The sequence below is a fragment of the Acinonyx jubatus genome, chromosome D1 (genome assembly GCF_027475565.1).
Source record: "Acinonyx jubatus isolate Ajub_Pintada_27869175 chromosome D1, VMU_Ajub_asm_v1.0, whole genome shotgun sequence".
Classification (NCBI taxonomy): Eukaryota; Metazoa; Chordata; class Mammalia; order Carnivora; family Felidae; genus Acinonyx; species Acinonyx jubatus.
In genome coordinates, this window is record NC_069390.1 from 70,819,033 (window position 1) to 71,104,194 (window position 285,162).

The 285,162-nt window shown below is 35.6% G+C and overlaps 1 protein-coding gene and 2 long non-coding RNA genes across 4 annotated transcripts; 1 reads left to right on the plus strand and 2 right to left on the minus strand.

The window, feature by feature from the left end:
• Positions 1-8,123: 8,123 nt before the first annotated feature.
• Positions 8,124-29,964, minus strand: CHORDC1 (cysteine and histidine rich domain containing 1). Its single transcript, XM_027040009.2, has 11 exons — positions 29,479-29,964; positions 25,825-25,874; positions 22,715-22,771; positions 20,915-21,072; positions 18,760-18,863; positions 18,047-18,105; positions 13,981-14,051; positions 12,923-13,028; positions 10,941-11,060; positions 10,209-10,271; positions 8,124-9,521 (listed from the first exon to the last, which is right to left on the minus strand). The coding sequence occupies exons 1-11, from the start codon at positions 29,540-29,542 to the stop codon at positions 9,375-9,377; spliced, it is 999 nt and encodes a 332-aa protein (XP_026895810.1). The 5' UTR covers positions 29,543-29,964; the 3' UTR covers positions 8,124-9,374.
• Positions 29,965-46,378: 16,414 nt separating this feature from the next.
• LOC106983100 (uncharacterized) lies at positions 46,379-152,538 on the plus strand. Of its 2 annotated transcripts, none has more exons than XR_001431470.3 (6): positions 46,379-47,066; positions 82,212-82,285; positions 123,984-124,001; positions 124,796-124,847; positions 145,017-145,131; positions 152,184-152,538. It is a non-coding gene; the product is annotated as an uncharacterized LOC106983100 (long non-coding RNA). The 2 variants fall into 2 exon arrangements; XR_003414139.2 differs by having other exon boundaries at positions 152,309-152,538.
• On the minus strand, positions 54,783-60,915 carry LOC113593798 (uncharacterized). Its single transcript, XR_008290540.1, has 3 exons — positions 60,702-60,915; positions 57,699-57,794; positions 54,783-56,700 (listed from the first exon to the last, which is right to left on the minus strand). It is a non-coding gene; the product is annotated as an uncharacterized LOC113593798 (long non-coding RNA).
• Positions 152,539-285,162: the final 132,624 nt, after the last annotated feature.

Consider the following 285,162-nt stretch of genomic DNA (forward strand, 5'->3'; position numbering starts at 1 on the left):
ACAATAAATTGTATTATAACCAAACTTAATAAGAGACTAGACCTTAATTATTTCAACTACCGAAATAATTATAATTATGTAATATGCAATGTGATAGAGGTGCTAATTATTGCTACAGGGGCAAATCATATTACAACATATACATTGTATACCTTAAATTTACACATTATATGTTAAATATATTTTTTTAAAAAGTCATCCTAGCAGAGGGATGGTGTTAAGAGTCCTTAGTACCTAGCATGGCACCTCCTTAAGCACTTAAGAGTTTCAAATATACTGGTGCCTGGGTGGCTCAGTTGGATAAGCATCCAACACTTGATTTTGGCTCAGGTCATGACCTCATGGTTCAAGAGTTCCAGCCCTGTGTTGGGCTCTGCGCTGACAGTGTAGAGCCTGCTTGGGATTCTGTCTCTTGCCTTCTTTCTGCCCCTTCCCTGCTTATGCACACATATGCGTGCACACTCTCTCTCTCAAAATGTTTTAAAAAAATATGGTATTCCATATAATGGAATATTAGTCTTGAAGGAAATCCTGACATTTGCAACCACATGAATGAACCAGATACTCTGATAGTCTAATATTCTGAACCTGATGTTAGGATATTATGCTAAATGAAATAAGGTGGTCACATAAACACAAATATTGTATCACTTGCATGAGGAATCTAAAGTAGTCACACTCAGGGTAGCTCAGTTGGTTAAGCATGTGACTCTTCTTGATTTCAGCTCAGATCATGATCTCACGGTTAATGAAATCAAGCCCCAAGTTGGGCTCTGCTCTGACAGTGCAGAGCCTGCTTGGGATTTTCTCTCTCTCTCTCTCTGTCCCTACCTCACTTGTGCACTCTCTCTCAAAATAAATAAACCTTTATTTTTTTTTTTAAGTATTTTTTTATTTATTTTAAAATAAATGTCCTCTTGTAATTTGATGGGACATCTTCCCTGACTTTTCACAAATGAGAACCTATCCAGTTTCACATAACTGAAAGAATGAATTCATTTGCCTAACACACTAATAATCTTAATGCATTGCTTCTTTCACTCCATTACAATGATGTGTTTTGCCTAAGTATATGGCCTTTAAATCATACCTACATCTAAGTATACAGAGATGCAGAAAATTGTCCCAAAGTCCAGATGATAATAAGGCCAAGTTTACTTACGTGCACAAGCCTTTACAAGACAAATTCATTGCCATGAGCCTATTACTTTCATTCAGTCCTGCAGACTCCATCCCTAATTCTTGTCAATTACCCATTGGCCCTTTAGAGGTCCTTCTCAGATAAGTCAATGGCTCCACCGATTACTGTGAAAAGTGAAAGCTCATTATCTTTTTATGATACTTTGGTTGTTTGATATTAAACAAGAAAAGACTAATAAACGGTGTTCTAAATTTAGGTTTTGCACAGTGACTTAGAGTTTAAGGACTTAGGAGTCAAAGTCCCTGATTTTAAAATCTAATTTCACCATTTGCTACTTATGTGACCTGAGGCAAAGTACGCAGTTTTCCTTTGCCTCCGTTTCTCCATTAGTAAAATAGGGATAATAGTATATATATTCATATGAAGGTGTTCTAACTTTAAGTGAAAAGCCACTAAAAACACTTAGCAAAGTGCTTGGCACACTAGCTGCCAAGCTATTGAACAAAAACTCAGCTATTGTTAGGTCTACAGGCTAAATTCCTAAGCTTCAATCACAAAATGTGTGGTCTTCTAACCTAACCAATTGAATGATAAAGTCCTGTTATTAGACACTTACTTTTCCTGATGGTTTCAAATTACCTGCCTGAGAAACTGATCTACAATTCCACCTGAATACATTCCAATTCTAATTTTCATTATCCTGTTAGTAGCTTTCTGCTCCCTTAAATTTTTTCTCCCCTCTGTGTCCAATCCAGTCTTCTCCTGCAGATATTATGTTTTGTAGGGGAGCGTGTGTATGTGTACTGGAAGGAATCCCTAAGACATCAAAACCAGTCCATGTTGGCCTCTAAATATGAAATCTGCAGTCTGGGATCAGTCTGTTACTAGAATCCAGCTTCCATTAATAATTGTAAGAAACCCATTAATTCTAATAAGCCCAATGTGTCAAACATTTAAAACTTGTGGATTTTATTTATTGACACACACAATCTTCACATTTTCTTCCACTTTAAGAATATATCATGCCTGATTAAGTTGTTTAAAGAAAGAGTCTGTAGTTAACTTACGTGGTTTCTGTCAACCCAGCCTTCCTTCCCTGTTCTTCTGGCAAAACACTTTTTCATACACAAGACGCATCACAAGTGACTTAGGTGGCATACACTGCATACTCAGGGTGTAAGAGTGAATGATTCTTTACCGGACTTCATTATCTCAGTACCTGTATACTCCTACTTCATCATACTCACGGGCACGGTCTGCCACTGCTTTTTGAATGAAAAGTAAGGTACCCTAACAAAAGTTCAAAATGCTATCCATTTTGCATCCTCAAAGTTAGCCAAATGGAATATTCACATTACTATTTACTTATGACTTTTAAATCCTAAGAGGCAGACAAGACCTCACCAACCTTAAGCTTCAGAACTTACCAACAGCCTGGACTATTTTACCGGGATGTCATCAACATTCCTTGGACTCAGCAGTCTTCTGTGAAAATCACAACCTTTTTCTATATTCCCTGTCCTGTTCACAGTTAGGAATTATGCAGAAGTTTCACTCTCTAGTCCCTAATAAATTTCAGTTCAAGATCCTAAGTCCCTTAACTTACCCCTCCTTCCCTGCTGCTTTTATTCCATATTTCATGCCTTTATTCTTTCTGGTCTTTCCCTTCAACCATTTCCAATTACACCTTCTTACCAAACTGATATTTCTAAGTAAAATCCAAGCCTTATTACTAAATACATGGAACAACCTAAGTGAAGGCAAAAGGCGATCAACTAATTCTGAGTCTGTACAAGAAGACTAAAGGAAAAACAAAACCAAACAAACATAAGCACCATGCTCTAGTTGATGACTTTGTTCTCCATGTGAAACTAGGTTAATAATTCTGAAACTGCTATACATGCGTACCTGAATTGAACAATTAGAGTAAATGGATAGCAGATGGTTGAAGTTGTCAGAGCAAGTTACAAATAAGCAAGAGGAGGAAGCTAAAATAATGATATGGTAATGGATTAGTGCTAGAGATAGGAGTATGAACTCACGTTTAGGTTAATATAGATACAAATGGTTACTTGTAGAAATATTTATAGATATGTGTATAGACACAGGTTGGCATACACACCTACGTTTCCTTGCTATCAGCTGAGTGTGCCTAGAAGCAAAGACAGCTTAGTAGCAATGAGTGGACACCTAATACCATTCTTCAATAAACCAGGGATCCTTGGAGAAATGGCTGACTGGAGCATTCTGAAGTGCCTGAAGGTAAGAAAGTGCAAAACAAAACAAAACAACAGAAAACCCCACAATGGAAGGACAGTATTAGGATAAAAAACAACAACAACAAAAAACCCCAAAAACCCACAGGAGCCAAGTAAAAGGTCATGATAAGCAAAACTGGAACAATCTGAGAAACAAAACAATGTGATACTAGACTATAACTTAAAATATGAAACAGAGTCCATAATCCAATAAATAGAAGATGAAATAAATTAGAAAGAGACAAATTTCCTATGCACAAAAATTCTAAATAATTTATATAGACACTCCACCCTCAAAAGGTGGAATATAACCCCCCACTCTTCTTTAAGTGTGGACTGGATGTAGTAACATCCTTCTGAAGGACAGAAAGGAATTAATAGTAATTTTACAGTTAAAAAACCACAAAACCTTAGCCAGATAAACAAAATGTTAAGACATGTTGACAGTATGTACCCTTGATATCACCAATGAGAATGACACTTTACGTCTGTGGTTTTCCTTCTCAGTACACATTCAGTTCCCTAAGAAAATCACCAGACAGATCCCAAGTGAGGGCTATTCTACAAAATACATGACACTAGGTTCTCCTCAAAACTGTCAGAGTTTTGAAGGAAGACTGAGAAACTGTCAAAACCAAGAGAAGCCCAAGAAGACATGACAACTAAATGTAATGTGGTATCCTAGATGGGATCCTGGAACAGAGAAAGACATTAGGTAAAAATTAAGGAAATCTGAATAAAGTATGGACTTTAGTTAATAAGAACATATCAATATGGGTTAATTCTAGCCAATATTATCATACTAATGTAAGATGTTAATTATAGGGAAAACTGGGTGTGGAATACATAGGAACTCTCTGTACTAGCTTCACAATTTTTCTCTAAATCCAAAACTATTCTAAAACAAAAAATAATTTAAAAAAATTAAAAGTTGGTAAGAGGGAAAAAAGGCAAGCCTGATCACATTTCCACGCTACTAGTACAAACTTTATGGTTTGTACTAGTTTCTGGAACTAGTTTCGCATTTAGTAGGTTTCTGATTTTGTAGGTCTGAGGGTGAGGACCAAGAATTTGCATTTCTAACAGATTCCGAGATACAGTGATCCTCTGGGTCTAGAAATGATACTTTGATAGCCACTGGCCTAGCCTAGAAGATGAAAGTCAAAATTTCAAATGATCCCTTGCTATCTGTCCTATCTTTACAATCTTATCTGTCTGTCCTATACAGGTATCTTATGTCACAGACACTTTAAATTATAGAATTGCTTTAAAGCAAGTCTCATACTAATGGGGAAACAAAAGACAAATTTGATGCTGTTTCATTACACATTTTATCTAACACGCAGATATGCATTCCTATCTATAAGCTCCATACAAGATACATATCATTTTCAAAATAACAATGGAAACTTGTTTTGAAACAGGATTATGAAAATTCTTTGGAGGCTGCTGAGAGAAACTAGAGACCTAACAGTTGTCAAATCACAAATGAGAAGTTTTTAATCCAGCTATTATTAAAACTAAAACCACTCAGACATAAGGACTACATGTTTTATTTCATAAACTTATCTTCTAACACAACATACGTAACTAAACATCTGTTTCTGGTGACCAAACACAGTGTTACCAATTTTCCATGCTATGTGCCAGTTTCATGGAAACTATTAATACAACTGACACACATAAGCCCCACAGAATAGTTAAAAGACAAACACAGAACACAAAGCCAGGCTGCTTGAGCTTGAAATCTCTACTCTCCCTAACTCACTAGTTTTGACTTAAGGCAAGTTATTTCACCTCTGCAATAAATCACTTTCCTCCTCTACAATATAATAACAGAACCTACCTCACAGAGTTATCATTAGGATTAAGTGACTGGCCCATAACAAGTGCTGCATTGCTTCTTGATACTTACAAAAGCCAATCAATATGCCAAGCACTGTACTGGAAAATGGAATGGAGACATAATGGTTGGTCAAAACATACTCAAGGTTATATTCAGTCTATAAGAGGATACAGATATTAACAAATTAATCACACAAAGTATGAATAAATATGGACTGCAAACTGATGGAAAGGATCAGTGTTTTAAAAACATTACTACTACTACATTCATCTAGTCTCATTTTTGGGGGATGACAGGAAAGTACTACAGGTTCAGGGATGTTCCCGTCTTCCAGGCTTCATAGTCCTCTTACTTTAATTAAGAAAGTCTTAAAGATAATTTAACAATTCAATCATTTGGACAGTATACCTGCTTTGTCAAGAAGAAATGGAAATCAAATTATTTTGACACAATTTCTAATTAACAAACACATTTAAGGGTGGAAGTTTTATTTCACTTTAATGGACATTAAAAGTGATCTACTAAATTGAAAAACTAAGAAAAGTCATTAATTAGCATTTAAGTAAAATATGCTCTTTAGAGAAACTGTTCTTGAAAGAATTCTTCACAACTGAGAACTACATAAAAACTTAAAAACCAAAAAAAACAAGGCAACTGGGTGGCTCAGTCGGTTAAGCGTCTGACTTTGGCTCAGGACATGATCTCAGGGTTCCTGAGTTGGAGCCCCTCGTCGGGCTCTGTGCTGACAACTCGGAGCCTGGAGCCTGCTTCAGATTCTGTGTCTCCCTCTCTCTACCCCTCCCCCACTCGTACTCTGTATCTCTTTCAAAAATAAACATTAAAAAAAATTAAAGAAAAATAACTATGCAGAAGAAAAACACAGCAAGCTCAGTACTTTAGAGATAATACCACCTATATAGAGCCCCAGGCATCTACACCTACATTAAAAAAGGCAAATCATGCAACAACTCCATAAGTTGTAAAATACTTAAGCAGTAAGGAAACAGGTTAAAAAAAAAAAAATTCAACTTCCTATCTACCCAACAATGAAAATAAATGAAGAGAAACCCTATTAACAAAACCTAGAAACAGACTAAGCTTGCATTTCAGAACTGATGCCATAGAACTATGATAAAGGCAAAGAATAAAAATACCAAATATAAATGCCAGATCAAAATAACTTGCTATGAAATGAACCAAACTCTGTTTATGTTGACAACTTAAAAATACATGGCTGTTAAAAAGAAAGAGTACATACCCAAATGCCCTAAACGGATACCAGCACTCCTTAATGAGCTTTTAAAAATTTACTGTGGGTGTATGCATGTATGCCTTTTTGGGTTGTGGAATGGCTGACTTCTTTTTTAAAAAGCAATGGGTGAGAGCAATAACCCAAAGTCATCTTAAAATATTTGCAAGAACTCTTTAAGATTCTCTTCACCCTTAGATGGTTAAAGAATTGTCTAAAAAACCAAGTTATAAGAATTAAAATCTCCAGGAAAAAAAAAAAAAAAACTCTAGGATAAAATTATAATAAAACTGATCATTAATCTTTGCCAGTATATGGGTACAACAAGAAATTACATAGCTGACCTATATAAACATTTCTCTATGGTAAGAGGATTTCAACTTATATTTACAATGGTTTATAAATTACTGGCTAAAATGATCACAAAACAAACTAGGATAGGTTTTAAGAACTACCCTTTCAAGTGTTCCACTAAATAAAAGACGGTCAAAATCAATGTTCTACTTTAAGTAATAGCATTGTACCAAGACTAATTCTTAGTTTTGTACAAGTTCTATGGTCACGTAAGATTTTAATATAAGGGGAAGCTTAATACAGGGTATAAAGACTTATATAAATACTTTTTTTTGCAATTCTTCTATAAATCTAAAATTATTTTCAAGAAGTTAAAAAAAATAAAAGCTCAACTCTTAGTAACTTACTATCTCTATACTAGCAAATATGCTAAGTAAGAAAAATAGTACTATCTCCCATGTTGAGTTTAACTGTTAGTTACCAAGTGCATAATAAAGTTAGTTTTGACTGCTTTGCTACAGTAATTTTTTGAATGCTGAGAAAGATAAAGTATATTTCCGGAGAAACAAATAAACTCAATAAAATTTTTTGACAGATAAAGTAAAACATATTCTACTTAATTATAACTGTGTCCCTTTATGTATGAGTCTAAGATAAAAATATCATTTAGATTTTTATTTGGGTAACAAATCAGATGTTCATACGAATAAGAAAGGAAACAGAATGGTCACTAATGTAACCAGACTATATAAGCTACCTCTCTCTCTCTCTCTCTCTCTCTCTCACACATGCACACACACAGTGTCAGTACTCTGTAACTAACTCTTGGGTGACTAATCCACTTGCTTTGAATAATAGCTCAATTGCATGTAACATATTAAGATATCGTTTAGGGGAAAATAGCCTCAAGAAGAAAACATTAACAAAGGTATATTAATCATTATCTCAAGTCAAATCAAGTATCAACCTTTCCCTTTAATAAATAAGATTTCATGTCTTCAAATAAACCCAAGTTCCTAAATTATGAAAGATAATTTTAAAAAATTTAAATACAACCCCAAGTTGTATATGCTCTATTTTTGTCCCAACTGTACTGCCAAAAATTTCTGGCCATGGTATTTCATTAATACCATGTGTCATGAAAGCCTGGTTGCCAGATTTTTCGTCTTTATTTGTAACGGTGCTAAATCATTCAGTAATTACATAACCACCTTCAGTAGTTATTTGCTAAGGGTAGTGGAGTAAGATATCCTAACCCTCTATTAACCTATACTTCAAAAACGGTACTTTTGTAAATTTTTCTTTGTAAGAACAAAAGAAAAACACTCAAGGGGATTGGGAAATAATCATTTTAATCTACATAAGCATAATTCACACCCAAAATGCTTAAACTGTGCCAAAGTTCTGGCCTTCATAACATTTCTTAATTTTAGTTTTCTTGGTGAACTCTGCACTGCCTCAAAAAGTAAATTATCCTTTAATGGGTTCAATTGGCATAAACAATCTAAGTCTGTGATACCTGTATCTAATGAAGTATAATATATAATCAACATCGTATCACCTAGAATTGTCAAGCTGTTTATGAAAGCCTAAAAAAACTCCAAAAGAATTAAGCTACTTTAGTTAACATGTAATAGGTATTTCTCATAAAGCAAAGCTTAAATATTTAGTTTTTTGATACTCTAATGTATTTCCATAAGCCTTTAAGTCTACAGTTTTATAGATACAGTTTTCCATCAGAGGTGGAAAATTATAGATAGATTTCTCTTTACATGTAACTAATTAAAGATTTTAAGAGGGTGTAGGCTACAAATCAAGTACAATTTAGTCATAACACCATACAAAGACCTTATAAAAAAATCAGAAAAGAGATGGTTAATATTATTGCTTGGTCTTAACAGCAAATTTTAACCAAATTGATACCTCTCTACTCTTATTTATAATGTTTCTGATACATTTATATCATAGCGCTTGGCAAGTAATAAAGGTACTGATATGTTGTTTTAATTACTTGCAAACAAATTCCAATTTGTTAATCAATGTATATATGTCCTCTTTAACTAGTAAAACTACACTACCTCAGAATTAATCCTTCTAAAGCAAGTAACCTTCCCGAGAAGGCAATGCAGAGCTTCATGTCTTCCTTAAAGATTTTCAAGTATTATAGGAACACAAACTCATGGAAAAAACTAATTAAAAATCGGATATTCCATCTTGGCTTTACTAATTATGGGATAATAGGAACAGATGTGAACCAAACAAATGTTCCTTTACACTTGTCTGCTAAACATAATATCATACCAAGAAATACTGAAACTGCTGTTTTCTAGCTTTTCAAGTACAGGACACAACTACAGTTCTATCAAGTGAGGAGAAACGAATAATCAACCTTAGGTAACTCAAAAAGATGGGAGGCACAAAATGATAACCTGACTTTGGCTTTTAAGAACCTACCGTTGACCCTGAAATGCCAGACTCAACAACAATGACGACAACGACAGCAACAACAAAGATTACAGCAGCAAGCCAACATTTTACCACATACTAAGAATTCTGAAATAGGCAATCATTTTTTCCCCCGTCAACTCATTCTGTTGAATCTTCTTTTTGTTCTTCCTGCTTTTTGGTTGCAGGCAGTTCAAGGCTTGCCCACTGCATAGGCTCAGCTTTTCTCATGGTGATCTCAATCTTTGTTGCAGTCATAGTTACATAACTTCGTGTTACATCAATCACCTGCGACAGAGCAGAGACAGCTATGGTAAGCCTGGATGTTTTGTTTTGTTTTTTTTTAATTTATTTTTTTAAATTTACATCCAAGTTAGTTAGCATATAGTGCAACAATGATTTCAGGAGTAGATTCCTTAGTGCCCCTTACCCATTTAGCCCATCCTCCCCTCCCCTGCAACCCCTCCAGTAACTGTTTGTTCTCCTGTATTTAAGACTCTCTTATGTTTTGTCCCCTTCCTTGCTTTTATATTATTTTTGCTTCCCTTCCCTTATGTTCATCTGTTTTGTATCTTAAAGTCCTCATATGAGTGAAGTCATATGATGTTTGTCTTTCTCTAATTTCGCTTAGCATAATACCTTTTAGTTCCATACATGTAGCTGCAAATGGCAAGATTTCATTCCTTTTGATTGCCCAGTAATACTCCATTGTATATATATGTATATATACCATATCTTCTTTACCGGATGTGTTCTTTTTAAGTCTTAGAGGAAAGCAGTGTTCCTGTCTATGTTAACAATCAAAACTCCAAGCTTCTAAGGGCATTTATATACTTAGATTTAAACTTTTTAGTAAGAATGAATGGTAAGTTATACACCTACTTTACACCAACGATTTCCAAAGTACTGCCTTTTTACTGCACCAATGGGTATTTTAAAGTATTAAAAAAAAAATCTGGATTCATTAATACTTACACCCCATAATTTCACATTTTGATGAAATTCTTTCTCTCCTTCAAATACAATATGCACATTTAACTGAAAAATAATAAAGTTAAATAACTGATCAAATCCAAGTTGAAGGAATAGGATTTAAAGCAATGATTATAAAAGTAACATACTGATATAAATCACTTAAAAAAAATTTTTTTAATGTTTATTTATTATTGAAGATAGAGACAGAGCATGAACATGGAAGGGGCAGAGAGAGGGGGGAGACACAGAATCTGAAGCAGGCTCCAGGCTCTGAGCTGTTAGCATGGAGCCTGACATGGGCATCAAACTCACAAACCGCAAGATCATGACCTGAGCCGAAGTCGGATGCTTAACCGACTGAGCCACCCAGGTGCCCCTTGATATAAATCAGTTAAGGTATTTAAGAAACTGCCAATATTGTTATTTTTTTCTTTAATTTGAGGAAACCATTCACAGAAAAGAAAAATTAACTTAAAGTTTCATATTAAAAACTAGGTACTATATTATTTGATAAATCTTGAAGTACTACAGTACTTTCAGAATGTTTCAGAACTAATTACGCAGAAATTTTCATTTAAAATAGTTTCTGACGGTAATTTCAAACTATTTCTTCAAATGGAAAAGATTTAAAAAGTTTTAAAATCAACAATATATGTAACGGATTTGATAATACATGAAAATAAAGAATAATATATGAGACAATTTTTACTCAAAATTATTTCGTATACTTACCAATGTACTATTTGCTACTACTTGGCTAAGTTCTGGGAGTGAATTTTTAGCATATACTGAAATGGTGACTTCACCTCCAGTCTGATGCCAGTCATGTCTACATGGAACGACTTTTTTCCCCTGTAATATTAGAAAAACCTTATGAATTTATTATGTGCCATATGACCTCTAAAAATGAGTAATCTGACCAAACAACTGAGAAAAAATAACTATGTGCAACTGAGCCCTTAGTGTTTTTAAGGGCAAGCAACTTCTAAAGTTCTCACCCAAAAGCTTAAACAATAAAATCTATCACAATACAAAGAATCTTTATAGTTTTACGGCTGGAGAACATGCTTATTCTTCCCCCTTTTTTTTTTCTTTTGGAACCATAGCATTAACATACATTGCAAAAGACAACTTAAGAATTCCTACTAAACTTTATCCAAGTTTAACATTTCTGAAATCCACTAAGCAGTCATAAAAACGTTCTCCAAAGACTAAAATAAACCATTTGCTTAATGAAATAATCCAGACATCTTAACCTCATGCATAAAAGCCTTCCATTTATTTTCTATAAATTGGAATCTGACTACAAATTGAAATTTCCAATTTCTACAAGTGGAACTAACTGACTACTTACAACTATCTGCTACTTGTTTCAAATAATTATTTTCCTCCCATAATAACATGCAGAAAAAAGTGGGGATTTGTGAAAGTAATGTTTTGGTTATTATTATGGAAGTAACTATTACCTACCAGTAGAACACTGTGCTTTATCAATGACTATTTTAAAAAGAGACAAATTGTAATTTGTTTTATAAATGAGAGCAGCACAGCCACATAATGCAGGAAACCGTGAGACACTACTGTTGAAAAAGTAGTATTTACGTTTTGGTACAATTATGCTAACTGAATTTAAAGTACTTATAGCACTTACATTTTGTGCCCTAAGCTACAGCTTATACCAACTTAATACTTGATAACTGTGTGCATGAAAAAATAACAAAAACATTATTTCATCAAGGGTTATATTATGAAAACTTCTACGTGTAACAGAAAACATTCTATGTTTTCAAACTAAAACTTTTAAAATTTAGGTCCTTGGGGAAGTACAGAGAGACTTTACTTAAGTCTTTCTGCTAATAAAATATCCCTGGAAGTTTTGTGGCAGACGAATCATTATAACCTGAAGGATATATTTACACTTCCAAAGCATATGTTATTAATCAGAAACTACAAAAAAAAAAAAAAAATCAGAAACTACAGAATATTCAAATGGAGAATGAATAAATCCCTAAAACATTCTGAAAATTTACAATTTTTTTAAGTGCCAATACAACATATAAAACTAATTTAATACATTATAAAATACATTACAGCAGCCAACACATACTTACTGAGCAATAAATTGTTTGCTTGCTTATAATTTAATGGGATTTAGACACTTAATTTGCACAACCTAAATCTTTTAATAAAGTTACCTAGGGAAGTAGGAACTAATGCTTTTTTTGTTCTCGTGATAAATTACCTTGTAGCAAGCAGAGGCATTCAAGACAATTCCAACAAGTTTGCCATCCTCCTCTTTGGCCACTAGATGGAGTGTTTTTGCATTGTAAATAGCTGAATGAAGTTTAAAGTGGCCAAAAGGGAATCAGAAGTCTAAGTGATCAGTAACTCAAATGAACTCAAAAGTGATTTTTGAAAAGCAAAAAGTGGGAGCAGGCTATGGAATTACAGAAACACATTCTTCAATTTTGGCAGGCTTTAAAAATTTCACAAAAACTGGCACGCTTGTGTCATTGTACATAATGGCTACTTTGATCAAAGGGCGGTGCTCTGGGCGCTTGACTCAGATTAACTTTAATTTTCAGGAATATGAAATCTTTACTGTATGAGACAGAAAAACTTTCTTTTACATCTGAAGACAGAATAATTTTTAACCTTTTTAAAATGACTCAGATAAATACACCCCAACGTGTTATTTTGAAAAGGCTACTTACAGCATCCTTCTTAGTCCACACGTGTTTCCCTGTTGTACAGCCCTCCTGGGCTAAGAATGTATTGAAATCTGAAGTTTTTCTTCTACAACAGCTCCAGTATTTCATCCTTTAAATTACCATAGAAAAACTTCAGAAATAAAATCTTACAGCTACTTAAGTCTAGAAGTAGTACAGTGACTGTGTGAATTTAAAAGATAAGTAAATGTGCAAGTTTAGTATTCTAACAAAGTGTTTAAGGTACTAAACAGTTAAAACTATCAGAAGACTAATCATTTTAAAACCAGAATGCCATTTATTGTAGCAATTTTGGAGCTCCTGACTAAAGATGCTTAAAACCACCAGAAAATTCCAAACCTGCTTTTCACTAATTGTTCACATTCCAGTTTCCTCATGGAACTACCAAAAAGTGGTATAACCAAAGATTTTAAATCCCATTTTAATAAACCAGGAAAGTGAAAATATGCAAACAAACTAAAAACTAACATTTAGATAACCTGTGATGGTCAGTCCTAAAGTAGGTGATACCCACTATTATTTACTTGAGACTAGAAAGATAAAAATTACAGTAAAGCTTTGGGTTTGAGTCTTGCAGAATATGGAAAAAGAGTGGAAGACTTTAACACAGTACTGCATGTCTATAAACTTCAGCATAATACAGAAGGGGAACTAGATCTCAATTGAGGGCTATGGAAAGTGTGAGGTTTCTTGGATGCCACAATGCCGGTGTCTTTGTGGCACAGAGCCAAAATTCTCAGAGTCCTGTAGTGCACAGAACAGTTCTTCAAACTAAACACTATTCAGCCCAAATAGAGTATCCCACTGAAAAGTAAGGAAATAAGGAATAACATGATGTTTGGATCACAATGGCCACTTACTGTAATATTGTTTCAGTTTTCTTATGTGTAAAAAGACAAAATCCACATTCTAGGTGACTCTAAAGATGTTGACAATGTAAATAAAAAACCTGATAATGCTGCACGGCAAATAATGCTTACAGGCATATTAACTTTTCTAACCTCTACCATAAAGTTTTAATTAGTCATGTATTATTAAGTTACCCTTCATGAAAAATAGGTACTCCAGAATGATATACACAGACTTCATCTAGACTCTGCAGACCTTGATATGTCTAAAAGAGAAAAAAGAAGAAGAAATTAGCTTCGTATCTCAACGTTATGTTTCATCAACATTTGTAGTACTGGTGACCTCTAAGAACTATGAAAATGCTCAAGAAATAACAATTACCTAGAACATTCATAAATTCACCCCAGGCCATTCCAATAAGGAATGGAAAATAATTCCTTTTTGGCTATAGTTAAGTTTTAGTTCCCTGTGAAAAAGGCAAATAAAAAGTAGGCAATGGGATACATTAAGATGCTCTCAGACTTTCAGGTATGAGGTCACATTCAAGCATATTCAGGTATTTAAGTTTATAGAACAATACTGAAACCAAGGAATTAGTATTCCCAACAGAAATATAGTTAAGGCATGATTTAGGTGTATAGGAAACTCTGTGTGGATATTACAACTTAATAAGCAATTCTGGAAGGTCTAGGAGTTTTGCTGATTTCTTATCCCTAGGAAGGGTAAAATGAGCTGCAGACCTATAAATATATCCAGGGTTTGTCTGGAAGATCCGGGCCCCACTGCTGCTGTAGGTGAAGGCCCTACAGATGAATTCACAAAAAGTTATGTTAATAAAACACAGATGCAGCCAGTAGTATATTTTCTACGTTGGTATTTATAGCAACTACCTACAAGTACAGAAAATAAAATTCTGTATATTTACTTTTTGTAAATCCAAAGTACTGGGTTGACAAAATGCACATCTCCTAAAGATATTCCATAAGCACATAAAACAGTATGTTAGATTCTGAACTTAACCACTATTGCCCCCTTCATTTCCTTCCCGCTACTCCCAACTCCTACTCTTCTTCCCACCTTATTTCATGGCACCATATCCATTCAGTCTCCCAAAGCAGCAAAAAAAAAAAAAAAAACAAAAAACCTCTCCTTCCATCCATGTTTTCTATCACAAAATCCTATCAATTTAGCGTGAAAATACCTATCAGTTTAATTTGCTAACCTTCCTCATGATCACTACCAGATCTTAGACAATGAGACTACACTAACAGGTTCTAATTCATTTACTATCTAATTAAACACGAATCACTCTCTTATCTGCAGTCATCTACCTCATACCTTGCACAGTTATCAGTTCCAGGTGGTTTGTACATTTAAATGCGCCTCTACATATGAGGAAATATTCACGGCTTTAAAGTAAGTAGATTTCTTAAACAACGCAAAAAGTGCTAGTCAAAAATAATGGACAAATTGCATTTCATTAAAATTAAAAAGGGGCGCCTGGGTGGCGCAGTCGGTTAAGTGTCCGACTTCAGCCAGGTCACGATCTCGCGGTACGTGAGTTCGAGCCCCGTGTCAGGCTCTGAGCTGATGGCCCAGAGCCTGGAGCCTGCTTCCGATTCTGTGTCTCCCTCTCTCTCTGCCCCTCCCCCGTTCATGCTCTGTCTCTCTCTGTCCCAAAAATAAGTAAACGTTGAAAAAAAAATTAAAAAAAAAAAATTAAAAAGATTTTTTATCAAAAGCCATTATTAAGATCATGAAAATGTATAGTGTCCCTCTCCAACAAAGTACTTCTGAATGAAAAATAAAAAAGAATTCCTAACATCAGTAAGACGAAGCCAACTAACAGAAAGAAAAATAGGTATAAGATTTCAGACATTTCACAAAACAGGATATCCAAGTGACCAATTAACAAACAAAAAGGAACTCAACGTCATTATCGGGAAAGTGCAAATTAAAATCACAATGGGAACACTACACACTAACCAGAATGGCTAAAATACAAGACTGATATTACAAAGCGTTCCTAAGATGTAGAACAAATGCAATCAGCTTCATATACTGCGGCAGGTGTGGAAATACAACTATCCTGGAAAACTATGAGGAATATCTGTCAAAACTGAACATATACATACCCTATGATCAGGGAATTCCTTTTCTAGTCATATACCTAATAGAAATGTACACACGTGTTCCAAAGTCAGGCACAAAAATGTTCATAGTAGTATTAGTCAAAAAATGTAAAGGACAAAAGAAAGGGTAAGGGTAAGCTAAATGGCACATTCACACGACAGCGTATTTTAAAACGATGAAAATGAACAAACCACAGCTATATGCCAACAAAGAGAAGTCTAACATACATTTCATGAAGCAAAGGAAGACAGGCACAAGAGCACCTCGTCTGTAATTCTATTCACATTAGGCTCAAAAATAGGCAAAACTATACTGATAGAAAAATGTGGTTACTTTTGGGAGAAAATAATAGCTGGGAAAAGATATACTAAGGGGCTCGGTTTGTGAAAATCCCTCAAGCTATGAACTTACTTTTTAATGTTATTTTTTCAGTGAAAAAGATCGAAAGTTTCTTTAATGGCCTCTGTAACCTACAGTAAGATCTCACTTGTGGGCATGGTAAAACTGTAAATGCCCTTAAAGTTCTGGCCTCTCTGTCTCTCTTTTAACCTCAACACACCAACAAATTTTGTACCATGATTATTAACTGTTTATTGTTTCCTGAAACTGCTATCACCTCTGCTTGAGACACACTTTCCCTTTTGTCCATTTACAGGACTGGCACTCATTCTTCAAAATTCAACTGAGATGTTTTCTCTCTCATCTTACTGCAGTTATCTACCACTTCCACTGTCTCTCCCCCACCCCAGTACTCACTCTTTTATCTACTACTTCTACCCTACATGTATGTCAACACATTTCCATTTCTATCCCTAAATAAGCAAGGTGATCTCCAACTTAACATGAGGGAAAATTACAAACCTGCTCCCCTAATCATGTTTTCTCCTTCTTGGTTAATGGTGTCACCAGTCACCTAGCTGCTGGAGCTCAGGGTCCCCCTCACTTAAAGTTCATTAGCAATTCCTGCTAATACTTTGAAATAGTATTCATTCTGCGTGATTTGTCATGAGCCAGGCAGGCACTGTTCTAAGCATTCAAGAGACAGCAAAGAACAACAACAAAATTCTTTTCTCATAAACCTTACATGAGAGGAGAAGGGAAGGGAAAGTCAGCTGGGATAGATCAGAAGTAAAATACATATGCAAAAAAAGTAGCATGTTATAAGGTCATTAGTGCCCTGGAGACAAAAGGGCAGTGAGAGTGGAGATGCTGGAGGGCACATAATTTTACATAGAGGGGTGGGGAAAATTCTCACTGGGATGTTTGAGTACATTCCACATTTAACTACTTCTAAAAAATACTCTCCACTCCCACTGCCTGGTCTTCTATAAATGCATCCTGGCTGGTTTTCCTTCTGCCAATTCCCCTATTACGCCAATATATTTGCCACGTATCAGCCAAAGAGATCTTTTTAAAATTCCTCCTTAAAATAGACAATGGCTTCCCAGTATGCTTAAAAAGAAAAGAAGAAGAAAAAAGCCCAAACCCATCATTATGCCCTAAAAAAACTGCCATAATCTTGCCTACCTCGCTTACTCCTACCTTTCACACCACTGACCAAGTCCCACTGACCTTTTTCATAATTCCTTGAATAGCCAAGCTTTAAAAGCTCTACATATACTGCTCCCATATCAATTTCAAGGTTTATATAACTCACCTGCTACATTATTTAGATTTCTGATTTAGTGTCACTTCCAAAAGGATTTTCCTAATAGCCTTATTTAATACCTTTACTTGCCTTGTCCACTGTATTTTCTTCATGTCTATCTAAATTCGTATTTAATTACCTACATGTTACCCTTCTCCCTAAGTTACAGTATAACCTCCACAACAGGAGAAATTTTTGCTTCACTTAATACTGTATTTCTAGCCCCTAAAACAATGTCTGGCACACATTGATGTGCTCAGTAAATGCTGACTGCATCAGAATGACTTATTCCCATGAGTCTATCAGATATGGTGTTTGTCAGAGACAGAGTCTCTTATCCATGTTCACAGCCCTAGCCCAAGCACACTGACCAACACATAACAGGCACCCAAAAGTTTGTTCAATCAGTAAACTGCACTCTCTTCTTTGAAAATTAAAATTTTTCTTTCATGACCCAACACAAATTTTACAATATATACCTTTGAACACCCTCCATTTTTACATGAGGTCCCAATCTTAATTTCATCACTGTCCTCTTCTAAAACAAAGAAAATAAAATCAAATTAGAAACATTAAGATAGATACTTTGGCGTTATTCTTAAGTAACCTCTTTCATAAAATAAGTATTTGAAAAAATAATCTAAATTTAAAAAACACTTATTTTAAGACAATTTTAAGTTATTTTCTAGGTGACCTTTCAGGTAATTATATTTAAAAAACTAAGAAGAAATCAACTATTGTGATTACGTTTTGCCTATGTCCCCAAATAATACATGACATGCTTCTATCCTATACCACAATACAACATCCAACATCTTGACCTTGTGAAAGGGAAATCATGAAAAAGGTACTACTTTCCCCCATGGTATGGAGTGTAGGTCAGAAAAAATTGAATATATTTTATATAATGCCCAATGAAACATGTACAATTATAAAATAAATTTAACTGTTAAAAAAGTGATTAATCATGGAAGAAACAAATTTTTAATTAAATTTTTCATTTTAATACAGACATTATGGAATAAACCAATTCATCCTGATGTATTACTGGTATTTAGAAAGCAAAATAAATTCTTTACTACAATATGTTACCTTTTCTTTCATATTTATATTCAGTGAACTACACTGTCTCTTTTATCTTCTAGATAACTGGTTAATTGTACAGAAAAAAAATTATAAAATAAAATCTTACCTTTTTTATTTTCTTCATTCCCTGATGACAGTTTAAGTTTACCAAGTGCTTGTTTTAGGGAGGCAGATATTTTTAATTCCAAGTTTGTCATTGGTTCATCTGGGCTGGAGAATTTTTAAACTTTATTACCATTAGTGATGTACCAAAACATTATTTTTTTGTTTTGTTTTGTTTTGTTTTTACTAAAAATAAATACACTAAGAGCCTATTTATAAAAAGAAGCCAAATGCCTCATGAATCAGGGTTTTCACATTAAATACTATTTTACAAATAACTGCCATAGTGTACCTACACTTCTAAATTTTAAAAGGAAAGTTGATATTAAAATATTAAGTCTCAAATAATCATGCTATTGCCAACACAGTAAATTATTAATCAGTATCCATAATGGGAAGGAAATAAAGACTAGGATTCCAAGTTTGCCAAGAAGGGATCATGAAGTACTTTTACATGCCACACCTAAGCAAAATGTTGGGCATAAGCCTAACAGCCAATAAATATGTATTAAGTGAATCCATATTCCTACCAGTGGAGATAATTCACTTAGTGTGGACACTGGTATATACATCTATATGTTCATATACAATTCTATCACAAGACAATTCTAGTAGGATTAAAAATCAATACAGTGCCCCTTCATAACGATTAAGTGTTGTATGTACAATTTAAGGCCATTCAATAAGTATTAAGAATATTTACAAAAACAACAAAAATAGAAATGCTAGGTTATGCATTCCACATCCTTATTGAAAACAACTATTATAAGTAAGATGTAGAAGTATTACCAAAGTATGTAAAATCCTGTATTCTCATAATTTCTACAATATCACCAAATGAATTTAGGACAAAATACTTAATTTCTCTTAAGTAAATTAGTAGTCCATTATTTAAAGAAAATATTAACTCATACTGTCAATTACAGCAGACACTACTGTGATACTTAAGAATGAGTCATGCCAAAATTGTCTTTTTCTCATAATTTTTTTAACTAGCAAATCAGTCAGCCAGGCATTTGATAAACTCTCTCATGATTATGAATAAGGTGAAGATGGAATAATAATAATTCTAAGTAGTTTGGTTAAATGAATAATTGTCACAAAGTCTCTCAGTCTTCTTATCTTGGTCCAGTATTATTCAATATGCTATAAATTTCTAAATAAATTTACCTAAATTAAATGTAAGATCAGGAAAAAAAAATTATGAAAAACATTAAATCCATGGTGTGAATAAAAATATCAACTGGAGCCATATTTGAGGCCACAGAATCATCTGTTTTTTGAGTCTTATATTTTGGTTCTAAAACAACACTCAAGTGCAACATTAAGAAGGCCTGCTGTAACAGCGTTAGCCAACACACGTGTATGGGCGTGTACAACAGAGTTTAGCTGATGAGGTGACTACGAAGGACTTGTGTAATCTACTGCAAAATGAGCAAGAGGTATTTTAAAAGTAGTTTAACAGATCTGCATCTAAATCAAATAAATAAAAAGTTTGTAAGTAATAACATTATCAGTTTTCAGGCATCTGAAAATAGGAGTGACTAGGCTTGCTCTAAGCGACAAAGCATGGACAAATTAAAGAGACAGGATTTGGCTCAATATTAAGAAAGAATACACACTTAGTAACAAAATGGAATGCTTTACAATAATAAAAGTAAATTCCTCTTCACTAGAATTATTTGAAAGGAAGCTAAATATCCTTCTGTGAAGAATGTCCTAGATGCTCTTCAAGAAAACAGCACAAGAATGGATAGGAAGACCTCTAGGTTCTTTTTCAACCCAAACCGATTCCCAGACAACAATTTCTTTATACTACAATTTGTTCTTTATACTTTTATGTATCTTTTATACTACAAATTGTTCTTTATACAACAATTTCTCCATACTACAGTGAAAAAGCCATGTTAAGTCACAAGAAAGATGTGTGGCTCTTCTGCTCTGGACAAAATTATGACGACACAGTGAACACATATGTGATGGAAATTTACTGTGTACATGTCCTCAAGGTAAAGGGGAAAAAAAATGAAAAGTATACTTAAGGGAACATCAAAGTGATCTACACAAGAGCTATAAATGATATTATATAAAATCATAAAATACCAGGATCAAATGCTATTATTTAATTGTGACAAAAATTACAACTGTATAAAGTTTACCTTGGCCTTTTTATTGCTTCTACTGGTTTAGGGGCTTGAATGATGTGCTCCTGAAACTTAGGCTTCAATTCAGAAAGTTCTTTCTTCTCAGTAGTCTTGACTTCAGGTTTGACTGGCTCAGGTGGTTTCTCACTATTATGCCTACCTTTTGTACAGCCCTGTTAGTGACAGATGAGAGTTAGCTTATCATGGGTTTCAGATGCCCTGACAAATTAGTTTTCAATTCTTTATTAATAAAATCTCTTGTATGCTTTCTCCACTTTCATTACACACTTATTTTAAGAAACTAAAACTAGAACTCCAAATTTGCAATTATTACATTTGAATGCATTTTTTATTAACTTGTTTTATTTTTTTATTTTATTTTTTAATTGTTTTATTTTTTATTATTTTTTTTAATTTACATCCAAGTAAGTTAGCATAAAGTGCAACAATGATTTCAGGAGTAGATTCCTTAGTGCCCCTTATCCATTTAGCCCATCCCCCCCTCTCACTACCCCTCCCGTAACCCTCAGTTTGTTCTCCATATTTAGGACTCTCTTCTCTTTTGTTCCCCTCCCTGTTTTTATATTATTTTTGTTTCCCTTCCCGTATATTCATCTGTTTCATCTCTTAAAGTCCTCATATGAGTGAAGTCATATGATTTTTGTCTTTCTCTAATTTCACTTAGCATAATACCCTCCAGTTCCATCCATGTAGTTGCAAATGGCAAGATTTCATTCTCTTTGATTGCTGAGTAATACTCCATTGTATGTATATACCACATCATCTTTATCCATTCATCTGTCGATGGACATTTGGGCTCTTTCCATACTTTGGCCATTGATGATAGTGCTGCTATAAACATGGGGGTGCATATGTCCCTTTGAAACAGCACACCTGTATCCCTTGGATAAATGCCTAGTAGTGCAATTGCTGGGTCGTAGGGTAGTTCTATTTTTAATTTTTTGAGGAACCTCCATACTGTTTTCCAGAGTGGCTGCACCAGCTTGCATTCCCACCAACAATGCGAAAGCAATCCTCTTTCTCCACATCCTCACCAACATCTATTGTTGCCTGAGTTATTAATGTACATCTGAATGCATTTTAAAAGAAGCCTTTGAATTATACTTCATGATTATCTATTTATAGTATATCCATAACATAAACTTGTTTTTCTACTTACTACCCATGCGACCTTGAGCAAGTTAATCTTTTTAAACCTCAGTTTCCTCACTAGTAAAATGGAGATCATGGCACTTAAGATATTTTTTGAGAGGATTAAGTAAAACAATAGAGTATTTGTCAAATCTGGCATGTGGCAAATTGTCAACAAATGCTAGTGACCTTTTTCACATTCCATGGAGTCATACATGCATTGTAACATCCTTAAAAATCATACAGAACTTCAATGGCATGTCATTTCATTAACAGCTTTTGTTTCTTTCTTAAGGGCATACAAAATAAATGGCACATCTTGGTGCATGTTAGATTTGATAATAATATATTGTTCCTCACTAAAAATGCCTTAAATTGTTACCTACCACTTCTTTATTAACGTACTTTAAAGACCACTAACACCAAGGACAAACCTAAATTGACATGTGGGTAATTAGTATCTTGAAACTTTTATTTCTGAAACAGACGAATTCCTTATTTTAAAGGCTATCAAGGGAGGTGAGTTCCACTTTAAAAGAAAGATTCTATCTGCAAGTTAACAGACTACTTAATAGGTGTCCAAAAATCAGACTCCTGAAATGTGGAGCTTCACATTGTATGTACGTTCTCAGGAGATAATCTAGGAAAAAAGTGAATACTTACTGCAATGCTTAAAAAATCAGAAAAATCAGTTGTTCTTCTCTTACAGCAAGACCAACCCTATGAAACATGAGAAAAAAACTTAAAATTGAATTTGCACAGAACCACAACCCACTAAAAGGGTCTACTTGCACTTATCTCCTTGAATCTCACAGTGACTGGCACATAGATAGATTTCACAGTTATAAAGTGTTATAAATGATTTATCTAATCAAGTGAAATGATTTTTAGTCTTTGATTTAAAAAAAAACCCTAATTAACCAATGTTAGAGGTGATTTGTGTTTTAAATGATCACAAAAGGAAACACCTTAAAATAGGGAAACAAAAACTGCTTCTGGTTTCAAGACTAGTAACTGAATTTTAGAACAGAAACACTTTATAATTTCTAAAAACATCATATATTTTAAAGGATCTGGAGAGTAAGTGAGGTGCTTTACTTTAAAAATCCGGTAAGTTAGATAGAGATGATTATCACAATTCAGCTTCTAAAGAACTCACTAGCTGTTTCCCAACAATAATCAGTCTATTTTCAGAACACCATAGATTGATTAGCATAGCAGCCTAAGAATTGTTAGGTCTTTGAAGGTTAAATGATCTTTTCAGTGACAAGCATAAATACACAGAAATTCTAATGCCGTGTGCGATTTCTAAACAAAATACTAAGTGGCTTACCAAAAAATGGCTTTAAGCTGTCATCCGTAATTCCAAAGTAGTACAGAGAATAAGAAAATAAAAATGCAGCAGTTTCAAAACGTGGGATGTTTCAAATTATACTAAGGGGTAGGATTTGCACATACCCATTTGGGCCTCACTGCTTTTCTCAAGATAATGTATGAAGAATTTGGTAGTGATTTTTTCCACACTATGCACTTACAAGATTTTTTTTTTTTTTAAGTTTATTTATTTGAGAGAAAGAGAGTGAGCACACATGTGCGACCAGAGGAGGGGCAGAGGAGGAGACAGACAGACACAGAATATCCCAAGTAGCTTCTGTGCTGCAGGCTCTGAACGCATGGGCCTCGATCCCACAAACAGATCTTGACCAGAGCCAAAATCAAGGGATGGATGCTTAACTGACTGAGCCACCCAGGCACCCCCAAAATTATTTTAAAGAAAATGTTAAATATGCTATAATTCAAATCTTCCTTTATTTTGAAATTATCTTTTACTCTGAATTGAAATATAGATGAAAACCTACTATAATGCTGAAATACAGAATTTAATTACTATTGATAATACAGTCTTCAGAAAAGTCATTCTACACGAGAAAAAGCTTTATTGTCTTGCACAAAGACTTACAGCAGATATTCTGGGGAGACCAGGATACATACATGAAATAGACAAGCTGTTCCCAAATATCAATCTTGGATCTATCACAGTCCCCAGTAAAAAAAAAATGAAGGATAAATTTAAGTATGTAAGTATAAGGTTGTTTCTTAAGAGAAATTGTCTCTTTTCTTTGTCTATGCCACTTCTAATTTGAATATTAAAATGTTCTTTCTAACTTCTTATTTGCCAATAAACCGGCAATGGTAGACATTATACTGGTTTATGTATTTGTGCTGTGAAATCCAATAGTCTTTGGATTTCAGGTCTTCAAGAAATGTTTATAGAGCTCTTATGAACAGTAGGATTGAGAAGGAGAGAAACAAAATTACTTCAAAGTGAGATCATTAAGATTAATTCAACAGGGAGATTAACAGCTGGGTAGTAAAAAAAAAAAAGAACAGCAAAGTTGAGAGGCTATTTCTGGAATAAGAGTTCACTTTAAAAACTGGTTTGCAGGAGCAAATAACACACATAAATGGAAATATTTTGTAGAAGCCATTGGCACAAAGATGACACTTAAGGACACAAACGAATGAACTAAATGAGAGAAAACAGGAAGCCCAAAACAGAAGTGAAGTAGGTCTATGGTTAGGAGATAGAAAAATATAGCAGAAGAAAGAGAAAAACATACACTAACAGAATAAACGGCAGTCCAGTAAACATAAAATACCCCCACTCCTCTGCAAAAGTATTTCCACAGAAGCACAGTTTCCATCCCCAAAGAGTTTTCAAAGAGGCCAAAAAGACGTAAGAAGGAAGACTCAGGTCTCAACTTGCCCTATTCTGTTTTCCTCTCTTAGAACTAACCAGAGTGACATAAACTTGCTACATGTTTATTTACACTCGGCTATCTAACAGTTAAATACCAAAAGTGTGGACCTACTCCCTGGAAGGTATAATTAGAAATTCAGGCGCGTGGGTGGCTCAGTCAGTCAAGCGTGGGAGTCTTGACTTAGGCTCAGGTCATGATCTCACGGTTCCTGGGCTGGAGCCACGTCCGGCTCTGCACTGGGCGTGCGGAGCCTGCTTGGGATGCTCTGCCTGCCCCTCCCCCACTTGTGTTCTCACTCTGCTCGCTCTCTCTACCCTCAAAATAAATAAGCTTCAAAAAATTCAAAAGGCATCAACAGTATTTAAACACGTAAGACTGTTTATGTTCCTAAAAACAAAAGTACACCAACACCTAAAACCACGACAGCCACACTGCAACATTTTCTTTTGAGATACACGTTATCTATGGAGATAAATGTACCACGTTAACATAAATTTTAAAAAATCAATAAACCCACCAAGAAAAACCTGATCAAACAACATTCTATTATCTAATTCTCCAGAATTAGAATTGTACATCAATTGTACATCAAGAAAGTACAGGTGGAAAACAGTTGATATCTGTCTGTCCTGCAACTGGCACCCTTTACTGCTAAGAATCTTCCCTCAAATTCAGAGCTGCTCTTTATTAGACAGCAGCTGCCCAACAGACTGAGAAACTAAGATTCAGTACAACTGCTTTCACTTCCCCTCAAAATTGAAAAGTGAAGAAATGAAGGGTATAGAAAATGAGAGCTGGGATGAAAAGAACCTAATTTTATACTTGGGAAAGACTTTAAGACCACCACCTACTGTCTCTGCCTTTAGACTTGCTTAAAGCACCCCAAAATGGTCATTAAGAAAGCAAAAAGTCACAAGCTGAGCTGAGGAAAAAAGATGAGAAAATAGTTAGTATTACACCTCTAAATTTAATATACAAATATGAAGACACTGAAATATACCAAGTTCTTACCTTTAAGGCATCATGGAAGACTGGAACACCTGGGTGGTATGTGCAAGCATCTGGTCAAAAACAAAGAAAGAAAGGAAAAAAAAATAACTTTATAATGAAGAAAAATCATTATTTTCTTCAGGTGTTAACATTTTAATCATTTTTCCAAATGCAGGTAATACTTTGCTTTTCCTTAAAAATTCACAAAATGCTCAAGTTAGATGCATGGCACACAGTGCTTACTATAATATTGTATTAAAACAGTAACAGTTCAGGGCGCCTGGGTGGCTCAGTCGGTTAAGCATCAAACTTCAGCTCAGGTCACACACACAGTTCCCGGGTTTGAGATCCACCAGGCTCTGTGCTGACAGGCGGGAGCCAGGAGCCTGGTTCAGACTCTGTGTGTGTGTGTCTCTCTTTCTGTCCCTCTCTGGCTCATGCTCTGTCTCCCTCAGTTTCTCAAAAATAAATAAACGTTAAAAAATTTTTTTTAAACAGTAATAGTTAAAATTCTAATTCAAGAGTATGATAGTTACAGATAAAAATACAGACTAGTGCAACTATAACAAACTGTATTCTATTCCTTTAATCTTTGTAGTTAAATTTGTTTAATACCAAAACTTCAAGCTCCAAGATTTTGACGGTCCTCTTCCAATTCTATTTACAAAAACGCTATCAAACTTAAGTGTACTTATGTGCACTGATCCATAAAGACTGCTGAAGAGATTCTCTAAAAAGATATTTTGGAAGGACAAGTTCAAAATTTTAAAAACTGAAGCAATATCTGATTGCTAATTTAACTTTCCTAGACAGGTGTCAATATCTAGATACAAACTTCATTTAAAAAAGTTTTAAGTTCTACAGTCTATTTTCAGGGTTGTCACCGATTGTTATTCTGTATTTCCCTCCCCTCCCCATTACACCATCAATTTCTACTAACTCTTTCATGAAAATGGGCTTACTATAGATGGCAATATACTGTATTACATTAAAAAGTCAGATGATAATAATAATAAACAATTATTTCCTGACTAGACACAACCATGAGCTTAGGAAAAAACAGGTCAGCTCCACACCTGTGCAATTTTCTTATAAGGCTACTTTGCCCCACCTTTCCTTGTCTGCTTAGCTTTCAATTGCCCACAGCCTCTGATTCCTGGTGTTGCCTTAAAGTGATTAATTCCTGGTACTTACAGAAATCCTCCTACCCTTACAGTAATAGCCAATATAGTTTATTAATTAAGGGTAGTAGTGGAATTAAGGGCTGAAAAAGGAGATTCAAAGTAGAAATGAATAAGCAGAGGGATATGAAGTTAAGAACAGAAGCAAAGAGAGAACAGAGTATTTTCAAATACCAAACATATAGATGGAGGCATAAAATGCATACCGTATAACACATTAAGAGGCATTAATCACAATAATGGTCAGTTTGGGCAGAATGGTAGCAGGTGTGAGTCAGGTCTTAACCATACACCTACTGGGAACACAATTTGAAAATCACTGCTTTCAAATGTAAACAACAAGCAGATGGTCATTGGCCTCTCTAGCCTTTACCAGGTTTACCAGTTTTGCTCAAAGTTAAATTTCATGGGTAAAAAACAACATAGTAGCAGTTCAGAGTTAAGGAAATGAAAGTATTGGGTCTTGGGTCTGACCTATGCTCAAATTTTGGTTCTGCCCTTTAGCAGCCAGTTCAGTTTACATACATGGCTTAAGTAAAAAAACTGTGAAGTGGTGCTTTGTACAGAATAAGTGTTTAATATGTGAAAGACACTGTGTCTCCTTTAAACATTAAGTTAGCTTGTGTTTCAAACTAAAGCCTTGTACCAGCTTAGGCGGCTTTTTATTTTTGTCAATACAAAGGTCAAACCTCTCCCATTCTATAAAACTTTCTCCTAATCAACTCCACAGTTTACTATTAGCTCTTATCTTCTACTTCCTATCTCCATTTTCTTAACTTTCCACTTAAATCAAGCAACTTACTTGGTCTCTAAGCCCCATTTTGCTAAAGCAGCTAAATTTTCAGCCCTTATTGGCGCTCCCTGATGAATTTAGTACTGGTGACCACACAATGCTTGAGTGTCTACTCTGATTTTCCCACTCCCCTCCACTCCCATCTCCTTTTTAGGCATTATACCATTACACACACACACACACACACACACAAACACACACACTGCTGACTTCCAAAAAATGGCTTTATCTCCCCCTTAATTTCAGGCTCGTATATAACATTCCGTAAATATATTTACTTATTTGGGAACATTATAGTCGCACTCAACAAAGTATCAGTCTTTCCTCTTCATTTAATATTAAAGTAGAATATGTGTAGCTACTAATTTACTTTTTATGCATGCTGCCAACAGCAACTGATTTTAAAACCTCTTTTTCCTCGATTTTGTCATCCACTGAAATCTCACAATTTTCTCTTTGAGTAACGTATTAATATCATAAAAACGCTGGGGCTCCTGGGTGGCTCAGTCGGTTGAGCATCCAACTTAGGTTCAAGTCATGATCGTTCATTCGTGGCTTCGAGCCCCGCATAGAGCTCTATGCTGACAGCTCAGAGCCTGGAGCCTGCTTTGGATTCTTGTTTGAGTATCTGTCTGCCCCTTGTCCGCTCACATGCTCTCAAAAAATAAAATGTTACACATTTAAAAAAAAAAAAAATCATGAAATTGTCATGACAGTAACATGAGTATTACACCAAGACTGAAAGACTAGATTCTACTTTATCCATAGAATCCTGCCAAGAGTCTTATTTTAAAGTATGTCACCAATTCACGTGTGCACCAAGTAAGTGTTCCAGACATCTCAGAGGTGGAAAAGAGTGTCAAAGGCCTCGATTTTAATTCCCTTCATAATGCAGGAACCATGCTGCTACCATGTTGAACCCGGCTTCTCTATTAAATAGGTCTAATAATACATACTTCACAGGGGTGTCCTGAAGATTAAATGAGATGATGATATAAATGACAGACCAACATCTGGGGTATAGAAAACATGCAATTACCGCTAGTTCAATTTGACAAAGTGGTGTCACTTCCCACGATAGTCAAGAAACCAACTCACTTTATCCCAATCGCCACTCAAAATTCAAATTCATGGGCTGTTCACCTAGTCCAGCCACTAACTTTCACTTTACATCCTTAACTGTACACCTAGGAACAATCACTTTATGCCAACACTTGGCATAAATAAACTCCGGAAAAAATAGACTAATACGGCGAGCTGAACTAAATAAAATAACTCGCCCACAACCCAACCCTCCCACCCATCTCTGGCACGCACACACACACACCAACCGCTAAGCGAGCTCTGTAGCACCGGGTTAACTTTGGCTTCCCCAAAGACACGGGTGGGGGCGGGGGGATAAAGATGTTCTAAATTGCACGCGAATCCGCGAGCGAGCGGACCACCGGGAGACACGTGGGGGCCGGGAACGTGGGTCCGTGGGTCCGCGTGGCTGCAGGGAGAGGGTCGGATGCCGTTGCCGAGCGGCTCCGCGCACGGGCAGTAGGGCTAAGAGGGCGGCCCGAGGGGACCCGGATGGGACCCGGACGGGGGCAGCGCGGCAACGGCTCGCGGGCGGACCCCGGGGTCGCCCTTGGGCCAAGGGCGTCCCCCCGGGTGAGGTGGACCCGGGAGGGAAGGCCGGCGGCGCGTTCCTCTTACCGTCGGAGTTGGTCTCGGGGTCGAAGCGCTGACCGCAGCCCCGGTTGTAGCACAGCAGGGCCATTTTCTTTCCCCACCGTTACGGGTCGGATTCAAACACAGGGACGAGCAAGAGGATGCGCTTACAACCCCACTGGCGCAACGACCGGTCTGACGGCTGGGGCGGCTGCCGGCTTCCGGAAACGGCCGGTTCCGCTTCAGGAACCTTCGCGAATTTTCCGGTCGCGCAGGCGCGCAGAGAAGATGGAGGCGGAGGGAGCGGGGAGGCCGGGCAACAGCCCGGACGCCGTGGGTCGGACTCCGCAGGGTGGCGGCGGGGCGGGGAGCTGGCGTCCGGATATTTGAGGAGGAGAGACCCTAAAGGCAGAAAGCGATGCCATCCGAGGGGCTGACGTGCTCGCTCCAGATTTCGTCTCTGGCTGCGGCTCCGTCGTGCAGCCAAGCGGCCACCCAGCGGGTTTGCCCCAGCACCGCAGGCTCCTTGCTTTTGGGATTAGTACAATCACGGCATTGTTACGTTCGCCCCCTAGCTGCTGCAGAGTAGGGGCAGAACCCTGCAGTATTTCCGAGTCCTCTGCCTAGAACGTGGAAGCTTGGCAAACGACGAGAGGACTGGTGGACCATTCTCCCTGGGTGATTGTGTGTCCGTTGTCCCGGTCTCTGGAGCACTGGAGAAGCGCAGGCATCGGGAGCAATTGTGGTAACTGAGGTCAAATCACTTTGAAAATACAAAGCGTCTAAAATCAGAATACCGAAAGTACTGATCCGATACAGTGCTAGAAGTGGTCACTATTGCTCTAAGACCCAGGGGATAAAATCGTTGCTGTTTCATGTGAGCCTCCATTTGATCAGTGTGCCCGTACTTAATTCTTCTATCCCGAAGCTGATTTCATCGAGTGCATTATAAAAAAAAAAAAAAAAAAGTGACACTAACAGGCACAAGCTAAAGATACTAGTTCCAACTTGTATATTTCCCAAACTTGGGGTATTAGAAATAAAAGCAAACACTTGATAGCAGATATACTGACAGTCTTAGAATAGTAATATCAGTGTTAAGTAGAAGTAAAAAGCTATGCAATGTTTCTAGTGATCCCAAAACTTTGGGCTCGAAATTTTCTCACCCTCGTAAAAAAAAAAAAAAAAAAAAAGGTTTGTTACCTTCGCATGATCCCTTCCTGTTTTTATATCTAGAAGTGTTAAATTTTTGCAGTAATCTCAACATAGAGATATACAATGTATTATTCTTCGTTTAACCTAACCTGAGTATTTTTCTGTTTCATAATCATAAATGGAGTTGAATAAATCGGCACTATGACTAGATTTCCCTCCAGGATGAGTTTTGGGACGTGGCAGTACTGGGGTAAAGGGCGTAAGTCTTAAAATAAACTTAAGATTTTAAAGATAAGTATAGCCAATTGTTTCCAGTAGGTGGCACCAACTTTCAATTTCACCAGCCGTGGATTGGAGGAACAGACCATAGGAATTAATCTTACACAATTAGAGAGAGGGAGACGTTTACAAAGTTTTAGTTGTGGTTAAATTGGTGGTCTGAGTGTCCTACTACCAGTGCAACATTATCAGGATTATTATTAAGTTCTTTCAAATACTTTTAATGTTTACTCTCACTTTTTTCAGCTACAACATTTTATAAACAGAAAATAATAAATACAGTAGGTAATTCAAAAATGCAGAAATCTATCAGGAACAAAACCAATAATTCCATCACTCAGCAATAAGTACTGTATCACTAAAATAACTCACTGATAAATTTATTTCCAGTCCCTTCCCTGCCAGGCATCATACCAATAAATTATTGGTACGAATGTTAAACAAATTAAAAAGACAGCAACAAAAAAACCCCCAAAGAATTGAAGTCATAATATACATGAAAGTTTATGTTCCTCTTTTGGCTACAAAATTAAATCATTCTTATTAAGAGAACAGAGACAGGACATTCCACTCCATTCCCACACTCCAGTGCTGACTACCACAAATTGTTGGAGAAACTTTGTGGTGGTAACACTGCATAATTTATATAGCTTTAAATCCAGGTCCCATTTCCTCCCCCAACAGAAACATACTGTTGCACAGAATCTTGCGATTTTTCCTGTGTTATGAAAGCAATGCTATATATAGGATTGTTAAGAGTAGACTTTTGGGTCGCCTGGGTAGCACAGTTCGTTGAGCATCTGACTCTTGATTTCAGCTCAGGTCATGTGGTGTCTCTCTCTCTCTCTCTCTCTCTCTCTCTTTCAAATAAACAAAATAAAAAATCTTCTTAAAAAAAAAAGAAAGCTTTGGATTCAGACAAGCATTCAGATCCTAGCTCCACAATGTACTAGCCAGTAATCTTTTCAGGAAATCTCTTTGGGCTTCCATTGTAGACTTGACCCAGCTATCTATCTACAGCAGGAAGTCCAGTCTCAGGGCTTGAAAAGTGATTTTGAACTTATTTTGATTAGTCATGTAATACGGAACATGTATATTTATCTCCATTTTCTCCTCAGATCCCACTAAAACTGTGGTAAAGGAATAAATAATAAATGAAAGTAAGAATTAAAAAATATATAAACCCACAAGAACAAGTTTGAATAGGGTATTGCAACAAATGATATCAACAAATTTTTGTTTAATTTTGTCTTTACTTTGGCATTTAGGAACATTTGTGTATTTCTTCAAATTGTTCCCTGTATACTAGTACTTAATTATCTCTTACTTTTTTCTTAGGCATTTCTGCTCACTTTGCCAGATTGGACTGATTTTGACTTTTAGTTGCTTCCTATAGGACAGTCAGTGAGATTACTACTCTTCTTTCTTCCTTCCTTCTCCTCCCATTTTAGTTGTTAGTTTTTTCTACTTTGTTGGAAAATGCAGCGTTTGCATATGAGGCTTCCATCCAGATACCTAGCTTTATGATTTATTATTTAAATATATTTATTATTAATATATTTGTGTGAATATATAAATATATTTATCAAATCTATGTAAATGTATTTATTTATAACAAATATATTAAAAATATTTTCACTGGTCACTAGTAGTCTCTCAGCTGAGGTTTCCTGGCATTCTTGTCAGATGAAGCTTATTTTCTAGTAGAGCTGGGCAGGAATCATTTCGATCTCTTACATGTTTCAAATAGCTTTTTCTATAGACTTGAAACTTGAAGGAGTGCTTGACTGGAAATAAAATCCTTAGTTCATACTAAGAGTTCAGAATTACTTAGTTCATACTAAGTTCAGAATTTACCCAGAAATACTGAACTAAATTTGTGTGTGTGTGTGTGTGTGTGTGTGTGTGTGTGTGTGAGAGAGAGAGAGAGAGAGAGACGAAGCCTATGTGGAATCAAATGTAAAACAAAATGAAAGAGAAAAACCTCACTGTGGCAGTACATGTTTTTCTTTTTCCTTCTCTGCATCAATCAAACTTTTAGAAATGTCCTGAACTTATTTCACTGCCCCGTAAATCAATATAAATGTCCTACAACAGTATTGCACATTTTGTGAATGATTCTTCCAAAGTTTGGTTACTTTTTTTTCAAAATAAATGGAATATCTTTATCTGAATAGTTAATAAAATTTGGGTTGCCAAAAACCCTTCACCTTTTGAAGTCCTTAGACAATTGCAATTAAAAAAAAACAAAGATTACAAGTAAGAATTACATTGAAGTTTATCCCTACAAAGCAAGGGAGGAAATATAAATAAATAATAAGAGAGACTAGAGATGATTATCTTGTCTATTAAAAATCATACATGGGGCACCTGGGTGACTGGTGCACCTGGGTGACCTGAGGGTCCAACTCTTGATTTCAACTCAGGTCATGATCCCAGGGTCATGGGATACACACCCCTGCATCGGGATCTGCGCTGAGTGTGGAGCTTACTTAATTAAGATTCCCTCTCCCTCTGCTCCACTCCCCCGCCTAGAGCTCCTGCTCTCTCTCTCTCTCTCTAAAAATAAAAACAAGCAAACAAACATACAGCGATGTTTATACTCTAGAGTGCATGCACACAGTTATTTGAAGAATACAACTTTTCTAATGTTACCCCATATTTGAATTTCACTATAGGCAGCAATCCCAACAGAAGTAATTGTGAAGTATATTTTCTTATAAGTTCTCATTTACTTACATTTTGCTTTTTAATTTACATCTAAGATCATGTCCTTATTAGTTTTAATAACCTAACAAAACGGGAGGTGAGATTCATACATATTTTGCGCTCCACCTCACATTCTTGTGGCCCACCAGTTTCCTCCAGTCATCGTGATGTAACCTGACATCTCATTCATCTGTATCACATACCTTTCTTTGTCTGGTCCCGTGCTTCTCTGGAGCCAATATTTGAGATGCCTGTTAGCCATTCTGATGCATACCAGACTTGGAAGTGGGAGGAATGAACATGCAGTGGTGCAGTCCTTGACCAGTTCTTAGATGGGGACTAGTGGATAAATGTTCCTGATTCTGTGTCTCAGGTAGACAGTTCTGAAGTGTATTCTATAAGGCTTCTTAGAGGAATTGACCCCCAGCTACTCACTGCAGTAATAAAACTCCTCAATAATTTACCTTAGGTATTAAATTTATTCTTTCCCTTGTTTTCCCAGTTTCCCACTCCTCTTCTTTGGAATAATTTCTTAAAATAAACTGTTTACAAGCTTTTGTCTCCAGCTCTGTTTGTGGAAAGGACCTAGGCTGAAAGAAATGAAAAGATGTGCATTTTTACTGAATATATTTTTAAAAATTAAATCCTCAAAAAAATGAAATTTATCATATCTCAGAAATGTATAGAGTGACTGCTTTCTATTACTAGGGAAAGAAGAGACAACTTTATAGATTGAAAGTTTGAAGCTATTGTCGATTAAGAATTGATTTCCTTGTACAATAATTGCTGGCATTTCCATAAGGTTACATTTCCTACATTTCCATTACATTTCTATAATGCTGGCTTTTCCCAAACAATTTCAATTTTCATTAAACTTTGGCTCTTTAGATGGTGCCTATGAGTGCTAAATAACTTGTTCAGATTTGAATAACTAAAATATAAAAAATTTGTTGCTGACTCATTTATTTGTTGCTCACTTTTCTATAATCTTATAAGTACAGAAATAATTACTAAGACTTCCAGTTCTACAAAATTTTATATGCATGGTTCTGATTTTGGAGTATTATACATTTTTTTTCTAAAGAGCCTATTTTTGTGACAAAATCTTGTATGTCTTCTTTCCTTCCAAACTATGAGCTTATGCAGTTTATCAAAGTGGATAACAAAGATTGTTTTTAAAGAACATTAAGACCTATAAATTCACTTTATTTTTTTTTAATTTTTTTTAACATTTATTTATTTTTGAAACAGAGAGAGAGCATGAACAGGAGAGGGTCAGAGAGAGAGGGAGACACAGAATCTGAAACAGGCTCAGGCTCTGAGCTGTCAGTTCAGAGCCCGACGCGGGGCTCGAACCTACGGACCGTGAGATAATGACCTGAGCCAAAGTCAGATGCTCAACTGACTGAGCCACCCAGGCGCCCCTATAAATTCACTTTAGATTCCAACTAAAATGTAAGATCCTTAAAAGCAGGGATTTTTGTGTCTTTATGCATTCTTATATCCTGAACGCTTAGAAAATGACTGACATAAGATAGACATTTAATAAATATTTGTTGAATAAATTGAATAAATGAATTTATATGTGCTCAATAGGAAAAAAACCTAAAAGACAATAAATTCAAATTTAAAATATGGTCAATTACAACTTAATTTTTTCTTTAGCCTGTAGAATTTGGAGCAAAATTGAACAAAAATTTAAACACAGAAATTCATTGAAAGAGATTTATATTACAATTAACAAAGCAATATTAGACTCCAAAAAGATACAAAGTCCATGTAGATTGAAAAGTAAGTTTGCATGAAAGCAGCAGAAGGAATACTTTTAGGGTGATATCTCTTTCTAAAAAACAACTATGGATAATTCTGGACTCACTAAGTCTTGCAAAACTTAAGCATTGTTATAAATATTTTTCCACAAGATGGCAGCAAAGATTTATTTTAGAATCACTGGACACAGTAGTCATCCCAAATGATGTATGTCTTTAAAAGCTACAATGTGTAAGGGAAGTGGGGGATTCTTTTTCCTTATTCCTTGGAGGTACCACTGCATTAGAAAGGTTTTATCATTGGTACCTAGAGTTTCTGTGACTCTTTACACATGCCCCTCTCTGTCATACTCTCCACTGCCATTTTTTTACATCCAGATTAATTTTAAATTACAAATCTGAACATGTCATTTCTTAACTAAAAAAAAAAAAAAAAGACCAATAATTTCCTAAGCCATATGAAATAAAGAATAGTATTTTCTAGTTAATTCACTCAACCTATTCAGTAACTGTATTCTATGTGCAAGTTGCTATGATAGGTACTAGGAATAGAAACATGAATAATGCTTGGGGCTTTTCATTTTGTGAATTACAAACATGTAAAGATAGAGCTGCAACAAAGCACTTACCTGGAGAAAACTTTGATTTGGGGACTGGTGAGGCTCAAAAAAGAGATGAAGGTGAGAGATGTGTTTGTCCATGGGGCATCGAGGACTGGAACTCAGGGAAAAAATCTGGGCTTAAGAGAGCAGTTTGAGAATCAACATGCAAGTATAATTCAAGGGCATATAAATATAACTGGTGAATTTTTTATTGACTCCCCAGTTTAAAAATTCATTCATGATAATTGCAAAACAAACATATTTAAAAACTATAGAAATGATTAATGTTAAATTCACTGGAATATATATATATATATATTTATTTATATAATTTATATATATACAAATTATTTATATTATATATGTGTGCGTGTATATATATATATTCAGATTTACATATAAACACAACTTAAGGGGTGCCTGGGTGAATTAGTCAGTTAAGCTTCCGACTCTTGATTTTGGCTCAGGTCATGGTCTCATCGTTTCATGAGTTCAAGCCTCACGTCAGGCTCTTTGCTGACAGTGTGGAGCCTGCTTAGGATTCTCTCTCTTTCCCTCTCTCTCTGCCCCTTCCCTGCTTGTGCACTCTGTCTCTCTCAAAAATAATTTAAAAAACTTAAAAAAATGTAAACACAACTTACATGCACCTACCCTGAATATTTGTCTATGTATATGTAACAGATCACAATAAGGCCATCATACACAACCTGTTCTTGTAACTGCAATTCACTGAATAAACTGAGTTGGGGAAGCTGGAGGATGGGCAGATGAGACTGAAAAAGACTGGCTGTATGAAAGGAAAGGAAGCTGTCTAAGAACCCAGAGAATAGGGCCATGTATGACAAGGACTGAACGACTTCTAGGAATGGAATAATTTAGTGTCAAGTTCTACAGAAATGATTAACTGAGAAGAGAACTAAGAACAATCGATTGGATTTGGCAATTAGTATCCTGGATCTGACCTCTGCCAGAACAGCTTTTGCTTGACTGCTATGTGACAATGAGGGATGAGAAGCAAGGCAGGGGTGGCAGTTGTGAACTTTTCCTGTGAGAAGATTCACTTGAAATGCAAGAGAGTAAAGCATGAATATAATTTGTGAAGAAATAACCTGGTGGACAAAGAGAGGTCTAAAATACAAGAAAAATAGGGAATAACCCATAAAACAAGATTCTGGAAGTGGTCAGATGTAATAATAATAAATTTGAAAAAAGCCTAGGTGAAGTATTTGTTTATACACAAAAAGAATTTTGTTTTGCTTGTTTTTCCCTTTTGAGTATAGTTAAGTTTTTAGGTGTAGGAGTGAGAGTTCAATTCAAGGATCTTAACACTATGGTCTCAATCCTTTACTGAGACCACACTTCATGTGGCTTATACATGAACCAAACTGAATTTTATTTCCTCTTGCCCTGGTGTATCTATCCAACAATTTACTTATTGCTTTGTTTACTTCATTCTCTCTTCTCCAACCTCTTCTTGTTGAAAGTTTCCACATTCTTTTTTTTTTTTTTTTTTTCTAAGGTCCATAGCAAATTACACTTCCTACTGGAGCTATCCTCACCACATGATCTAATTCAAGTGTGACTTTTCACTATCTGAAACTTACAAGTTAGTCAATGTTATCTCCAAAAACACCACCAGTATAGACAGAATACTGGAGGAAAGCAAGGCAAATATAATTGGGGGTGGTAGTTCAAGAAGAACCTTTTGGGTACATAATCTTTCCCAGCCTGACAACATAAGAGAATCTTACAGGTAGTGAAAGGGGTTCTTTGCTTTTTTTTTTTTTAATTTTTTTTTTTAACATTTATTTGTTTTTGAGAGACAGAGAGAGCACAAGTGGGGAAGGGGCAGAAAGAGAGGGAGACAAAGAATCTGAAGTGGGCTCCAGGCTCTGAGCTGTCAGCACAGAGCCCGACACGGGGCTTGAACCCACAAACTACGAGATCATGACCTGAGCCGAGGCCAGACACCCAACTGACCAAACCACCCAGGTGCCCCAAGGGGTTCTTTGCTTTTTAATCTGGTTCAGTAGTTTCAGAAATTATATACAGTTCTCTTAAAGTTTAATTCAATCCACTGCTTTTTAAAGCACAAACTTCACTTCTATTATTAAACATAAAATGTAAATTAAATTTGTCAATAAGAAAATGTTTATTTAATTTTTGCTTTGTTTCTGATTAAGTTTCCAAAAGGTGGTTTGAAAATTTTATTAAACTGTTTTCATGTGAGTTTTTATCAATATATAAGAATAAAATTAAGTATAATAAAAAGCACTATTAATATAATAGTCAAAGACAAATAATGAGAAGAGCCAGGATTTGGAGTAAGAAGGCCTGGCAGTGCAAATGTATAGTGTTGTGTATGTCACCTCTCAGGTCCACATGCTTCCTAACCTAAAAATAGGGTATTAAAAAGTATCAGTTGAAAATACTTTTGTAAAAATGTGTTGTGAACCACAAAGTCTTATGAAACTATTAGCAAACTTTTTTAGAAGCATTCACATAAAAGGATATTGTTTTTAAGAAGATTTATTGTAATTACAGTAGACAATTATCTGTAAGTTTCACAAACTTTGATGTCCACATTGACACCTTTGCTTAACACTAAGCACAAGTTGACAAATGTTCCTCAGCAAATGCCTTTGTTAAGTGAAGTAATAGTGAATAATTGGCTCTATCTTGAGACCAATTAAAATAATTTCATTTTTGGGACGCCTGGGTGGCTCAGTCGGTGAAGCATTTGACTTCAGCTCAGGTCATGATCTCACAGTCCGTGAGTTGGAGCCCCACATGGGCTGTGTGCTGACAGCTCAGAGCCTGGAGCTGGCTTTGGATTCTGTGTGTCCCTCTCTCTCTCTGCCCACCCCCACCCCCTCACTCACGTTCTGTCCCTCTCTGTTTCTCAAAAACGAATAAATGTTAAAAAAAAATTAAAAATAAAATAATTTCATTTTAGTCTTAAAAATCAGAAAGACTTAATTACATGTCTTAAATATAGATATAAAATATTTTGATCTGTTTTTAGCTAATGAGTATTTAACTTTAGATTTTGATCCTAAAATCATTTTTCCTTTTGTTCATGTGTATAAAATATTTTAATCAGAATTATTACACAATTGATTATTTTTCTGTGTGAAAATATTTGGGAGAAAACAAAAATGTATTTGGGGACTAGATGCCATTATGTCAATTTAATCTGTTAATTTTTTCTCCACAGAAAACTGTTCACAATTTTGCCATTTTCATTTTAAATTTACTGACATTATTTTTGCTAATTTTTTTTTCTTATTATGTTCTTAACATTTGATCCATTGATTGTTTTTTGCCTATATAAAATATTATCATTTGTAATGTATCCTACTAGAATTTTCTTTGGTGGCCATTATTTCTACCAAATCCAATGTATTTGCATCAAATTGAATATATCCCAATGTTACACCTAGGGTTTTATCTATTTAAAAATGTATTTGTCTTGCTTATTTGTACCAGTCATATTCATCAAAATCTTAAATACTGAAAGTTTATGTTCGTTTGTTGGCTAATCTTAGGGAAAAAATATATGGCTTTCAGATAGTTTAAGATTGAGCTAATGTCGAAGGCTGATTTGTTGTATGGATAAGCCAATTCTTTCTTATTTTTGAAATCATTTTGTGTCTTATCAATGTTTCTATTTGATTTTGAAACTATATAGTGTGCTTTTTCTTTTCTTAGAGTCTGCAAAATAAGTTAGCTTAAGAGGTATCATTTAAGTTGATACTTCGAAGTCATATATTTGGTCAATTATCTGTGGTCCTGAATAATATATTCTAAGGCTTTTTCCATTTCCTAGAATAACTAAGGCAATACAAATTATTTTGTGCGAAATATTAGTGATAAAATACTCATGAGTTGGTCGTGAGATATTTCAATGAGGAATTCATAAAAATCAAAGCAGAATGTGTTTGAGAACTGAAGAGAAAAATATTGTAATACAAGAACAGAAATTTTAAATAAATATAGTTTCAGGAAAAATGTTCTAATACTAAAATCATGCTATGAAATATCCTCCCATGGGAAGTGTGAACACTTCAGTTATTCAAAACCAGCCTGGAAACAGCATTAAAAAATGTACCCTTGGGAGTAATTTTATACAGTGGTTGAGTTGACTCGGATCCTAATAGGCCTTTACCATATCTGCTTGGTATGACTTAAATAAAACAGCAACTTTTACAGTATTTGCCATTGGAAAGTAGAAATTTAAAAATAATGTGACCAGTGCAGGTAACATGATTCTTTTAATAAAATGCAGTCACATTTTACTAACCCATCAAATATTAGGAATAATGATGATTTTCAAAGAATTTTGGAAATAAAAAATGTTATGAAGTGTTGTCAGGCTCTATTACACATTTTTATTCGTACATATTACTTCTCTGGAAAAATAATTCTATAAGCTGAAAAGTGGAAAAGCAAGGGGGATAATATAAGAAGAAGAAAAAGTAAATAACAGGAAAAGCAGAAAACATCTGCTAAGAACTCTGAAGGACATCAGACTTTAATGGGACCAGTTCCAGCATATGTAAGAATGTGTTTTTATTCATTGGTAGCATGCCTTTTTTAAGGTCTAATATAAAGAATACTTCATTGGTTAAACTTTTGAGTATATGATCCATAATATTTCAGTTCATTTTTGTCTTTGGAAATATGTAAATATGTCTGAAAATAACTATGTAAACTACAAGTCCAGAAGTTAAGAGTAGTTCGATCAACATATATTTCCATAGTAGAGTATTCCCTATTTATTAAAAACTGTCAGTCTGATGCTCTTTAAAAATAGCAAAAGTCAACAAAATAATGTCTAAATATATGCATGTTTAAACTTAAGTTGAGCTATCTAAATATTATATCATAATTTTTAAGAAGAGCTGCAACACAGGATCATTCTGTTCTTTTATAGTCATTACTAAATATGACAAGAACACTTCAGGGCTTATCCTGGTTCAGGCTCATTCCATTAAATAATCCCCACAAAAACTGAGATGGGTATTTTATTATTACAAGTTTTCAGATTATGCAAATGAGGCATAAAGGAGTTAATTAACGCACCTAAGTTATCACAGCTGGCAGGTTGCAAAGATTTAATTCAAACCCAATCATTCTAAATCCAGAGCTCATGTTCTGGGGCTTTGTACAAAGCATTTAAAATAAGTTTACTTAATAGTATTTGGGCATTACAGAATTAACAGAGTACTGATATATTTTGTAGTAGTTGTGTAATTAATTGCTATTTCTTCTTAGTAAGTGTTCTTTTGTAGCTGTAGTTAAGTCTTACTTTCACTCCTAGGTTCCTAATACAATGTCATTACATAATTCTGTGGATACCTGATGCATATTTGTTGAATAAATTATGTCTTACAATTTCACAGAGGAAGTTGCTCAGACAAAAGGAGAGAGAGCAATATTTGAAAGCTACTTTTATTTTATGGAGTAAGTTTTTTTAAATTTTTAATTAAGTTCTGGGGCACCTCGGTGCCTCAGTCAGTTAAGCATCCGACTCTTGATTTTGGCTCAGGTCATGATTTCTTGATTCCTGGGTTCAAGCCCTGCATCGGGTTCTGTGCTGACAGCACAGAGCCTGTTTGGAATTCTCTCTCTCTCTCTTTCTCTCTGCATGCCACCTGCTCCCACCGCTCAAGTTCTGTCTCTTAATGTCTCTCAAAAATAAACATTAAAAAAAATAATTTCTAATTTTGTGATGATTGAAGATTCACTGCAGCCTTAAAAAAATAATATGGAGGGTTCCCATGTACCCTTTACCTGGTTTATGTTCACATGACAATATTTTGTAAAACTATATAATATAGATATGATGCTGAGGAAATTGAGAAACAACCAACTCATCTTCTTCAATTTCCCCAGGTTTATATGTATTCATTGCATGTGTGCATATTGTGCATATGTGTTTGTGTGTGTGTGTGTGTGTGTGTGTGTGTGTGTGTTTAGTAGTATGCAATTTTGTCACATGTATCAGTATCAGTTCAGGTAACTATCATCCCAATCAAGATACAAAACAGTTACATCACTACCAGAGTACCTGTTATAACTTTTTAAATGCTCTCCAGCTCCTCTGCCTTCCCTAATCCTTAACAACCACTAATTTGGTCTCTATCTTTATACTTTTGCCATTTGTAGAATGTTATGCGTGGAATTTTAAAGTATGAAATCTTTTAGGATTGTTTTTTTTTTCCCACTCAGCATAATTTCCTGGAGACTTATCCAAGTTGTTGTATGTATCAATACTCATTGCTTTTTATTGCTCAGTAGTATTCCATGGTATGTATGTGCCACAATTTGTTTAATCTTTCATCCGTGGAAGTACATCTGAGTTGTTTTCAGTGTTTAGTTATTACAGGTAAAGCTTCTATGAACATCTGTCTATAGGTTTTTGCATGAACATAAGTGCTCATTTCTCTGGGATAAATGTCCATGAGTGCAACTGCTGGGTCATATAGTAGGTGTGTGTTTACCTTTATAAGAAAACTGCCAAATGTTTCCAGGGGCTGTGCTATTTCACTTTGTCACTGGCGATGTATGAGTGATCCAGTGTCTCTGTATGCTTGCCAGCATTTGCTATTGTCACTATTTTTAATTTTAGCCATCTGATAGGTATGTAATAAGATCTCATTGTACTTTTAATTTTCATTATCCTGATGGCAAATCATGTTGAACATTTTTTTACATGCCATCAGTTTGTCCTCTTTGGTTGTATATAGATGGCCAATTTTATTTTATCCTTTGGTGACATGTCCATTAGTAGTTGTCTATTTTCTCATTGGATATTCTTTACAGTTGAGTTTTGCGAGTCCTTTAATAATCCAGATACTTATGCTTTGTCATTTTTATATTCTAGATACTAGTCCTATGTGTAGTTTGCAAATATTTTCTCCCAGACTGTAGTTCATCTTAAAAATCTCTTAATGGAGTCTTCTGTAGAACAAAAGTTTTTAATTTTGATGAGGTCCAATTTATCCATTTTTATTTTATGGATTGTCTTTTGTTTCCATTTACGTTTGTGAGTTTTTATCAATATAAAAGAAGAATAAAATGAAGAAGTATAATAAAAAGCAGTTGAACATTAATAGTCATATATAAACTGGGTATTGAATTTATAAAGCAGTTATTAGGTTTAAGATGGTCTTCAAATGATCTAGAATATACTTTATTAAATATCTTAACATACAAATTAGATCATAATGTTAAAAAAGTCTTATAGACAATAACCCGATAAATATGTGCACAAAACATTCATTTAGGAAACGCTGATCTTAGATGTTTCTATTTAAAAGCTGGCAGCATAGTCTTTTGAAAATAACAACTGCCTAAACATATCTGTAGACTTTTGAAAAAATGGGTGTATATAATTTATCTACAGTATTGCTTTAGTATAATTATTTTATTTTGAATGATTCACATAGAATCCTTGTGATCTAGAATCTGAATTCTCATTAGTACTATAATGTCCTTCTAAGATACAATGCACTTTCTATTATTTTTTCAACAGGTATTCACTGAATACCTACTGCATGCTAATATTGGAAATGAAAATAAAATCAATGGTTGGTCCTTGCCCTAGAGCAATTTATTAACCAACTTAGAAAACAAACATTCACATTAAATTTATAATATCAGTAGCTAGCATTTACCAAAAGCTTACTATTTTCCAGTTCTATTCCAGGTTCTTTACTTGTATTCCATCATTTGCTCATACAAATAACCTTATAAGGTAGGTACTATTATTTTCCCTCTTTTACAGAAGTAACTAAAGGACAGTTTGAATAACCTGCCCAAGATCCCACAGCTAATAAAGGCAAAGTTACCATTGAAGCTAGGCAATCTGACTCACAGTCTGTGCCTTTATCTTTCCTCAATATTGTTTCCTAAGAAGGGAAATAATATCGTGAGGCTGACTGACCAGGGCCAACCTTTGTGTCAACTGATTCTGCAGTTTACATTTTACCATCTATACCCCTTTGCCAAACCAATCAGTATATTGCCACAACCATTTTTGGAAATTATATATTTGGGGAAATTATTTGGTCACTATAATGGCCACGTTTGATTACATATTTGGGAAAACTCCTACTACGGAAACATCTTCAACTTTATTTTGGGAGTCTCTTTCAGAACCATTGTCCCTTCTTTTGAACTGCTGTTGGTTGGACTGGTAAAAGCGTTGCATTTAATGTGGAGGTTTTATTTCCTGACTGGCCATGTTGACACATACAAGGAATCAGGACAACAATGTAGTAGGTGATCAAATAAGCCTACTAGAGTTGAAAGTTATTTGGTTTATACTAATATATTTTAAAGGGTACTTCTGTACTCAAGTCAAATTTTGATTGTCGACACTTTTTTATTTAAAAAATTTTTAAAGGTTTATTCATTTCTCAGAGACAGAGCGTGAGCAGGGGAGGGGCAGAGAGAGAGAGGGAGACACAGAATCTGAAACAGGCTCCAGGCTCTGAGCTGTCAGCACACAGCCCGATGTGGGGCTTGAACTCATGGACCGTGAGATCATGACCTGAGCCAAAGTCAGATGCTTAACCGACTGAGCCACCCAGGCACCCTGATTGTTGATATTTTTAACATTCATAAATTTAGGAGTAAAAGTAGTTTTTTGTTAGTAACTTCAGCAAATTGTTAACAGGACTTGATGAATTATTTTTCAATAGGTGTACTTTTACTATTGAGTAAAACATTCCAAATATGAAATTCAGTCAACCCTTTTCCAGAGATGACTCAGTAATTTGGGCTTTTTCTTCCTGTAAGTCACTTAATTTACAGCATATCACTATAAATTTATAATTGCCTGTCCCCATAACAACTAAACCACGAAAACCAAAGTGCATACTAATTCTTTGCTATTTCATTAATTAATCTAATCAGAAAATTTTAGTGAAGGCTGTTTTTATTTTATTCAGGGATGCATTCTCTCCACATCTTAACATTTTGAAATTGAGGTACATTGTATAATCCATGTTGAAAAAATTTTAAGGTAACATCACTTATTATTGGTTTGTGATGTTGCCATTTTCATGACACTATTGGGTTTTTTTGTTTGTTTGTTTTTTAGTGTAATTGATGTACAATTTACATTAGTCCAGGTGCACAACTTAGTGATTTGACAAGTTTATATATTATGCTATGATCACTACAAGTACTGCTACCATCTGTCCCATTACATCGCTATTACAATATCATTGACTGTCCTCTGTATCCTCTACTGTTTATTCCCATGATGTACTCTTTCCATAACTGGAGGCCTCTCCCCTTCACCCATTTTGCCCAACCCCCACTCCTCTCAACCATCAGTTTTTCTCTGTATTTATCGTTCTGATTCTGCTTTTTGTTTATTATTTTTTTAAGATTCCATTTATGGCCAGAATCATGTGGTATTTGTCTTTCTTAGTCTGACTTATTATACCTAGTATAATACCCTCTAGTTCCATCCATGCTGTCTCAAATGGTACGATCTTATCCTTTTTTATAGTGGGGTAATATTCCATTATGTATATATATCACATTTCTTTATCTATTCATCTTTTGATGCACACTTAGGTTGCTTCCATGTCTTGGCTACTGCAAATAATGCTGCAATAAATATAGTGGTGCATATATCTTCTCAAGTTAGTGTTTTTTTTTTTTTTAATTTTCTCTGGCTAAATACCCATTAGTGAAATTATTGGATCCTATGGTATTTCTTTAAAAAATAAAATAGAACTTGTGGAACTCCCATACTGTTTTCCACAGTGTCTGTACCAATTTACATTCCCACCAACAGTGCACAAGGGTTTCTTTTTCTCCACATCCTTGCCAATGCTTGTTTCTTGTCTTTTGATTTTAGCCATGATAACAGGTGTGAGGTGGTATCTCCTGGTTTTGGTTTGCATTTCCATGATGGCAAGTGATGTTGAGCATCTTTCATGGGTCTCTTGGCCATCTGTATGTCTTCTTTGGAAAGATGTCTACTTGGGTCCTCTGCCCAGTTTTTCATCATAATCCATATTGAATCCCAAAACATTGGTAAAGCAGTAATTTGCCACATGGTCCTCCCTGCCTGTGAACTTAACTATGTGTAGGTGAATGTTTATCTAATTATCGATTCAGCTAGGTTACTTGCAAATTGATAACCAAACAGAAGATTGAATTTTAATTTAATTTGGAACCATAATTTCAGCCCAAAATTCAGAAAAAATTATTACATTGGGATGCAACACTGAAGTGAAAAGCATTAGGTTCAGAAGAGCATAACATAGATCTGCAAGATGAGAAATTATAAACTGAGCAAATATTTGTTGCTGGAGCATTATCTTCATATTTTTAAAGCATCAACCAAGTGACTTATAGTACCTAATTAGAGAAAAATACACACGGATATAAAGATGAGTTTCATTTTCTCATTGAGACATCTGAAAAAGGATTGCTGGTCATACTCCAGACAATGCAATTAAGGATGGGAGAAATTGCCAAATCACTTGGAACAGAACGCACAATTTTCAAAGCTAGGAAAGTTTGCTGTGATGATTCATACATCATGAATATCTATGTCTCAGATACTGAGCATGTAACTTTCAAAGGCTTCCAGCTGACTTCCAAGAGAAGCTGTTAACTTCCAGAGATACATAAGTCTTTTAGGGAGAAAAGGAAACCTTCAATTTAACTAAATAGGAAATGTAGATGAAACCTTGATATTCTTTGATACGCCAAAAATTATAAAGTCAATCCTAAATGTGCTAAAGCAGTCAGGATCATGAGCATAGAATATAAAAAGCAGTATTTTTCTGTTATGTAACTGCATATGCCTGGAAGCGATTCAGGAGAAGATTTGGATCCTGAATTATTAAGAACATTTGTATATTCTCCAGGGGCAGGAAGTCTTATTACATAGCTGATGTCCAGAGGCCTCTAGCCTATAAATAGGATGTCTCACTTGTCTCCTAAATTCTAACAATGAGCTAAAGGAGGAGAGCAAGAGCTAAAGGAGGAGTAAGAAGGAGATGCTAAGAGGAGAGAAATGCATAAATGGCCTCTAATATTTGAGAGTCTGCCAGAAGAGACAGCAAAAAGACATTGAAATAAGGTAAGCAGAGAGAAGGGGATGGGGGAGCCAGTGGAATGTGCTATCAAGGAGGCCAGGAAAATTTATGTTTCTAGAAGGAGGGAGTGACCAACCATTAAATGCTGCTGAGATATCGAATAGGGTGAAAGCTGAACCATGTCCACTGAATTTAGTTACAGGCAGCTAATGCAGACTGAAGGAAAGTGGTTCTCATGGAATAGTGGAACAGAATACAGGTTAGATTGGTCTGAGAAGTTAATGGACAAATAGTGGAGACTAAAATTAAATAACTCTTCGTGTAAGTCTAAGTGTGTAGAAGACATGAGCTGAAGGAGCCCTTAGGGTGAAACCTTTTTAAAAATTTTTAGATGGAAGAATTTAAATGTAAAGTTATCAGGAACAGAATAATTCACTGTGGTTCAAACTGCAAGTTATGACTCTAGTGTGTTGTGACAGTAACTTAGTGAGTGGGGACCAGCATTAAAGAAAAAAAAAAAGAAAGGAAAAGAAGACAGAATATCAGCATATCATGCATGATAAAATAATCCTATCTTAAGAAATTTTGTTTAGGGGGTGCCTGGGTCGCTCAGTCGGTTAAGCATCTGACTTCGGCTCAGGTCACAATCTCACAGCTTGTGGGTTCCAGTGGTCAGCTCAGAGCCTGGAGCCTGCTTCGGATTTTGTGTCTCCCTCACTCTGCCTCTCCCCCACTCATGCTCTGTCTCTGTCTCTCTCTCAAAAATAAACATTTAAAGAAAAAAAGAAATTTATTTGTATAAATTGTCTACTGCAATCCACAGTAAGAAATATTTTGTATATTTATACATGATACATCTTATATATATTGTAAATGTATATATTATATATGACACTTATAGTATACATGTATAATATGTATATATTGGGCTGCAATGTAATATATATTTCTTATTGTGGGCCACAACAAAACTTGTTGTGGGTTGCAGACACTCTGAAAGCTAAAGTATTAAATGTTGGCGCACATTCTGGAGAATGTGAGAGGGAGGGGACACAGATTACATGTAGAGGATCTGGCCTTCAAGAAGAGGAGAAACGTACTTTTTTTTGTATTAGGAAAGCAGGAGGAGATGATTGGTATAAATGCAGGTTAGTGATATACTTGGCAGCAGAATGCTGGAAGGAAATACTTTTTGATGCCTCCGATCATTGTAGTTTAATACAGTGGAATCATCTGCTGAGAGTAACGAGTAGAGAAAAAGTATCATGGTTTGTAAATAATGGATTAAATATGAAATATTTGTTATAGAAAGTAGATTAAGATGATTAGAGAATGATACTAAGATTGTGTATTTGGGGGGTTGGAGGGAGGGGAGGGTGGATGATGGGTATTGAGGAGGGCACCTGTTGGGATGAGCACTGAGTGTTGTATGGAAACCAATTTGACAATAAATTTCATATTAAAAAAAATAAGATTGTGCATTTTTTGAATTCGTAGGAGTGTCAATCCATTTAGGAGTGTTCAGGTATCTGAATGTAGATACAGACACAGGGAATAAAGATTGTTGGGTTCAGGGTTGGGGTTTTTCCCATCGGGGGCTTTGAGAGAATGAATGGACAAGGGAGGTTAGTGTATGGGTACCAAAATAACAGAAATTAAAGATTGTAGATCAATCAAAAATATAAGGAGTTTGATAGTTTGGAATAAAAGTAAAGAGGTCAGTGGAGCTGGAGGCTCAAAGACACTGAAGAATAGCGAGAGTTGAGGCTCCTGAGCAGGCATGTGGAATTTTCACCAGAGAGTGAAATGTTTGTGATTTTGGAAGTGGAAATTATTTCAGTGATAATTTGTCAGTGGAGACAGTATGAAATGTACGATTAATGATAAGGAAGTCATGGAACCTTTAAAATAAGATGTTGGGTAGATTGTCCACATGGACATTGAATTTTCTGAGATGATGGCAGAAATCAAGGAGAAAAGGGATACTCTGAGCTAGGTACCAAAATCTTGAGTGAATGAGATGAATTGGCCAAGAGGTTGGTAGATGAAAACAATGAGGAACAGGAGTTTTTAAAAGTGTATGGAAGAGCTTTTGTGGAGTAAGGCAACAATGAGAACTCAAGCTCCACATGTAACCCATGAACTATCAAAGAAGATAGTATTGCCCAAGAGAATCAGCTCTGGATTCAGACTGCATGGACTCCCTTGATGGTTTCGTCTCTCTATATAGTTCTGTGACATTGAGAAAGTTGTTTAATCTCTCTCTCTGCCTCAGTATCATACCTCTAAAACATTAATAAAATTACCTACCTTGTAGGACTGCTGTAATAATTAAGTGAAATACATTTATGAAATTTATATATGAAATAAATTCATGTATAGTATAGGTTAGTGCTTGTACACAGGAAATACACAATAAATACACCAACAAATACACTTTACTGTCATTATTGGCTATTATTTTCTAGAATGTTTGAACAACCTCTGTTTGGGAGAGCTATAAAAGGTTTCTCAATAGTCACCTAATTTTTAAAAAAAATTTCAATGTTTATTTTTTTGAGAGATAGAGAGAACACAAGCCAGGGAAGGGCAGAGAGAGAGGGAGACACAGAATCCGAAGCAGGCTCCAGGCTCTAAGCTGTCAGCACAGAGCCCGACGCGGGGCTCGAACCAACGAACCGTGAGATCATGACCTGAGCCAAAGTCAGACACCCAACTGAGTGAGCCACCCAGGCCCCCTCACCTAATTTTTTAGTTAAAGTAATGTTTGAGGAAGCTGGTAGTGTTGTAAGGATTTACTGGTTTTATAGAAAGAGTTCCAGAAAGCCTAGTGAAATTATTTTGGAGGCAAAGAAAGTATGAGTGGATGCTAGATGAGGGGACAGACATACTAAGAATCATAGACATGAGAATAGAGCTAGGGACAGCTTAGAGAACTTGTGTTCACAGCGACACTGCCACAATGACATACAGTTCACACTGAATTCTCACAGAGGCTGGGATAGAAGGCATGGATATGAGGCAAAAATGCATTTAGTACCGAGAGATTTTGGATAAAAGAAGGATATTTTGGCCTTACAGATTTCATACATATGTGATCTGGAAGAAAGATCTTATAGGTGTGGAAAAGGTGCAATATTTCCTTTCCTTCTAGTGCCATCAGCTACAATAAGAGCAACTGTTACTAGCAACAATGGGTAAATGAGCACAAGCCACATGGTCTCTCATGGAAGTAATAGAAGATGCACATTAGCCATAATTCCCAAACTTATCCAACTGGTATAATTCCCCCTCACCCCAATCACTGTTGTTTCTCTATTTTCACAAAAGTCATTATCATAATCTTAAACTAGTACATTCTTCTGTACTTATTTGTTTTGTTTACTTGAATTTGAAGACCATGAGAGCAGTGATTCTATCTCTCTTATTTAGTATGGCATCTACAATGCCCAGATAGTCACCATGTTGTCAAATGGAGGCTACGCCTTCTTTCAGTTCAGGAGACTTATATACACTAATACATGGAGTTACTTTGCCTTATAAAAGTATCATATTGCTGTGCAGTGCCTACTGCTTGATGTAATTTGCCATTTGGAATTTCTCTTTCTTATGATCCAAAAAAATGGAATCATGATGAGTCACTAAGCACCAACTAATGGTTTTGTTGTATAATAGTGTAAATAATTGTATTCTGTCTAAATTTAGAATTATTTCTGTGAAACTTCACACATTTTTTCTTTCCCTTAAGTCCTCAGCAAGATAGAACATTTGGTTCATCCAAAGTGCTGTGCTTGAAAAGATGCAGAGGAAGTTTGACAACTTACCAATGCATTCCTCACTACACTGGCCTCTGCACCCCTCTTTGACTTTCTTTCACAGCCCTCAAGATGAAGTGAAATTTATTGCAAGTTTATAAAGATCCAGTAGCTTCACGAAGAATTCAGAATCTTTGGCATTTATTTTTTGCTGGGAACAAATGGTCAATTGGAAAACTATCCTCAGCAGAAATGAATAGACATTACGGAAAGCACAATTTTCTAAATAGCAATAAAGTGGTAACTTCATATAGACGTTTGCTTTAATAGTCCTAAGGGATGGCAGGTGTTTTTTGACAGCAAAGGCCAGATTCAACATTTTTTAAATTAAGCATCTACTAAGATTCTTCATCATGATTCATAGTTTGTAAAAGGATTATAATAAATGTTGACATTTCTATCTTTTGTTTTATTCTCTGCTCCTTTTCAGCTTACTTTGTTGAAATTTCTTAAGGCTTAACCTGGGCTCTGCTAAATTATCTTTATGCACTCTTTACCTGTTCCAATTTCAACCTGTATATACAGTTCATATACTCTCCTAAGATCCAGATTCATATATCCAATTGTCTTCCTGACATATCCACTCAAAAGGGCTGACATTCTCTCAAATTAAACAAGTGCAAGAAGAGATTTATTGTTCCTCATTCACCAAACCGAGTTTCTTTGTCTTTTCCTCACTCTGTTTGGCCCCACCAAACAGAGTCTCATAAAGCAAAAATGTTACTATTTTTCTTCATTATTTCTATTTCATTAGGAAGGCCAGTCAAATCTACTTCAAAGGTATGTTTGCCATGTGTCCACTCCTTCCACCCATCTACATCAAGTCACCCATTAACCCTTTCTGTATTACTTCAAGTGTCTCCTGACTGTATTGACTTCAGTTTCAGAAAAGCTTTCCTTCCCAGAGAAAGATCACGCCTCTTTTCCAATTTTTTGCTCTCATAGAGTGTAAGGTAGGGCTCTCATGAGCCTGGCCTGGGTCCTACGGGCATCCCAGAACCAGGTACTAGACCAGGTGGAAAAACACTGCTCTAATTCGTCAAGAGCAGCTATGTGGAATTCTGGTTCAAGTGGGGTCAGCCCTACTCAATCCACAGGGACAGAGAGATGGGAAAGATAATTCCCTAAAGGAACATCAAGGCACTATTTCCAACAGAAGAGGAAATAGATGTTGGGAAGGCAAAAACAATGTAGGTGTACCACTTTCACTGTCGCCTTCCTGCAACACGTTCTCCGTGTATCAGATCAAACGCTTATTTTTAAAACTCAGGTTTTATCATTTCACTACCTTTCAAAACTCTGTTCATGGTTATTCTTGCATTTAAAACACATTTCTTACCCCTTGTAATGGCTGCCAAGTCCAGGCAGTATCTGGAACCAGCCCACTGTTCAGTCTTATCTCATGCTACTTTCTCCTTCACCCACCACACTCTTCCATGAAAGTTATTTTTATAGCAAAATTATTTTCCCACATCAGGGCATTTGCACTTGCTGTACCTCTACTTGAAAGTATCTTTCGCCCATTCTTGCTATCCTGCTCTTCTTATCCTTCATGTCTCCGCTCAAATGTCACTTACCCAGAGAGGCTTTCTCTGCCTACACACCCCTAAACCCTTAGTTTTCTACTGTGGAGGCTATCTCTTTCTTGCATATGCTTCTCACAAGCTCTAAACATTAGTGGCTTTTGTCTATCTTCCCAAATGGCATAAAAGCTCCAGAGGAGAAGAGCTATGTTACCTTTTTTCATCACAAACTCAAAACTTCCCACAATCTCTCTGGGTCAATATAGTCTGAATCACTGAATCCTTAGGGCTATTTCTGCCATTGTTCATTTTGTATATTTACTTACACATCCCTGGATACCTGCAGTGCTGCATCAGCTGCTATAATATCTAATTGTTTTTGCCACTAATCCTCTGTAATGCTTATTCTATAGCAGCATTAACAAAGTTCTTTAGTCAATTACTTAAATATTTTCCTATCTTTAAAAAATACCTTTATTTTGGGGCGCCTGGGTGGCGCAGTCGGTTAAGCGTCCGACTTCAGCCAGGTCACGATCTCGGGGTCCGTGAGTTCGAGCCCCGCGTCGGGCTCTGGGCTGATGGCTCAGAGCCTGGAGCCTGTTTCCGATTCTGTGTCTCCCTCTCTCTCTCTGCCCCTCCCCCGTTCATGCTCTGTCTCTCTCTGTCCCAAAAATAAATAAACGTTGAAAAAAAAATTAAAAATAAAATAAAATAAAATAAAAATACCTTTATTTATAAATATATATTAGTCTTATCTGTCTTCCTGTGACATTACATTACATTCCTTCCCCGCAAGGGAACAGATCTAATTTTACCCATTTTTAAATCAATATATCCTCCAGTTACTGTGTCACGTAAGCTTTATTTTTCTGGTTTCTTTATATTTTCAATACCTAGTAAGGTCTGAATAGGCTATATTTACAGTCTAGACCATAGCTCATGAAAATGTAAGATAAAGTGATAGCATAGGTTTTAAAATACCAAATGTAGAAGGAACAGAATACAAATGTTTCCGTTTATACCTTGGAATAAAGTAAACTAAGAAGCACATCAACTAGCAGTATTCAATGTATGGACAATATTTATCTACAAATATGTCAGGAAGAAGAGGCTAGTGATATTTTTTACTGGACTAAACAGTATAATTACAAGATTATAATCATATAAGGCTGTGCCCATTCCCTTTTTTCAGGCATAAGACTTTATCACATACTTTTGGCATATAGAGTGTATAATTTTTATTATGTGGTGAAACAATTATAGTAAAGATTGACTAATCAAATGTTTTTAAATGAGGATTAAATAAATTGCCTGACATTAAAAATGTTTAATGATAAATCAGAGTATAAATTACTTTTTAGAAGTGGATTATGGATTAATTTATAGTTTTTTTGACTTAAAATTTAATGTAAAAGCTATTACTATAGTGTAAAATTTAACATTATCATTAACATTTGTATGATGTACATTCTTCAGGTAGAAATCAAATTGTTGTCAGGGGCTTGGCAACAGACATGTTGAATCAAGTCCAGCGTGCCATGGTTCTGTGGAAGGATCAATAACGAGCATTCTCAACAATGTACCAAGAATTGTTACAGGCATGGAGTTAGGTACAGAAATCAAGGGGACAGACAGGTATTACAGAGAAAAAAAAAGGTGTTCAGCTTCACTGATATTGAAAATATTTTTTTATATGGTAGATTTTGCCAGGCATTTTGTGTTTTAAGCACCTTTCCACTCCTTTCAAAAATAGTCATAAAATTATTAGGAGGCAAATCACCTGTTTGCAGTCATTACACCTAAATTCTTACATGGATCCTTACTTCCTTTCATACAATTGTGCCTAGGATTTTTCAGATCTTGTCAATGACAGTACTACAGGGCTATCAATTGGTGTTTTTAAGAGATCTTCAAGAGAAAATAAAAAAAATTAAACAGACTAATTTTTAGAGCAGTTTTAGGACTACAGGAAAACTGAGCGGTACGTTTAGAGACCTCTTATAGATCTCCTCTCCCCTGCAGAACTTCTATTATTTTTCATTATTTTTAATGTTTCTTCAATTGTTATACTAGAGAACTAGCAGCATTCAAATATGGCCTCCATAAATAAAATTTACTCTAAGCATCTCTAGAGCTACAAACTTTACAGTCATGATTAAAAGTATGGTCTTCAGTATCAAATAGTGGCATTTGTGGTCAAATCCTGTTTCTGTTGATAGTTAGCTATGGAAACTTGAGCAAGTTTGTTAACTCTTTTGAGCCTTAATTCTATTGTCTGTAATGTAGGAATAATAATAACCACCTCATGAGGTTGATGTGGGGATTAAATTAGATTATGCAAATATAGCATTGATACAATATCTATCATAGTAAAGAGTGGGTGCTATTATTTTTATTACAAATGATCAAATGTCATTTTTTTTATAGCAATGTTATGGAATTTGAGAAATATTTAAGGAAAAGTTTAAGGATACTTAATTTATGGCGGAAAAGTAAAGTAAAAGGTAAAGGAGAACCCTGGGCTTTGGAGTGAAATTGTTCAAATCTCAGTATCACTACTGAAAACTGGGTGACTCTGAACAAGTAGTTCAAATTACCTGATCCTTTATTTCTTAAACTTGAAAATGGAGATATTGTTACTTATATTTAGTCTTGAGAATTAAATGAGGTAATATATCTCCCAAAGTGTGTTTAACATCATTGGCCAAAGCATCTGATTATACTTCCATAAGAAACATGCGTATACATAGTAACCTTTTCTGATTGTGTGTGGTGATAAAATAGAACTATGAAAAGTGTGAGCTATTTGATATAATTCATTTGGGTGCTCAACAAAGCTTTTTATTTATTTATTTTATTTTTTTAATTTAATTTTTTAATTTTTTTAAAATTTACATTCAAATTAGTTAGCATTTAGTGCAACAATGATTTCAGGAGTAGATCCCTTAGTGCCCTTTACCCATTTAGCCCATCCCCCTTCCCACAACCCCTCCAGTAACCCTCAGTTTGTTCTCCATATTTATGAGTCTCTTCTGTGTTGTCCTCCTCCCTGTTTTCATATTATTTTTGTTTCCCTTATGTTTATCTGTTTTGTCTCTTAAAGTCCTCATATGAGTGAAGTCATATGATTTTTGTCTTTCTCTGACTAATTTCACTTAGCATAATACCCTCCAGTTCCATCCACGTCGTTGCAAATGGCAAGATTTCATTCTTTTTCATTGCTGAGTAATACTCCACTGTGTGTGTGTGTGTGTGTGTGTGTGTGTGTGTGTATACACACACATACCATATCTTCTTTATCCATTCATCCATCAATGGACATTTGGGCTCTTTCCATACTTTGGCTACTGTTGATAGTGCTGCTATAAACATGGGGGTGCATGTGTCCCTTCGAAACAGCACACCTGTATCCCATGGATAAGTGCCTAGTAGTGCAATTGCTGGGTCATAGGGTAGTTCTATTTTTAACTTTTTGAGGAACCTCCATACTGTTTCCCAGAGTGGCTGCACCAGCTTGCATTCCCACCAACAATGCAAAAGAGATCCTCTTTCTCCACATCCTCGCCAACATCTGTTGTTGCCTGAGTTGTTAATGTGAGCCATTCTGACAGGTGTAAGGTGGTATCTCATTGTGGTTTTGATTTGTATTTCCCTGATGATGAGTGATGTTGAGCATTTTTTCATGTGTCAGTTGCCACCTGGATGTCTTCTTTGGAGAAGTGTCTATTCATGTCTTTTGCCCATTTCTTCACTAGGTTATTTGTGTTTTGGGTGTTGAGTTTGATAAGTTCTTTATAGATTTTGGATACTAACCCTTTATCTGATATGTCATGTACAAATATCTTCTCCCATTGTGTTGGTTGTCTTTTAGTTTTGCTGATTGTTTCCTTCACCATGCAGAAGCTTTTTATTTTGATGAGGTCCTAGTAGTTCATTTTTGCTTTTGTATCCCTTGCCTCCGGAGACATGTTGAGTAAGAAGTTGCTGTGGCCAAGATGAAAGAGGTTTTGCCTGCTTTCTCCTTGAGGATTTTGATGGCTTCCTCTATTTTGAGTTTATTTTTGTGTGTGGTATAAGAAAGTGGTCCAAGTTCATTTTCCTGCATGTCGCTGTCCAGTTTTCCCAGCACCATTTGCTGAAGAGACTGTCTTTATTCCATTGGATATTCTTTCCTGCTTTGTCAAAGATTAGCTGGCCATACGTTTGTGGGTCCATTTCTGGGTTCTCTATTCTGTTCCATTGATCTGAGTGTCTGTTCTTGTGCCAGTACCATACTGTCTGGATGGTTACAGCTTTGTAGTATCGCTTGAAGTCTGGGATTGTGATGCCTGTCAAGACAGCTTTTGACAAATTTCTATACCAAAATTTACCTACATATAAAATTCCTAACAGATTTCTAACTGTGATTTTATCATAATTGACTTTACTAAGGTATTGTAGGTAAACAGAAATAGCCACATCTCTGTACAGACAGTCGTCGTGCCATACACCCTCACACTTTCCCTCTATCTTTATTTAAAGCGCTCCATAGTTCTCAGCTGTACGATCTTGGGTTAGTTACCTATCTTTGTATGTTTTCACAATTCAGCTATAAAATATTTATTATGGCAGCACACTTAATAATGCAATTACATATAAAAGATGTGTGTGTGTGTGTGTGTGTACATACACACAAAGCTCTTGCATGGCCCCTGAAGGTGAACAAGTTAACAACCAAAGTATAGAATTTAGTAGGGAGTCAAGAGAGAAGGGTTCTCTTCTCCCTGAGAGTGGAAGGTTTTTTTTCTAGCTTTTGTGCTGGAGTGTTAAAGACAAGTGCGTGCTCTGCTTGGGAAGCTCTCTGTTTAGAAAGGTCAAACAGATCTATGGCAGGGCCAAGAGTAAAGCAGATATGGAATAAATTTGTAGAGTTGATCCTGTCTAGGATTTAAGAATGAGAGTTGAAAAGTTTATTGCTTTGCAGAAGAGAGTAAACAGAGCTTGTAGAAAGCTTAGCTAAGAATTAAGAATGTGCATACAGGTGGCATCTTTGACATCATATTTCTTGTCTTGAGAGAATAGGAGAAATATTCGAGGGAGTCAAATTTCTGGCTAATGATTACCAAAGCGGTTGTAGGTTTTGTCCCCCACGGGATCCAAACTAATTTAACACTTTTAATGACAATATTTGATAACATACGTTGGTTTTTGCTCTGTTTGCTTTGTTTTGTTTTACAAACAGCACTAAGTTATGAAGCAGTGTAAAATCAAAGTTCCGAGAGACTTAGAGGCAGATGAAGAGACTGACTTTTAGGTAGGTTAGCATCATTTTAGGCAGAATAGCATCCCCAATTCTTACCACGCCTCGTGACAGAGCTTGGGTGAGTCCACGGTTTTCCCTGCCAACTGGTCTTCTCAGTACACCATGATGAAAAGCAGTAGATGGAGTTTTATGCTGTGAAGTGCAGAAATACATCCAAATAATAGTTACATAACAGTAAACAGTAAGATTTAAGTAAGCATTACATTTTCAAAAAATGTTTTACAAGTGCTGGTGACATTTGAAGAGTGGCCAGCCACAGGTGCTTTCTGATGGATCTTTTTTTGTAGGATGTGGAAGCAGGTGATGGGGAGACTTCTACAGGAATGGGGTTCGTGAGAAGACTAGGTCCTCTCCCTGTCTTTTGAGCATGCTAAAAGTTTCTATCCTTTTCTGTCTGGAAGCTATACATTAAAAGATATAGTTCTGAGTCATTCTAATAAGATAATCTTTGTATTTTCCAATCAGTTCAACTGTTTGATAGTATTGTAAAAATACACCTATTTAGTGAGCCATGCAGTTTCTTCAATGCTGAACATTTTTGGTACTATCTGACAAAAATATTAAATGAAAGGCATTTATATATTTAAAATATATCTAACATGTATTTACAAAAATCTAATACTTGTTTAGATATGCAGAAATAAATACATGAGGAAAGGAAGTGAACCATAAACTCATTGACAAATCATGAAAAATGACTGCTTCACATCAGTGCATATTGCCCAGAATATGATTTTTTTATTTCTTAAAGCACAGTGATACATAAATATAAAGAGGAACAGTAAAAGAAAAAGCAAAGTATTGAATGCTCTGTAACTGCAAGTTTCATAATCTACAATGACAAATACTAGAATAGTTGCTGAGGGTAGATCATTGGCATTTCTTTAAGTGCCTAAAGAGCATCTTTTACTGGGAAGTAAGTGCTTCCAGTATGTCATTGGATTTATGATTATACTGGCTTATTTCCACCTAGTATGTTTACATGGCGCTTGAATTTCAGTTTACATTCAGTAATGTGTTTAAAACATTTTCATTTATTATCAATCTGATTTTTCTGGGCCTAGCATTTGTTGATAAATGCAGGGGAAATTGCATATCAACAACCTGCAACTTTGTCAGGGTCAGACAAAATCAGTCCTCAAATGTTCCTGCTCACGCTGAACAAAGCTGCATTTTTGGTGATGCGGGTGATTGATGTCTCTAGTCACCTGACAGCATATTTTATTTAGAAAAGATTATGTCCTCCCTCCCCAGTCTTGACCACATGGTCATTTTTTAACTAGGCTCTTTTGAGAATCCTTAATTTCCTGATTTTTTTTCTTCACATCTTATCTAATCTTCCAATGTCCAACCTAAGGTAGATCATAAAAGTGTATATTTTTAATTTCTATTCCCAATCTTACAAGCATTTACAGACATGGCCATTAAATTGGCCTGATTAACACTGGGTCCAGTTTTATCTCCCTTGCTAAGAATGGTCAGTTCTAAAGAAATCAAAAGGAAACTAAAATGTATTGACTGGCATTGATATTTAATATATCTTTTTAACCAATTCTACCTGCATGATACCTATGAAATTCACCTCCTTCTATTTTTTCCACTGCTTTTACTCAAATTGAATATTCCAAGTATTTTTGGAGGACTGGCTTACTGGAAAAAAAAAAAAACCTTAACAGATTGTCTTATGTCCAGTGTAGGTACATGAATTCATTTTAGATGTTGCTCTCATATGGATATTTCTAAGATATAGTTCTTATCATATTATGCTTTTGTTCAAAAATTTGGAGTGGCTTGTCATTGTCCCATGGTAGATTGCAAAGAGGAGTGAGCATATTTAAACGAAAACACAAGATGATGCATTATGATATGGGAGGAACAATATTAAAACTTTACTTGTATTATTATAGTAATAAAGAATATATACTTTATAAATGAGTAAATACATTTAAAAGTGTGGAGTGAGATACTTTCTAATAAAAGTACATTGTTATTAATATTGGAAATGATATCCAGGTTACTTAGCAGGCATTCATTTTCTCTAGAACCTTTACCTTAAATATCTCTTTGCACTGTATTATCATTCAGTCTTTATGATAGTAAAACTGAGACGATTTTACCGCAGAAAATCCCTACTTTCCTTCTGCCTAGAATGTGTCCTTCTATCTGTAGGCTCTAATCTTAACCATTTTTCAAATTCCAGCTCAGAGGCTAATTCCTTTGTAAATATTTTAGTAGTTAGAACAGCTTGATTATAAATAACAGAGAACCACTCAAATTGGTATGATTAATAAAGGAAATAAAGGCTGGTGCCACTGAAAAATTAAGATAAAGGGAAGGCTTCAAGTGCATTCATCAGGCCCCAAAGTCATTTATCCGTGATGCCCTTGACTCTCCATTCACGTGATTGTTGTCCTCAGGATGGTTTCCTTAATGGTTACACAATGTTGCAAGGATTCTAAACCTTACATTTGCATTCCACATCATGTAGAGCAAGAAAGAGAGAACTGCCCCCCCCCCCCCATTTCAATAAAAGTCCTTGGCTTTACACTGAATTAACTTAGGTCATCTGCTCACTCATGTGGCCAGAGAAATGATGATTAGTTTGGGTCAGCCAGGGCCTACTTTTAAGTTAAGCTAGTCAAGGTCTACCCCTGGAATTGGCAGGTCATTAATTTCATGGTTGCTTCATAATGGAGATAAAAACAATATATTCTGAGTAGGTAGACAACAGTGTCCACCATAAGCCTTAAGTCATTTACCAGCTAAAAGTAGACTCTTCATCTCCTGAATTACGATGACACTTTGTTTATGTACTGTCTTTTACTCTTATTTTTCCCTTGTGTTATTGCAACTTTCTTTCATAGTTACCAGGCTTTAAGCTGCTTAAGGGGCAAGTGCCTATATCTGATTCATCTTTTTATCCAACTTCCTCCTGTCTAGCATCTGGCATAGTGCTTTGTTAACTTATTATTATCTACAACAAATGAATACATAAATGAAAAATAAGCACATGATTGAATGATTGTGTAAAATAGTTACCTTGAAATATAGGTTTCCTTTCATTAGAAGATTTCCAAGCAGGTGTGCCTGGGTGGCTCAGTCACTTAAGTGTCTGACTTCAGCTCAGGTCATGATCTCATGGTTTGTGGGTTCGAGCCCCATGTCAGGCTCTGTGCTGACAGTTTGGAGCTTGGAACATGGAGCTTGCATCAGATTCCTGCTCTCTCTGCCCATCCTCCACTCGTGCTCTGTCTCTCCTCTGTTCCTCAAAAATGAATAAATGTTAAAAAACTTTTAGAAGGTTTCCAAGCAAAGTGTGGTTCAACATATTCAGATATGGAAAGGAAATATTCATTAGGGAAAAGCTGGATATAATTATCACTAAGAAAACTTCCATTTCAACAGCTTATATATTTAAGATTTGATCTTCTGAGAGAAGGAGTATCTTTTAAATGTCTTCTTCTCAACTACATATGTTTTGTAACCCACAGATAGTCCATGAAAAAAATGCTACTTGTGCAGAATAAAACAAAGGAAAGTACAAAGTGATTGGGAAGGATGGCATGTTAGCCTGCCAAATATTATGCTTCTCTGAACAGGAAGAAACTTGAACTTGGACATTTCTTGCTTGCATTTAAATGAATAATAATCACTTAACACTATTACTAGACAAATTAGTTGGCCTTCTTTTGAAAAGATAATTTCTTCTCATCAGAATTTTAATGAAATGAATAAAGTGTTTTTAAGGTTTTTAGTTTTTGAGCTTCCAGATTCATGTTGGATGAAGATTTTGTTTCATTTAATATAGAAGCTATAGTTAATGAAAATTATTTTTATATGACTTTACTTACCAGAAAACTCCCCCATCCCAATGCTTCATTCAAACACTGAATATTAAATCCAAATTGATCTCAAGACCCACAGACACCATGGCCTACCTGAATGAGTACTCCATGTTGGTGGCTTACCATCAAAAACTGAACCCATGATCTGCCCCCATCAAAACAGCTTCTCTTCTGTTAGGTGTCTTGGTAAGTGACTTTTTCATCCACAGAGTTGTTCTTTTCAGAAACCAGGGAGTCTTCTTAGACACTCCCTCTACCTCATTCACTCATATCCAATTCATTATCAAATCTTGTCAATCCTGGGGCAGCTGGGTGGTTCAGTAGGTTAAGTGTCCAGCTCTTGATTTTGGCTCAGGTCATGATCTCACAGTTCATGAGATTTAGCCCTGCATCGTTGGGCCCTGTGTCACTGCTGGAGCCGGGCCAGCTTGGAATTCTCTCTCTCCCTCTCTCTTTTCCTGTTTCTAATCTTGTCATTCTTCATTCTAGTACCCATACATTCACCAGAGTGTTAAAAAAAAAAAACCCACTAAAAGCAATTAATAGCTTTCCATTGCTCTATAGATAAACATAAATTCTGTAAAATTTAGGCAATATAGCTGTTGATCAATCCTTATCTTTGACTAATCCCTCTCTCTTCGTTACTTCGCTCCATCCACACTGACTACTTGGTTCTTGAAATACACAAAATTCTTTTGACTCCATGGCCATTGTACATCCTGTTTCCTATATGTGAGACATTCCCTTTCCTCCCCCATCTCCCCCCCTCTCTCCTTCCCTCTTTCCCTCTCTCTCTGTCTCTGTCTCTCACACACACATGCACACACACACACACACACACACAATTTCTTCCTAGCCTAGCTAACTCCTACTCATCTTTCAAGTCTCAGATTAAATGGTATTTTTTATTTGTTACAGAATCTTTCTCAGAACCTTTTATCAGATTAGGCTAACTCCTCCTGCTATAAACTCTAATAGCTTTCTGTACTTTTATGTAATCGCATGTATAACAATCACATTAAATAATTTTTGCAATTATTTGTTAAATATATGTTTTCTCCTTTATATTATAACTACTATGATGGCAGGCACTGTGTCTTTTCTGTTCATCATTGTATCCCTACTACCTAATATAGTCCCTAACCTTTAGTATGAATTCAATAAATATATATTTAATGAATGCATAATAAAAGAATGCATAACAGAAGAAAAAGATTTGTTGAATGATTCTATTTGTCAAAGCATAGCTCAAAACAAAGAAAGATAAGATGTGGCCACCGAGGAAGGGAAAATGTGAGGCAATAAGTCACAGTAAAAGTGTTGTCCACTTGAGTTTTTAAAAATGAGGTCTATAACATTGTGATTTTTCTCTGCCTTTTACCTTCCAGGCACTGATCTTAACTTTGCTTTGTTTGTTCATAAACCAGCATTTTTTTCTAGCCTTATCCTCTCTCCAAATTAATCTCTATGTCACTCACAAATTTCTATTGATTTTTTCTTTGTAATATCACTACACTTGAAAAAATCCCATTGGCACTACCATATTGCAGAGCACAATTATCTTATCCTTCGTCCTCTACAAAAATCTCCTAAAATATCTTCCTACCCTCAATCCACATAGCACTGTGATGCCAGATTAATCTTTGCAAAACAATTCTCTGTTCATGTTACCCACAGGTCAGAAGTCTCTATTTGCTCTGTCATTCTATAAAATAAATAGCGGCACTACTTTGGCATTCTTCACCTTAATCCCAAATTTTCTGTCTCTTAATATGAACACTCCATATATTCTACATATAGTCTCGCCTCCACAATTTTGTTCATTCCTTTCTTTCCTACTTTACTTGCTTTTTACTCCAAAATATTTCCTGACTACTCCTGTTGACAACAATCTCTCCTTTCCCTGAAGTTTGTTCTCATCTACATTCTGGGATAATCACGTAATACCGTATCATAGTTTATATCAATTATTTTTATTTTAACATAACCTCAACTAAACTGTTAATCATTGAGAACTTTATTATAGCCCCATCATCCTGGATAGTACCTGGTAATGTAATTGCAGTCTCTTGTAACTCACTGTAGTGCTAACATTTAGAACAGAATTTAGTACATAATACAGCTTAATGAATATTTATTGCTGCTGATGCATATTACTTAAAGAAGGAGAGGTGGGCAGGATGAACAGAATGTCTTGTGAAATGCCAAACATGCAGAGTATTGCTAGTAGAGAAGCTAATTGAATTCACCAGCCTTGAGATTCCTAACAGTTTGTTGGTATCAGCATTAGTTGAATCGCTCCCTGATGCAAGAGAGTCTGAGGCAAGAGCATTTCAGTAAAAAGAATGGCATGACCAAAGGTTCCAGGGAGGGGGAGGGGTGGAAATATGTATGAAAGACGGACTCATTCGATAAGAAGAAGAGATTGCTCACTCCGTGGAGACCATTATCTTGTAGGGAAAAAAATGAAGCTGTGTTTATGTGACAAAAATATCTTGAAAATCTGAATAAAAAGAGTTTTTCTTCTTATACCAAACTGTCTTTTTAAATTTTTTAAATATTTATTTATTTACTTTAGAGAGAGAGACAGAGACATAGAGAGAGAGAGAGAGAGAGAAGGAGAACAAGTGGGGGAGGAGCAAAGAGAGAAATGGAGACCGAACCTGGAGCTGGCTCCAATCTTTTTGAGAAACCGAGAAAATTTTGGTCAAGAGAATAATAGAATTGGAGTATTTGTAGATATTTAGCAAACTAGGTGAGAAAAACTATACAAACTGAAAACCTGAGCCCAATCTCCTATTTTTCCATCCATATGTCAAATAGTGGGGTCATTTGCTGACAGATAAGTGAACTAATTTTTGATATTGCTGTACTATAAATACTGTTGTTTTATAAATCCAAGCTGTTGGTTGTATAATTTGGGTATTTTTTTTTTCTTTTTAGGTGAGATGGTGGTATTGATCAATAATAAACTAGAAAGGAGTAAAAAAGTTAAAATCCATGGTATTCAATACTTACTATAAAATATCTTTTATATTCTTAACTATGGGGATGAAAGGAGTGTCTATAAATACAATAATTATGAAAGACTATTTTCTGGTTAATCGATGTTTAGCACATCTAACTAATATAAATTGGCTTCTTAATGATAAGCCAATATCTTGTTCTGGTATTCAGAGGAACATTTGAAAATTTGATATACTCTGTTCCCTCGTCCTTAATATAATTTTATTTACATATTTACGTACTTTTTAGATGTTACCAGGTTAATCTGAGTTAATCTTGAATATTAAACTTTGCACTCTGTAAATAACGTGGTTATGTTTTAAGATTGTTTTGATTCCTTTTGGTTTTTATTGGTCCTAGGCCTTTGCTGCAGGATGTACTAAGTAATGAAAAAGCCGGTTATGGAAAGTATGTAAACAGGTTGTTTTCATTTTGTTTTGGTTTTGCTTAAAGTGTGAGCTTGGGGTCTTCCAAGGCATTCAAGTTACCATGCTGGTTCCTTTTCCATAGATGTAAAGTTTCTAAGATAGTTACCCACAGAAGTGTTCACATCATCTTAATATATCCCCATCTTCCCCTGTAGTGACCAATGTTACCTGTGATGACAAACTTATATTTGGTACCCATAGCTTAATTATTCATGCACTCGTCATATTCAAGAATATAACCAAGTAGGGCAAAGCAAGGGAGTAAGGTATATGGGTCCATAATAGTCCCTTCCCCAAATTCAGCATTTTTCTTTGTGATCTGGTGACCTCTTAATCACTTTTCTTATTTTCTTTTTATCTATCTATCGATTGAGAGAAAGAAAGCATGCACAGGTGAGGGAGGGAGGGAGGGACGGAGGGAGGGAGGGGGGGGAGAGAGAGAGAGAGAGAGAGAGAGAGAGAGAGAGAGAGAGAATACCAAGCAGCCTCCACATTGTGGAGCCCGGTGTGGTGCTCAAATTTATGAGCCCTAAGATCATGACCTGAGTCAAAATCAAGAGTCAGACACTTAACTGATTGAGCCACCCAGGTGCCTTCACTTTTCATTTTGGATCAGGAAATGGTGACATTATAACATCATTTGTGTTTAGGTGGTAATAACTATGTATCTGAACTGTGGTCATATGAAGTTGACAAGTCCCCTCCTAAAAGATGGGATGGTGACAAAGCGAAGCAACCTTGGGAAAATCAGAGACTTCCCTGGCAGACGAATGAAGTCTTCCATGGCCTCCTGCTTCCAAGTATAAGAGTAGCGGAAGGTAGAAAAAGTGTATGATTTCACTTTTTGTCACAAACACTCATTGCTACTTGAGTAAAATCATTTATTTATTTATTTATTTAATTTGGATTGATTTTAACAACTTGGGAAAGCACTGGAAATATACATTGCATTTCTAGTGGTCTAGCTGGTATTGCTCTAGTCTGGAAGGTTGAATGCATCGAATGCTCATTTAAAAGGACCTAATGGTCCTAGAAAGATGGATCACTGTTTCTGGTTGAAATTACATTTTAATAGAATTCTGAAAAAACAATATGCATTTTAATAAGTTTTGTGAAATGGCAACATTGTCAACATACAAAATAAATAGCAAGAGTGATAGTAGTTTTTGAATCAGCAAATGTAACTGGAAAGTTCTGGAATATTGTGAGGAGCTATAGAATGTATAAGTCAGGTCCTGGCTTTATGTTAACAGTAGTAAAGGAGGTTTTGAGATTTATAGTCAAGATCTCAGAAGCATGAGATACATGCTATTAAAAATAGTTATCTGAACTGTGGGGTTAGGTTATATAGGGAAGAATGCAGTGAACAGACCACAAAGTGGGAGATGAATTGCATGTAGATTATCATGACACACAGAGTTGTGGTCTGAGAGTAATGCTTTAGATTTTCTACTTTTCCTGCTGTATCTCCAATATTTCTACATATGTCTAGATCAGGAGTTGGCAAACATTTTCTATAAAGGGACAGATGGTAAATATTCTAGGCTTCCTAGTGTATATGGTCTCTGTTGCAAATACTGCCACTATGGCCACAGACTATGCATGATAAAATGGGAGTGGTTGTGTTTCCACATGACTTTATTTACAAAAATAGGAGACAAGCACACTAACTATTGTTTGCTGACACTTTGTCTAGATTCTTACTTACCAAGTCAGATCTTGCCTGGATCATCATATTAGCCTCCTTCTTATCTCTGAAAAAAGTATTTATATCTTTATTCATTTGTTCAAGAAATTCTTCAGAACAGGTAATACATATGAGACACTGTATCATACAACACAGATACAGTTGTGAAAAAGATAGATGACTTTCTTTTTTCTAGGAATCTAAGAAACATTGATAAATAAACAAAGAATCAAGTAAAAAAGCTAATGAAAACTTATTTTAAGAATAATAAAGGAACTAAATACCATGATATGAAAGAAATTAATTGGAGGTAGGAGATCAACTTTAAATAGTGGCCAAGGAACGCTTTCTGAAGAAGGTGACATTAAAGCTGAAACCTGAATGACAGGGAGAAACAAAACAAAACAAAATAAAACAACAAAAACCCCAGCCATATCACAAGGGTGGGGAAAGAGCATTCCAGGAAAGAGAAATAAAAAGTATAAGAGCTCTGAGGTGGGAAGATGCTTGATATGTTCTGAGAATAGAAAGGAAGTCTATGTGCCTAGAATGGAGGAAAATAGAGGTATAAAATGAGGTTGGAGATGGAGACAGTATCCAGAACAAGAAGGTCCTTGAAGGTCATGGTCATGTGTGTGGAATGTTTTCTAACTGCAATGGGAAACTGCTGAAAATTCATTACCAGTGAGGTAACATGATCTTATGTATGTTTTACAAGAATATTCTGGCTGCTGGATAATCAATGAAAGGGGAAGTATCAGCAATGGCTCAGATGAGTGATTCTGAGAGTGGTTGTAGTGTAGAGAGTGACAAGAGGCTGGATTGGATACGCATTTAAAATAGAAAAATAGGGATTGCTAATATATTGGATATGGAAGTTAGGGGAAGAGAGGAGTCAAGGATAACTCCTGATTTTTGAATTGAACATCTAGGGGGCTGGTGGTGATATGTACTGAGATTGGGAAGAGGGGAGAGAAATGGATGGGAGGGCAGTGAATCACGAGTTCTGCCTTGGCTAAGTTGGGTTTGGAATGTCAATGAGCATTTAAGGAAAAATATAAAATAGGATATAGGATATGTTTGTACTTCAAGGGAGAGTTCTGGACTAAAATTTTAATTTTGGTGGCAGTAGCACATAGATGGTATTTAAAACTTTGGACCAGGCATCTGCTTCTGGCCACATGGAATAAAGACCTGGATATACCTGTACACCTTAAACAAACAAACAAACAAAAAGAAAAAAATGTTCAAAAAAGTAGTTTTCAGACATTGAACAACCAGCATCTGAGAGAAGGAAAAAAGATGAGTCAATCCTAACTTATTGCCTTAAGAGAATTGATCTAACTTATTGCCTTAAGAGAATTTCTAGGACTCAGTACAAGGAGAGGGAACCCAAACAGAGCCTCACAGTTTTCCTGAGTTGAGAAAACAGAGTTGAGAATGCAGAAAGAAATTTATAGTGCAACACGCTGGGCAAGAGAGCAGTGGATAGTAGGACAAAGCTCTAGAAACTTAAAAGGATTCCCCTCATTTTCAGCTGATTACTGAGTTCTGATCAGCACTTGAATTGAGCAAACGCCCCAAGCCTGGAGAAAGAGTAATGTCTTTGATACTTCCTCCTCCTTCCAGCAGGTAGAACTTACAGGGGAGAAACTGGCAGATACTTCATCACGTGATTAAAGTCGACATTGTCATAATAAGACACAATGATATCATGGATCCATTGATCTAATGTGATGAAAATCACACCTTTCCTTTGTGGTATTACTTCCAAAAGTCTATAATGCCAGTGTAATTATGAGAAAACATCAGACAAACACAAAGTGAGGGGCATTCAACAAAGCTTATGACCAGTGTTCTTCCCAAGTGTCAAGGTCATGAAAAATAAGGAAAAACAAGGAACTGTCATGGACTGGAGGGGTCTAGAGATATAACAACTAAGTCCATTTTGGTACCTTGGAACAACGAAAAAAGTGGACAATCATGGAAAAGCTGGGGAAACCCAAAGTACATTTGCAGCTAATAGTACTGTAGTGATGTTAAATTCTCACTTTTAATAATTATACCTTGGTTCTATGCGATAGTAACATTAAGGAGAAGCTGAATGAAGGGTATGAGAGAACCCACTCTACCATCTTTGCAACTCTTCTGTAAGTCAAGAATTATTTCACTGTAATTTTTATAAAGGAGCAAAATTAAGTAAGACTCTGGAAACAACAGAGCAGAGCACTGACACATCACTGGTTGCAGCCTCTCTGATTATCCACACACAAGAAAACCTCAATGATATTCATTCAGTCCTTTGATATAAGTGTACCGGGGTAATACAACAGGCCAAGCACTATGCTATGATTGGTTTATAGAAGCAAATGAAAGATATGTGTTATTTTAGTTGCCAAAGAGAATTATGAGTGTTATAATTATGGGTATTGTGGGTACAGGGATATTGAAAAAGTTTGAATTTGCAATGATGATGAAACTGAGTTGGGCTCATCCATAAGTGTCATTGAATCATCTTCAAAATCTGATTGTCTTCAAAGTTGATGTGTCATGGGAAAACCAAGGTTTAATAGAAAAATAGCAAAATTACAACTGAATAGTTATAATCTTGTATACAACTAAAATCTTCTTATTTCTAATGTTTGTTCAATAATCTTTTTTTTCCTACTGGTGTTTTATGATCATATGCATTGTAGGCTTTTTCATTGCCTGAGTGAGTTTTGGCTTGATCGGAGTCAGGAGCATAGAGAAAGCTTGCCAAAGCTTCCTAGGTATAGGCTGAATGTTCTTGATGTATTGATCAGTATTCATGTTGTGAAATCAATATCTGTGTTTTTTTTTTTCTGTAACACTTCCAATATTCCTATTCTGTGCCTCCTATTAAGGAATATATGCAACAGAACTACGTTTCTACCTTTTCTTCATTCCTTTGTGAAAGGTAATATTTAAAGAGATTATTAAATATATTAAAATAAGTACCCTGAATTTTGAAAGAGTGAAGAAAAGGTATTTATAAGATTTGTATGCCTCTGGAGTCCTCCTGGGATTTTTTGCTGGCAGCATAGCCTGTAAATATTTAATATTTTCCAGAAATTATCCTCAGAGGCTCAATCCATTAACTCAAGTGTATGCTACAAAAACAGATTTGTATATTATCGACAGCACATGAACAGAGGAGGGAAAGAAAATGAAATGGTTTTTCTATCAAGTACCATGATTTAGAAATCTCTGTGTTCTATGGATTCAGCTCAGTGCTTAGCAATACTGCAAGTTCTAAATTTAATTTGTTGAAATTAGTGAGTGAATGAATAAATGAATATATCAACCAGGGTTTCATTTAAAGAGCTTAAAGCATCACAACCTTTTCTTTGTCTCTGGCAATATCCTTGGTAAAACTATTACAATACCTGGTGCTGTTCAACTATTTCAGAAATGTTTCCTATATACCAGTAGATGGCAGTCCCTCTTTACTTCTCGTTTCTTTATTGAGGGAAAAAAAAAAGGAAGCAAGGGACTGCAAAAGAAAGGGATGGAAATAGAAGCAGATAAAGATAGATATTTAAATGCAGCACATTGTGTTTAATTTTTATGAATGGATTTTTAAAAGTGAATTGTTAGGAAGTAGGGAAAATTAAAAAAATGTTTTAAGTTAATTGGAAACAAGACATCAAACACAGTTGACTTTGTGCTAGCTCATCAAATTTCATACCAATGTGTTACATTTTGATTAAATGACAACTGTATTTCTTTCTGAAAATAAGCTCATCAATAGCCATGTGGAATATGTGGTTTTCCATGTAAATGTCAGCCAGTTTCTTGTCATGCTGAGTACTCAGGTGAGGCAGGCTTCAATTATTAAGGTTTTTGGGCTGCACTTTTGCTATCAGCTTGCTGCTTTGGGGAGTGCTTAGGGAAAGCCCCAAACTATTTTTATCTCCAAAATGTTTAAAATTTGTTGAGCAGCTCAGGATGCTACAGACATCCGGACAAATGCATGCCCTAGCACTGAAACATAATATGGAAAACTGCCCCAACAGGAGCTCATTAGACATTTCCACAGAGATTACCAATATGTGAAACACATTGATGCATTCAAATTGCATTTCTGCTACAGTAGTTGCCAGGGAGCAAACCGAGATCACCAATTTCATTTCCTTTAGAAAGTATCTTTATTTGAAACCTAAATCATGGGTTCTAGAATAATTTCCTCAACCTCTTCCCCTCATTACATTCATCATTTCTCCATCTACTCCAGACCTCTCACCCTGACCTTCTTCCAATGGGAAAAAAATGACCAACTCCTGGAGAACAATTCAGAATTTCAACTACTGGGTCCAGTTTCTATTTTTTTGTATCCTCCTATTTTGTCCATTCTACAATTTGTCAACAGGTAAAACCACCACAACCTTAAATGAGTTCTAATTCATATAACCTTTGTTAACCAGAGAATACAAGTCTTGGTAAAAATGCATTTGTCTTGAAAAGGTGTATCGTCTCATATATTTCTCATAAAATTCATTCTTCTCAAAATGTAAACTGCTATGTGGATAGTTTGACAAATTTTATATCGCAAAATTGTGCTCAGATCTATGTCTGTATTTAGCTGCTATATTTAGGAGATATATAAAACCAACTACATAGCTATAGTAGAACTAGGAAATGACAGGAATGATATAAACAAATTGCAAAAGACACAGAAAAACGCTTCCTGTTCACAATGAATGTATGTGTTTTCCCTTGACCTGTCTGGAGATAATAGTCAGAAGGCAAACAAGTCAACCACTACAGATGCAACTCTTACAGTTTTTGATGTTTGAGTATGTTTCCCCATTAGACTTTGAAATGGTTGAGGGCAAGAAACATTTGCATTAATTTATTCATGTAATCATGCTTTTGTCAATCACTTATTGCATACTTAATATGTGACAGGTTGGGGATAAAAATGACAAAAATGCTGCAAGTGCTGCCTTTAAGAAGCTTACAGTAAAAAAAAAAAGCTTACAATATGTAAAGGTAAAAGAAACACATAAAAAATAGGGTTAATAGTCATAGGTTCCATGATAAGAGCATGTATTGACTACAGTGGAATCACAAAAGATAGTGCTTTTCTGTTTGCTTGGATGTAACGTAGAGTGATGGAAAATTCCATTTGAGAGGAACCCCTGAGCTATTTGGAAAAATGTATAGTTCATCAGATTGACAGACTGCTATGTAAAATATTCTATACAGTTGGAACAGTGTGGAAACGGGTATAGGGTTGTTGATTTGCAAATTGAAAATTTGTGCGGGGCAGTACAAAAGATAAAGCTGTAATTATAGGTAAGGATATGGTCAGGAAAGCTTTTAATGTCATGTGATGGAATTTGGACTTTATAATGTGGGTAAATGGAGTCAGGAATGAATTTTATACATGGAAGTGACAAAACCTATATATATGTGTGTGTGTGTGTATATATATATATATATATATATATATATATATATATATATATATATAATTTGGTGGTGAAGCAAGAAAGGAATTCATTTCAGGGAGCCTAACACCAAGAAAATAGCAGGCTAGTGCCTCAAGACTGTTTCCCAAATGGCAAAACTACTTCTAGGTTTGTATAAGGAAAACGTGAGACAAAGGTCAGTGGGTATGTTCAAGTAGGCAAGCTTAGTGGACAGACTCAGGGATGGGAATTTGGCAACAGGGAGATCAATTGGAAGACTTTGCAATAGTTTAGGCAAGAAGTGGAGGATGAAATAACCCCAGGAAGATAGGTAACAAGGTCAGTTTTAGATACATTTAGATTGGGGTGCATGTTGGGTTTCCAAGGAGAGACAAATGGCCGCACATGGAATCGAGGGAAATCTAATCTGTAGATTAGAACTGTGGATTTGGGATCTACCCATGGGTCTATCCATGTAACTGATAGCCATGTATATGGAGTTACTGAAGCTATATATATGGATGAATCATCTAGAGAGAGAAAAGAAGGGAAGAAAGGATACAACATTGGGAAATGTAACATTTGAAGTGTAAATAGACAAAAAGGAACTCTGAGATGAAAAATATAAAAAGTCAGGAACGGCAGATAGAATGGATTTAAGAAAGTGAAGGTAGAAACAAGCAGGCAACATGACAAATGCATCAGAGGTAAAATAGGGTAAAAATTGACAGAAGTCTATTGAATTTGGCAATTAGAAAGTAATGAGAGTCTTTTACATGGTGGTTTATATGGAGTAGCAGAGTATAAGCCTGATGGTTGAAGGCTGAAGAAGGAATGGAAGGTAAGGAGAAGGAGATAAATATGTAGCTTTTCCTTTTAAAGAACTTCTCTATAAAGAGAAGAAAGAGATACACCCAGAATCTTTCATAGGACCTGGTAGTGAGAGGGTGTTAATGTGTGTCTTTGGAAATGAAATTACCAAGTATACTTTGTCAACACTACAATCTTATTTGCAGACATAGTGAGCCATGTGATATCCATAAACATTCATGTTCAATAATTGGAGGTCATTCTTTTAAGACACAGGTGGAACAGCCTGTGTGTAGTTTGGTCAAAGATTAAAGCTCATGTCCTTTATGGGGATACAGAGTGGAATTTATAATTCTACCTTGAAGAATGCTCTGATTTCACCACAAGGATGGGGTTTTTCCTTGCCTAGTATAGTTTGGTGCTGCAGCTTGGGAACAGGTTTCCATGGACTATCTAAATAAAACATGAATAAGAGTGTAAAGACTGGATGGAAGTGAGGAGGGCTATTAACTCATAAACTGTGAGAGCTGGAAGAATCCTCAGAGATCATCCGATCACAAGTTTTTCAAAACTTTTTGTTTTATTAACAGAATCTCATTTGACCAAATAAGTTCACATGTGTAATTCTAATGTACAACACTAATAAAATTGGAACTTAATTAGTATAAATTTATCTTATAAATTTAGATTTAAAATAGTCTGTTTTGATGAACACAAATGTCTAAAAATCTGAACATGGAAGTTGTAATTATATTAGTTACAATATCCAATTTTATTTCTATATTTTGCTTTGATTGTACTGTTCAGAGAAAATCCTAGATCACACAGTAAGTTGTTATGAATGGTAACTATTTTTTAAAACAGATCATTTGGAACCTTAGGACACTCATCAAATAGTCTATCTAGAAGGGCAGGGAACCTTAACATTTGTCTATTCATGCATGGATTGTAATTAAGACTATTATGAAGCACCTTCTCAGTGTATTACAATGTATGAAGTCCTTTGAGGCTTAAATTTAACTTCATAAAGGCTGACTCTCTCATAAATCTTTTACTGAATGATTATTCTACAATGAGCTACAGACATGGAGATGAATAAAGACACAGCCTTTGCCCTTAAGAAATTTACAGTGAAGAGGGAAAATTAGATTCATTAAAATAAAAGCATCAAAACATCAAAGGTGGACTAAAAGAAGCATGCAGCAATGTATAGACTACAGTGGAGAAACAAAAGAATGACAGAGTAGCTCTGTGAGGTTATGAAAATGAGTTCTATGAAGCTTCCTGGAAGAGGTGACACTTTTACTGTTGTGATGGATGGGTAGGATTTCACCAGGTTGGCAAAGGTAGGGAGAAAACTAGTAGCTGATAAAGGATATTTTGCCTACATGATTGAAAAGATCTCCCACCATTTTGTAACAATTGCTGGGAGAGTAAAACCTTGGTTTGTGAGCATAATTCATTCCAGAAACATCCTTGTAATCCAAAGTACTGAATATCAAAAGGAATTTCCCCATATGAAATAACAGAAACTCAGATGATTCATTCCACAACCCAAAAATGTTCATATAAAAATTATTACAATACTGTAATATAATACAAATAAAGAAAATATAAAATATAAAGAAAAATAAATTAATCTGCACTTACCTTTGAAAACCTTCATGACTGGTATGAGGGAGACAAGAGAGAGGAGGGTTATTGTGTAGGACAACTTTCACTATCACTAATGGAATCACTGCAATCTATTGGCTCAATGGAATCTATTTCTGCATGGGGGCCATTGTACATGCTCACATGGTCACATGGATGTTGCCTACAGCACAGTATTAATAAACTCTTGTCATATACTGTATTTAATGAAATTGGCAATAAGGCAGCAGAGGAGAGGGTATATATCTGCAGGCAGCCTGACTTTGAATAAAGCAAAGCATTCCTAAGCTTACTCTTGTACAAAAAAGCAAAGGACTGTCCATAGGTGCTTTGAAGTGACCAAAAATACACTAGTTCCAGTTGTGGGCACCTTCCAACGTTCTGAAAAATCACTGATTTCTGCCAAACACTGTAGCCTGGGACCAAGCATTCAAGCATGGGATGATCATCCACAATCCCACAGCGAGTGAGCGAGAGAGAGAGACAGAACCGTGGGCTCAGTTGTGATCATTTGACATTGGCCTCACATACTACTTGTATTGCAAGACACCACTTGTTTATCAGGTTAAAATTTATTAAAAATGTTTGCTCGTCTTGAGGAACACTCACAGAACAAGCTACTCGCAACCCAAGGTTTTACTGTATTTTGTCAGAGATACAAAAGTGAGTTAACAAATAATTCTTTTACACTAACAATAAAGTCAGAGCCTGATATTATTATGAAATGATATATAGTGTGCATTTACTGTACATGTTACTCTACCGTGAAGAAAATATGGACCAAAGAGAAATGCCCAAGCATTGAGTGATGTTTAATTGTGTATGTTGTCTGAGTGCTTTAGCATGGACTCTGTATGTAAGCAGACATGTACAGGCTGGGATTGAAATAAAAGGTCAATATTACAGCCTAAGCTTTATAGCTAATGACCTACATATAAAAATTCGTATGTAAGTAAACAGAGAAGCAAACTAAACATCATTTTCCAAGTTTATACAAAGATACATTAATATACCGGAGATCAGAAATAGGTAAAACTTTGGCTTATAGTTCATTTTAATGTTCACTTACTCATTTCTAGTTTAAGTATTTAAAAAATGGAAATATTTGAATATTTAAATATTTAAAGAGATATTTGTACACTCATGTCTATAACAGTGTTGTTATTCATGATAGTCAAAAGGTGGAATCAACCCAAATGTCCATCAACAGATGAGTGGATAAATAAAATGTAGTATATACATACAATGGAATGTTATTCACCCTGAAAAGGAAGGAAATTCTGACACATGCCACAACATGGTTTATGAGCCTTGAGGTCATTATTCTAAGTGGAAAAAGCCAGTCACAAAGGACAAATACTATATAGTTCCATTTATCTGAGGTAGCTAGAGTAGAGATACTCATAGAAACAGAAAGCAGATTGGTGGTTACCAGGGACTGGGGGAGGGGGAAAATGGGGAGTTAGTTTAATGGATATAGAATTTGGACACTGCAAGATGAAATGTTCTGGAGATTGATTACACAACAACGTGCATGTACTCAATACTACTGCACCGTGCACTTAAAATAGCTAAGATGGTAAACTTTTTAAAAATGTTTATTTATTTTTGAGACAGAAAGAGAGAGAGAGAGGGAGAGAGAGAGAGAGAGAGAGAGAGAATCAGAGCATGAGTGGGGGAAGGACAGAAAGAGAGAGAGGGAGATGCAGAATCCCCAGCAGGCTCCAGGCTCTGAGCTGTCAACACAGAGCCTGATGTGGGGCTTGAACACATGAATCATGAGATCATGACCTGAGTTGAAGTAGATGCTTAACCGACTGAGCCACCCAGGTGCCCCAAAGATGGTAAATTTTATGTTATGTGTATTTTACCACAATTATATACACACATAACTAGAATAAAATACTTATGGAATCCCTGCAGCCGCTCTGGAACACAATGTAAAAGTCATGGATTTATTGGCTTTGAGGTGGAACCTTAATTCAGAGCACCTGACCACTTTGCCCACGTGTGCCTAGTGTTGGGGGTGGAGCAGGTCTAGGGCTTTTTCCACCTGACTCTAAGTTCAGAGTTCTTTCCACAATAAAATACTTTGTTTTTATCCTATTTCTATAGGATGAAATAGAAAGCCTATTTCTATTAGTGGCACGCATACAAATAAAGGAGATTAGTACCTATTACGTCTGTGTTGATCTTTGCTTTGTTCTAGCAGATAGAAAAAATACCATGTTTGAGTATGCATTTTGAAAAGAAAGCTAGAAAGATACAGATCTAAAAGAGATATTTACATTTAAAAGGTGCATTAATTTATTCCCATACAAATAATTTAAACAAATAGGAGTTTATTTTAAACTTGGATGTCTTAAATACCATATGATTTCACTCATATGTGAAATTTAAGAAACAAAACAGAAGAACATAGGGGAAGGACAAGGAAAATAAGATAAAAACAGACAGGGAGACAAATCATAGGAGACTCTTAAATACAGAGAACAAACTGAGGGTTGCTGGAGGGGTGTTGGGTGGGGGGGATGGGCTAGATGGGTGATGGGCATTAAGGAGGGCACTTGTTGGGATGAACACTAGGTGTTATATGTAAGGGATGAATCACTAACTTCTACTCCTGAAACCATTACTACACTGTGTGTTAACTGACTTGGATTTAAATTAACAAAAAAACCACTTCGATGCCTTGATTTTTTTGTCTTATTATGGGTAGGGCACAAATATATTTGTTTGGTTTATCTTAGGTTAAACTGTGGACATAAACTTCTATTACAAAAGGAACGAACAAAAAAATGAATTTTATATGAGGCCTGACTTAATTATTGTACAAGAGGTTTTATGGCATTTTAGAAATGAGTGGCACCACTTTCTACAACACTGCATCTTGTAAAACTAAATGGCAGAAAATTAAAAACAGATTGAGAACATGTTTAAACTTAAAAAAAAAAAAACTCTTATACTCCAACACATTTAACCAAATATAGATTAACTCTGGGAAAACCTATAACCACTGCAATTTGCTTAAGTTGTGTTCACATGCCATCACATAACCAGAACAAAGCCTGCGATTATGCAAGTAGTAAATGTAACAGCATTCCTTAAAGATCAATTGTACATGTCACGGTATAATAGTATGTACTTAATTCGTTTCATAGTTATATCCACAGTCACATTTGGATTTGGAAAGAAATGCAAGGTTTTTTTTTTTTTATAGTAATTAAGTACCTGTTAAACGTATTAGGATGCATGAAGTGCTTTGAGGCTTAAAGCTAACCTAATAAAGGCTCCTCCTCAAATGGTTAATGGAAAGACTAGATATCATTAGCATATGTTCTGTGGTAGCTTGGTGAACAACTCTCCCAGTGCCTCTCCCTCCCTCATTTTATCTCTGCATTTTTTTGTTTGTTTTTTCTTCTCCTATCCTCCTGCTTACTATGTTTTACCCACCTATCCTTTCATTTGTGACTCATGTACTAACTGTACAGTTGGTTTACAAATGTTCTCTTTGTTCTCAGTGAATGAGTGTGTGAGACAATGAAGTGTGTGGAGAAGCTAAGGGCAGGAAGAGTGACAAATGGTAGATGAATTCTGCAACATGGCTGAGAAGACTGAGGCTTTTGATTTCAGCTGTGGTTTAAATATTGGGAATTGAACAGAACACTGGGAATAGATGTTCACAAAATGAATTTGAAAAGAGGCATGAAAAAAACAGATATTTATTTTAGCCTGGAAAATGTAATGAAGAAATAAGAAAGCAATACTTTACCAAATGTAAAGAGAAAGACTCAATCCCTGGTTTTTCTAGAAAAATTAATCTCAACAAGGAACAGATTTGGGAAATATATGTATTAATACATCTGATTCTAAGATTATTCTATATAGCCCATGCTTCCTCAAAATCAAACATCTATTTTTAGAATGTAAGTTTCCTGACAGTATGATAAATCTCCAGTTCCCCTGGGGTGGTTTAGGCTAAGGTATTTTGGTTAATGGAAAGTTTGTGTTGACTGAGGCTTGCCAAATAGCTCATATTTTTCACTGGATCCTAATGTTTTGACACTCATAACAAATAATTAACATTTATTAAGTGCCTCCAATAATTACTGATCCCTTAGCAGGCCTTCAAAATTGAAAATACAGGATCAGGATTCTTCAGGCCTCTGTTTGGTATTCCATCATTTTTTAAAAGCATCCCAAATTTAATTAAAGAATCATTAATATATTTTTAAAGAGGCCTGCTTCACTGGTACTTGCACAGTGGCTTTGTAACACACTCCTTATTTTAATGATGCAGTACATTTGTAAAACACCTTGTACATGCAGCTCTGAACATCTTGAATGCAGGCTCTTAGCCTGTTCCTTTTTGAATCCTCAGAATGCTTCTCTGCGTATAGTAAACTATTTTCAAAAACACTGATTTTGTGACTTTAGGCTTTTCTTTGCAACAGAGGAAAGAGTCTACATTCCTAAAAGGCTACTTGCTAATGATATTTTCTCAATATGATCTGTGTCCAAACAGGATCAAGAAATATTTGGTCTCGGGTCTTTGGTCTTGGTGGCTCCCAAGTTAAGCATCCCACCCTTTGATTTTGGCTTAGGTCATGATGTTGCAATGTTGAAATGGAGTCCTTCATAGGCTCCATGTGTGGAGCCTGCTTAAGATGATCTCTCTTTCTCTCTTTCCCCATCTGCCCCTTTCCCTGACTCGCTCTCTATTTATCTCAAAAAAAGAAAAGGAAGGAAGGAAGAAAGAAAGAAAGGAAGAAAAAAGGAAAGAAAGAAAGAAATATTTGCTCTCACTAAGAAAGATACTGAAAACGAAACAAAAAAACCCTTATCCTACATTGCTCTAAGCTGCTGAAATCGCTACATTTGAAGTTTCTGGTTCTCAGCCTCAGAAATACTATAACATGGCTGAGGACAATTTAGATAAAGCACAGGCAACTTTTATTAGTAGAGATCAGAAATTATAAGCTTTAATTTGATGGACCTTAGTTATAAAAGAAATCTTATATTTGAATTGGATAGCAGACCTAGTGAAGAAAATAATTTTGACTTATTTTCTTCTCATAGGTACTTAAGTGACATGTGAAACTGCCCTTCTAAGCAACATAAAGACAGCAAGAAAATATTTACTTTCCTTGATTATATTAGTTCTACAATTAGGAGTTGTGTTGGAATATAGCCAAGTAGGAATCAGTTACTTAAGTAAAAATCTATACATACTCCATTTCTTATCATGATTACATGAGCTTCTCTCTTTTGTTTTTTGAGGAGAGAACAGCCCAAGATATTCAACTATTTATGAACTTTTTGGTCAATCACCCAGAAACATAATATTTATATATGAAGTTTGTGATAATCAGTAACCTCATAAAATATGTTTGGTATATGTTATTGTATTTGCTTACTTAGTCAATATTTCTTTTTATAGAAAATTGAATTTAGTTACTTATGCAGTAAATGAATTTATTAGCCTTAGGAAAATTAACTTACCGCTCTATAAATGAACTCCACCATCCTGTAATCAATTCAACACGATGTGTGGGTTCTCTGGTTTAAAAGAACATTTTGAATAGCTCTCCTCTGTAGCTGCCAAAAATTAGTGTTGGCTTTGACAGATGTAATTCAAATACAATCGTAAAGCCTGGAGCCTTGTGTGACAATAGCTTAAAATATAAGACTTTGAGTTAGAGAAGATAAAATCTTGGAGTAGTAATCACCTAAGAGTAAAAACAAACAAAAAAAACATGAAGACAATGGATGATGTTAAAATTGACTTATTTACTTGAATAACTCAAACTTGAAAGAATAAACTCAAGACAAATGAGAGTACATAACTAAATTCTAAGAGATGTTAAAGGCTTAACCACGAATTAGGTTGAAAAGATTTTAGTTAAATCAATGAAGGATGAAGTCAAGATCAAGGTAGGGAAATAACACTAAACTTCTGAGTTTGCATTAAGGGAAATTAATCTGCTTCTTGACCAAAACATCTTTAGATGCTACCATCAGAGAAGCATTATTGGACTAGATAAAATGAGTTATTCTGGCTAGTATAAGAAATCTGCACATGTAAGTAATTTGCTAAATATTTGCAATTAGATGATGACATTTACAACATTTAAAAAAAATTCTAACTTTTACCATCAAACATGCCATTACAGAATTTCCCTTTCTTGTTTTGGGCAATCCCATAAATTTCTGGTCACTTTTGGGTAAAAAAAAAAAAAAAAAAAAGAAAATCCAGTCCAGTCCAGTCCAGCACAGTTTAAATCATGTGAACATTTTAAGCACCTATTCTTCCCTTTGCATAATAATGGCTAACCCTCAGTCTGAGGGTCTCCATGTGAAGAAGGACATAATCAACTTTTTCATTTCTCTCTTGCCTTTTTCTAGGATCAGGGGTGGGGAAATGGGCAGAAGTCATTTTACTTAATTAGTGGTCTTGTAATCCTCTTGGCTTTCAACGAGATGGGTAATGGCCGGCATCTAAATGGTGACTTCTTCATGTAGAACATGTATAAGATCACTGGGGATTTTGGAGAAGGTTTTCCTGCTGAAGAGTTTCATAATGAGGAACCTGATCTTTTCAGATCTTCCTCAGAGACTTATGATTATACTATGATAAAAAAAAAAAAGAATACATCCTGTTTGTGTGAATATCATTATAAGTAGTATTTATTTAATGGTTGACAGAATTACAGTTCCTCTCTTTTTCTCATAGATATATAAGGGCCAATAGAGTGTATGGACATATGCGGCAAAAAGAAATGAAATTCATACATAGTTCACACCTAAGACAATTTTTGTTACTATGTATTTTGAAGTGCTCAGCACGAAAATAACTTTCCCCTCCCCTCAAAAAGAGCCTACTTCTCAGGAGACTGAGAACACTTCTTCCATTTAAAGACAAATCCTTTACTTTGAAAAATAAAATAGGATAGCTTATTAAAAATTCAGTTTGCTACATCTGATTGAAGATTCAGTCCAAAGCCAGTTTGAAAGACTCGCATTTTAATTTTCATGTCGTAGTTTTTAATTATGTATTTATTTTATGCAGCTTTTAGTGTTCTGACATAGTTAAGCAATTGTTGATAGGTGTGTTGAATTTACTAAGACTTCCTTCCTTACTGAAATGATCTATTTCTGTTGAGCTGCCAGTTAAAGATGATCTCACACTTGCTGACACATTATTAGTGAAGGGTTGTTAAAGGAATGTTGATATTTCTTTATACTGTTTATTTTGCTTCTTCATATATCATCCTGACCTTATTTACTTTGCCCTTTGCACACCTTTTGTTTTCTTTGAGACGGACATAGAATAAGTGTTCATAAAATCAGTTATGAATTATGGGGGAAAATCCAAATACGAGTTAGCTGTTTTACAACTAACAGACCTTCTCTTCTAAAAATATAAAAATTAAAATTAGAAAGCCCCCTTTTTAGGTCAAAATTTTCTCTTATTCATGGCGACTATTTTGTGTTTGAGCTACTATATACTTACAAAATGCTCTGTTAAAATTTTTCTAATACTTTATTGTTATAACAATGATTACAATATATCATCTAACTGAAATTATTTTTCAAGTTTTTAATCTACTTAGTGACATCTTGAAATCATTTCATTCATTTATTCATCCTTCTACTTTTTTCCCTAAACACCTGTCATATGCAAGCATTGAGCTAGATCCCGGAAGATGTGCTGGCAGCTACGAGTCTGAGTGTGGAGATAGAAAAGGGAAAAAAAAATGTAAATATAAACCAGAAAATTAGACATTGTGATGAGTGTCTGAAGAAAATAAGCACAAGGCTCTTAACAGCACTTAGTACATTGTAAGTTTGTATGGCAAACTCACCAATCATTTGATGTCAAGTATATGATACACACATACATTCTCACCCTCTTAATAAATCACTATAGTTTACTTAAACTTTTAAAAACTGGGGCGCCTGAGTGGCTCAGTTGGTTAAGCGTCCGACTTCGGCTCAGGTCATGATCTCACGGTTTGTGAGTTCGAGCCCCATGTTGGGCTCCGTGTTCATAGCTCAGAGCCTGAGCCTGTTTCAGATTCTGTGTCTCCCTCTCTCTGACCCTCCCCCATTCATGCTCTCTCTCTGTCTCAAAAATAATTAAACGTTAAAAAAAATTAAAAAAAACTTTTAAAAACATTCAGTCAAATATAGCCTTTCAATTTTGACATCTGTATTATTTAAAAATTATCCCAGAAGCATCAGTATCACCTGGGTCTTATTAGAAATACACATTTTCAGGTCCCACCCCAAACCTATGGACTCAGACACTCTGGGGTGCTACTCAGAAGTATTTTAACAAGTCCTCCAGCTGACTCTGACGAGCATGCTCATGCTAACATTTTGAGAACTACTGATTTAAACTTTTTCTGGAAAGCCTCCCTAAACCCTCCACAGTTGAGTCTAAGTATATAGGCTTCCCATGTGTATTTCCAACACACGGTCAGCAAGCTACAGCCCTCGGACCAAAACCAGCCTCCAGTTTGTTTTCTCTAATAAAAGTTATTGGAGGGGTGCCTGGGTGGCTTTGTCAGTTCAGCATCCGATTTTGGCCTAGATCATGACCTTGTGGTTTGCGGGTTCGAGCCCCGCATAGGGCTCTGCACTGATGGCCTGAGCTTGCTTTGGATTCTCTGTGCCCACCCCCTCTCTCTTCTCCTCCCCCTACTTGTTCTGTCTCTACCTCTCTCTCTCTCTCTCAGAAATAAACTAACACAAAATTATTGAGAGGGGCACTTGTTGGGATGAGCACTGGCTGTTGTATGTAAGCGATGAATCACAGGAATCTACCCCCAAAAGCAAGAGTGCACTGTATACACTGTATGTTAGCCAACTTGACAATAAATTATATTAAAGAAAGTTATTGGAATACAATCACATCCATTTGTTTATATACTGTCTATGGTTCTTTTAAGCTGCTGGGTGAATGCTGATGAGCCTATTTCCTATCTGCTTCTTTTCAGGAAAGAAAAGAAAAAAAAAGTTGCTTCCTGCTCCAGTACTATAGCATAACACTTGTCACACTAAATGACCATTAGCTGTTTACTTACTATTTTTTTTATTGCCAGCACTTTTCTGAATTCTAGGCTGCTTTCACAATAAAACAAAGTTTCTGTCCTCACAGAGTTTACATTCTGGGGTGGATGGGATAGACTGAACAAATAAATGTAATTTCCTTTAATCAACAACAGGCTTGGAATTGTGGATTGCTCACTATGGTGCCTACACCAGTGTCCGGTCCACACTGGACATTCAATAACTGTGAAATAAATGAATTACCAATGAATAAGTGAATGTATGCCACAAAGTGACAGGAAAGGCAGTTCTGCTTGTACATGACAGTCAAGAATGTAGCTGAGCTGTCTTGGAATTATTTCACTCTTCCTTACTCATAACTGATATCCTGAGATTCTGCATTTAGTGAGCCTCAAACCTCATTTGGTGTTTCAGATTGCACAAAGATTGTTACAGAATTTAGAAAATATTTTTAAAAAGTAACAACTCTAAAATTTAAAGGAATACATCCTTTTAGGAAAGCAAGCAGGGGTTCACAAATGTGACAAGTACAATGAGTCATGACCATTTCTGCAACTCCAAGAGTTGGGAATCATCACATTCTACCTTGCAATGGTTTTGTAAGATATAAGTTATAGATATGATATGAAAGGATACTCTGGGTCTCGGTTGAGTAGTTCATTATACAAAGCACCATGGTAGCATATGTGAAAAATGTTTATCTGTACTGGGTGTGTAGCGATTTTACTTTATGTTGTTTATATCAAGAAGAAATTAGTCTCACATCACTACCAATTATATATCAATCATCCTGATGGTAAAATTCTGATCTAATGTATTACTTTGTTCATAGGCAAATTCCATCTGATATGGTCAAATAAGGAATTGTATTTTACTTCATCTGTATAAGGGACAATGAAAACTGCTACAATAGTAAATCAAGGGCTTGAAGTGGTTAGTGACTTTCAGATGGAAATAAGAAAATTACAGCCAGCTGAAGCTTTCTTTGCATTTGGAACCAAATATTAAGTCTACCTATGATAATGATATCTAGCCAGTGAAGGGGCCAGATTATTCATGCCTACTTTGATTTGGTTTACTGTTAAGTAAAATTGAGATGTTCAATGTGTTTTCTAAGTGACCATTTCTAATTATGTGACTAGATAATCAGCCTATTCACAAAAAAGCTCCAGCAGCAACAAACAGACTCTGGTGTGAGGGGGCTAGAGAGATTGTGTGACTCAGTCCCTAATCAAGCACATGGGTATTCAGCACAAAGCTGAATATATAAAGTACATATGAAGTGCTTAGCACAGTGCTCGGCATACAGTAAACACTAAATAAATGACTCCCATTATTATTACCCACAATCTGAAGAGTGAACATTAGAGAGGGGCATGTCCTCTGATTCACAGGTAAGAGATGTCACATCTAGAAGGTCGTGTCTTCCTCCAGCAAGAAAAGACATATGGAAGTGATATCATTTGAGGTAAGTCATAAATAATAGTTAATATCTGAGAGGTAGAAACAGGAGCAAGGTCAGAGACAGAGGCAAGCTAAGTGCATGCTTTTGCTGCCCTCTGCCTTCTCTTACAATTACTCATCCTGAGTAGAGCACCTTCCAAAGACAACTGAGCCTGGGAGAGGAAAACCAGGTTTTCACTTTGCTGAGGTCTTGGCAGAAGGCACATCTGCAGGACATGACTCTTATCTGGGCCTGCCTACAACTTGCATCCTAGAGAGAAAATATCGTAAACAAATTAGAGCTCTGTGCTTCCTGAAAAGGGGTTGTTCCACTGAGATCTGTGGAGCACTGAGAAGAAAGCTAGCATCTTTCCATCCACATTTGTGGTCTTATAACAACCTACTGGTCTCTCAGGTCCCCATGTTGCTCCCCAGAAGCCAAGGAGTTTGGGAGGGTTCTCATTATCTCTTCAACTAGAAAGATATTAACCTTTATAATTGACGAGAGTAGAGGGGTTTTCTATTGAGGACTGAATAGGTGACCAAAAATCTGAAGCTGGTACATGTCCTGCTCAGAGGGCCAGAGACTGCAGGTTTCCCACCAATTGTGGCATTGGCATCACCTGAGCTGAAAGCAAAGGGAAAGGAATGCATTGGAGAAACAGAGTGCCCCTGGAAAGTCATGGGTAACCATTACTAGAACATAAAACTTCAAAACTTCTAAACTGACAAGGGAAAATGATAACAGTAATTGGATCAAATAAGTAAAGTTTGAAAAACATAAAATGAAAAATATAAAAAATATAAAAGAAAAATATAAAAAAGAAAACAACAATGCATAATGAATAGAGGCATTATTGAATGAATTGTGCTGTATCTGTGCTTCGGAAGTTTATGCAAAATTGGAGAAAATTAATACAAGTTATATAAGTTGACCTGGAGATATTTCTATGAGGTATTAATGAGTAAAAGAAGCAAAATGTAGAGAATTATATATAATTTGATCACACTTTTATAAAACTAGCAATGGAAAATCTAGATAATTATAAGTTGGTATGCATGAATATATTTGATTGGTTTATGTATAATTATATGAGCATGAAGAAAAATGTATAGTAATAAATACTAGATTTCTAACGTGAATTACAGGGTAGGAGGTAGGGAGGGCTTATATTGACAAGAGATAATGTAGATAAGAGGGGGGATGAGGGAGTCAAGTAACATAGGAAAAGAATAATCAACAGTAATTTGATCAAATAAGTAAATAAAACAAACTATAGTAAAAATTGCATACAAGAATGGGAAACATGTTTATGCAATTAAAATCATTAGGACAAGTCAGTTAAACAAAAAGAAGTTAGGATAAGAAGAAATTTAATAATCACACTTGAGTGTGCGTGTGTGTGTGTGTGTGTGTGTGTAGGCACAGGAAAAAACATGGAGAGATAGAGAATATAGAGAACTCTGCACAGAGACAGCAATTTATTTTTTTATGTCCATGGAATATTTTTAAAATCAGTCTTCTGCTTGCTGACAAAGAATAAATGCAAACATTTTATTTACTTAAAAAATTATTTTTTAATTAATTAACTAATTAATTAATTTATTTATCTATCTAACATTCAAGTTACATAGCATATAGTGCAATAATGATTACAGGAGTAGATTCCAGTGATTCATCCCCTACATATAACACTCAGTGCTCATCCAAATGAGTGTCTTCCTTAATGACCCTTGCCCTTTTAGCCCATCCCCCTACTGACAGCCCCTCCAGCAACCCTTAGTTGGTTCTCTGTATTTAAGAGTCTCTTATGGTTTGTCCCTCTCCTTGTTTTTGTACTCTTTTTGCCTCCCTTCCCTTATATTCATCTGTTTTGTATCTTAAATTCTTCATATGAGTGAAGTCATATGATATTTGTCTTTCTCTGACTAATTTCGCTCAGTATAATACCCTCTAGTTCCATCCAGGTAGTTGCAAATAGCAAGATTTCACTCTTTTTGATTGCTGAGTAATACTCCTTTGTAGATATATACCACATCTTCTTTATCCATTCATCTTTCAGTGGACATTTGGGCTCTTTCCATACTTTGGCTATTGTTGATAGCACTGCTATAAACATTGGGGTGCATGTGCCCCTTCAAGACAGCACACCTGTATCCCATGGATATATACCTAGCAGTGCAATTGCTGGATTGTAGGGTAGTTCTATTTTTAACTTTTTGAGGAACTTCCATACTGTTTTCCAGAGTGGCTGTACAAGTTTGCATTCCCACCAGCAGTGCAAAAGAAATTCTCTTTCTCCACATCCTCACCAACAGCTATTGTTGCCTGAGTTGTTAATTTTAGCCATTCTGTCTGGTATAAGGTAATACCCCATTGTGGTTTTGATTTATATTTCCGTGGTGATGAGTGATATTGAGCATTTTTTCATGTGTCTGTTAGCCATCTTTTGTCTTCTTTGGAAAAGGGTCTATTCACGTCTTTTATCCATTTCTTCTCTGGATTATTTGTCTTTTGGGTGTTGAGTTCGATAAGTTCTTTACAGATTTTGGATACTACCCCTTTATCCGATATGCCATTTGAAAATATCTTTTCCCGTTCTGTTGGTTGCCTTTTTACTTTTGCTGATATTTCCTTAGCTGTGCAGAAGTTTTTATGTTGATGAGGTCCCAATAGTTCATTTTTCCTTTTGTTTCCCTTGCCTCCAGAGACATGTTGAATAAGAAGTTGCTGCGGCCAAGGTCAAAGAGGTTTTTGCCTGCTTTCTCCTTGAGGATTTTGCTGGCTTCCTGTCTTACATTTAGGTCTTTCATTCATTTTGAGTTTATTTTTGTGTATGGTGTAAGAAAGTGGTCCAGGTTCATTTTTCTGCATGTCGCTGTCCAGTTTCCCCAACACCATTTGCTGAAGGGACTGTCTTTATTCCATTGGATATCCTTTCTTGCTTGTCAAAGATTAGTTGGCCATATGTTTGTGGGTCCATTTCTGGGTTCTCTATTCTGTTTCAGTGATCTGTGTGTCTGGTTTTGCACCAGTGCCATACTTTCTTGATGATTACAGCTTTGTAATATATCTTGAAGTCAGGAATTATGATGCCTCCAGCTTTGGTTTTCTTTTTCAGGATTGTTTTGGCTATTCATGGCCTTTTTAGGATTATTTGTTCTAGCTCTGTGAAGAATGCTGGTGTTATTTTGATGGGGATTGCAATGAATATGTAGATTGCTTTGGGTAGTATTGACATTTTAACAACATTGTTCTTCTAATCCAGGAGCATGGACTATTTTTTCCAATTTTTTGTATCTTCTTCAATTTCTTTCATAAGATTTCTATAGTTTTCAGTGTATTGATTTTTCACCTCTTTGGTTAGGTTTATTCCTAGGTACTTTATGGTTTTTGGTGCAATTATAAATGGATTGATTTCTTGATTTCTCTTTCTGTTGCTTCATTTTTGGTACATAGAAATGTAACCAATTTCTGTGTATTGATTTTATATCCTGTGACTTTGCTGAATTCATGGAACAGTTCTTGCAGTTTTTTTGGAATCTTTTGGGTTTTCCACATAGAGTATCATGTCGTCTGTGAAGAGTGAAAATTTGACTTCTTCCTTGCCTATTTGGATGTCTTTATTTCTTTGTGTTGGCTGATTGCTGAGGCTAAGACTTCCAATACTGTGTTGAATAACAGTGGAAGAGTGTACTAACGGCAACAAAGACACCACCAGAAACTACGGTACACCACCAGAAACTCCAAGTCTACCAGCTACACAATGGCAATAAATTCATATCTTTCAGTACTCACTCTAAATATCAATGGACTAAATGCTCCAATATAAAGACATAGGGTAACACAATGGATAAGAAAACCAGACCCATCTATTTGCTGTTTACAAGAGACCCATTTTAGACCTAACGACACTTTCAGATTGAAAGTAAGGGGATGGAGAACCATCTATCTTGCTAATGGTCACCAAAAGAAAGGCAGAATAGCCATACTTATATCAGACAATCTAGATGTTAAAATAAAGTCTGTAACAAGAGATGAAGAAAGGCATTATTACCATAATTATGGGGTCTCTCCACCAAGAAGTTCTAACAATTGTAAACATTTATGCCCCAAGTGTGAACACCCAAATACATAAATCAATTAATCATAAACATACAGAAACTCACTGCTAATAATACCATAATAGTATGAGTCTTCAACACCCCAACATCCCACTTACAGAAATGGACAGATCATCTGAACAGAAAATCAACAAGGAAACAATGGCTTTGAATGACACACTAGACCAGATGGACATAGCAGATAGATATATTCAGAACATTTCATCCTAAAGCAGCAGAATACACATTTTTCTCTAGTGCATATCTGGAGATGTTCTCTAGTGGAACATCTCCAGAATAGATCACATACTAGGACACAAATCAGCACTCAATAAGTACAAAAAAGATTGCAATCATATCGTGCATATTTTCAGATCAAAATGCTATGAAACTCAAAATCAACAAGAAAATATTTGGAAGATAAGAAATACTTGGCGACTAAAGAACATTCTACTAAAGAATGAATGGGCTATCTAAGAAGTTAAGGAGGAAATTAAAAAGTACGTGGAATCCAATGGAAATGATAATACCACAGCCCCAAACCTCTGGGATGCAGCAAAGGGAGTCCTAAGAGGGAAGTATATAGCAATCCAGGCCTTCCTAAAGAAGGAAGAAAGGTCTCAGATACACAACCTAACCTTACACTTTAAAGAGCTGGAGAAAGAACACAATATAAAACCCCAAACCAGCAGAATATGAGAAATACTAAAGATTAGAGCAGAAATCAATGCTATCAAAAAACAAACAAACAAACAAACAAACAAACAAACCAGTAGAACAGATCAATGAAACCAGAAGCTAGTTCTTTGAAAGAATTAACAAATTTCATAAATCCCTAGCCAGTCTGATCAAAAAAGGACAGGACTCAAATAAAATCAAGAATAAAAGAGGCAGTATCACAACCAACACTGAAGAAATGTAAACAATAATAAGAGACTATCATGAGCCAATAAATTATGTGCCAATAAATAGGGGAATCTGGAAGAAATGGACAAATGCCTAGAAACATAAACTACCAAAACTGAAACAAGAAGAAATAGAAAATTTGAACAGACCCGTAACAAGTATTAAAGAAACTGAATTACTAATCAAAAATCTCCCAAAAAACAAGAGTCTGGGGCCAGATGCCTTTCCATGGGAATTCTACCAAACATGTAAAGGAGAGTTGACACCTATTCTTTTGAAGTTGTTCAAATGAAAGGAAATGGAAGGAAAACTTCCGAACTCATTCTATGAAGCCAGCATTACATTGATTCCAAACCCAGATAAAGACCCCACTAAAAAAGGAGAACTATAGACCAATTTCCCTGATGAACATGGATGCAAAAATCCTCAACCAGATACTAGCCAACCAATTCAACAATACATTAAAAAGTTATTCACCACAACCTAGTGGGATTTACACCTGGGATACAGGTCTGGTTTGATATCCATGAAACAATCAATGTGATACATCACATCAATAAAAGAAAGGACATGAACCACATTATCCTCTTAATAGATGCAGAGAAAGCATTATACAAAGTACAGCACCCTTTGTTGATAAGAATCCTCAAGAAAGTAGGGATAGAAGGATCAAGATCATAAAAGCCATATATGAAAGACCCACCGCTAATATCATCCTCAATGGGGAAATCTGAGAGCTTTCCCCCTAAGGTCAGGACATGTAAACACTTTAAAGTAGAGATTTTACAGATCATGCTCTCAGATAGTTAATCTAACAATCTAGAAGTTCTTAAAAATTAGCTACTTGGAATTTAAGAAACAGTCTCTGCAACATGAATTCAAAAGTGAAATGACAAACTAGAAAGTTATCAAAGGAAAATTCTTTACACTAAAAACCATGGGACACAGTTAAATCCATTCTCACAGAAAATTGTACATTTTTAAATGGCTTTGTTATTAAAGAAGAAAGACAAAAAATACAATAACTTAGTATTTATCTTGATAAATCAGGCAGAACAAACAAAATATGCTAAAACAAAGTAGTGGAGACAATACATAAAACTACTATTTGAGAAAATAAAATTAAAAAAGCTGTAAATAAATCTGAAAACAGATTCTTTAAAAGATTAATAATATAAATTGTAAGCTCAGTAAAGGTAAAAGTAAAAAATATACATTAGGATGAAAATGGAGATATAATGCATATACAAGTGAGATTTAAAGAATTATAAGAATACTCTAATTTGAAAACCTAGATTATGTAGATGTTTTCTTAGCAAAAAGATGAATTACCAACACTGACTCATGAGTAAACAGAAACTTGAGAAATCAGTTATTGTAAAATAGATTAGAAAGGAAATTTTAAAATGTGCCTCTAAATAAGGAACCATAAACAGAGTTTCAAAGATGAGTTTTCTCTAAATTTTAGAGGATAGTTTTAATTTATTTAAATTACGTTAAGAAAATGAGAGAGCTGTTAAATCTGTTGTATAAAAATAACATTAATATCAAAACATTAATACACAAAGAAAGAAAATATAGTTTAATGGTACTTTAAATCATAGATGAAAATAAAATTATCAATTGGAATTTAGAAGTGAGACATTCATAGACAGGATTGCAGCAATATGAGGGTGAGTACAAAATCAAGAAAAACACAATTCATGATGCCAAGATAATAGTGGAGAAAACCAAATTCATATCACCCTAGATCCTGAAAGTTCTTTGATGAAATTTAGCAGATATTCTTAATGCTGACTAAAATAAGAAATCACTTCAGTAGGATAGTGTTTACTTGTAAACAATGAGAAGCCCATTTTCTTATTATTCAAATTAAAAAATACATTTTAGCAAATGTAATAAGAAAAGAACATTAATTAGTATTAATATTGGAAGAAAATTATCCAAATTTGTGCTAAAAATTGAAATCTAAGAAATCTAAAATTTTCTAGTCACTTTAAGGAGAATTTTCAAAGTGGTTATGTACCTTAAAAGTGTACATTCACCAATACCTATTCTTTATATGTGATGCAACTAGCTATAAATGGAAATGGAATTATCCTATTCAAAACAACAACAAACACTATAAAATAATTAGGAACAATCTTAAAAAGACCAGTTTGAGACCTATATGAAGACATCCATAAAATATTTCTGAAGGGAACTAATCAAAACGTAGACTAAAGGAAAGATGTACCATGTTCTTAATGGGAACACTTAATATCATGAAAGTGAAAATTCTTCTTAAATTAATATATGAATTACAAGAAATTTTACTTAGAGGTTCTAAAATATTTTCTTTGGAATTAGACTGAAGTAATCTATACTTTTCCTAAAAGAAAAATATTCAAGAACAAAATATTGGCTTAGGGATGTGTGAAGAAATTAGTAAAACAGAAAAGAAGTTTTAGTTATAGGCTACAGCATGTGTATGTGAACGTATGCAAGGTAAAGTAACTATTTCTGTTCACTGCAAAATGATGATTTATTTTTACCAGTAGTAGTATTAAAAATGTCTCTCCTTCTGGAAGACAAGAGAGTTTGATCTCCTCCATATTCTTTTCCTTTCTTTTCTTTTCTCTTTTTTTTCTTGAGAGAGAGAGAGCATGTAACTGGGGGGAGAGGGGAGAGGGAGAGAGAGGGAGAGAGAGGGAAGGAGAGAGAGAATCTTAAGCAGGCTCCATAGTTAGCACAGAGCCCGCCATGACCTGAGCTGAAACCAAGAGTCAGTAGCTCAACTGACTGAGCCACCCAGGCGCTCCGTTCCTCATACTGTTATGCATAAATACACAAACACACAGAGACAAATAAATAAATAATCAGTAAGTAAAACAAAAGAAAACAAAACTCTTAGGAAAAATGTTTGTAGAATATTTGTATAATCTATAAGTTTGAAGTCTCTTAAAATAAGATGGTATATTCAGAACCCAAGGAGCAGAAGTACACATTTAAATTTGATAGAGAAAAATTGGAATTTCAATAAACATACCATGAGTGAAGTCACATATGTGATTGATTAGAAGAAAACTTCAGTGTACATAAAACATAAAGCCTTAAAATTCACAGCATATAACCAACTCTTAGATTTGATAGCATAAAGACAAACAACAATAAAAATAGGTAAGGGATTGGTTAAATACACAAGCCACAGAAGAACAAATTCAAATGGCCAATAACCATAGGAAAACATTTTCAGACACACTAACAGAAAAATGCAAATGAAAATGATACTGAACTATCTCTTTTCACAAGTCATATTGGCAAACAAATCACCTACAGACTGGACCGCAGCTGAGTCCTTCTTCAGATGAGGCCCCAGAATTTTCTCTATCCACCAACCAGGCCAGAGGAACCATTTTGCTGTCATAGGTGCAGAGATCACACTTGGAAAATAGTATTTCCTGGAAATTCCTAGCAACTTGCTGCACAAAACTGAGTACCTAAGAATAATTAGTAGCTGATTTCAAGTGTCTTTATTGTTCATTATCTATATACAGCCTTCACAGTTCTTATAAGAGTGAATACATTAATCTGCAGACATAAATAATCTTGTCAGTTAACTCAGTATTACATCAACAAATGATCACTTGGAATTTTTTTTTAACAGAAGTTTCTTTGGGTTGAATTAGTGTAGATCTATCTACTGAAGCCCAATCTTTAGAATATAACTTTTAAAACCCTACACGATCTGCACCCCTGCCAACCCATCTCCGTTTCCTCCCTGACTTCATTCACTGTCACTTCGCCCTTCCTCCACTTTGCACCATCTACAGTGTCGTCTTCGTTTACTTAAAAAGCATGAAACTTGCCCTCACTCCAGACATTTGCACTATCAAAAGGTTCTTCTGGAAATGATCACCTGGTAGCTCCAAATTTATACTTCTATGACATGTCCATAGCAGTTTAAACAACTTGTTGTTTGGAGAAATATGAAATGATGTTAGACTAAGTATGTTCACTTATTCATTTAGTTTTCAATCATTGAATATACATTTATTGGGTTTCTATTTTGTGCAACAGAGGCATGAAGTGTCAAAAGCTCGAGGAGAATATAGGATGATCTTATTGACCTCAACTTACAAAAATACTGAAACTCTAGGCCCAGAGAAGTCGAGTTGCTTGTCTAGTACAAAACTTCCCAAATGACAAAGCAAGGGCAAGTTCTCCTTGTTCCCATTCTCCCTGCTACACTTGTACTAATGCTATATTCTTAAGAGTTTACCAGAAATTTAACAAATTAACAGATCAAAAAATCACTATTGGTGTCATTTTAGGACTAATTAATATGTTTGCATAGTCAACATTTGTGTCACTCAAGACTCACTAGCTTTGAGGAGGTAAGGGGCTATATGGAATTCACTGACAATATCTTTCCATAATCAAAAAGAAAAGCATTCAAACCTTATCACATGCTCCTCCAAATTTGCTTACAATGTAATTTCATCCTTGTTAGCTCTAAGTATTATTGAAGGGAATTGAAACTGACAAGCCTTCTTGGTAATAGTTTATGAAATTAGATTAAACATTTATTGATTAGCAAACCAAACTTTATCCCGCATTTCAAAGTAAATCATTCAAAAGTCTTATAACTAACAAATGTAGCACAGAATGTAAATCTTCCAATTCATACATTCTAAGCTTTAACATGTGAGGAGATAAGTCTGGTGTACTCCACAAATGACAAAACCTGTTACAGATCAGGTTCTTGCCAATTTCCATACATTTCCATTGAGCTGCGGGGAGAGGGAGGGAGGGGGACTATGCAACATAAATCAGGCATTTGTGCAGCAACTGTAAGATAGGAGTACACATATATATCTTTAAAAATGTTTACTTATTTTTGAGAGGGGGGAGGGGCAGAGAGAGAGGAAGGAAGACAGAGGATCTGAAGTGGGTTCTGCACTGACAGCAGAGAGCCCCATGAGAGGCTTCAACTCACTAACCCAAAGATCATGACCTAAGCTGAAGTGGAATGCTTAACTGACTGAGACACCCAGGAGCCTGACATAGTACACATATTAATAGATTGAGATGTTTTGTTTTCCATCTTAAGTATATTTAAAGTAAGTTATAAATAACATGTACTTAAATATTGTATTTGCAGTAACTGAATTAACTCCAAGATATATTTCAGACATGGAAGAAGGTGGGTAAATTTTTTAAGAGAGCAAGTCAAAGGTTTTATAACCTATCTTATTTTTTAAAACCTGTTCTGATTTCAGTTGGCCAATCCCTTTTACTAAAGAATAAGGAAAATACTGATAAATACAAATAAAACAATATTTTCTATTGACAACACCCCCTCTCTCATTTTGGCAAGACTATAATTCTTTAAAACTCTTAATTATCATCATTCATGAGTGAATCACCTCTAGAAATTACATAGTTATGAAAATTGGTGTCAGGCTTCTAACATATATTCAATGTGAAAAGACCTTACTATGGAAGTCAGTTATTTAGGAGGTAGTGGTTCAAAATATTAAGTTTATATATACTTGTGCATTCATTTATTTAGTAAATATCAATTAAATATCCATAAAAATGCCAGGATCCCACCAGGTGTTGGAGATACAAGGATTAAACAAAAGACTCATCTCCTGTTCTAATGAAGCTTAAAATACCAAATTGGTAAATTGGCAAATGTAATATAGTAAGATAATTGGTAAGTCCTCAGCTAACCAAACAAGATGAATTTTGTGGTCTTTACTGTTGAGTCCATTAAAAAAATGTTATACACCTATTTTGTAGCTGTCATTTTTTTCATTTATTATATGAAAGGGGAAAAGCTATTTGTGGTAGATTTTATTGTCCAAAAATGTTCAAAGAAGTATTTCTAGTCTTCCATACTCTTCCAATGCTTGCCATATCACCATCAAGACTAGGGATCTATTTTCTTTCTCTTTCAACTTGGAAGGGATGATATCTGTTTTGACCATAAAAGTATGGTAGATATGATACCATGCAACTTCGAAGACTAGATGTAAAAATTATATCGTTTCTGCCTGCATCTCTCTTAGGACCAACATCCATGTTTTGAGAAGCTCTGGTTAAGCAGAGGGTCATGTGTTCAGTTTTTGATTGACAGCCCCACTGAGGGTCTCTGCAGGTAGCCAGTATCAACTAGGAGATGTGTGAGCAAGCAAGTTTTCAGATGCATATAGACACTGAAGATGCTGAATGGAGCAGACAGTAGCTTTCTCTTTCCAAGCTCTACCCCAAATCGCACATTTTGAGTAAAATTCTTTTGGTATTTTAAGCCATTAAGTTTGAAAATTTTCAAAGCAGAAATAGATAGCTGGCTCAAAGTTTCTCCATATCTAAACTTTGATTCATTTCAGTAAAATAATTCTGAGAGTACTATATAGTGCAAGAACGATGCTCCTTGGAAATTGACATCTACTACTTCCCTACATTTATCTATTTCTCCAAAATTGCCTCCTGTTATTCATATATACTGTTTGTATTCTAGTGAAATATAATCTCTTACTTTTACCCTTTACTAACTCATTGCAGATATATATATATATATATATATATATATATATATATATATATATTTTAATATTTATTTTTGGAGGAGAGAGAGAGAGAGAGATCGTGAGCAGGGGAGGGACAGAGAGAGAGAGGGAGAGAGGGAGAGAGAGAATTCCAAAGAGGCTCCACACCATCAGAGCAGAGCCGGTCACAGGGCTTATTCTCACCAACCGCATGCTCAACCAACTAAGCCACCCACGCACCCCTCATTCCAGAGATATTTAGTGAACACCAACTATGTGTGCAGCGTTTTGCTAGATACTCATTTCCCCTGAACACACTATGCCCCCTCATAATTTCACCTCTTTGTACATACTATTCTATCAGAATAACTTTCTGTACCTCTCGGACATCCTTCAACCTACTTCTATAACCATCTCAGATGTCACCTCTATGGTGAAGACTTTCCTTACTCCACTGGTAGTAACTCTATTTTTCTTGTATTCAGAGCACTATGCATATGTCTGTCATTGCTCTTACACACAATTATGATTCTCAAGTTTAGTCTAATTTCTTTATTAGAGTTTGAGCCTCTGGAGGTCAAGAACAAATATCTTTAGGAATCTTCTGCTCTCTGAACTTTAGTGTCAGGGACATATTAGTTTCATAATACACAATGGTTGAATATTTTTTTTTTTAATTTATTTTTGAGAGAGAAGAGAGTGTGTGTGTGCGTGTGTGTGTGCGTGCATGTGTGTGCACTAGCAGGAAAGGGGCAGAGAGAGAGGGAGAGAGAATCCCAAGCAGCCTCCACACTGTTAGCCCAGAGCTCAATGCATGGGGCTTGACCCCATGAATCATTAGATCATGACATGAGCCGAAATCAAGAGTAGGACACTTAACCCATTGAGCCACCCAGGCACGCCTGAATATTGTTAAATAATATTTAAATATTAAGTGCTGGAATTTTTGGTGCTTTTATCTTAAGAGTATTTTTAGTATTTTATGAAAGTACTGTTGTACACATGATAATACCAATTATGTCATTAGTTATTGGAGGTACTGAGCTAATTAACAAATTTCATATATGTCACCATGAATCTAGCAAATAGTAATAGTTTTTGTCCACAACTAGCCTCAGCTGATTTTAACAACTTGACAGAGATTAAAGATTTTGTTGCTTATTTCTAAACTCCAAATATTTTTTTAGCTTTTTGATCACTCTAACATGATTCCATAAAAAAATTTTCTTTAACTTATGAACTGCAACAATGAAAATAAAAGTCTCCTTAATGTTCAACTAACACACATTTTTCAAGAAGCATTCAGAACATTTTCTGCTTAATAGGATGTTTCATCCAAGTAAATTGGTATGATTGTTAATGGTACTTTTCTTTTTAATCTTAAGAGTTTTCTGTACTAGGAACTGAACTGTTACCATTTACTGAGCTACAGTTCACTGGAAACAAGAAGGAGATGGAAGGCCTTTTCTTTGATCTTCCTATTTCAAAGCTCAAATGGGGGAAACTTATATACTTTTTAGTTACTTTCTAAAAGGGTTCATTAAGAAATAATGTCATAAAATCAATGACGTTAGTTTCAGCGTTGTGAACACGACCATTACCAGATACAAAGGGAACCTAAGGGCTCTTTAGGAAAAGTTTCCTAAAATGTGAGTACTACTTGGATGGGAGCCTCTGGGGATGAGAAGGAAAAAGTACATAAAATAACTAATTAGGACTATGCAAAATAGCCTAATTATGTGGACTGAATCAATCAAATGGTGCCCTTAACACTCTGAAAAAAATCTGTTTCTCAATGTTCAATCATTGAAGCTGTATTATTTGCACAGAACAATAAGTGGTTCACTGGGAAAAATATTTCAATGGCTTTTCCATATTGTTGTTTGGTTTCATGTGTCTTAATTTCTATCCCAGAGACACTTTGGGAATATATTATAAATAAACACAGAGATATCTCACTGAGAAGATAGCTCTAAAAAATGAGGCATTTTTCATAAGTAAAATTTTTATGCAGACTTAATTTGTTCCCAAGTAGAATAGATGACTATGTATTGTGATTTTAGGGAACTCTGATAATGACTCTTACTTTTTCCCATGTTTGCATACCCAAATTTAATATTCTCTGGTGGCTGTATTTGTTTTCTTTTTTTTTTTATGAGAAATATATATATATATATATATATATATATATATATATATATATATATATTTGACATCTAGATTGAGAATGTGAGAGGCACCTAGGTGGCTCAGTTGGTTATTGGTTAAACATCTGACTCTTGATCTCAGCTCAGGTCTTGATCTCAGGGTCATGAGTTCAAGCCACCCCCCCAACCCCCACCCCTAACAAACACAAAAGATTAAGAATGTGACTATTCCAAGGAAAAGAAATTGATAGTGACTGTGGGTCTTATTAAGTTTTGAGTGGCTAATAATACCTTTTTTTCTAGAAACAGATTGTAGCAGAGTGGACTGTGGACCATGGAGAAGAAAAAGGGCCACTTATAGACAAGTTTGCCCATTTTATCATTTTGCTTGGGACCAGCCCCATTCCCAAATAAGTAAAACATCCATTTAAACAGTGAGCTATATTTTGTTTCTCATAGAAATACATATAAAATATATTATGAATCCTCTTGATCTATTACAGAGAGTATACTGCATAAAACATAAACTTTCTTCATGATCTAGAGTCATTATTTTGTTTTTCTCTAAATTATCTTAGATTGTGAGATTTTGTGATAATTCTGTTGTCCCACTTCTTAATGGCAGCTGTCCCAGCTCTGTCTATCCCTCACTATCTCTACTCAGTATCTCTATCTATCCCTCACTATCTCTACTCAGAGCTACTCAGTAGCTCTATATGTTCAGAGTCACAACATCCTATGCCTCAGTCCTGAGTGTAGTATGTGGTCGCTGTTACTTGACCTCTTTAAGTCTTGTTTAGGTGGCTAATGGCAGTACTTCCTAAAGGGACGGTGCTGAGAACAATTGAAACTGCACATGAAACATAGAGCTTTTAAGCTGCAACTCATTCAAGTGTCTGTGCTAGATTAGAAAGATTAACAGATGCCAAATGAAACAAATTTTCCAGGACATTAAGCCAGTAGCTTGAATTTTGAGGTTATAAAAATCTTTCCAGAGGGTACATTGATAACTTTTCTATCATAGGATGTTCCTAGGAGGTTGGAGGTACTTTTCACTAATATTTAAGTGTAAATGCTGTTTAGGAGAGAGAGAATTAGGATGCTTGCCAGAAGAGTGGGTAGAATCGTAGTTTTCCATACTAAAATCAAAGAATAAAGTATAAGATCAATCAATGTATAATTATCTCATGAGGTGCATTTTTCTTTTGTCTACCTACCCAGTAGCCCTTTGGCGTTAAAGCCTGTGTTTGGTTATTACACTGGTATCATGGACTACGCTTTCTACCATGACAGGTGCACAGATAGCACAAAATCGAGGGGAACAAAAGTGTGAAAGGGAAATTCTCTTGCCTTAGATACTGTGGGGCTGCCCCTCCACTGGAGTCTTGGGAAATGTCCATGGGATTTGCATTCCAGAGCATCATTTCCTAGTTGAAGGACTTTGGGAACCTAAAGGGAATTTTTAAAAGGTCAGTTTTTAGTTGCTTACGGCCTACCTCTCCTTCCTCAGACAGTTATTGCTGACACTCAGCACAGTCATGGAGAATATACAATTAAGAATCCTGCTCGGCAAGTCACCTTTAAATTCCTATATTTTATTTGTCCCCTAGCATCTATTTGGAGTGCTACCATATTGGAACCTTGAAGGCATATGATCTTTATTATAATGGCCACTCTCCAAGGAAATATATGCTCTAAAATAAAAGGCAGGCCACTGTGACAAAAAGTATCAGGACTTCCACTCTCCCATTAGATCACTATACATAATCTTCAAGGCTCATCTTTTCCTGGCCTTTATCTTCTGACTAAAAACCATTAGTGGAGAACAATAGCACATTTATAACCCAATTACTTGGGGTTGTTTCATCCTGAACAAATAATTCGGGGGACTTATAAATAGTCAATTAGACTTGGAGGGGAGGAGTTGATAGTGAGTGAATCAGAGTTTATTAATATTCCTTAGGAGCAAACTAGAGGGTGAGCCTGACACCCACCTAAGGACAATTTTGTTCTAGGATCACATCTTCTTATCTGAAAAGTTCTCAGGTGGTTTGGAGGGGAGTATTGTCACAGTGCAACTGGCTTTTGAGAGTTACATTTGACAAAACTGAAGTAATTAAGGATCACTGGCATTTTGTTAAGCTATTCAAGGGAACTAAAGAACCACGCTGATGAGAAAACAATGCTTGCTTGTTTTGAATCCCAATAAGACTGCCTCTTTGTTGTAATGCTTTCCACAGAAACCTCTTGGAAAAGTATATGATTCCATTCCTGACACTGCCATTCTTCAGAAGAGATCAGAAAATTTAAGCTATGGTCTTCTTTAAAAAATAAACATTAGATTTTGCTTTTAAGAGAAAATAAAATAGTGGGCGTATAAATATTGATAGCTTCTGGGCATATTCAGATGTAATTTTTAAAGACATTTGGTTTAGACACTCTAACCTTAAGTCTGATGGTATTTGATTTGACAAGATATTGACCAAAACGATCCCTGATTCATCATCGTTGACGAGGAGTAGCCCAATGAAATAGGCTAAGCTCATTTTCTCTGAAGTCAATCTTTGTCCCCTCCCTTCTTTTTCGGAGCTGATAATTATCAAGAGTCCAAACCTTAAAACTCCTCAACAAGTAGGATGGTCTTGACACAAATACTGCCAAGCAGTTTAGGGTCTATTTTAAACCTTCAGACACATAGTGCCACTTAGATTGATATTTTAATACCAAACATCATTACAGAGAAGACTCACAAAATAGCGAGAATTATTATGGATTGAGTTCACTGAAGGAATTGGAAGTCAGGTCAATGAAGAAACACAAGACGTGGCCAGGGAATGTCTATTTCACATTGGCAATTTGTTCTAACAATTCGGCCTTAGATATAATGTTCAGCGATTTCATGCACACCCACATAGTAATGCTAGTAATTTGTCATTGTATCAGGAAAGCAGCCCAAGTATGCTTGCTCTTACGATATTACTTTTGTGGTGTCACCATGACACATTCTTATGATCAGTAGTTTTCTTAAATTTCATTTGGATTAAACTGACATTGCTATACATATCTTAGGGGAAAAAAAAGTCTTCTGGCCAACTTTTTTAGAGGTTGAGAAAAATCGACAGATTATGTGCAAAGACTAGCGACAGTGGAGATATCAAAGAAATAGTGTTTGAAAAAAAGATTTGAAAGACAAGACACATAATCGTGCAAAGAGGTCTAGTAATAAGTAATTGTACAAAAAGAATGATATAACTCATGTTATAGTTTTTGTGGAGTTAGCAAAATGAATGAACACCATGAGCAAGGCTGGTCAAGAATGGCATTAAAGAAGTGGGTCTTCACTGTGTAGGGTTAGTGAACAAGGGAAGAAATAAATGACATTCTAGACAGTGAAATAACTCTGTGGGGAAGGACGGAGGGAGGGATGTTCAAGGACTGCACTGTAGATGAAAGGTTCATTTTATGCTGGGAGTGAAGTGGGAAATAGGTTTGAGAAAATAAGAGGATCAGATAGTGAAAGGCCTGTATTCGTTTGTGAGGGCTACAGTAACAAAGTTCCACAGACGGGGTGACTTACACAACAGAAATTGATTCTCTCACATAGAAGCCCAAGAACAAGGTGTTAACAGACCTGGTTTCTTTGGAAGCCCTTTTCCTTGATTTGCAGATGATCACGTCTTCACATGATCCTTCCTCTTTGTGCATCCTTCCCTGGTTCCTCTTCTTGTTTGTTCAAGGTTCCTCTCCTTATGAGGACACGCATCAGGTTGCACTAGTGCTCACTCTAACAGCCTTGTTTTAACTGAATCACCTCTTTAAAGGCCCTGTCTCCAAATAGACTCCCATTCCGAGCTATGAGGGGCTAGGGATTCAACATATGCATTTTGGAGGGCCACAAGTCAGTCCATAGGAGATTTGCATGCCAAGTTGAGGGGAAGGTTCCATAGAGACAGCTTTAGTGACCTGGGATCTAGTTCTGACTGAGTCAGTCCCTTTCTGTGTGGCCTTGTGTGCACTGTGACACCCATTCCAGTCCTACACATATATGGAGTTGAACTAGAAAATCTCCAAGGTTTATCTAACTAAAATTCTATATTTGGGGGAAATTCCTAAAAATATGAAAATAGATCATCTAGCCATAAGTCAATTGACATCATGAGTCAGTTATTTATAGTCAATTATTTATAGTCAATTAGACCAAGCATAGCTTCTACAAAGCTCTTCCCAAACTCTTTTTAGGACCAGTGGTGTCTGATAAGATACTAACGGATATTTCTCAAAAAGTATTAAGGTCATAAAAATTCAGAAAGTTTACAGAATTAGTTTGATGGGAGGACTTTGTTAAAGTTTTAGATAAGCCAAGGCATTTTGTGGAAGCTACAAAACCCCGGTACAGGTGCATTATCCTTTTTTCCTAATGGAACATTAATATTTTCCAATTTGTATAACATTTATAAAGAATAAAATCAAAGTTGTTTTATTGGACTAGTTAAGCTTATTATCTGCAGCCTTGTTTTTACTCTTTTATAAAAGAGTCCTTTTCTGAGAACATGTGAAACAATTTGGGAAGTAGTCATTATAAGTGCACTTAAAAAATATTTCAGATGAAAGTTCAAGCAAGTGAACAAGAGACAAGAAAAGAGGAGAGAATAAAATACTCTAGCTCCCTTCTCTTGATTTTATAAACAGTATAAGACTTCTCTTTATGTCATAGGACAGCCTGGAAGAATATAGAGAAGGCTCATGGGGCTGCAAGGGTTCCCACTTAACTCTTCTGGTCACTTGCTCACTCACAGGATTTGAAAGCAGTGTGTGTGTGTGTGTGTGTGTGTGTTCTGGACTCAGGCAAACCAGTTCTGAAACAATTCAAGCCTGAGAACGTTAATCATGCTTGTTCCTACCACATTCTGCCCCTAGGTCATTTGAAATTTGGAAAACATAGTGTTTAAGAATTAACTCATTTACTCACAGTTGGTTCTGGGGCTAGTCAATGAGAACTAGGCTTAAAAAAGGAAGGCCCAACTCCTTCTCAGTGAGTTCATGGAGAGCCATACTCAAACATCTTTTTTTTAAAATGATAATAATTTCAGGAATAGAGAATTTAGTGATTCATCACTTACATATAATACCCAGTGCTCATCCCAACAAGTGTCCTCCTTAATGCCCATTACTCCTTTAGCCCATCTCCCCACCCAACACCCCACCAGCAACCCTCTGTTTGTTCTCTATATTTGAGTCTCTTATGGTTTGTCTCCCTCTCTGTTTTTATCTTATTTTTGCTTCCCTTCCCTTATGCTCATCTGTTTTGTATATTAAATTCCATATATGAGTGAAGTCATATGATATTTGTCTTTCTCTGACTGCCTAATTTAGCTTAGCATAATACCCTCTAGATTCATCCACGTAGTTGCAAATGGCAAGATTTCACTCTTTTTGATTGCTGAGAAAACTCCATTGTATATATATACACCGCAGCTTCTTTATCCATTCATCTATCATTGGATATTTGGGCTCCTTCCATACTTTGGCTATTGTTGATAGCACTGCTATAAACATTGGGGTTCATGTGTCCTTTTGAAACAGCACCTGTGTCCCTTGGATATATACCTAGTAGGGCAATTGCTGGGTTGTAGGGTAGTTCTATTTTTAACTTTTTGAGGAACCTCTACACTGTTTTCCAGAGTGGCTGCACCAGTCTGCATTCCCACCAGCCATGGAAAAGAGATACTCTTTCTTCGCATCCCTGCCAACATCTCTTATGGCCTGAGTTGTTAATTTTAGTCAGTCTGACTGGTGTGAGGTGGTATTTTTACTGTGGTTTTTAATCTGTATTTCCCTGATGATGAGTGATGTTAGGCATTTTTTCATGTGTCTGTTAGCCATCTGGATATCATCTATGGAAAAGTGTCTATCATGTATTTTGTCCATTTCTTGCCTAGATTACTTGTTTTTGGGGTGTTGAGTTTGATAAGTTCTTTACAGATTTTGGATAGTACCCCTTTACCTGATATGTCATTTGCAAATATCTTCTCCTATTCCATCAGTTGCCTTTTATTTTTATTGATTGTTTTCTTAGCGTGCATAAGCTTTTTATGTTGATGAGGTCCCAATAGTTCATTTTTGATTTTGTTTCCTTTGCTTCCAGAAATGTGTTGAGTAAGAAGTTGCTGCAGCTGATGGGTGCCTGGATGGCTCAGTCAGTTGAGTGACCCATTTTGGCTCAGGTCATGATCTTGTGGTTCGTGGGCTCTAGCCCCACGTTGGGCTTTGTGCTGACAGCTCAGATCCTGGAGCATGCTTCAGGTTCCATGTCTACCTCTCTCTCTGCCCCTCCCCTGCTCACACTGTCTTTCTCTCTCTCAAAAATAAATAAATATAAAAAAAAAAAAACCAAGAAGTTGCCGTGGCCAGGTCAAAGAGGTTTTTGCCTGCTTTCTCCTCAAGGATTTTGATGGCTTCCTGTCTTACATTTAGGTCTTCCATCCATTTTGAGTTTATTTTTGTGTACGGTGTAAGAAAGTGGTCCATGTTCATTTATCTGCATGCCACTGTCCAGTTTTTCCAACACCATTTGCTGAAGAGACTGTCTTTATTCCATTGGATATGCTTTCCTGCTTGTAAAAGATAAGTTGGTCATACATTTGTGGGTCCATTTCTGGGTTCTCTATTCTGTTCCATTGATCTGAGTGTCTGTTTTTGTGCCAGTACCATACTGTCTTGATGATTACAGCTTTGTAATACAGCTTGAAGTACGGGATTCTGATGCCTCTGGCTTTGGTTTTCTTTTTCAGGATTGCTTTGGCTATTTGGGGTCTTTTCTGGTTCCACACAAATTTCAGGATTGTTTTTTCTAGTTCTGTGAAGAATGCTGGTGTTATTTTGATAGGGATTGCATTGAATATGTAGATTGCTTTAGGTAGTATCAACATTTTAACAATATTTGTTCTTCCAATCCGGGAGCATGGAATATTTTTCCATTTTTTTGTGTGTGTCTTCTTCAATTTCTTCCATAAGTTTTCTATAGTTTTCAGTGTGTAGATTTTTCACCTCTTTGGTTAGGTTTAGTTCTAGGTATTTTATGGTTTTTGTTGTAATTATAAATAGGATCGATTCCGTGATCTCTCTTTTTCTGTGCATTGATTTTATTATATCCTGTGACTTTGCTGAATTCATGGATCGGTTCTAACAGTTTTTTGGTGGACTCTTTTGGGTTTTCCACACAGAGTATCATGTCATCTGAAAACAGTGAAAGTTTGCCTCCTTCCCAATTTGGATGCCTTTTCTTTTTTTGTGTTGTCTGACTGCTGACGCTAGGACTTCCAATACTATGTTGAATAACAGTAGTGAGAGTGGACATCCCTGTCATGTTCCTGACCTTATGGATAAAGTTCTCAGTTTTTCCCCATTGAGGATGTTATTAGAGGTAGGTCTTTCATATATAGCTTTTATGATCTTGAGGTATGGTCCTTCTATCCCTACTCTTTGACAGTTTTTAAGAAGAAAAGATGCTGTATTTTGTCAAATGCTTTTTCAGCATCTATTGAGAGGATCATGTGGTTGTTATCGTTTCTTTTATTGATGTGATATACCACACTGATTGTTTTGCAGATATTAAACTATCCCTGCATGCCAGGTATAAATCCCACTTGATCATGGTGAATAATTCTTTTAATGTATTGTTGGATCCAGTTTGCTAGTATCTTGTTGAGAATTTTTGCATCCATGTTCATCAGGGAAATTGGTTTGTAGTTCTCCTTTTTAGTGGGGTCTTTGTCTGGTTTTGGAATCAATGTAATGCTGGCCTCGTGGAATGAGTTTGTAAGTTTTCCTTCCATTTCTATTTTTTGGAACACCTTCAAAAGAATAGGTGTTAATTCTTCTTTAAATGCTTGCTAGAATTCCCTTGGAAAACCTTCTGGCCCTGGACTCTTTCTTGTTAGGAGGATTCTGATTACTGATTCAATTTCTTTAATACTGGTTATGGGTCTGTTCAAATTTTCTATTTCTTATTGTTTCAATTTCCATAGTCCATATGTTTCTAGGAATTTGTCCATTTCTTCCAGACTGCCCAGTTTGTTGGCATGTAATTGCTCATAATAGTCTTTTATTATTGTTTGTATTTCTGCAGTGTCGGTTGTGATCTCGCCTCTTTCATTCATGATTTTATTTATTTAGGTCCTTTGCTTTTTCTTTTAGGTCAGTCTGGCTAGGGGGTTATCAATTTTGTTAGTTCTTTCAAAAAACCAGCTCCTAGTTTCATTGAACTTTGTACTGTTTTGTTTTTTTTTTTCCCGATATCATTGATTTCTGCTCTAACCTTTATTATTTCCCTTCTCATGCTGGGTTTGGGCTTTATTTACTATTATTTTTCCAGTTGTTTTAGGTCTAAGGTTAGGTTGTGTATTTGAGACTTTTCTTCATTTTTTATGAAGGCCTGGATTGCTATATACTTCCCTCTTATGACAGCCTTTGCTAAATCCCAGAGGTTTTGGACTGTTGTGTTTGTATTTTCATTGGCTCCCATATGCTTTTAAAATTCCTCTTTAATTTCTTGGTTAACTCATTCTTTACTAGGATGTTCTTTAAAATCCAAGTATTCATGGTCTTTCCAAATTTTCCTGTGGTTGATTCTAGTTTCATAGTGTTGTGTTCTGAAAATATGCAAGGTGTGAACTTGATCTTTCTGTATTTGTTGAGGGCTGCTTTGTGACCCAGTTTGCGGTCATTTCTGGAAAATGTTCCATGTGCACTCGAGAAAAGTGTGTATTGTGCTGTTTTAGGATGAAATGTTCTGAAAATATCTATCTGTTAAGTCCATCTGGTCATTCAAAGCCATTGTTTCCTTGTTGATTTTCTGTTTAGACGATCTGCCCATTGCTGTAAGTGGGGTGTTGGGGTGTTGAAGCCTCCTACTATTATGGTATTATTAGCAGTGAGCTTCTGTATGTTTGTGAATTAATTGATTATATATTTGGGTGCTTCACACTTGGGGCATAAATGTTTACAATTGTTAGAACTTCTTGGTGGATAGGCCCCATAATTATGATAATAATGCCTTTCTTCATCTCTTGTTACAGACTTTATTTTAAAATCTAGATTGTCTGATATAAGTATGGCTACTCCAGCTTTCTTTTGATGACCATTAGCATGGTTTTCCTTCCCCTTACTTTCAACATGAAGGTGTCTTTAGGTCTAAAATGAGTCTTTTGTAAGCAGCATATATATGGGTCTTGTTTTCTTATCCATTCTGATGCCCCATGTTCTTTTTATTGGAGCATTTAGTCCACTGACATTTAGAGTGAGTACTGAAAGATATGAAGTTAGTGACATTGTGTTGCCTGTAGAGTCAGTGTTTCTGGTGATGTTCTCTGGACCTTTCTACTCTTTTATGCTTTTTGTCTTTTTTGTTTTGTTTTGTCTTTTCTCCATTCAACAGTCCCCCTTAAAATTTCCTGTAGGGCTGTTTTAGTGGTTGCAAACTCCTTTAGTTTTTGTCTAGGAAACTCTTTATCTCTCTTGTATTGTGAATGACAGCCTTGCTAGATAAAGAATTCTTGGCTGCATATTTTTCTGATTCAGCACATTGAATATATCCTGCCACTCCTTTCTGGTTTGCTGAGTTTCTGTGGATAGGTATGCTGACGACCTGATCGTCTTCCCTCATAGTTTAAGGACTTTTTTTCCCTTTGCTGCTTTCATCATTATTTCTTTGTCTTTGTATCTTGTGAATTTGACTATGATATGCTTTGGTGATTTGTTCACATAAACTTTCTGCCACTTTTTCTCTCTCTTCATCTTTGGGGACTCCTATGATTTAGATGTTATTCCTTTTTAATAAGTCACTGAGTTCTCTGAGTCTTTTATCATGCTCTTTTGCCTTTGTTTCCCTCTTTTTCTCTGCTTCCCTATTCCCCATAATTTTATCTTCTATATTGCTGATTCACATATTTCATTCATCCATCCTTGCCATCCTGGCAGCTATTCGAGACTGCATCTTAGTTATAGCATTTTTAATTTCATCCTGACTAGATTTTACTTCTATCTCTGCAGGAAGGGATCTATGCATTTTTCAACCCCAGCCAGTATTATTATTGTGTTTCTAAATTCTGGTTCAGACATCTTACTTATATATGTGTTGATTAGGCCCCTGGCTGTCATTTCTTCCTGTTCTTTCTTTGGGGGTGAATTCTTTCATTTTGTCACTTTGGAGATAAAATAAAAAATAAAAATTCAAAAATGGAAACCAAAACATAAAATCCAATAAAGCAAGCTATGTTCTAGGTGTATTTTGGTCTGCTTGTTGAAAGGAGTTTGATAGAATAGAGAAAAAAGGAAAAAAAAAACAAATAAAGTGTGAAAAAAATTAAAAACTAAAAAAAATACAATAAAATCATATAAAATGAAATTGAATAAGAAATTAAAATAAAAATAACATAAAAAAGAGAAGAAAAAAAACTTTCTCTCTCTGTATCTGAGAATCAGGAAGAAAGGAAAGAAAGAAAAAATAATAATTTAAGTAAAAAACAGAAGCAAAGAAAATGAAACCTGAATGAAGTTACATCCAGTTTCCCCTAGAACTGATACTATGAGGCCCTCTATAGTCAGTACACAGGTTGAGTGACTTGTTCTGGTCTTCTAAGGGATGTACTTGGAGGGCACAGTTGGGCGTGCTTGGTGTAACAGCTCCATTCTCCACTAGGTGGCACTGCTTTGCTTACTGGGGTGGATCAGCGTAGCGCACACGCATATCTACACATGCCTGTGTGCAGGAGAGGTGAAAATGGCTTCATCCAGCTTCCTAGTCTCTGACACAGGAACTTTGTGCTGTCACTGACCCACGATCAAGTACCCCTCCTTTGTCTCTGGCCTCTGTCCACTCTCCGCCTCTACCCTGTCCATGTCTAAGCTGTCTGCCTGCCAGGCCTCACCTCCCCCTATAGTTTTATTTCAGATGTGGTTGTGTTTCAAAACCCCATACTTCAGAGACCCTGCAGCTTGGACCTGTGCCAACTCTCTAGGGGGAGGGTCTCATTGAGCAATGGCCAGGTGCCGGCTTGCCTCAGAAAATGTTTGATCACACAATGGCAAAGGTTCAGAGATTATGGCAAACCACAGCACACAACCTGCAGAAGGTTTTGCCACACTCTGGTGTCTTTGTCCCAATATCAGCAAATGTAGCTGCTCTCTGTGGTCTGCTGGGACCTTTGTCTGCCGGAAGGCCATATGGCCTCTACCAAATGCACTCCAAGCAGGGGAACCACTTCTCTCCATGCGGCTTTTGGACTCCTCAGACCCTGCTGCCTGCTCCTTGGGATTCCCCCTACTTCCTCACCAGAGAACTGCCAGGCACTGATCTCTGAAACTTTAGACTTTGTGCTCCCCTGTTTATAGAATCCTGGTGGTATTGAAACCCTCTCCTTTCTTCCCATCAATGGTTTTGGAGAACAGATTTCTTGTTCAGTCCCCTGAGAGTGTTTTCACTCTTTCTCTCTATTTCTCTCCAGCTACTTCTGGGGGAGTGTTTTTCTTGCACCATCCTGGGGCACCACACTCTGCCCCTTTCCCTTTTCCTGCCCTCTCTTTGCAAAAACAGCTCCCTATCCTCTGTGGGTTTTCTCTCCCAGTTCACTTCTCCACACTGTGTTCCTCCTAAGTTCTGTGGTTCAGGTTATGCAGATTGTTGTGCTAATCCTCAAATCAATTTCCTACATATTCAAAACAGTTAGGACTGATCTGGCTGCATCTCAGGGATGAAACAAGCTCAGGGTCTCCATGCTGCTCTGTCATCTTAACACCTCCTCCTATACTCAACCATCGTTAAGAGACAGACGCAACATACAGCAATTTCCAAGTTTCTTGAACCATGTCCTTCTCTGCATGTGTATGGTTTGCACATGAGACAGAGTCAAAGAGACACGAGACAAGAGAGTATTCTCTCTTCTTTTCAATAGACTGTTTTTCAAAGTAGTTTTAGGTTTATAGCACAGTTGAGCAGAAAAGTATAGAGAGCCCTCACAGACTGCCTGTCCCCATATGCATATAGCTTCTCCACTATCAACATCCCCACCAGGGTGGTACATTTGTTACAATCAGGAATCTATATTGACACATCATCATCACCCATAGTCCATAGTTTACATTGGTGTTCACAGATGGTATTGTACATGGATTTTAGCAAATGTATAACAACATGTATTCACCATTATAGCATCATATAGAATGGTTTCGCTGCCCTAATAATCCTCTGTGCTCTGAGCATTCTTTTTTTACTAGTGTTTGCTGGTATGGCAGTGGACACATTCTGAGAAATGTTGTTGTAAAACAACTGTGGCTTGTATGATTGAATAGCTAAAAAGCCTTGTTTCTGCTTTATTGAAACCAGCAAGAGGAACTGATTCAAATCATATGCTACTTTACTGTCTACTACAACTCCCTGACAGTGGACCATGTGTCTCACTTTATACTTTGCTAGTACAAATAAACTATTTAGGTGGGTTGGGAGCTTAAGAACCTAATTTATTGCTCACTTATATTCAGTAAGTATTTAAAGGAAGGTTTACTTACCTTCTCTCCCAGGAATGTGGGAGTGTGCAGCATGGAGCCACGTAAGAGTTTGTATGTTCTCTTTTTAATTGAATATCATGAGAACTTCAGTTTCAAGAACACAGGTGTTTCACCTGAGGCTAGGTAGTTTGTGAGGTATGAGCACTATTTCTGGAGTGTGAGGCATGTGTTGTGATCATGGAACATGCTGAAATAAAATAAAGGCATGAATTTTCACCTTCAAACCTGAATTCATAGAATTTCAGAGTCTAATTCTGACAAATATATTAACACGTATATGGGCATTTTTGTTTTATATGAATATCAAACAGCACCACAGAAAGATAATAGCCTTCCTGTAATATACTGAAGGTCTTTGCAGTAGCTATGGAATATCTTAAATAAATTTCAATTCCAAAGAACGGTAATGGGGAATATTTTGTCAGTATGGTTCAATCTTAGTTTTCAGAAGGTTCAGAGAAGTAGAAAGATAAGAGCACTAAACGTGGACATGGGCATGTGAATACTTTCCCTAGCTACCTGATGCTGAGCAGATACTAACTCCTTTTCAGTTCTCTGTCTTTATAGAAGGAGGAGGTTGGATCAAATGATCTTTATGTCTTTCTATTCTTTTTTTTAATGTTTATTTATTTTTGAGAGAGACAGAGAGACAGAGAGAAAGAGAGAGAAAGACAGACAGAAGGAGCCAGGGAGGGGCAGAGAGAGAGGGAGGGAGAGAGAGAGAGAGAGAGAGAGAGAGAGAGAGAGAGAGAGAATCCAAAGCAGACTCCAGGATCCAAGCTGTCAGCCCAGAACCCAACATGGGGCTCGAACTCATGGACTGTGAGATCATGACCTGAGCTGAAGTCAAATGCTTAACACTTGTTTGTAATTCTATACATTAGACAATAATAATAGGACTTGTGTATCTGATCTACTAAAAATCTTCTGTCTTCCTTCCTTCTATCTTCCTTTTATTCTCCCTTCCCTTTCACAAATATTTATGACACTTGTCTGCCATGTTTTGGTCCCTATGTTGGGTGATGATGGCACCATGATAAACAAGACAAGGTCCTTGACTGTAAAGGGCTTTTAATTTAGTGACAGAGGCAGACAAGTGGATTGGAAATTATAATACGGTGTGACAAGAGGTGTGAGGTGATAAACACCATGGGAGAACATAAGGGATACCTAACCTCATGGAATTATAAAAGGCAGATGTTAAGCTAGTTTACAACAGAAGGGCCCGACCACTTAATAAAAGAGTGAAATAACTTCTGAACAGTTTGGTAAATAGCCTCTCCCTGTGCTCCCAATTGTTTTTCCTGACACTGTGGCCATTCAGGCTTCTCTCTAAAAGATCTCCCTTCTACACTTTTTCATGAACCTGTCAGTAAGGGTTAATCTCTGAACACTGTCAGCCTTCCATGATTCTTTTCCAGCATTACAGCCTATGTCCATTCTGAATGCTCACCAGTGCCCAAGCCACACTTGTTAAATGTTTTGAATATCACCCTTGGTTCATTCACTGCCTCTTGAAGAACTGAAACATGAAATATACAAAAAGGGTGAGTGTGGGTGAAAAAGTGTTCCAGAGGGACATCAATGTGTAGACAGGTCCACTGGTGAAAGAGAGAGGCTGGGAAGTTTAATAAATGGAAAGTAGTTTAGTAGATCACTAGTGGCGAGTACTAAGAGAGAAGTAGTGGGAGAAAACTCTAGAGATATGGGCAAGATCCAGGTTATAAAGTGCTTTACAAGTCAGGCTACATAGTTTATGCTGAATATAGAAGGATGTTATTTATATATTTCTGAAGATGGCACTACTGTGTTTGGTGGAGTTAGGAATGCCAGGGCAAATACTACAGAAAAGTCTAGATATCAGTATTGTATAGGTATCTTCTACCTGTGATATCTGTGCCAAAACTGATGTTATAAGTAAGGCCCATTTGCTATCCCCATACTCACAGAACTCTTTCCAGGGCATGCTAGAAACATCAATGTTTACGTCAATACCAGAGAAATAGCTATATGCAACACAGGCCTTTTCTTCCCATTCTATTAATCATTCTAGGGAGAAAGGGAGCTGGCATCTAGGAAGCACAACAAATTATCTTCAGATTTTAGTCATTTTGAAAATTGTATTTAATAGTGTTTTGGGGAGTGACCTACAAAGGCTTTTAAAAGTTTTTTTTTAATGTTTATTTTATTTTTGAGAGAGAGAGAGAGAGAGAGAAACAGAGAGACAGCCCGAGTGGGGGAGGGGCAGAGAGAGAGGGAGACACAGGATCCAAAGCAGGCTCTAGGCTCTGAACTGTCATCATAGAGCCCGACGCGGGGCTCGAACTCATGGACTGTGAGATCATGAGTCAGTGCTCAACCGAATGAGCCACTCAGGCACCCCTACAGGGGCTTTTTAGACTGATATTTTTAACAACCTAGATATTAGTAGAGTGTAATAAATGTTTAATGGTTGCATGAGTGGATCAATAAATGAATGAGAGGTGGTAATTCTAAGGTATAAGGTGGAAATATCTCTTCCCTTTTCTAAATGTTTCTCTACCCTTGGAGGAAATGCCATGGGCCTGATCCTCCTAGCTTCTTTTTTCAACTTTTCCACTCTTTGTGAAGAGGAGTGACTTAGCATTACTGGTGAGTTTTGGAGAAGTAACTAGGTATGTATTGCTCAACCAGTCTTTGCTATAGCTCCTGGATTCAGTTAGCACTAGAAAGCACTAGAAAGTATGTTTTCTGTCCTATTTCTTGGGCAGGCTCTTTGCTCTAGGGAGAAGGGGTGGTGGGAGTGACTTTCCTTGTTCCAACACTTCCATGTCTTAGTAGCAAAGTTTGTCTACCTTTGGGATTTGTTATTAGAAAGCCTGCTTGCCAGCATATATTAGTCAGACTTTCCAGTCTCAGTCATAAAAGTGGTAATTTGAACTCCATTTTCTGGCTCTTTTGTCTTATATTTGTATTGGTTCAGAGATCGGGTAGAAGATAAGAGGGCTATTTATTAGGCTTTTTTTCCAATGCAATGATGAGTTCTTCTCACTCAAGCCATAGGAAAACATTTTCCTGCTAAATTTAGAAAGAAAATTTGCTCACATCTTAATATGAAACATATTTACTTTTCATTTCATGCAGTTGTGTATCTTTTTTATAAATGCTTAAGATTCCTTAGGTTATGTTTTTGTTTATTCTGGTCTCTATTTCTGATTTTTTCTTTATTATTTCCTTTATCTACTAAATTTCAGTGAAGTTTATTTTTCTAGTTCCTTGTGCTGTAATGTTAAGTCATTTATTTGAAGTTTTTTTCTTAATACAAAGCATCATGGCAGAAATTTCACTCTAACATCTGCTTTTGCTGCATCCCAGAGGTTTCTGGATGTTGTGTTTCCTTTTTCATTTTGAGACATATTTTGATTTGCCTTTTGACTTCTTTTTTTAAAAGTTTTTATTGATTTGAGAGAGAGAGAAAGAGAGAACAGAGGATGGGCAGAGAGAGAGAGGGGGACAGAGGATCTGAAGTGGACTCTGTGATGAAAGCAGAGAGCCTGATGGGGGACTCAAACCCACAAATTGTGAGATCATGACCTAAGCTGAAGTCAGACACTTAACCCACTGAGCCACCCAGGCAGCCGCCAGTTGATTTCTTATTTGGCCCATTGTTGGTGCAGTAGTGTATTGTTTAATATTTGCATATTAAATATTTAATATTTACATTGTAGAGTTTCCAGCTTTATTGTTGATATTTAGTTTTTTACCATTGTGGTTGGAAAATGTACCTGGTGTGATTTCAGTCTTCGTAAATTTGTAATATTTGCTATGTCTCTTTGTATGTGATTTAATCAGGGGTTCTTCTGTGTGTGTTTGAAGAAAATGTGTATTCTATTTTTCTTGGATGGTATGTTTCATACATATATCTTTTGGAACCATGTATTCTGAAGTATACTCCAGGTAAAAAATGTTCTTGTTGGGAAAAAATAATTTTAGTTGAGGGGACTCATTTAAAATAAAGAGAGCATATCAGAGGTGGGTGGGGGATGGGTGCAATCGATGATAGAGATTAAGAGTACACTTATGATGAGCACTGACTAATGGTATATAGAGTTATTGAATCCCTATATTGTACACCTGAAAGTAATATAACACTGTCTGTTAACTATACTGAAATTAAAATGAAAATCTTAAAAAAAAAATAAAGAAAGGTAGTTTTGAACATTGAATCTGGAAAGAGCCATGTGTTCAAACCTATGCTCTACTGCTTATAAGCCATGTGACCTTAGAAATAATTGTTTTCTGTGCATTTCAACTTCCTTAAGTATAAAACAGCATGATCTTAGAGCCTCTCTCATTAGATTGGTCTAACATTATATATGTAAATCACATATAGTAGAATATGGTACATAGTATGTACTACATGTGTTTGTTGTTGTTATTGATCCAGAAAATGAACCTGAATTTGGAAAGACAGTCTAACTCTCCCTGTCTAAGCACTTTCCAGTTTTTTTAATGACCCATTAGTTACATTCAACCATGGTAGTAATTAATAATCTAAAACAAATTCAGTTTTCATGACTTGGTCAGGATGGTCATTTGGAATTTGACTTTATTAATCTTATCAAGATAAATATAAATATTGATGTTATATGAGTGGGCCGGGTCTTATAAAATAACATAAGGTATTTTTGCTTTTCTTAGTAATAAACTTAGTTAAGAAATAAAATGAGAAAGTGACTCAGTTATCTGTCAAAAAATCATACTGTAACTATATGACCAGTCAAATTTTAGAGTTTAATTGTTTCATTAGCACACTATTATTAATTTTTCAGTGTGTCTTTCTGTCCTTTGTCATAATGATGTTGCTAGCGATGCTTCTTATGTTACTGAAACATGAAAAAAGCTTTTTGCAATATCTTGTATTTTCTATGTATTTTATGACCTTGATCTTTGGCATCTGCTCTTTTCCTGGCAATGTTTCTCCATTTCTCTGATAAGGATATTGTTGCCCTGCCAGTGTGATTATTAAATAAAAGCAAAATCACACCCAAAAAATTCCTGTTAAATCACTAATGGCTTAATGGCTTTCTGTGGTTGTGTATTTTCTAATTCAAGGATTCCAAATATATTTTTCCACCCAAAATTAGCAACCAAGGCCAAATATTACTTTCCCTAAAAATTCTGAAATAGTAACACTTGAACAAATTTGTGCTTTCCAGTCTGCAAGCAGTTCAGAGAGGCTTATACTGATATTTATTAATTATACTGTTTCAATATATTCTCAGAATATAAATATCAATAAATACAGAGGTAATGAAAAGAGTCATTAGAGAATATTATATGAAACTATGGATAAATTTGAAAACCCAGAGGAAATGGGTTGTGTTCTAGCAAAATATAAATGAATAAAATCAATTCAAGAGAAGAAAATTTAATAGGCCAACTGTCAAAAAAGGAAAATAAAAAGAAAAGCATTGAAACGGTGATTAAGGAAATATCATTAAAAATGGAAGCTATGTAACTAATAAATAAATGACGAGTTCTAGGTTACTGAAGTTCAGAGGGAATGTACAACTTCCCAATTTTATGAAGCCATCATAACTTTAATATTAAAACCTATAAAGAGGGTAAAATCTCATTTATTGCTACAAAACAAATTTTCTAAAAAAGAATACTCAAACACATTGCCAAATAAAGCTATCATTGTTCCCAAGGATTATACTAGCATAACTCATTTCCTCAAAAAACTAGAGAAAAATGTATACATTTATATCATTAAAATACTGAAAATATACTTTAAAAAGAAATTCAGAAGACTTGCCTAATTAGAACCCCAATAAACAGGAATATAAGGAAATTATATAAATATGATAAATATTATCATAATCTAAAGCAAATATAAATATAAATATAATTTGTGAAATGTTAATAAATACTTTAATTACAATTAGAATTGTAATTAGAAAGGGATACCTGCTAGCACTGTGATTACTCACTATTATACTGAAGGATGTAAAATATATACTGAGAGAAAAAATCAAATAATATTTATAAATTTTGGAGGAACAAAAATTATTTGGTTTTTGTTGGTGAGTTGATTACATAGCTGGCAAACCTAAAATATTCTAGAAAAAATATTCAACAGAAAAAGAAAATTGGGAAAGTTATTGTATAACAAAGTAAACAGGCAAATAGTAACCATTCTTGCTATAAATAACCTGAGGAGTTAGGAAAAATCCCATTCATAATCTAAACAGAAATCTATAAAGTATTTAATAAAGAATATGGGGAAGGAAATGAAGAAAATTACAAAAACAATAGCAAACAAATTATGTGAAAAATAGGATATTCTTGAATGAAAAAGTTAACATCACAAAAAAATGACAATTCTCCAAGTTACTAGAAATTTAATACAACAACAATTTGAATCCTGATGTGAGTTTTGAAAAAAAAACTGGTAACTTGAAGTTTATATGTAATACCAAATATCAGAGAATTTAAGGAAAGTATGAAAATAAAAAAGAATGGTCAGAATTAGTTATAAAGCTATAGTAATAAGTGCATATGATATTGCCATGGAAAGAGAAAATAGATCAGACAAAAGGAGAATAATCCAGAGAATCCTGAAATAAATTCTATTATAAAGAAACAATTTTTTAATAGAAAAATATGGGCAAACAATGAAATGGCCAGCTAACAAATGAGTACTTTTATTTGGCTAGCAAGAACTGGAAAAGATTCTCAAGTTCAATATCAGAGAAATAAATGTCAGGTCAAAAATGAAATAGTACTTTATTCTACCAAGCTGCCAGAATTAAAATGTACTCTAAAACCAATGGCTAGCAAAAACATGTGGAGCAATTTTATCATTTATCACTGGTGAAAGACTTTTCTCATTTTATTGCTTTACTGAGAAACAATCTGGTACCATATATATGTTTTTTTAAATTACATTTTTCTACAAAGCAACCCCCTTCCTAGGAATCTATCTACTAAAAATAACATAACGTATAAGAGTGTTTTTGTGGATTTTCTAGAATCATTGCTCTTGGGGACAAAACACTGGAAACAAAATTAATCAACATCAATAAAGGAATGGTTGAATAAATTACACAGACAGAATTTCCCTATATTTATTTGGTGGAATTTTCTCAAAATCTATGGAGAGAGATATGAAAAATCCTGAGAAGACTGTAACATGATGAATTTTTTTACGAAGAAAACAATGACATCAGGAGGATGGTGGCCGTGAAAGCCAGAATCCACCGAGGAGTGTTTAACGACTCATCTGCCAAATCAGCTAGCCCTGAATATAGATGGCATTGCAGCATTTGGCCTTTGCTGGTGGTTGATGACAAGCAGGAGGGATGGGTGTGGGAAGAGTCTTTCCTAAATCTCAAGCCCTGAACACTATACCCCACAAGCAAGAATGCTTCTAGGATGAACCTTGAAGCCTATGGCATGGACCTGGGTTGAGCCCCACACTTGCAGATCTAAGTGCTAGTGGCAAATATTCAAACTAGCACTCTGAGGGCTAACGTGAAGAAGGTTCCCTCTGAACAGCAGTTGAACGTGGGTCCACTGGTCCTGAAAGATGGGAAAACGTCATTCTAGAGGAAGGGTGATGGCCTCTGTTGCCCTCAGCTGACAGAAAGTATTCAGATTTATATCCCCATATCTAGAGTTGGGGAGATGAGTGCTGCCAGGCCAACTTGAGGCCATTTGATTATTTAGAAGATTCCTGTTTAATTTTCAAATATTTCGGGGTTATTCAGCTACTATTACTGATTTCTAGTTTAATTCCATTGTGGCCTAAGAACATAATTTATACAATTTCAATTTTAAAAATTTGTTAAGGTGTGGGGCACCTGGATGGCTCAGTCAGTTAAACGTCTGTTTTCAGCTCAGGTCATGATCTCACGGTTTTGTGAGTTTAAGGCCCACTTCAGGCTCTTTGCTGACAGCTCAGAGCCTGAAGCCTTCTTCAGATTCTGTGTCTCCCTCTCTCTGCTCCTCCCCTGCTCATTTTCTGTCTCTGTCTGTCAAAAATAAATAAACACCAAAAAAATATATTTTTTAGTTTGTTAAAGGTGTATTAAAGTATGGCCAAGAATGTGACCTATGTTGGTTGAATGTTCCATGAAAGTTTGAAACAAATTTATGTTCTGCTGTTGTTGAATGGAGTATTTTATAAATGTCAATTAAATCAAGTTGATAATGGTAGTTCTGTTCATGTCATTTACATCTTTATTGATTTTCTGCCTGCTTAATTCATCAGTTACTGAAAGAGGGATGTGTATTAAAGTCTCCAACTCTAATACTAGATTTCTCTGTTTCTCATTTTAGTTCAATCTGTTTTTGCCTCATATATTTTTATGCTCTGCTGTCAGTGGATGCATGTTTGAGATTATATCTTCTTAGAGAATGAGCTCTTTATCTGTGAGAGTGGTCCTTGTTCTGAATTCTTTTTTAACTGAAATTAATATAGCTACTCTAGCTTTGTTTTGGTTAGTGTTAGCATGGTATATCTTTTTCCATCTTTTTACTTTTAACTTGAGTCTTTACATTTAAAATGGGTTTCTTGTAGATAAAATTCAGTGAGTCTTATTTTTTCCATTCTAATAGTCTTTGCCTTGTAATTAATTTATTTCAGCCATTAACATATGAAGTGATTATTTATGTAATAATCCTCCCCTTTTCCTATTTTTTTTTGGTGTTTTTATTTCTTTCAAGTTTTTATTTAAATACCAGTAAGTGAACATACAATGTAATATGAGATTCAGACATAGGATTTAGTGAGTCTTCACTTACATACAACACCCAATGCTCATCACAAGTATCCTCCTTAATATCCAACACCTATTTAGCTCATCCCCACCCACATCCCTCCATCAATTCTCAGTTTGTTTCTTTAGTGAAGAATCTGTTTGATGGTTTGCCTCTCTCTTTCCCCCCCTATGTTTATCCATTTTGTTTCATAAATTCCACATATGAGTGAAATCATATGATATTTGTCTTTCTCTGACTGACTTGTTTTGCCTTGGATAATATGCTCTAGTTCCATCCACATCATTGCAAATGGCAAGAGTTCATTCTTTTTATGGCTGAGTAATATTCCTGTGTGTGTGTATGTATATGTATATATGTATATGTATGTGTGTATATACATGTATGTATGTATATGTATGTGTATATATGTATATATACACATATACATATGTATGTGTATATATACGTATATATACACACACATATACATATGTATGTGTATATATACGTATATATACACACACATATACATATGTATGTGTATATATACGTATATATACACACACATATACATATGTATGTGTATATATACGTATATATACACACACATATACATATGTATGTGTATATATACGTATATATACACACACATATACATATGTATGTGTATATATACGTATATATACACACACATATACATATGTATGTGTATATATACGTATATATACACACACATATACATATGTGTGTATATATATATATGTATATATACACATACATATACATACATTTTTTTTATCCATTAATCAGTCAATGGACATTTGGGCTCTTTCCATAATTTGTCTATTGTTGATAATGCTGCTATAAACATTGGGATGCATGTGTCCCTTTGAATCAGTATTTTTGTATCCTTAGGCAAATACCTAGTAGTACAATTGCTGGGTCATAGGAGAGTTCTATGTTTAACTTTTTGAGGATGTTCCACACTGTTTTCCAGAGTGGTTGCACCAGTTTGCATTCTCACCAACAGTGTAAGAGGGTTCCTCTTTTTCCACATCCTTGCTGCCATCTGTTGTTTCCTGAGTTGTTAATTTTAGCCATTCTGACAGGTGTGAGGTAATATCTCCTCATAGTTTTGATTTGTTGTATTTGATAGTTGTATTTCCCTGATGATGAGTCATGTTGAACATCTTGTCATGTGTCTGTTAGCCAGCTGTATGTCTGTTCATATCTTCTGTCCATTTCTTCACAGGATTGTTTTTTGGGTGTTGAGTTTGATAAGTTCTTTGTAGATTTTGGATACTAACTGTTTATTAGATATCATTTGCAAATATCTTCTCTTATTCCATTGGTTGTCTTTTAGTTTTATTGATTATTTCCTTTGCTGTGCAGAAGCTTGTTATTTTGATGAGGTCCCAATAGTTCATTTTTGCTTTTCTTTCTCTTGCCTCAAGAGACGTATCTAGTAAGAAGTTGCTGCAGCTGATGTGAAAGAGATTACTGCCTGTGTTCTCCTCTAGATTTTAATGGTTTCCTGTTTCACATTTAGGCTTCCATCCATTTTGAATTTATTTTTGTGTATGGTGTTAAGAAAGTGATTCAGTTTCATTCTTTTGCACGTTGCTGTCCAGCTTTTCCAACACCACTGTTAAAGAGACTGTCTTGTTTCCAGTGGATATTCCCTCCTGTTTCATCAAATATCAGTTGACCATATAGTTGTGGGTCTATTTTTGGGTTTTCTACTCTGCTCCACTGATCTATGTGTTTTTGTGCCAGTACCATACCGTATTGATCTCTACAGCTTTTTAATAACTTGAAGTCCAGAATTGTGATGCCTCCAGCCCTGCTTTTCTTTTTCAAGATTGCTTTGGGTTTTTGGGGGGTATTATGTGGTTCCATGCAAATTTTAGGATTGTTTGTTCTAGCTCTGTGAAAAATGCTGGTAGTATTTTCACAGAGATTGCATTGAATGTGTAGATTGCTTTAGGTAGTATAAACGTTTTAATAATGTGTTCTTCCAATCCATGAGCATGGAATATTTTTCCATTTCTTTGTGTCCTCTTCAATTTCTTTCATAAGTGTTCTACATTTTTCAGAGTATAGATCTTTGCCTCTTTGGTTAGGTTTATTCCTAGGTATCTTATTGTTTTTGGTGCAATTATAAATGGATTTATTCCTTGATTTCTCTTTCTGCTCCTTCATTATTGATGTATATAATTGCATCAGATTTCTATATGTTAATTTTGTATCCTGCAACTTTTCTGAATTCATATATTAGTTCTAGCAAGTTTTTGGTGGAGTCTTTTGAGTTTCCTACACAGAGTATCATGTCTTCTGCAAATAGTCAAAGTATGAATTGTTCCTTGCCAATTTGGATGCATTTTATTTCTTTTTGTTGTCTGATTGCTGCAGCTAGAACTTCCAGAATATGTTAAGTAACAATAGTCAGAGTGGACATCACTGTCTTGTTCCTTACCATAGAGGAAATACTCTCAGTTCTTTCCCATTGAGGATGATATTAGCTGTAGGTTTTTCATATATGGCCTTTATGATGCTGAGGTATGTTTTCTTTGCCCCTACTTTGCTGATGGTTTTTATCAAGAATGGATGCTGTACTTTGTCAAATGCTTTTCTGCACCTATTGAGATGCATATGAGATCATATGGTTCTTTTCTTTTTTTACATTAAAAAAAATTTTTTTTTTAAATTTTAATGTTTATTTATTTTTGAAAGAGAAAGAGACAGTGGAGGCGGGGCAGTGAGAGAAGGGAGACACAGAATCGGAAGCAGGTTCCAGACTCTGAGCTGTCAGCACAGAGTCCAACACGGGGCTCAAACTCACGAACCGCGAGGTCATGACCTGAGCCGAAGTTGGACACTCAACCAACTGAGCCACCCAGGCGCCCCTATCTTTTCTTTTATTAATATGGTGTATCACATTGATTGGTGAGTACGGTAAAACCTTGGATTGTGAGTAACTTGTTCTTCAAGATGAGCAAACATTTCTAATAAATTTTAACTTGATAAACGAATGTCTTAGAATATGAGTAGTATGTGATGCCAAACATTACATGATCACAATTGAGCCAATGGTTCTTCTCTCTCTCTTTCTTTCTCTCTCACTGTGGGATTGTGGGTGATCATCTCCCATACTCAGATGCTCGGTCTCAGACCATGGTGTTTGGAAGAAATCAGTGATTTTTCAGAACATTGGAAGGTGCCTGCAACTGGCAGTGTATTTTCAGTCACTTCAAAGCACCTGTGGACAGTCCTTTGCTTTTCCAAAGCTTAGGAATGCTTTTCTTTATTCCAAGTCAGACTGTCTGCAGATATAGACACCATCCTCTGCTGCCTTATTGCCAGTTACATTAAATACAGTATATGAGAAGAGTTTATTAATACTGTGGTGTAGTCAACATCTGTGTGAGTGTATACAATGGCCCCAATGCAGAAAAACATTGAAAAGAAAGGTAGTAAGAAGAAGAAGAAGATTATTGTGGTGGAAATTAAGAAGGAAATCATCGAGAAGTATTAATGAGGTATGAGAGTGGCCAAAAGTCCAAGATTTTACGAGAAGTCTACATTTGCATCTTGTTTGCAGAGGAGGGGGAGAAAAAGGCAGAGGAATCCTTCACTTCAAATGAAATTAGGAAGATGTGTAAAATGTGGGAAACAGTGTAAAATTTTGTAGAAAAACACCACCTGAATAAGGCTGTAGCAGTGCGAGTGATGAATCTGTTTAACAACAATGCAATGTCACATTCCTGAAATCTTCAAAAGAAGGCAAAAGTAAGTGTCATTGGATAGGTTCCTTGTTAAAGTTGCATGAAAAGGAAAAGATTCTATTGAGCCAGTATATAGCAGTGATTCTGTTAGTGATAGTGAAAGTTATCCTGTGCAATAACCCTCCTCTCTGTTGTCTCCCTCACATCAGCCACGAAGGTGTTCAAAGGTAAATGCAAGTTAATTTATTTTTCTTTATATTCTGTATTTTATTATTTTGTATTATATCACAGTATTGTAATCATTTTTCTTTATATTTTGTATTTTCTTTATCATTTTATATTATATTACAGTATTGTAATCATTTTATATGAATATTTTTGGGTTGTAGAATGAATCATCTGAGTTTCCATTAGTTCTTACGGGGAAATTCACTTTGATATACAAGTGCTTTGGATTACAAGCATGTTTCTGGAACAAATTATGCTCATGGACCAAGGTTTTACTGTGTTGAATCACCCTTGCAACCCAAGAATAAATCCCACTTGATCATGGTGAATGATTCTTTTAATGTACTGTTGGATTTGATTTGCTAGTATGTTGTTGAGAATTTTTACATCCATGTTCATCAGGTAGTCTTGGTCTGGTTCTCTCTGTTTTTAATTGAACATTTTATATAATTACATTTTTTACCTCCTTCCATAGCATATCATTTATCCTTTTAAAAAAATTTAGTGGTCATCTCAAAGTTTACAGTATACATTTTAAACTCACCTAATCCCTCTTTAAATCACACTATTTGGCTTTTCTGAATTGCAGGTAACTTAAAGTATTCCAAATTCCTCCCTCCCATGTTTGTGATATTGTTGTCATTCATTTCACTTACCTATCTGCTATAATCACTCAATATAGTTTAACATCTGTTGCTTTAAATAGTTATCTTTTAGATCACTGACAAATAGGAAAAATAACACATTTATTTTATCTTAATTTATTCTTTCTCTGATGTTCCTCTCTTTTCAGTGTAAATGCAAGCTTCTGAGAGGATTTTCTCAGACCTCACCCTGATAACCTGGTAAGTTTCCTGAGAGAAGGCCTATGCAACTGTTATTAGCACCTTTAAGACTGAGGCCCCAGAAGTTAGCTTCTCGCTCTCAAGCTAGTCCACTCAGCCTCTGGCATTTAATCAAAACTACCATTTAAAACTTCATCATTTAATGGCTCCAGCAACTTTTGTTCCAGATAAAGCAGGTCATGGTTGTTGTATCTCTGCAGATGTGCCTGTCTCTTCAGATTCTGGAATGGCAATTTGCCCTAAAACCTCAGTTCTCTGATGAGTTCAAGAACAACCATTAACTATACATTTTGCTGTAATTGTAAATACTGAATTCTTGACTTCCTGGCTCTTTGTATATCAAAACTTTCACGGATATTTCAGAAAGTAAAAAATTCAAGTTCCAGTTAATTTTATATAAAACATTTATCTTAGAATAAAAAGGGCAACCATTTCATAGAAACAAAACCTCTCTGTGTTTGTATATGTGCTTATACATCTTTCTCTGAGGAACATCAGTGTGATAGAATGCCCACAAAGTCATTAATGCTGGTCATTGCATGTGGTTGAGACATTTTCATATTGTGTTTGTTAGTTTTCTTATTACAAAAAGCATATATCCCTTCTTTAGATTATTATTTTTAAAAAGTTGTGCACTTTGCCAGAAGCATTTACCATTTGTATTCATGAATAATGATGATAAACCTTTATAAAGAGGAGGGTTCTAAATGCCAGGTAGGAAGTATGACCTTTATTTGAGAGGCAAAGGGGTGCTCCTGATGAATTTTGAGCAGAGAAATGATATAATTTGAGTTCTGCTTTTAGAAAACTTATTTAGCTCCTATGTGTTGAACAGGCTAGGATATTGAGGAACTCATTTAGGGGGCTATCCAAATTATGTTAACAATGATGTTTTCTATTTGTACACTACTTTAGAATTTATTGAGCACTATAATTTATATTAACTTACTTATTTCTCAAACTTCACTGTAAGTGAGGCAGATTAGAGAGTTTTACCTTACATTTGAAAATATGGACAATTGTTCTAAGTAAATTAGACAACATGCCTTGACCTCTGAGTTAGTATGTTTGACAACTGGGGTGTAAAGCCAGAAATTTTGTGCTCTATTTTGTCATGTATCTTCTGGACAAAACTAAACAAAAATAACCCTGTATTTTTATAAAGCTTAGAGTTTATAAAGTGTTTTCATGGAATAATCTTAATGAAGTGGCATTAATATAACTGAAAACAAACAATCCATACCCCAAACAAGCACACAAACAAAAAGGATGATTGACAATATGCCTGATAATGAGTTTAAAGCAATGATCATAAAGATCCTCACTGGGCTGGAGAGAATAGATGAACTCAGTGAGTATTTCAATAAATAGATAGAAAATGTAAAAATGAACCAACCAGGGTTGAAGGAAACAATAACAGAAATGCAAAATACACCAGAGGGAATTAATAGTACATTTGTGGATGTAGATGAATGGATCAGTGGCCTGGAAGACAAGTTAGTGGAAAGCACCCAAGCCGAAATGTGAAAAGAAAAAAGAAAATATAATTAAAAAAAAAATTAGGCTAGTTCCAAGGACCTCTTGGATAACACCAAGAAAAAAAGTCCACATTATACGGATCCCAGAAGGAGAGGAGAGGAGAGGAGAGGAGAGAGAGAGAAGCAGAAAACTCATCTGAAGAAATAATAGAAAAAAGAATGCTTGAGAAAAGTGAATAAATGAAGGAAAGTAGGAAAACAAACATTGTGATGCATGAATTTTTATTACACCATTACTTTTTTTGTGGTGGCTAGTAAATCTGTATTTTGCAGATGAGGAAATGGAATCATAAGGATGTTGAATGACTTGCTCAAAGTCACATAGCTTTTCAAAAGTCACTTCTAAGATATAAACCCAGACTTGTCTGATTCCTAAGGTAGAGGAAATCATAGCTATAAGGATAATGGTATTGATGGCTATTGTGTTGTTGTGATACAAAACGATAATAAAAGCCAAGCTTACTACAGCTATTGACAACCAAAAGGTCCCTTTGGTTATATACAGTGAAGTTTTCATATTCTTTAGCAATGGAGTGGAGAAAGCCAAGAATCAAGCCTAGGACTTAAAAAAAAAAAAGGATGGAACTAAAAATCAGTTAACTGTCTAACAAAGGCAGGTTTCTTATACTGAGATGAGGGACATGGTTCGGAAAATCCAGGACCCTGATACATGGTATGGAATTTTTATGAGGATGCTTTCAAATGTTTTTATATTCTGAATCCTCTGAACCTGTAGACAAAGTCCACCTTCCTGATTAAGAGCCAACATACCCTGAAGAGTCCAGTTCTAGCACCTAGAAAGAGAATAGACATCTTGCTTTACCTTTAACTTTTATTACATCATTACTACCCCATATAGTAGATATTAAATATGCATTTTGTAGATGAGAAAATCCTATATGTGATTTTTTTAAGGCCTGATTCAAGGCAATTATAAAGCTTTAAGCTTGCCTGGCAGGGCTTATGTGACCCCATTTCAGACTTGGTACACAGCCAGTACATTGCAGTTTTCTGGAAGTCATTGTAGTCAAGGACTCAAGCACTCTGGTCCAGCCATGTTCATATGTATATCTATATTTGAGCCAAAGAGCCTCCACCAAGACCTACTTATTAGGGGGCTTTGGCTGAGGCACTTTTTTCCACTTTGACCGAGTACCTCTTTACTGCTAATCCTTCCTCCTCTGCCTACCCCTTGTCTATAGATCCATAAAGAGGTAGTAGTCCTCTGTTAGTAGTCCCTGGACAGTAAGACAATTCCCCCTGTCTGCACTGCATTCACCTAACACCATCCCAATGCCATTTTGTGGGGAAAAAATTCATCACTGGGGAGCTAACACCTCTTTTTTGCCTCTTGTGTTTACTGTTGCAGTAAGTAAATAAAGTCTTAATTTTTACTTTCAGTTTCTCTCAGTGTCCTAACTGACCACCACTAAACCTGATTGCATGACAAAATTGGCACAGACAGCAGAAATGTCAATTGCACGAAATGTCATTCTGGAATAGCAAGAGTAAAAAGCCTGAGGGTTCACTGGGCACCATTGGCCATGCTAATGTACCTTTCTTGAGGAGTGCTAGAAGATTGTTTACAGAAATTTTTCACTTCTAAGGAAGATCACTCATCTTTCTCTTTAGCCCCTCACTCCCTAGCTGAACTTGCCCAGTGGCTCAAACTAGAAACCCAACCAAGGGTCTCAAAGAAAATTATGGAAGCATTTCCCTAGCCATTGCTTATGGTCTTCCTACAATGGGACCAAAAAGTGTCAGATAACTCTCTTGCTGAGTTATGTCTAATGACTATTGCTATCTTTGCGCAGATCCCTGGTGTTAATGGATGTCCTGTGACACAGCAGGTTACTGATAATTGTGTGTCCTGTGAAAACTCATGTAAAGCCCTTTGGAATTACTTTGCTTAGCAGCCCAAAGAAACCTTAGAGATGTGATTAGTTTGTCTCTTCATTGTCTCTACAATGAAGGGGGTCATTTGTTAAACTCACTGAAGGATAGGGCACCTTCTAGGGTGTGTTACTATAGTCTCCCCTTCAGAGTGTCCCATCAGAGGCCACATTGCCTAAGGGGGAAGAGAGAGCAGGGAGAAAGGAAGAGTGAAATACCCAAGATCCTCTTTCCTCAGATGGTATTATTTTGAGATCAAAAAGTTTGGTTCACTGTGACAAGTTCCCTGCCACTGAAAAACATGTTTGGATTATGCTCACAGAGGATATTATGGTTGATGGTTTCTTGGGTCTACAGTGAGTTATTGAAAACAGCTCTGGTCTCTGATGAGACCATTTACCAGACTCAGATTGCTAGGTTTGTCCATGCTGCTCCTGCTAGTTAGCCAGCCTAGTTAAACATCCTCATGAGGTCAAGCCAATCAGTCCATGACACAATATGAGTCTTGACTGGCAAATTCCCCAGCATGGAAAAAGTGGTAATGCCAAAATAGCAAATCTTGGCCACCAGAAAGAGTAGCATAAGAGTAATAAACAGACATGGTTTACTAGATGATGCAGGCCAGGGTTTTCCCAAAAATATATTTGCATTCGGTTTCTTGAGAAAGGGGTCTTAAAGAAGGAGATTGATGGGCTCCCTATAAACAAATTTGCAGCTGGGTACCCAGCCACAGAAGTGACGAACAGGTGCCTTGCTCAGTTCTACATGGTAATGACCATGTGACTGATGCAGATGCTATCTTCTAATGATACCTCTTCTGGTGAATCTAGAGATGAATTGGAGAGCCCCATCAAGATTTACCTGAACTTCTCAGCTTTTAAAAATAAGACAAAGGGTTAGGTTAAGGTGTTCTGCCTCATGGGATGATTAGGGGTCCTATGTAAAAATTAGGGTTCTATGAGAAGGTGGGGGAGAATTGTACTTCTTGAGCCTTTGGATACAGTGCATAGGTGGCTATGGTCTCTGCAATCCTTGACACCAGGATAAGGAAAGAACATGTAATGAATTCTGGTTTTAGGCCTGAGACCACCAACACTGGAACTCTTGCCTAAGCCTGGCTAGGGATAAGTCCATTTGGGTCCCTACAAACCTCCATTGTTATGTATCCCACTACTGAATGGTATAGTTGTATTGTCTATGTGCATTATTGCTCATCTCAGCTCCCATACCTTGATGGAATTAGCTGCTAATAATCCTAATAGAATGATTGGGATCATTTTAGTTGGGTGTGTGGAAAACTGTGACCCTGCCTGACTACTGTCCCTAGTGTTAGTCTTTCTCAAAAACAATTATCCGTTGCTTATGGGACAAAAACAAATAACTGTCCTCATTGCTGAGTTTAAGGAAATCAAAATCCTCTGTAAGACTATTTCTGCATTTGAGAGTTCCATCTATCCTGTACGTATGACCTCTAGTACCTGAAACTCATCTTTGAATATTGGTAACTAGTGCCATAGTGCCACACCTTTGGCACATGCAGTACCAGACAATGTGACTATTGCCCCAGCCAAGGGAATTTGATGTATGGCAACTGATAACCATAAATGCTTTTTTTCCCCCAACATATCCCTCTATCACAACCTTGGTCAATTTAACCTTATGGGAAATTAGTTGCAATACAACTTTAATGTCCTTTCACAAGTCTACATAACTTTTTTGGCTACCTGCCATCACTGGGTAGACTGTGATCTAGAAAAACCTTCCTTTTCCAGAGGGAGTACTAGACTTATTGATGACATCCTCCTGGTGGGCTCAGACAAAAGCACTGCCCAATAAGGACTGGAAGCCCTATTGATCCAAATGCAGCCACACAGCTGGGGCATTAACACAGATGAGATACAAGGTCCTAGTACCCAAGTCAAGTTCCTGGATATTAGGGGCATGCTTTCCATTCCAGAGGAGATGACTGCTAGAGCATTAGTTATCTTTGCACTGACAGATAAAAAAGAGGCCCAGCAGTTAGTATGTCTATTTAGCTATTGGCACTCTCATAAACCCTGCATGTAGAACTTGATGACATCTATCTACCAGATTAGCAGAAAGACTGCTAACTTTGTGTGGACACCTGACCAACAGTATGCTCTGGAGGCCCTCCAATGGGCTACCTAGGCTGCCCTTTCTTTTATTCTCATTGATCCACATTTACCCTTTGAGTTAATGGTCTTAGCAACCTCTCAGTTCAACAATTGGAGTTATAGCAGAGGGATATCACTATGGACCAGCAATGCTATTGGGATTTTGGACCCTTAAGCTCTTAAAATAAGCTAAAAGCTATACACCCCTTTCGAGAAGCAATCATTGGCTTCTTATTATACCTTGGTGGGTACTGAACCCATGACCCATGGCCATGAGGTAGACTCACAATCAGAAATCCCAGTCATTCCATGGGTATGAGCAGGGGCCTCAAATTGTGAAATGGTGGCTTTGGGATTCTCAGAAAATGGTACACACAGGAGGGGGAAAAGCCTGGCCCACCTGGGCTCTTGCAACGATGAAAGACCTCAGACACCATGGAAAGGTCTCAGGAATGCTCCTCCACCCCATAGGAATATAGTTCAAGGAGCTCTGTGTCTAGTGGCTCAGTAGAGACCCAAATATAGAGACTTTCAGGACCATACATGGGCTTGGTTCACTGATTGCTCCTCCTGATTAACTTTTACTAGGATTGAATGATATGCAGCTGCCATCCAACTTGACAGAGACCTGTCTCTTACGGAGCATGGTGAATGATGCTTAGGATAATTGGCAGAGCTAGGACACATGGGTGGCTCAGTTGGTTAAGTGTCCGACTTTAGGTCAGGTCATTATCTTATGGTTCATGGATTTGAGCCCTGCATAAGGCTCTATGCTGATAGCTCAGAGCTAGAACCTGCTTCAGATTCTGGGTCTCCCTTTCTCTCTGCCCCTCCCCAGCTTGTGCTCTCTCTCTCTCTCAAAAATAAATACACATTTTTTTAAAAAAAGGATAATTGGCAGAGCTTCATGCAGTATGGATGGCTATCCAAACCACCTCCAAATGAGCCGTGCTATATTTTCATTAACTCATAGGCTGTGATTAATGTCCTGGCTGTTGGTTTAGGCCACTGGAAAGTCCTGGACTGGCATATAAAATAAGCTTCTTTGGGGGGATAAGACATTTGGATCAAAATGTGTTTTGTTCCGAATAAGCTTTTTTGTTATTCATGTCACTAAAAAGACCACTGTATTGATAAAGGGAAACATAATCAATGAGCAGACCCCTTTTGTGAACTAAATATGAAGAATGAATTGTTTTCTGCCCCAGAGCCAGCAGATGTGCAAGCAGTTGCTTCCCGAGTCCATGAGAAATGGAAAATGGAAATTCAGTCATCATCCTAGATAGGACCTAGGCGGATACGAACTACCACTATTAATCAGAAGATACTGAAATAGTGTGGAAAAGCTGGCCTGCCAGCTATATCCTAAGTAAGGCTAAAAATACTGCCCAAGGACCGTTCTCTTGAACCAACAGGCCAGGGTCTTCTTTATAGATAGATCACTGTGGGCCTCTCATCCCATGCAGAAGGTTCTACTGAATCTTAATTTTGTTTACTTTTTCTCCGGGTTTGGCTTCACCATCTCTGTATTCTTCTGACTCAGGCCCATTATCTAGGCCCTAGAAAGCCATTTTTTTTCTTGGTTTCCCTGGGCACATTGCCTCTGATAATGGACCTGATGATGATAATGGATTTCTAGCTCAAGGTGCAAACAATGGGCCCAATTATGGAGCGTAATGATGAACTCTCCCTGCTCCATAAAACTTCCAGGATCCAGGGATTGCTTAGCATTTAAATGGACAATTAAAGGACACACTTAAGAGGTACATAGGAGAGGATGGGGTAAGCCCAGCATAGACTACGTATTTCAAGTGAGTAGTCTGGACTCTCAATGCAACAATTCCTCAAAAGGGTACTTTTCGTATCCTTCTTTGACCAAGCTGCACAGCTATTCCTTCAATTGTATACTCTTCCTTTGGGATTATAGATACCTTGGACTCCATGGGGGACTTCCATGCCACTGACCCTTTACTGAAGACCCTAATTGGTGGAAGATTAGGATGGCAATTAAACAGCAAGGGGTGGGAGACAGTTATCTCTTTCTCTATTTACCCCCTGGAGACATAGCATGGGTTTTTGCCTATAAGGATCATGAAGATATTGACCATTAATTTAAGTTCTCTAGTTCAACATTTTCCTTAAGACAACCTTGCCACTTGGCCCTGAGTAGCCCTGCAGAATGGATATAAGTACAGGAAAACCTTGGATGACAAGTAATTTGTTCTGCGAGTGTTCTGCAAGACGAGCAAACATTTCTAATAAATTTTAACCTGATAAAAAAGTGATGTCTTACAATATGAGTAGTATGTGATGCCAAATGTCACATGATCACAACTGAGCCAATGGTTCTTGTCTCTCTCTCTCACTACAGGACTGTGGGTGATCATCTCCTATGCTCAGATGCTTGGTCTTAGACCATGGTGTTTGGCAGAAATCAGTGATTTTTCAGAATGTTGGAAAGTGCCCACAACTGGAACTAGTGTATTTTTGGTCACTTCAAAGCACCTATGGATAGTCCTTTGATTTTTCATATAAGAGTAAGCTTAGGAATGCTTTGCTTCATTCTAGGTCAGGCTGCCTGCAGATATAGCCTCTTGCCTCTGCTGCCTTATTGCCAGTTACATTAAATACAGTACATGACAAGAGTTTACTAATACTGTACTATACTCAATGTCCACGTGAGCGTATATAATAGCCCCAATGCAGAAATAGATTCAATTGAGCCAATAGATTGAAGTGATTCCATTAGTGATAGTGAAAGTTGTCCTACACAATAACCCTCCTCTCTCTTGTCTCCCTCACACCAGCCATGAAGGTTTTCAAAGGTAAGTGAAGGTTAGTTTGTTTATTTTTCTTTATATTTTGTATTGTATTATTTTGTATTATATTACAGTATTATAATCACTTTTATGAATATTTTTGGGTTGTGGAATGAATCATCTGAATTTCCATTATTTCTTATGGGGAAATTCACTTTGATATATAAGTGCTTTGGATTACAAGCATGTTTCTGGAACATGGTTTTACTGTATATAAAATAAAAATTATACTAAACCACAAAAGGATCTAAGCCAGAAGGTTTACTGGAAGGTTTCCTTGCTCATAATAGGAAAAAACTGCCCAAGTTGCTGTTGATGGGGAACAATTCTCCCAATTGATAGCATATGAACATCTTCAATCTAGGAGCTCAGATATGGGGAAAGGAGAATTAGGTATTTAACTTCCACTCTTTTTGTTCCACAGAGTAGCTTGTGTTGGCTCCTGCATCACCGAATTCATTGGTGTATCCATATAGGTAGCTGCCAACACCATGAATTTGATGAGCTATCAGATATGTCACCCCCTGCCTAATCCTACAGATAAAAACATCTGATTGCTGTACTCCTGAATATCACAAATGGGCATTTCTTTAATCATGTACCTTTCTGGTACCCTGGGTACAGCAACCTTATTATCTGGATTTGATGTATTGCTGCATTTGAACTCTGATACTGCAGAACAAAATGCTTGCCACTTCTGTCAACTCACTCCTGTCAAAGATTGTGGCAAATGAAACATCTGGAGGAGGGGGCATGGGATCCATTATTGGGGCCACTTTGTTTACAATGGTGCTCCTGCTATGCATAGATGGTAGTTATTCTTTCGTTGTCTGGTAATCCAATTAGAAGAGTTATGTGAAGCCTGTCCATGACCGTGGCTGAGGTCATTAGTGATACCACCTCAGCTTTGGAGGAGCCTATGTGTGTTGGCCTTGGTAGTGCTGGACAATCGCACAAGCCTCTACCTCTTGTTGGCCAGCAAGGAAGGAGTGTGCCACTGCCAAAGTCTTGTGCTGCACCTGAATCGAGGAAACTGACAAAGTAGAACAGTACATTACGAGGCTTAGTGGGAGGCTTCCTGGATCTCTAGAGTAGACCCTAATGGGCTATGAGGCATCTTTTTCTGGTTTGGAAATGGTTGAGGCCCATGACTGTGTTCATTACTCCTGGTAGGCTTGATCATCCTGCTTGGGGTGATTTTGACTGTGGCTCTGGTCTGCTGTTGCCTCGGATAGATTAACCTGTTACGGTCATAGCCCCTCGGTGTTCAAATCATTTGAGTCCTTGTCAGGGTAGCCTATGCTACTCTCTCAAGTAGCATAAAGGATCAAGAGATAAAGTTGAGGAGTTCCTCTCAAGGCCAAAATTCTAGGTCAGATTTTTTAGGCCTAACCCCAGGCAATTATAAGGCTTTTCTTGGCAGGTCTCGTGGGGAGAAGCTGCTCTCCCCACGTCAGATCTGGTGCACAACTAGCACATTGCAATTTTCTGGAGGGAGCTGCAGCTGAGAATTCATGCACTTCTGGGGTAGCCACGTTCATATGCATATCTGTATTCCTAGTAGAGGTGCCCCTACTGAGACTTCCTTATTGGGGGTCTTGGCTGAAGTACTTTTCTCACTTTGATGAGTAACTTTCCCTTTCTAGCCAGTCCATCGGTCCATAAAAAGACTGGAACCTTTCATTCAGGACTCCTTGGCAGTAAGATGATTACCCCAGGCTGCTTGTATCTATCTGACTTCATCTAGTACTGATTTATAGGGGGAAAAGAAAACACCGGAGAGCTGGCACTCCTTTTTGCCTCCTGTTTGCACTGTTGTGGTAAATGAATAATGGTTTGATTGACATTTTGTTTGGATAATTGTCCTAATTGAATACCTCAACAACTGATCACATAACTTCCTCTACCCTCCCTTTAGGAAGACAATGCTTCCTTCCCTCCAAAGGCAATATATGCTGTCTTCAAGATACACCCCATCTCCCCTCCTGACTATGTCCTACAGCTGGGGTTAAGTTGCAGCATCACCCAGCTGGGGAGGTGATGATCCTGATGAGGGGGCAGAGGGACTGTATATACCAGAGTATCTGTGAGAAATAGCCAGCATGTACCAGCAGGAGCTGGAAGAATACATGTGGGGCTGGATTTGAAGTTGCTAGATCAAAGTGGTTGAAAGATAAATTTGGATAGAAAATAGTTTATTGCCTTGAAAGCATTCTCCTGACATACATAATATAACACTCTGGCAAGAACCCAAGATCATGTACATTGCTACTAGCACAGTGGCTACAGCATGCAATAAGCAAATGCCAACACTTGGAAAGTTGCAATGCCATGGAGGAAAGTAGAGAAAGGGATTGGCATGGAGGAAAGTAGAGGTAGGAATTAAAGGCCTTGGGAAAGTGAATGTGTTGGGAGAGACACACTGTGTGTGTCCATAAGAACTTCCAGATTATTATATTTCATGAGAAGACAAAGAGGACACAGAATTTACCAAGACTGTGTAAAAGAATTTGCTGATGCAACAGACACAAGCCTCACTACACTTGGGCAGTAGTGGCTCTCTTCTTTAGATGTGGGCTGGTGGCAGGACAGGCTCTGACCCGAACTTGGATCACTGAGAGAATGGAAAGGACAGGCCTCTGTAACAGTGGAAAACAAGAATTGGGACTTAATTGCCAAAAGCCAGGGGTCCATAGGAATTGTAATGAGCATTGGGGGTAAAGTGGCAGCTGAGGGGCTGATATTCAAAAAGTTCTGAAAATGGTTAACAGAATGTAACTTCCCTACAACAGACTAGATGGGCAGCTGTAAGGGTCTTACTTAGCTTGTATTAGCAGAAGAAATCCAGGATAGATTGCTGGGAGGTTGAGGATTGTCTCCCAAAAAGAAGATCAAACTCCCTAGGCCAGTATCCAACCCTGGGTTAGCTCTCATTGACAAAGATGTCCTGTCCCTGGGGGAAAGGACTCTGCAATGCCATGGCAACCATACATAGTGATGTCTTTCCCAGTGTTCCTCAAAGGAACCTATGGCATTTTATCAGCTAATAGTTCTATGGGGGAAAGAGAATAGCTAAATATTTTAAGGATTGTAGTAAATAGAGTCTGCCTTAATATTTGATATTTGGAGAGCTGAAGCAACATCATGACATTCCTGTTAGAGTGAAGGCATATAAGGTGCAGGTGATGAATGAACTTTAGAAAGTTCTGGCTTACAGTGGATCCAATAGGTCTATTCACACACCAGGTTATAACCTCTTCAGTCTCCAAGTGTATAATCTCCTATCTAATTGTCATCCCCTCTGTCCTCAAATGCACAATTAGGATACATACTTTGCAGTGGATAGCACACCCCCTCTATTGGTTCCTAAGACTCTAAGGTAATAATTATTATAATGAGGGAGCCTAAGTGGAAGCCTCCAAAATTCACACAAACACAGATAACAAGTAAAAAATAATACTGCACCCAGGGGTGGGAAATATAGGGAGTGGGAGTAGTAGGTGGGATTAGCCCCTGGCGGGGGGGCTACTTTTGAGGAGCTAAAGAATTTAATGATGATTGTCCCCATCATATCCATGTTTAATTCACCAGAATGTCCCCTGCAGAAACAGAATAGACCCTGGAAAGTAAGTGTAGACTACCACAAACTCAACTAAGTAATAGCCACATATTTCAGTGGCTGTGCCACATATGGAATCTTTGCTAGAGTGGACAAAGATGGCTTCAAACTCCACTTCGGCATCTGCTTGAAGGGAAGCCAAAGTGCAACAGGGAGGGATTGCAGAATATGGTGATTTCTATTCTCATTTCAAAGGGAAAATCAAGGCAGGTATAGTTTAGAATTAAAAAATAAAAGCAAAGAAAAAATAAAAGTAAGTATGTCTCTCAATCTTTCTCCTGGCCATCATTTCATTTTGCTGTTAATTTTAGAAACAATTCACTCTCAAACACATACACAGGCAGACAGACAGGCAGACGATAGGCAAACCAACAGACTTTCTATTACAAGCTAAGTATTCATGAACATCCCTAGCTTCTGGGCATCATTATTTATGAAATGCGGCATGCATGATGTATCAATACTAACCTGTGAGAAAAACATGAATCCTAAACAATTTCTAGAATACTGAGTGCATCCTACTTTCTTTCAACATTTTTTCTTAGACTTACCTGCGTGTATATCACATTATCATCTGAATATATTTTCTTTATAATGTTAAGGAAAAAAGATATGCTAACACAAGGTGCTCTCTGTGGTCAAGGTGCCAAAGAAAAACTAAACATCTAGAGGCTTTTAGTGGGGACCAAAAGGGCATATATGTGTTAATCATAAAGGATTCTGACATCTGTCACTTATTCTATGAAAGAACATTTGGGCTGTAAGCATAGTGGACCTCTTGTATTTCTTCATCCAGAAGCACCCTGCCACCACATTCTTTATCTAAAAAACTATGAAATTATTTCATCTTTGTAGAATGATTGGATTTTTACAACTACATGTCTGTTTCACTATGGATAACTTTAATTTGGTATGTTTCAGATGATGCTTTATTGAACTCTTTGTTTTCTTCTCTGGCAGTGACAGTAATCAGGGCTGTGGCACAGGTTTTTGTCAGGTGGTTCCTTGAACAAAGGTCCCTGAAGCAGGAGCACATGGGGGTTGAATTCTCTCCATGAATCCTGACTTGATATTGGATCAATATGAGAAAGGGATGCTCTTTGGTAATTTATCTACCCAGAGATGGCAACTTTTCCTAATTCATACAAAAGCATTTTATATACTATTGGTACTTTGCCCAATTGGTTCAGGTAGTCAAATTGTTAATTGATATTTCTCTGTTTAACAATAAAATATATGTTAGGGTTTGATGGTCTTTACTGTACAACTTGAATACTTTTATATCAATGGGTGAAAGCTTATCAATTTGAAAAGGCATGTTTTCTTAATCTTGTCCTCTTTGAAATAAACTTACTTTCAAATGAAGTATTAGCTCTTAATTTCATAATTTCTTCCTTGGGAAATTTCCAGACTATTCTAGCTTTAGTCATTGGTAATAACTTAAAATTTTACAAGCAATTTGCTCTTTTTTCTTGTGAGTTAAGGTAAATACACACCCATTTTAAAAGCTTACATGTTCTAAGCTTGAGGGAAGATAGTATCCACTTCCTTTTGACAAAAGGAAGAAGAAATACTTGTGTATTAATAATAAAGGAAGCTGACATTTGTTACTTTTTTACTTCCCAAAGCCCTTAAACACCAAATCCACTACATAACTAGAATGTAAAGCTGCTTGAATGCAGATTTTTACATGTTGGTCCATAAAAGAGGGCTAGTACATAGTAGGTACTCAATAAATACTCGTCATACAAATGAATAACATCATGCCTCAAACCTGAAAAAAATTCTAACCTTTAGAAATCATATTTTCATTACCATTTCTGATTTCTCATATAAAGACAGACTCAAGGGGCACCTGGGTGGCTCAGTTGGTTAAGTAGCCAACTTTGGCTCAGGTCATGATCTTGTGGTCTGTGGGTTCAAGCACCGTGTTGGGCTCTATACTGACAGCTCAGAGCCTGGAGCCTGCTTCAGATTCTGTGTCTCCCTCTCTCTCTGACTCTGCCCCCACTCACACTCAGTCTCTCTCTCTCTCTCTCTTAAAATAATAAACAAACATTAAAAAAATACAGACTCAATGAAGCAAACTTTCCATACTATATATCAAGAGATCCAGGCAATGCACCATGGCATCCATTGCACAGAATGCTATGAAGAGAAAATGCAATTATATGTAATAATAATGTATGTTCCAGGTACTATATAAAATAGTATCTATAATAATGTACGGGGCATTATAAGTTTTTAATATATGTTAAAATATATACAGTAAAGTAATGATTTATATTTTATGTATAATCATGTATAATTAAACTTACACCTCATTTCCTCTTCCCTAATTTTTTATTGTAGTAATAGTTCATATCCATTTGAGTACCATTAAACAAAATGAGCAAATTTTTTTTTCTATATCTTATATCATACTTTTTCTGCAGCACCCAATGTTTTGGATGCTTTCCAGTATTTATTCATTAAACAAGTCAGAAGAGTAGAATGAGTTACAGATAGTCTTTGACTTATGATGGTTCAATTTACACTTTTTTGGACTTTCCATGGTGTGAAAGTGATACACATTGGGTAGAAATTGTACATGGATTTTTGATATTTTCCTGAGCTAGCGATATATGGTCTAATACTCTTTCCTGATGCTGGGCAGTGGCAGTGAGCTACAGCCCCCAGTCAGTCAGGCCATCATGAAGGTAAACAATCTATATAGTTAAAACCATTTTGTTCTTCACTTTCTGTAAGTATTCAATAAATTACATGAGAAATTCAATGCTTCATTGTAAAATAGGCTTTGATGGTTGTGCCCAACTGTAGGCTAATGTAAGAGTTTTGAACACATTTAAGATAGGTTAGGCTAAGCTACAATGTTCAATAGGTTAAGTGTCTTAAATGCCTTTTGCACCTACAATATTTTCAACAGGTGATGGGTTTATTGGAGTGTAGGTCCATCATAAGTTGAGGAAGATTTATACTTTTTAAAATTTATTTAAGAGAGAGAGAGAGAGAGAGGAAGGGAGAGAGAGAGAGAGAGAGAGAGAGAGAGAGAGAATATGATCTAGGGAGGGACAGAGATAGAGGGAGAGACAGAATCCCAAGCAGGCTCCAAATCATCAGCACAGAGCCCAATGTGGGGCTCAAACTCATGAACCATGAGATCATGACCTGAGCCGAGATCAAGAGTTGAACGCTTAACCCACTGAGCCACCGGGTGCCCCAAGATCTATACTTTTAATCATACTTTAATGGAAGCAGAATAATAAATCGGTACATTTGAAACAAATTCTTTTGCTATTTTTTTCTTAGAAAATTATATACTATGGTTCCTTCACATTATCTCCAGTTAGCATTACTTAGATTCAAACTTCAACACTATAAACAAACAAACAAACAAACAAATAAATACCTATATTAATGAGGAATAATTCAGTTAGATGACCTACATTCAGGAGTTCAAACTAGGGTTGAAATCATAAACGTTATGTATAATCTTGAAAATGTCCAGTTTTTACATGGGAGAAATATGGATGGTGTATTGGCTATATATTCTGGTTATTATCAGCACATATACAGATTTCTATAAATCGGTATGTCAATACTATGCTAAATATTAAAAATATATTGAATTAATTTTAGTAATTTCTGTCACGTTAATATTAATAATGGATCACGTTTAAATCTTGACAGTAAAGGATTAAGATAATGATACCCAGAGGCTCCTGGGTGGTTCAGTTGGTTAAGTGTCTGACTTCAGCTCAGGTCATGATCTCACGGTTCATGGGTTTGAGCCCTGCATCAGGCTCTGTCCTGACAGCTCAGGGCCTAGAGCCTGCTTCTGATTCTGTGTCTTCCTCCCCTCAGCTTCTCCTCTCCTTACACTGTGTCTCTCTCTCAAAATAAAGATTTAAAAAAATTTTTAAAAATGATAATGATACCCAAATTAAACAGTGACTATTTTATCTTGTCCAGAAATAGAAAACTGATTTGAAAATGTATTGCAGGCTGAGCATTTCTTCCTCCTTGATCTGTTATAAAAAGGACATACTACAGCACCAGAAATGTAAGCCGCCCATTAAAAGAGGGAACAAGATTCAGTATCTCAAATGAGGTAACAACTAAACAGAGGCAAATTTGGATGTTTAAAAGAAAATGAATCTATACAAAGGTAAAATTATACCCTAACTCTAGAAGACTTTATTTTCCAAACCAATCCTATCTTCTGCTATGACCCAATATGAAAAAAGTCATTACTAATGCATATATGTATTTCAATAAGCTGATTTGACTGTACATGTTGCTTTCAATGAAATCCTAATTTTAATCTGAGGGCACTATTGTGTTTTTAAGGTTGAGATCTATAATAACATTTATATTTTTGTTTCTTATGAAAAGTATTTCAATGGTTTAATCTACAGGAATATTCTTTTCCCAAAACTTAATGAAAACTCTCATTCAGTGCTGTTGGTAATATAAACCAGTACAGCTACTTTGGAAAACAGTTTGACAGTTTCTTAAAAAGCTAAACATAATCTTACCATACAATGCAATAGTCATGCTGGTATCTATTTAGTCAACTGACTTGAAAACTTATTTCTACACAAACAACTTGCACAAAAAGGTTTATAAAACCTATATTCATAATCACCAAAACATGAATGCAACCAAGAAGTCTTCGATAACTGAGTGGATAAATAAATGTGATAAAGCCAAACAATGTGGTTCTATTCAGCAATATAAAGAAATTAGCTATCAAGCTGTGCAAAAACATGGATGAATCTTCAAGGTATATTTCTAAGTGAAAGAAGTCAATCAACAAAAGTTACATACCAGCATGCCATTTGGGAAGTGGCAAAACTATAGAGGTGATATACAGATCAGTAGTTGCCAGCAGTTTGGGAGGAAAGAAGGTTGAATAGGTAAAGCACAGGGAACATTTTTAAAAGAATTCTTTAAATAGCCTGTATGATTCCGTAATTGTGAATACATGACTTACATGACACTACACATTTCTCAAAGCCCATAGACTTTTATAGAACAAAGAGTAAATCCTAATGTAAGCAAGTAATCATATAGTGATATATCTATATAATATAAAGAGACTTATTATAAGTGATTGGCTCACGTGATTATAGAGGCTGAGAAGTTTCAAGATACACAGGTCATAAGCTGGAGACTTGGAGACCCAAGAGAGCTGAATTGTAGTTCCGGTAGGTTTGCAATCCAAGAAGAGCCATGTTTTGGTCTGAGTCCACAAGGCTGGAAAATACCAATATTTCAGCTCAGGCATGGAGGCAGGAGGAATTATATTTTAGTCTTTTTGTTCTATTCATGTCTTCAGTTGATTGGATGAGGATCACCCGCATTAGGAAGGGCAATCTGCTTTACTCAGTAGATCAATTCAAATGTTAATCTCATACAGAAAGATTTTCACAGACACATTCAGAGTAATAGCTGGCTAACTGTCTGGGCATTCTGTGGTCCAGACAAGTTGATACATAAAAATAACCATCACATGGGCTGTAACAAAGGAATCTAATTACATTACAAATGCATGAAATAACCTCGTTGAGCAGGTAGAGGCAAAACGTGCTGATCTAAGTAGCTTTGGAAATGAGTAGAGACTATAAAACTACAGGAAAAAGAGCTGAACATAAGCACCATGCCTTTGGTTCATAAGATTCTTTCCCATGGAGTTACAAGTTAATAATTCTGAAACTACTGACATGCCTACTGGACTTGAATACTTATGTGTTATAGATAGTGGATGGTGGGAGTGTATCTTGTGCTACCATTCAACTTATTACTGGCATGTTCCAGAAATAGCCCCATTTTACAAAGAAAGGAAGTCAATTCATTTGAAAATTATAGTAAGATTGCCAGGACCCAGGTTAAATAATTTGTAGTCACACTTTTCCTGGCTGAGTAGTATTTAGCTGTGCAGATGCATTCAGTGAGAAAACAGATGAATTTGTTAAGATTTGGATTTCTGCTAGATGAGTGGCACAGAAAGACAGATGAGGAAAAAAGGAAAATAATGAGCTACAAAACACTTTTTAAAATAGTTTTTATATTTTAGTTGAAAATCAATATATCTCCCTTCCGATTTATACATTCCTTTGGAATGCCCTTCCATTTCACATATTTTGATTGTAGGGAAATCATAGAGCAAAATGAAAATTTACTTTTTAAAAATTAGATTCCAATTGGCACTGTTTGATAATTGAGAGATCATTTTATAATTCTGGTTAATTTTTACTTGTTTAAAAAAATGAAAACTATATTTTAGCTGCACTTATTTGAAATAAAAATGAATATATTAAAGTATTGATCTGCCTGGCTAATAATAAACTTCAAGCCCTTGAATATCATTTGTAAGGTCTGTGATTGCAAAACTTTTTATATTTGGCTTGAATGTATTTTAGTTTTTTTAACTTGAAGATCCTACTTTGAACTGATTTGAATAAAACTGTATGGAATTACATATCATGGCATCAATTTACATTAAAATAAAGAATATTAGAATACTGTTAAAACAGAGGTAAAATATTCTGACCTATGTAGTAACTCAGGGAATACTTAATTCTGAATCACATATAATGTGTACATATATTGCTAGATATAACAAGAGTTGAAATTTTGCTTGTGTCAGTGAACCAGATGGCTGGTCATTTTTCTTTAGTTATGAGGCAAAGTTAAGAAACAAAGCTGTCACAAAGTGTTTCATCAGCCCATCAAACCACAGACTCAAGAGTGAAAATTTTCATTATGCATAATGCAAGACACCTAACCATTCTTATTTCACTGAATTTCAATAGATATCCAATTCAGAAAGAAATAATTCAGAATATTATGTGATTTTCCTTATGGCTCTAGAGGATGCCAATATCAATTCAAGGCAATAATCATATTATGAGTTGGTAATATATTGTGCATGTTTATATGAAAGATTTTCATTGCAGAATGCACCGATAACGTAGGGTTTCAACAAATCTGTCTTTAAAAAAATCCTCTATGACTATTAAAATGAGATGTTCTTAAAAATTCTCCAGCTATCATGTACTAATACTTCAGATCCTTTTAAAGATCAAGCATATTGTCTAACTCCTTTAAAAACCAACCATACTGTCAACTATATTTGGTACATGCAACTATGTATTGATAGGTTATAGTTAATTGCTGAGCAAAAATGAGAGTTGTTTGTGGCCACTGTACATTTTAAGTAATAGGAATACAATGTTTTTTGTGATGAAAGAAAAATTAAAAAGGTAGGAAAATATTTATGAGATAAGCTGAAAAACCATCTTAAGTTATTGGTTGGAATTTAGGCCTAACGTGAATAGGAAACTTGGCTACCTTTCTCACCATTTGGCCCAAAGTTGAGCATATTCAATGGTCTTTAAAACACTTATGGATTAAAGATATAGCTGAGTTGAACATCAAAGAATTATTATAAAGATATTACTTACAAATTTGGAAAAATGAATATTAAAAGCATATATCTGAATATTCAGTAACCTAGACCCTAAGTTAACAAGTTGATTTATTGTTCTATCCAAGTTAAGTATGATCTAATTCCAGACTTTATTCCCTACATACATTACATACTCATTGCCTAATTTATCTAATTTTTTTCAATTATAGATGTTACTTGCTTTCAAGTCATTATTATTTTTTCCACTGAGCTTTTGTAAATTATCTTTAGAGGATTGTAAGGGTACACTGTAGACAGAAGAACATGGGCCAGTCTACCTTTTTCAGCTGTTATAAAGGATTATTACCAAATCCCATTCACATTTAAACATTAGTGTGCCTTCATGACTGTGATTTACATTCTTCCATCTGCCACCTTAAGAACTTGTAGAATTATACCTTGTAATTCTAAAAAAGTATGTAATTTGAGAGGCTAGTTTGTGCCAGACATTGTCCTAGGCACTTTGAATACATTGTCTTTAATTCCTACAAATTAACTGTAATAATCCTTACAAATACAAAAATAATTATTGCTGCATATGTTACTTTGCATATAAAGAAACTGAGGCTCATAAACAATAAGGATGTTCCCCAGACCCCCTAACAACTAAGTGATGGAACCAGAACCCGTGTTTGTTTGTTGCTTGAGTTGGGAGTCTCTTAACAACTACTGTGTTCCACTTTTGCTCCAGCTGGTGACTGTGGCTATTTCTTCTAAGCCTTACGTTGAATATCTCTGAAAGCTGGACCCATTTTAGGAGCATCTCTGAAGCAGAAGGAAGACTGGCTGGTCATCCTCCGTCTGGGGTAGGTTTTCTTCTATAACAGGAACTGTTATTTCTTCAGGGGAATTACTCCTACTAGGGATTTGCTAATGATCATTTTGGCTTGCTTAGATTTCTAACATGCCCACTGCCTTTCTCCTTGTGCCAGGCCAGATCTGTGGGCCACAAGCAGCTCCATGATACTCCTTAATGTATAAATACTATAATTAGTTTGGGTTTTAATTATGTGGTGGCTAACACCAGAAATAGGAGGAAGGGAGAGAGGGAGAGACAGATTGATTGATACATATAATGAGGCAAGGCAGTTTAAATATGCAGAATATTGCATTTATCAAACCTTTTTTAAAGTTTATTCATTTTTGAGAGAGTGAGCGAGCACGTGTGAGTGGGGGAGGGGCAGAGAGCAAGGGAGAGGGAGAGTCCCAAGCAGGCTCCAAAGTCAGCTCAGAGCCCAATGTGGGACTCAAACTCACAAACAGTGAGATCATGACCTGAGTGGAAATCAGGCGTCAGACACTTAACCGACTGAGCCACCCAGGTGCCCCTCAAAACTTTTTATTCCCAAAGACGTTATAAGAAAGACAAAATTTTTTTGTGCATTTATTTTGGTTTTTGATAATCTGAAATATTACAAATACTTGTGGTAATCAATAAAAAATAGAACCACAGAGGTAACAGGAACATTTTAGTAGTAGCTTCCAAGTGGCCCCTAATGCCAAGTTAGATTTCAAAGTCTTCTCATACCTCATGATTCTGGAAAGGCCCTCATCAGATGGAGAAAAGTGATTGGTAACAAATGGTTTGCAGAGTTGTAAGAAGCTCCTTGGAGACTCAAAAAGTATGTATGTGAGTACAATATATAATTCCACTGAAATTTCTCCAAACATTATACTAACTTTATATGTAATTACTCTCTACTCTTTGTTAAGGACACTTGCTTGCAGAGAGCTCCAAAGCAGATCTTGGGTAGTACAAAAAAGGTGTTCAGAAAAGTGATGATCAGTAATGATGGTTTTCTTGTTTTCTCACTTTTTATGTTCTCTGAAAGGTAAAATGTAGAAAGCAATTGTGTATTTGTCTTTTCTACTTACTGGTGGACTCTTTAATCCCACCAGACTGAAGCTGGAGTTAGAAGGAAAACCAAAGATTCTACTTACTCCCTGTGGGGCATTTCATCTTGCAAGGTACCAGTGTCCTCATGTGTAAAATGGGGACAGAAATATTAATGTTGCCCACACAGGTAGAGTTGGCAGCATAATATAGTGGTCAAGCATAGATTTTTTTCAGTTGAACAGATAAAAAAGTCATCATTCTTTCTAGATGTGTGAACTTAAAATTAATCCATTTGAGACTCAATTACCTTATCTAAGAAAATGCAGTTAATATAAACTGTTCCATATTATCATTGGGAAGATTAAATATGATGTTTGTAGGGTGCCTGGCCAACTGCCTCACTATAAAATATCAACTTAATAAGTGGTAGTTGTTACTACTCATGTTAATAATGTATACCTTTATGAAGAGTAACATTTTATACAAGTTTATAACATGTTAATCTTATTTTTTCATAATTAAGGATTACATAATTTATTAAAATGTTAAGTACTTCTAACTTGTATACAAAAAAGGAGCTATAAAATTGGTCAGATATTTTGGAATGATGGCCCACTATGTAATTGATACACTGGTATTTCTGGATGAAGAAAAACTTCCAGATTTGTAGCCAAAACAAGAAAAAGGTTTTTCCTGAAAATTTAGAAAAACACAAAGAGGGGTGCATAGGTAAAAACTGTCATACTACATTTTGATTTTAATAGTATGTCTTCTCAGGATTAATAATGACTTCAAAAATTGTTGTGCAGATTTAATGAGATAATGTATGTAAATGTCCACCATTTTCTTGCCATGTAATAACTGCTCAATAGATGTATGGTGCTTTCCCCTACAGTGTAAATTGCTTGATGGAAAGTATTATGATTTTTTCTCTGCTTCTCAAAACTAGTGCCTATATAGAGTAGATGCTTAATAGGGGTTTCCCAAAAGTTACAGTTCATTCACTACTAAATGGATTATAGTTAATTTTTAAAAATTTATTCAGTCACTAGTATCTACTGTGGGACAGGCACTATGCTAAATGCTGGAGACTCTAAAATGAGCACAACAAAAGAGTTCCCACCTTTAAAGAAAACAGAGCCTACTGGGTAAGCACATCTACACAAATAATTGTAATACATTTTAAGTAGTTAGGTATGGCTTTAACATAATAGCAATGTGGATACATAGAGTAATGTTAGGAACAGAAAAATAAAAATAACACTGTTTTCCAAAGTATTAGATATTTTTAGGAAGTTTACTTATTTCAATTAACTTACACTTGGTTAATATCATAATGTGAAATATTCAGATTACTTAAATATATTTTTGGGCAAAAATAATAGTACTCTTTTAGTTACTTCTAACTACAATGTTGGCAGCATCAATAATGGTGAGTAATAGAAATCCACAGAAATCTCTGTGTCTTAAACTGAACACTCCATGTTGTAGAGGACTATCATGGGGCTTAAATAATTTGTTCTATTGTTGTTTCTTTTCTGGAGCTCCAAGTCATTTGCTACTCTACATTGTATGGACTCCAACTTTTTGGCCCTTTGGCTTTAGCAGAATAGAAAATGCTAGTTGGTTTTATCTTTTTCAGACACAAATTCTATTTTTTTTTCCAAAGACATTTTTCATAGACATTCTTTTTAAATAATTCAGATATATTGATTACATTCTTTAAGATGCTGCTTTTCTGACTTGTCTTGAAGACCATGCCATAGTCCTTTTTTTGAAATATTGTCTTGCTAGCTCTTTTGAGACAAATGAGTATTTTCTTAAAAGAGATAGCTTTTGTTATTCATAATTTCTAATCTTAAACATATATTATTTAGTCATAATATTAATATTTTAACTTAAGCAATTAATTCTTTAGAAGTTTTTTTTAAAATCAAAGTTCTGAAAATCTAATAATGAAAAATTGTCACCTGCTCAAACTTTCTATTTCTCAAAACCTGTCTCTGAAGGAAATTCTATTAACTCTTTTATTGTGTTTTTCCAGCAACTTCCTTTTTATCTTTAAATAAAATGCTTATCTTGCTCTTTCCTGACTTATCAATTTTGATTATCTTCTGACTTCTACCTACAATTGCTGAAGATTAAGCTATTCTGCACCACTTGCACATTTTGTGGTAGATTTATTGTTTTGCTGGACCCAATTTTTACACCTTGCCCTGTTCCCACTCCTTGGAAGTTTCTTTTCATACCTACTGTGAGCTTGCTATACAAGCTTTTATGTGGGAATTTAACAACAGTGATACAAAGAGAGGCTTGAAAACACACTGGGACATGTGTACCTCCACTCTTGGATCCCTGACAATGCCATGAGATGAGCCCTGTTTTGTTTCAGGGCGAAAAACTTTGTACATCAAAATCAAGTGGTCCCACCTCCAACCATTCTTGACCTTGCAGCCCTCAGCTGCCCAATGGCTGACTGAAGATATTAGAGCAAACTCAATTTATATCAGCAGAATCTTTCAAGCAACCTGTGGACTCATAAGATGTTTTTTTAACTATTAAGCTTTAAGATAAAATACATTCCTTCTTTTCACTTTGAGAATAAAATTTTAACAGATTAGTCTGTCTTCTTCCTTTCTCTCCGTCATTTGTTTGAGTCCTCTTGTCTCAGGCTTTAAGCTGAAATTGTTGTTTTCTAGATGTGATTCACCTCGGAGCTTCCAGTTGCCAGTCTTCTGGATTGGATATTCTTCCATTTTCTGCCTTTTATCCTTTTTGGTTAATTTCTTTATTTTGGAGAGCATATTTTCCAATTCCACCCCAGAAAGTATGTATGTGATGTACATATTTGGAGTACTTATAAATCTGAAATTGTCTTTATTCTATATTCAACTCATTTGATATTTTGATTTTTTTCATGGTAAGTTATTTTTCTCCAAAGATTTGAGAGTATTTATCCTATGTCTTTTAGCATATATACTGCTATATAGGAGTACAAGTATTATTTTTAATCTCATTCCTTTGTATAAAATTTCTTCTCCAAGACTTTAGAAGCTTTTTAGGATCTCTTACTCTGGATTTCTTCATTACAGCATAACATAATAAAGTGAGCACCAAAATAATAAAGTGACTTTGTTTAGGATGATATTTAGAAAAGTAGATCTATCCATCAAGAAAAGTAGAACTGGATTGATATTAATAGATCAAGAAAGAATCTAATGGAAGATCTAAATTAGAAAGGTAAAAATATAAAATTAATAAATGAAAAAGGAGCATGCTTTTGGGATCTATGAGTTGGGAGCAACCTGAAATTTCAACAGCATAAACTCTTAGATAAATACATTGAATTTGATAACACAAAATAAGAGATTTTTATTCACTGAAAAAAAAAACACAAAGTTAAGAGAGGATATATGTGGATAAGAGATTTGCAATGTTTAAGATGAAATCAGAAAATCAGCTATCTAAGAAATCATGCACTTCACAACAAAAATCAGTAATCTCATTAGGAGAATGGGCAAATGATATGGAACAGATAATTTAATATGAACACTAAAGATCTAAGGAGTAGCTTAAAGAGATGTTCAAAATTATTAGTAATCAGGGAAACTAGATTTTTAAACTGCACTATGATATCACTTACAGCTATGATATTAGTCTAGTAAAATTAAAAAGCTGAATACTGCCAAATACTGCTAGGGTTGTGGGGATACAGAAACTGTTACACTGTGGTAGTGGTGGTTTAGACTGGTGTAGCCATTCCAGAAGCAGTCAAGATAAGCACACAATACTATTTGCTCCAAAAATGATAGTCCTTAATAGCAGCATCTAACATATTGGTAAAAGAGCACCAATAAGCATGCCTGTGGAAGGACAACTTGTATTGGTGGAGAAACAGAGGCAATGTGGATTCTCATAAGTGGGGTGGGTAGGTAAAATATGGTAACCACAAAACATGGGCTATTATGCAGAAGTTAGGAGCAATAGATTCAATGTACACATTACTACTTAGAATTAAGTATGTAAAAAAACATTTTATCAATCTATCTAATCAATCATTCATCTATCAACATCTATTTCATCTTCATGCCTTTTGTATACAGCTCACACCTCAGCACTTGTCCAAGGAAATTGGTGCCTGGAGTTACCAAAACCTTTAGATATACTACATGGCAGAACATGCTTTGAATTGTTTCTCTTTTCTCATGTACTTTAGATGGATAGTTAGTGAATTTTTAAAAGACACACAAACAGAATTTTACTTTTTGCATGCTTCATAAAAATCCTATTTTTATTTGAGCTTATAATATACCATAACCCAAGACCACAATATTTCAAAAAATATTTAACAGGCATTTTCCATATACTAAGGACTATGGAAAGCTCTGAGCATAAAACAATAAGACACATTAACCTTGGCTTCCTGAAGGTTAAATAATAAATTAATGTGTGTGTGGGCTGGGGTACAGTATATGAGTACTTATTTATGCATAGCCTCATTCAACAAGCATATTTTTTTAGCTTTACTGAGGTATAACTGACAAATAAAATTATGAGATATTTAAAGAATACAAAGTGATGATTTAATGTAAGTATATATTGTGAAGGGATTCCTCCCATCTAGTTAATTAACACATCCATCACCTCATATATTTAATTTTATTTTTATTGGTGAGAAAATTTATGTTCTACCCTCTTAGCAGTTTTCAATTATACAGATTATACAGTAACATATTGTTAACCACAGTCACATTATATATTAGATATGATGGCAACCACGTTTTAAACCTATTTTTATGAATTCCACTTTTTTTTTAAGAGTTCACATGTAAGTAACACTGGTGTTTGCCTTTCTTTGGCTCGTTTCACTTAACATAATGCTCTCCAAACTCTCCCATGTTGTTGTAAATGACAGTATTTTCTTTTTTAAGGACTAAATAATATTCCATCGAATCTACATACCACAGTTTCTAGATACATTCACTCATTGATGGGCACTTCGGCTGTTTTTGTAGCTTGGCTACTGTGAATAACTTTACAATGAACATGCCAGTGCAGATATCTCTTTGAGATAATAATTTCCCTTTTTTGGGGTGCCTGGGTGGCTCAGTCAGTTAAGCATCTGACTTCGGCTCAAGGCATGATCTCATAGTTTGTGGGTTTGTTGACATCTCAGAGCCCAGAGCCTGCTTCGGATTCTGTGTGTGTCTCTCTCTTCCCCTCTCCTGCTCACATTGTCTCTTTCTCTCAAAAAACAAACATTAAAAAAAATTTTCACCCTTTTTTTGATATATACCAAGAAGTGAGATTTCTGGATTTAAGGTCATTCTATTTTTAATTTCTAGAGGAAACTCCATACTGTTTTCTATAGTGGCCACACCAGTTTACATTCCTTCTACTAGGTTACAAGAGTTTCCTTTTGTTTATATCCTCACCAACATTTGTTATCTTTTTTTTTTTTTTTTTTTGATAATAGACATTTTAACAGGTGTGAGGTGATATCTCTTTGTGGTTTTGATTAGCATTTCCCTGATGATTAGTGATGTTGAGCACCTTTTCATATAACTGTGGGCGTGTCTTTGGAAAAAAAGTCTATTTAGGTCCTTTGAGTGCTTTTTAATTATTTAATATTTTGCTATTGAGTTGTAGGAATGCCTTGTATAGTTTATAGATTAACCCCTAATTGGCTCTGTGACTTGCAAATGTGTTCTCCTATCCCATAGGTTGCCTTTTCATTTTGTTGATAGTTGATTTTGATGAGTGGAAGCTTTTTAGTTTGATGCGGTCCCACCTGTTTATTTTTACTTCTGTTACCTTTGCTTTTGGGGTCAAACCTCCAATTTTTTTTTTGTTTTGTTTTGTTTTGCTAAGACCAATGTCAAAGAGGTTACCACTTATGTTTTCCTCTAGGAGTTTTTTGGTTTTAGATTAAGTTCAAGTCTGTAATCCATTTTGAGTTGATTTTGGGGTATAATATAAGATAGGGGTCCATTTTCATTGTTTTTTAATTTTTTTCAACAGTTTCATTCTTTTGCATGTATCTGTCCAACTCGCGTAGGAGATGAAACTTGTCAATCAGCCTGGCCTGAGCTCCTGGTTGTATCTCAAAGCTTTGTGATGGTCCAGGTCATCTTCTTTGTTCTTAGTGGCTCTCAGTGGTTGAGGGTGTGCCAAGACCAGACAGTATCCCAAGCGAGGATCCCATTCGGTGCCTGGATGAAGGCTGATCGGAAGCTGGATCCTCAGGCAGCAGCTGGGGACGAATGTGCTCACTCCTCTCCCAGTGAGAAACAAGGGAATAGGCACTTTTGCTTGCCTTTCTGCACTGGGCCCTGATGTATAGCCATGGCTGCTGCTGTGCCTGTTAAGAAATATTTCTTTGATTGCTGTGGTCCTGTGGGACTTGCGAGCGAGAGTCAAGTGTTCTAGAGACCTAACTCTTAGGCAGCACCTGCAAAAACTAGGGCTCAGACGTGTGCACAAGCTTCTTCCAGGGAGATACTGGCAACATGCAGCAGGCTGCAGGGAGACAGCATGGCAGGTGTATATGGTTTCATTGTCCCCAGGGAGTATCATGGCCTGATGTTAAGTATGTACTAATTTAGAAGCCTGACCCTCAGGCGGCAGTTTTCAAAGTATGCAGATGGACCTCTTTCAAGGAAAGACTGGGAAAATTGGGATTATGTCTGCCGTACCTGTACTGGGTCCTGGGGTATAGCCACCAGTGACTCTATGCCTGTTAACAACTGCTTCTTTGTTTGCTATAGTCTTCTGCATCTCCAGGAAGCAACCCCCCCACCCCTGGCTTTTAAAGCCAGATGTTTTAGGGGCCCATTTCTCAGGTGGGGTCTTAAAAGTTGAAATAAATCCTTTATTTCCAAAGGGGAAGTTCGGAGTTGGGAGTTCCCTCCAGATTGTAGGTTGCTGTTCTGGGGGTGAGACTTATGGTGAGAGTGTTTCAGCCTTTCCTACCTGTTTTTATATGGGTATTTTCTCACTCACCCGAAATGTAGGAGTTGTTCAGCTGGTTTCTGGATCTCTTTCAGATGTAACTGCTCCATGGGTAGCTATCCATTGGGTGTGTCTGTGGGAGGAGTGGAATTCAGAAGCCTGATATGTCACCATCTTTGTCAACCTCTTGATGCTTTTATCCCTAGAATGAAAGAAAGCAAATCAGGAATACTGATAACTTTCATTATTTACTACACATACCAGTCAGTTTGACACTATTTCCATTGTACTTGAGTGCTGCATTTTATGAAGAACACAAAGAATGATGGTGTTGTGTCATAAAGCAAAACAGGAGAAAAGTGCAATTTTATCCTTCTTTTGTTAGGCAATTAGTATAATGTAGTTGGGATTAATTTGGGTACATTTATTCTTACACATACATGTACCTACAAACACAAGTTATAAGATCTCCTCAAAGAATAAAACTGCTACTTGGCTTCTTCAATAATAGTCTTACAATCAATTTAATTTCATTTAATGAAGTTGAAATTTTTATTTTTATGCTCTCAATGCTTATATTGTAAAATGAATCATTAGAAATAATCTCTAAGAAACAGGAAAATTAGAAAAAGAAGGGAAAACAGAATAGTCATTTTCCTTCCTCCCAGATACAAGCAGAGATAACATTTAGGTGTGTTTCCGTCCAATATTTGTTTCAATTAGCACTGAAATAACTCCCTGGTAGCTTATTTCTATATTGTTCCCATAAGCATTTGAGCAAAACTGGTTTCCTTAGGGCTTCTTTAACCTCAAGGATGTCTCTATAGTATAAGAATAGAGAAAGTGACTTGGTGAGTCAGATTTATCTGATTATGATTTTGAAAAGAAATCTCACTTCCATATAATATCTCATGTATTAGAAAGTTTAGAAAGTTTTTCCTAATACTCATGGTAGAAATTTTGATGGTTAGTCCTTATTCAGGCTCTTTTAGAAAATGATAATAAAGCAGGGTAATTTGCAGCAGTTAGGAATGTTAGGGAGCACAGCAGAGAATGAACTTAGGTCTTTAATTAAATGACTGGCAGTAAGTTCCATAAAATTTGATAAAATACTTGTTGAATGTTGGAAGAAAGAAAATTCTGCAATGAAAATTCAAGCCACTGTGCCTGATGATGGTGTTGTACTTCAATAACTAGGCAAAGTGGATTGGGTTCATCAGCTAATTCCCTTTAGTGCCAGAGAAAGGGACCTCATGGAATACATTTCTCCAGAGGGCTCTGCTCACAAATAGTGACAGGATTTTCATTATGTCCCTTGAAACACTGTGGCCTGGAATTTAACAGCTATCCTTATCACCTTCTAAAAATAACTTAGAAGAAGTTACCCTAAGATACACATAATGATTCAAACTCAGTTCATGGATGGCTGATCTCTAATGAGTCATACTCCTAAATTTATCATCAGGACTGGCTTCCTGGGGGCATGACCTGTGCAGTTGTACAGGGCCTACTGGTGAAGGGCTGCATGTTTGATTTAATGCTCAGCTATCTTCCATCCTGAAATTCTTAATAATTTTTAATAAGGGGTCCAGGATTTTTATTTTTCACTGCCTCCTGCAAATTATGTAGCTTGTCCTGTACACCATTTAGTTTTACACAGTATCTTCCCAGATAGAAATAAATATGTGTACTTTCTTGAATTGCTGAGAATCATTAAAAAAAGATAAACATTGTGTAAGATTGGTAGCATACTGATGGTGATACTTCATTGCTTCTTTTCACTCTGGGTTAGTATCAAAGGAATGTAATGACATTATGATCTCATGTTCTTTTAAAAAAAGGGTACTCTCCTCCTTTTTCTCTCTTTTATTCTCTCTGTCACCCCACCAATTCTCATCTTTATTTTTCTATTCCATCTGCTTTGCTTAAAGCACATAACATCCCATTTCATTGCATTGTGTAAAATGTTTATCATACTAAAGATATTATATTGTTATTGAATATTGGAAAATAAAAAAAGACCATTGTTGAGAATTGAATAGCCCAAATGTATTGCCCATTACTATCCTCTTATAACCTTTCTCATTTGCACTGCCTTTGTATATTCTAAAACAATGATATTAGGAAACAATTATAGCAACAGTAATTATACTTAATTTCTATTCTTGATTTGACTAGAACATAGAGATCATACACTCTCACTAAACAATTCTCACAGAGCACATATTTATACTGTATCATAAATTAACTTTACCAGGCCAGATAAAGCTCCAATTTCTGCCCTTACAAGTCACAACAATCATGCTCATGTGTTTACCGTTGAAGTTGAATGCAATACTATCTCCTCTCTTAGGGTAACTCTAAAGTATGTGGAAACAATTCTTCTCACTGGCACCTCTCCTCTAGCCCCATCCTGCTCTGCCTCACAAAATCACTAAACTTGACACTGACACTCAGAGTACAGCCAGTCTTACTAGTTAACCATTTCTGGTTCTACTTATTCTCCCTTTGTATTCTCCTTACTGACAATACTAGAATCTTCCTTTATCCAACTTAAACATTGGACTTCAAAATTTGTATTTTAGGGTAAGACAATTCAGCCCATAACAAAATGAAACCTCAGAAGATTAGTAGCTAAAGGTCTTCAATTCCACAAAAATGAAAGTTGGGCTAATTGATTTCTATTATTATCCAATAGTGAGAAATATATTAGTGCTGAAGCATAATAGTTGACCATGTTTTAAGTCTTTAGTCTTGAAATTGCCAAAAAATTTGGGGCCATCAAAATCGGTGGGTACTAGAAAATGACAAAACGAGGGACATGTTTGATCTTTGTGAATTTTCCTTAGTTAAGCCCTTACTAAATTACATCAACCAGTCCCAAAACCTGATATTCCTGATTGAGTCCATTTAATGAATGAAAACACTAGAGATGTGTTAAATTTTAAAGATACCATATGTCTATTCTCATTTACTTTGACAAGGTTAGATAGATATTTATTCTGTGACACTGGGTTGTTGGGTAGTTTATACGGCCTGATACTTTTCTAAACTTTTATCAACCAGAGAGTAGAACTCAGCCCCATTGACGTTACTCAGCTTCATCTTCCTCTTTGCCTGCCTTCTTGAGTAATTCCTCCTCCCCCCCCTCCAAATCTCCATGCAATAACAGCCTCCCTGATTCCTCCCTCTCCAAAAAGAGAAACATATGAGCAAAGGGCTGAAGTAGGCGATTTTACTTCATATCCACCTTTTTACGTCCTGTCTATCCTTTCAGTTTATACTTGTCTGACTTTTTACCTATGATAAAATGTAAAACTCCGTAAAAGTTTTATATTCCTTTTCAAGTCTCTAATTTTACTTTGTTCCTCCAAAATATCTTCATATTAGTTTGGGTTCCCAACTGCAAGCAAAATTACCAATTCTGCTTCATATAAGAAGAAAATAAATTCATTAGTATGGCATTATGGAGATCACGCAAATTTAAGGAATAACCAAGAATTGCTGAATCGTGCTATGAGAGTGATTTACCTAGAACACAGTGACTGGCTCTGTTATCAGTGAACAGATACTGTCAAATTATATCTTACTCCATGCAATTGGACTCAACTTTACTGCAACTACTATAAGAAATTCTAATTGACTAAGATTTTGTGCCACTTCCCCAAGATTCAAATTCCTGGGTGGGAGCATCCACTTGGCTATGATTAGGTGACATACCCATTCTCTAAGCTGTGATGTCCAGCTGCTAAAAGTATGTGGCTATCAAGCACTTGAAATGTGATTAGTCTAAATTAAAATGGGCTATAACTGCAAAATACATATCAGATTTTGAAAACTTAACCCCTTCGCCCAAATCAAATATCTCATTAGTAATTTTCATGTGGATTGCATAATAAATATAAATATTATTATTAGAAAATCATTTTAAGATTACTTTTACCTTTCCCTTTTTAAAATGTGGCTTAGGGGCACCTGGGTGGCTCTGTTCATTGGGCATCCAACTTTAGCTTAGGTCATAACCTCACAGTCTCTGAGTTTGAGCCCCATATCCAGCCCTGTGCTGACAGCTGAGAGCCTGAAGCCTGCTTCAGATTCTGTGTCTCCCTCTATCTCTGCCCCTCCCCTGCTCATGGTTGGTTTTGCTTGCTCTCTCTCTCTCTCTCAAAAATAAACATTAAAAGTTAAAATAAAATAAAATGTAGCTTATGAAAAATTTAAAATTACATATGTGGCCCATGTTTGTGGCTGGACTTCTATTTCTAGCAGACAATCCTGCTTTGGAGTCTTCAGGTTTAGGGGAGATAATATCAACCCCCTTGGGGATTTTACCAAAAAGAAGGAGGATTCACATCCATCCAGAGTCACTTAAGCAAGGTTGTCTCATATTCTGGTTATTACTTTGTTTCTCCCTGGAACATGATGAAACTTCAGTACATAGATTTTCTCATTTATGTGAATTCTTTTGTATACATTCTTGCATGGGAACCTAATAAATTCTCATTGAATGTCTGCAGAATTTGGTAGCTGTACATCTGTGATTTTACAGAGTTACTGAAATGTTTTTGGAATCCATAATTATGGTGAGGTTAATTTAAATACTACTTTAAAATAATCAGTTAGAAATTGAGAAGTAAAACTGTCCTCAGAACACCTAGGACCATTTGCTACCATTATTTCTATACTAGAAGGTTGAGGAAAGAGTGCTTGATTTGCACTAGGCAGTTTCAGTTATAATATCACGTATTATTCTTGACAGCCTTGTCATACCCATTTTACAAATCAGCTAATGAGATTAGAAGAAGTTTGCTAACTTCTTAAGATACCCAACCCCTCAATTGGTATGACTGAAATTTGAACCCAATTTTACCAGATGCCCCAGCTTAGTTTAGGCCTTTTCCACTAAACTATGTATCCATAAGAATGGAATTTAAATTTCTGTTGTTCAGTTTTTACATTTTTTAATGGTTAAAATAAGTTAATTTTGAAAAAATCCATCTCCTATCAAAAGCTACATGACTATCATGTAAAAATTTTGCTAAGCAACATTCTTCAGTAAATTAAATATACAGAGCCAGAAAATGCTATGTCTTCATTTCTCTTGTAAATAGGTTTTAAATTAGGCACAAAAGACACAGGAAAATATAATTTGAGTATTATTGAGCCCCCAATGCCTGAATATATCTTAAGATCCCTTGAAACTCTGAAAGACAGCTGGGCAATGTATCTTGGCATAATTTATTTTTTTAAAGCCACTCACACCTGGTTGTATTTTCAACATATTGGGTTTTGTGAATTTACTCTTTTGCAAAAAGCACTTATGCCTAGTCAAAATTCATTCTACTCTAAATGAAGAAATCCCTAAGGTTCCCAAAGAATATGGCATCATAGCAATGGGTTGTGCTATGATTAAAGCAAATTATTTTTATATGACATCCATTTAAACAGTATAATATCCATTTCGTGTTCTGGAAGTAATTTTTAGTGAGTATTTTGCCATTTCCATTAATGATGAAGTAATGGAAGACACTGATGGAGGCTTAAAAATGTCTGGATTCAAATTTCTCATTAATAAAGCATTTTAAAGACAAATAGCACTATGCCTGTCTTTGGCAAGGGAGGATTTCTTACCTTGGATATGAGGTCACCTTTCTGTGCTTTACAGGTTTTTGGTCCTATAATAGAAATTGGAAAAAAAAAATAGACATCACATGTTTAAAATCAGCATTTCCAAAAGTATATTCCTTGATTTGTTCATTTATTTATTTATCAAAAAAAACCCCACAAAAAAACAAAACAAAAAACCCAAACCACAAAAACCTAAGTGGCTTATTGTTGGTTTGGAGTCTTTATTTGCAAGAGCAAAAACTCTAATTCAAAGTGTTGTAACCAGGAGGAGAAGAGACCAGCCAGGTTTAAAACCCTCAGTTCACTTGTTTTTTCTGACTCTCTGGTCTGCTTCTTTCTGTGACACGACTACAGAAAGCTCCAAATTGCTCTTCTTGGTGTTTGCAAACATAAAAGGCTGTTCCTCACCAGCTTGAGACAGAAGATGCCACTGAGGGATTTGAATGACCCAGCTTGAGTTATAGACCCATTCCTAAACCGGTCCTTACGCCATAGAATATTTGGGGGGAGAGATCTGTTACCAGAAGTAAAGTCTGGGAAAATAGTGTTAGACAAAACTGTAACAGGAGTCAAAAACATCTAAACAGATTTCTGACCTGTAGGCTGTCTCAGAATCTTTAATATGCAACACGAATGAGGAATCTGTGGACAAGGAAGGTATTTGACATAATGTTTTCTGAATATATGTGAATATGGAAGTTTCTTTTTAATAGGACATCATGTTAGATGAATGTGTTATACAGTTGGAGATTTAGTCACACAATAATTAGCTTCTTCAGTTTCTGTTATCAATCGAATGGTCTTCATGAGCTCTTACACTGCTGAATGGATGGTTTGTCATGCTATAGAGTGAGTATAGGAGTGTGGGTAACTTTAACTGCCAATCAAAAATATCTCAAGAGTTTTCAAGTTTAAACAGTCTCTTTGGTAAGTTTGTCTCTCTGGGTGAAAGGTTGAAGAAGTTGTATTATCTCCCTCATCTTCTCAAATTGGACAGTTGGCTATAAGGGTAAAAATGGGCTTGCTTAGGTTACCTGTTGGCAACAGGGTCTGTGTTCTTTCCTCTGGACTCTTGCCAGCCTCTGCTATAGGATGACTGGTCTGACCCATTGGTTCCTTGCCCTGGGGTTTGCTAAAACATGGCTGGTTAGCTTAGAATTTATTATTTGGGCAAAGTTGGACTTTTGGGCCTTCATTTGTTACTTGACTCCACATAAGCTCTTGCTAGTGCTACATACTCGTTTTTATTGAAATGTTTTGTTTTCAGCTCCTGGCCACAGCTGTCTTTTCCATAATGGAGTATTCTCCTCGCTATGTCATTTTTGTCATGTCATTCTATGAAAGATCACTGGTTCTTTATGTAGCTACTTTCCCATATATCCCCTACCCTACCCACCTTGGGGCATATGGAAAATTCTGGAGCCTTTTCACACTAGCTCAGAGTTGAAGGTAGTTGAGGAGTATAAACTTAGGACTTGCTTGTGCCCAGCTACACTTATTGCTATTGTTTATCCTGAAGCTTTGTCCTCATGTTGGCACATCAGGGAAGCTTTGGACTTTCCTTCAAGCTATCTAACAAAGCCTGAGATCTATCCCCACTCCCCAACTATGTGGATGCCTTGACATGCATCCCTTGTCTGCTTCCCCTATTTGAATCCCTCCCCCTTTGCTCCCTCTGCCAGCCGTAAGGGACTTTCTTATTGGTGTTTTTATATGTAAAATTAGCTCAGAATTTTAGGAATCCCTTTTCTCTTGTGACGAATCTTTATTCTCTACACTGTTGTCTAGAGAGATTTAGAAAAAATAGTGAAGTCAACCGTGATTTAAACCTAAAGAAGGACCACTTAGTTGTAGGTAGAGTAATTTCTCCCTGAGGGGACCAATGCCATCGACTCAGTGGGTTGGAGGGTACACAGTGAAGATTTATAGGTTATGAAAGCACATATGAAAATATTTCTAAAGAATATCATCATCAGTATAAATTTTTTGTAGTACAAGCTTTGGGGTATGCTGACCTAGTCCAAACTCTTAATTAACTAATGAGAAGAGACAGCCCAAGAGATTTTGCAATGTCAAACAAGTCTTTAGTGTCAGGGCTAAAACCCAAATCTCCTATTGCCAGATCATCTTGGCCTCCACTTAACCTTTTCAATTTATCTTTTGGATATAGTCATTCATGAAATTTTGAATTAGCAGCACCACACAGATATTACCATCCTCGACCTTTCCTAAGATTCCAACTGGAAAGAATTGGAGAGAACACAAAAGCTGAAAAGTCTTTTTCTCTAGGTAATAATAGCTAATGATTTTAAAGTACTTGTGTGCAGATCTACTTCATGCTCTACTTGTATTAATGCAACCATTTCTCACAACAATCCAATAAAATAAGAATTATTGCCCCACTTTGTAGAGAAGGAAACTGAGTCACAGAGAAATTAAACAACTTACCTCTGTCACATAACAGGACACAATAAAGCTGAGAATTGAACATAGTCCTCCTCTGGATTCTGTTTTGTCCACTACATACATTGCCTCTCACAAACCTTTGGAGGAGCCATCTCAGACTTCCTCTGACTGTAATTTCCATTTTTCAAGGATCTTCTGGTCCAAGAGAAGGTGCAATAGAAAAATGGCTATAATTAATTCCTGTATTCAATCCTGGAAGTGTTTTCAACAACTCAGGTAGGGAAACAGAGTTCTAGGTTCAATATCATAGGGATTTCCTGTTATTCCACACCCCATGATTCAAACCAATCTGAATAAAACTGCATTTGGGAAGTTGGAGATAATATTAAAGGGGAAGCTTAAACATTTAACATAAATTCTCTCTCTTACTATTGGTTTGTGACATAGTCTTATAACATTCAATTATCATGGTTTGAGAAAACCTTTTCATTCCTCTTAGCCCCAGTCCCTGAGAGTTCTCAGTTCAGTATTTCTGCATGGGTAATATGCAAGGCCATGCAGGGAATCAAGGCAGCTGAGATTCTTCATGTGCATATTGTTAATAGCTTGTTAATTGCTCCTGACAACAATCTCCAAGAAAGCTCCTGTTTGCAAATTTTTCTGAATTATGAATTTCAATTGTGGTCAGGTGTGAAGATCTAAAATGGCAAGCCAGTTATGGGTACTTAACATTTGGGAGTAAGTATAATCAATCCCTTCCCAAGGCATGAGCTCATCATCAAGATGCTGAAAATACAGCTCAACTTTGTTCCAGCTGTCCAATCCTTTTATTTGTCACAACTGTCTATTTTGCAGGAGCCTTCCAACAATGGAGATAGATACCATTTGATAACAGATTATGAAATGGCTAAAGAGAAAATTTGTGTGGTTGTGTAAAGGGCTCTGACCTTGGATTTGGTCAGACCTGGCACAAATCCTAGTGCAACTTGTTATTTCCCTTGTGATGATGCTGTATCTCATGCTCATGACCTATACAATGGAAATAATATCTATTTCCCTAGGTTTTCCTGAGAATTAAAGGCAACATTATTAGAAAAAATGTCTACTATACATTAATTTTATATTTAATATAATATTTACTTTTATTTGGGTTTATAAGGGTTTTCTTTTGTTAAAGCTCTAGTTACTTTTCTCCCAGTTTTATTGAGATATAGCTGACATACAACATTGTATTAGTTTAGGGTGTACAATGTGATTTGATATATGTATATATTGCAAAATAATTCCCACAGTAAATGTAGTTAACATCCATCATCTCACAGTTACCATTTTTTCTTGTGATAAGAACTTAAGATCTCCTATTAGTAGCCTAAAATGTTGGAGATGTATAGAATCAAAAGTCTAAATGCAGACTTTTATACAATGAAGAAAATTACAGATATTGTCACTGAATTAACCTGATTAACTCTCAGCTAGGTAGCCCAGGTTTGTTGACTTGTGTTTACCATATTCCAAAATACTTCAAATGGTATATATGTTCTCAAGGCTTATTGGTTTTTCATTCTTTCCCCCCACCCCCCAATGTCAATGGTAGGCAGCAAATGTATTTTGTTTACTTCAATGTTAAAATTTATTAGATATCTTAAGAGTAGTGGTTTAATGGACAAACTGTATGAACATTCTATGAAATAGTATTTCAGAAAATCTGGAGAGACAATTACCCTAACTAAAAGTCTACCATAGCTGTAAACCTCTCAAATACTTACTATACCTAAATTAATAAATCCCTAAATCTTTTCTTCTTCATGAATGTCTTCCTATCATACTACATAATGTCTATTTCCTATAATAACTATTTAGTGCTTTTTTTCCCAACTGAAATACTCTATCTTATGCTATACAGGATCTCAAAAGTGTTAGCACGTGGAGGTAAGATATATCTTCAGAAACCTGTATCATCTTTGGCTCTTCTCTCTCTCTCTCTCTCTCTCTCTCTCTCTCTCATTCCCACTATCTACTCGCAAAACTAGATTACATAGCTCTTTCTACGTCTGTCCTTTCCTGTGGAACTACACCATTTTTTTCCCACCCAGGACAATTTTTTTTTCCGTAGATATTTATTGAGTGCCCATATATAACTCATCGTTATACATTCTGTGACAAGTATGAATAAAAATTGATCAATGCCCTTGAGAAAATTATAGTATAATGAGGGAGATAAATGAATAAACAGCTAATCAAAATTCAGTGTGAATAAATGTCTTTTCTTTCTTTCTTTCTTTCTTCTTTCTTTCTTTCTTTCTTTCTTTCTTTCTTTCTTTCTTTCTTCTTTTTTCTGCTATGGTACCTGATCAGCACAAATCTATTAAATTTGCAATGTATCCATTCCTGGAATGGGGACATCAGTGAACAAAATAAATAGAGCTTTTGCCCTTTATAATTTTCTTGGCTAGTGACAAAAACAGAAGTTAAGCAAATAATTACAAATACTTAAATAAATATTTACAAGATGCTCTATGTTCTATAAAATGGAAGAACATAGCATATATTATTTAACATTTATTTGTCAATTAAATTTTGAACAATAGTTCACAAATAGTTGTTTTCCATAATGTTATTTTTAACTGAGTTTTAGCCAAAGTTAACACGTGTATGCCCAAAGACATTTCCTCCTATTAAAAGCATTAATTTTTAGTTAATGTTGATTACTCCATGGGCATAAACTTGTAGACTTTTTCCTTTTAAAGTTCTGATTAAATTTTTCATCTTCTTTTCTTGGCACAGGAACCATTTCATTGGGTCTATAAATGCCACAATAATTTCATTTTCTTTCATATAGCATTAGTCCTTTAAAAGTGCTCTGGTATTATGTAATTTGCGAACTTTTTGATACAACATAAAGGAAAAATACTAAGTATTTTCAGTTCCTGAGTAACATGAATGGTGTGTAGCAGGTTTGCAGTTACTGTTGAAAATTAACCCATTCTATTTTGATCATTTCCTATCAGGTTCCAAATTAACACTGGAGTACTGATTCTGTTACTTGCCAGTATGTGACTTCAGGAAAATCAATTTTCAGGGCTTCAATTTCATCATTAATGACAGGGGCATGGTTAAACCTGCCTCACTGAATTGTGTTCATATTCGAAGACTTGATTATCTATAAAGTCAGGCACATAGTAGGTGGTTAGGTTCTTTTTTATCATTACATTTTCTACCATATGATAAGAATCTAATAATTGGCACCCACTTAGAAACAGGAAAGATACAGACTGGTATTCCTTTGTGTGCTGCAGAGAGCACATTTTAATTGATTTTTATTGGTATATAATTTTTTCAAAATTTATAAGAATTCTGTAGAGATTATAAAGAAGTTGACTCAAAAGAATTATTCCTGGGTCATAATCACTTCTTAGAAAACACAAAATTTGAATGGATGTTGAGCTTCCTTTTTTCCTTCCTTCTTTCCCTCCCTGCTTCCCTCCCTTCTTCCTCTCCCTTCTCCCTTTTCTCTTTCTTTTTCTTTCTCTTTCTTTCTTTCTTTCTTTCATTTCCTTCTTTCCTTTTTTTCCTTCTTTATCTTTGAGAAGGAAAACTATTCTCTGTATAACCATCTATGACTTGCCAAAGCCAGACTTTTAGTTGTTTCCAACAGAAAGCATTCTTTAGAAAGACTCCTTTCTAACTACTAACTCATAAACTCTTATTAATCCTAAGAATATAAAGTAATGTATAAAGGAAGCAACTGTCATAACTCTGTCTTTGAATTGAAAAAAATAAATCTATAATATTTTTACAAAACTTTTGGAGATATATATATATATATTTAAGCATAAATATTCATATCTTAATTTTAACTTAGCTTTATGTGCTACATAGTTTTGCAATTATTATTTTTAGTGGCTGCTCATTATTTCCTTGAGTTTGTACCAAGATATATTTAACTGATGCCATTTTGTTAGATGTTAAAGTAACTTCTGTTGAGTTATTGTAACAAAAATACATATTGAACATTTTTACATATAACTTATTATCATAGAACAAATTCTTAAAATTTAATTGTTAGCTCTACAATAAAGAATATTTTATAGATGTCCCACAAATATTTGTTGAATAAATGAAAAAATTAATGAATGTTGTTTAATATCTCAGATTAATATTACTAGATTATCCTTCAAAAATGTTCAATAATGTTTTCTTCCACTATATACACTAACTTCATCTTCTACCCTTTCAAAGTATTGGTTTTCTTCTTTTCTTTTTGTCTTGTTTAATCTTCCTTCCTTCTTTCCTTCCTTCCTTCCTTCCTTCCTTCCTTCCTTCCTTCCTTCCTTCCATGGAGAGACAGTGGCAGTTGAAAATTGAGAAAAATTTACCACTATAGATTAACTGAAATGTTTGGAATGAGATGATTAAAAATAAGGACCCCAGACTCAGGCAGCCTATTTTTTACTAGTTTTAGTTGTGTTACCTAGACAAAGCTATTTAACTGCCCCATGGTTTATTTTCCTTTTCTACTATGTTTTAATAATAGTAACTCACTTATTGGGTTGTTATGAAGATAACAAGGACATGTCTGTTTATATAAGCACTTAGTAACTGTTGACCGCAGTTATTATTACTTTTTACTATCTATTTATACTCTCTGGAGTATAAACTTTGTGAAGGCAAGAACATTATCTAGGTTAGTCTCTGCTGTATTCCCAAAACCTACAGGCAGAACCGACACATTTCCCACAACTATTTGTTGAATAAATGAAAAAAATAATGAATGTTGTTTAATATCTCAGAGGTCAGCATTACTATCTACTGACTTCTGACAGACTTGACTGGATTTTTTGTGAAGTAAGTTTCTTTGATGCATCCCAACTGATTATTTACTCTCTGTTGATTTATAACTGACCCTCTGTTTCCAAGACTAGGCCTGAAGTTTGATTTACAGTGTGATTTTGCACTGGCTACCTCAGTTCTTGGAGTTTGAGTATTGGCTCCACAGCATAGAAGTTGGATATTGTCAAGTCATTGAACTCAGTTTTTCTAATATACAGTGATGGTAAAAAGTTTTACATAAAAATTTATTGAGAAGACTGTCCTCATCACAGTGATTGATGTTTCTCTAAGGAGGGTTGAGCAAATCATTTCAGACAGAAAGAATATTCTGTTCTTAAAAGCCTACTGTAAAAGGGATACCAGAACTTCCTTAAATCACCCAAACTAGTGCTTAATCATCCTGTCAGGAAATTCTTTTGCCTGGAGGTGGTTTTGGCATACCCTTTATCAAGAAAGTATTTGCTTAGTAGACCACCCTCCATGTGTATGTTCTGAGAATCCCCCAAAAAGGATTTTTGTAAATTCGGAGGGATCATGGTTTTTTTGAGATACAGAACCTTTCTCTAAGAGTGGGGTGACCACATTCCCCTAAGGAACCATTCATCTATTTCCACTCTCAAGTCTCACACTTCTTATATGGAACCTAAATCCTCTTAATGCAATTTAAGCCAATTTCCTGAGGTATATCTCATTAGAGATGGAGAACAGCTGGCCACTATTTTCTATATAATAAATCTTCATATGCTTTAAGATAGCTTTAATTTGCCATTCTTTTCCTAAGCAATCTCTGCCTTCATTGTTGTTTCCTCTCCTGGCCTTTCATCCCCCATAAGCCTTTTTTTTCAACCCTAATTTAGATCTGTTTAATCCTCAAACATTACCAGCCAAATCATCAACTAAATATAATTTTTAAGATGCTTATCCCTATTTCCCACAGAATATAATGACAATATAAAAACTAGACTTAACTAAAATATTTTTCTTATGATTGTACCACATAAAGTATTTCTTACTATTTTTAGTGTCACTATGTACTAATACAGATTTCACAGTGAGTAAGAATTTTGTGCTAAATCACAAAGCATGATCAGTCTTACTTGCCTATAAATAGAAAGCACAGTAAATTTTAATGTTGACATCTTTAATTACTTTTCTTTATAATATTCCTCACATAGTGACTACTTTTCTCATTGTTGTGTGATCCAAAAATCATCTGTCACTGCTTTAGAAGAATATTCAAATAATTAATATATAGTTTTGTTATTGGAAAGAAAAATAACTGATATAACTGATAACTTTAAATAAAATTAGGAAGTGATTTTCTTCTCTTACAGACACTGCCTTAATTATTTTTATATTAAGATCCAATTAGCATACTAATACTTTGAGTACTTTCAACATAATGGATAACGTAGGCTCTTTTGCTTACATGTCCTTAATTAAGTCCCCCAATGTATTAAGAGGTAAACATTCTTCTTTGTCTTTCACATATGCAAATTTGATACTAAAAGAGTACAAATTTCTTAACTCTGGGCAAACAATTATTAATGAATACAGTGAAAAAGAAAGGGTTTTGTTAAAGTTCTATTATTAATTGCTGGTGCTGAGAGATGACCACCAATGTGGATGATAAGAAAGCAAAAACAATTGCTTTGTAGTCATCAGTACCTGCTGAATACTAAATAATTTTTAGATTCTTTTGTTGTTCTTGCCATGCGAGTGAATGATGAGGTAGTCATTCTGAATCAATCTTAGCACTTAAATAAATCAATAGATACACTATCCCTATCCCTTCTGAAGTTACAAAATTACTGGGGATAGAGGAGCAGGTCCCTCCCTGTTTGAAAAGACAGAATTAGGAGAAAAACACCATAATGGAGCCTTTGTTGTGGGTGGTAACTTTGCTAGTTATTGCTGTGCAACAAACCACCATAAACTTTGTGGTATTATTATGCTCATGATTTCTGTAGGTCACGAACTTGGAATGGGCAGTGCAATAATGGTTTGTTTTCCTTCCATCATGTCTTAGACCCTATCTGAATGGGTCCAGTGTTTGGGAGCTGGAATAAGTTCACTTGTTCACTCACAAGTCTGGTAGTTGATGCCAGCAGTTGGTTTCGACCTCGCCCCAGGGCTAGTGTCTTGACTATCTGAATGTCATCAGGGATTCCTTGAACGTGTGGGCCTCAAGGGAGTAGAACTTCTTACATAGCAGTTTGTAGGGCTCTGAAGGTGAATGTCTAAACTGAGAAGGCAGAATTCGAAAGGACTTTTGTGACCTGGCCGCATAGTGTCACTTTTGCATTTTGCTAGTTAAAAGCAAGTCACAAACCCATGCAGATTCAAGAAAGAAATTCGACAACATTCTTAGATGGGGACGTATCACATTTCTAAAAGAGTACATAGAGTGGGAGATATTATTGTAAACATCTTTGGGAAAAAAAATCTGCCACAAATATTCTTGGCAGACTGGACAACTTGGATCACCCCTTCCACTAAGGACAACTAAAAGTGGGAGAAAAAATCTTTATTTTTCTTTTTAATCTGTTTGAAAGCTGACGTGCTAATAAGATGAGGAGTATTAATAAGACAACTTGAATAAAAAGAATCAGAAAAACATCATACATAGCAAATGGACATACAGGACCTGTAGATGTTTCAGAAGATAGTTATATAAGTTAGAACAACGATACTAAATGTTCAGGAAAATAAATGAGAAGATTGAGATTTTTAGCAGAGAATAGGAAATTAATTACAAAACAAATTCTAGAACTTAAAAATATAATAATTAAACGCAGTAATTCAATGGATGACTTAGTAGCAAACTAAAAACAATTGTAGAGCTGGCTGGATAATAGGTCAGGAGAAAGTCAAAATAAAGTACGGTGAGGCAGAAGTATGGTAAAAACAAAAGAAATTGTAAGAGGCATAGAAAATGTAAGAGAACATGTATCAGTCCGGTAATTGGAGTCACTAAAGATGAGAGAAAGACAAATGGGATAATGGCTTGAACCTTCTCCCAAACTGATAAAATAACATCAACCCACAGATTAAAAGATCAAAGATCACCAAAGAAAAGAAATGAAAATAAAACTACATTATGCAAATATGCCCAACTGCATTTTACAAGATAGGAAAACAATTAACTGGAGGTAGAATAGCCTTTTTAACAAATGGCACTGGCTCAACTGGACATCTGTAGGTCAAAAACTGAACATCAATCTAAACCTTACAATTGTATACAAATATTAACTGAAAATGGATCACAGACTTAAGTGTAAAAACATAAGACTGCAAAACATCTTAGAAAAAAAAAAGGAGATAACCTTTGGGAATTAGGAGTAGACAAAGAATTTTTATACTTGACAGTAAAACTACAAATGATGAAAGAAAACTGGTAAATTGGATCTCATCAAAATTAAGAAATTTCATTTGTAAAATACCCTACTCAGAGGCTTAAAAGACAAGTTAGAAACAGGGAGAAAATATGTGCAAACAATATATATGAAAAAAGACTAGCATCTAAAATATACTAAAAAATTCTTGAAACTGAACAGAAAAAAAAAATCAAATAACCCAATTAAGAAATGAGTAGGAGATATGAACACACATTACTGAAGAGGAATGAAGTGACTAACAGGTGCATGAAAAGATACTTAACATTATTAACCATTAAGGAAATGCAAATTAAAACCACAGGTAGATATCACTACACACTTAGCAGTATGGCTAAAATAAAAAAAAAAAATAGTGACAACACCAAATGCTGATGAGGATGTAGAGAAACTGGATCACTCACACAATGCTGGTAAAAATATAAAATGGTATAGTTTCCCTGGAAAACGATTTAGTAGTTTAAAAAATATATATATAGTTATCATACAACTCAGCAATTAATATCCTAGAGTATTTATCCCAGAGAAATGGAAACTTACGTTCACATAAAAACCCATATAAGAATGTTCATAGCAGCTTTATTTGTAAAGCCCAAATTGGAAACTATCCAAATGTCCCTCAACAAGGGAATGGGTACATATAAACTATAGAATACCACTCAACAATAAAAACAAACAAAAACAAACACAAAAACAAAAAAAACAGAAAACAGTGATAAACACAACAACTTGGCTGAACACTCAGGGAATTGTCCTGAATGAAAAAACCCAACCACAAAAGTTACAGACTATATGATTCCATGTATGTAACATTCTTAAAATGTTAAAATTACAGAAATGGGTGGCAGAGAAACTATTATCACATGTAAAGACTAGAGGTGGAGGAGTAGGGGTGGGAAGGAGTGAGTCCAATTATGAAAGGGTAATACTGGAGATTCTTGTAATCATGGAACTGTTCTGTATTTTGACTGTAGCGATGGTCACATACGCAAACAAAATGAAAAAAAACCTAAATACACATATCCACATGTGCAAATTAGTCCATATAAAATTGGCAAAATCTAAATAAGAAGAATAGATTGTATCAATGTGAATTTCTTGGTTGTGAAATTGTTCCATTGCTATGTAAGATGTTACCATTTGGGGAAAGTGGGAGAAAGGTATATGGCATCCCTTGGTATTATTTCCCATAACTACTTGTGAATCTCAGTTATTTCAAAATAAAGACTTACACATATAAAATAAAGTGAAATAGCACAGGCATATTATAATATAACTGAACAAATGTACAAGATAAAATTTTAAAAGAAGTCTTAGGAGAAAGAATGATTACTTTCAAAAGAGCATCAATTACATTGGCAGCTTCCCCATAAAAGAAGGGAAGCCACAGGAGACTAGAATGATCTCTTTAAATTGCCAAAGGAAAATCTGTACTGATTCATAATTCTATACCCAGAACCCTTATTCCTGAAGAATGAGTAGAGACAGTATCAGATAAACAGAATTGGAGAGAATTTATCATGGGCGTCACCGCAGTAAAGGATTTTCTTTAGCAAGGAGAAAAAAAATCCCAAGTTGAAGATCAGAAAAGCAGGAAGGAATGAGGAGCAGTAAAAATGGTCAAGGATGTCATGAAATCTAAGTGATTATTTACTGAATAAATGTTTGGAGCAAGTTTAAAATATATGCAGAATCAAAACAAAGGACAAGGATGGTTTATAATTTACAGCAGGATAAATGGAATTGTCTGAGCCAGGTAAAATTACCAATTAATGTTCAGCTTTGACAAATAAAGGATGTATCAGTTTAGAAAGCAGGAATCAAGAAACTAAATCTAGCACAGGGCTTTTTTATGTATGGTCTTCAAATGATTTTTACAGTTTTTTAAATTTTATTATTCTTTTTAAAGATTTTATTTTTAAGTAACCTCTATACCCAATACAGGGCTGGAACCTACAACCCTGAGATCAAGAGTAGCATGCTCTACTGACTGAGCCAGCCCTGTGCTCCTGATTTTCACACTTTAAATCATTATTAAAAATATTAAAAACTAAGAAGAGTATGACAGAGACTTTATGTGGTTGGCAACGTCTAAAATATACTATCTAGCTTTTTATAGGAAAAGTTTACTGACCTCTTTCCTAGAGCAAAAACTAAAAGAAGAATGTTTTCAAGCTAGTAGAAAGAAAATGAAATGATAATGAAAAGGAATCTCCCAAAGGAAGACAGAGAACACAGAACAAAGAGAAAGCACTGAGTAAAATGGGAGAGAGATTTAAATACATTGGTAATTATATCAAAGATAAATGAAATAAATGCTGTAATTTTAAAAAGAGGCTATTAGTTTATATTAGATAAATATAAAAACCTAATTATATAATACTTAACAGCAATACGTTTTAAACACAAGGCTCAAGGGTTAAAAAGTAAAACAGTGATAAAATATATAATATGCAAATACACCCGCCCCCACCCAAAAGCTCATTTATCTATATTAAAACAAGACGTCAATTGAAAAGTATTAATAGGCATTGCAAAAGGCATTTCATAAGGAAGGCTTCAATTTGCTGGGATGATGTATCACTCCTAAAAATGTATAAAGCAGTCTCTATCACTCCATCTTAAGAAATCACGATTAGTGGAAGGTTTTAACACACTTCCTTTTAAATTGATACAACAATCAGGCAACAGTAAATATATAAAAGATATGAACAACATGATAAATAAATTAGGTTTAATTTACATTTATGAAATATTGTACCTAACAACTGTAGTGTTCACATTATTTATGATTACACACAGAACATTTCTAAAATTACCACATATGTTTATAAGAAAGTCTTAGCAAATTTCAGAGTATTAAAATCCTGCAGAATATGTATTTTCTATTATGTAATTAAGCTATAAATCAATTACCAAAAAGATAACTAGAGAATAAATCCCAAATCTCTAATGTTGTGAAATTGGCAGATAAACTGCTAAAACAAACAAACAAACAAGGTTTAATAAATCACAGTGGAAATTAGACAAAAGGAAAACTGCGGACTGATAAACAGTAATTTTCGGAATAAATTGTGAAATGAAAAGAAAGTGAAGAATTAAATATATACATATGCTCATTTGTGCAAAAAGAAACAGAAATTAAACTAATATGATTGGTTCTCCAGAGAAGGGGTGTAAGGCTAGAGAAACAGAAAAGGGGTGGCATGGAGTGGGGTGGGGGGGCATACTTTTCTGAGTGAAACTTTGTACAGTTTTGACTATTGGAGCCAAGTTGTGTGTGTGTTTTAACAAATTAGATCAACAGGGGATTGCAAACAGAAATAAATAAATCAGATTATATTTCAGGGGTTCCAGGATGGCTCAGTCAGTTAAACTACCGACTCTTGATTTTGGCTCAGGTCATGATCTCAGGGTTCATGAGTTTAGCCCCACATTGGGCTCTGTGCTGACAACTCAGAGCCTGGAGCCTGCATGGGATTCTGTGTCTCCCTCTCTTTCTGCCCTCCCCCACTTATACTCTGCCTCCCTCTCTCTCTCTCTCTCTCTCTCTCTCCCTCTCCCTCAAAAATAAACATTTTTTAAAATTTCAAATATATAAATTAACCACACCTGTAAAGAATAAAGGAAAAAATTGCCTCAAGGAACTCTAGAACCAATATTGTGACTATTTACCATTAAGCTAAAGATGACTCAACATGCAAAAATAATGCACTTATTAATAGGTTTCTTTTTCATTGAGGTATGGGTTAGCAATTCTCAGGTTAAATATATATCCTAAGATTGAGAAAATACTTTGGTAGTAGGAGCCAGATTTCTATCAGAAAAGGGAATCATAAAATGGGAATGTTTTTGTGACATTTAATTGAAATTTGTTCCATCAGCATGAATTAACTTATCCTTAGATTGATCGACAGATAGAATAATTAGATTGATAGAATAGAACCTAAATTTAAAGCTTTTTATTTTATTTGAGAGAGAGAGAGAGAGAGGACGAGCAAACAGGGAGAGAGATAGAGAATCTTAAGCAGGCTCCACGCTCCTTGTGGAGCCTGATGTGGGGCTCAGTCCCACAACCCTGGGATCATGACCTGAGTGGAAATCAGAGTCTAATGCTCAACTGACTGAGCCACCCAGGCGCCCCACATAGAACCAGGATTTTTAATTCTAAGTTCTGTTTTCTACTGGAACATGGCTAATTCCTGGGCTGGACATGAGAGAGTCCATGATGAACCTGGAACATCTTGTTCCAACAGAAAGTAAAAAAGCATTACAAATGTGTGTGTGTGTGTGTGTGTGTGTGTGTGTGTGTGTGTGTGTATACATAGGGCATGTCAAAAGGCACAGAAGCTCATTTGAAGGGAAGGGCTACCTACCACTTATCAAATCTGGATTAATTCTGAGTATCAAAATAAATAATTATATTGATGAAATTAAATTTAGAGAAAGGCCTTTTTTCTTTCTTTTTTCATGTAGAATGCCAACTATTAATTGCAGAATGGCTGATGGGGTTAAAAAGTCAGCATTTTGCAACCACTATTGTAATAATAGCAAATGCTTGCTAAAAGTAGAAGAGGGAAGTCTGATGAGGAACAAGATATTCATACAATTTCAAAAGCATCTCCCAACAACATACATATAATTTTGAAAAGGAAAATAGTATTGTTATAATGTGAAAACCTGGAAGATACCACCTTTACAAAGTGTTTAAGATTAGCATGTCATGGGACAAATAGATAACATGTGCCTCTTGCTATGTTGTGGTCAGGACACAACATCACTTCTGTGGTTGACATTCTCACTAAAAATGAATAAAATGAATCAAGTCATGAGGAAACTACTGAGAGACAAAAATTGGAGGACATTCTATGAATTAAATGTGTATGCTCTTCAAAAATATCAAGGGCATGAAGGCAAAGAAAAACTAAAATATGTTTCTAGCTTAACTCTAAAGAGTTATAATAATTAAATGCAATTTTAATTAGATGTTTAGTTTTGCTGTAAAAGAAATTATTAGGTCAATTGTCAAAATTTGAAAATGATCTGTAGGGTAGATAAAGGTACTGTATTAATCATACAGTGTTGTATAAGAGCATGTACTTATTTTAGAATTGAAATACTTAGGGGGCAGGGGGCATGATGTCTGCAACCTGTACTCAAAGTTAATGTGGTAGAATAGTAACATGGAGAATGTGAGTGAAATACATGTGAAACTTGTTCTTACTATTTGAACATTATTTAAGTCTAAGATTGTTTCGAAATAAAAAGTTAAAAAAATATTTTATATCTATTATAGAACACTCTGTTGGCAATCTATACTGGTGCACCTACTTCTTTTCTCTGAAGGCTGCTTACTGGTAATGTGCAGTTCCTTGGTAAGGACCTTTGTCTGCCTGCAGGAGCATTGTGGTCCATCTGGAAGGAAAGCCAGAAGTGCCAGAAAGTTAATGGCACTGAAAAAAGCCCTCACCCAATGATGGATTAGAATATACAGTGGATAAATACCCAACACTCTTTGACTCTTTGTTAGGTCTTGAGGTACATTTTAAGTTGTCTCCCTGAGTTCACTTAAGGAATTAAGTTCGAGTAGCCCATACTGCTAACTTGCTTAATAATTTATCCCCTAGTGGCTTTCTTTCCTGGCTCACTTCTTTATCCTTAACCAGATTGCTGGGATTTTCTCTCAAATACATTCATGCACTTGAATATTTGTTTGGGAGTCTGTTTCTGGGTAAACCAAAGTAAGACATTTACTTAAGGACATGATTATAAATAGATCCTCTGTATTGAATACTAGAATTTAGATCATATATTGGCCCTATGACCATGTATGTCTACTGCTGGTGGTGACTAGAGTACGAATAATTTCTGGTATACTGTAACATCATGATTACTAAGATCCTTACCTTTAGTGAATTGGGATGGTAACTGGGTGACAGAGAACATATTGGCCCATGCAGTATATCTAGCATTTGGCAGATACAGAGCAATAATAATTATAAGGATTGTGGAGTTAGTTGGTTATTATTAACCAACATTGAAGCAGTGAAGGAATAAAATGATAGGCTTAGGACAATCAACTCAGAATACAGGGTAAACATCAGAAGGTCTTTATGGCAACATTTAGAGACCCTCATGTCCTGCAAGTGGAAAGCCAACTATATCAAAAATAATGTCTGATTCTGAGAGTAATGAAGTACATAAAAGACAGAACTCACTCACAGTCTTGGCAAGGCTACAAAGGGGACTCTGAGATAGGTTGAGATATTTGGGTGGATGTTCTTGACAGCTTTCTATCCCTAGATTCCATTAAACACTTTGGGATTATAAATCACCTACTTCCCCTTATAAGATGATAGCAGCCCCTTGGTAGAGAAAGGCAAGTTTGTATTGACTACAGGACATGCAAAGTCGTTACCTGATTTATTATGTATGACAAGAGAACTTACCAGGTGACTGTATGCTCAGAGGATATTCTTCTCACTACAATGATAACAAATCCCCAGTGAGAAAGTAGACTTTGTTGGAAAGTTTTATGATGGCTATATAATGTAGATCAGTGTTATTGGTAGGAAATGCTATCATGGAGCCAATAGTGATGGGTTTTTAAAATAGCAGCACTAAATTGCAGAAGGCAAAGTAAACATAATTAGTATACTTTGCAAAAAGGATGGATCTTGACACACAGGGTTCTATGGCAATGGTTAAAAGATGATTGTATGCTTATGGTGAGATAGATGTAGGGGTCAATAAGGATATTGGTTGAAATATAGAACCAAAATAGATTAAAGTGGCACTACAAAGGTAATAGAATAGTATTTTTCAACTGGCCTTTGCCTCACAACATATATTAAAACTGTATACATGACATATAGAGAATGTTTAGGAAGGCATACAAAAGTGCTATGCTTTATTACTATTATTTTTTGTCCACAATACACAAATAAATAGACCTCTATTCATCTTCTAAGAGCTCACTATTGAGTGCGCACTTCAGTTGGTCTCTTCTGAATGGAACAGAAAATCTTCAGACAAACTGTTCCTCATGACTTCTATTCTTCGAGCCAACAGAGAAATAAGGGACACCAGAGTCTATTTCTGAACCCAGTTTTTCTCTTACCTCAATGTCTTTTTTATCTCACTATATTGAGACAGATATAAAACAGCATTTCCAAATTTGTGTTATAGTTTTTTTCTTCTTTTTAAATGAGTCATACATAGCTGATACAGTTATAATGGTTTTCAATTCCTTTCAGCTTAAATTACTGCTAATGGTGATTCAGAAAGAAAAACTTCTTGAGACATATCTTAGTAATTTTAAGAAAAAACTGCTTATGCACAAGCTTACACAGTCAACAGGCATAAAGAAATAAAAAATAAAAAATAGCCAGTAGAGGGGTGCCAGCGTGGCTTAGATGGCTAAAAGTCCAAATTCAGCTCAGGTTATAATCTTTGCTTCTTCACTTTCAAGTGCACACGTGCAAATGCACACCTGCTCTCTCTCTCAAAGTAAATAAACTTTTAAAAAAATAGCCAGTTAATATTTCAGTCATGTGTGTATGTGTACTTCTTCTTTATCCATTCATCCATTGATAGACATGTTGTTTCTATACTTTGGCTATAGTGAATAACTCTGCAATGAACATGGGAGTGCAGATATCTTTTAAGATAATGATTTCCTTTTTTGGGATATATATACCCAAAAATGAGATTGCTGGATCATATGGTAGTTCTATTTTTAATTTATTTTTTTCTTAAAGTTCATTCATTCATTCATTTAGAACAAGTGGCGGGAGGGGTTTAGGGTGGGGCGGGCAGATTGAAGGAGAGACAGAATCTCAAGCAAGTTCCACACCATCAGCACAGAGCTTGCTGCGGAGTTTGAAGTCACGAATTCTGAGATGGTAACCTGAACTGATATCGAGAATTGGACACTTAACCAACTGCACCACCCAGGTGCCCCCTATTTTTAATTTCTTAAGGAACTTTCATACTGTGTTCCATAGTGGCCAAATACAGTTTGCATTTTCTCTAACAGTGTGCAAGGATTTTCTATTCTACACATTCACACCAGCATTTGTTACCTCTTATCTTTTTGCTAATAGACATCCTAACAGATGTGAGGGGATATCTCATTGTGGTTCTGATTTACATTTTCCTGATGCCTAGTGATGTTGAGACCCTATTCATATACTTGCGGGCTATCTCCATGTCTATTTATGTTCTTTGCCTTTTTTTCCTCTTTTTTTTTTTTTTTTTTTTTTTGCTTTTGAGTTGTAGGAGTTCCTTGTACATTTTGGATATCAACCCCTTATTGGGTATAAGATCAGCAAATATTTTCTCCCATTCCATAGGTTGCCTTATAAATTTTGTTGATAGTTTTCTTTGCTGTGAAGATGTTTTCTAGTTTGATGTAGTCCCACTTGTTTCTGCCTTAGTTGCCTTTGTTTTTGGTGTCAAATCCTAAAACATGTTTCCAACACCAATGCCAGGGAATTTACCTCCTGTGTTTCTTCTACGAGTTACATAGTTATAGGTTGATTTGTGTGTGTGGTATAAGACAGAGGATCAGTTTCATTCTTTTGCATGTGACCACCCAGTTTTATAAGCACCATTTGTTGAAGAAACTATTCTTTCTCCATTGTATATTCTTGACACATTTTTTTTTGGTAAATTAATTGACCATGTATGCATGGGTTTATTTTTTGGCTCTCTATTCTGTTCTATTGATCTATGTGTCTATTTTTATGTCAATACCATATTGTTTTGATTATGATAGCTTTGTAATATCGTTTGAAATCAGGAAGGGTGATGTTTTCAGCTTTGGTCTTTTTTCTCAAGATTGCTTTGGCTATTTGGGGTCTTTTGAGGTACCATACACATTTTAAGATTGCTTTTCCTGTGAAAACTGCCATTTGAATTTTGATAAGGATTACAATGAATCTGTAGATTGTTTGGATAGTAAAGACCTCTTAGCAATGATACATTTTCTAGTCCATAACACAGAATGTCATCCTATTTTGGGGGGTCATCTTAAATTTCTTTCATCTGTGTATTATAGTTTATAGTGAAGAGATCATGTAATTCCCTGGTTAAATTTATTCCTAAGTATTTTATTCTTCTTGACACTATTGTGTCAAAATAGGAGTGTAGGATTATTTTCTTAATTCCTCTTTCTGATAGTTTGCTGTTGGTATATAGAAACACAACTTATTTTTGTATATTGATTTTGTGACCTGAAACTTTACTGAAATCATTTATTATTTCTAACAGATTTTTTTTGGCAGTTTTTAGAGTTTCTTTAATATATAGTGCCATTTCATCTGCAAATAGAGACAGTTTTACTTTTTTCTTTCTTACTTGCATGGCTTTTATTTCTTTTTCTTGTCCAATTGCTCTGTCTAGAACTTCCAATACTATCTTGAATAAAAGTGAAGAGACTGAGCATCCTTGTTTTGTTCCTGACATTAGAGGTAAAGTTTTCATTGTTTCATCTTTGAGAGTGATGTTAGCTGTAGGCTTGCCATATATGGGCTTCATTATGTTGAGGTGTATGCTTTCTCTACACCAAGTTTGTTGTGAGTTTCTATCATGAACGAGTGTTGAATTTCGTCAAATTTTTTTTGCATCTATTGAGATGATCATATGATTTTTAATCTTCATTTTGATAGTGTGATGCATCATATTTTCATTTGTAGATGTTAAACCATCCTTTAGTCCCTGGAATAAATCCCACTTGATCATGATGTATGATCCTTTCAGTGTACTGTTGAATTCAGATCACTAATATTTTGTTGAGGATTTTTACGTCTATGTTCATCAGGCATATTGATCTATAATATTCTCTTCTTGTAGTATCCTTCTCTGGCTTAGATATCAGGGTAATACTGGTCTTGTAAAATGAGTTTGGAAGTATTCCCCTCTCTTCTATTTTTTGGAAGAGTTTGTGAAAGATTGATGTTTGGTAGAATTCACTAGTAAAGCTGACTTTCCCTTGTTGGGAGGTTTTTGATTGCTGATTTAATCTCTGTATTAGTAACTGGTCTATTCAGATTTTCTGTTTCTTTCATGACTCAGTCTTGGTAAGTTGTATGTTTCTAGGAATTTATCCATTTCTTTTAGGTTGTCCAATTTGCTAGCATAGAAACGTTCATAGTGGTCTCTTGTGATCCTTTGTATTTTGGTGGTATCAGTTACAATGTCTCTTTTGTTTTTAATTTTAGGTAGTTGAGTTCTCTCTCTCTCTCTCTCTTTAGTAAATTTAGCTAAGGGTTTGTCTATTTTGTTTACATTTTCAAAAAAAGACAACTCACAGCTCTTGATTCCAGTGATCTTTTCCATTGTCATTTTAGTCTCTATTTATTTCCACTTTGCTCTTTGTTATTTCCTTCCTTCTGTTAACTTTTGGCTTAGATTGGCTTTTCCTAATTCCTTAATATATAAAGTTATGTTGTTTATTTGAGATTTGTCCTTTTTATTAAACATTTATCTCTATAAACCTCTCTTAGAACTTCTTTTGCTATATCCCATGAATTTTGGAATATTTTTATTTTCATTTGTCTCAAGATATATACTTTTTAAGTTTGTCTCTTGATTTCTTTGATTCATTGGTTGGTAAGGAGCATGTTGTTTAATCTCCACATTTTTGTAAATTTTCCATTAACTGGGATACCTTCATAGTTACACATACTAAACTGACTCTATACCAGGTCAACATTGTAACTTTCTTGACACTTTAGATTGTACAGCCATCCTAGTCCAGTAGAATTTTGAAATGTGATTTATTTGCTTTTGCTTTAACACTAGATGTTAATATGTGAACAATTTATACCTGACCAATACTATTCAGGATTGCAATCTCAATTCTTTTCAACAAATATTTATTGAGTGCTCACTATGTTCCAGGGATCCTGTAAATTGGGATACCAGAGTGAACAAAATACCCTAAAATCCCTGTACTCTTACAGCTTAAACCACATGGTACTTTATATCCTTGCATCAAAAAATAAATTCAATAAATAAATGAAAAAGAAGCCTAGATTTTAACACTTGAAGACAAATCAGTCAATTTAATATGTGGGCCTTATTGAGATATTGATTCAAATAAATACATTTTAAAAAAAAGCATTCCTGAGATAATTGGAAATTTGAACATGACTGGTTATTTGATGCTATTACGTAATTATGGGTAACTTTAGAATATATAATGCATTTATGCATTGCACTTATGCTTAGAAAAATATTACTGTATCTTTTAGAGATAGATAATAAAATACTTTGAATGAAATTATTTGAAGGCTGGAATTTGCTTCAATAAAATATGAAAGGTAAAGGATAATGAGAATAAAGATGAAACAATAATGTGCATAAGTTGATAATTGCTCAAGCTGGGTTATGGCTGCTTGGGTGTTCATGATATTTTGCCAATTTTTGTATATTTGGAAATTTTCCAAATCATAGCCAGTTATTATTGAAAATAGTATTTTGTTGTTGCTTTAATTTATTTTCCTTTGAATATTACTGAGGGTATATATTTTTCTTATCTACCACTTTTCCTGAGCCTGAGGAGATACATAGCAGATTTGTGACATCACATTTTTCTCATTTGTATTTTATTCACATGTTCCTAATTTTTAGAACAACTGTAAACAGTTTAGCTTTTTTTCATCATTACTTAGAGTAAAATTCAAGAATTTGTCTGGCAACCACTGAATATAGAACGTTGTGTGCCTGGGGCATGCTCAAATTTTATATTTCTGTTACAGTCCTTCTCTGGGTATGTACTGACAAGCCTTTTGTTTTCTTAAGACTTTCTAAATATAATTCTCAGCAAGGAGTCTAGTGAGGAGACAGATTTCAACAAGTTTCTGAGCATTACTGAATTATTTTCCCCGTTGGCCTATTGAGAGATTGCTTTTCAACAACCTGAGGCTTTGTACTCATGCCTTTTGGAATAAATTGTTCTGACTCATTGTCTAGTTCTACATGACACCACGATGGTAGAGATGATATAAGCAGACTATTCTGGGAAACAGGTAAGATGGACCTCTTTTTCTTTTCCCACTTAGAAAATTTTGAACTTCACAGAGATCATTTTATTCATTATATTTTAATAAAACCATGGAATTAATTTCCATGTACTGAAAGGTTTACTAATTCAGCATGTCTTATCTTTTTCTTAAGTAAGTGGCAATTTATGAACTTGTGCCAGGCAAGATAAAGTTAATGCACAGTCATTGGTACACAAGAGGGAACAATTACAGATGTTGCCCTGCAGAACAAGAGAAATAAAAATCTGGACAAATTATGCCACTAGATTATAAATCCAAACAAGAGCAGAAGGGGAATATATAGTCAGGAAGCAAAACAGAAAGTGTGGGAGGCAGATAGGAAGGATGGTTTTCTGTTTGGAATGAGACAGAAAAAAAGTAAATAGTTTAATTGAAATAAATAATATATCCTCCTCTTCAAGTTTGAATTATTTTCTTCCTCTCTGCTTATGAAGCAGGAATGAGATGTGACAATACGAAAAATGCTAATAATAATAATAATAGAAATACTACTAATACTGATAAACATTTATTGAGTACTGATTTAAGAGCCTAGAATTATATTTAAATTTTTCACACATTTTCTACCATAATTATCATTCCTCAGGAGGTAAATGCTATGATTATGTCCATTTTCTATATGAGGAAACCAAGGCAAAAAGAGGTAAAGCACATCTCTGAAGGTTACATAATAAGAAAAAGAGCACAAATTTGAACATGGGCAATGTCAATGACTCCAGGGCCAGCACCTATAATTAACATGCTCTATTAAATAATTGGATAATTATACAAAAATGCCAGAAAAAGCAATTACACCAAAATATGTTACTTTAAACAAAGGAGAAGTTTAGATTCAATCAATAGGTATGAAGAACATGTTACAGGTCAAGTTCTACACTGGTCACTTCACATATTTTTCTGACTTAATCCCCATAAAATATTTTGTAAGTATATTCTGTAAGTATATGGTGGCAGCAAATAAGTAATAAGGCTTGGTTTTTTGTTCTCTTTCTGAATCAATGATATCTACATGGTCTTTCTCTTAGAAGCTATCAGATGATTTATATTGTTCTTTCTTCTAACTTGCTTGCAATTTTTTTTACCTTTATTGACATTTAGCACATTTTCATTTTTTCACAACCATTGTCACTATCTAGTTTCATAACACTTTCATCACCCCAAAAGGAAACATTGTATTTATGAAGCAGTCTTCTCCATTACCCCCTGAACCAAGCCGCTGGCAACCACTAAACTGCTTTTTGTCTCTGTGGATTTGCCTATTCTGGATATTCATATAAATGGAATCATACAACATGTGGCCTTTTGTGTCTGGTTTCTTTCACTTAGTCTAATGTTTTCAAGGTTCATTCATGTTGTAGTATGCAGAACTACTTAATTACTTTTTATGGCTGAATGATACTCCATTATATGAATATACCATGTTTTGTTTACTTATTCATCAGTTGTTGGACATTTAGTTCACTTATTTGATTTCCTTGATTTGGCTACAGTGCTGCCATGAAGATTCATGTGCAAGTTTTTGTTTGAACATCTGTTTTCAATTCTTTTGGGTATATACTCAGAGTGGAATTGCTGAAACACATGGTAATTGTGAGTTTAATTTATGGAGAAATGGCCAAACTGTTTTCCACAGTGACCGCATTATTTTTCATTTCCACCAGTCATATGGGAGGATTCCAATTTTTCTACATCCTCACTGACATTTGCTTTTTTTTTTTTTTGTAGTTATCCTATTGTGTGTGAAATGATATCTCATTGGAATTTTGATTTGATTTGCCTAATGGATAACAATGTTGAGCATCTTTTCACCTGCTTGTCCATTTATATATCTTCTTTGGAAAAAATATATTTAAGACATTCAATTCATATTTGAATTGGGTTGTTGGGTCTTTGTTGTTGAGTTGTTGGAGTTTTCATATATTCTGGATATTAGATTGTTAACAGGTACATGGTTTATAAATATTTTCTCCTAGTATGTGGACACTTTAAACTTCCTTGATAATGCCCTTTGATACACAAAAATGTTTTATTTTAAGGTAGTCCAATGAATCTAGTTGGGGGTGCATGATTATAATTATTATAAATTCTTAATGGATTAACATTTTTATCTATAGGTAAAATTCTTCTCTCTTTTGTAATAATTTTAAAAATTTTAAAGTTTATTATTCTAATGTTTTTATAGTGACCCCAACAGTCTTTTGGTGCCTTTGTGCATGAAATATCTCTTTCCATTCTTTCATTTTTAATCTACTAGAATCTTTGGAACTTATGTGAATCTCTTGGAGACAGTATATAGTCAGGTCATTTCTTTAAATCCATTCTGCCTATCTCTGCCTTTTTATCCATTTAATGGTGAATTTTAATCCATTTATATTTATAATGGTTACTGATAAGGACTTACTTCTGCCATTTGCTATTTGTTTTCTTTTAAAGAAATTTTTTTAATGTTTATTTATTTTTGAGAGAGAGGCAGAGAGAGAGAGAGAGAGAGAGAGAGGGAGGGGCACGGAGAGAGGGAGACACAGAATCTGAAGCAGGCTCCAGGCTCTGATCTGTTGGCACAGAGCCTGACACAGGGCTCAAACTCATGAACCATGAGATCATGACTGCGCCAAAGTCAGACACTTAACCTTAACCAACTGAGACACCCATACACCCACCCCATTTTCATTATGTCTTACATATTTTTATTTTATCATTCTTCCATTAATGGTATTTGTGTATTTAACTGACTTTTCTAGTGTACTGTTTTGATTTCCTCCTCATTTCATCTTCTATCTATATCTGTGTATTTATTGTCTTAGGGGCTATGATGAGTATTACAATTAACACCCTTTGTAAATAAAAATCTAGTTTGAACTGAAAACTACTTTGCTTTAATAGCATACAAATTTCTGCTCATATGCAATTCTGTCTCTTCCCCTTGTTATTATCACAAATTACATTATGCTTTCACTAACATGGGTGTATAATTATTGTTTTATGCATTTGTCTTTTTTTTTAAGTTTATTTATTTTGAGAGAGAGAGAGAGACAGCATGAGTAGGGGAAAGAGGGATAGAGAGAGAATCCCAAGCTGACAGTGCAGAGCCTGATGTGGACTTGGACTCAAGAACCAGAATATTGTGACCTCAGCCGAAATCATCAGATGCTTAACCAACTCAGCCACTTGGGCACCCTATTCATTTGTCTTTTAAATTATACGGAAAAAAGAGGATTTACAAACCAAAAAATACAATAATACTGGTTTTTATATTTAACTATATAATCACCTTTACTGTTATTTATTCTTTCATATGGCTTCAAGTTACTGTCTAGTGTTCTTTCATTTTATCTTGAAGGATTACCTTTATAATTTCTCGTAGAACATGTATAATAGCAACAAACTCTGTGTGTGAGCTTTTGTGTATCTGGAAATTTATTAACTTATCCTTCATTTTGGAGAATAGTTTTGTTGGAGATATAATTCTTGATTGATAGTTTGTCTTTAGGTCTTTAAGTATGTCATACACTGCCTATGGCCTCAATGATCTCTCCTGAGAAACTGTTACTCTTATTAAATATCCCTTGTACTTGGTGAGCTGCATCTCTCTTGATGCTCTGAAGATTCTCTTTTTGTCGTTGGCTCTTGAAAGTGTGATTACAACGTGTCTCAGTGTGGATCCTTTTATATTTATCCTATTTAGAGATTTTTGAGCTTCTTTGATATGTAGATTAATTATTTCATCAAATTTGGAAAATCTTTTACCATTGTTTGTTCAAATATTTTTTGCTTCTTTCTCTCTCTTTCTCCTGGGATTTTCAAAATGTGAATGCTATTAATCATGGTGGTATCTCACAGGTCCCTTTGTCTCTGTTCATTTTTCCCATTCTTTCATCTTTCTGCTTTTCAGATTGGATGATCCCAATTAACCTATATTTGAGTTTGCTTCTTTTTCTTTTGACTGTTCAAAACTGCTATTGAACCCCTGTAGTGAACTTTTACTTCAGCATTGTACTTCTCAGCTCCAGAATATCTATTTAGTTCTTTTAAAACATTTCTATTTATTTATTAATATTCTACATTAGTTTATAGATTAGTCTATTCTGTAATGATTCTCCTATTTCCTTTGATTCTTTGTCAATGATATTTTTCAGCTCTTTGAGCATATTTAAGACAGTTGATTAAAATCTTTGTCTAGTAAGTCCAGTTTTTGGGCTTCCTCAAGGATTGTTTCAGTAATTTATTTTTTTCTGTGGATGGGCTCTACTTTCCCAATCTCAGATTTTTGTTGTTGTTGTTAAAATGGAAAATTCGAATCTTAAAATGGGATAACTCTAAAATCAGATCTTCTTTCTGCCATCCACCCCAGTTTTTCATTGTTGCATATTTGTTGCCTGAATACATCCATTTATTCAGTGGTTTTTCCAAACTATTTTTGCAAAGACTATATTTTTTGTCATGTATTTTCACTGAAATCTCCATTCCATTAGCTTAACACTCAGCCTAGGGCATGATAGAGATTTTCTCAAACTCCTGGAGTCCAAAAGAAAAACAAAACAAAGGAAAAAATGTCCTCTTGTTTATTGTAGATGGTTTTTGAGCTATGGAAGTTCTTTCAGTGTTTAGCCAGGATGCCTACAAATCTACTTTAGGTTTTTCCTTCTGCCTATCCATCATCTAAAGGTCAGCCAGAAGTGCAACCATAGGGTCCTCTCAGGTTTTTTCGGAGCATGTGTTCATCACTAGGCATGCATTTGGCCCTATAGTTTCTTAGTAGATGCAGAAGTCCTTGGAAGCCCTCATTTTTCCATCTCTCTTCTCAGCATCATTCTTCCTAGGCTGTTAAGTCTGTTTGTTACTTGTCTGCTTCCTAGGTTTTTAGGTCTATTACATTTGCTGTCCTTTGACCTAAGGTGGTTTTGATAGTATATGCTTTTAAATACTGTGGAAAATTCTGCAAAAAGGCTACTCCATACATGAGAGAGTTTCAAGGGAGGAGAAATAAAGGCAAGCCTCTGAGTCAATCCCTCAGCAAATCACCAATCAGGTCAAAATATACAACAGCGATACACAATTATTTGAGGACCAGGTTTATATTGACCCATCAGGTCACATGAGGAATGTAGGCTGCTGTCCAAGCAGCTGCTGCTGACCTGGGGGATGGAGAATGGTAGGCAGATAAGCAAAAATGTTACAGCATTCCCTAAGTTTAATTTGTAAACTTGGAATAAAGAAATATATCATAGTGTGGAGGTAAGAACTAAAGTAGATAATTATGATCAGTTGCCAGTATTTCCAGTAAATAGTAAGTGTTCAGTAAGTGGATACTATTATTACCATTGCTTATGAAAAATACATGTTTTTTCTTGTTTTGGTTACTGTGTTATAGAGAACAGAGTAACTCTTTTTTTTTAATGTTTACTTATTTTTGAGACACACAGCATGGGAGTAGGGGAGGGAGGGAGGCCAGAGAGAGAATCCCAAGCAGGCTCTGCAATATCAGCACAGAGTCCAATGTGGGGCTCAAACCTATGAATTGTGAGATGATGACCTGACCCAAATTCAAGGGCTGAACACATAACTGACTGAGTCACCCAGGCACCCCATAAACCTAGGTTTTATTACCTGCTAAATGGGCATGATAACAGCAACCTACCTTATGGGTTATTGTGAAATTAATGTAACACTAAAACACTCTGTACCTGATATATAGTAAATACTAAGTATCTACTGCCTAACACAGGATATGAATAAATATTCATTAATAAAAGTGAATGGAACACTAAGAATATAACAATTTCTATTGCTTTTTAAAAAGTGAATCTTTCTATATAACAAAACTAGTGTGAACTATAGTCAATAATTTGATGCTTTTGGCTCTGTGAAAATATTTTTCAGGTGTTCTCATGAGCTGTGAATGAAATCCTTGGAGAGTACATTCAGCTCTACAGCCTAGAAGTAGTTAAGTCAGTAGTCCTCACAGAGATCACTGTGCAAATTTTCATGACAAATCAAGGAAACTAATTTCCTGTGTTGACTGCATCTACAGTAGCATTTCATTGTAACTACACTTCAAACTTGAACCTCTTTATTATACTGTAAATGAAAGTTCAGGATGTAGATTCTCTGTTCTCTTAAAAGGTATCATTTTTGCCTGCAGTGTAGATGTAAACGTTTGAAACCCACAACGCAACTTTTAATTAGCTAAATTATCAGGGAGGGATTCTGCAAAATAATGTTTCTTTCTCTGGAGCATACAAAACAGCCTCAGAGCACAATTTACATTTCTGTATTCCCAGAAACATGAATATGCTTTAGCAGTTGTGTAATACAACCTAGCCTGCCACTTAACTAAATTGTTATGGTGACAAAATATTTAATGGGTAGCTAATCTTTAGTAATAAATCTGTAGCATCTCTTTTCCTTTTTAAATTGTCAATAAGAATGCATAAAGTTGCTGCCATCTAGCTCATGTATCATATTGATATTCCATTTCTAAAAATTCCAGACACAACAACGCCATCATAGTGATAACCAAGGAATGAGAGTAAAAGTTTAGTATTATCTACGATATTTTACTACTTATTATTATAATTTTATATTCACTGGTTTTTATACGCTGCAGTTTTTGAGTGTTTCTGTGGAAAAGGAATTGCCTTTTACTTCATATAGTCTCAATAATTTTGTTTTTGGCAGCATTTAGTGGATCAAATTTAAAGTGTGTTATATACCAAACATAGAGTGCTAGTTACTGGCCACACAAAGTCAGGCAAGACATACTCCTTGCCATTAAATTGTTGTGGCCTAGTTGAGAAAAGAGGTTTATAAATCAGTGATGGCAAGTGTGGTAGACAAACTTTAAGATGAGTCTCAATGATACTCACATCTTGGTGTTCATAGCCTTGCATAATTCACTCTCTTTTGGTGTGGGCAGGGCCTGTGAATTGTTTCTAACTAATAAAATATGGCAAAAGTTATAGGATATGACCCTTGTGATTACATTATGTTATATAGGACTCCTTGCTAGTAGACTTGCTCTAGAACCTTCCTCTCCTTGCTGCCTTTGAAGAGGCAAGCAGTCATGAACTGTACAGCTACAAGCAAATAAATTACACAACTAACCGAGTGATCTTGGAAGCTGATCTTTCCTCATGGAGCCTCCTGATAAGAACCCAACCTTTACTGACACCTTGATTGAATCCTTGCAGAGGCACCCAGCTTAGCTGTGCCCAGAATCCAGACCCACAGAAACTGTAGGATAAATGCATGTTGTTTCAAGCTGCTAAGTTCGTGGTAATTTATCATGCAACATTGAAAACTAATTCAATGATTCAGTGTTAGTCTCATAATTACACTGTTTGAGCATAGGTTTTGTGCATTAAATCATATTATAGGACCGGGAAGAATTTCTGGAGAATGTCACCCTTGGAGTAAAATGAAATGGATTTTAGCCAGAAGAAGTACAAGAAAATTTAACTTGGAGTTGTCTAGAGGAAAGAGGAATAACATTTCTGATAGAAGGAAAACCCAGTGTGAAGTCACAAAGGCAAGAATGTAACACTGTTCAACTATATATTTTTGTAACATGGCTAAAATTTTAATATATGTTTTAGTGTAATGAGAAATGAGAGCTAGTCAGGGGCTAGAGATTATATAGAACTTTCTTTCCTGGCTAGATTTCCATACATATGATGCAGAAACCTTTAATATAATTTAAACTGGGGAAGATATGATCAAATCTATGTGCAAAATCAATTTTGCTTAGAACATGTAATAAGTGATGAGTCAAAAGCCAATCCTAGTTCTAAGAACAAAGATTTCAAGAATAAAAAGAAACTGGCTCCTCCCTCCTTTCTCCTTTATTATGATCCCTAAGTACTTCCACAAAAACCCCACCTCCTTGTATTGAGTCTATTTACCTGAATCTCTGAGACTATGTTTCCCATGGGCAGCAACCATGGCTTACTCAATTTTGTTTCCCCAGAGGCTAAAACAGTACCAGGTACATGGCGTATATTACTACACCATAGATTGTTTTTGTGTTAAAAAATTCTTGTCTTAACAGAACATTCAGGCATAATTCTTGTGAAGTTGAAAGTAAATTTGGAATAAGTAAGAAAGAGATCAAAATAAGGGCAAGGATTTTTACTTCAGGAAACATCCTCAAAGCGTATCTGGAATATATCATAAGATATTAGACTTTCCTGCTTTTTACAAGCCTAAGATATAATGTGTATACTGTCTTTATAGGCTTACATAAAGCATTGTGTTTTGAGAATCAAAAAGGCAATAATATTGAGTAAGAAACTTAAACAGGCACATTTTATACAACAAGCTTTGGAGTTCATTTTAGGCTGTAATTAGGCTAGGCAAGTGGGATTAGAACAATAATTAGCAAGTATGCTTTTAAAATAAAATTGCATCATAGACGTTTAGAAAGTCTTTGTGGTATATTGGGCCTTACCCTACTTTAAGTCATATTGAAACATTCCTTTCTAGAAAACTCACATGATAAGCATCATCTTTCCCTCATTTTCTTTCTTTCCAAACCCACTGGTAGTCTTGCCACTTTTTCTTTCACATCTAAATTATTGTGCTACCTTCCTGGTTGATCCCATTGTGTGAAAACTAGACTAATACTGTGGAAAGAGGATGAATTTTAAGTCAAATGGACCTAATATTTAAGCCTCGTCTTCTATCCCTTTTTCAAAAGCGTAATTTCTTTAAGTCTTCTTCTTTTTGTGAAAAACAAACAGAATAACTTCCTATTTGTAAGGATTATTGGGAAGATTAACTAAGTACATATCTCTAATCACAATAAATCCTTGGAGATTATTAATTATGTTTTACTCCTTACCAATTAAATAAGACCAAATGAAGTAGTTATTTACTGAGAGGTACCATGGGATGGAGGAAAGAACATGACCAGTTGGGCCTAATCTACAGTCCTGTCTTTATTTTCTACTTGCTGTGTGAATTGGGCATGCTACTTAATCTTTTTGAGATTAAGTTTATTCATCTGTAAAATTCAGGTATTGTGAGAATTTAATTAAGAGTAAGAAAATGTTTATGCCTGGCACATAGCATACACTAAGTAAGTACTTTGTGAACATCTATGCCAGGGATTATTCTAAATTCTAATAAAGATTTTCAAATGAAAAACTTCTATATGATTTCAAGAAGTTAAAAAAACTAAATGCCCAAGCAACCTGACTATGTCAAATAGATCTTTTCTGTTTCTCATTTTATTATATCTTTCCTGAGAATTCATGTAAATCTTCTGATTTAGAAAATTTCAAGTACAACCCGGGAACAGCTTCAAAAAGGTAACCAGAGCATGAGAATTCTAAAGTGGGAATCAAACATTGTTTAGAAATAAAGTTACTTCAAAGGGCCAACATAAGTGTTCCACTTCCTATGGGATGGAAGCAGCAAAGCATCATGGAAAGAGTGGGATCTATGGAAATAAGTAGCTTTCATATCAAACCCAAATCTCATTGTCTTTATAAAAATGGAGATAACATTCCTATTTTGCAGGGTTGTTATAAGCCTTAAAAGATATGAGATGTGGCACTTTAGAATACTTACATTCTAACTCATTTCTCCTGTTTCTTTCTCTCTATAGAAGAGATAGAGATATCCATCTACCATAGCTTGATTATAGCCAACAAGATCACCCTGATTCCATGGACCTAAAAACAATCTTCTTATGGTAATGAATTCAAGTTAGAGAATTTTCAAAAGATAATACATGCTGGGAAGTTGACAAGAATCTTTAATGCTTCTTAACATTTATATCATTATTATAAATTAAGATTGACCATCTGCTTTAACAATCCAATCTCTTCTCATGAATTGTGTCTACCACTGAACTTGGCCAACTCTGAAAATACAACTGAATCTCTTGATCCTCAAAAATAGAAATTAAATTTTGGACAGAAAAATCTACTGCCACAATTTATTGGACTATCTGGCATGTCCTTAATAAATATTGAAATAATGGATTTTACAAGTAATATCTGCTTATGATGCCATGCCTAAGAAAGCCAGATAATGATTCTCTTGACATTCACCCATTAGTGTACTCAAAAGTATTTATTAAGCTTCTACTATATGCTAAGCATGCCTAGGTATTAAGGATAGAGTATTAAATAAAAGACAAAAATGCATGCTCTCATGCATTTAAAATTCTGGTCAGGGGAGCATATATCATATTAACTGAATTTAACCACATAATAGAAACTGTTTTTTTATGGCACATTTTCTTTTTGTAAAATTAGGACTATATACACATATCTTTGACACTTTTCTAGAGATTTTAAGACGAACTTAACTGTAGATTTATCTATAGAACAAAGATAGTGAAGCACTAGCTTACTCAGTAGATGTTTTGGTACCTAATACATAATAGACACTGAACAGGAATGCTGAGAATGTGAGACCTAAAAATACATATATTACCCTCATGTAGTGTGCAGCCTGGTGGGCAGAACAAACAATTAAACATTTATAAAGTTGAGTGAAACTAGTCCCACTATTAGCTAATCTTGCTGGATAAAACACGGTAAGATGGGAAATTTGAGTCTTTTAGGTTACGATTCTGCTATGTTCATTAAAATACAGTCTCTAAATAGTAATAAAAGTAATAGTATCATTAAAAAATACAATAATAATAATTTATTCTCTGTATATTGAGAACTACATGAAATGTGATAAAAGTTGTTTCCTTGAATATATAAAAAATACTGGTATTATGTACTTTGAAAATCTTTTTTGGCTGTGGTCCAATCTAAACTTGTCAAAAGTCAGGACTAAGCTTTCCATCATCACCATCATCAATTTTCCAAAGTTCTAGAAACAAAATTATACACATGTGTAATTTTAAACTTTTTTGACTATGGTAAATTTGAGAATAATTTAACTGTCACAGCAGGAATCATGGATAATATAGAATAAAAAAAATGAGAACAATAAGATACCATCATTACTGATAAGTACAGTCTAAAATTAGCTGATGTAGTGATTTCAGGCATGAATGCACAGCTGCACCTTATACCTCTGAGAATTGTTTGCCAGAATCCAGTTTCAAGGAGCTCATTTTTAACTATCAGTTTGTGCAAACTTTAGTCATTGCTTCTTAAGATTTATTTTTTCCCATAACAATTTTAAACTAATCAGTAATATTAAAAGACTGTATTAGTTATTAAATATTCAACCTTAAAATATTAATTACTATTGAATTAGATGTTTTTGAAAACAGTTTGCATGGTTTTACGTGTTCTATCAGGTAATACATGGTATCTCATACAGTGGATGAGCAAGAAATGTTTTTGAATAGGTGAAAAATATTAGTTCTCTCCCCTTCCTTCTTTTACTTATTATAATTCTTTTTCCATCCCTCTTTCACATATTTGTTGAATAACTCTTTCTCTCCAGCTCCCCAACATTCCTACCATGGTGAACCCAGGCTTGAAATTTAGATGAAATTAAGTGTTTTGTGGAATAAAAAAAAAAGATCACTTTCCTTCAGGGAATTTTTAAAACCTAAATCTATTTTTAAATCTATACACACACACACACACACACACACACACACACACACACACACACAATATTTGTATATGTTTTTTAAAAGTAAGTACCATCTCTACTCCTGCTCAAGTTCACTGCCAGGTTAAGAATGCATGAAAATCTACAGGATTCTATGAAAGTAATATGTGGAAAGAAACAATTGCATGGAGATGAAAGCTAACTTGAAAGAGATTTGGCATTTGAAGTTTTATCCTACAAAGGTATTAGGAAGATGGTTATACTGCGAGACAGGATTGTGAAAATATTTGAACATTTAGAGATTCTATGGATGCAAAATGGAGGAGGAATATAGAAATCATGTAAATAAGTAGCTCAACATAGTCGTGTTGGGAACAGACCAAAGGATCCTGTGAATGAATTTCTATCTCAAAAACAGTGACAATAAGTTACTGAAAGGGCGGGCCTACGCCGGCCGACTCCATCTTGTTCTGTGTCCTCCACCTTGACCACCCCTCCTCCCGTTGAGTAACCTCCCGCTCACCCGTTCAAACTTCCCAATCAAAACATGCCCCGCGACCTGTGTAACAGGACTCCGACCCTTCCCCAGCCAATCGGCCGAGGCCATGACCCTTCCCCAGCCAATCGGCTGAGGCCACAGCTATTACCTCACCAACTGCACCTTGACCCCAATAATACCTTTGTGCTTTTGAAACTTGCTCTCTCTCCCCGGCATCTCACCACTGCGTCCGTGCAGGTAGGGGATTGAGCTTGAGCTAGCTCGAATAAAGGCTCTTTGCTTTGCATTGGACTCGCCCCCCTGGTGGTCTTTGGGGATCATGAATTCTGGGCATAACATTACCATCTGTATATTGTTGTTTGGATCATATTTTGTGAAGTCTCAACCAGACAAATATTTCACACTAATTTCTTATCATGGGTGAATCTCTGGGGTAGACATTCATCAGTAATATTCACATGATGGAAAGATCACTCACTTCCTATTAGAAACTCTAGCTGTGCCACTTGTGACTTTGGACAACTTCTAGATCTCATTTTATCTTAATTTCTTCATCTCTAAATTGACAACAATAATTCTGCTAATTATATAAGCATCAACTTTTACAGTAATTTTTTTTAGATATGTGTTTTTAAATTTTTTAACTCATTCCCTTTGAGCCAAAAACAGAGATTGATTTTCTAATTAGATGATATGTGATAAAAAGAAAATAGGTTGTCTTTAGTCAAGTTCCTCTGATGATTTTGCTTCAGAGATGAGGACAAAATTTTAAACTCATTTTAAGAAAGTACTTTTAATTATTAAAATATAAAGTACTTTGAATCAATTTGAAATTGCCCAGAAGATTTGTGTCCTCTTAAAAATAATGTGGTTTTCTGGGGGGAGGGAGAGCTAAATATCAGTTCAGTTGTGTAAAACCTTCCACAAAAATAAATGAGGTTAATAAATAACGACATTTTAAGTCAATATATAGCTCAGAGTTGAAATGAGTTGTGCTCAAGGAAGTTTAAGATACAGTTGTAGGAGAATAGATTTTGCCACCCCAAGACAACACATTAAGAAGGTATATGCACAAGAGAAGTTCTGAAAAATGAGTAGAAGTTACCCTTTTGTAAGAGACATTTACATGTATAAGCAACATTTCCATTTGTAAGGGTACCTTGCAACACCAGGAAGAGAGGGATAACTCTAAACCTCTAAAAACTATTATCAATGGAGAAGCCACAGGCTTAAATTTGCACAACATCTTAACTCTTTCACTGCGCTTTTCCTGGTAATCTTCCACATTGACTGTCTCCAGCCAATATTTTCTTTTGTCTTAAGCTAGAGATTGTATTTTAGGTGATGATTTTGGCCGTTTCAGGCGGTTACTTAGTTTCCTTGCATCTCTTCCATGTATATACAAGGTGTACATGTTATTAAACTTTTGTTTTTCCCCTGTTAATATGTCTCATGTCAATTTAATTCTTAGACCAGCCAGAAGAACCTTAAATATTAGAGAAACTTTTTTTCTCTCCAACAGAGGCATAAGACATTAGAGTGAAGGAGCTCTACATGTCTGGAAAATAATGTATTGTTTCTGAATGGGGAAAATACAGTAATGGAAACCAATTAGTCCCATATTGTTTTCATTTCACATTGTTTAAGGAAGGAAACAGAGAAAACCAGAGTCACTCCATGAGCAACTGCTTGATATGAATAGCCAATACATGCAAATATTGGTTCAGACAGTACTGTGACCAATGCAAATCTCAAAACAGAGAGAGTATAGGTTACAGATAACACTCTAAGAAGAGAAATCCTGGAAGTGATGACATGAAAGGACAAAGACAGGAATTACTCTAAGAAAAATGACTTAAGAAGATATGTGGATGATAACAGGGACATTTTAAAATTGCAAAGAAGTTATTTCTTTTCCAAGATTTACACTTTGTATTGACATCTCCTTTATCACAAAATTTTGACACTCTATGTGGTCCATTTTAGTTCTTAATTTTCTGGACTTTAAGTATGGTATTGATACTTATGCTAATATTCTTATAAATATTTAATTTTTCTTAAAATAAGTAAAATTGACCCTGATTGAACGTTTGAGGTCTGGTTGATTTACTTCTGGGTCTTTACCTTGAATTTCCATACAAAACCACAGGAGAAGCAATAGTACCACTCCTGAGTTGCAGAACAGATATCATGGAGAAGATTAAAATATAAAAAGAGAAAAAGACAAGCCCAAATTGGAGTCATTTTCCCCCAACAACAGCAAACCAAGACTTGTAGTTTCAATCTATCCCCAGAATGTGACCTTTTAAAAATCAAGAAAATCTGAAATTTTCTTATCAGCCCTAGTGAGGTAATCTGCATGATAAAGACCCTGCCATTCCCCCCCCCCCAAAAATAAAAGATGTTCTGGCCCAAAACAATCTTTTGTCTTCTTTGCTGATAGCTTTTTGCCACATCCTTTTTCATAGGAAAACCTTCCATTGAGTACAACTCTTTAGAACATTTCTCTATTTGCTAGATAGGGTGAATTTGCTACCCAATTCATAAATCACATAAGTAAGTCCATTAGATCTTCAAATTAACTCAGCTGAATTTTTTTTTTAACAAAAACATCCAGTAGGCAGGTTTATAGACAAAATTTTATCAAAACAATCAAATAATTCTCCTCTTATAAATCAAATGTTGTGTAATTATTTAGTGCTATTGTTATTATTTTCAGATTTTCTACACACAATCGCAATGTAGTTAATTTTTCAAACAATTATCATTACAGTGAGATCAACTTTTTCAAAGTGCATAACAAGATAAAAATCATATTCTCCGTTGAAGAAAGTCTTGGAAAACACTATATTAGACTTTCATTTAATCCTATTAGGGGTACCTGCATGACTCAGCTGCATGTCCAACTCTTGATTTTGGTTCAGGTCATGATCCCAGGGTTGTGGGATCTAGCCTCTCATTGGGCTGAGTGTGGAGCCTGCTTAAGATTTTCTTCCCCCTCCACCTATCCCTTGCTCATGCATGCTTTGTCTCTCTCTCTAGAGTAAAATTAAAAAAAAAAGTAATCATTTGATTGTCTCATGTGATGTGATTTTATTTAGTATTCCATATTTGCTTGGAAAGGATGGAGTTGACGTTCAAGATTTTTTCCCCTGTAGGGACCAAGGGCAGGCCACCCCAAGATGGCCCACTTTGGCAGGAACATTATTTTGAGTTGAAAGCAAACAAAGCTGAGAAAATTTAGCAAAAGCTTTTTATCTTCCTCTCTTGTCTGTTTGTACCAGGAAGAAAGCTATTAATAGAGGTTTCTCTTTACCTAAGAAACTTCTCTAAATGACAGGTCAATTTTTGTTTTCCAAACATTTCCTCTCATGTTCCTATGAACAGTCTTTCTCTCCTTTGTATCATGAGACCCCTACCCCTCTCCTTAGCTCATGTAAGCCTCATGTTGCCTCACTGTCAGGAATTTCCCTGTCTGTGTAGCTTTCTCCTACTTACGCTGTTATTTGATTTTCTCCGGTTAATTTGTCTCATTCTTATTCAAGCTGGAAGGACTTTGAAGGGCAAAGGAAATTCTCCTTTCCCAATAGCCCCTTGTTCAGACATTCTGCTCACTCTCTATGGACATGTACTATAAAATCGATCTATTTTTCAGAGTTGTGTTTATAAAATTATGGCAATATTTCAAGTCCTTATTGATATTGAGAACATACCTAAATCTTTTATATCCAATCATTTTCAAATATTCCAAGGTTTATTATATTCAAAATTGATAATAATTTTTTTTCATAATTTCTAGTGTCACCAACTGGACTCCTAAGACCTGACCTTTATTGATCATCTGCTTGTACCCATTGGCCTTTGTCTCACATTCTTCCTAATTAATACCAGTTTAACAAAACTTTTTTATGTGTGATATCACAAACTTAAATGGAGAATGGCACTAAAATAAGAAAAAAATTGAACAGCTTTTAAAATAAAGTTTAATTTCACAGTAGCTTATTTACAGTAGAAAATGTCTATCTATAAATGTATCACAGAGAGATGTTATTCCAGCCTATCAAAGCAAGATCTACAAGTTCAGAATGGGTAAGAAATAAAATGTTTTCTTTATTTTCCTCCTTCCCTCCCCTTTTTCCTCTTCCTTTTTCTGCCTTCTGTTCTTTGCAAACTATTATTGAAAACATACTTGATGTCTTAATTTTCTTAGGTGCCAGAACTTAAAAAGAACAAATTATGCACACTCGTCTCTCTAGGAGCTTATAAGTGGTGCTGTAAAAATAAGCGCAATAGAAAAACAACCTTAGTAACAGTGGCCTCTTTTATGGTATAATTTCATGGATGGCAAAAATGGCTTTCCTGTTGCAGTAGTGTTTCCTGATGAAAATAACAAATGCTTTGGAGTCAGGCAAGCAGGAGTTTGAAGTTTGCCTCATCCATTTACCAGCCACTAACCTGATGCAAGGCTCTTAACTCTCACTGAGTCTCAAAGTTCTCATTTGTAAAACGAGAGAATAATGACTCCTAGAAATTCTTTGAGAATTAAAGATTGTTTAGAGCACATAGTCCAACTTTTTTGCATCTAGTAAATATTATTTTTATATTTTAGTTTATTAATACTTGCAATTCCACAATAAAAACTATAGAATGTTAAGGGCTCGTAGGAGCTTATCCTTAGAGATAACCTAGGTTTAGTTTACTGTGTTAAAGTTAAAAACAACAGTAACCAAACCAAATAAAACAAAAACTTGAGGCTTAACACGGGCAGTAAAATCCATTGGGATGGTGATTAGTTTAGGGTCATAGAAGTTGAAAGTCAAAAGACTAAGAGTACAGTGCTTATATAAGATTAATATTCTTTTCCTTAAGATTTTATCCCCTTTAAAAATTGAAATTACCTTAGAGAGAGATAATATCTTAAGTCTACTTAGTTATAATTTAGTGTTACTGTTTATAGACTCACTAAAACATTTCCTGAGACAGTCATAACTTTTATATTTCATATAAAATTAGAAACTGTAGATAAAGATGGAATATACCACATATTCTAAGGAGGAAAACCTAGCAGAAAGGATACATATGGATCACCAGAGGACAGAGGGAGAATCTCTGTTAGGCATTTTTCCTATGGTATTGCAATATCTTTTTTTCCCTTTAATCCTATGATAATATTATGAGGTGAGTGATATTATGTCCGTTTTAGAAAAAGATGTGACGTTCAGTGAGAAATCTGGAAATGAGCAATAGAGTCTGTATTCAAAAGTGTGTCAGTTTGACTCAAATCCGTTAGCGGCCCCACTATATCATGTCTTCAGCCAAGGTTGGCTTCCTAATGAACAGTTCTGCCTAAGCCCAAATTTGCTGCTCCACCTGGTTGTAGTCCCAACATAAATTTATAGACCCTTTTTTCGGCTAGAACGAAGCAGAAACTCTTATTAAAAGAACATAACCAAAAGAAGATTGGAGCATACACTTTAAAACAAACAAACAAACAAAAAAAACGAGTAAATTTTTTTTTAATTAGACCTAATGCCTAAGAAAAAATGGACTAGATATTTACTTCTACAGCTATCAGACCAGAGCTCCCCTAAGTTTTGTCTCCTTTTATCTCCTCTTCTATCCCCACGGACCTCACTAGAGGCACATTTCTGTGGATTTATAATAGCAGTCATTCTTACATTAATGTAGCACTTTATGAGACGTATTTATATCTATTTGCCAGTTCTTTGGGCTCTAGTAGCAATCTTCAGAGGCAAGATGGCAGGTAACTGAGATTTTTTTCTTATAGGCTTCCAGACATGTTAAGAGTTTTAGCAAGAATGGCAGAAAGGATGAAGACAACAGGGGGCTTAGAGGTACGGCATAGTCAATTAAAAGGGCAATTTGTCTCCTGCATAACTGCTCACAGTGGGTCTTGATGGAATAAAGTGAATAGGGAAAATCTGTATAGGCTCTACATTCAGGCCTCAGTCATCCAAAGTGTTTATTCAACTTTATTGTCAAAGATCATTATTTATTTTGTCCTTACTTCTAAGGAGTAAACATAGTTATCATCATCATTATCCACAATCATAGATTGAACACGTATTTTTTAATGTAGGGAGGACACAAAAAGAAAAGTAATAGTTGCCAACCCTAAGGAGGTTAATAGATAATAGATTTAACCAGGGCTGAAGCTCATCTTTCTCACCTTGTATCTTAGTGCACCAAACCTGACATTTACTCAATGCTTGTGAAATACTGTATCGCCATTCACTATATATCCTGATTTGTCTCCCATGATGCCTCAAAATGTGGGAGGATTATATGCTTTTGCCTATTTAAACCAAGAGTAGATACGTGATTGACTTTATTCAATAACATTTTGGCAGATGACATGTGTTATTCCACGAAACAGACTTTAGAACCAGTATTTAGCTCAAAATTCTCTTTACCTTGAATTTGTGATCATGGAAGAATAAAATGAGATTAAATTTCCACCATACTGAATCAATGAGTGACCACTGTGAGCAGAGCCTTCTTATAAACCTGCAAAAGACATACAGTGTAAGTAAAAAGATATATTTTATTGTTTTAAGCCATTAAATTTCAAGCTTTTTATTATTGTAGCATAACCTTACCAATCTTGACTGATGGGGTGTCTAATGTTTGTTGAATAAATAGATAAAGAATGAACCTACTTTCATTTATTTATTTTTTCCTTTTTTTTACCTTATAAGTTTTTTATTTTATTTTATTTTATTTTTTATAATTTAATGTCAAAGGGCTAATATACAATGTATACAGTGTGCTCTTGGTTTTGGGGGTAGATGCCTGTGGTTCATCACTTACATACAACACCCAGTGCTCATCCCAACAAGTGCCCTCCTCAATGCCCATCACCCACTTTCTTCTCTCCCACACCCCCCTCCCCCATCAACCCTCAGTTTATTCTCTGTATTTAATCTCTTATGGTTTTCCTCCCTCCCTCTCTGTTTGTAACTATTTTTTCCCCTTCCCTTCCCCCATGGTCTTCTGTTAAGTTTCTCAACTTCCACATATGAGTGAAAACATGATATCTGTCTTTCTCTGACTGACTTATTTCACTCAGCATAATACCTTCTAATTCCATCCACGTTGCTGCAAATCACATGATTGCATTCTTTCTCATTGTCAACTAGTATTCCATTGTATATATAAACCATGTCTTCTTTATCCATTTATCAGTTGATGGGCCTTAAGGCTCTTTCCATGATTTGGCTATTGTTGAAAGCACTATTATAAACATTGGGGTACATGTGCCACTGTGAATCAGCACTCCTGTATCCTTTGGATAAATTCTTAGTAGTGCTATTGCTGGGTCATAGGGTAGTTCTATTTTTAAGTTTTTGAGGAACCTTCACACTGTTTTGCAGAGCGGCTGTACCAGTTTGTATTCCCACCAACAGTGCAAGAGGGTTCCCATTTCTCTACATCCTCGCCAGCTCTGATGGTTCCTTAGTTGTCAATTTTATCCACTCTGCCCCTTGTGAGGTGATATGTCAGGGTGGTTTTGACTTGTATTTCCCTCACAATGAGTGACATTGAGCACGTTTTCATGTGTCTGTTGGCCATCTGGTGTCTTCTTTGGAAAAGTGTCTATTCGTGTCTTCTGCGTATTTCTTCACTGGATTATTTTTCGGGTGTTGAGTTTGGTAAGCTCTATAGATTTTGGATACTAACCCTTAACCCAATATATCATTTGCAAATATCTTTTCCCATTCCATCAGTTACCTTTTAGTTTTTGATTGTTTCCTTTGTAGTGCAGAAGCTTTTTATCTTGATGAAGTCCCAATACTTCATTTTTGCTTTTAATTCTCTTGAGCAGGAAATTGCTGCAGCTGAGGTCAAAGAGGTTGTTGTTTGCTTTCTCCTCTGGGGTTTTGATGGTTTCCTGTCTCACATTTAGGTCTTTCATCCATTTTGAGTTTCTTTTTGTGTATGATGTAAGAAAGTGGTCTAGTTTCAAGGAATGAACCTGCTTTCAGTGTCTAATGTTTGCACATGACTTGTTATTTCTGACAGAAGGTTAAGAGTTGAGTACTATGCAAATAATATATAAATACTATATTTATAAAATATAATTTATAAATTGCTATTTATAAATAATAATTCTACCTTGGGATTAGGGATAGCTTCATTGAGTGGTTACTAGGCAACCTGTTTATATAGGGCTACAATAAGAATGTGAAACGAAAGATTTCAGTTAATAATTGTCTAAATGTTTACTGAGTTTCTATTGTGAGTCATACATTTTGTTTAACATTTCTTATTAGTCAAACATAAGATATGTTAGTCTGCTGAGCAGTAGTTTTTATCTTTTAATTTTATTTATTTTATTATTGTTATTTTAATAGAGAGAGACAGCACTAGTGGGGGAGAGGGGCAGAGGGAAAGAGAGAGAGAGAAGGAGAGCAGAGGAGAGGGGCAGAGGGAGAAAGAGAATCCGAAGTAGGCTCAGCATGGAGCCTGATACGGGGCTGAATCCCATGACTCTGGGATCATGATCTGAGCTTGAATCAAGAGTCAGACACTCAATTGACTGAGCCACCCAGGTGCAGTTATTTTTAAATTTTCCTAGAGAGTTGGCAGGTTAATTCAGCAGCCTTGGCATTTGGGGAAGAGACTGTATTTTAATCCATTCCATTATCTCCTTCCTACACAAGGGATATTTACATTTAAAGACATTCTGATTATCAAAGCAAATTTGATCATTAAAGCTTATATATCCACTGATAAGGGTCAACCAGTTCCTTTCTAGGGCAGAAGTTCATGAAATCAAGAAATCAGGAAAGGTTAGGACTGGGAAGAACTGGTGGAATGATCGATGGTTCTGAGACATGTGGTCAAGAATGGCTCTGATTGTGAATGGAACTGAAGTAGGGAAAAAGCCCAGCAGCAGAAAATTAGATAGTGTGGAAAAATTAATACATTTAACATTTTAAATTCCAAGACTGGAGTCTGTTGAGCTAAAGGGAAAATGGAAGTTCATTTTCCTTGGGAATGGTGAGAAGTAAATGATTCTGGAAAATTAAGAAGGCAAGATGAGTAAGGTGGTTCTGTTGGAAGTGGCCCTGGAAATCCCTCACATATCTTTGCTTAGGAAACTAGGATAGGTGGTCTCATGGGTTAGCCTTCTCTTTGGTCAGGTTCCCCTTGGCAGACAGGATTTCCTGGTCATCCCTGCAGTTAGAGGCAGGGACGGTAGGCTTGACCAATGGTATCTTTGCCAGGAATCCACTAAAGAAGATTATTAATTACTTAAGCAATTATTGGAATATTTCAAAGGGATACAAAATACAGAAGCTGTGGAGAAGCCATCCAAATTACCTACTGATTATCAGAGCTCCTGACAGTCAATCTGCCCCACAAAAGTTAGATAACACTGCATACCATATTCAACTGATTGCAAATTCAAACTATTACTCATTTTTCTTAGCTCTTTTAATTTTATCTCCTTCAAAGATCTGTACTGATACCTTGAACTGGGTATAACTTTTTTCAGTAAACAATCATAAAATTTTAAATATAACTTACCTTCTATGTCCTTCACAATTGCATGAAAAGTCCTAAGATGGTAGGCCTGTTATCCTTCCTTGCATTCCTCTCAGAGCTCAGCATAATGCTGCGAACACAATAGGTGCTTCATTAATGTTAATTGACTTTAATTTTATGCTTTACATATTGGGTTATAAATTTACGATGTGAGAAACATAGTTAGCTATGTAGCTAACATACGACATATTTTTCTTGAAAAATTGAAATATATTTTGATCGTCAAAATTTAATTTAAACTTTTACGTGTTACTGGAAATCAATCTTTTTGAATTTGAGTGATACAGACTGCTACTCAAGAAAACTTCTTAGGTAGCCATGATTTAAGTAGAAACTTTTTTCGGAAACAAAATTTCTCATCATCCTTTAAAATGGTAACTTTAGTGTACTTGCTAATATGTATCTCTCTCTATATTTATATGCTTCCTGGAGTCTCTGTACTTGTTAGCAGAGCAACAAAACTTTATGCCCTTTCATGTCCTAAAAATCAGAGAAACAGCCCAACGATATGTTGAAATGAGAACCCCCTTTTGTTTGATCCTGGACAGTTGCTGTGGATGTAATTGCTGTATTTGCTCTTCTTGACTACAAGCAGAGCATTGCAGGACAACAGTCATTTAAATACTATAAGCTGAAAATAACATGGTTAGGAGCCATGTTTGATGTTCATATGTGGTTTCTTGGCATCGCATGTGCAGATCCATCTGTTAGATGGCAGAGCGCCTACATACAAGGTAGTGTGCCATTTTCTTCGGGGGTAATAATGCTAATTAGGAGTGGTTTTCAGTGGGCAAGTTGCCTAATGTTACAAGTGCTGTCTCTTTGTAGAGTCTTCTCTTTTGTTTGTATATTGGCACATTGCATATATAAGCCTTTTTTTTTAATTTTTATTAAAATTTTTTTTAACATTTATTTATTTTTGAGAGACAGAGACAGAGCATAAGTGGGGGAGGGGCGGAGAGAGAGAAGGAGACACAGAATCTGAAGCAGGCTGCAGGCTCTGAGCAAGCTGTCAGCACAGAGCCTGATGCGGCGCTCGAACCCACAAACTGTGAGATCATGACCTGAGCCGAAGTCGGATGCTCAACCAACTGAGCCACCCAGGCACCCCATAAGCCTTTTTAAATCAATATACGTCCTGGATTTTCCTTTTCCTTTTTTTCTTCTTCCTTTTTTATCCTTTAGCAGACAAAGACTACTGGGACATGGGCTGTGAGTATAAAATTGAGGGACATATTGAGTGGCCATGTTTAAAGGATACTAAGAGTAATGTGCACTGATCAGCCTCATTTTGAAAGTAAATTACCAATGGAATAAAATATAGTTTCATAAAGGCAAGAAAGCCATTTTGCTTTAGATTACATTTTTCTTCTTTTTCTTTCTTAATGATTTTGGAATGTTTGCTGTAGAAGCAGTACTGAAACACATATAAACCGAACCGGCTATTACCTGCATAAAAACAAGAGACCAGTGAATAATCAATAATTTAATTAAATTATTATAGGCACCAAATTGATCAGGTGAAAGTATAACACACTGGAGACCAGATTCCTAGACCATAGGCCAAAAGGTCGGGAAAAAATTGAATGAAGTGTCACTGAACTAGGGAAAGATAATCATAAAAGCTGCTACAGAGAATGAAAGCTAAATAGTACTGAAACTACTTGTTTATGTTCATGAGTTTTAGAAATTAAATTCAACTCAATGTAGATTTATAAAGCATTTATTTATGTTGGATGTTGGTGGTGGGGAGGAGATTAGGATAAACCTTAAGTCTGTCTCTGAAGGAACATATAATCTAATGAGATAAGTTAAAAAAGAGGCAGTTACTTTTGATTCAAGGCAGAAGGATATACATGCTAAATAAATGGAGAAAACAACATGTTCTAGAAACATAAAGGTAGAAATATTTGTGATTATTTCATTGTGGAAGGCTTCCAAGGAGACCATGTAGAAGTTAGGTTATTAAGGTAACATTGTATTCCAATAAGTAACGAATAAATGGTGGTAGGGAGGTACTAACTTAAAGGGCCACTATGAGTAAGTAAATGGAGGTTGAAGTTTGCTTTTGAAAATGGGTAATGAGTCCATTGTTAAATCTTGGAGAGTCAGCGCCATATGAAATCTTGAAAGCAGTGGTGATACATTGAAGGTTTGATGTGAGTACTGGAGGATCAGAACATTTATTTTAGAAAGTTAACTTTGGCAGCAGCATGAAAAAGGTTTTGGAGAGGTGAGAAACCCCAGTTAAGGCATCAAATTAGAAGACTATTATAGGAAAAAGTTATTGTGACAGAATCCCTTTTCTGTACTAGCTGCCACTTTGAAGGTGTAAGTCTCTTTAAAAATCATCCATTTAAATTTATGTAGGCAGAATATCTGGAAACAGAAAAGAAATATGAACTAAAGGTACAAATTGATTAGCTAAATATATCTTAATGGACGACTAAGAGCTATAAATGATACACACTTTATACACCCACAGAATGAGAAAAAAAAAGAAAAGCTTTATATCAAATATAAATAGTGATGATATAAAAGTCAATGTATGAAGCTACATTTCTTGCTATGGTAACAACCACAGTATGTGATTATATTTCTTAATTTTTTTTTCTTTGCAGTACATGGGGAGTAAATATTTTTGAGCATGTGAGCATTTATCCTGCTTTACTTCCTGGAATAATTTACACAAAGGATTTATGGAAGAGAAGAGATATTTTTAAATACAGGCAAAATACATTTTGAAAAAAAATCCAAACACTCAACCATTAGAAATGAGATAAGAAGACTTAAGAACAAGCAGTTGTAATTGTAGGTCTGATAGCTGAGAATGAGAAAAGGCTCTTTTAACTTCAGTTTTGCTTTTTACATTTTAAGATAAAATTTGTCGATGACATCACCCCTTCAAATGTAGATATATTGCCTGAGGGAGCTTGTCTGACTCTGATATTGCCCAATGGAGACTAGAAGGGAAGGATTAGATAACAGGTGTGCTTGTTTTAGCAATGTGTCATTCTGTGAAAATTCAAGGTCTTCCAGTATTGTTAATTAATAGCTTCATGAAATCCCATCTCAGCCTTCTTCCCACAGGCTTTGCTCCTTTTTGCTTCCTTACACTCATTTGAGGTAAGCCAAATGTATTAGCATTTGAAGCATGGCAGAAGTGTGCCCAAGGAGAAGCCTATTTGGAATAAGCAGATTTGAATTACGAGAAACAAGAATTGTATTATGCAAATCTTCTATTAAAATCACCCTAAAATTGAATTTAAATTACACCTTTCCACACAGAGTTGGTCATTGAAAATGAAAATAGATTTGAAATGCACTGGGCACTGAAAGCTCTCTGTGCCTCTGCCTCTTCGGCCAGAAGAAAGGTAATGGGTAGCAAGATCATTTAGCGACAGGGACAAAAGCACATGAAAAGAGTTTAATATGAAACAAGTGGCCCTAAGACCATTAGCAGTTCATGTAACATCTTAAAGCATAAATTTTTTCTACACATTTAGATAACAATTGTAGATTACATCGCTACAATGCCTTCTTTATATAGTACAGTAAATAAGTATAGTAATATGAAAATTACAGTCTTTTTAATATGTTGATCAAGCCCACTTAACTGGCCTCCTAAAAGAAACAAATATCTTATTCCTGAAGGCTACTATTCGTCTCATGTTGGGAAGAATCCTCATCATTCTAACGGCAAATCTTTCCATTGTTATGAAGGGCAAAAATAAAGGTACTTTATTTAGGTGGAAATGATGTATATAAAAGGCTGTAATAGGGGCGCCTGGGTGGCTCAGTCGGCTAAGCATCCGACTTCAGCTCAGGTCACGATCTCACAGTTCGTGGGTTCGAGCCCCGCGTCAGGCTCTGTGCTGACAGCTCAGAGCCTGGAGCCTGTTTCAGATTCTGTGTCTCCCTCTCTCTCTGACCCTCCCCCATTCGTGCTCTATCTCTCTCTGTCTCAAAAATAAATAAACGTTAAAAAAAAATAAAAAATAAATAAAAGGCTATAATAATACTCTTTAAATTTCACTGTTCTTAAACTCATTGGAATTATGCAAATATTTTAAACTGTAAATTGGATGCAAGATTTCTTTTAATTTCAGTTAGATACAGATAGCATGCTTTGTCTAAGGAAGACGCAAAGTCTTCCAGGGTGTAATCTACTTCCTGGAAATAACTCTTTCTCTGGTCATCTAGGAATATGGCTCTGAGAAAAATCTAGTCAATGAAGTCTTATCTGGTCTATTAGGGTAGGAGGGAGCACCTGCAATTTGCTCTAATTCCTTGCAAGTGGAAGCAATCCTTGTCTTCCATTGATCAATGATCCTATAATCAGTGTCACTATTGTGGAGGACATGCTTATTTGGGACCTCAACATGGGAAAATAGTGCGGGAATAGTTGACATTCCACCACTCTTTATTTTTTTGTCCAGGGCAGACATGAATAATCAACCATAGCAGTCTTTTCCAATGAGTCAGGGCTTGGCTTCAGGTCCTTTTTAACACAAAACTCTAGACAGGCTGCACTAGTCATTAAAATTTTCCATGAAAGATAAAGGCTCTGTGTGTGTGTTTCACATATACTTAGACTTTAGAATTAAAAAAGCTGGGTTCTGGTCCCAGTCTGCCACTTGGCCAATCACTTAGCTTCAGTTAACTTCTTTTAACCTGTTTTCTCTTTTATCAATTGGGGTTTATGCCTTTTCAGATTATACATGAACTTAAATGTCCTAGAACTCGTTAAGCTGTAAAGTGCTATTCAGATATAAAACATCTATTCATTTTCTGCTACTGGGAGGGCCTAACACAATGTTTACCTTACACTAGTGTCTTTCACATTCTCTTCTCATCCTTATTTAAGAATGTGACTAGAAGCTCTCTGTGAACTTCTGATCCCTTTCTTTCTTCATACAAAGAGAGAATTGTAGAAAAGTTTTCCCAAATGTTTTATGAGCTCCAAAATTTAATAACATTCCAAGTCTCCTCTCAATTGCTGTTGTTGCCCGTAATATTACATAATTAATTACCCACAGGACAATGGTGGAGATTCCAACATCTCTAACCATTTCAGTTCTTTCTGTCTACAACAGATCCACATCTTGTTTTGGAAGAAGTTTGGTGTTTGGAGAGTAGTGACTACTCATGCATATGTGGTTTCAAGTTGGCCCATATAGTGAAAAATAAGATAGATAGTGGTATCTGAAGGAATATTTTAAGGCCTAAATGGGATACCCAACTCCTAAGGGAGTTTCAACAAACAGGGGAGTTATTAGTTCTCTTTATAATGTCATATCCCTAATTATTAATCTTATACAGCATTTATTTTCTATCTTAACACAGTGGCAGTAATGCAAATAACCAGTAGTTTGAAAATATGTGATTTGATTTCATCCCCAATAGAGGGAAAGATGGTTTAATTTCAGGTACTGTTTATTCATTCACTAACAGCTACTGAGAGTCTTCCAAATGCCAGGTCCTGTGTCAGGAAATGTGCATAGCTGCCCTCCAGAAGCTTACAGTCTGATAAGGAAAAGAGACATGCATGCAGATTGAATGCATGAATGAAATATCTTCTACGAAAACACTAGAGATAAATTAAAGACACTTTGGAGTATGGCAGAAAAAAGCAACTAGGTTTTATCTTTTCTCTTTCCACATCAAAAAAAAAATTTGTTTTACCATCCATGCTCTCAAATTCTCTCATTGACAGCTGTGCTAACTCCTTTAAGTAGATGCTCTAGGAATATTGAGTGACTAGGAAAGCATCTCGTTAGTCATGACTAGGGGACTCTGTTTTGATCAAAGGTTGGACTTACTAATTCCAACTTTTGGAGGACAACATCATATTTATTACTCAGGAACTTCTTTCAAAATGTCTTGACAGCTTCTCAGTCAAAGCTAAGAGAAAAAACAAGGCTATTCTCTTTAACTGGGTCTTCCCTTTCAAGTCTGGGTTCCTCCTGAGAGAAATGCCTCATTTTCAGGATGTTGGCTCAGGGTATGACCTCACTATTCAGGTGTGATCCTGTCTTCTTTCACAGCATAGAGAGTTTATACTTAAATTTCCGTGAGCAGGATTGCCACATAATTCACTACCATATGCAGTTATCACATAAGAATAACTCTATAATCCAGTTATATCAGTATTCCCTTCCTCCCTCCATTTATAAATATGCAGTAATTTCCTGATTACTCTTGTCTCCATTGAAATTTCCATAATACCTGGTTTCCTGACACTAGCTGTATTAAACTGGCTAGCAACTTATTTTCTCATCTGGAAGTAAAGGTTCAAAGAATTTTCACCATACAATTGAGTGTGTCTTTACACAGAGACAAATATTCACACAGCAGAGACAAAGCAAACATATGTTTAATCTTCTAGGCAAGACTTGATGTATATTAGTGTCAAGGAGAAGTGAGTAGAATTGTTCCAAAGATCTACTGGTCCTTAAGAAGGATAACAACTTGTGTCATCTGATCTGTTTCCCACAGCAGTGACACTGATTGCATAGTGTCCAGTTGCCTGAGACAATAGTTGCCTGTTTCAATAGCTGTCAAATCCTCCATCTTATGTGTCTTGTTGATTGTGGGGGTGACCATTTTTGATATAAGCCAGGTATTTGGGGTCTGAGTTACCCCCAAAACCTGAGGATTAAATATTTAGAGGCTAAATTTCAAAAGCAAAGTAACCTAGTACTGCTTTTAAAAAATTACAGTATAAAGCTACTCAATACAAGATATTGATTTCTAATTCAAACCAAATATCATTTTCAAATTTAACCATTAAAGCCAAATTTCTGTGTGTAGCCTGTAATATTTTTGAGGCCAAGAAGTTATAGCTCAGTGTTTTCCTTATAGCTCAGCTTGTTCTTCTATCAACCCCACCCACTTGAAAGAATACCACCCAATGTAAAATTAAAATAGAATTGGTAATAAGAGCAGTATAATGAACAGAATAAACTTGATGAGTTGGGAACATAGTTGAGGCTATTATACTTATCAACTGAAGGAAAGTTTCCATTTCTTGGAAGATATGCCTATATAATCAGCATATAGCCTAGGAGAGAAAAAAATTAGCATTCTCTTCACATTATCCCTCTCCAAAAAACAGCTTTAAATTAACTTCACCTGGGTCTATCCCTCACCCACTCTATCTTTATCTCTCTCTGTCTCTGTGTCTTTCTCCAGCTCATCCCTTTACACTTAAACTCTATCATCCACTTTTCTCATCTCCAAAGTTGGAATACTCTGTAATAATAGATAGTGCCCATGTTTCAAGGACAATGTGAAGATTAAATTAAGTGAAGCAAAAGAAAGGTATTCTGTGAAGTCTACATTGATATACAAATGTATTTCTGTTATTTCCATTGCAGGAGTGTTTAGATATTATAAGATACACAAAGGACAAATCTTACTTGGCAGCTGTCTTATATATCCAAATAAATTTATTTATTATGTATTTATTGAGGGATTTATAGCCTCCAGAGAATTTTCATTGTGAGACTGCTGCTTTTGAATTTTCTTTTGTTCTTCCCCACCCTCCTCTCTGGTTAGTTGAATTCTCCATAGACAAATAATGCCCTTGTCTGGGTAGTCAAGATGCAATTGAGTTCTCCAGGGATTTCTATAGTATGGATTCAGAGCTTAGGGAAATTCAACTTAAAAATGTGAATATTTGTTAACAAGAGAGTTATTTCCTCAAGATTCCTCTTTAGAAATGATGGCTATCTTAAGGTCTACCATATATTATTACCTCTTCTTCCTGTATGTTTTTCTATGCTTGGGGTCCATTTTCTAAGCCTAATGAGATTGCAATCATCTCTAATGTTACTTTTATGTCTGGTACATTGATCTCTACAATGTTCTGATTTTGTTTGGTGACAATGAAATTATAGCAATAAAATTAAGTGTTTTAGTTTAAACGCTGCTAAATGGTACAGTTGAGAGTTTAATTTATGGAAATTATATTTGCGTCATTTTGAAATGAATTATATACATGAAGAACTATTTTAGAAATAACCATCTATTGTAGAAAGGCATTTAGGGGCAGTACTCTTCAAATATGATTGAAAAATACTCAAAGACACTAAAATATATACTTACTTGTATAAAATTTTCTTTCTTTTTTTGTTTTTTTTCAGATGGTTTATCAGAGAGCCTTTATCACATTTAAGTGATGTACACTCATAAAACTATTAACAATATATCTAAGGACCTATGACATGAACTATATGTGGATATTTGACTAGGAAAATACAACAGTTATTTGAGTTAAACAAACTGCAGAGAAATGTATAGTACTTGCTGTAGAGTAACAAATCTTATCCAGTCATATCCAGAGATATCTATCTATCTATCTATCTATCTCTATCTATCTATCTATCTATCTTATTTATTTTTAATTTTGAGAGACAGAAGTCATGTATAGGAGAGAGGGGCAGAGGAAGAGAGAGAGAGAGAATCTTAAGCAGGCTCCATGCTCAGTGCAGAGCCCAACCCAGGGTTTGATCTCACAATCCTGGGATCATGACCTGAGCTGAAATCAAAAGTCTGACTTTCAACTGACCAAACCACCCAGGCACCCCCAGAGACCATTATTTAAAAGTTATACCATGCGAACCCCTTCTGCTTTTGTATTATTTCCTCACAAAACTCTGATAAAAACTTTCTAAGTTTCATGGCAGATAGTACGTAAGGATTGTATTGAAGAGTAAGAAGTCTTTGAAATTGATAATAATACACATTTACAAATTTGCTTATAATAAGTAAAAATGAGTGTAAGATATCCAATGTTACCTTGTTATATTGGAGGTTCTCAGAATAGGTGCTCTCAGGTGTTCACATTTAATCCAAAAAATAACAAGAATTGATTAGTCATTGAGTTCATGCTGGGCCAGAGACTTTATTGTAGGAACTTAGTTTTAAAATAAAGCTGGGCAAGAAATGCTTTTGAGAAATTAAAAAAAATATTTTGACAGCTTTTCTTTGAGAAATGAGAATATCTATTATCAAGTGACAGAAGTGAAATGCGATGCCTAACCAGATAGATCATTTACTTATAATTGTTTGCAATATTTTTACTTTGAATATACTTATACAGAAAGTTATTTTTCTCCTAGTAAAATTCTGACTTAAAAGGAACTTTGCATCTTAAATGTAAAAAAAAAAGTCCCCATACTTTTGAACTCCATCAACTGAAATCCCAACACTTATATTTTATTATATTTTCATGATAATAACTTTGTTAAGCTGTAATTTTTCATGTATTATTTCACTATTTTATGTGCCAGTGTTTTTCTGAATATTGTGTAAAACACTCTATGGGGCTATACACATATTGAATGTACACTATATGTGATGTACGTTTAAGGAATGCAACATCATCAGAGAGGTGGAGGCTATTTTCAATAACCATCTATATTAGTTGATTATTGTATGTTTAGGAAACAATAATAAAAGAGGAGGTGGCGACAGGAAATATAGATAAATCTCTTGAGGAGTTTTGTTGTAACTCTCTTAAGCTATTGAATAATAATTACAAAGTAGTAAATATAAAGTAAATATAAGTTAATCTATGGAATAAGATCATAGTCACAATTGAAGAGAATGAAACAAATGTACCATTAAACTCTCAACAAATGGTGCTGGAAAAATTAGACAACCATATTCAAAAAATGAACCTTGACCTTTATCGCATACCATATTAAAAATTACCATAAAAGACCAGGTAGCACAGACCTAGATGTAGAACTTTAAAACTATAAACTTCATAGAAGGAAAACAGGAGAAAATCTCTGTGTACCTAAAATAAAGATTTATTAGATACATAAACAAAAGCATGATCCATAAAAGAAAAAAAAATTAGCCTTCATCAAAGGTGAAAAATCTATTCATCAAAAGATATTGCTAAGAGAGTAAAAAGGCAAATCCCAGGTTAGGAGACAATATTTGCACAACTCATTTCTTATTGAAAATGAACCACCACCAACAACAAAACACAATAAAAAAAATGGACAAGTCTCTGAACAGTCATTTCACCAAAAAAAACACATATGGTTAATAAGCACATTAAAAATAGGGGCGCCTGGGTGGCTCAGTCGGTTGAGCGTCCGACTTCAGCTCAGGTCACGATCTCGCGGTCGAGCCCCGCGTCGGGCTCTGGGCTGATGGCTCAGAGCCTGGAGCCTGCTTCCGATTCTGTGTCTCCCTCTCTCTCTGACCCTCCCCCGTTCATGCGGTGTCTCTCTCTGTCTCAAAAATAAATAAACGTTAAAAAAAAATTTAAAATAATGCTCAATATACTTAGTCATTAGAGAAATAAAAGTTAAAAACCCAACATATCCCAGTATAACAACTGGAAAAAATAAAATAAAAACATCTGACAATTCATAGTGCTGGTGAAGATGCTGAGTAAGCAGAATTCTTGCAAACTGTTGATATGAATAATAAACGGCACAGCCACATTAGAAAATAGTTTGGCAGTTTCTTATAAAGTCAAGCACGTATTTACCATAAACCCCAGCAATCCCAAAGCTAGGTATTTAACAAAAAGAAAGGAGAATATGTAATCATCCAAAAACCTGTATATGGATTTTATGGAAAACTGGAAACAACTCAAATTCCTTCCCTGATGAGTGGATAAACTATGGTACATCCATAGAATGGAATACTACTCAGAAAAAAAAAAATAGATTGATACTCAACAACATGGATGGATTTCAAATGAGTTCCATTAAATGAAAGAAATCAGACACATAAGTATATGATTCCATTTATATGACATTCTAGAAAAGGCAAAAATATATAAATGGTAAAAAAAAAATAGTAGTTGCCAGATGCTGAAGATGGGAAGGTATTGATGACAATAGGGCATAAAGCAATTTTTTGGATGATGGAAATGTTCTGTATTTTCATTGCAGAGGTGATTACATAACTGTATGCATTTGTCAAAACCCATAGAATTGTATGTTTAAAGGTGTGAACTTTACTACATATAAATTATTCCTCAATAAACCTGACTCCCATCCCTTCAAAAACAACCCTACTGGGTTATCATTGGTTTATCTAGGGATAGAACTAATTATTTTGATAATTAGTGAACCATTACACTTGGAAACCAAATAAATACCAAATAATTGTTGATAGGAAAGTTTCTATTCATGGACCTACTCCAGTTAATAAATATAAAAAGGAATAATAAACTATTTTGTAACCTTTGGTAGATCTAGTCATTGATCATCAATGCTTACAACATCATATAAAGAGAGACACCAAATATAATTGCTTCCTAAAGAATATATATCCTCTAGGTAGTGGTCTTGCCAAAAAGCAAAAAAACAAAACAAAACAAAACAAAAAAACAAAAAAACCCCTGAAATCTAATCAAGTCTTTTTATACAACTATCCAGTTTATGGGAAATGTGGAGAAGAGAAGAACACATTAAAATATACCTTGTAGATACAATCAGCAAAAGCCAGACTATGGAAACTAAAGTTTTTCCAAAGTAAACTATAAAGAAAAGGCGAAGAAAAAGGATGGACAGAAACTATAACTTAAAAGAGACATAAAGGATACATTTCAATGTGTGAAACTTGTTTGGATCCTGATTCAGACATACAAGTGAAAAAAAAAAGATATTTAAGAGACAATGGGAAATTTGATCACTGTCTAAATATTTCATGACAAGATGGTCATTTTTAAAAAAATGCTAGTGATGTAATAGCATTTTAAGTTTTTTTTTTTTTTTCATTTGGAGATAGACATTGGGTTAGCCATAAATGAAATTATATGATTGATGTTCTGGATATGCTTCAAAACAATTTGGAAATGGAGAACTAGGTCTACGGTATAGAAAAAAATAAGATTGGCTGTGAGCTGATAAGTGTTGAAGCTGAGTGATGATGGTTCTAAAATTTCCTTTATATTATTCTGTCTCCTTTTGTGTATGTTTTACAATTTTTGTAATGAAATATAAAAAAGCAAAGAGAAGAAAGAAAAAGAAAAGAAGAAATACAGGAAAAGAACAGGAAAAGATGGAAAAAAGAATAAAAATGCTCCTGCTGATGCTACAAAAATATTGCACTTCATAGATTACAGAACATTTTCACATTCAATGTTTCAGACCAAGGAGATGACTTAGCTCTCAGCTTCTTTCCTAACCACTTCTCTGCCAGGCACAGGATATCTACGTAGCTTGAGACCCAGGTCCACATGAACATATAAAAGATACTCAATAAACATTCATTACAGAGTAAAATAAAACAGTACAAAGAGAGAGACTAAATTTAAGTAAATATGAGAACAATTCTTTTTTCTGAGACACATAAGAAGTGAATGAACACACGTAAAGTTTGAGGCAGTTGCGAGAGTGGTTCATTGACCTGCCCAGTGTGGAAATGGTGGTTGTCTGTAGATGGGCGGGAGGTTGCCTGGGAGTGCAAGAAGGAGCTTGAGAGGAGTGGGGCATTTGCTGTGGGCAATGGGCTGTGGAGTCACTGGGAGTATCCCAGGAGGAAACAGAAAGTAATCAGTGTTGAGGCTCTTTATAGTTATTACGTTTGTCTTATTCATAAAGAGTCTCACCTCATGGAACAGGTTCTACCACTCTATACTTTTTTACAGCTCATTTTATTTGATGTGTCTACCAGTGGTGGGGGTGCTCTTTTTTTTTTTTTAAATCTATCCTTCTGTGCCAACAAACATCCAGTTTCAATTTTTTTTAATGAAACTTTGGATGACTCCCTTGCCAAGGATGCAGTTGTTAAAGCTGTACCAGACATTGTTAAAAGGCTGTGGGAAAAGACAGCAACATACCGACCAAAGATGGCAAAAGATGGCTACATGGACAATTATGCAGATATTTCCACTGGAGGTTAGGTTTGCTCCATGTATTAACTTTTGTAAAAAAAAAAAAAAAAACAAACCCACAAACTAGTGCATTTGGGAAGAAACAAGTAAACAAAATAAAACAGAAAGAAAACAAACCTTAAAAAGCCAGTAGAGTCTGGCAATATCTATTATTTCAATCCGAAATGGCACATAAATTATCCCGAAGGGACGTAAGGTTACTTGGGGGTAGTAGTTACAGACTAGGCTTTGGAATTGGACAGATAAACTCCTATTGCTACATTTACCAGCAGCACAGTTTGGGGCAAGTCATTTAGATTCTTTGAGCCCTCATTTCCTTACCCAAACATGAAAGCTACTGCAGGTCAATGAGGGGAAAAAACTGGAAGGCTGGGGAATAAGCCAAGTCCCAAATCACCTCTATTTCTTGCAAGGGAATGGGACCATTTCATAACAGCAAAGGTAGCATCAAAACTATACATGACTGGTATTTGAGTGTCAGTCCAATAGCCATTTCAATTTGTATTAAATGTTCCTCAGACTCCATTCCCATTTTTTAAGGGCCAAATATTAGATATAGAATTTATGGATAAGACTTCACCTACAAATTTCCTCATTTATAAAATGAGGATTACTGTGAGGATTAACATCGTTAAAATGGCACTTATATAGTGTACCCTATGTGCATACTACTTCAGTCCTCAATAGATGTTACTGTAAATATCACAACATATATGCTGCTGCCAGCCTTAATCCAGTTTGGTAGATTTTGTATCCATAAGTGATTACAAGGACATCAAGAAGAGCTTGGACAACTTTTTCCTGAAGAAATTTCTCCATCACTTTCTGATATTCCTTTCACATGAGACTAGGCATTCCCATTTAAAAGCTAAGAGGTAACACAGGGATATGTATGGATCTTTCCCTGAGAGCAAATTTTGATGAGGAAGGAGAGGGTACAAAGATTAGGGATACTCTGCCCTTAAGGGAGTGGCAGCCCCTTCTCCCTGCCCACCATTCTCCCCAGAGAAGAAGGCAGGGAAGGAAAGGCTATTAAGGGAAGCTTGTTGTCTAGTCAGTAGTGACGTCAGTGCATTTTCAGAGATTGGTGAAGAACCATTAACTGATTAACTGACTGGGATTATTTTAGTTGCTGTTTCAGCAGACCGAACCAGGAACTAACCAGATGCACCTTGTCTATTGTGCCCTTTCCATGATGTAGGCACTCTTCCTTGACTTTGCTGAGAGAACAGAAAGGCATCAGCAGAAATCCTGGAAATTAGTTTTCCAAGGATGTGTTAAAACTTGCAGACTAACTGACAGATTAGACCAGAAGTAAAAAAGAAAAACATCTCCCACCCAGATTTGTCCCCAGATTTAAACTCTCAGAGTTGGACTAACTTTGAAACAGATTTGAGTCCACACGCAACCAAGATGTCAATCAGAAAATATTTCACCAACTTGTGGATTCTGATTCTAAGAGGGGCTGAAGTAGATTTGGCACCACCCTTGTCAAATCCTATTTCATGAATATTGATTAGATGCCTGCTTCAAATTCCTCTCCTTTAACAATTACACATATAGTAAAAGTGATAATCACTGTAGGAAGATATACAATTTTTTTTCCTCAGGATATAAAGGGCAGCATTGCTAAAAAATATATATATATACCACTAATTAGTTGGATAAAATTACAAATTCATCAGAATTAAAATGTTCTCTACCGGTAGAAAATGCAATTCACCATATGGTATTGGAAATATGCAAGAAAGGATTTTCCTGTGCTATTTTTTGCAGTTGGAGTTTGGCCTTAGATTATTTGTGGGTTTCCAAGTATTTGAATTATGCAAGCTGGTTGACTGAGTGGCCTCAAGCATTCAGGAGACAAGCTTTTTCAGCTCATAATAAAAAATGAGTTTCTTTGCAAATGTATATCGAAATCTGCAGTTTCAATTTTCAGCAATTTTGGGGAATGTAAGAAACTTTTTTCAGTTAAATTTATATGCTCAGAGTTGCTTAACATGGAGATTACCTGAGGCAAGGAAAAAAAAAAAAGAGAGACAGAGAGCAACATGAAGATAGAAATCTTGAAAATGGTCTTCAAATTAAAAAATAAATTTAAGAATAATGCCAAATGAACCTATTTTGGGTACTTGTTTATCTTGTTATAATTTTAAGCATGTGTCTTTAAGCCTGAAATTAGCAAGTGCCTAATGCAGAGAATATATGATGAACAGAGCTGTAGACATTAAAAATATTCCAAGAACATTTAGCATTTCTCAGTGAAGGCCTATTCTATTTGGTAGCCTATCAAAAGTTAAAATAGGGAATGATGAGTAGAAATGTATTTCCTCATCTCTTACTGTTATTTCTACAAAGTCTACACTTAAAATATTCACCTAAAATCTTGCTCTGAAATAGCATTTCCTATGTCAGAGTTTTATATTTCTGAGTTAAAGTTCTTAAAGCTCTTTGCATGTCTTGCTATGAAACATTCCCCTAGGTAATGAAACCAAGGCTTTGGGGGTCTCATTCAGGTTAAAAAAAAATTTTTTTTAAACCACTTGTTTGCTTTGGGGTCATATATTGATACAAATATAGCTATTGCTTTGAGGTCACATTACCTTTTATCTGTGGGTGAAGAATTACATAAATAATACTCAGTTGTATCTTTAGAATGTATATATTGCCCATGATTACTCAGCAATAATAATTGGCATAATGTTTAGACTTCTGAATAAAAGTATGTATTCATTTTTTAAGACCAAAGGGACTATATCAATATCACTCAGGTTTTTCATCCATTTTACCAAAGGGTGATCCTTGTTCTGAGAATTGCATTTTCTAGCATACATCGGACCATTTCTCATGCTCTCAGTAAAAACCCTTCCCTCTGCTTTTTACTTTACTTTTTATTTATTTAAAAAATTTTTAATGTTTATTTATTTTTGAGGGGGGGTACAGAGAGAGAGGGAGACACAGAATCCAAAGTAGCCTCCAGGCTCTGAGCTGTCAGCACAGAGCCCGACAAGGGGCTCAAACTCAGGAACCATGAGATCATGACCTGAGCCGAAGTTGGACGCCTAATTGACTGAGCCACCCAGGCACCCCTTTTTACTTTACTTTTAATCAAGCCTGAATGAAAGATGTGATGACATAATAGTCTGTCAAAAAGTCATAGAATTTTCCCTGAGTATAACTTCAGTTTTATATTATTTAGGGCTCTTTAGGTTTAATGTGACAAAAAATTCAACCCAAGCTGTTTTAAGCAAAAAGTCCAATTTCAGCTTATGTAATTGGTAAGTTCCCAGGGTGGTGCTGCATTCAGGGGATCCTGACTGAGCTCAAAGTCTTCTGAGAGAACCTAGTCTGTTCTTTGTTACTCTTCTGGCCACTTCTTTATGTGAACTCCCTTACACTGTCAGTGGTGGCAATGTTCACACCAACTCTAGTATACATCCACTTCACTCATGTCCTGTAGGAAATAATGTGTGCTTTTTATCTCATGAGTTTCAGCAAAAGTCTTCTTGGTCTTTGGTTTGTTTTTTGACTGAGTCATATGCACATCCTTGAAACAATTGCTGTGGCCAAAAGAACACAAAGCACGGATGGGTTCAGATCAACTAGGACCCAGTTCGGGGTTATAGTTGAGGTCAATTTCTTTAGAAGTCCTTGGCTGAAAATATGTGAGTGGTGGCAATTGCCAAAAGAAAAATATGTTCAATTGCCAAAACAACATCTATATTCATGCAGGCTGTATCTTATACATTTTTATAAGCCATATTTTAATTATATTACTTTCAATGTGTTCTGTACTTTTCGTTTTGGTTTGTCATAATGCAAAGACTATTTATAAAGAATTTTAAAATACCCAAGTGGTGATGTGTAATAGTCTGCTTAGACTGCCATAACAAAATACCACAGACTGAGTGGCTTTAAACAACAGAAATTAATTTTCTTACCATTCTGGAGATTGGAAATAGAAGGTCAAGGTGCTAATGGGATTAGTATCTGGAAGGTTCTTGCCTTGGGTGGCAACTGGCCACCTTATCTCTTGTGCTCCCATGGTTTTTCCTTGGGTGTATGTGGTACATGTGAAGAGAACGAGAGAGCAACGGAGCTCTAATTCTATTAGACACTAATTCTATTAGATCAGGGCCCTGCCCTATGACCTCATTTATTCTCTCCTTAAAGGCCACATCTCCAAATATAGCCACATTAAGGGATTAGGGCTTCAGCATATGAATTGGTGGGGGCATAAACATCCAAACCAAAACGTAGTGTTTTTTGTTTCTTTATGTTGTTATTAATTTTTAGATTTTTATGTCCAGGCTAAACAGTGTGGTGGTCAAAAAGACAAATTCTGGAGTCACCTTACTTTGACCCACCACTTCCACTTGTGAAGTTCACTTGAGCATTTCACTTCATACCCCTGGGTTCCAGTTTCCTTAACTGCAACATAATGGGGTACAGAGTTAGTGAGGGGAAGGGTGACATAAAGGGGATCAAAAGAACGCCTATCATGATGAGCAGTGTGTACAGAATTGTTGAATCACTGCATTGTACACCTGAAACTAATATAACACCGTATGTTAATCTTACGTCAATAAAAAAATAAGAACAGTGCTTATCTCCTTGGGTTTTAGAGGATAAATTTGTACCTAAAACCGTTCCTAGCACATAGAAAATGATTAATACATGTAATTTTTTTCTTTGTCTCCTTTTCTTTCTTTTCTTCCTCCTCCTCCTCCTTCCTGTTAATGTGTAAAATGTTTGATGGACTTTTCAAAGAAAAGTGTGTATTCTTTTACCAATGATGCTTTAAATAAGAATCAACTAACTCACCCTTATTAATTATATTTTTAAAGATATTAGTGCTATGAATTTTGGTACTTTTGCTTTATATATTTTGATTCCATATCGTTTTGTACCTGAAGTACCATGTCGGTTTGGGAAAATAAGAAAAGGTTAACAGCACACCAATATCTGCTTCTTTCTTCTCTCAGAGATGCTCACGATGAAAGTATCATCCTGTGAAGTCTTCTTTATGCATGCTGGTAATCAGATCTGATTCATACAATAATGCTAATACTAGTGAAAATGTAACAAAATTATCTATGAAACAATTTTATGTGGTTATAATTATTGTGGTACACCAAATAATGGCTCTCTGATGATGTCTATGCCTTAATATCTGGAATCTGTCATAGGTAATTGGTACATGATAAAAGAGACTTAGCACATGTAATTAAAGTTATAGACCTTAAGACTGGGCAATTATCCTGGATTATTTAGGTGGGCCCAATCTAATCATAATTCCCCTTAAAAGCAGAACTGAAATGGCTGGAATCAGATGCAACAGAAAGAGGTAGAAATGATGCTATCGAGGGAAAGTTAGGGAGATTCCAAAAGAGTGAGAAAAATATGATGCATCGTTGCTAGAGTTCTGAAAGATGGAAGCTATGTGTGGGAACTGGAGAGTTGCTTCTGGTAGCTGAGGGACACCCCTGTGTGACAGCTAGCAAAGAAATGGGAACCTTTGTCCTATAACTACAAGGAATTAAACTTGATCAACAATCGTAGTGTGCTTGGCGGGGGGGATTCTTTCCCAGAGCCTTAAATAAAGAATGCATCTATAGGACACATTGATTTTAGCCCTGTAAGACACTGACGTCTGACCTAGAGAAACTGCAACATAATACATTTGTATTGTTTGAAACTGGTATCTGTGTGGTAATCTGTCCTGGCAGCAATAGAAAAGTACATGCCTGGTTTGCCTATGTTGCTTAATTTTAAACACAAACAGAATTGTGGGACCATGGCTAGGTAGAGAATGGAATATAAAAATTGAGAAGTTCCATAAACAAAATAACATCTCCACATATATTTCTCAAACAAACCTTCACAAACTAACTCTGAAATCAGAATGTGGGATAATGAGGGAGAAGGAATTTAATTGGGTACTGAGTCTAACAGTATCAGACTTCCCCTAGGGAAGAAGGCTTGCCAGTGCCTTGTACTAGCTGTATCTTTTTATTTATTAGTAAAATTGGGTATTAGAAAGATCTATGTTTTGTGTGAATCTGATTTGACAATTAAATCATTTATGGTACCACACGGCTATCACCTCTTTTCCAGGGGCTGCTGTCATTTGTTTCATACAATAACATGTTACATAAATTCACAGTCATTTTGTTAATATTTAAACCTCAGTTTTTATTCCTGTTGACTTTATTATCTATATTTTTTAGATATGTCTTTATCCATCCTTTTATTATTGACATTTCCATGTCCCTATTTTCGGATGTCTCATGTTGCCTAGAGTTGATTTTTCAATGCAATAGTGTCTTTTTCTATTATTATGTGAGTTTTTACCATCTACATTTACTAGTACAATAAATATATTTTGCCTAATACTGGCATCCAATTTGTTTCCTCTTTTAATATTTCCTTGCTATCGCTTTGTTTTGAATCTGTAAATTCATTGTCATTGCTTCACTTTTTGTTTCCCTCTCCTTAAGAAAAATGTGAGGTTTACAGTTTTTTTTTGAGGCATTCATCTTCGTAATTTTAAGTAAAATATGGAAGCCATTGTGTACTGGATCTTTTTATTCTAAAATTGAAACAGTGACTATAGACTCTGCAAGGCAAGATGAAAGAATTTTCTCATGACATTATATTATGAAGTATATTTGGCATAAAAATTATTTTACTAGAGATGTAATCTGAGTAGAATCTCTTGACTTTCATATTTATTATTAATGTCAGTTTACTGTAAGCTATTTTTTCTAAAAAAAAAAAGTGAGAACAGTTTGCAAGGCAATAATATGACATGGAGTTTCCATTGCCAATATATTGACATAATACCTCTTTTCTTATCACTAAGCAAGAAGCAATAACAATGTGGTACTATGCAAGTTGGCTTCTTTTCAATGCATCAAATGAGAGACAGATTCTGAATTTACTTTGGCATTAACGAAATGTTTCTAGACTATATGAACAGACTGGACTGATTTTAATGATTCTTAGTTTCTCAAGGATCAATCTCTCAGGTGATGAGTTATCAGAAAATGTGAAAAACCTGGGCTAAATTATGATCTATAAATCCACTGCCAGAATATTGTCTTTAAGGAAGTAGTTTACATAATTTTTTTTATAGATTCCACCTGCTGAGTTTAGGAATTCCAAAGGAGGGCACTATAATTTAATAAAAGTAACATTTCAGAGAAAGTCTAAATAAAATTCCAAACCACAAATGCTGCTTAGAAACCTTCATTGTTTCCTCATTGCCTATAAAAATTTAAATCCTTAATGTATTTGTAAGATTCAGAAGATGTGGCCTGTTACAGTCACATTCCCAATTATTCCCATATACGTATTTTTGAGTTCCAGCACATCAAACGACCTACCATTCCCTGTAATACATTTTCATGCCTCTCTACTTTTTATCCACACTGTTTCCTTGGTGTAGAATGCCCTTTTCTTCAATGCTCCACGTGGAGAAGGCCTATACATCCATTAAGAGCCAACTCTATGAAGCCTTCCTGCCTTTTACTCAAAAATAATTCACCTTTTTCTTTTATGTATTCATATCATCTTTTATATGCTTCTCTTTTATGCACATATCGGTTCTATGTTTCCCTCATTGCAATATAGAGCAAAAGATATGTGTAGCTCTTGTTGGTCTCCATCACAACCAAATCTTTCTTTGACATATATTACTTATTTAATTTACATTGAATAAATGAATGCATTGTGTTAGCACCCTTCACTGTGTTCTGTGTCTCAGGAGCTTGAACTTTTTTGGTTTCATCAATTTGTTCCATTGCTTTCTGACATCTACACTGTTTCTCTGATTAATGAATGAGTAGTGGGAGGAGTTTTAGGTCTCTATTTTTATTGTCTATCTTCTTCCCTGCAGGTGTCACTGTAGATGAGCTGTGTCCTGCTACTGAAGGCCATGGCTCATGTTGCATAGCCCTCTGCTACAGGCTTTTTTGTCTCCAGTACTTACACCTTCTGTCTGCTTCATCATGTTCAGTGGCAGAATATCCATCCTGCTGTGGCTAGCTGAGAACAATACACCTTTGCTTAATGCTCATGCATTTGCGAATAGTCTCTTTATTGTAGATAATTACCCCATTTTAAGTGTGCCCTCACTTTCTTGTTTAGATCGTGACTCATACAGTAATTGATACAGGAAGTTGTCCCAAGAAACAGACCTTTAAAATGGGTTTGTAACATCATCTTGCTGAAGAACAATGGGGTCCTAGAAGTCTGTGCCCCATGAAGGTGTCACAATTATGGAGCTATCACCAGTGATAGCATGGGGTGCAGTGCAGATAAAGAGCAAGGTGTTGGGATATAAACTGGCTATGGCACTTACTAACCTTGGCAACCACAGTGATTACAAAGACTGCTGTACCAAAGCTAATGCTGAAAACATGAGAGCACACAGGGAAGAAAGAAAAGTTGAAGATTTCCATTGCCCAACTCAGAAAAAGCAAATGGGAAATTAAAAAAAAAAAACAAACAAACTTGTCAGGGTGCCGGGGTGGCTCATTTGGTTAAGCGCCCAACTCTCAATAGCAGCTCAGGTCATTATCTCAGGGTCCGTGGGTTCTAGTCCATATCAGGCTCTGTGCCGACAGTGGAGTCTGCTGGGATTCTCTCTCTCTCTCTCTCTCTCTCTCTCTCTCTCAAAATAGATAAACATTAAAATAAATAAATAAATAAATAAATAAATAAATAAATAAATAAATAAATATAATCTGTTATTGCAGCTTTGAAGGAGTCTCTGATCTTCTGCAGTCACAAGATAGATATGAAAGAAGATAAAGCCTAGGGCCTGACAGAGTTGAAACTTTAATGAAATAATCTCCCAGTAATGTCTCTTATGTTAAGGTTAAAGAGCTGATATGGAACCAGTGAGACCCTGAGAAATGGTAAATGCATAGTTTGGCAACCACAGATGAGACTGACAAATTTTAAATCACAGAATGCAATGAACATTCCTTGTTAGGGAAAGCAACACTTCCCTCCTTAACCTGCTTAAAAAAAAAAAAAAAAAAAAAAAGGAAAAAGAAAGAAGCTAAAAAGATGGTTTGAGTGAACTAGTTTTTTCAATCTCAAAATAGCCTTTCAATGATTTTATATAAGCCAGTTACTTCACAATAGCATACACATACTTCTCAGGACGTCTGGATTTCCACACATGAGAGTTAGAGCCAACATAGTTTGGATAGTGACACACAAGGCCTGGTATGCAAAGAGATACACTATATACTGAAAGACTTTTAGGACCTTACAAATTTATATCACTAGGAGTCCAGGAATCATATATTTGAATGGATTTTTAAGGTTATTAGACCAAGGAACAGGAAATTTAAGGCGTGACCAGGCTGAAGTAATTGAAACTGGTGCACACCCCCAGGGGCATTAGCATCCTTAAAACTTCTATAGAGGCTGTCCTCTGTAGTGAAGAGATGTTTTTGGAGACTGATACAGTGGAATTGGGCTTCCTAATTTCACTAGGAATAACAGGATTTGAGAATGGAGTGGGCAGTTGTATTACCTAACTCTAAGGGATAGGTGGGCATAGTTACCACAATAATCTACAATGGACAGATAACTAGAATGTTTCACCCATAAAGAACTGTCACATTGACTAATTGATCATACTGTCTTTAGGAATGAAATTAATAAGCAGATAACTAAGGTGCTTCTTGATATATATGTATACAGACAGCTAATTCTGACTGTAGTCATTATTTGTGTGGGGTTATATCCCATCAAGTTCCCAGAACACTCAATTAGGAGACACTGAACTACTGCTCCAAGGGGAAATACAAGGTCAGGTTCCTGCAAGCCTCTGTTCACAACATTTTCATTAATCAATCAATATATAAACTTGTTTTATGTGTGGTTTTGTTTAAATACACTTTAATATGTATTGATTCCTTATAACACTGAATTCATGGTCAGCACCACTGTAATTTGTGTATGTATGAAACTTCTCTAACACATGCATTCTCTTCATCAGCCTTATTGTGCTTAAGAACACTACTTAGCTCTATATCTGGAACACATTTTAAACAGTAAAATCATGAACAAAAAGCATAAAAATGGAGAAAATGTGGCATGAAATAACTGTGAAAGGATGCTTGTTTACTTGTGAGCTGAAACATGAAGGCAGGGAATCACCTTGTTCAAACTCAGCTAGGAACATGGACTTCAGGTGATTCAAGATTTTCCCCACTCTGCGCATGTTTATAAATTGCTGGCAAAGTCAGTGAGTACTGACTTTGAGGTTACAAATACATTTTAGCAAGTAGATGGATTCAAAAGTATGGAATCTGTGAATAATGAGACTTGACTGTGTATGAGTGCATGCACACACACGTTCTTTTAGGTCTTGTGGGAAGAATCCTGATTCACTTTGCCATAAATGGGATTCAGTCTCCTTCCCACATCTTGAAATTAAGACGTTTCACATATAGGAAGGCATCAGTTGAGATGGAAGATATGTCCTTTTGAAGGAAATCACTGTAAGCAATGATTCTTCACATAACTTTCCCCAGAAGAGTCTATAGCCATTTACCAAATGGCTATGCACTTACAAAATTCTAGAATTAAGTGAAATTTCTAGATTTTTCAGGGCTTAATAGATACTAGTTTTTAATTGATGAAAATTCTCAATGCTACTGTGATCAACCAGTCATAGTAAATGCTTAAAAAAGTCAACTGATGAGTCCACATCTGTCCTATGCTTGGTTCAGTGGGACTGTGAATACATTTTGTGGTTATTTTTTCATTCCTAGAATTCTTATAACAAATATACATATGGGGTAATTGGCAGAACCCCCACGCTGGTTTCCTAGCCCATGTAGTGAGGGCTATTATGATAGAAAAGGCCAAGTGGAAGCACCTGGAATCATTCCCCTCCTTACAAAGTAGTAAAGAAATAGCATAACTGTGGCAGGCTATATTTTATTTTATGTTACCTTCAAAGATTTGAAAGATGTAGTCTGGAGAGTCCTTCAACATTCACATTCCACTCACCTGAAGAATAAACAGATTTTCACAAAATTAATCATATAGTGATACTAATTGCAGCTGTGCTATTAGATGTGATTTTGTTACTGAAATAAACCAATAAATCTCCTGGCACCTGGAATACACGTATTGATCTAGTAAATGCCACCCCCTCCCCCATATATCAACAAAGATAATCAGAACCAGTTTCCCTTCACATAGCAAAAACAAAAATATTTCACATTGTTTCAAGACCATGTCAACATTCATTTTCTCTGTCATAACAAATTCCAGAGGGATCATGATCACCTTGATATTTCACAGAACATTATGCTAATCCATTTTATTGATGACAGTAATTGAACCTGATGAGTAGAAAATAGTAACCACCTAGTTGCATTAATAAGAAAAATGGATGTCTGAGGATAGATGTAACCTACAGAAGTTTAGGATCCTGCCACATTGCTATAATTTATACGGGTCTGGCAGCCTGGTACACATTTGCTTACTTGTCTTAAAACGTGTCACACTGATGAACCTGCTACCTCAAAGCATGGTGGAGGAGGAAAATTTCTTTTGGTATACTTTTTGGATTTTGGAAATAATATACACCATTCTGGTGTTTTGTTGTGCCTCGTTATCCTGGTAACCTGAAAGATTGCTAGTTTTGAGTGGGGGGAGGGGCAGGAAAGAGCTTTGAATCAGGTCAAGACCTGATGCAAGTTGCACAACCACTTGGACTTTATGACTCAGCACACCTAATAAAATCTGAAGGTCCTACAGCAGAGAGAAATGTTGTATGCAGCATTCAGCAAGCCAGAATGGGAGAATCATGGTGCAGATCTCCAGGATTTCCATCTAAGGCTATACTTTCTTTGGCTAATAACTATATTCCTTTTGAAAATCATTTTGTGGCTTGATACTGAGCACTCACAGATACTGAAAGCCTGTTCAGAGGACACAAGAGACTATATTACCTGAGTCATCCTTCATATGCTAGGCATTATCCTATCTACTGAATAATAAAATTGGATGTATGCAGTGGCACTCCTTTGTAAATCAGAAAATAGTTTAGGCCCCAGCAAGTGCAGAAAGAACAAATAAACTGCTTAAGTAGGGGGCTCAGACTCTCATGCTATATAGCTTTGCAGCTTTTATCTCAATGCATATCTATTGCTTCAAGGTAATTTTCCTACAACTTCTGCTATGCCAGCACCCATTGGATATGGATGACCCCTGTACTCCCTACCTACTTAGGGGTTCAAAGCAATCCTTTAAGTCATATGCCTGTATTTACTTGTATGAAGGAGAGATGGCCCAAGACTAATCTATACCAATTCATCAAAAGTTTGAGAGGTTGGCAACTTAGAACAGGATTGGAATATTGTGTTAGTCAGGGTTCCCCTGAAAAACATAACAAATAAAATATAGATAGATATAGATATGGATACGGATCTACAGATACAGAGCTATAGGTATGCATAAGAGAAGATTTATTATAGGAACTGGCTACATGGTTATGGAGGCTGAGAAGTCCCACAATCTGGTGTCTGCAGGTTGGAGAACAGGAAAGGCAGTGGTATAATTCAGTCCAAGTCTGAAGGCATGAGAACAAGGGGAGTCTGCTGTTGCAAATTCTGGAGTCCAAAGGTCCAGGAGTTCTAATGTTCTAGGACAGGAAAATATTAATGTCTCAGCTCAAGAAGGAAAAAAGAGAATTTCTCCTCTTGCCTTTTGTTCTATTCAGGCCTTCAACAGATTAGGTGATCCACACCCACACTGGTGAGGGCTAATATCTTTATTCAGACTGAATAGACTGAATCAAATGCTAGTCTCTTCCAGAAACACCCTCACAGACATACCCAGAAATAATATTTTACTAGCTGTCTGGACATTGCTTAGCCCAGTCAAGTTGATACATAAAATTAACCACCACAAATACTGATAACAATGATTTTATGAGAGATATGTTGATGATTGACTTGAAATAGTCACAGAGTATCAAGATAATTCACATTAGTATAAATGGACCCATCTACCACACAGAAGGGTCTCAGTAATTATGTGGACAAGATGACCTACCTTTGTGGATGTCAGAGTACTTCTCTTCTAGCTACTCCAGTGCTTATTCTAAAGGCCCAGTTAATAAGTGCTGTGATAGCAAAGATTAGACTGACAGTATGGAATTCCCCTTATTAAGGGTGATCTGATTTTCAACACTGTTGAGTGCCCAACTTATCAATAGTAGAAGCCTATGCTAAAGCCCCATCATTCCCTGGAAGAACTAGTGGCCAATAGGCAGATTATTTGATCCCATCTTTTCATAGGTAGGGGATAGGAGGAGAGACAGCAATCAATGTTCTCAAGACTAGGCATATATTCTCTCTGTATGGAATTTCCTTACTTTCCTCTGTGGTTCTGCCAGCACCACCATTTGGGGACTTACAAAATGCCTTATCCATTGTCATGATATCACACACAATAGTGTCCTTGACCACTTGTTGGGTAACCACCACCCTTGCCCATTAAAGCCTATTGGTGCTAATGGCTCCCAGCTGTTGCTATCTGCAGGGGGTACTTCACCATACCTTATTCAATTTTCTAACTCTACCTATAGTTTTATAAATGGTTTCCATGTCATACACTTCACACCTTAGTTTGTTTAGGTGTGCCAATTCCATTATCCTAGGATGCTAACTGATTCATTTATCAATATTTATAAAGTGAAATTAGCAAGCAATTATGGAAGGCTGAAGTTTCTTCAAAGTGATTTTGTTTACAGAGCTCTAACACTTTTTCGAACCTTTGAGCTCAAATGAAAATTTGACAATAGAATGGCAAGAAATTAGAATAACATCTTAATTATGGTGCAATTTTTCAGTCTTTTTCCATGTTTCAAATGCTGAGTGGTTTGCTCAGCATACTAGCTCATCTGTTTTATTCTCTCTTTTCTTTTTTTCTATCCTAGTTATTCTACTCTTCATCTTAAAAATCATTTTATTCCTCCCACCTATCCTCAATCCATTGACTTTTGCTACATTTGCTGATAACATCAACCTTTTGTACCCAGTAATTGATTTCTGCTAACTCTGTTGTAGCATTTTGAGTTTTGGGGGGCCTGATTCCTAATCTAGACAGAAGAGATGCTTGGTCAGTCTGACCACAAAGGAGAAACAGAAGATAATTGGTGTTTCACTTAAATCACTGTCTTCTTTCAAGATTAGGGATGTTAAAATACAATTTCTTTAATTTTATAATTTTCAGAGGATAGAGAGGAAATTATTAAACTTATATGTTGCATACAGGACTGATCAACTAAAATGAGTATTTTTAAGCATGAGTCTCATCCTTTGTGGGATTTTTCAGTCTTAATCCATTATTATGGCAGAATAAATTTGATTTTGTGGTCCCCCTTTCTTCTTCCTTCCTGGAATGTGTTTATTATACTAAAATATACGTAAAAAATAGCAAAAGGAAATCATCATTTTTAATACTAAAGAAATATTTTAGCATTTTCACCTACTCCCCTCCTTGAGATAAATAGAACTACCTATTGTGTTGAAAATTTAGGAAATTCTGCTGTAAACAATAACTCTGGTTTCATCTTGCATACTAATTTGTTATGTAGGTAAGGAACTGCAACCTTTCTGTCTCAATTTTATCATATTACCAAAGATAATTACAATCATCCTTTATTGCAGTTTTTAGAGAAAATACATTCATGAGAAATGCCTTGATTACTTTCAATTAATCAATTAACCATAAATATTATGAAGATAGATTGCTCTTAAATTCAGATTATTGTGGCCTATTATTGCTAATATTTCCTAGTTGAGGTTGGGAAGCAATAATATTAATTTGGGATAGGCGGCATAATAGCATCAGCAACAACAATTTATTGAGTACTTATGGCATTATCTCATTTCATCCTTTTAAATAAGACGTTAAGGTGTTTTTACACTATTTTTAAAGTTGAAAAAATTAGGGCTTAGTGATGGTAACAGGTGGATAGAAAGTGTGGTATCCTGTGGTATAGGCTGGCTGTGTCGCTCACTAGCTTTGAAAATATGCACACATCACTTTAATCTCTAAAAGTTACAATGCACTGATCTGTGACAAGAAGAATTTAATTAAGTCACTTTTAGGTACCATTTCAATTTTAACATTCCCATATTTTAGTTTTTACTATACATATATAAGTTATCTCCCTCTACTGTGGCTGAATTATAATAGTGGACATGTTCATAAGTATAAAATCATTAAATATACCATTAATCTTAATTATCTATTTCACTACACCTATAGAGTAATGAAAAAATTTTGTTTAATGTTATCTTTCTCAACTAAAGTACTTGAGATGTTGATTTTATACCATGACTATTTTTTTAGAAAGGAAAATCGAAGAGGCAAATAAACAGCTTTAAATGGGTTAACAAATTTTATGGAACTCCTTTTACTAAAGCAAAGTCACCAAAGTAATAAAAGACATGGTCTCAAGTCAGTAAAGAAAATCATCTCATTTTTTATGAATGATCAAATGATTCTGCTAACTCATGGAAGAGTAGGCATCAATTCTTCTGACAATCAGTTATGGTACTGACCATCCAGAATTTCTAATAATTTTTGGTTGCAAATGTAGAAAATGTTGCAATAATCTATTATTTAAAACCTATATTCTGAAAATTTTATTAAATATATTATATTGGACATCACTTAATTTATATATATATATATATATATAAAATTAAGTTTATAAACTTCAAACTTCTTAAGGATTATTTGTCTCCAAATTAGGTACCATTCATAGTTGATATATAGTTATGATATCAACAGAAGCCCTATAATCCATTTCAGTATTTACTGAAATATTATAGCATGTTGGCTGTTTTCTCATGTGCTTTTGATAGGGAAAAAAAAAGACACAGGAAACAGGAACTAGCATTTTTGAGTACCTATTAAGTGCCAAATGCTGTGATAGTTAATTTACTTCTAATGCATGTAAATATTCATATTCTTTAATTGTTAATTAGTATTTTCCATAGGAAATATTTTACTTGATGGCTGATTAAATTAAATTAGACACTACTACCAAGACTGAAGTTCTGTATATAAAACATTAGCATACAGACTCTGTATCAATTCAATTCCAATCAACAAACCATACTGAGTACCTTCTAATAAGTTGAATCCCACATAGTGATAATTTGGGATTCCAGGGTATGGTAAGGAAGGATCTTCATACAAATCTTATGATTATTTAAGAACCTTAGATTTTCAGGAAAAATACCAATTTTATTATTTTAATAGGCAGTTGAAGTCATCTCCTTTGCAAAGCTCAGCAATGACCTCAACCTCATCTTTGGAGTTTCCATTCATGTATTCCTTCTTTCTGCCTCCAGTTTCTGACTCCAAAAAAAAGATAGATGTCCCTATCTTAAGGCAACATTCTCTTAAAAGTCCTCTAATACCTTCACTTCTTAGTACAACTCTGAAGCCAGGCTGTAATAGTAACTTCTCCAAAAATTGGGTTGTTTCCATGTACTCCAGGGAATCTGTGTGTTCATTCATCTCTGAAGTTCTCTGGAGGCATTTTTGTGTCTGTATTTAGTTACAATTCAACTCTTGGTCACTTATGTTAATTTTTCCTCTTCCTTGCTTCTGTTCGATTTTGCTGAAATTCTGCCACTTCTATAATTTCAAACAGTATATTATTCAGTATATTAAAACAGAAATCTTAGGTCTCCTTTATATGATCAACAGTGCTCCTTCTCTCACAACATACCATGACAACCTACTTCCTTTTATCTTCACTCATATACACGTGGGGTTTTCTCATCATTTTTACTTCCTTATTTCTATGTCCCTTAACTTTTATGTAACAGGTACAATGGTAGACATTCACTATGAATAAGGCACATTTACTTCTCTGTAAAATGTGGCACATAAGCAAATAAATAACAAGTTTATAGACACCACAATGTAGAACGACATCAAATGTACTCTAGAATCTGAAGGAAGAAACAATTCATTGCCACCTGGGAGCCTTGGAGGAAAACACAAAGATAGCATGACACATAAAGAAGTTCTTGAAGGAATTTGCCAAATAGAGAGAGTTATGAATGGAATATTTCAGGCAATAAAAACATGAACTAAGACAATTAATTAATAGGATCAATACCTATCCATTCAGGTAAATTGTAAATCTTGATGGCAGCTGTGAAAATTCCTCTAATTTATCTTTCACATAAAATCTACTATGAGGTCCTTTTGCTGCTTTCTTAAAATATCTCTTACCTAAACTTTAAACTTTCATCTACACTACCCCAAAAGACATCTTTCTAAATTATCTGATTTTTCTTCTCAAAATCCTTGGGTGGTCCACATTGTCTAATAATGGAATGCAAACTCCTCAGTATATTGTTTGATGTTTTTTGGCTTCATCTCTGCTGAAGCAACAATTTTACCAAAGTGAAACAAGTAAGGAAGACTTTATTTGAGATTATTTCAATAGGAGAGAAAGGTCAGTCTTAACTCAATTCCACTGAAGCAAAGGGCTGTGGTTTTTAAGAGCTGGGGTTGGGGTAAGGAGACAAGGGCAACCTATGTTTACTACTTGGCATTACACAAAGGAAAGGTAAAGTTTCTTGTATCTTCATGACAGGAGATATTTTTACAAGTTGGAGTAAGACATCTGCCCAAATTCAACTCCTATCTGCCCTCCTACAGAAAGTGGGAAATAGGGGTGCTATCCTCCCTGATGATTACATTTGAAAAAGACAGCTTCCAGGTCCTTGAAGAAGACATTTCTTGGTTGAAAAACTGGCAAGAAGCTTTTAAAAGATTTACATCTCAAAGGGACAGAGAAAGAATGTATAATTATAGGCTTATAAAGTAAATGCTCTACACTGGTGAAAGAAATTGGAAGATGACACAGAGAAATTGAAGGAGACTCCATGCTGATGGGCTGGAAGAACAAACACTGTTAAAATGTTTTATTACCCAAAGCCTTCTACATATTTAATGCAATCCTTATCAAAATACCAACAACATTTTTCATAGAGCTAGAACAAACAATCCTAAAATTTGTGTGGAACCACAAAAGACCCAAAATCATCAAAGCAACCTTGAAAAGGAAAAGCAAAGCTGGAAAGCAAAGCAAAGTCACAATTCTGGACTTCAAATTAAATTACAAAGCTCTAGTGATCAGGACAGTATGGTACTGGCAAAAAATAGACACATATATCAGTAGAACAGAATAGAAAATCCAGAAATGAACCCACAACTATATGGTCAATTAATCTTCAACAAAGCAGGAAAGAATATACAATGGAAAAAGACAGTCTCTTCAAAAAAACAGTATTGGGAAAACTGGTCAGCAATATGCTAAAAATGAAACTGAACCACTTTCTTACATCAAACACAAAAATAAATTCAAAATGGATTAAAGACCTAAATGTGAGACCTGAAACCATCAAAATCCTAGAGGAGAACGCAGGCAGTAACCTCTTTGACATCAGTCATAGCAACTTCTTTCTAGATATGTCTCTGGAAGCAAGGGAAACAAAAGCAAAAATAAACTATTGGGATTTCATCAAGATAAAAAGTTTTTGACCAGTGAAGGAAACAATCAACAAAACTAAAAAGCAACCTACAGAATAGGAGAAGATATTTGCAAATGGAATATCCAATAAAGGGCTAGTATGCAAAATTTATAAAGAACTTATAAAATTCAGCACCCCAAAAATGAATAATCCAATTAAAAATGCCCAGAAGACATGAAAAGACATTGTTCCAAAGCGGACATCCAGATAGCCAACAGACACATGAAAAGAGACATTGTTCCAAAGCAGACATCCAGATAGCCAACAGACACATGAAAAGATGCTCAACATCACTAATCATCAGGGAAATACAAATCAAAACTAAAATAAGGTATCACCCCACATCTGTCAGAACAGTTAAAACCAACAACACAAGAAACAAGTGTTGGTGAGTATGTGGAGAAAGGGGAGCCATCTTCCACTGTTGGTGGGAATGTAAACTGGTGCAGCTACTTCGAAAAACAGTATAGAAGTTCCTCCAAAAAGTAAAAATAGAACCACCCTAAGATCCAGCAATTGTACTAGTAAGGTATTTAACCAAAGAATATAAAAATACTGATTTAAAGTGATATATGAACCCAAATGTATACAGAAGCATTACCTACAATAGCCAAATTATGGAAACAGCCCAACTGTCTTTTGACTAATGAATGGATAAGATGATGTGGTGTATATACACAATGGAGTATTACTCAGCCACAAAAAGGAATAAAATCATGCCATTTGCAGTGACATGGATGGAGTTAGAGAGTATTATGCTAAGTGAAAGAAGTCAGTCAGAAAAAGACAAATACTATATGATTTCATTCATGTGTGGAATTTATGAAACAAAACAAATGAGCAAAGGGAAAAAAAAAGAGAGACTGGCAAACTAAGAAACAGACTCTTAACTAGAGAGAACAGACTGACGGTTACCAGAGAGGAATGGGAGGGGGGATGGGTTATATAGGTGATGGGAATTAAGGAGTTCACTTGTTTTGACGAACATCACAGGGTAATGTATGGAAGTGTTAAATCACTATATTGTACATCTGAAACTAATATTACACTGTATGTCAATTAACTGGAATTTAAATAAAAACTTAAATAATAAAAACAAACAAAAATAGCAAGTTGCCAATTATAATTGAGTCCAAATCTTTTTTTTAAGCTTTTTTTTTTTAAGTTTATTTATTTATTATGAAAGAGTGAGAGAGCTCAGTCAGGGAAGGGGTAGAAAGAGGGGAAGAGAAAGAATCCCATGCAGGCTCCTCATTGTCAGCAAGGAGCCTGTTGTGGGGCTCAAACCCATGAACCGTAATATCGTGACCTGAGCCGAAGTTGGATGCTTAATCAACTGAGCCATCCAGGCACCCCACAGTCCACATCTTGTAATAAACTTTAAAGGACATCTAATCTCTCAACTTTAAAAAAAAAAAAGTAAATGCTCTAAGAAAAGGGAGTTCAGAGGCTATTAAGGGTGTCTTCAAGACCTCTCAATCTCCACTTTGCATTAATTAAACACAACCAGCTACCATTTTCTGAGTATGCCACATGCTCTCTTATTTTGATGTCAGCATTGTATCAAATCCTTTTCTTTGAAAGGTAGAATCCTATTCGAAAGTTTTCATTGCTCTTAAAGTGTTACTATACCATAACATGGCCTAGAACATGGTCTTGAACATGGCCTAAAAGTCTTGCCTCTGTGGTCTTGACCAGGTTTCAGATTATCTTAAGTTACCCTTCCTCAATACTCTGCTTTACTATAGGGTTTTTGGTGGTTGTGGTTTTTAAAAATCACTTTGAATGTGTTCTATTATCTTTTACCAGAAGATCTTTGTATGTGCAATGATCTTTCTTGATCTCCTTCTTTACTTTGCCTAATTAATTCCACCAAGCTTAAGCTGCATTTCCTTAGAGTAAATTTTAGTGGGTCTTACATGTTTTTTCAGACCCTCATTCTTTGTCTTCATATAATATACTTCAGTTTGCAATTATATATGCATTAAGGGAATTAAATATTTTTTAGTGTTTATTTATTTGGAGAGAGAGATATATAGACCATGTAAGTGAGCAGGGAGGGGCAGAGAGAAAGGGAGATAGAATCCAAAGCAGGGTCCATGTTGTCAGTGCAGAACCCCACAAACCATGAGATCATGACTGAGCCACCCAGGTACCCCTCCATTAAGGAAATTATTTAAATCATTTCTGTCTCCTGTATTAGTTTTACTGTTTGGGATTCTTTCCCTCTCTCTCTGCCCTTCTCCCACCCTGTCCCTCTTTCTCTCTCTCTCTTCCCCCCCCTCAAAATAAATAAATAAACACTAAAAAAAAGAGTAGGAACTCTTGACTTATTTATATTCATATATATCTCATCTCTGAGAGAAATTCCTGTTAAGTAGTTCAAGTAGAAAAAATGTTCAATCAATAAACATTTAGAAAGCACTTCCAGTACAGTGTATTATCTGTTGACCTGATTATTTAGAAGCACTGTGGAACTTTGAAAACAAAATTGTTTTTAAAATGTATACTTTAACAGTATATACTCAAAATCTCTTAAAACATAAAAAAGTACTCAATTACTGGTTAATGTTTCTTAGGTTACATAAGAGAAATTTAGAGAATATTTATGACTGAGTGACCACACATGTAATAAACAAAAAGTCTAGCCAAATAGGTAAAGGTTATAATTAAATTTAAATTTGTAGGGGCGCCTGGGTGGCTCAGCCAGTTAAGTGTCTGACTTAGGCTCACGTCAGACTCTCTGTGTCTCCCTCTCTCTCTGCCTTTCCCCTGCTCATGCTCTGTCTCTCTCTCTCAAAATAAATAAACATTAATATTTTTTTAAATTTAAATCTATATATTTATTCTTTATGATCATGATCATAGATTCAGTGTTCATTATTGGCAATTTAGTTCTAGATAGTTAGATGGATAGAGAAAAAGGAAAACTGTTCATTTTTATGTTTAATTTCCCAAGGATGCAAAGTTTACCTCAATACTAATGGTGACCAAAAATCTAAAATATGCCTGTTTTTGCTGAAACCATAAAAATATCTTCATAATGGAAAATTGAGTTTTGACACATAAGCTATGCTATAAATAGATCACTTTTAAGATAATTAGTTTGCAAATAAGCTTGTCATTTTTTAACTTAAATATAGCTCTGTATCTATCTGCTACAATTTTTATTTGTTAGGGAGATTACATATTTATTGGCTCTTCCCCACAGTTGAAGAAATAAAAATATATCAGCTATGGCAGATCTGGATGCAAATATAATGCCAAATTTAATTTTTATCACAGTCTATTGAGAAGATAAAGTTTAACATAAAAATAGTGTACTAAAAAAGAATATATTTCTTTAAAAGGTAGATAAGTTTAATCATAAGAGAAAAGAGAGATCACCACAGAATATAAATTTCAGAAAGATTTCTCAAAATGTTTGAACTAGATTTTGCAGCAGGGGAGAAACAAGTGAATTGCAAAGAAGTACTTTATAATAGGTTGGCCCCAAAACCCCCAAAACAAACAAACAAAAAACCCAATCCAACTACAAGCTAAAATAACTACAGGGTATTGCTGGGAAACTACACTCTGTATTAGAGAACTTCTAGTTAGTATGTTGTGCTGCTCAAAACATCACAGAATTAAAATACAAAGAGTGTCACAACTTTAAATAAATGTGGCTTTAAGGCACAAAGGCAAGAATCTTCATCTATGTGATGAATGTTATTCTTCATTCATTGGTTTTTTTCAACCACTGCTTTGAAAATTGATAATACCATTTAGATGGGGAAAATTTTTTTCTTACCTTTCCTTTTGCTTTTCTCTTCTCTTTCCTATCTATTTATTTCTTTTTAATTTTTTAATGTTTGTTTATTTTTGAGAGAGAGAGAGAGCGCTTGTGTGAGTGAGTGGGGGAGGGGAAGAGAGAGAGGGAGACAGAATCCAAAGCAGCCTCCAGGCTCTGAGCTGTCAGCACAGGACCTGATGTGGGGCTCAAATCACCAACTGTGAGATCATGACCCAAGCTGAAGTCAGATGCTTAACTGACTGAGCCAACCAGGAGTCCCAGTTATCCATTTAATTGAAAAGTGTGTTTTATTCCACTTAGTTACAAAATTTTTGTAGACATAGTATAGGAAATTATTTAGCGAATCCAGAAATTTGTAACAGAGAAATTAAAAATAACCTGTAATTATGCATTTCATTGACCATTGTTATTGTTTTGGTATATTTCCTTATAAACGTTTATGTTTAAAGTAAGGATATTTACAGTTTCTGAAAAAGAGGGAAATAATTTATGTTCCTCATCACATAGCTTTTCTTCGATCATCTGCGGAGCATTAAAATAAACATACACACACATGCATGCACACACACATACACACCCACCCCTACATAAATTACTTTTTTTCTTGTATGTCTCCCAACTGCAGTGCTTTAGGTTTGAAGATTCTACATGAGAATGCCAAGTTTCAGTATATGTTTTCTTTTATGCCCAGTCATGAGATGGGTAATGTCTGAACATATGTAAAAAGGAAGGGGTCATAAGGTGGAACATGGGGCGATGGCTATCTAAGAAAGCAGTATTCCTATACAGACACTTGGTTGACATAGAAACGTCTTTCAGTTAGGATAAGTGAGTTAAGGTGATTGAAACCAAAGCTTACCTCTTTCTTGATTTGTGTTCTAGGTCAGAAGTTGAATTAAACAAAAAGATGCCACTAAATCTTGCCCCTGATGGACTCTCTTTACTGACACTGATGAATTGACAACTGCTAGACTAAGTTTTCAGTGTTAATGTATTTCATTGTTTAGTATTCATAATGTTTTGGTGTGGCTTACAGAGATGGTACATTTGAGAATGCTGCATTTATGTTATCTTAACCTAGATGTACTATTGTTTTTCCTTTTAAAGAAGAGTTAGTTTAATGGCTTTTTTGGATGAAAAATGCTTATTCATTCTGGATAATGGAAGTTTTTTTTTCTTCTAAGTCATATACAATCATAATTATGATTGTTTTAGTTGACTGAAAGATCAAAACTATGAAGATATTCTCATTACCAGTGTTTGAGTACCTGGTCTCTACCATTCCTAAAGAGAGGTAATAGTTACTTCTCTACTCCTAAACATCTTTAGAAAATTAATTGCCTTTTTCTGGTTTAGTGTGTAAACTTACTGGCTTCCCACAGGATTAGATTTTCAAAATATTTGAATGTAACAGTTTTCTTTCAAATATTTTTAAGGTCTCTCAAGTACCTAAGAGTTTCTGGTTCTTGAGAAATAAAAGAACAAATGAAACTCCAGACTAAAAATTGACAAATTTTATCAACATTGACTTTTTATTGCCTTGTTTATGAAGGTTAGGTTATAACCACCTGCTTTCATCATTCATTCTACCAAGGTCTTCATTTTTGGCCCACTTTCCACAATATTCTGTTTGGATACCTTCTAAGCTTATTTAGATTTCTGTAAGCCCCCTTAGGGGTGTGCTAAATAGTTTTTTACTCTATGACATTGACATTCGCTTTCCACCTGTCTCCATTTAGCTCTCTGGATAAGAGATTGAGCAATGTTTCATGTTTTTTAGATTCCAGTTGGTGCTGGTCAGTGGAGAACCTAGCAGGAGATTTGGATGGAGGGAAAACAGTGGAATCAATATATTTATTTTCTTAGCTCCATCATTTCTAGGTCAACTCAAGCTAGTTATTTCACTTACATTGATAGATAAAGCCTTTCTCAAGATAACTCTTTACAAATTGTACTGCACTCAATAGTTTTCCCCCCAAATTGACGTCATCTCCATGACTCCAGATGTGACCTAATTTGGATGTAGGGTCTTTGAGATGTAATTAGCTAAGATGAAATCATACTAGAATAGAGCGCACTCTAAATCCAATGTAACTAGTGTCCTTAAGAAGAAAAGAGACACAGGGACAGAAAGACAGAGAAGATGGGCATGTGAATATGGAGACAAAGATTAGAGGGATGTATCTATAAGCCAAGGAGCATCAACGATCACCAGTAACCTCCAGAACCTAGAAAGAGACAAGGATGGATCATCCTCCTGAGCTGTCTGACAGGCATGACCCTGTTGACACCTGGATTTCAGATTTCTTGCCTCCCACATTGTGAGAATATATATTTCTGTTGTTTTATGTCATCTAGTTTCTGCTACTTTTCTTTTGTCAACCTTACAAAACTAATATGATCTCTTTCTCTATCAGAATTCAAGTTAGTTCTTTCTTCAATATCTCTTTGGGCCCAAGAGTGGTAACAGCTATACTTCTGATTAACCTACTATTCCTTCTGATTTCCTTACATTGTTACTTTTGTAATTTTACAAGAAAACCTTCTTTAAATGATTTTAAGTGTCCTGTTTCTTAAGGCAATCCTAATTGTTAAGTAATTGGTCCTACAAGTGGCCAAAAAAAATCAACTTAATACATATTTGGAGACGATGTTGGTCCATACTTTCAAGTAACAGAATAATTTTCTCGCCTAGAGAAAATGACTCATGTTTAATCTTTATTTCTGGTGGCAGCATGACTTGAGGTGTAAGTAAAGTTATAATGTACAAGTAAAGGGGCCAGCTTTGGGAGACCACATGACAATGGCAACCAATCATTGTAGCAAAATTAGTGATTATAAAAATTGTGCAATCACATCACTTATTGGGTTAGTCCTATAGATCACACAGAACTACAAATAGAAATTAAAAACTATTAACATGTAACTCAGAATATGTGTTAAAAATCAGCAGTGCCTGGCTGGTTCAGTCAGTTAAGTGTCTGACTCTTGATTTCGACCCAAGTCATGGTCTCATGGTTTGTGAGTTCCAGTCCTACACTGAGCTCTGCACTGGCAGTGCAGAGCCTGCTTGGGATTCTCTCTCTCTCTCTATCTTTCTCTCTGTGCCTCTCCCCTCTCTTAAATAAAGTTAAAAAAAATAAAAAATTAGAAAGAATGCCTCAATGGCAACTTTAAAGGAATATATTCTCTCTCATGAAGACCAAGTCCAGGAGCTGACTGGAAGGACTATAGACTTTGAAATACCAATTAAACGCTTAATTCCACCAGGTCTCTTCCACTAATAGATGAGCAATGTTGAACAAGCAGCAGAACTTGAGACATGGTATTGTTACATGTTGTATATTCATGAATGGGGTTAAAAGCTTTAAACCTTAGTGTTTCCTTGAATGTCTTTCATCATTGCAGACAACATTTTGCCCCTGTGAAGGAACGGTCTTATGTATTTAAAAGCACTTTGGGGCACCTGGGTGGCTCAGTCAGTTAGGCGTCCAACTTTGGCTCAGGTCATGATTTCATGGTTTGCGGGTTCGAGCCCAGTGTTGGGCTCTGTGCTGACAGGTCAAAGCCTGAAGCCTGCTTTGGATTCTGTGTCTCCCTCTCACTTTGCCCCTCCCCCACTCTCACTTTGTCTCACTCTGTCTCTCAAAAATAAATAAATGTAATTTAAAAAATTCAAATAAACACTTTAGAGGGTGCACCACATGTAGAAGCAAGCCTTACTTGGGTAAGTGAAGCCTGGGTGCAATGGGGGCTTTTAGATAATGAGTCCGTAACGCCAGAAGGTTCTTGTCATGCTGAAGAGAAAGGTATCTGAGAACTCTGAGAAATAAGCACACTGAAATGGATCTATTATAATAAATCTGCTCAACTACTCCTAAACCACACTTTCCATCAGTAAGAGAGTTCATGCTCTTCATTAAATAATTCAGAAATATATTGGTTAGGGAGTATCAATATCACTAAAAGAGGTCTCTGGTGGTTTTCATATGTAGGTCATAAATAAAATGATAAAGAAAGTAAAAATTGTCCTCTGATGGAATTGAATTCCATGATTTCAATGGGAAAGATAGAAAATAATAGAGCTTAATGATATAGAATGATAGAGCTTAATGGGATTGTTTATATGCCATAGACAAGGTAGAAGCAAGTTATAAAATAAGCCACAAGGATTCCACAGGTACCAGACTGTTTTGACATAGAGATTTATGACAATTACTAATGGATCCAGAATCCTTAAAATAAAATAAAATGGGCAGCTATATATGGTCCTGTCTAATACATACAGGTGAGAATTCTATATCTTCTGTTCAGAAATTGAATGTAGCCAATATTGTAGGAATACCTCATCTTGTGTTTAGGCTTATGCCAGTTCACAGTTCTGGTGCTGCTTAGAGAAGAAGGCAGAGTTCCTTTATGGGAGAACACTACAATGTAGCCACAGGATTAAGCCATTAATTTTCACCAAGACTTACCCGAGGGGACATTGGTTGTACACTGGTGAAAGAAAACCCTCGAGACATTCCTGGAATTACTTAATATTGACACTGCTTTTGTGCTTACCATCAAGGACCCCAAATGCCACAAGCCACGAGTGGGTGTAGTCAAGTGACAACTGAAGAGTTGACCTAAGTCAGTCTAACTGAAGTTTAGTTGGACCATGGATGCATGCTGTGGTTATTTAGGCAGTCCCAGAAAGTGGTGAATAAACGAACTGGGTTACTGGCAAAATCTCTCCACTTGTCACTGAACATTATGGTGAGGATGGGAAGAGAGTGAAATTATTATAGTGAGAAGGGTATGAAAGCGTTCTATATGAGTGTCCTGCCAAGATAGTAAACTAAAAGCAATACTACATCCCTTGGAAAAATTGCTGAGGCTATGGCCAGTAAGTTGAGAGATGTGGTGATTCTTATCATATATACATTTAACTTGCCTGTTTGGCCAGTGAAAAAACAAAAAGGGTATGGAAAATAATAGCAAAAAAACAACAAAAAAAAACCCCATAAGCATGTGCTAGCTCAATTCTATCTGTGGTTCTGGATATGGTATAACTTCATTGGAGAAAACCAATTCTGTCCCTGATATACTGTATATTAATATTGACTTAGAATATACATTTATCTTTTTGATTCCCATCTCAAAGAGAAATAAAAAAGTAAGTTAAATTCATATAGAAAAGTGAAGCATTTAGCTTTAGCCTCTTTAGTCAGAACTATCATCCTGGTTTCCATCATGTTCTTATCCTACCTTGTTATCTCAGAGAATATCACAGAAAATGAGACAGAAACCACAACTTCCAAAATGAACTATGACGCGTGAAAAGATAAACTTTAACAACCATGTTATTAAATGCAAACTCTCTAAGGTCAATTTTAAAAAAACAATTTGCTTTAACCCCAATAATTCAGATCAAGAGACTTAATAACATAACATCCTAAAATAGTGACTCCACATGGATTCATGTATTTCAAATATAGACACCTTAGTCCTCCAGCAATTAAAAATTCTGGGGGTGCGTGGGTGGCTCAGTTGGTTGAGTGTCTGACTTTGGTTCAGGTCATGATCAGAGTTCAAGCTCTGGGTCGGGCTCTGTGCTGACAGCTCGGAGTTTGGAGCCTGTTTTGGATTTTGTGTCTCCCTCTGGCTCTCCGCCCTTTCCCCGCGTGTGTGTTCTCTCTCTGTCAGAAATAAATAAACATTAACAAAATTTTAAAAAATATTCTGAGCAATCAGTGACCAAAAGTTAAAGGCACCTTTGACTGATATGTTGATTGTAGTCTTAACAAAATTTCAAGCAGACAACCCAGCTGAGACATGCCTGGAACCCATGAAAATTGTGAAATAATAAATGTGTGTTGCTTTAAGTTCATAAGTTTGTGACAATTTGCTATGGACCAGTATAAAACTTATAATAGGTTTTGGTCTCAGAAATGAGGTGCTATGGTACAAAGACTTAGAAATGTGCATGATTTTGGAACTGAGCAAAAAAGTGAGGCTGCAAGAATTTGGGGGAGCATGATAGAAAGCCTAAATTACTTTGAACAGATTTCTAGTAGAAATCTAGACTTAGAGGAAATTGTAGTGGTGCGGGGGGGGGGGGGGCACTCAGCAGGAAGTGAGGGATAAATGATCAGAAATTTAAGGACAGGGGAAATCCTTGTTATATGGTGGTAGAGAGCTTAGCACAATTCTCTCCTGCAATTGTATGAAAATCAGGACATTTAAGTGATAAATTTGGTTACACAGCTAAGGAGACTTCCAAGAACGTCGGTGAAGGGGAAACCTCACTTCTCCTTAAGGCTTATAGTAAAATAGGAAAGGAGAGAAATAAATATAGGGAAGACTATTCAACAAAAAAAGAAAACAGGAGTCAATAGTTTTGAAAATTCTCACTCTCTCCAGATGGAAAAGATATCAACATGAAGAGATCTGGCTAGGAAAGCATGCTCTAGAAGAAAGGCCAAGATGTTAACTGCACAGCATTTTGCTAAAGCCTCAGAAGATATAAAAAAAATAAAAATTAAAAAAAAAATAAAAAGGTCAGAATAGTCACATAAAGGGCTCTTTCATAAGATTGAGGGTTTATCTCATAAATCTTTTCAAACTACAGCACCTCTAGCAAGCTTAAGGGCATGGTCCTTCAGCCATCCCAGCAGAAGTAAAAAATAGAGACGCTACCTGAAAAAAACTGTAGGTGTGGCTTTTGTCTAATGGAGTAAACCTCAGTGAAATCCATGGGATATCTACAAAATTTTTGAGAAATTTACTTCACCAAAACCTGCCAGCTTGGACTGAAAGTGAGAGAAAGGATGCAAAATGAGGAAAGACTATTGAAGCCCTCAACTTGTACTGGAAGCAATTAGGCTGATAAAATTCTTCTGCAAACACATATCATCTTTTGTTAAAAAAGGAAGTAGGACTCAGAGGGCACAACCAAGAGCCCAAACAGAGCTGAAATCCAGGAAGGATTATTCCCAGACTCTGAAACCTAATCAAGGAACTATGGCTGGAGTTTGCCTGGCTGGGTGCCAGAACTGCTATGGACCAGTGACTTTTTTTCAACCTTATTTTTTCTCTATTTTTGAACCAGAAAAAAACTATAGCTGTTATCCTCTGCTTGTCTCACTAAATATACTGGATGTGTTAGAAAGATAATTTTTTCCTTTAGTTTCTCAGATCCACAGGTGGAGAGGAACTATAGTCTACGAGCTGTACTTAAAGGATTACAGCCGGAAGTCTCATCTGAACGTGGACCTGATCTTTATGACAAAATCATGGACTTCAAGCAAATGTTGTAAGAGAGTCAGTCTGTAAAGAACTTTGGGAAAGTGCAAATCTTTTGCATGTGGAAGGACTCTGGATCACCAGGGGCTGGATGGTAGCCTGAGGCAGACAGCTTCCATGGTAACCCATAATCGCTTCCACCTCCTGATGTTCACACCTTTGTTTTTCTGGTTCTGAGATGTAGGGGGCCATGTGCAAGGACTGAGGAGAAGCATGTGGAAGTTAAGAACAGCCCCAGCTGATATCCAAGAAAGAAATGATGACCTCAGATAACAGATGAATGAGCTGAGTTTACAAACCACCTTAAAGAGCCTGGAAATGGTTTCCCCTCAAAAGCCTCCAGATAGCAGTCCAGGCTGACCCAATTCTTGATCTGACCTCTTGGGACCCAGAGCAAAGAAACTAGCTCATTTACCAGACTTTTGACCTACAGAGAGGTTAAATAATAAATTTGTGCTTTCTAAGACACTAAGTTTGTGATAACTTTTTATGGCAAAAGAAAACCGAAACACCAGTGTCTAGTTAAGAAAAGGAAGGGGAAGGTAAGTATAAAAAACTTAAATCTTGATATAAAATAAAATAAAATCAATCTATATAATATACTGTTAAATCAATAAATACCACAAATCTTATTGTTGAAACATATGGAAATAAATTTCAGAAAAAAATAGCTAAATGTATTAATTTTTTTAACATTTATTTATTTTTGAAAGAGAGAGACAGTGTGGAGTGGGGGAGGGACAGAGAGAGAGGGAGACACAGAATCCCAATCAGGCTCCAATCTCTAAGCTGTCAGCACAGAGCCCGATGTGGTGCTTAAACTCATGGACCCTGAGATCATGACCTGAACCAAAGTGGGACGCTTAACCGAGCCACCCAGTCACCCCCCAAAAATAGCTAAATGTATTAAAGGTGATGGTCTCAAAAGATCAAAACTGGAGTGATAGGATGTTTTATTTGGGGCTGATGATTGCTATTCATTGGAAGGTTTTTAATATTGTTTGGCTTTTAAATGGATGTGTTCATAATCAAATTAATACCTTTTTGGAAATATGTTAATAAGGACTATCAGTATTTCATATACTTTTTCTTTTTAGAATATTTTTATTTTTTTTCAAGTTTTGAAAAGGGCTAATTATTACTTTTTAAAAAGGACAAAGTCTAAAAATTTCTAATGCTCATATAGTCAGTACCATACTTTAAAATGACATAACGATATTTGTTTCTGTGCTGGAAATTCAATGAATATTGTCTAAATTCCACATACATATAATTTGAAATCTCCCTTTTCTAGAATATCTGATGATATTATCCAGCACCTAACAGATAGTATGATAATTTCTCAAGAAATATTACTTGAATATTCATCACTATCATGATCTCATCATTATCTCATTATTCTCACATACAATTAAAACTTGTACTGCACTTCTTTGAAGGACTTTCCTTAAGGAACTTTTCATATTTTGCCTACTAATTTTTGTACTACCGGCCTGTTTAAGTTGTTAGTGCGAGCTTCTTCATTTAGATAAGGAAAGGTAGGGCCAGAAAGGTCAAACAAAATTTTTGAGATCACACTGAAAAGCTGAGATGACAAGCCCAAGTCATCTGACTGCTATCCCGGAGGTTTTTCTGGCATATCACATGAAACCTCCTTTTAGTCAGAATGTGCATCATTACTACATTGCATTTTACTTTCAGTAATGAAATGTGTTATACAAAAATAATTGAAAATCTGGTCAATCTTTACATTACCATGCTGGTATTTCCACGTACCCCTTGTCATAAACTATATAATCAACTCAGCAAGAATAATAACTATGGCAATCTCTCCTCCCATCCTCCAAATATTTTGCTCCTCTGTCCATTAATAATAGTGATTTTTTATAGCAGGCTGTGAACTGGCAAACCATCGAGAGTACTAAAGTCAGATTTTTTTTCCTTGTCTGTTTTTTTATTTCATTTCCTCATTTCTTTTTTATGAGATTGGTTTATCTTATTTGATTTCTCATTAAATTTTATACTTGTGGGTTTATTTTATGATTTCTCAGATGTGCCAAGACTCCCTTGCTGCAAGTGATAGTAAAAAGATGGATAACTTTGAGGAGACAGTTTATTTGATAAAAAAAATTGTGTCTATATGCTTTTCTACCTAGAGCATTCTGCTTTATTTATTGTTTTAAGAATAACCTGAGGATCTCTATGCTCTAAATCCTGTTTGGGCTCTTTTTGAACCATTCTTTATGTCATCTATGTACCAGCAAATAAAATTCAGATTTATAAATGTTTTTCATTTCAAAGTTTACTGTTTATGACTAGGACTTATATAAGTAAACCATAGCTGCATAACTACAGTGGAAGTTAATTGGGTCTCTTGGAACATTGTTATTTTCTTAATAAAACAAGAGTAATAATATTAACCCTCTATTCTTCATAGGGCTGTTGTGGGAGTCAAATGAGCAAATCTTGATGAAAATGTATGAAAATGGGAAAACACTGCTATTTTTGTCATTCTTCTCTTTTATATTGAAGCATGGTCTACACAGTGGCGATCATTACTTGCATGTGTGGTTGTTCACAATGTTCAGCTTAATCCTATCTGGCTTTTCTTTTTCATGGTGCCCATGGAAGGTGTTTGGTTGCATTTTATAACAATAAGCATGGTAGTTAACAAGGCCGCTATAGTTTGTAACTCAGTATTTTAGAAACACAAGGGGAATTTGAAACAGGTTTATACTAGTGATTCAGTGGTTCACTATAGTACAGTGACCGCTGGTAGAGCCATTGAGTTATAGCAGAGAATCTATTTACGTACCTTGTAAGATCAATAGGTGAATAAATAAAAACCTTGTGGACTTACACTTTTAGACTTTGGAAAATTTATGTAGGTGCTGTGTAAACAGTAAAAATATAAAAGTATTTCTCAATTCTTAGTAATTTGGGTAGTCTATTTTGTCAAAATAAATAAAATGTAAAATACAATAACGTAGGATAAAGTCATTTTGCATTAGAATGTGGCTTTTCTCTTTATAAGAGAGATTCTTACCTTGGGATCCATGAAATTCTGCAGAACGGTATGTTGCTCTGTGTATGTGCTGACTATTTCCAGGGAGGATCCATAGCTTTAATTCAATTCTTTAGAGTATGAAGTTCACTATTCTACAAACTGGGAACAATTAAGTTACACATCACCTGCTTTCTTTTCTCAACATGTGAGACAGAGGGAACATTATGCGATTAGTTAAAAATGACAGTAGTATGACTTCCAGCACAACATTGAGAAAAGCATTCTCCTAATTCTCTCCACATTGAACTTTGAACAAAATATTGTTAAAAGCTATAAATATTCAGAAAATTGGGAAAAAAAGAAAAAAATCAGGTTGTGATGGGAAGATAAAATGTAAGAAAACTAAATTAACACTATCAAACATTTGTAATCACAGTGAGATGAAACTTCTGGGAAATGATAGGCCTATATTCCAATTTCAGCTCTGATACAGACACCTTATGTGGCACGTTGTTATTCCAGAACTGTTTGGATGCAAGTGACAGAAACTCAACTTTACCTAACTTAGGTCAAAGAAATAATTTCCTTTTTGATCAATGATATAATTTGTATGATGCTAAATCCTTTAAGTTAGTTGACACTTATTTTATGGCTCAGAATATAATTTATTTTGGTTAATGCTCTGGGGCACCTGAAAAAAAATGGCCATTTTGTATTTGTTGGGGAGGAAATTCTACACATATCAAGTATGTCAATTTGATTGATAATGTTGCTCAACTATTCTATATCCTTAGTTGACATCCTACTTCCACAAATTACTGTAAGAAGGCTATTGAAATTTCCAATGTGGATTTCCGGGTAGTTTTATTTCTCTTTATATTTATATTAATTTTTTACTGTATATCGAAGCTCTATTGTGTAACTGTGGATTTCTCTACTTCTTCACGTAATCCCATCATTTTGGATTAATTTATTTTATAGTTCTTCTATTTGGTATGTAAATGTTTAAGGTTAGTATGTCCACTTAATGAATTAACCACTTTATCATTGTGAACTGATCCTCTATGTCTCTGGTAATATTCTTTGATCTGAAATCGACCTTCATTTTGATTAGTATTTTTCTGGTATATTTTTTTCTGTTCTTCTAATTTTGATATATTGAAGGTGTTTGCAATTAAACTGGGCTTCTTGAAGGGATACATAGCACAGTTTTCTACTTTAAAAAAAATCCAACAGCTGGTGCTCTCCTCTTAACTGGGTACTCTGACTGCTATAGTGATTATGGAGGAGTGATGTCAGCAAGATGACAGAATAAGAGGTCCACCCTTTGTGTTCCTCCAGCAACAATCTTTTGGCAGCCAGTTATGGAATAATATGCCTTTGTGGGAACTCTGGGATCCAGATAGGAAACTGAAATTCCAGGGGAGTCTAAGATGAAGGAGGGCCATTTTGAGAAGGCAAGTCCATGTCCAAGAATCCCAGCTACAGACCTGCAAATGATGTCATCCCATGTGGGTGATGCTACAGCCCCATTTGACTATTATAAAAATATAAAACTCACTGTAAAGGTAAATGTATAGTCAAATTCAGAATAGTCTAATGCTCTACTGGTGGCTTGTAAAACATTTTTAGCTCTGGCATAAAAGATAAAAGAGAATAGTATTAAATAAAACTATAGATACAATAATTTATTAATGGATGTACAATATAAAATATGTAAATTATTATACTGATAAGATAAAGTGTAGGCAAGGTGTAGTAAAAGTATATAGTTTTCATGTGCAGTTGAAGGTAAGTTGTTATCAGCTTAAAACAGACTGTTATATCTAATGTAACAGGTTATATGTAAGACTCATGGTAACCACACGCATACACACAGGCACACACACACAACACACAATCTATAGGAGATACACAAAAGATAAAGACAGAAGAATTAAAATGTACCACTACCAAAAATAAATTATAAAGGCACCGACTGGGTGGCTCAGTCGGTTAAGTGTCCAACTTCGGCTGAAGTCATGATCTCACAGTTTGGGAGTTTGAGCCCCACATCAGGCTCTCTGCTGTCAGCACAGAGCCTGCTTCTGATCCTCTGTCTCCTTCTCTCTTTGCCCCTCCCCTACTCATGCCCTCTCTCTCAAAAATAAACATGTAAAAAATTTTAAAAAATAAATCATAAAGGAAGATAGTAAGTAAGTAAGGATGCAAGGGAAAAAGGAATCACAAATAGAAAACAATTAACAAAATGTAAATAGTAAACTCTTATCTATTAATACTTAATTCAAATGCAAATGGATTAAATTTTCCAGTCAAGACACAGAGTGGTTAATGGATAAAAAACAAAATTCAGCAATATGCTGGCTACAAGAGAGTCACTTTAGCCATAAGGATATACACTAAAAGTGAAGGATGGAAAATAGATGTCCCATGTAAATGGTAACCAAAAGAGAGTAGGAATAGCTATCCATATATCGGATAAAATAGACTTTCAGTCAAAATCGGGCACAAGAGACAAAGAAGGCCAGTACATAGAGATAAATGAGTCAATTCCTCAAGAGGGTATTAGAATTAAAAATATTGGTGTAACTAAATATTAAAGCAAATATTAATAGAACTGGAGGGAGAAATAGACAGCAATACAATAATAGTACTAGACTTAAATACTCCACTTTCAACATTAGATACGTCATTCAGACATAAAATTAATGAGGAAACACATATACAGTCATTCATTTCAACAGCACCAGAGTACACATTCTTCTCAAGTATAAATAGAAAATTCTCCAGGATTGATCACATATTGGGCCACAAGCTAGTATTAATAAATTTAAGAAGATTAAAATCATAACAAGTATCTTTTCTGACCACGGTATAAAAGTGCAAATCAATGAAAGGATGAAAATGGAAAAATTCACAAATATATGGAAATTAAACAATACACAGCACACACAAAAATAAAGACACAATGATCAATGGAATATAATTAAGAGCCTAGGAAAAAAACAGGCATTTATGGTCAATTAATCTCTGACAAAGGAGGCAAAAATATATAATTAAGAAGAGACAGTCTTTAATAAATTGTGTTGGGAAAACTGGACAGCTACATGCAAAAGAATTAAAATGTACTACCTTAACCATACACAAAAATAAACTCCAAATGGAAAAAAACCTACATTAAAACCTGAAAGCATAAAACTCCTAAAAGAAAACATAGGTGGTAATCTCTTGGACATCAATCTTAGGAATATTTTTCTGGATCTGTTTCCTCTGGTAAAGCAAACAAAAGCAAAAATAAACTATTGGGACTACATCAAACTAAAAAGCTTTTGCACAGCAAAGACAAACATCAATAAGATGAAAAAGCAATGTACTAAATGGGGAAAATTTTTTAAAATGATATATCCAAAAAAGGGGTAATATCCAAAATATATTAAAAACTCATACTTGATGCCAAAAAAGTAATCCAATTAAAAAATGGAAAGAGAACCTGGATAGACATTTTTCCAAAGAAGACATACAGATGGGCAACAGATATGTGAATAGATTCTCAGCATAACCAATCACTAGGGAGATGAGATATTATCTCACACCTGTCAGAATGATTGGTATCAAAAAGATAAACAAACAAACAAACAAACAAACAAAAACAAGTGTTGACAAAGATGTGGAGAAAAGGGAACCCAGATGCACTGTTGGTAAAAATATAAATTGGTCAACCACTGTGGAAAACAGTATGGAGGTTCTTTAAAAAACTAAAAATAGAAGTACTATATGACCTAGTAGTTCTACTTCTCAGTATTTACCTGAAGAAAATAAAATAGTAATTAAAAATGATATATGCACCCCTATGTTTATTGCACCATTATTTACAAAGGCTAAGATATGGAAATGGGTAGTGTCTACAGATTGATGAGTCAATAAAGAAGATGTGATATATATACACATTGTGGAATATTACTCAGCCACAAAAAAGAAAGATCTTGCCATTTATGACCACATGGGCAGACCTAGAGGGTATTATGCTAAATGAAATAAGCCAGACAAAGACAAATACCATAGAATTTCACTTACACATAGAATATAGACTTTCAGTCAAAATCGGGCACAAGAGACAAAGAAGGTCAGTACACAGTGATAAATGAATCAATTCCTCAATTCCTCATTTATCACAAACAAATGAACAAATCTAAAAAAATGTAAATCTAAAAAACAAATCTAAATTAAAATCTAAAAAACAAAACTGATGAACAAATAAACAACAAGAGAAAAAGAGAAACGGATCCTTAATATAGAGAACAAACTGGTCTCTTTCTTACCAAAGAGAAGGTGGTGGGGAGATGGGCAAAATGAGTGAAGGGGATTAAGAGGAACAAACTTCTAGGGATAAAATAAGTCATGGGGATAGGAAGTACAGTATAAGGAATATAGTAAATAATATTGTAATATACTTATCATAATCATTTTGTAATGTACATAATTGTTAAATCACTATGTTACACACCTGAAACTAATTTAATATTATATGTCAACTGTACTCCAATTAAAAAGAAAACACACTCTTGACCAACAAGTGGGTCAAAGAATAAATCAAAATGGAAATCAAAAATTATTTTAACACAAATGAACATGGAAATACAACATATTAAAACTTACAGAATGCATCAAAAGCATTTCTAAGAAGTTTATAGTGAAAAATACCTACATTATGAAAGAAGAAAGACTTCAAACAACCTAACTTTATACCTCAAAACTAGAAAAAGAAGAAAAAGCAGGCTCAACGTTAGCAGAAGGAAAGAAATAACAAAAATCAGAGTAGAAATAGTGACATTGAAACTAGAAAAGCAAAATAAATAATGAAACTAAGAAATGGCTTTGGAAAAGGATAAGCAGAACTGACAAAACTTTAAGTAGATTAGCCAAGAAAAAAAGAAAGGACTCAAACAATATTGTAAATGAAAGAAATTAAGGAACCATGGGGGGAAAGCTTTATGATAATGGATTGGACCCTGATTTCTTGGATATGACCAAAACTGTAAAGAACAAAATACAACTTCCTTTCATGATAAAAACAGTTCACAAACTATGAGTAGAGGGGAACTTCCCCAAAGTGACATAGAGTATGTGTGAAAATCCTACAGCAAACAATATTCTCTATGGTGAATGACTTCACTGTAAGACCAAGAATAAGACTAGGATGTCCTCTAACCACTTCTACTGAATATTGTGTTGAAGAGTGTAAGGGCAGTTAGTCAAGAAAAAGAAAAAGACATCACCCAATTGAAAAGCAAAAAGTAAAACATTTCTATTCACACATGACACGATATTATATATAGGAAATCATAATCATAAAGAAATCACTAAAACTATTAAAATAAAAAAGGTTGCATCATACAGGATCAATATACAAATATCAACTGTATTTGTCTACACTAGCAATGATCGTTTCAAAACAAAATTTAGAAAACAATTGCATTTGCAAAATCTTCAAAGAGCAAACATATTTAGGTATAAATTTAATGAAAGAAGTGCAATATTTGCACACCAAAAACAATAAAACATTGCTAAAAAAATACTTGATGAAGACATAAATAAATGGAACGACATCCTATATTCATGGGTGGAAGACTTAATATTATTAAGATGTATATTTCCCCAAATTGACTTAAAGATTCAATCTCTATCAACATCAAAGCTATAGTGGGTTTTTTTTTGCATAAATTGTTTTATTTTTTATTTTTTAAACATTTATTCATTTTGGAGAGACAGAGAGAGACAGAGTGCAAGCAGGGGTGGGGCAGAGAGATAGGGAGACACAGAATCCTAAGCAGGCTCCAGGTTCTAAGCTGTCAGCACAGAGCCCAATGTGGGCTCAAACTCATGAACCACAAGATCACGACCTTGATAACCTGATTATAAAGATATAACATATACATTTTATATATGATATATATGTAATATATTAATATATATACATATATTTTAAAAAGGAGGACTTATATTTTCTGATTTCACAAGCCACCACAAAGCTACAGTATTCAAGATGTATTGGTATAAAGATAGACATATAGATCAATCAATGGAAGAGAATTGACAGTGTATAAATGAACCCTTACATTTATAGTAAATTGATTTTTTTTTTACAGGGATGTCAATTAAATGGAGAAAGAATAGTCTTTTCAACAAATGGTTCAGGGACAACTAGATATCCAAAGGGAAAAGGATGAAGTGGACCTTTCATGACCTCACCCTATATATAAAAGTTTAAAAACATGGGTAAAATACCTAAATTTAAGAGTGGAAACTCTACAACACTAGAAGAAAACATAGGAGTAGATCTCCATATCTTGCATCAGACATGGCATCAAAAGCATAAATAAAAAAGATAAATCAGATTGTATTCAAATTAAAACTCTTGTGCTAAAAACATACAATCAAAAGAAAATAGCAACACAACTCACAGAAGAAAGTATTTGCAAATTGCATATCTGATAAAGAACCAGTTTCAGAATACATAATAATGGAGTTAAATTCCCAATTATAAAATGGGTGTAGGATTGCATATATATTTCTCCAAAGAACATATAAATGGCCAAAGGGTGTATAAAAAGTGGTCAATGTTATTAGCCATAGCTAAATGCAAATCTAAACCACAGTAAGCTACCAATTTGTAACCACTGGGACACCTACAAGAAAAACGATAAAAGAACAACAAATGTTGCCAAGGACATAGAAAAATTGGAACCTTTATATGTTATTCATGGGAATGCAAAATGGTATAGCCACTTTGGAAATATTTTGGCATTTCCTCAAATGTTAAAAATTGTGTTGTAATATGACACAGTAATTCCACTCTTAGACATATACTTAACAGAAATGACAACACATAGCTACACAAAATCTCACACAGAGATATTCATAGAGCATTATTCATAACAGCCAAAGAGTGGAAACAAGCCAAATGTCCATCAACTGATAAATGAATAAATACAATGTGTTACACCCATACAATGATACACTATTTTGCAATAAAAAGGAATGAAGTAATAATACATGTTACAGCATGTATTAACCTTGAAACCATTATGCTAAGTGAAAGAAGACAGTCACAAAAGACCATGTGTTTTATGATTCCCTTTATATGAAGTGTCTACAGTGGGCAAATGTATAGAGAAAGAAATCAGCCATGGGCTGCCTGGGGCTGGGGTAGGGGGAGCTGGGGAGTGATGGAACTGGAGTTTTCTTTTTGTGGTAAGAAAATGTTCTCAACTTAGACTGTGATGTTTGTGCAACTCTGTCAATATGATAAAACCACTTAATTGTACGCTTTAAATGGGTGGGTTTTATGCTATGTGAATTACACTGCAATAAAGATATTTTTTAAAAAGCAAGGAGAAAAGCTGAAATAGCACTTTTCAGTGGCACTTTAATGAAAAGAGAAGTTTTCTCCATCTTCTTTTTTGAAAAGATATGTTTGATGAATATAAAATATTAGATTGAGTTTTTTTTTTCTTTCAGAGCTTCAAAGATGACACTCCTTTTCTGGCTTTTGATGCCTCCATAAAAAAGTCTACTATCATTAACTTCTTATCCTGTGTAATTTGTCTTTCTTGTCAGATTGGTTTTTAGGTTAAATCAATTTGATTTAATTAAGTTTGTTTAATCAACTCAATTAACTGCCTTGATTTTCTTTATTTTTTTTTCCTTATTATTGGGGCTCATTGAACTATGGCTTTATAGTTTCATCAAAATTTTAAAAAATTAAAGACACATTTCTTAAAATATCTTTTCTATTCATTGCCCTATTTCTGGATTCAAATTACACTTATTTTATACTGTTTTAAGTTGACCCAAAGTTCACTGATGCTCTGGTTATTTTATTTTTCAGACTTTCCCTCCATGTTTTATTTTGAATACAACTGACTCTTTAAAAAAATTATTTATTTATTTTGAGAGAGAGGGAGAGTGCTGGGGAGAGGCAAAGAGAGAGAGGGAGAGAGAGAATCTTAAACAGGCTCCACACTCAGCACAGAGCCCAATGCCAGGCTTAATCCCACCACCCTGGGATCATGACCTGAGCCAAAATCAGGAGTCTGATGCTCAATCGAATGAGTCACCCAGGTGCCCCACAGTTTTGATTTCTGAAAAGAATGTTCAGGAAGATAAATATTTCTCTTTTTTTCAAGTTTTTTGTTTAACATTTACTAATTCTTGACAGGTAGGGAGGGACAGAGCACGAACAGGGTAGGGACAGAGAGAGAGGGAGACAAAGAATCTGAAGCAGGCACCAGGCTCTGAGCTGTCAGCACACAGCTCAATACAGGGCTTGAAACCACAAACTGTGAGATCATGACTTGAGCTAATGTCAGATGCTTAACTGACTGAGCCACCCACATGCCCCAGGAAGATAAATATTTCTTATTCAAAAACTTCTCATTTTCTTTAAGCCTTTATTATATTCCAATGTAATCTCCCAGAATTTTTTTGTTTTAGGAAGATCAAGATACCTGCCAAAATAAATCAAACATTTAGATATCAGGTATACATAGAAAAAGGTAAGAGTCTTCTAACATCATTTATATACACATTCCCATTACAGAACTTAGAGGAATGAAATTAAAACTTTGAAATATATATATGTAACACTGTAGCATATCATATGATATTAAATATATACACACACACACATACATATATATATATATATATATATATATATATACACATAATGTGCATATTTATGAATGTGTCATATACAGGTAATATCTATGCATGAGTAAAAATAGAAATATATATATTTGAAACCTTTGGGGCACCTGGGGCACCTGGCTGGCTCAGTCTTTAGAGCATGCCACCCTTGATCTCAGGGTTTTGAGTTCGAGCCTCACATTGGGTGTAGAGATTACTGAAATAAATAAATAAACTTAAAAAAATAAAGACCTCAGCTTTTTTTTTCCTCCAATATATGAAATTTATTGTCAAACTGGTTTCCATACAACACCCAGTGCTCATCCCAAAAGGTACCCATCACCCACCCTCCCCTCCCTCCCACCCCCCATCAACCCTCAGTTTGTTCTCAGTTTTTAAGAGTCTCTTATGCTTTGGCTCTCTCCTACTCTAACCCCCTTTTTTTTTCCTTCCCCTCCCCCATGGGTTTCTGTTAAGTTTCTCAGGATCACATAAGAGTGAAAACATATGGTATCTGTCTTTCTCTGTATGGCTTATTTCACTTAGCATCACACTCTCCAGTTCCATCCACGTTGCTACAAAGGGCCATATTTCATTCTTTCTCATTGCCACGTAATACTCCATTGTGTATATAAACCACAATTTCTTTATCCATTCATCAGTTGATGGACATTTAGGCTCTTTCCACAATTTGGCTACTGTTGAGAGTGCTGCTATCAACATTGGGGTACAAGTGCCCCTATGCATCAGTACTCCTGTATCCCTTGGGTAAATTCCTAGCAGTGCTATTGCTGGGTCATAGGGTAGGTCTATTTTTAATTTTTTGAGGAACCTCCACACTGTTTTCCAGAGTGGCTGCACCAATTTGCATTCCCACCAACAGTGCAAGAGGGTTCCCGTTTCTCCACATCCTCTCCAGCATCTATAGTCTCCTGATTTGTTCATTTTGGCCACTCTGATTGGCGTGAGGTGATATCTGAGTGTGGTTTTGATTTGTATTTCCCTGATGAGGAGCGATGTTGAGCATCTTTTCATGTGCCTGTTGGCCATCCGGATGTCTTCTTTAGAGAAATGTCTATTCATGTTTTCTGCCCATTTCTTCACTAGGTTATTTGTTTTTCAGGTGTGGAGTTTGGTGAGCTCTTTATAGATTTTGGATACTAGCCCTTTGATAAGTCATTGAAAATATCTTTTCCCATTCCGTTGGTTGCCTTTTAGTTTTGTTGGTTGTTTCCTTTGCTGTGCAGAAGTTTTTATCTTCATAAGGTCCCAGTAGTTCATTTTTGCTTTTAATTCCCTTGCCTTTGAGGATGTGTCAAGTAAGAGATTGCTACAGCTGAGGTCAGAGAGGTCTTTTCCTGCTTTCTCCTCTAGGGTTTTGATGGTTTCCTGTCTCACATTCAGGTCCTTCATCCATTTTGAGTTTATTTTTGTGAATGGTGTGAGAAAGAACTCAGCTTTTAACCAACTTTAGATAATGCTTACTAATCTTCAAAGCATCTCTATTTGAATTAACTAGGCTCAAATCATGGCTAAGTAGTAAGAACAATCCATTTTGTTTCTAAAGAATTATTACCTAATAATACATTTAATTCTATTGTGGACTATGATTTTGCTAGTTCCAGCCCAAAGTTCCAATTCCCAAAGTAAGAGTATCACAAGACCATAAATAAACAAATCATAAGTAGCTAAAAATATTATGAAGAATTATATATGTACACTGAAGGAAAAAAAAAGATCGCTTACTCAGATCACTGTCTACATGGCAAATTAAAGAGAATTTTTTTAACGCTTTACCTTTATTGTATTATAATATTGACAAGACTCAAACAGAGAGATGGAGAAAACTTTATCATCTGAAACTGTAGTGAGTTTATGTTATAAAGAGTCTTCATGATATAGAATAATAAATATCAGAAAGAAGGGTAGAATTTTTATAAACTTTTGGTGAAAGCCAAACAAGAAGTAGAGGGAAATGGAATCAGTCAGCTTGGATTCAAATCTCAGCTCCTTACACTACCTGGGAGACAACCTCTCTGTGTCTCTGTAAAACAAGGATAACAATTGCATTGTCTTTCAAGGCTGTCATCAAAGTGACAAGAGCTAATACGTTAAACACTTAGAATATTTTATGATCCACAGTAAACACTCAGACACTATCATAATTAGAGCAAAAATGAATTAAGTAATATTTGTATTCTTGTGTAATTCTAAAAATGATAGAAAATATCATCTGTATCCTCACATGGACTTTCTCATCATGCCCATAAAAACTGTCAACTTGAAAAAAATATTTAAAGGTTTTAATTCTCTCAAAAGCTGATGTTAATGCTCTGATGTTCAGATCATTGAAAAAACTTTGTGGCGCCTGGGTGGCTCAGTCGGTTGAGTGTCCAACTTTGGCTCAGGTCATGATCTCACAGTTCATGCACACATTGAGCTCACTGCTGTCAGCCTGTCAGCTCAGACACCGCTTAGGATCCTCTGCCCCCACCTCACTTCTCTCCCCTGCTTGCGCTCTCCCAAAAATAAATAAATATTTAAAAATATATTTATAGTGACATACTATATTTATAGTATTACTGTGAGGTAATATAGTACAATTGAAATAAATGGCCTGAACTTAAATCTCAGTTCTGCTACTTATCTATCAGTTGTGTGAAGTTGGGCAGATTCCTTAAGTTCTCTGTGTCCCATTCTCTGGCATATAGGAAAAAGAACACTATCTACCTAATAGGATTGTTGCAAAAATTAAATTATGTAGTATTTGTAAAGCCCTCTAAATAGTGCCTTGTTCATGTTAAGCATTATTCGATTTTTCTTTTCTTTAGTTGTTACCTCTTAAAATTTTGCCAGATTTTCTTTTGCTAATGACATTTGATGTGAATACTGTGCTTCCATAAGATGTCTTTGATATTCAAAAAATTTCTCCTTTTATTCTTCTGGCCTTCAAAAGCCAGAAATTCCCATTCAGAATTAGAATCAGTTAGAATTTTTTGCGAATGCATTGAGGGATTGGACAAAATAATAATAATTTAAAAATTCTCCATTAAATTATGCTTCCTTTTTGTCTTCTGTTTACACATACAATTTTGTTTATACAGATCGATTTTCTTTTCAGTACACTGCATTTAGTGACCAAAAAAGTCCTTTTTATACTTTATGCCCTCATAGAGAGTATGCTTAATTCCTATCTACTGCTTTCAATTTTAACCATTCAGTCAAGTAAAGGAGGGAGAGATCTAGCATAATCCTTTCTATCACTTATCTCTCAGAAGTCATTTATCAATTCAATTTCCTAAAGAACTCCCAAATTCATCTTATTTACCTCATCTTTATTATATTAGTTCAGTCTTTTTAAATTTCATATGTAAATTTTTAGTCTCTTTCTATTTGGAATCCTTCACTCAGCTACAGAAAAACAGTAAATAAATCTCATCATGTACTTCTCTTTTTAAAAAATCATCTGTTTGTTTAATACTATATACATGATAAAGTCTAAACTTTAGAACATTCTCTCATGATCTGGCTTATTTTGTGCCCCACCCTTATATTCAACAAAATTTTTCCTCAATCGATTATAATTATTGCTTTATATAGCTGTTTTCCCAAACACACTTTAAACACCTTGTGTAGAGAAGCTTTGGGTTATATATTCCTTATCTCCAATACCCATAATATGCCTGAAACATGTTCAAGCTCAATAAACACATGTAATGAGCGAACAGACCCACAAATTAGAGTGAATGGATGAAAAATAAGGCCTGGTCTCTTAGGATCTCATCTATTACAAGAAAAACGAAACAAAACATAACAACCAAATGATTCAGACACATATAGGCCCTGAGCCTTCAATGTTGGACAACTCTTAACTACTCTTAAATACATTGTGAATAGGAGTAACTTACTTGGTAAAAATTTAAAAGCATCTTTGTATGACTATCAGCTGGAAAATATTTCTTTGATCTGTCTGCTAAAGAGTCTAGAAGGCTCTCCTATAGAAGTCAAGTACTTAATTTTAAACAATAATTTTATTATTACTAACAACTAATACACAATTTAAAAGCTTAAGAAATACATCCGGGGGCACCTGGGTGGCTCAGTCGGTTAAGTGTCTGACTTCGGTTCAGGTCATGATCTCACAGTTCATGAGTTTGAGCCCCGCGACGGGTTGTGTGCTAACAGTTCAGAGCCTGGGGCCTGCTTCGGATTCTGTGTCTCCCTGTCTCCCTGCCCCACCCCTGCTTGTACTCTGTCTCTCAAAAATGAATAAATGTTAAAAAAATAAAAATAAAGAAATACATCTGAATAACACTAATAAAATCTAGAATTGATTGAGCATACACCTTATTTGATCCATTTAATAACCCTAACACATAGCCAAAGTCACATGGCCATCAAGGGCTCCAGCCAGGTTTTAACCTGGGTCTTCTGGTATCAAATTTGTTGCTTTTCTTATTACATATGCTTGTATGCCACATTAAAATTTAAATAACTCCACAGAATGGTGACACTTAACAACATTATCACTCAAGCACTGAAGTCTTAGATAAATCTCAGGTTATTCACCTGAAAAGACCTGGATGACATAAAAAACAGGACAGGCATGAGTTGATAAATTAAACACAAAGCAACTGACTTCTGGTTTCAGCTCTGATACTTAAGGAGCTTGGAAATCATTATTCTTGTCCTTACAATAAGAAAGAACTGGACAAACTAAAAATCAATAATTTTTCTTGGATGCAGCAGAGAACTAAATTTGCAAGACAAACTGCCTCCCTGAAATTCTGAGAGACAGGTGAATTCAGAGTCCCAGGCAAGATCTTATTACCTAAGGCAGAAGCTCCTAGAGCCATAAAATGATAGGAACGCTTCAATGGTAATTTTGTGGTTGAGTGTCAACCAGTGTGTTGGTCACTGCAGCAGTTAAAGGGGGGTCCTTGCACCTTAATGGGCTATGCTTCCAGAATCCACACCAGGTTCTCATGGTACAGATCTGAGAAAGATCCCTCTGTGGCTCTGGTGGGGGAAGAAAAGAAAAAAATTCTTATGAAATGTGTCTAGAACCTTCTCTATAACAGAGGCCTACTCTCCAGTGGGGAAGATTTTACTGGAGTCCTAATACAGTGGATGAAGTACATTCGTCTCATTGTAGCCTGTGCTAGCCTTCCAGCACAGGGAAGGCTATGGTAAGGGAAGGGAAGAGGATGGGAAACTATATAACTATACAAAAAGAAACACTTGTGAAGTTCCTGGGCCAGAGACACAGGTATGCTGAAAGACCGATTTAATCATAAGATAGTAGAATGATTGCCTCCTCCACACTTTACTACCATTCCCACAGAGCTGCAGTGTCGTAACAGTGGATCACTGCTACAAGGGCTGCAAGGTACAGGTACTCTCTGAGGAGGAGTTCACTGAGAACCCCAAGTCAAGAGGGGAGAAAAAAACAAGGGGACAAGGATCCAAAGCCTCTGACACCTGTAGCCATGACAAGCATTAAACAGAGTCCAATGCTAGCTAGGTTGACATAAATCCTCACACTAGAGGCCTATTTTCCCTAGTTCTTATTACCTAATACAGTATCTTTCAACAAAAAAAGTGAAGACATGCCAAAAAGCAAGAGAAATACAGCCTGAAGAGACAAAGCAAGCATCGGAACCAGACTGAGACATGAAACAGGTTTGAAATTAAATAAGAGAATTAAATATGATTAATATGTTAAGAGCTTTAGCAGAACAAGTAAACAGTATCTAAGGACAAGGCAGGTAATGTAAGTAGGGAGGTGGAAATTCTAAAAATTTAAAGGAAATGCTAGAAATCAAAAACATCGCAACAGAAATAAGGAATGTGTTTGATGAGCTCATCAGTAGACTGGAGAGGACACAGAAAAGGAAGGGGATGGATACATATATATATATACACACACACATATACACACATACACAGCAATATATATAAGATCTATGGGATAATTTCAAAAGTAATTGGGATATGAGAAAGAGAAGAATAAAAGATCAGAGCAGAAGAGATATTTTAAGTAATAATGACTGATAATTTTTCAAACTTAATGCCAAACACCAAACCACAGATGCTGGAAGCTCAGAGAACATCAAGTAAAACTTATATAGAAAAAGTTACACCTAGGCATATCATATTCAACCTTCCAAAAACCAAAAACTGTTGAAAGAATTCTGGAGGAAAAAAAGGTACCTCACCTACAAAATAAGAATCACACAGGACTTTTTGTCAGAATATATGAATGCAAAAAGAGTGAGGGATTTAAATGGTTGAACAAAAACACCTAACAGCATAGAATTCTAGCGAGAGCAAAATTATTCTTCAAAAGTGAAGGAGAAATAACTTTCTTGGACAAATAAAAACTGAGGTAATTTGTGGCCAGTAGATCTGCTCTGCAAGGAATGTTAAAATATTTTCTATAGGCAAAAGGAAAATGGTACTAAAACTTGGATTTACAAAAACATAGAGGAGCATCAGAAAAGGTATTAGTGAAGATAACATATTTTATTTCTCTTATTCTTAATTGATCTAAAAGATAACTTTGTTTAACAGAATAAGTGTCAAAATATATTAGATGATCACAGCAGACAGATCATGTAATAACTAATAGCAACATAACAAGAAACATGAGGAAGCAATTGAGAATAATGCTTGTTATAATGTCCCTGAATTATATGTGAGACAGAATAATGTTAATGGAAGACGGAGATAAATTAATAAAAGAAAATATATTATAAACTCTAGGGCAATCAGTAATTTTTATAGTATAATTGACATGCTAAGAAAGAAGATAAAATAAAATCCTATAAAATGCTCAGTTAATACCAGAGAAACAAACCTCTGTCAACAAATAGAAAATAGTTACAAACATAGTTGATATTGAACCCAATTATATCAATATCCATTTCAAAGTAAATGGTCTAAATGCATCAATAGTCAGAAATTCTTACAGTAGATAAAAGTACAAAACCCACCTCTATGTAGTATACACAAATCCTTCTTTGAAAGGAAGACTGTAATAAGTTAAAAATAAAGAAATGGAGAAAAGTCAACCAGTAGGCTATATTAATTTCGGATTGCAGAACAAGGAAATATATAAAATTAATAACTCCAGCTTACCCATCTAGGAAACCAGAGGGGGAAAAAAGAACAATTTATATTTGAAACAAGCAGAATAATAAAAAATAGAGCAGAAATTGATGAAACTGAAAACAGGAAAGAAGAAGATCAAAGCCAAAAGCAAAGACCAATAAAATTGGTAAATTTCTGGTCAGGTGAACCAAGGCAAGAATGTTTTCTCTCCTCATTCCTATTCAACATCATACTGAAAGTTCTAGCTGATACAGTATAACAAGATAAGCAAATAAAAGGTATACATATTAGAAAGAAATTAAATGCAAAACCGTATTCACAGATGATAATTGTCTATGTAGAAAACATCAAAGAATCTACAACAACAGCAACAAAATCTTGTATAGGATAGTCACAGGAAACACAAATCATATATAAGAATCAATAACTTCATTATATACCCAAAATGAATAAATGGAATTTGAAATTTAAAAATATACATAGACATGCATATATGCATGTTTATTTATACACACATATATTTTCCTGTTCTGGCAGCTGACAGTGTCTAGAAGAAAACACCCCATTAACAATGAGCATACCTAGTGCCCTGATCTTGGTTTATTATACTATTTTCATATGCAAGGAACCAGGGCTACAATCTTGGAGTTGACTGACTGTAGGACTGGGACAGGAAATTTACAAGATGTGCCTAGATCATTTTACAGTGCCAAAAAATAAGTCCTCATAAACAAACACCCCATGATGGGGATATGTCAAAGAGACACAGGAGCCAACTGAAAGAGTTCCTAATGGCTAAAAGCTGAACAACAAAATAAATGGTTTTGTACTGAATTATAACTCCATGTATAATACAAATATCAGTAAGTCTATATCAAGGTAAATAAATAATTGAATAAATAAATATAAAATAAAGGGAGGGGACTAATCTCTTGCAGAAGAATTCTATTTTTAATTTTTTTTAACGTTTATTTAGTTTTGAAGGACAGTGAGAGACAGGGCGTGAGCGGGGAAGGGGTAAGAGCTAGGGAGACACAAGAATCCCAAGCGGGCTCCAGGCTCTGAGCTGTCAGCACAGAGCCTGAGGCCGGCTGGAACTCAGACATCATGACCTGCACCAAAGCCGGAAGCTGTACCGACTGAGCCACCCAGGTGCTCCACTTGCAGAGAAATTCTAATTTATGTAGCTACTATGATTTGAGGAGGTGAGACACTGCTCCTCACCCTGTAAGTGTGTGCTATGTGTACAAATTTCTTTCCAAAGATTACAGTATACAAAGGTGGAAAAAGAGGAACATTATAGTGGAGAATCTAGCCAAACCCTACCTCAGGCATGTGATTAAGATCCACATCAACAGTAATAGATCATATTAATGGAATGTTCTTTTGATATGATGTAATACGACTGGCACTTTATCTCTGTGGTCATTCCAAAAAAGCTTAACCTCAGTCTAATAATGAGAAAAACATCAGAAAAGTCCTGATTGAGGCTTATTCTACAAAATATCTGACTAGTGTACCTCAAGGTTATAAAAAACAAGGTTATTCTGAGATACTGCAATAGCCAAGAATGACCTAAATAGGCATGATGTTTCTGGAAAATAAAAGTAACATTAGGTAAAAACCAAGTAAATCTGAATAAAAGTATAGAGTTTAGTTAATATGTCAGTATTTATTCATTAACTGGGACAAATGTACTATATGATACTGAATGTTAATAAAAGGGGAAATATAGGATAGGTATGAGGAAACAGCAGTATCTTTTCAAGTTTTCTGGAAATTTAAAACTATTCTGATAAGTTTGTTTAAAAAAGAAAACAAAAACAAAAATAAAAGGACTGCTTTGTTTCCAAGGAATGTGAACCAAAGTATTATTGAGCCAACTGCAAACCTTTAATACCTGGGAACCTCAACATCTGGGGAAGAATAGATATTATGATGATAAGTAGATCTTTGCAAGACAATTGGAGGATACTATTTTTTATTTTTTTTTAAGGCACAGTTCGGATAATTACATACTCTCTATACTTTATCTCTCCATTCTAGAACAGTTCTAGGAACATACAAACACTTTCTAATATATCTCATATTAAACAATAAATGTACTTTCATAATATAGTATTCCTTCTGAAACTATTACCTTTTCTTCCCCCCTGGAATTTCACAGCAAAATCTCAGCATATACTCAGCATACTTAGCTTCCACTAAAAATACTATTGTGAATATTATCATTCACTTCTAAACATCCAATTCAAAGATTTCTTATCTGCTCTCATCTTAGCCAAATTCTCACAGTGTTTGACACAGACTCCCATGTTCTTGAAATACTATTGCTTTGTTTTAGTCCCATCATGCTTAATTTACTCTTTCCCCCACCTTACTAGCTATTCCATTTTAGTCTCTTTTCCTTGCTTCTCCTTTTCTGTTAGGCCTCTAAGTGTTGTAGCACATGAGGGCTCTATCCAACGTCCACCACTACTCTTCAGACATACTATTTTCTTAGGTGATTATCAAGAGAGTGGTAGCAACATCTCCATTTAGTTCTTTAAAATACATTACACAGAAAACAGATCTCTCGGGGTTTTTTTTAATGTTGATTTATTTATTTTTTAGAGAGAGAGAGAGAGAGAGAGAGAGAGACAATCTGAAGTAGGTTCCAGGCTCTGAGCTGTCAGCGCAGAGCCCGATGTAGGGCTCAAACCCACAAACCATGAGATTATGACCTGAACCAAAGTTGGATACTCAACTGACTGAACTACCCAGGTGCCCCAACAGATCTCTCATTTGAATCCTACTTATTTCTCTCTACTCCTCTCTGTCTCAGTAAAGGCATTACCATCAACATCTTTCCACACAGTATCTGCAAAACTGTGTGGATATTCATTCTCATAGTTTCTTCTGTCCCTTACCTTGTATACCTAGTAGACTCAATTCTTGTTCAGATATATTGCTTATATCTGTTTTGCACAAGTCCCTGGCTGTGATTTCTTCTTGACCTTTCTTTTGGGGAGAGTTCCATTCATCTTGTCATTTTGGCTAAGTTTCTGTCTTTTGTGTGTTTTAATAACTTGTTATGTGTCCTGCACCTGAGAGTACTGCTATATTAAGAAGGGCCACACACTGTCCAGGGCCTGGCGCTTCAGGAAGCATTTCTGGTGTATGCCGTGTACACTCTGCTGTTGCGTTTTGGCTGCGCTTCCCCACTGGTCAGCCCTCTGCAGAGCTCCTCCTTGCTCTTAGCGGGGACTGTTTGGACCTTTAAGAGGTGTGCTTTGATTTGTTTGTTGAAGTAAGCCACACCTGCCACACTGTCTCCCTCCAACTCTGGAGATCCTTCCGCCACTCCACAGATCAATTTCCTGGGTGTTCCAAGTAATGTGACCTCAATACAGCTGTGTTTGAGGGAAAAGAAAAGCCCAGAGTCTCCCCCGCCCCACCCCTTCTCTGCCATTTTAACTCCTCTCTCATATACGTAATGGACTCTAACTTGGGGCACCTGGGTGGCTTAGTCGGTTAAGTGTCTGACTTCAGCTCAGGTCATGATCTTGTGGTGAGCTCGAGCTCCACTTTGGGCTCCTGCTTCGAAATCTGTATCTCCCTTCCTCTGCCCCTCCCCTGCTCTCACTCTGTCTCTCTGTCTCTCTCTTAAAAATAAACACCAATGGACTCTAACTCATTTAGAATTCAAATTTTCCCTCTCCATTGTTTGCTTTGACATACGCCACTGTGATACGGAATATAGTCCCTTTTCAATACTTTTTCTCAAGTACATCTACACAAAGCATATATGTAAATTTTTATCAGAGCCTGAGGCAAAAATTACAATGGAGTACCATAAGACTGAATGTTAGATTCTGGTGTTATGAAGAATATTTCGACGATTCTCAAAGTTAAAAATCTTTACGGTGATTTCTTTCTCTGTGTCCTTGTGATGCTGCCTAGCCTTTTTCTTCCTTGCCTTCTTTTTTCTGTACATGATATTCCTATAAATTTATTATGCAGTCCAGCTTATACCATCTTGCTTTACTTCCTCTTTCTAAACTATATCCCGGTGAAGGGAAGCAGGAAAAAAAGAGAACATCCTACATCTTTCACATTCAAAGTAACTCATCGAGGTATTTTTCTAAATAAAAGCTATCTACTCCAGAAACTGTTCCAATCCTTAAGGCATAGAAGCAAACATTTTAAATATTCGGATACACAGATATCTCTTCATACATTTCCACTCAGTGATTATCCTTTGACTATTCAATAAACTCCAGATTTCTTAAAATAGACAATATGATCCTAATCTGTTCTCAGTTTTATCGGCTCTTAAATCCCTCTGAACGTGTCATGCTATGGTCAAATCCGTAAATTCCTCCTTCCTTAGCCAGCCTGGAATCTTCATGCTTCTGTGCCTCTCTCTATACTTGCCACTTTCACCTGGAATATCCTCCCACGGTTCATGTCCTTGAATAATTCATGCTTTAAACACAACTCTCATATGGTCCTCTTTAGGTCCCAAATAGAACAGCATTCTGTCTCTTATGTTCCACAACCCCACCTCGTTCACACCACTCATCAGAGTGGATTATAATCATGGATTGGAGAATCTTTTCTTCTTGGCTAGACTGTGTTCCCTTGATGATTGTTTTTAAATAATTAAAAACATTTTTTTTAAATTTTTATTTATTTTTGAGAGAGAGCACGAGCATGAATGGGGAAGGGACAGAGAGAGAGGGAGACATAGAATCCGAAGCAGGCTCCAGGTTCTGAGCTGAAGCCTGGCACAGGGCTAGAACCCATGAACTGGGAGATCGTGACCTGAGCCAAAGTTGGACCTTTGGCTGAGGCACCCAGGCACCCTGAGCATTATTCTCTTTTCTCTAGGCCAGCACCAAGGAGTTCTAGTGCTCAGTAAGCATTTTTGGGGGCTAAATGATTATTTTTTGATGAGCAAAAGCATTAAATGTTTATTCTGTGGACTCATCCATGACCTTTACTAATCTAACTCTTTGAATCTCTACCCTTTGAATCTCTATAAAATACCTTCACAGTTTCAAACAGTATTCTGGGTGGATCAAGATTCAGGTTTCATTCCTGCTTCTTACTAACCCTCTGTCTTTAGGGGAGTTATTTAGTGCCTCTAGTGCTCATTTCTTTCTCTATAAGATAGGCATGATAATACCATTGTTAAAGGTTTTTTTTTTTTAACAATTAGATGATATTAAAATATATATTTCCCACTACCTAGTAGATAGTAAACAATAAATTAATGACTATCCTTTTACTGATTTAGTGATCTGATGAAGGATAGCCTTTAGAAATAAAGAGCAAGCTGCTCTAATGAAGAACTCTTGAAAATATAGCACAGGTGCAGGTACCATATCAAGCACTTCAACCCCAATCTCTGCCCCCCAATTCTTTCCTTCTCCCAAACTGACAAAAGTGATAAAACTACTGAGCTGGTTTCCTCTTCAAACAGAACATGTTTTTTTTCAGATTAAATAATCATATTTCTTCCCTTCATATTTGATTTCTGAGCATGTGCTTGTAAATAAAACAAGTGTTCCATGTCAGAGCTGAAACTGCATGTGTGAAAATTATGCAACCATCACATTTTTGTTTCTTGGTTATTGATGAAAGTAATACGGCAAATTTTAAAACTTCAGAATATATTCAGGAAAATGTATATGGATTGCTATGGTGAGGTATTTTTAAGAGTTCCCTAAAACATTGTGACAAAATAGTTTATATCTTGAATGTTGTTTATTTTGTGCATTTTAGTTATCTTTTGGGGGCCATAAATAGATGTTTATGCTTAAAATCTCTCATTTATTACAACTTGAAATATTTACTTATACTATGAGAAACAATGGGGTTGAAATTAAATATTCTCATGTCTATGAAAGATTATTTTTTTTCTCAGATCATCTGATATGGCACTAGTTTTCGGCTGTCACAAAATCTATTCCATCTTTTTCATCTTCTGAATGAAAACTGTTAAATTATTTCAAGCTGCTCAGTAATTAAAAATAATTTGTTTACCAATTTGGACACAGTTGATTCAGCCCAGAGTCTTCCTGAAATCAAATAATGTCAACCACCAAATAGTTTTTTAGTCAAAGGAATAGAAAGAAAAATCAGATTAAACGGCTAAAAATATTCAGAAATTTTATCTGAGCTTCTGGAAGCTAAGAGAGTTGTTTAAGTAGGACAATACCAGATCCTTTTAAATATTACAATAGGTATTTGAGACATGGATATTTATATGAAAACATTAAAATTGCACATTCCAGGATGATAGAACGTCGTCTAAGGAAAGGTTTGACCCTTGACCTGCTTCTGGAAGGCAACCTCTAATCTCTTGGAATATTCTCATAAGAGCGTCTTTACTTGGGTTCCTGGGCTACAGCAGATAGTTTATTTGAACAGTGTTATTTTTGAGGGGGACTTAGGTCAGTGGTATCAGCTTGAACTTTGAAAGGACTGGAGACTGAGTAACTAAGCTCAGCCATGTAGCCAGGCAGCCAGTCATGCCTACATGACCGACCTAAAAAAAAAAAAAAAAAAAATCCTAGACACCAAGGCTTGAGTGATCTTCCCTGACTGGGAATATTCCATAAATATTGCCACACATTGTTGTAGGTAGATTTTGCTGGTAGACACTGCTGTCTGAATGGCTCCACTGGGGGAGGACAACAGTAAATTTACACATGTTATCTCCTGACTTTGCCCTATGTGACTCATCCCTTGGCCCATTTTAATCTATATCCTTTTTTTATAATAAACTGCAGTCAAAGATATAAAGGCTTTCCGGAATTCTGTAGGTCCTTCTAGAGAATTATTTAACCTAAAGGCAGTCTTGGGGATCTCTCAAACTGCATTATTGAACATATAATCTCTAAGTAGCCACTGGTCACTCTTCCTTTTATACAAAGTCTGTTTCAATTCTCTGCACAGAACTTTTTCCTTGGTAAACAAAGACCTGCTCTGAAGGTTCACTGCTATATATCCGGTACCTTATAGCAGTATCCGACACAAAGAAGGCATTCATAAATATTTATTAATTGAGTGAATTGATAGTGCTTATCAACCTTGATCCTGTTGTTTCTTTAGAGAAAAATTCCTCAGGAGAATTGTCTAACCTTGCAGTCTCAATTTCTTTCCTTGCATGTTCTAAATTCAATCTGGTCAGGTTTTGGGGGTGGGTGGTGGGGTGGGGACCTCTACCAAGATCCTGTTTACCATGATCCTTACATTGCTAAATTGAATAGTAAATTTCCAGATGGCAAATTATTTAATATATCACCGATGTGTGGCAGAATCATTTCTCATTCCTGCTTGGCTTCTAGGAAACTACAGATCATGGTTTTCTACGTACCTTTCAGCTTGTACTTTTCACAATCCTTTGACGGTTCTCCCTTAGTCCCCATTACCTAAATACTAGAATACATCAGGGCTAGTTCTTGGAATTCTTGGAGGTTTTTTTTGTATTTACTTTTATATCCATAGAAATATCATATGTTCTCAAAAAACTGAAGTACCATATATATGCTGATTATTTAAGAGTTTATATCTCTATTTCAGACCTCTAAATTGTGAACTCATATATTGAACCACTTAATGTTTCCATGAGTGTTTCATAAACAAGCCAAACTTACAATCTAATTTTAAATATTCAAATAATTCATTGTCCAAAATCCCTAATGTTCCTCCCGACATTTGCTTCCCCAAAAGTCTTCTTTATCTCAGTAAATGGTGACTACAAACTTGCAGTTTCTCAGGTCAAAAAACATGGGCCCCTTCTTAAGTCTTCTCTTTATTCTACCATTCATCCAATTTATCAGGAAGTCCTGTGGGCCCTACCTTCAAATATCTAGACTCTTACCACTTCTTACTATCCCCATGCCACCATTGTGGGCCTGGTCTAAGCCAATATCATCTCTTGCCTAGATCATTATCACCATTAGACCCTAGGTGCTCTCCCTGATTCCTCCATTATTCCCATATACTCTAAACTTAACATAGCACCCAGAATGATATTTCACAATGTGAGTGAAATAGGATATTCTTCTCCTCAGAACCATCCAATAGCTTTATGCCTCACTTTAAATTAAAGGCAAATAATTTCTTCTTTTTAAAAAAAATTTTAAGGTTTATTTATTTTAGAGAGAGACAGACAGACAGACAGACAGAGAGCATGAGTAGGGGAGAGGCAGAGAGAGATGGAGACACAGAATCCAAAGCAGACTCCAGGCTCTGAGCTGTCAGCACAGAGCTGATGCAGGGTTCAAACTCATTAACTGCAAGATCATGACATGAGCCAAAGTCAGACGCTTAACTAACTGAGCCACGAGGCACCCCTAAAGGCAATGAATTTCTAATGGCATGTAAGACTCCATATAGTCTGTTTTCTACCATCACCCATTACCTCATTAACTCTCTGATGTTAACTTCTATTTTGTGTCTCCCTTTCCCACATTCCTGTCACCCATTCCTCCTTGGTTGCTTCTAATACACTACAGGGACACTTATTCCTCAGGAACTGTACATTCACTGTTCCCTCTGCTTATCATGCTGCTCCTCAAGTTATCTGCACAGCGTATTCCCTCTCCTCTGTGAGTCCTTTCCTCAGATGTCACATTCATAATGACAATTGTCCTTCCACTCCATTCAAACAGCACATCCTCCTCGCCTTCATCACCACTTTAATATCTTAGTCCTTCTACCATCATTTATTCTTCTATTTGTGTTTATCACTGTCTAATGCATGGTAGCTAGATGTTTAGTCATTATTTTTATTTTATGCATTGTCCCTCTTCACTAGAACATAAATTCTGTAATGGCAGTTCTATATTCTCTCTATATACCTAGAATACAGCCTGGCACACAAGAGGTCATTCTATAAATTGCTGAGGAATAATCTTTAAAAAAAGTAAAGAAGGCTTTTTATCAGTAAGTGAACTAAATAGATACATAGCAGAAGGTAGCATAAAACATGTGGAATAAAGATGGCTTCATAGTTCCCAAACTACTATTTGCAAGCAAAGCCAGTTTCTCAAGATTTTTAATCTATTAAATAATCAGTTTCTTTACTTGCAAGATTTACATGATCCAAATTTATATCATAAATGATATAAATTTCTATAAATACAGAAAGAGAAAAAATTATTTTTATTTTTCCTTACATTTTATTTTCCCTTTACATTTAATCCTTGCATAAGGATTAAATGAAACATCAACAATCTGCATAACTTGAACCACAGAACTTGGCAGGTACATGGTGCAGTGAGGTGAACTGGAGGAGTGAGAAGCCATGGAGGGTAGGGAGCTGTTTTGCTTGTGGAGAGAGGAAAGAAATGGAGGAGAATACAGGAAAAGCACTCCCTTGAAAGCAGCTGGAGGGAAAGAGAAAGAGTGGAAACATATAAGGGAATTAACAAGAAAGGGAGAGAGGAGAGGGTTTTGATACCATGAAGTCTCTATGAACAGGGGAACACAGAGTCTAAAATTCTACAGCTCAATACCTGGCAGAGCTCTGGTGGGAAGGGTGAATCCTTAGGAGCAGACAGTGAGGTATAAGGGTCCACAGGCCACAGGGGCAGAGGAGGTTTCCCTGTTGGGAGGAGATTTGGTAGAGGCTATGTGATCTCCCCAAAGGCAAAGGTCCCAGTGGACACTCGAGAGCAGCCACATTTGCTGGTGTGGGAACAAGGATGTTAAGAGGCAGTGAATCCTGACACTAGATGTGTGTTGTGATTTACCATAATCCTTGAAACACTGCTGTTACATGATCGCACGAACACCCAGCTGCAGTCTCTAGGCATTGGCAGCAGCACAGTCTCACAAACGTTCCTGAGGATGGGCCAGCACCCAGTCATTGCTCTGCAAGATCCTTCCCCAGGGGGTCTGAATGTGTCAAAGCCACAGGGCCCTCAGAAGTGAGAGGTTTGGAAACAAAGCCCCGTCTGAGATAAAACTCAGGAAGGAAATGCCGCCTGGCAGGCTGACAACTTGGTCGTGGACAGGGTAGAAGCAGGGAGTGGATGGAGGCCAGAGACAAAGGAAGGGTGCTTGACTGTTGGTAGAGAGAGCACAGAGTTCTGATACCAGAGACTGGGTAGCTGTGTGACACCATTTTCACCTCTCCGTGGCATGCACATACACACATATATGTGCCACAATGATCCACCTCAGCAAGCTAAGCAGCACCATCTAGTGGAGAACAGAGCTGCTACACCAAGCCCCATCCAACTGTGCAGAAGAGGCTCTAGAGGAACACCACAAGTCTCCCCTCCTGTTCAGTTTGTGGACTATAAACATTTCATAGTATGACTTCTAGGGGAAACTGGATGTAATTTCAATTGTATTCCATTCTGTTCACTGATCCATCTATTCAATTTTTTTTCTTTTTCTTTTTTCTTATTCTTGAATACAGAAAGAGAAAAAATTTATTTTTATTTTCCCTTTTTATAAAAAAGATTTTTCTTTAAATTTTTCCACTAAATTTTTTACTTTTTTTGAAAACAAAATTTATTGTTTTTTCATCATCTCATTTTATTCTATTTTATTGTACTCATTTTTAAAATTTTCAAATGCTTTCCTTCTCTCTTTTTTTTTCTTTTTCTTTTGCTTCCTTTTCTTTCTTTTCTTTTCTTTCCCTTTTTGCTCTATTCTATCAAGCTTCTTTCAACAACTAGACCAAAACACACTTAGGAGCTAACATCCTTTATTTGAATTTTTTGTCTTTTTATTTTTTAATTTTTATTTTATTAATTTTTTTCTTCCTCCAAAATGATGAAATGAAGGAATTCACCCTAAAAGAAAGAACAGGAAGAAATGAATGTCAGGGATCTAATCAACACAGGTACAAGCAAGATGTCTGAACCAGAATTTAGAATCACGATAGTAAGTATACCAGCTGGGGTTGAAAAAAAACATAGAACCCCTTTCTGCAGATATAAAAGAAGTAAAATCTAGTCAAGATGAAATTAAAACTGCTATAACTGAGCTGCAATCTCAAATAAATGCCATGGCAGCAAGAATGGATGAAACAGAGCAGTGAATCAGAGATACAGAGGACAAACTTATGGAGAATAATTAAGCAGAAAAAAAGAGGGAAATTAAGGCAAAAGAGCACAAGATAAGAATTAGAGAACCCAGTGACTCATTAAAAAGGAATAACAGGGCACCTGGGTGACTAGTTGGGTAAGCATCCAACTTCAGCTCAGGTCATGATCTCAGGGTCCATGAGCTCGAGGTCCACATTGGACTCTATGCGGACAGCTCAGAGCCTGGAGCCTGCTTCGGATTCTCTGTCCCCCTCTCTCTCTTCCCCTCCCCCACTCACACTCTGTCTCTCAAAATAAATAAGTAAATGTTAAAAAAAATTTAAAAAAAGGGAATAACAGCTGAATCACAGGGGTCCCAAATGATGAAGAGAGAGAAAAGGGGTAGAAGGTTTATGTGAGCAAATCAGTGGAAAATTTTCCTAACCTGGAGAACAATACAGACATCAAAATCCAGGAAGCACAGAGGACTTCCATTAGATTCAAAAACAAACAAACAAATAAAGAAACAAACAAACAAAAAAAACCTGACCATCATCAAGGCATATCATAGTCAAATTCACAAAATATACAGGCAAGGAAAAAATCATGAAAGCAGCAAGGAGAAAAAATGTCCTTAACCTACAATGGAAGACAGATCAAGTTCACAGAGATCTATCCCCAGAAACTTGGCAGGTCAGAAAGGAGGGGCAGGACATATTCAGTTCACTGAATCAGAAAAATATGCAGCCAAGAATTCTTTATCCAGCAAAGCTGTCATTCAAAATAGAAGAAGAAATAAAAAGTTTCTCAGACAAATGGAAACTAAAGGAGTTCATGACCACTAAACCAGCCCTGAAAGAAATTTTAAGGGGGACTCTCTGAGGGGAGAAAGGACTAAACAAAATAAAAAAGACCAAAAGCAACAAATACTAGAAAAGACCAGAGAACATGATCAGAAACTACAAATCTATAGCAACACAATGGCAATAAATTCATATCTTTCAGTACTCACTCTAAATGTCAATAGACTAAATGCTCCAATCAGAAGACATAGGGAAACAGAATGGATAAGAAAACAAGATCCATCTATATGTTATTAACAAGAGACCCATTTTAAACTTAAAGACATCTTCAGATTGAAAGAAAGGGGATGGAGAACCATCTATCATGCTAATGGTCACCAAAAGAAAGCTAGAGTAGCCATACTTATATCAGACAGTCTAGATTTTAAAATAAAGACTGTAACAATAGATGAAGAAGGGAATTATATCATAATTAAGGGGTCTATCCACAAAGAAGACCTAACAATTGTACACATCTATGCCCCCAATGTCAAAGAACCCAAATATATAAGTGAATTAATCACAAACATAAACTCATTGATAATAATACCATAATAGTAGGGGACTTCAACATCCCACTTACAACAATGGACAGATCATCTAAACAGAAAATGAACAAAGAAACAATGACTTTGAATGACACACTGGACCAGATAGACTTAACAGATATATTCAGAACATTCCATCCTAAAGCAGCAGAAGACACATTCTTCCTGAGTGTACATGGAACATTCTCCAGAATAGATCACACAGTGGGATACAAACCAGCCCTCAACAAGTACAAAAAGATCGAGATCATACCATGCATATTTTCAGACCACAATGCTATGAAACTCGAAATCAACCACAAGAAAACATTTGGAAAGACAACAAATACTTGGAGACTAAAGAACATCCTACTAAAGAATGAATGGGCTATCCAAGAAGCTAAAGTGGAAATTAAAAAGTACATGGAAGCCAATGAAAATGATAACACCACAGTCCAAAACCTCTAGGATGCAGCAAATGCAGTTATAAGAGGCAAGTATATAGCAATCCAGGCTTTCTTATAGAAGGAAGAAACATCTCAGATACACAACCTAACCTTACACCTTAAAGATCTGGAAAAAGAACACCAAATAAAACTCTAAACCAGCAGAAGATGGAAACTAATAAAGATTAGAACAGAAATCAATGCTATCAGGAAAAACAAACAAAGAAACAAACAAGAAAAAAACACACAACAGAGTAGAGAGATCAATGAAACCAGGAGCTGGTTCTTTGAAAGAACTAACAAACTTGATAAACCTCTTACCAGTTTGATCAAAATGAAAAATGAAAGGAACCAAATAAATAAAATCAAGAATGAAAGAAGAGAGATCACAACCAACACTACAGTAATACAAACAACAAGAGAATATTATAAGCAATTATATGCCAATAAATTGGGCAACCTGGAAGAAAGGAACAAATTCCTAGAAACATATAAACTACCAAACCTGAAACAAGAAGAAATAGAAAATTAGAACAGACCCATAACCAGTAAAGACATAGAATTAGTAATACAAAATCTCCAAAAAACACAAGACTCCAGGGCCAGACAGCTTTCCAGAGGAATTCTACCTAACATTAAAGAAGAGTTAACACCTATTCTCTTGAAGCTTTTCCAAAAAACAGAAATGTAAGGAAAACTTCCAAATTCATTCTATGAGGACAGCATTACCTTGATTCCAAAACCAGACAAAAATGCCACTAAAAAGAACTGCAGACCAATTTCCCTGATGAACATGGATGCAAAAATCCTCAACAAGATACTAGCCAACCGGATCCAACAATACATTAAAAGAATTATTCACCATGACCAAGTGGGATTTATACCAGGGATGCAGAGAAATATCTGCAAAACAATCAATGTGATTCATTACATCAATAAAAGAAGGGGCAATAAACACATTATCCTTTCAACAGATGCAGAGAAATCATTTGACAAAATACAGTATCTTTCTTGATGAAAACTCTCAAGAAAGTAGAGACAGAAGGATCATACCTCAAGATCATAAAAGCCATATATATGAAAGATGCCCCGCTAATATCAACTTCAATGGGGAAAAACTGAGAAATTTTCCCCTAAGGTCAGGGACATGACAGGGATGTCTACTCTCACCACTGTTATTCAAACATAGTATTGGAAGTCCTGGGCTCAGCAATCAAACAACACAAAGAAATAAAAGGTATCCAGAGCAGTAAGGAGGAAGTCAAACTTTCACTCCTCACAGATGACATGATACTCTATATGGAAAACCCAAAAGATTCCACCAAAAACTGCTAGAACTGATCCATGAGCTCAGCAAAGTTGTAAGATATAAAATCAATGCACAGAATTAAGTTGCATTTCTATACACCAATAATTAAGCAGCAGAAAGGTAAATCAAGGAATCGATCCCATGTACAATAGCACCAAAACCATAAAATACCTAGGAATAAATCTAACCAAAGAGGTGAAAAATCTATACACGGAAAACTGTAGAAAGCTTATGAAAGAAATTGAAGACACAAAAAAATGGAAAAACATTCTGTGCTAATGGATTGGAAGAACAAATGCTGTTAAAATGTCAATACTACCCAAAACAATCTACATATTCCATGCAATCCCTATAAAAATAACACCAGCAATCTTCACAGAGTTAGAACAAAGAATCCTAAAATTTGTATGGAATCAGAAAAGACCCTGAATAGTCAAAGCAATCCTGAAAAAAGAAACCAAAGCTGGAGGCATCACAATCCCTGACTTCAAGGTGTATTACAAAGCTATAATTATCAAGACAGTATGGTACTGACACAAAAACAGACACTTAGATCAATGAAACAGAATAGCGAACCCAGAAATGGACCCACAAACATATGGCCAACTAATCTTTGACAAAGCAGGAAAGAATATCCAATGGAATAAAGACAGTCTCTTCAGCAAATGGTGTTGGGAAAACTTGACAGCAACATGCAGAAAAATGAACCTGGACCACTTTCTTACTGTATACACAAAAATAAACTCAAAATGGATGAAAGACCTAAATGTAAGACAGGAAACCATCAAAATCCTAGAGGAGAAAGCAAGCAAAAATTTCTTTGACCTTGGCTGCAGCAACTTCTTACTCAACATATCTCCAGAGGCAAGGGAAACAAAAGCATAAATGAACTATTGAGACCTCATCAAAATAAAAACCTTCTGTATCACTAAGGAAATATCAGCAAAAGTAAAAGGCAACTGACAGATTGGGAGGAGATATTTGCAAATGACATATCAGATAAAGGGTTACTATCAAAATCTATAATGAACCCAGATTTTGGGTGTAATGAACACCCAAAAAACAATCCAGGGAAGAAATAGGCAAAAGACATGAATAGACACTTTTCCAAAGAAGACATCCATATGGCCAACAGACACATGAAAAAATGCTCATCACTCATCATCAGGGAAATATAAATCAAAACCACAATGAGATACCACCTCACATCTGTCAGAATGGCTAACATTACCAACTCAGGCAACAACACATACTGGCAAGGATGCAGAGAAAGAAGATCTCTTTTGCACTCCATGTGGGAATGCAAACTGGTGCAGGCACTCTGGAAAATAGTATGGAAGTTCCTCAAAAAGTTAAAAATAGAACTACCCTATGATCCAGCAATTGCACTACTAGGTATTTATCCAAGGGATACAGGTATGCTGTTTCAAAGGGGCACATGCATCCCAATATTTATAGCAGTGTTATTGACAATAGCTGAAGTATGGAAAGAACCCAAATGTCCATCGACAGATGAATGAATAAAGAAGATGTGGTGTGTGTGTGTGTGTGTGTGTGTGTGTGTGTGTGTGTGTATACACACATACATACAATGGAGTATTGCTCGGCAATAAAAGAGAATAAAATCTTGCATTTGCAATTATGTGGAATGAACTACAGGGCATTATGCTAAGTGAAATTAGCAACACTGAGAAAGACAAATACCCAATGACTTCACTCATATGAGGGATTTAAGATACAAAACAGATGAACATAAGGGAAGGGAAGCAAGAAGAACATAAAAACATGGAGGAGGACAAAACATAAGAGATTCTTAAATACAGAGAACAAACTGAGGGTAGTTGGAGAGTTTGTGGGTGAGGGGATGGGTTAAATGGGCAAGGGGCATTAAGGAAGGCATTTGTTGGGATGAGCACTGGGTGTTATACATAGAAGATGAATCACTGGAATCTACTCCTGAAAACATTATTGCACTATACGCTAACTAACTTGTACATAAATTAAAAACTAAATTAATTAAAACAAGGATTAAATGAGATAAAAAAAACAATAGTGCTTTGACATTTTAGCAGATTTTCAATCGTGTTAGTGCTCGTCCTTAAATATGGTGTGTCTGTATGGGGTGAAGGATAGTTTACAATATGATGTCAACTAATGTGATGGTGGTTTGCACCTCAAACTATCATTAGCTTGAAGTGAATTAATAAGTCTATAAAAAATTAAGGAAACTTGAAATTGAGGGCACCTTAGAGACCATCAAACCCAAACATCTCATTTTAGAGACACAGCAAGTGAAATCCAGAGAAATTAAATAATTTGTGATGGAGTTGGAATACAGCCCAAGTCTCCTGATTCCAAGTGTAGTGCGCTTTATAATCACAGTACAAAGCAAGGAGAGAGACACCCATTTTGTCACAAATGTCCACATGAAAGGCTGAACCAGTCCCACAATCCGTTTAGGTGTGGAGATAAGTCATTCAAGATACCAAGGCTAACTACAGAAGGACCTTCAAAAACCTGAGAGGAGAAAATGGTCTAAGTCACAGACATTTCCTCTTTCCTTTGTTCATTTAGTTAGACTGATGTGGCAGAAGAGTTGAAATGCACCCAGCATCTCGCCTGGGTGCCCCAGAGAAGAAATCCTAGCTGAGCATTAACTACAGAGCATCCTCCTCCAAGGTTTGCAGCTGGGAGATAATCATAAGCCTGGGAACATCCTGAGCCAGGAAGCTGACAGCAAAGTGTTTCCAATTCCTGAGAACTGCATTTGTCTTATAATGACTGCAGTTGTGTAAGTGTCATTTCACTTAGAAGATGGTACCTTTGCTGAATGGAGTTGGGGGGAGGCAGAGCCAGCCCCAAAGACATGTGATCATCATTGCCCTGCAATTGTGCAGGCAGGTTAACTGGTCAGGCTGTTCCTCTGGTTTTGGCTATTTTAAAAACGGAAAAAAAAATAAAAGATAACTACATCCCTATTGCCAATTGCCTTGGAAAAGACACAATTTTCTCTTTTGTACTTAGCAGAAACACTATTGGTGTCACCTCAGAGGTGGGGGAGCCTTATTGTCTAGGTATAATCAGTGTGGCCCGAGGGCTTTGTGAAATGCACATTCTTAAGAAAATGAAAGTATTCCAAAAAGTTCACTTATCTCCTTTCAGTGAAAAGTTATTCGCTTTCTGTGCCAGTAACATCTATGGATTACTTATATATTCATAACAAGGCTACTGAGTTTTTAAACTCTTCATGCAATTAAGACGAAATTTGCATGAGGAAACATGCAAAATATCCTCAACAAAATATACATTCTGAATCCCTCTCCAATATCTCCCCTCACTGTCAAACCCAAAATAATACCATGAGAGAAAAAATCATGTAACACTTACACATAGCTAGGGTGAATTATTAATTGGAAATTGTTACCAAAAGCTATTGTGGAAAGGGGATTATACTTTTCTGTAATTTGGCATCATGCAAGCTGGCTCTGTGTTTTCAATTAAGAGAAACCACACACATCTATAAGAGAGGGCAGTACACGGATGGAACAACATCTACATTTTTGTGCACTGCCTGCTTAGCTCCAATTGGATTTGTCTCTGTTTTATTCCATGGGATAATTTGATTAGTTCCTTCTTGTACAGAGAGGCAAAGAGAAAATAATATCTACCAATGATTATGTTACTTCAGCTCTAGCAATCCATTTTTTCAAGAGTTTATACAATGTCATTGATGTTAGTAGTACCTAATCCCAGTGAGGGACCTCTGGAGGTATTCAACTCTACTACTAAACAGTAGAAACTTACAAGAGGCCACTATAAATGAAGACAGTGGATAAAGATCTTATCAGACTAGACAACTATTTTTAAAATGATATTACTAGTGGGGCACCTGGGTGGCTCAGTCAGTGTGGTGTCTGACTCTTGATTGCTGCTCAGGTCATGATGTCCCCGTTTGTGGAATTGAGCCCATGTCAGGCTCTGCACTGATAGCTTGGAGCCTGTTTGGGATTCTCTGTCTCCCTCTCTTCCTGCCCCTCCCCTGCTCATGCTTTCTCTCTTTCTCTCTCTCTCTCTCTCAAAATAAGTAAAACACTTTAAAAAACTAAAAAACAAAAACAAAAAAACTCTATTGTATTGTATCTGACTTGCCCCTGTCTAATATAACTGCTTGAAGTATAAATGAGTATTTCTTGAAATATGCCACTCAGTACATTTACAAACTTTTATGCTCAATGCTGTGACTTACTCTACACTGAACTGCCACTGGGTGACAGAAGACAGATTAGGGACAAGAAGAGGTGGTTAAGGGAATGAAAGGAGTAATGACTTGAGATTTTCTATACAACCATTTACTGATTGCATTCTGTGTATGTCAACGTATAATAAAAACATTATCTTTTTCTCTCCCCAAGAAAATTCCAATTCAGTTACCTATCAAGCTATCCAAGGAAATACCAAGTTCTAAATCCTAATTCTGCGCCATATTAGCCATTTGACCTTTGGGCAAGTAATTTTTATCTTTTGTGAAGTCTGTTTCATAACCTGCAAAATGGTATAATGACATCTTGTAGCAAAGTTGAAATATTTCAAAAAGACAATACACACAGAAGTGCTTAGGATTTTGTCTGACATATAATAGATACACATGCATGTTTATTTGCTTCTCCTAGGACCAAGTGAAGATTATATAATACCTCTAAAATCTCATACTTATGGGAACTGGAAATAGGGCAAGGTAGATGTAAAGGCCAAGACATAAATATTATTCTATTTGCCCTCATAATTCCTTGTAGGTGGGAGAAAAGGACTTTGGGACTCTTTCACAAGGACATGAAAGGGCACAACACTGTGATAAATAATGAAGGCAATATTAACAGGTATTTAATCATTATATAACTATGAGGCTTAGACCTAGGAATTTGCTTTGATTAGAGCTAGTAACTGAGACTCCTATTCTCTTCGATTCATTGTGCCTGACCATGTTTCTCATGCAGCTGGTTTAATCTCATTCTACAGAAAAATATACTCTTTTGAATTGATTTAAACCACCAAATAATTTGTTAAATTATTCAAAATAGCTCAAGCAAGTGCTTCCTGAAAGGGGAGTAGAGGCTATACTGGAAACAGGGCTGTTATTGTAATTAAACAAGAGGTTTCATTCCACCAGAGAAATACTGTTGCTTTTATGTTCATAGAGAAGGAAGTGGGAGGGGCTCTCTCTCCATCTGTGATTCTTTCTCAGTAACAACTCAACCTACTAGGTCATCTCCACCTCTTTCCACAGCTAGATGCTCCTTATGCAAAAGAAGCAATGATACCAACTAATCATTACTTTTATTCATGCTTCAGTTTTTTTTTTTTTTAACTAAAGGGTTAGCTTATAGCCCATACAATTCTGTAAGAGTTTTTATTTAATGACATTTTCTATTTTTGTTTTAATTATTAGTAAGAATCCTGATTTGTCTCACCTTTTTCTCCAAGTATCTCTGTTGGAAGATGAATACTAATTATAGTGAGCTGGGGGGAGACAAGCTGAGGTTGGAAAACTTGGCTATGGTCTCAGAATGACTGACTCCTCTAACCTGTCGCTTTCTAGCTAGAGGCCAATGGATGGAGGGCATTTGAAAATGTTTTCTGGGGGCGCCTGGGTGGCCCAGGCATTAAGCGTCTGACTCTTGACTTTGGCTCAGATCATGATCTCATGGTTCAAGGGTTCAAGCCCTGCACTGGGCTCTGCCCTGACAGTGTGGAGCCTGCTTGAGATTCCCTCTCTCTCTTTCTCTCTCTCTCTCTCTTAAATAAATAAACTTTAGGAAAAATGTTTTCATAAACATTGATGATTAATGACAAATAATTTCATGTAATTCAGAGAATTTAATCCTTCAGTTCTGCCTTGAGCTCATAGTTATAGTTACAAATGTGTGTAAAAAAAAAATATAGAGAGAGAGAGAGAGAGAGAGAGAGAGCACACTATGTCTTAAAAGGTAGATATCTGAGGAGAAGGTGAAGAGAAAAACTCACAAAAAGAGTCTCCTGAAACATGGAAATGATGTCTTTATCCCTATCCTTCAGTGGACAGAAGGAAAGGGGCAGGGCTTTGAGGCAGGCTCTGCTAACAGAGGAATATCTGTATTGAAGCAAAAGATAACACTGAAATTGAGAAAACATGTACAGCTAAGGATTACCTAAAGAACAGAGTATAAGCCAATTTCCAAACCAAAGATAGAGCCATGGATACAAACATGGGAACATTTTTTGAGAAAATGAGAAGTATTTTCTGGGCAATTTTTCAAGACAGGTATCTGACCCCAGCTCAATTTCATGGGCTATCAGCAGAGAGTTTATAAAGAGCCAGGACCAGGCTAAAAGAAGATTACAGTGTGGGCCAGTACAAGTACTCTCTCTGATTCACTAAGTAAGTGGTCTCACCAATTCCTCATTGAGGACAAAGAGTCTACTGTATATCTTTTACATTTCATTACATGGAAAAGTAATCCATATGTTTGTCACCAGAATGTCATTAAGTCTTCCAATTATCTGTTCTCCATCTGGTTTTTAAATACAAACTGCCTTGAG

Coding starts and splice junctions, on each gene's coding strand:
- CHORDC1 (XM_027040009.2), bottom strand. CDS start 29,542: ATGGCCCTGCTGTGCTACAACCGGGGCTGCGGTCAGCGCTTCGACCCC. Junction 22,772..25,824: donor TCTTCCATGATGCCTTAAAG/GTAAGAACTTGG, acceptor CATGTTTCATAG/GGTTGGTCTTGCTGTAAGAG. Junction 11,061..12,922: donor TGTGGACTAAGAAGGATGCT/GTAAGTAGCCTT, acceptor CTAATATTACAG/GGGAAAAAAGTCGTTCCATG.